Source organism: Lissotriton vulgaris, unplaced genomic scaffold (assembly GCF_964263255.1).
Source record: "Lissotriton vulgaris unplaced genomic scaffold, aLisVul1.2 SCAFFOLD_372, whole genome shotgun sequence".
Lineage (NCBI taxonomy): Eukaryota > Metazoa > Chordata > Amphibia > Caudata > Salamandridae > Lissotriton > Lissotriton vulgaris.
The window spans coordinates 1103081-1389788 of NW_028252847.1; the positions used below are offsets into that span (position 1 = coordinate 1103081).

The 286708-nt window shown below is 47.1% G+C and overlaps 2 protein-coding genes across 4 annotated transcripts; both read left to right on the forward strand.

Moving 5' to 3' along the window:
* Positions 1–62680: 62680 nt before the first annotated feature.
* On the forward strand, positions 62681–143666 carry LOC147661247 (uncharacterized). Its single transcript, XM_086951209.1, has 3 exons — positions 62681–62810; positions 141969–142813; positions 142848–143666. Exons 2-3 carry the CDS (start codon positions 142734–142736, stop codon positions 143659–143661), a joined length of 894 nt encoding a protein of 297 aa, XP_086807335.1. The 5' UTR covers positions 62681–62810; positions 141969–142733; the 3' UTR covers positions 143662–143666.
* On the forward strand, positions 62681–200143 carry LOC147661246 (uncharacterized). Of its 3 annotated transcripts, none has more exons than XM_086951207.1 (2): positions 62681–62810; positions 196671–200143. In XM_086951207.1, the coding sequence occupies exon 2, from the start codon at positions 197519–197521 to the stop codon at positions 198482–198484; it is 966 nt and encodes a 321-aa protein (XP_086807333.1). In that variant the 5' UTR covers positions 62681–62810; positions 196671–197518; the 3' UTR covers positions 198485–200143. The 3 variants fall into 3 exon arrangements, with proteins under 3 accessions (XP_086807333.1, XP_086807334.1, XP_086807332.1); XM_086951208.1 differs by lacking the exon at positions 62681–62810 and adding an exon at positions 107888–108019; XM_086951206.1 differs by lacking the exon at positions 62681–62810 and adding an exon at positions 186544–186708.
* The last annotated feature ends 86565 nt before the right edge of the window (positions 200144–286708 follow it).

Genomic DNA, 286708 nt, shown 5'->3' on the forward strand with positions numbered 1-286708 from the left:
CAATTCGCTCAGCATTCGTCAGGACCTATATATAAAAAAAGATGTTCCTCCGGTGGTATGCACTCGCTAAGGTGCACCCTCCCATGAGGATCTTAATGTGAAAAAGAGTTTGTTCAATAGTGTTACTCACGGATATTACCCGTGGCGGCTCACTGAACTTGAAAAATAGGAGAGAAAGGGGACAAACATAATAACATATAGAGACATGAACTGACATATAATTAGATTGTTTTCTTTGCCAGGTAGTGAGAGTCAATGAGAGAGACCTGTGCATTTTTCAAATGAGTATGTTGCTGGAGATGTGGGCCGCTGAGCCACCAATGTACTTACCGGGGGAGGGTAACCACCCATTATTCCGCAACTTTCTTTCCGCATACCATCACTCCACATACTTTCATTACTAAAGTACCATGACTCTGCAATGCCATTATAACTCATGGCATTACATTTTATATGCTTTTACCACGCATACATTTTCAACGAAAATCGTTGTAAATGCATGAATGGTAAAAGCATGTTTTTTATAAGTTTTTATATGGTAAGTATGGGTATAGGGGTATATGTTTTGGGGTACTGAGGTATATGTTTTGGGGTGTTAGGGTATTTTAAGGGTTCAGATATAGTTTTGGGTTATGGGGTAAAGGGGTATTTTTAAGGTTCAGGCCTAGGTTTGGGTTTTGGGGTACAGGGGTATTTTAAGGGTTCAGGGCTAGGTTTGGGTTTTGGGGTACAGGGGTATTTTTAGGGTTCAGGGCCAGGTTTGGGTTTTGGGGTACAGGGGTATTTTAGGGTTCAGGTTTGGGTTTTGCGGTACAGGTTTTTTTTAGGGTTCAGGGCTAGGTTTGGGTTTTGGGGTACAGGGGTATTTTTAGGGTTCATGGATAGGTTTGGGTTTTGAGGTACAGGGGTATTTATAGGGTTCAGGGCTAGGTTTGGGTTTTGGGGTACAGGGGTATTTTTAGGGCTTAGGGATAATTTTGGGTTTTGGGGTACAGGGTATATTTATAGGGTTAAGATGGTTTAGTGTTCAAGGGTGTTGGGGTATTTTAGGGAGTAAGGGTGGGTTATGATTATGGGGTGCAGGGGTATTTAAAGGGAGCAGGGTGGGATTAGCACACAATATGAGACATGGCATGAAGGGCGGAATGTACCACAGGCCCCAGCGTTTGTCACACCCCCAGCACACGCCCACAGCACAACGCAGACATGCCCACAAGGGACTACTTTGCTGGCACGGTTCTTTTACCTTTTAAATGTATATGGTGGGCGTCTGCATAGCCTATGTCCTTCTGCTGCAACTGCCCTTTCCAACGCTGTATTGGGTGTTGTGATTGGTGCTGTGGTTCCTGAGAATACCCGCCTCAAAGGTTTGGGCTCTCTCTTTATTATATTAGTATAGATTCCTGGCAACTATTATCCTGGAATCAGGGAATATTGAGTAATGTTTGGCCAGCTACAACTCCATAGTAAAAACACTCAAAGACCAGCTGGCATCATTAAAACATTACCATAAATCAGCCAGATGCCAACATGCAGAATGGTTCTCTCTAGATTTACGGAAGGAAAAATGTCTTTGTAAGAACTTGGAAAGATGTTGGCGTCACATCCATGATGTAATTGATAAAGAAAGGTATAAGACCTCTCTGGCTCAATATAATAAGAACTTAAAGAACGCACACAGAGCCCACATTGCGTTGCACTTTAACCAGGCAGGGAACACCCCTAAAGAATTATACCAAATCCTTAAATACTTTACCAACCCGAAGGCCTGCAACAATGAACCTGGTCCATCTCAAGAACTCTGCGCTATAATAGCTAATCATTTCGTAGAGAAATTCGAGCTCATTTATGATGAAATCACTAAAGACAGGAACCCTCTGAATGACAATGCATTCCACCATCTTCCATCATTGACCAATGTGCCTTCACTGGAAAGCTTTCCCACTCTCACATTTAAATCAGGATCCCTTTGGATATTATTCCAGCCAACATTTCCTCGTTACTCTTTAAACCGTTGTCCCCATCTACCTGCTCAATCCTTAATCTTTCACTAAGAGAGGGCCAGTTACCACTTGAATGGAAGGCTGCACAAATATTTCCCATCCAAAAGAAAGCTAATGTCCCAATGGAGGATCCGTCCAACTATCGCCCGATTTCTCTTCTACCCCTTCTGAGTAAGTTATTGGAAAAGCATATTCATAAACATCTCTTTATATGTCGAATCTACTGGATGCCTTGACTCCTCCCAGTCTGGTTTAGGCCACTGCACAGTATTGAGTTAAAACTGATTGCCGTCACTGACAATATAAGCCACTCCCTTGACAATGAACAAGCAGTACTACTAGTGCTGCTGGATTTGCCAGCGGTCTTCGACACTGTTTCTCATCACATACGACTCCGACTTGGAGGATTTGGAATCCAAGGACAAGCCCTTGAGTGGAGTTTGTGCTTTCTCACTCATCAGAATCGGACCATCATTCTTGGCCATTTCCAATCACAGACCATGGAATCGACCAAAGGAGTTCCTGAGGGATCCTGCCATAGTCTCACTCTGGTCAACATTTATGTTGCTCCATTAGCTGGACTCCTTAGAAAGCTGGGCTTCACGCCAATCTTGTATGCTGATGACACCCAGCTTTTACTGTCATTTGACTAAAATTCCCATAATACTCAGACTGCTTTCTCAGAAGGCATGATTGCCATCTCTAATGGAGGAGAGTGGAGAGGTGCACCACTTAATTGTCTTTTCAAAAGATGTAAGTGTACAAAGTTCCTTAGTATTTGAATTCCTTTATTTCAACAATGTCATAACTTAGGGTCCAGCCAATGTGTTGCCTTCGCTACTTGGAGGAGGAATCATTTCCTACAGCTAAATGCTGGGAAAACTGAGATCAGGCTATTCGGAGAAGCGCCTCTGCTCTGGTATCCAGAATGGTGGCCTCCGGAATTCGGCGATACGCCGGTCCCTAAGACTGTGGTCGAAAACATAGGCATACGTCTGGACCAGAAACTCATAATGAAAGAGTAAGTTACAATTACCGTGGGCTCATGCTTTCATATATTAAGCCTCCTACACAGGGTATTGCCATTTCTCTCCCTTGCCAGAACAGCTTCTCTCTGTCTATTACAATGTTTGCACTTACTTCCAATACGCAAGCTGGTCAGATTTCTTACCCCCCAACAAATGACAGTTGAGCCGATTACAGCATCTTGAACATAGAGATATTCAGCCGAATGGGTATATTCACAATCAAATATAACAATTTGGGTAATATAGACATTTTCGTAACTGCAATACGATCAGCAAGCAACAGCAGCAGCTGAGCCCACCGCTCCGCCCTATCTGTGATCTGTGTTAGAACACCTCCATAGTTCATGGAGATTACCTGGTCAGGACCCCTATGCAGCCATATCCCCAAATATTTCACTGGGTCCAAGTCAGAGGTAAGTCCAGCTCAACCTCACGTTTGCCAGGTGTCAACTGGAACACCGTCGACTTAGCCCAGTTAATCCCTAACCCAGAGTAGCCCTCAAATGTAACATATTCGCAGAGTAATTCTGGCAGGTAAGTCGCTGGCTCGCGAACATAAAGTAGCATGTCATCAGCATATAACGAGACAACAAGGGGTCGCTGCCGGTAACGCAAAGCAGCGGACGCATGCAAATGCTTCTATTTGCTATCCAAGGGCTCCAATGCTAACGTGAAAAGAATTGGCGACAGCGGGCAACCCTGCTGCGTGCCTCTGCTGATCGGTCAGGCCGAAGACACCCAGACATTGACACACACTCTGACCATGGGCGTGCTATACAGTACCCTAATCCATTGAAGGAAGAATGGTGGAAGGCCCATCCTTGTTAAAACATTGAACATATAGTCCCACTGAAAGGAATCAAGGGCCAGATGTAGGTAAATAGTATTTACTGATTCTAAAATACAGAATTTTACTGATTCGGTATTTTAGAATCGGTAAATGCTATGTAGGTAAAAATTCGGTACTTTTTACCAATTCAGTAAAATTCAGAATCTGCCATTTGGAATTTACCGAAACGGCAATTACCAAATCGGTATTTAACGAATTGGTATTTCCCATTCATTCCTATGGGCTTTTTGAAACACTGTACTTGAAAATTGGCAGATATACATGACGTTTGGCTATAGTACAGAAAGTCCTCACGGTCCCCCTGCCCAGGCTGTACCTGTACTTGCCATTGTTCAAAATGTTTAGCTAAATCATCCCCCATTTTTTCCGTAATGACTTTATGAATAGCAGCTGTTTGTGGTATCATATTTCTAAACATTTCTAACAAGGGGATTTGTCCCCAGTTGTGACATTTCTTATCTAAAAAATCCCTAACTTGTAGAAATTTAAAGAAATCCATGTTCCCAATCCCAAACCATTCTTTAAGAGCATCAAAAGAAAGTATACAGTCCCCGGACAAAAGATCCCCAATACAATAAATCCATTTCTCCCTCCACCTACGAAAGTAGCCATCATTACAAATATCCGAGCAAAGAGTGGCATTGCTGCCAAAGGGGGGAATACCTATGCACCCGGGGGATTCCCATCTTTTTCCTGACTACAGTCCAGACTTTATATACGCTGACCAGCACCTTGAACGTAACCCTCTTAAAATACGCAAAATCAATCTGTCACAATAACAAACCCTACCCCACAAAGAAGTTGAAAAATCGAGCATCCAAAGTCATCTGAAGTAGCACCATTTATCAATTCAGCAGAGTACTTCAAAGTGGTGGCCCAATAATAGATCTGAAAATTAGGAACGGACCATCCCCCCCGATCTCTCGTCAAAGTCATATATCTTAAGGACCGTCTTGGGCGCTGCCCCGCCCATAAAAACCAAGAAATGACTTGATCAAATTTCCGGAACCAAACTTTACTAAATTCTAGAGGGATAGCCCTAAAATAATAAATCATTTTTGGCAAAAAATCTTTTTAATGACGTTACTTTGCCCCATAAGTGTCAAATGTAGATTACTCATTCTCTTAGTATCAGTTTTCATTTTTCCTAAGAGTGGCACGAGATTTAGATCCACAATTGTGGCTGGGCCGGAGCTAATCTCGACCCGAGATATGTTGCGCTAGGTACAATCTGTGGATCGGCCATATCTACCTTCTCATTAATCACTATTTGAGTTTTGCTTTCATACATATGGTAGCCAGAGATTTCCCCAAATCGAAATGTAATGGCCACTAGCGCAGCTAGAGTCTCCTGTGGAGCTGGAGTAACTATTGCTAGGTCATCAGCATATCCTAAAACTTTTACCTCCCCTCCTGGAGCACATACAGGTTGAATTACCTGGCTCTCTTGTATTCATCTGATCAGGGGGTCAATATAGATTGCAAATAGCAAAGGAGAGCAGGGGCAGCCTTGCCTGGTACCCCGCTCCATGCTAATCTCTCCAGAATAGACTCCCTTTAGTGCTATCTTGGCTACAGGATCTAAATACATGCCTTTTATGGCCCGAATATAACCTTCCCCAAATTCCATAGTGCTTCATAACAGCCCATAAGAAGGGCCAGGAGACCCTATCAAAAGCTTTTTCAGCGTCGAGTAGAATTAGCGCCGTAGGGTTTCCTGTCACCTTGGTGTAATCAAATAAAGTTATGACTCTACGGATATAGTATATAGTTTCTCGACCCGGAACAAAACCATGTTGATTATATGATACTACTTTTTTTATGACTGAGGCCAATCTATTCGCAAAAATCTTGGAATACATTTTAACTTCGTTGTTAATCAAAGTAATTGGCCAGAAAGCTTCTAAGTCAGTAGCTGGCTTGCCTCTCTTCAAAAAGACTTCAATTATGGCAAATCTCCATGAATCAGGTGGAGATTCCCCCACCTGAATCAAGCTAAAAAGTTCCAACAAGATTAGGGCGAGCTGCATAGCGAATTTTTAAAAAAATTCTCCTGGCAAAAAATCCGCCCAACGGCTTTACCAGATGGAATTGATTCTAGAGCCTTGCCAACCTCAGCGAAGGTGATTGGTGCTTCCAGCATACTCAGATCTATGGGGGACAAAGGTTCGATTGGAACTTGATCAAGAAATCCCACTATCGTATCCTGTAAAGTTAAAGTATGAATCCTTTCCTCTGAATATAATCTCTGGTAGAATTTTTCAAAAGCTAGAAGAATAGCATCAGAGTCTTTTACAAAACCAATATCTGGATCATTGATTCCCATGATTTGGGCTTGAGCATCCTTTTCCCTAATACGTAAAGCAAGGGTATGTCCTGTTCTCTCATTGCTTTCGTACATTTGCGTGCGCCAGGCAACATACCTGGCAGCTGCCTTACTAGCTGAGATCTCGGTTATTTATTTATTTATTTATTTATATTCTTATAGCGCGCCTGAATCAGCCCCGAAGGGGTATCTCCGCGCGTAGCTTCTGTATGGGTTGAGAAACATAATAGGGGATGACAGTGTAGGGAAGCAGAGGTAAATTAATCTAGGGTGAATAGGTGTGTTTTTAATTTTTTCCTAAAAGAGAGGAGATTAGGAATTTGTCTCAACTGTGGAGGCAGGGAGTTCCATAGCAAGGGGCCTTTGAGTGAGGGGGCCCGGCCTCCCTGTCTTGCTCTGGGCACTCTGGTCACTCTGGGCACCTGCATCAACATGGTGTTACTGGAGCGCAAAGCACGTCCAGGAGAGTAAGAGACAAAAATGTCTTAGGTATTTGGGACCGAACCCATAAATACACTTATGCATTATGCAACATAGTTTGAAGTTGACGCGTTGTCTCACCGGGAGCCAGTGAAGGTGAGAAAGGAGTGGGCGTGAAGGGGTTCGGGGGGGGCATTCAAGATGAGTCTTGCTGCAGTGTTCTGCACCACCTGCAATCTGCACAGTTGTTCTTGATTGGCAGAGATGAGTAGACCATTGCAATAGTCTACCCGTCCGATAACCAGTGCTTGTACCAGCGTTTTCCTGTGGATGTCCGGCAGGAAGGGGAAAATGGGTCGTAGGAGTCCAATTACTCGGAAACATGTTCTGGTAACTTGACTGACATGTTCTTTTAGTATCAGTGTTTGGTCTTGGCGCACTCCCAAATTTTTGATGGTCTGTTTTGGCACAGGGACAGGTCCTAGCTCAAGTGGCCACCAATCCGGGGACCAGAGCAGGGTGGCCCCTCCAAACAACATGACTTCGGTTTTAGTCACATTGCATTGGAGGAAGTTCTGGGCCATCCAACCTGCCACAGCTCTCATACCATTTTGAAAAGATTGCATGACTGCAGGTGTGATGGTTGGAAGAAAAACAACAGCTGGGTGTCATCAGCGTAGGAGATTGGGGAGAACCCGTAAGATCTTATGATGTCCGCCAAGGGGGCCACATATACGTTAAATAACGTGGGGCTCAGGCATGAGCCCTGTGGCACTCCCTTGGTGAGCTTCCTACAGATAGATTTGTGGGAGCCTAATTTGACACCTTGTTGCCTATCTGCAAGAAAGCTTTCAAGCCAAGCAAGGGCGGTCCCTTTTACTCCCACCTCCCTCAAGCGGCCGAGAAGGATTTTGTGCGACACCGTGTCGAAGGCAGCGGACAAATCCAATAGCACCAGAATCACTGAACTCCCCCTGTCAAGTGACATCCTGATGTTATCAGTTACTGACAGGAGGGCTGATTCGGTGCTATGGTTAGGCCTAAAACCAAATTGGGAGTGGTCTAGGCCGCCCGCTGCCTCGATGTAATTGGACAGGTGCGCGTTGACATGTTTCTCGGCCAGCTTGCTTAAATATGGTAGGAGGGAGATGGGCCGGAGGTTGGAGAGCTCCGTCCAGGGGAGAGCAGCATTCTTACGGATGGGGTTCACCACCGCTCTTTTCCATTCGGTTGGTACATAACCCTTCTTCAAAGACTGATTAATTACATCTTGAATGTGGGGGCCTAACAAAGTACTAAGGGAGGTTAAAGTTTTAGCAGGGATGAGGTCATCCGGGGACCCGGATTTTACATGGGTCATTAATGTAAGAAGCTCTCTATTATTGATAGGAGGGAAGGTAGTCAGCATGAAGTTAGTATTTTCAGTGGGGAGGGGGGCAATCAGAGTGCCATTATCTGTTTGAGATGCTAGGATTTTATCATAAATGGATTCTATTTTGTTTTCAAAATATAGGGAGACTTCCTCGCATAGATTTTGTGAGAAGTCATCTGGACTTACACATGCCATAGGCTTGACAAATGTCTCAAGAATCCTATAGAGTTCTTTCGGTGAATTGCCAGCTTCTATAAGTTGTTGGGCTATGTTGTTTTTACGGGCAGCTTTAACGTGTTTATAGTAGTTTGTTTGGGCTGCACGATGTGCCTTCTTGTTATCCTCTGAGTGAGATTTTCTCCACCTCTTCTCTATCCTCCTACATTCTTGCTTCTCCTTTCTGAGAGCCTCGGTGTACCATTTTTCCTGTTTGGCCACAGGAAATTGCCTAAATGCTTTCAGGGGGGCAATTTTGTCAATGGCCACAGTAAGTGATTCCTGAAATATAGTTAGGCTATGTTCCACTTCATCAGTATCCTTAATATCGGGTTTTTCCCATACCTTTTGTAGTGCCTCCAATGTGAGTTTGTGCCACTGTCTACGCATAGTAGGGGGTAGGGATTTTTTACAGGAGCCTTTGTTAATTTTAAAAATAGTAAACTCTAATAAAAAGTGATCAGACCAATCTAGTTGGGTCGGTTTATTGCAAGATATATTATCAAAGTTAGTATATATCAGATCGATGCAATGTCCGCCTTCATGTGTGGGACCCTGATTTTTTTGTGTGAGGCCAATGGTTGTCAAGTCAGCAGACAGGCTTTTGGTCTCCGTAGATTCAGGTTGGTCGGTATGTATATTAAAATCCCCAAGAAGAAGGAAATCCTCATTGGCCCGTATGTGTGGGCCTAGTATCTCTAAAAGAGATATAGAGAAACTAGGACATGTAATTGGTGGTCTATAGATAAGTGCTCCCTTGCTGGTCTTTCTATTAGGGAAAGTGATTCTATAAACCATTATTTCCATTTCTTTACAGCATTGTTTGTCTAGAATATCCAGTTTAAGGTACTCTTTGTAAATTATAGCAATGCCGCCACCTATTTTTTCAGGGCGGTCTGAATGGTGGAGTTTGTATCCCACTGGTACTCCCAGGGCAATAGCAGATGTCGTGTGAGGCTTTAACCAGGTTTCAGTAATGAAACAAATATCCGGAGTCAGGGAATGTACCAGGTCCCAGATCTCGATTTGGTGTTTGGGCATTGATCGGGCATTTATGAGAATACAGTGCAGGTCATCAGATGACGTACTTGGTTTGTGTGAATCAAAAGAATTAATGGTGGAATAATGGCATTTTAAGCATGAAAAGGGTCCTTCAGGACAAGGCCAATTATCACTCGTATAGCAAGGAGAGATGGGCTGCCTTAATTTTAGCAAAGATGATGCCTCATACCTGATGTGTTTGGCCACACAATTGGGCGGCATAGTGGGGACCCGTCGCCCCGTCAGCGCGTCCTGTCGCGGACGGGCGCAGATGGGCAGCTCTTTGGCTGGTCTTCGGCTGAAATGAGGCTGCACGCAATCGCTGCGCGCTTCCTGTGAGGTGAGGGCTAAATAGCCCCCTGGTAACAGCTAGAGCGCTGACCGCTCCCGGAAGTGCCTGGCCCTCACCTGTCCGCCCTCCGCACAACGGTAAAGAATTACCGAGTCGGACCGAGGCGGGCAGGAAATGGAATCGAGACCAGCACTCCGGTAGGTTACAGGAATTAAAAAAGTATTAAACAGTTAGTGATGCGCTGATCGCTAAAACGTGCACAAGTATTTTAAAGTCAAAGGGAGTCTTAAAAAGCGGCTATGTTAAAGAAGCTCTGCAATGTCACTCTAAAGATTGTCTTCCCGTTCAGCAAGCTAGCGTATGAAGACACTGCCACCGTCTTCCACCGCAGCTGCGCTGTGAGAGGCTCCGCCTAAATAGCCCCCTGGTAACAGGCAGAGCGCTGACCGCTCCCGGAAGTGCCTGGCCCTCACCTGTCCGCCCTCCGCACAACGGTAAAGAATTACCGAGTCGGACCGAGGCGGGCAGGAAATGGGATCGAGACCAGCACTCCGGTAGGTTACAGGAATTAAAAAAGTATTAAACAGTTAGTGATGCGCTGATCGCTAAAACGTGCACAAGTATTTTAAAATCAAAGGGAGTCTTAAAAAGCGGCTATGTTAAAGAAGCTCTGCAATGTCACTCTAAAGATTGTCTTCCCGTTCAGCAAGCTAGCGGTATGAAGACACTGCCACCGTCTTCCACCGCAGCTGCGCTGTGAGAGGCTCCGCCTAAATAGCCCCCTGGTAACAGCTGGAGCGCTGACCGCTCCCGGAAGTGCCTGGCCCTCACCTGTCTGCCCTCCGCACAACGGTAAAGAATTACCGAGTCGGACCGAGGCGGGCAGGAAATGGGATCGAGACCAGCACTCCGGCAGACCAGCACTCCGGTAGGTTACAGGAATTAAAAAAGTATTAAACAGTTAGTGATGCGCTGATCACTAAAACGTGCACAAGTATTTTAAAATCAAAGGGAGTCTTAAAAAGCGCCTATGTTAAAGAAGCTCTGCAATGTCACTCTCAAGATTGTCTTCCCGTTCAGCAAGCTAGCGGTATGAAGACACTGCCACCGTCTTCCACCGTTATAGCAGCTCTAGCAGTTGCAATCTGCATTTGTGCCGCCTCAATATTCCCTTTATCCAAAATCACCTAGCCCAGGTTTAATTCGGCTCTGCTCAATTCCGCATATAGATTCTTGATCTTATCCTTCTCTTGTTTTTGAACCTGCCATCCGAACTGTGTCGTCTCCCCTCTAACTACGGCTTTTAGCGCATCCCAAACAAATTGAGGACTAGTGCTCCCACGATTCTCGGCAAAAAACCTAGTAATCCAGATACCTATATGCTCCACATATTGGTTATCACTCAGTAGAGTCAGATTAAACCAGCTGGAGCTGTTCTTCAAACACTAACGTGAGAGTTCCAGAACCAACGGATTATGATTGGACATAACCTTGGAATATTACTGAATGTTGCAACCCGCCACCAAATTGTGAGAAAAGAAAAAATAGTCTAACCTGCATTGTGATTGATGCGGGCGGAGTAATATGTAAACCCATCTTCCCCGCTTCTTATTGCAACCCACAAATCTACTAGCCCATGGAGCTCTCTCATTTGACACAAAGACCTAAAAACCTTGGGTTTCCGCTCCTGGTAACCGGTCTCGGATAGATTCTGTACAGCCCAGCCCAGATTTATATTTAAATCGCCCCAAATAATCAGTGGGAGCAGCCAGCCCACCAATTCTGTGTTCAGCCAGTCATATACCTCAGTAGCATCCAATACCGGGCCATAAACGGAGCAAAGGGTGAAAACATTGTTATCTACAACACATTGAGTTATGGCCCATCTACCATATTTGTCTGAAGTTGAGCATGGAAAATTCGCCAAACCCCTGCGGGCAAATATAGCATCCCCCCTAGTCTTGGTCTCCTGTTTTGAACATATCACCAACTGAAACCCATCAAATTTCAAAATTTGGCTTTTACTAGCTTGTATATGAGTCTCCTGGAGACAGATAATATCTACCCTGAGAATTCGAATGTCCTCTTTAATCCTACCCCGCTTGACTGGGTCATTCAAACCACATTTATTAATCGTGACTATCCGGACACCCCCCATTGCTTATATATACTGTACCAGCCATAAACACAGCAAAGGCCTAAAAAAAACACATAAGTTCTGATAACTATTTTCCACATGCCCATTACCTCCCCCCCATTAATAAGGATCCGCCCACCCCCACCCCGGCCCCCATCACTTCGGCAAAAAAGGTCACCAGACCCTTGTGATACCTCCCACGTTGTGCGCCCCTGTTGCTCCGTGACCCCCCCAAAAAGAAAATAATTTACAAAAAAGTTACGACAAATGCCTTGGCTGGGCCTATATCAAGAAAAAATACAGCCCCCAGATCCCCACTCCATTAATACTTGAAGTCTCCATCCAAAAGAATACATCAAAAATACTGGTGGAGTGCAAAAGGTCCAAGTATAGAAGATGAATGGATGAGAAAAAAGTAGATAGCAATATCAAACAGAAATAAGAACACATAGCCATTCCTCAAACACCCAGTCTTATTCACCCGATAGCTCTTGCTCCCCTGCTTGGATCTCAGACGTAAACACCCTTGTCCGGCCCTGAAAGATCACTTTCAAGCGAGCAGGATTCATCAAATAAATTTCACAACCAAGTTTCTGGAATGATGGGATCGGTGGAGAGACGCCACCATCTCTCCACCGTGGTATGGCAGAAGTCCGGCCTCACAAAGAAAGTCTGCCCTTCAGCGGATTTCTTGGCGTCTGAGACTGCCTGTCGCAAAAGAAAATTCCCCCAAAAAATAAGAATGGCTCGTGGCCTCTGATCTTGCCCAGCATTTTTCTTGAGCATTAGGGGGAAGTGATGTACACGCTGGATCTCAAGTTCCCAGTTCCAGGATGATAACTCTGGAAAAGCAGACTTGAAAAGCTTGATTACAAAGCTGCGAATGTCCCCCCCCCCCCAGCATTCTCTTTAATACCTAACAGGCGCAGAATTTTTTGCCGCTGTCTATTCTCCGACTCCTCAAGTTTCCACAAAATGTCCAGCATTCTGGCATCGTTAGCAGAGGTCTTCTGCTCGAAGCTCTCAACACCAGCTTCAAGCTCACCACCCGTTTCTCCAGCGTCGTTGTACGAGCCATGACTTCAGTACAGGCTATTGTAGTCTTTCTGATTGCCCCCTGAATTTTTCTTTGTCGCCATTTGGGCCCTTTTATGTTCTTGACGGGCCTCCAGTTGCATTGCTTTAAGAGTTGCATATATAAGAGCCATTGAAAGTCCCTGCCCATCCTTAGACGATGCCTGGGGGTTCTCTTGAAACCCACGCCCTTCTTCTTCCTCTTCATGGCGGAGATTAATATTAGAATAGTCCCACTGTAGATCCTCATCCGAATCGGATTGGGCACAGGTGTTTTTTTGGCGCCCACGCCCACTCCCCCGCCTAGCATGGGTGCCAGCCGGTCTGAGTGTTTCTGCTGTGTTGGGTGCACTGTCCGTGTCACTGGCATCTGCTGACCCTCCCCCCTCAGATGACTCTATATCCAGATCACTTCCAATGGCAGAATCTGATTCCTCTGCCATGGAGAAAAAATTATCTCCATCCGGGGTACCTTGTATTGTGCCCCCTCCATCCTGCGCCTCTGAGAGAGAATTCAGCTCTGGTTCCAGGCATCTTGATTCAAGGCCAGCAATTTCCCCTGTCTGACTTAAGGCTTGGCTAGAGAGAATAGACAATGCAGGACTATTGTTCTTCAACCCTAGTATACCGGTTAACCCCACTGATGACGTGGCAGGGGGCCCTGGCAACATAGCTTGGGCACTTTCACATAAAGAGATAGTGCTGGCAGGGTTTAACGAAATGCTCGATGTTTGCATAGAGTCAGATCCAGAGCCAGGAGTCTCCGTCACACTTGTGGCTTCTGCACCCCCAGCCCCATTGGCATAGAGACAGACACATTTGTAGTTGTTTTCTTACTCCTCAATAGAATAATGGCCAATCACAACGCTCCAGTGGAGCGTTGTGATTGGCCGGGACGCCACCCAGCCAGGGGCTGTAGGGGATTGCATATTCTCCATGTAGGCTGCAACCTCAGAGGGCCGACCAAACCAGTCATGGGTACTCAGGAGTGGACAAACCACTCCTGCCCGGGCAGCTCTGCCCACCAGCTCACCCGCAGTGTGGAAAGAAACATAAAATGGTAATAACCAAAAGTTATTATTTTATGTTTTGGCTTTCTCACACTGTGAGAAAGCAGTGGGGCAACGCTCCTCTGTCCTAGTGAAGGAGCCGCCCCTGCAAAGGCATCATTCTAGATTCTGGCCTGATGGATCGACTCCAGCTCTTTATTGAAGATCGTACCCAAGAAGATGTGGAGAAAGGAGAGGTCTTATTGTCATATGGATACTTCATTACATATATTGCGTTAAGTTAGCATGAGTGTATTACATGTTTAAACAGCCGTTTTGCCTTCGGCTTCAGTTTTGCACACGACACATACTTGTTGTTGTCGCTTTCACCCTAGAAGCGGTGAGGTGGTTTATTTGAGAATAATATGTTATTTCTATGCTATCAGCTTTGCCTGGTACACTTGGTACAACTGTCTGCACACTGAGAGCTGCACACTCTAAGATTAACCTAACACAAGGTTGCTGGGAGGCCTGATCCTCGCACCACATTAGACATAACACAAATAATGTTGATGCCAACATTTTGGGCTCTACGCGGGTTTAAGATAGAGTTACAGGGAATGAACGCAGACACTTGGTGCTGCGCATGAAGAGAGCTGGTAGCTGTTGATGTGATCTACTCCTACTGACATTTAGAGGTATGGGGCCGCCCTGCTAAAGCCCGAATGAGACCTTCTTAGATATAAAATAATATGCTAGATAGGGTGCGCGAAATATAGGTGATATATATTTCTATAGATTTTGCATTGTAACATGCTATCACCTTTTGCTTACTATGGATTAGTGACTATGCTGCTGACTCTGATTTTTATAATCTGCATTTTGGTATTATACAAGATACTGCGTTTGAGAACTTTGCATTGAATAATAAATATTTCAAACTTGCACTTGTGTTCTTTGACTCTCAGTTTTGGTTTGAAATGATAATATAACGAAAGAGTGTTCATGTGTTCTACGATTCCTGAGGTATTCTAAAGTTCATGTTCTGGTTTGTCTAAGACATGGATCATTCCATAATGAGCCATGAGACACTGTAGCTAGCTAGGTAAGGGGATTTCTGACACTGAGATGAGTTTTGGATCATCCTAACTCACTGAGGTTCTAGATCTCTATGCACAGTTCTGTGGGAGAACGGAAACCCTGCTACATGGCGCCCAACGGTTTGGTTGGCCTTAAAACATGACACTCGAGTAGTATATCATTCAAACCTTGACACCTTCATTCCCGTTTCCGGTAAACGGTGGTGTCGGAAAAACCTACCTATTTTTAAAATAGGTCTTTTCAAGCTTGAATTCTTCTAAAAACGGTTTCTTTGAATTACTACCCAGTTGTGCTACAAAGTGTTCTTTGTCTTTTTTCTCTTCCTGTGCTAACATGGCCGTGGACATACCGCAGCATAGCCGCGTCGCGGTTCGCAACCACTTACGGGCATATAATGTCCCTGTGGAAGGCTTGGCTGTGGTTCTAGTGGTGAGTGCGGAACATGCGTACCCATACGAATTGTTTTATTCCTGGGTGACATTTCTGGAAGTGGACGCTAATTCTGGTGTCTTTCATTCATACACTGCCTCGGCTGTACCGGCGGCTTATGCTCCGTACAGGGCACTGGAAGTACCTATCGATGCTTGGCAGCACGGAGTTTGGTTTGGTGGCGTCCTACCCCATTCTTTAACGGCTCCGAGGTTGGGTCCTTTATCCATTCCGGGCACAAATTGGCCCGCTTTGGGTGGATTTACTCCTCATCCTAATCGCGCCACTTGTAATGTGGGTGACCTGCGGCGTCTTCATGATGTCGCGGTTGGAGTGATTAGAGCGCTTGTTCATTACATTGGTCGTAATATTCATGGCGCAGCCCCCGCAGGTGCGCAGCTTCGGGCAGAACAGGCTGGTTTGAAAATCAGTCCTGTCTTGGTGAATTCCGTTATGGGCAGAAAGCCAGAGAATAAGGATGATTTTCCTTACTGGCTTGCCGAGAAATTCGACCAGCTGGAAGCTGTGTTTCCTAATACGACTCCGGGTGAAAAACACCGGATTCTTACGCTTAGTTTACCGAAAGATTTGGCTCCGGAACTTGCTGACTGTGAAACATGGGGTAAGACTTTTGCAGCGGTTTACTCGAGGTGCTTTGGCACCCCGTCAGTGTCGAACCTTTCTGCGGTCCTAAAACGTGTTCAGGATGATCACGGACCGGAGTCGGCGGTTGAATTGGGTATGCGTCTGAGCGGTTCGTTTGAGACAGTTTGCGGTCTTATCCTTGCGAATGTCAAGGGGGATGCAGTGAACTTTCAGGTGGCCAATGCTCTGGCGTTAATTCCCGAGGCCGAAAAACCCCGTCAGCTGGCAAGAATTATTGTGGCGGCTTATAAAACGGTTGGCCGCAATTCAAAGGGTATAAAGGCTTTTTCTGAAAAAGAGAAGAAGCAGCCCCAGGGGCAGTCTTCGGAAACGGGTGGACAACCCAAGTCCAAAAAACAAAATTGGCCTAAAAAACAGAATCAGGGTAAGCAACAACAACAGCAGACACAGGTTTCTAGTCCTATGCCTTCGCAGCCTGCGCAGTCGGATCGAGTTTATGATTTGCGCGATCGCGCGACGATTAAATCGCCTGAGAGATTTCAGGCTTCTGACCAACGCTCTCCTCGTTCCTTTCAGGACTCATCGGCTCCGTCAACCGGTGGTGGAGGGGGCGGCAGGGGCAGGGGTGGCCAGCAAGGACGTGGCCAGCCCCGCACGCGAAGTGAAGGGGATCAGCGGGACGACTCTACGCCAAAGAGACCGCAGTTTGCCAAGAAGAAAGTTGCAGCCTTAACGGCGCCTCGATATGCCCCAGATAGTGAGAACGCGGCTTCGGAATCTGACGTGGGCTCTGACCTTGCTGGACAGCGCGGCGGAGATTACCATAGTGAGAGAGGCCCTCCGTCCACTGTTGAAGGTGACAGCGACTAAGACTTTTATTGTGATTGAAACAGCTGATACACATGTTGCTCCCCCTGAAAGACTTTTTGAAATTGTCCTGTTAATTGAAGGTGACATGCAGCGAACTGTAAAAGGGGTATTTTGGGAAAATCTTTCGGATACGTATGACATTTTGCTTTCGGAGGCTGACTGGCCCCCACCTTTTGTTCTCGCAGCTCCGCGAGGGGAGGAGGTGATCCTCCCCTGTTTCGCGCACACTGTATCGAGAGTGGAAGCGCTGCATTTTGCAGAAGAGTGGGCTCTGGCGCTTGCGCCGGCTGTGTACCGAAATCAGTGTGGCTGGGATAAATTGTCCCCTAGCCATGAGATTCCTTTACGGTCACAGCCGCAGCCACAACCCCAGTATCCCATACGGCGTGAAGCTAAAGCTTCGGTCGCGGCTATCCTTGAACAATTAGAATATCAAGGTGTAATTGAAACGTGTGTGTCACCAATGAATAATCCCCTTTTTACTGTTAACAATCTGGACGGCTCATATCGTCTGGTTTTTGATTACCGGCATTTGAACTCGCATTGCCGTAACTGTGCAGTACAGAATACTCACGGCTCTGCCCTAGTGAATAGTCTTGAGCGTAAACGGTTCAAAACCACGCTTGACATTTCCAATGGTTTTTATGCACATAGATTAGATGGTCTAAGTTCCCAATGGACCAGTTTTACGTGCGGCGGCGTACAAAAAATGTTTAAACGACTCCCAATGGGATATAAGAATAGTCCTGGAGTGTTTTCCGCCCGCATAGTCTCTCTTTTGGAGAGCTTCGATCCAGTTGCTTGTTCGTATGTGGATGAAATTTATCTCACAGACGACGAACTTTGGGTGCATCTGTGTCGAGTAAACAGCATCATTTGTAACTTTGCAGACATGGGTTACAAGTTTAACTTTGCAAAATCACACATTGCGGAGTACACAGTGTTGTTTCTGGGTTATGAACTTAACCACGAGGGAAAGGGGTTGGCTCCTCACTTCCTGGAGAAATGCGCGCAGTTGCGCTCTCCGACAGCGCTGAAAAAATTACAGTCTTTACTGGGTTTTTTACATTTCGGAAGGACATACATTCCGGAATATGCCCAGCGTATCAAGCCTTTATATGCCTTGGTACAACCATCTTTTTCCAAATCATGCTGGCTGCCTGAGCATTCAGCAATTCTGCAGTCTTTGCAGGCTGATTTGCTCGCTTCTGACTACTTACAGACTCGTGATAACCAGACCAACCTGGTGATAAGAATTATCCCTGGGACGGTGGGTTTCACGTACCTGACTTTTAATGAAGGGGATACTGTACCTATTGCTTACAAGTCACACTTGTACACTTCGGCTGAACTGCGTTTTTCCACTGTGGAGAAAGTTTTAACGGCTGTGCAGATAGCAATTCTTAAGGAACGTGCCCTGTCGCAGGGGAAGCGCATGTTGGTTGTTACCCCGTGTCCTGCCTTGGAGGCGGTCACAAAAGCCAGTGTACCGAATTCTAAAGCTTTGCACCCTCGGTGGATTCAGTGGGCTACATCCTTGACATCCCAGGATGTCACGTTTATTTTTGACGCCGCTTTACGGTCACAGGAGTATTTACAGTATGAATTTGTTCATCCTGCTCCTTTAGCAATGCGGCCGTTGGAGGATTTCCATTGTATCATTTACACTGATGATTCGGCGCAGGTTGCGCATGGCTCTAAACATGCCTACGTTTCCGCTTGCGCCATTGTGGTCGGTGCCATGGTGAACAATGAGTTCAAGTCCAGTGTCGTGCACACGCAAACACTAGGGGACTGCACCGCGCAATTGGCAGAGCTTCGTGCTCTTATGCTCGCATTGGAGTACGCTGATCCTTGTGTGACGACTTTAATAGTAAGTGATTCTTACTACTGTGTCCAGTCTTACAATGAGAACTTGTTCTTTTGGATTCAGAATGATTTTCGTGATTCCAAAGGTAGCACAATAAAACATAAAATGATCTGGGTCCGGGTGGCGGAACTTAAAGAGAAACTGCCGCTCGTGTTTGTGATTCATACTCTCGGCCACCAGCGCGTGGGGGTCCACGCTGTTGGCAACTCGCTTGCTGATGAGGCAGCGAAGTCAGCGGTATCAAAATACTTGGTCGCGGCAGTCACAAGGTCCAAAAGCAAAATAGATGATGACATCTTGGCGGCTGTTGCTGCCACAGAGAAGGGAGGTAAATATCCTGCGGGGTTCCCTTCGAAGTACACATACCACTTAAGTCCCGATAAGGTTCCTTATGTGAAAATTCCTGAAGTTGGAGAGCGTCTAGTTCCCAACTCGGATCGCAGAGCTTCTCTGATTACAGCGGCTCATGAAGGTGTGGCGTCTGCGCATGCGGGCGTCTCAGCCACTGTATCTCAGCTACAACAGAGGTTCTGGTGGCGGGGGCTGTACAAACAGACGCGCGATTATGTCCTTATGTGTGACATTTGTCAGCAGATCAAGCCTTCTACTGCTGCGCGTCCGCCTCAGACACAGTTGTACATCTCTAATAAACCACTTGGTTGTGTTTATTTAGATCACTGCGGTCCTTTTTCTTCTGATACTGCGTATAAATACATCTTAGTAGCAGTTGACTCATGCACACGCTTTGTGTGGGTATGGCCGCATCGAAGCGCTGATTCGCGAACTGTCATTAAGGATTTGCGTGTCTTTGTGGGAATCTTTGCTTGTGGTGCTTTCCATTCGGACCAGGGTCCGGCTTTCGCCTCTAAGGCGTATAAGGATGCTATGGTTTCATTGGGAGTACAGGTGAAGTTTTCAAGTCCCTACAGGCCTGAGGGCAATTCTGTAGTAGAAAGAATGAACCGCGACTTAAAGCAATCTTTGACAGCCCGTGTTATAGGCACTGGTAGAAACTGGCTGACCCACCTCTATGGCGTGCAGCGTGCGCTTAATAATCTCCCTAGAAGGTCTCTGGGTGGGCGGACCCCGTACGAAATGCTCTTTGGTATCAAGATGTACGTCCCTGACCTCGATGGTACAGACTGCCAGGCCCAGGCCGCGGCCTTTGACGTAGATGAACATTGCAATGTTTTACAGGATCTACAAAAGACCAGAGACAGTCTTGCAAAGGAACACTTGCCCTCCACGTCGGATGATGCGTTGCAGATCCCGGTAGTTGGCTGGCTACCCCAAGTTGGAGAACTGGTTCGAGAGAAGATCGATAACAAGAAGGAGCTTGGTCCCTCATATCGTGCACCAGTTCGGGTTCTTGGAGTGAAGGGCACAAGAACAGTCATTTTACCACCACTTCCAGGTCGTAAAGAAAACAGATTTATTTCTATTGACAATGTCAAGACACACAGGGTGGCCGATTCTTCATAGCATGACACCGGCTGTTTCCTGTCCTTCCATGGTGAGGCACTCTGTGCTGGCTATTACATCTGGTGCAGATCAGGAGGTGTCCCTCGAGATGCCTGCTATGTCCAGTCCTTTATTAAATACTATTCCTGTTACTAACATTGATGAGCTGACCTATGCAGATCCTGCTGATTTATCTATGTCCGATTTACAAGCTCGTTTGGCTAACCAGTCCAGATTCTCTTTTGACTCTGTTTCGGAACTTTCAAAGAAACCATCGACTATTGCAAAATATGCCATGTTGTTTAAAAAACATTTTCTGATTCCACCTTGGACATACATTTGGCTGATACTATTTTCATTTTATCTTTTTATGTCAATTGGTTTTGTGTTTTATTTTTTCCGCCTGATCGATGGCCATTATGTGAAAGAAAGAACAGGAATTCGGTACCTTAATGGAACATTGGCCCCTCTTTCCTCCTCACATTCAACACACAGACTAAAGAGAGAATTCCATTCAGTAGAGATTACTGCTTGGCCTGTCCTTGATGGGATTGTGTGGGATGCGGTTAGGTTTCAGATACATGGCCCCACAGAAGTTATTAATGTTCCTAATGTGCTTAGAGTAAACATGGGAGATGTGATTAAGCAAAATATTCGTTCTGATGATTGGGATATTCAGGCCGTAGAAGCATTGTTCTCTGATTTGAAATATTATGCGGCCTTTGATGCTGAGGATTTGTACTTGGATTCTGTTAATTATGGTGATTTTTTTGCTATCAACATTATGGTAATCATTTCTTACACAAAACGAGTTCCAGGAGGGTTCCGGTGAACTACACACAGTGGGAACATTGTCCTGCGCCTTTGCAAGGGAGCTCGAGTACATTTCTGAGAAAATACTTATATTTTACCGATTTTAATCAATCAAATCCTGAGTCGTTTTATTTTAAAGTGAAACAGAAATTCATGTCCAAAGTCAGACTTTCCGATACAAAATTACTGTATTCAAAGTCCTTTCTTGACTGGTTAGCTGTAGATGGCTATGAGTTATGGAAGGAAGCTATTGACCTTAAATCGGTTTGGGGTACCAAAGATTGGCAGGTACATGGCACTGAGGCTTTGCATCGTGCATGTCTCATCCCGAATCACATGTTGTTTTTAAATTCTACTATTTCCCAGACAACATGTTTTGGATTGGCTACATCTAAAAAATTAAATGCACCAACCATCCCTGATTTGGTAGAATATTCAGGTTGGAATAATTTCACTGCATTGTCCATAAGTGAGATACAAGCCCTCTTGCACAATTCCTCCTTTAATATTTCCAGTTTTGATCCAGAGGGGTGGCTTTTGTGGCAAAGAAGCTCTGATTCTTGCCAACGTCGTTTTTTGGGTTTGTCTGAAGGTTTTAAACACAGCAGGCCGGATCCCCGTTTTGAAACAGATCACACGGTTACTACTTATTCAGTAGGCAAATTGTGTCAGAACTGGTTACAACATTCCACTTTGGCTGCAGTAAAACTGCATCTGTCACGTTTGAATGAGAATATAGAACTGAATGATTTTATAAAAGGCCCGGCTAGGGGTAGATCTAAATGCTTTCTTTATGCTGTATACAATGAAATTTGGAAATTTTCACAAGTTGAGGCAGCTAAACGCCTGAGGGCTATTGATCAAGCAAATTTGGAAAAAGTGATTGCAGTGGTCGATAACAGTATTAACATGCTTTCTTCCAGGATTTACACATTGGATAATATTGTTTCTTCTGTTGTTGATATTGTACATGATGAAGTGTCCACGTTATACCATGGTCAGAATCAATTGCATTCTGTAATGCAGTTTGCCTGGACCCTACAGACACTTAAGGCTGGTCGAGTTCCATGGACCTCATTGAACGTTTCATCCCTTTTCGCCCCTTTTAATCTGACTGAAAAACAGCGCATGCTTTCAATGCGTGATGCTTCATTTTCTATGTTACACATTGAGAAGCTAGAATCCTTACCTTTCTCTGTTGCTGAAACCACTACTGCCACGTGGCTTATTCATGGATTAATTACATTACCATTTCCCTTATATAAATTTACTAACTGTATGCGGTATATTGCTATAGGACGATATGAACCACTTGGCAATGCATTCCTACATGAGGCATGGTCATTACCATACACGTACAGATGTCTGAAGGATGGAAAAGAAGTGAATCTTAATGGTGAGGAATGCACACAGTCACCTGACCATTCATTAATATGCAGACACATTCAGTTACACGGTTCTTGTAATCAGGACCGCCCAAATTTAGCATGTGTTTTAAAAGGCACGCCAGTTCCAGCAGTGGTTCCCACATTTACATTATTGGCTAATGGTAGTTATTTGCTTTTAAACAACGAGTTATGTTGTGGGTTATTAATTGGTGTGGCTTATGTGGTAACTGTATCAGAGCGTGTGGTGTGTTGCAAGAATGTTCTATACCCGCCCACGCATGGGTCTTCAGATGTCTCCATCTGGCCACGGATTCCAACCTTGGAAGCGAAGTTCAATGGTTTAAGCAGAATAAGGGCCCTTTTGTCTCAAAAACAAGTGACCCTGAGTTCGGCCCGGGAAACTTATGTCCTTCACATAGCTAACACCCGCACAGAGGTGCAGGCGCTTTTAAATACTGATTTGCCGTTTCATTTCTGTGAGCTGGTGCACCAGATTTTTAATGCTTCTTCCACGACTGGGCTTGCACATTTTTTTAAATTAGTAAGCAGTGGCCTCGTGACTACGTTTGAAAAAGTTTTTGGTATCATTCCCACGTTTTTCCACTCTATTTTTTCGAGTCTGTTTGGTGGACTACCTGTGTTGCTGGCTGTAGCGGCTGGCATTTTATTGGTGTTTTTCTTCATAAAACATGGATGCCCATCCTGCGCAAGAAGCCGTTCAACGCCTCCTGACACATCGGATACTCAATTACTATGGAACTTTGCCGCTTGCAGCATTAAGCACGGCCTATAGATTGTCATTTCGGTTCACCGACTTCACGTGTGTCCAACCTGTGTTTCACTGCCTGAGCTGCGAGTTCGATTGGGCCATTGATTTGTGCCTATGCTTGAGGACTGCTCCTGACGTCAATTTTGATCAGCTAATGCGTCCCGTGGTGGCTCACGAGCTGATCTGTTCTGGCGAAAGAGTTATGGCCTTGGCTGCGATAAATGGAGTTCTGGGCCAATGGGAGATCTCTGCAGCGGCGGATGCCTTTCTGACACACAGCGATCTGGTGAACCCACCGAGTTGTCCTCTGACGTTACAGGAGGATCCGATGCTGGAGGAGCACGTATGTTCTTTCCCATTGCTGAATTGGATTGCTGAACTATTTTCGGATGATGGCAGTGATTTCATTCTGGAGGCTGTTGCAACTTTCTTTGCATATACGGGCGGAGTAATATGTAAACCCATCTTCCCCGCTTCTTATTGCAACCCACAAATCTACTAGCCCATGGAGCTCTCTCATTTGACACAAAGACCTAAAAACCTTGGGTTTCCGCTCCTGGTAACCGGTCTCGGATAGATTCTGTACAGCCCAGCCCAGATTTATATTTAAATCGCCCCAAATAATCAGTGGGAGCAGCCAGCCCACCAATTCTGTGTTCAGCCAGTCATATACCTCAGTAGCATCCAATACCGGGCCATAAACGGAGCAAAGGGTGAAAACATTGTTATCTACAACACATTGAGTTATGGCCCATCTACCATATTTGTCTGAAGTTGAGCATGGAAAATTCGCCAAACCCCTGCGGGCAAATATAGCATCCCCCCTAGTCTTGGTCTCCTGTTTTGAACATATCACCAACTGAAACCCATCAAATTTCAAAATTTGGCTTTTACTAGCTTGTATATGAGTCTCCTGGAGACAGATAATATCTACCCTGAGAATTCGAATGTCCTCTTTAATCCTACCCCGCTTGACTGGGTCATTCAAACCACATTTATTAATCGTGACTATCCGGACACCCCCCATTGCTTATATATACTGTACCAGCCATAAACACAGCAAAGGCCTAAAAAAAACACATAAGTTCTGATAACTATTTTCCACATGCCCATTACCTCCCCCCCATTAATAAGGATCCGCCCACCCCCACCCCGGCCCCCATCACTTCGGCAAAAAAGGTCACCAGACCCTTGTGATACCTCCCACGTTGTGCGCCCCTGTTGCTCCGTGACCCCCCCAAAAAGAAAATAATTTTAAAAAAAGTTACGACAAATGCCTTGGCTGGGCCTATATCAAGAAAAAATACAGCCCCCAGATCCCCACTCCATTAATACTTGAAGTCTCCATCCAAAAGAATACATCAAAAATACTGGTGGAGTGCAAAAGGTCCAAGTATAGAAGATGAATGGATGAGAAAAAAGTAGATAGCAATATCAAACAGAAATAAGAACACATAGCCATTCCTCAAACACCCAGTCTTATTCACCCGATAGCTCTTGCTCCCCTGCTTGGATCTCAGACGTAAACACCCTTGTCCGGCCCTGAAAGATCACTTTCAAGCGAGCAGGATTCATCAAATAAATTTCACAACCAAGTTTCTGGAATGATGGGATCGGTGGAGAGACGCCACCATCTCTCCACCGTGGTATGGCAGAAGTCCGGCCTCACAAAGAAAGTCTGCCCTTCAGCGGATTTCTTGGCGTCTGGTCTAGCCTTTTCAAAGACTGCCTGTCGCAAAAGAAAATTCCCCCAAAAAATAAGAATGGCTCGTGGCCTCTGATCTTGCCCAGCATTTTTCTTGAGCATTAGGGGGAAGTGATGTACACGCTGGATCTCAAGTTCCCAGTTCCAGGATGATAACTCTGGAAAAGCAGACTTGAAAAGCTTGATTACAAAGCTGCGAATGTCCCCCTCCCCCAGCATTCTCTTTAATACCTAACAGGCGCAGAATTTTTTGCCGCTGTCTATTCTCCGACTCCTCAAGTTTCCACAAAATGTCCAGCATTCTGGCATCGTTAGCAGAGGTCTTCTGCTCGAAGCTCTCAACACCAGCTTCAAGCTCACCACCCGTTTCTCCAGCGTCGTTGTACGAGCCATGACTTCAGTACAGGCTATTGTAGTCTTTCTGATTGCCCCCTGAATTTTTTTTTGTCGCCATTTGGGCCCTTTTATGTTCTTGACGGGCCTCCAGTTGCATTGCTTTAAGAGTTGCATATATAAGAGCCATTGAAAGTCCCTGCCCATCCTTAGACCAAGATGCCTGGGGGTTCTCTTGAAACCCACGCCCTTCTTCTTCCTCTTCATGGCGGAGATTAATATTAGAATAGTCCCACTGTAGATCCTCATCCGAATCGGATTGGGCACAGGTGTTTTTTTGGCGCCCACTCCCCCGCCTAGCATGGGTGCCAGCCGGTCTGAGTGTTTCTGCTGTGTTGGGTGCACTGTCCGTGTCACTGGCATCTGCTGACCCTCCCCCCTCAGATGACTCTATATCCAGATCACTTCCAATGGCAGAATCTGATTCCTCTGCCATGGAGAAAAAATTATCTCCATCCGGGGTACCTTGTATTGTGCCCCCTCCATCCTGCGCCTCTGAGAGAGAATTCAGCTCTGGTTCCAGGCATCTTGATTCAAGGCCAGCAATTTCCCCTGTCTGACTTAAGGCTTGGCTAGAGAGAATAGACAATGCAGGACTATTGTTCTTCAACCCTAGTATACCGGTTACCCCCACTGATGACGTGGCAGGGGGCCCTGGCAACATAGCTTGGGCACTTTCACATAAAGAGATAGTGCTGGCAGGGTTTAACGAAATGCTCGATGTTTGCATAGAGTCAGATCCAGAGCCAGGAGTCTCCGTCACACTTGTGGCTTCTGCACCCCCAGCCCCATTGGCATAGAGACAGACACATTTGTAGTTGTTTTCTTACTCCTCAATAGAATAATGGCCAATCACAACGCTCCAGTGGAGCGTTGTGATTGGCCGGGACGCCACCCAGCCAGGGGCTGTAGGGGATTGCATATTCTCCATGTAGGCTGCAACCTCAGAGGGCCGACCAAACCAGTCATGGGTACTCAGGAGTGGACAAACCACTCCTGCCCGGGCAGCTCTGCCCACCAGCTCACCCGCAGTGTGGAAAGAAACATAAAATGGTAATAACCAAAAGTTATTATTTTATGTTTTGGCTTTCTCACACTGTGAGAAAGCAGTGGGGCAACGCTCCTCTGTCCTAGTGAAGGAGCCGCCCCTGCAAAGGCATCATTCTAGATTCTGGCCTGATGGATCGACTCCAGCTCTTTATTGAAGATCGTACCCAAGAAGATGTGGAGAAAGGAGAGGTCTTATTGTCATATGGATACTTCATTACATATATTGCGTTAAGTTAGCATGAGTGCATTACATGTTTAAACAGCCGTTTTGCCTTCGGCTTCAGTTTTGCACATGACACATACTTGTTGTTGTCGCTTTCACCCTAGAAGCGGTGAGGTGGTTTATTTGAGAATAATATGTTATTTCTATGCTATCAGCTTTGCCTGGTACACTTGGTACAACTGTCTGCACACTGAGAGCTGCACACTCTAAGATTAACCTAACACAAGGTTGCTGGGAGGCCTGATCCTCGCACCACATTAGACATAACACAAATAATGTTGATGCCAACATTTTGGGCTCTACGCGGGTTTAAGATAGAGTTACACGGAATGAACGCAGACACTTGGTGCTGCGCATGAAGAGAGCTGGTAGCTGTTGATGTGATCTACTCCTACTGACATTTAGAGGTATGGGGCCGCCCTGCTAAAGCCCGAATGAGACCTTCTTAGATATAAAATAATATGCTAGATAGGGTGTGCGAAATATAGGTGATATATATTTCTATAGATTTTGCATTGTAACATGCTATCATCTTTTGCTTACTATGGATTAGTGACTATGCTGCTGACTCTGATTTTTATAATCTGCATTTTGGTATTATACAAGATACTGCGTTTGAGAACTTTGCATTGAATAATAAATATTTCAAACTTGCACTTGTGTTCTTTGACTCTCAGTTTTGGTTTGAAATGATAATATAACGAAAGAGTGTTCATGTGTTCTACGATTCCTGAGGTATTCTAAAGTTCATGTTCTGGTTTGTCTAAGACATGGATCATTCCATAATGAGCCATGAGACACTGTAGCTAGCTAGGTAAGGGGATTTCTGACACTGAGATGAGTTTTGGATCATCCTAACTCACTGAGGTTCTAGATCTCTATGCACAGTTCTGTGGGAGAACGGAAACCCTGCTACATGGCGCCCAACGGTTTGGTTGGCCTTAAAACATGACACTCGAGTAGTATATCATTCAAACCTTGACACCTTCATTCCCGTTTCCGGTAAACGGTGGTGTCGGAAAAACCTACCTATTTTTAAAATAGGTCTTTTCAAGCTTGAATTCTTCTAAAAACGGTTTCTTTGAATTACTACCCAGTTGTGCTACAAAGTGTTCTTTGTCTTTTTTCTCTTCCTGTGCTAACATGGCCGTGGACATACCGCAGCATAGCCGCGTCGCGGTTCGCGACCACTTACGGGCATATAATGTCCCTGTGGAAGGCTTGGCTGTGGTTCTAGTGGTGAGTGCGGAACATACGTACCCATACGAATTGTTTTATTCCTGGGTGACATTTCCGGAAGTGGACGCTAATTCTGGTGTCTTTCATTCATACACTGCCTCGGCTGTACCAGCGGCTTATGCTCCGTACAGGGCACTGGAAGTACCTATCGATGCTTGGCAGCACGGAGTTTGGTTTGGTGGCGTCCTACCCCATTCTTTAACGGCTCCGAGGTTGGGTCCTTTATCCATTCCGGGCACAAATTGGCCCGCTTTGGGTGGATTTACTCCTCATCCTAATCGCGCCACTTGTAATGTGGGTGAGCTGCGGCGTCTTCATGATGTCGCGGTTGGAGTGATTAGAGCGCTTGTTCATTACATTGGTCGTAATATTCATGGCGCAGCCCCCGCAGGTGCGCAGCTTCGGGCAGAACAGGCTGGTTTGAAAATCAGTCCTGTCTTGGTGAATTCCATTATGGGCAGAAAGCCAGAGAATAAGGATGATTTTCCTTACTGGCTTGCCGAGAAATTCGACCAGCTGGAAGCTGTGTTTCCTAATACGACTCCGGGTGAAAAACACCGGATTCTTACGCTTAGTTTACCGAAAGATTTGGCTCCGGAACTTGCTGACTGTGAAACATGGGGTAAGACTTTTGCAGCGGTTTACTCGAGGTGCTTTGGCACCCCGTCAGTGTCGAACCTTTCTGCGGTCCTAAAACGTGTTCAGGATGATCACGGACCGGAGTCGGCGGTTGAATTGGGTATGCGTCTGAGCGGTTCGTTTGAGACAGTTTGCGGTCTTATCCTTGCGAATGTCAAGGGGGATGCAGTGAACTTTCAGGTGGCCAATGCTCTGGCGTTAATTCCCGAGGCCGAAAAACCCCGTCAGCTGGCAAGAATTATTGTGGCGGCTCATAAAACGGTTGGCCGCAATTCAAAGGGTATAAAGGCTTTTTCTGAAAAAGAGAAGAAGCAGCCCCAGGGGCAGTCTTCGGAAACGGGTGGACAACCCAAGTCCAAAAAACAAAATTGGCCTAAAAAACAGAATCAGGGTAAGCAACAACAACAGCAGACACAGGTTTCTAGTCCTATGCCTTCGCAGCCTGCGCAGTCGGATCGAGTTTATGATTTGCGCGATCGCGCGACGATTAAATCGCCTGAGAGATTTCAGGCTTCTGACCAACGCTCTCCTCGTTCCTTTCAGGACTCATCGGCTCCGTCAACCGGTGGTGGAGGGGGCGGCAGGGGCAGGGGTGGCCAGCAAGGACGTGGCCAGCCCCGCACGCGAAGTGAAGGGGATCAGCGGGACGACTCTACGCCAAAGAGACCGCAGTTTGCCAAGAAGAAAGTCGCAGCCTTAACGGCGCATCGATATGCCCCAGATAGTGAGAACGCGGCTTCGGAATCTGACGTGGGCTCTGACCTTGCTGGACAGCGCGGCGGAGATTACCATAGTGAGAGAGGCCCTCCGTCCACTGTTGAAGGTGACAGCGACTAAGACTTTTATTGTGATTGAAACAGCTGATACACATGTTGCTCCCCCTGAAAGACTTTTTGAAATTGTCCTGTTAATTGAAGGTGACATGCAGCGAACTGTAAAAGGGGTATTTTGGGAAAATCTTTCGGATACGTATGACATTTTGCTTTCGGAGGCTGACTGGCCCCCACCTTTTGTTCTCGCAGCTCCGCGAGGGGAGGAGGTGATCCTCCCCTGTTTCGCGCACACTGTATCGAGAGTGGAAGCGCTGCATTTTGCAGAAGAGTGGGCTCTGGCGCTTGCGCCGGCTGTGTACCGAAATCAGTGTGGCTGGGATAAATTGTCCCCTAGCCATGAGATTCCTTTACGGTCACAGCCGCAGCCACAACCCCAGTATCCCATACGGCGTGAAGCTAAAGCTTTGGTCGCGGCTATCCTTGAACAATTAGAATATCAAGGTGTAATTGAAACGTGTGTGTCACCAATGAATAATCCCCTTTTTACTGTTAACAAGCCGGACGGCTCATATCGTCTGGTTTTTGATTACCGGCATTTGAACTCGCATTGCCGTAACTGTGCAGTACAGAATACTCACGGCTCTGCCCTAGTGAATAGTCTTGAGCGTAAACGGTTCAAAACCACGCTTGACATTTCCAATGGTTTTTATGCACATAGATTAGATGGTCTAAGTTCCCAATGGACCAGTTTTACGTGCGGCGGCGTACAAAAAATGTTTAAACGACTCCCAATGGGATATAAGAATAGTCCTGGAGTGTTTTCCGCCCGCATAGTCTCTCTTTTGGAGAGCTTCGATCCAGTTGCTTGTTCGTATGTGGATGACATTTATCTCACAGACGACGAACTTTGGGTGCATCTGTGTCGAGTAAACAGCATCATTTGTAACTTTGCAGACATGGGTTACAAGTTTAACTTTGCAAAATCACACATTGCGGAGTACACAGTGTTGTTTCTGGGTTATGAACTTAACCACGAGGGAAAGGGGTTGGCTCCTCACTTCCTGGAGAAATGCGCGCAGTTGCGCTCTCCGACAACGCTGAAAAAATTACAGTCTTTACTGGGTTTTTTAAATTTCGGAAGGACATACATTCCGGAATATGCCCAGCGTATCAAGCCTTTATATGCCTTGGTACAACCATCTTTTTCCAAATCATGCTGGCTGCCTGAGCATTCAGCAATTCTGCAGTCTTTGCAGGCTGATTTGCTCGCTTCTGACTACTTACAGACTCGTGATAACCAGACCAACCTGGTGATAAGAATTATCCCTGGGACGGTGGGTTTCACGTACCTGACTTTTAATGAAGGGGATACTGTACCTATTGCTTACAAGTCACACTTGTACACTTCGGCTGAACTGCGTTTTTCCACTGTGGAGAAAGTTTTAACGGCTGTGCAGATGGCAATTCTTAAGGAACGTGCCCTGTCGCAGGGGAAGCGCATGTTGGTTGTTACCCCGTGTCCTGCCTTGGAGGCGGTCACAAAAGCCAGTGTACCGAATTCTAAAGCTTTGCACCCTCGGTGGATTCAGTGGGCTACATCCTTGACATCCCAGGATGTCACGTTTATTTTTGACGCCGCTTTACGGTCACAGGAGTATTTACAGTATGAATTTGTTCATCCTGCTCCTTTAGCAATGCGGCCGTTGGAGGATTTCCATTGTATCATTTACACTGATGGTTCGGCGCAGGTTGCGCATGGCTCTAAACATGCCTACGTTTCCGCTTGCGCCATTGTGGTCGGTGCCATGGTGAACAATGAGTTCAAGTCCAGTGTCGTGCACACGCAAACACTAGGGGACTGCACCGCGCAATTGGCAGAGCTTCGTGCTCTTATGCTCGCATTGGAGTACGCTGATCCTTGTGTGACGACTTTAATAGTAAGTGATTCTTACTACTGTGTCCAGTCTTACAATGAGAACTTGTTCTTTTGGATTCAGAATGATTTTCGTGATTCCAAAGGTAGCACAATAAAACATAAAATGATCTGGGTCCGGGTGGCGGAACTTAAAGAGAAACTGCCGCTCGTGTTTGTGATTCATACTCTCGGCCACCAGCGCGTGGGGGTCCACGCTGTTGGCAACTCGCTTGCTGATGAGGCAGCGAAGTCAGCGGTATCAAAATACTTGGTCGCGGCAGTCACAAGGTCCAAAAGCAAAATAGATGATGACATCTTGGCGGCTGTTGCTGCCACAGAGAAGGGAGGTAAATATCCTGCGGGGTTCCCTTCGAAGTACACATACCACTTAAGTCCCGATAAGGTTCCTTATGTGAAAATTCCTGAAGTTGGAGAGCGTCTAGTTCCCAACTCGGATCGCAGAGCTTCTCTGATTACAGCGGCTCATGAAGGTGTGGCGTCTGCGCATGCGGGCGTCTCAGCCACTGTATCTCAGCTACAACAGAAGTTCTGGTGGCGGGGGCTGTACAAACAGACGCGCGATTATGTCCTTATGTGTGACATTTGTCAGCAGATCAAGCCTTCTACTGCTGCGCGTCCGCCTCAGACACAGTTGTACATCTCTAATAAACCACTTGGTTGTGTTTATTTAGATCACTGCGGTCCTTTTTCTTCTGATACTGCGTATAAATACATCTTAGTAGCAGTTGACTCATGCACACGCTTTGTGTGGGTATGGCCGCATCGAAGCGCTGATTCGCGAACTGTCATTAAGGATTTGCGTGTCTTTGTGGGAATCTTTGCTTGTGGTGCTTTCCATTCGGACCAGGGTCCGGCTTTCGCCTCTAAGGCGTATAAGGATGCTATGGTTTCATTGGGAGTACAGGTGAAGTTTTCAAGTCCCTACAGGCCTGAGGGCAATTCTGTAGTAGAAAGAATGAACCGCGACTTAAAGCAATCTTTGACAGCCCGTGTTATAGGCACTGGTAGAAACTGGCTGACCCACCTCTATGGCGTGCAGCGTGCGCTTAATAATCTCCCTAGAAGGTCTCTGGGTGGGCGGAACCCGTACGAAATGCTCTTTGGTATCAAGATGTACGTCCCTGACCTCGATGGTACAGACTGCCAGGCCCAGGCCGCGGCCTTTGACGTAGATGAACATTGCAATGTTTTACAGGATCTACAAAAGACCAGAGACAGTCTTGCAAAGGAACACTTGCCCTCCACGTCGGATGATGCGTTGCAGATCCCGGTAGTTGGCTGGCTACCCCAAGTTGGAGAACTGGTTCGAGAGAAGATCGATAACAAGAAGGAGTTTGGTCCCTCATATCAAGCACCAGTTCGGGTTCTTGGAGTGAAGGGCACAAGAACAGTCATTTTACCACCACTTCCAGTTCGTAAAGAAAACAGATTTATTTCTATTGACAATGTCAAGACACACAGGGTGGCCGATTCTTCATAGCATGACACCGGCTGTTTCCTGTCCTTCCATGGTGAGGCACTCTGTGCTGGCTATTACATCTGGTGCAGATCAGGAGGTGTCCCTCGAGATGCCTGCTATGTCCAGTCCTTTATTAAATACTATTCCTGTTACTAACATTGATGAGCTGACCTATGCAGATCCTGCTGATTTATCTATGTCCGATTTACAAGCTCGTTTGGCTAACCAGTCCAGATTCTCTTTTGACTCTGTTTCGGAACTTTCAAAGAAACCATCGACTATTGCAAAATATGCCACGTTGTTTAAAAAACATTTTCTGATTCCACCTTGGACATACATTTGGCTGATACTATTTTCATTTTATCTTTTTATGTCAATTGGTTTTGTGTTTTATTTTTTCCGCCTGATCGATGGCCATTATGTGAAAGAAAGAACAGGAATTCGGTACCTTAATGGAACATTGGCCCCTCTTTCCTCCTCACATTCAACACACAGACTAAAGAGAGAATTCCATTCAGTAGAGATTACTGCTTGGCCTGTCCTTGATGGGATTGTGTGGGATGCGGTTAGGTTTCAGATACATGGCCCCACAGAAGTTATTAATGTTCCTAATGTGCTTAGAGTAAACATGGGAGATGTGATTAAGCAAAATATTCGTTCTGATGATTGGGATATTCAGGCCGTAGAAGCATTGTTCTCTGATTTGAAATATTATGCGGCCTTTGATGCTGAGGATTTGTACTTGGATTCTGTGAATTATGGTGATTTGTTTTGCTATCAACATTATGGTAATCATTTCTTACACAAAACGAGTTCCGGGAGGGTTCCGGTGAACTACACACAGTGGGAACATTGTCCTGCGCCTTTGCAAGGGAGCTCGAGTACATTTCTGGGAAAATACTTATATTTTACCGATTTTAATCAATCAAATCCTGAGTCGTTTTATTTTAAAGTGAAACAGAAATTCATGTCCAAAGTCAGACTTACCGATACAAAATTACTGTATTCAAAGTCCTTTCTTGACAGGTTAGCTGTAGATGGCTATGAGTTATGGAAGGAAGCTATTGACCTTAAATCGGTTTGGGGTACCAAAGATTGGCAGGTACATGGCACTGAGGCTTTGCATCGTGCATGTCTCATCCCGAATCACATGTTGTTTTTAAATTCTACTATTTCCCAGACAACATGTTTTGGATTGGCTACATCTAAAAAATAAATGCACCAACCATCCCTGATTTGGTAGAATATTCAGGTTGGAATAATTTCACTGCATTGTCCATAAGTGAGATACAAGCCCTCTTGCACAATTCCTCCTTTAATATTTCCAGTTTTGATCCAGAGGGGTGGCTTTTGTGGCAAAGAAGCTCTGATTCTTGCCAACGTCGTTTTTTGGGTTTGTCTGAAGGTTTTAAACACAGCAGGCCGGATCCCCGTTTTGAAACAGATCACACGGTTACTACTTATTCAGTAGGCAAATTGTGTCAGAACTGGTTACAACATTCCACTTTGGCTGCAGTAAAACTGCATCTGTCACGTTTGAATGAGAATATAGAACTGAATGATTTTATAAAAGGCCCGGCTAGGGGTAGATCTAAACGCTTTCTTTATGCTGTATACAATGAAATTTGGAAATTTTCACAAGTTGAGGCAGCTAAACGCCTGAGGGCTATTGATCAAGCAAATGTGGAAAAAGTGCTTGCAGTGGTCGATAACAGTATTAACATGCTTTCTTCCAGGATTTACACATTGGATAATATTGTTTCTTCTGTTGTTGATATTGTACATGATGAAGTGTCCACGTTATACCATGGTCAGAATCAATTGCGTTCTGTAATGCAGTTTGCCTGGACCCTACAGACACTTAAGGCTGGTCGAGTTCCATGGACCTCATTGAACGTTTCATCCCTTTTCGCCCCTTTTAATCTGACTGAAAAACAGCGCATGCTTTCAATGCGTGATGCTTCATTTTCTATGTTACACATTGAGAAGCTAGAATCCTTACCTTTCTCTGTTGCTGAAACCACTACTGCCACGTGGCTTATTCATGGATTAATTACATTACCATTTCCCTTATATAAATTTACTAACTGTATGCGGTATATTGCTATAGGACGATATGAACCACTTGGCAATGCATTCCTACATGTGGCATGGTCATTACCATACACGTACAGATGTCTGAAGGATGGAAAAGAAGTGAATCTTAATGGTGAGGAATGCACACAGTCACCTGACCATTCATTAATATGCAGACACATTCAGTTACACGGTTCTTGTAATCAGGACCGCCCAAATTTAGCATGTGTTTTAAAAGGCACGCCAGTTCCAGCAGTGGTTCCCACATTTACATTATTGGCTAATGGTAGTTATTTGCTTTTAAACAACGAGTTATGTTGTGGGTTATTAATTGGTGTGGCTTATGTGGTAACTGTATCAGAGCGTGTGGTGTGTTGCAAGAATGTTCTATACCCGCCCACGCATGGGTCTTCAGATGTCTCCATCTGGCCACGGATTCCAACCTTGGAAGTGAAGTTCAATGGTTTAAGCAGAATAAGGGCCCTTTTGTCTCAAAAACAAGTGACCCTGAGTTCGGCCCGGGAAACTTATGTCCTTCACATAGCTAACACCCGCTCAGAGGTGCAGGCGCTTTTAAATACTGATTTGCCGTTTCATTTCTGTGAGCTGGTGCACCAGATTTTTAATGCTTCTTCCACGACTGGGCTTGCACATTTTTTTAAATTAGTAAGCAGTGGCCTCGTGACTACGTTTGAAAAAGTTTTTGGTATCATTCCCACGTTTTTCCACTCTATTTTTTCGAGTCTGTTTGGTGGACTACCTGTGTTGCTGGCTGTAGCGGCTGGCATTTTATTGGTGTTTTTCTTCATAAAACATGGATGCCCATCCTGCGCAAGAAGCCGTTCAACGCCTCCTGACACTGTGCCGTAATCGGATGCTCAATTACTATGGAACTTTGCCGCTTGCAGCATTAAGCACGGCCTATAGATTGTCATTTCGGTTCACCGACTTCACGTGTGTCCAACCTGTGTTTCACTGCCTGAGCTGCGAGTTCGATTGGGCCATTGATTTGTGCCTATGCTTGAGGACTGCTCCTGACGTCAATTTTGATCAGCTAATGCGTCCCGTGGTGGCTCACGAGCTGATCTGTTCTGGCGAAAGAGTTATGGCCTTGGCAGCGATAAATGGAGTTCTGGGCCAATGGGAGATCTCTGCAGCGGCGGATGCCTTTCTGACACAGAGCGATCTGGTGAACCCACCGAGTTGTCCTCTGACGTTACAGGAGGATCCGATGCTGGAGGAGCACGTATGTTCTTTCCCATTGCTGAATTGGATTGCTGAACTATTTTCGGATGATGGCAGTGATTTCATTCTGGAGGCTGTTGCAACTTTCTTTGCATATACTTTCCAATCGTGAGATGCCTGGGAGGAATGCTTTGTTGTGAAATATGACTTTCCCCTCGCTGAATTGGAGGGATGGACTGTGTTCAGCTGATGGAGAGTTCAATCACGTGATGTCGCTGAGGATAACGTCAATGTGGCACATGACTTTGGATATCGGATAAGTGCCTTGTTTTTTCTCTTACAGACATTTGAATTGATGCGACCTGGTCCTACATTTCATATTTTTGAGACCTGGCGGATAACTTTTGGTTCGAAAGTTTTGTTTTTATTTTTTAGATTTGAGGCCACTGTAGGCATTCATACATATTCATTCATACATATTTTTAGCTTATTTTAGCTCAAGATTATTGAACTTTGCTTTCAATTTTTGTATCTGATTTAGTATTGCTTTTTCCCTTATGTTTGACGGTGCTCGGACCAATGGGGGGGTGTCATATGGATACTTCATTACATATATTGCGTTAAGTTAGCATGAGTGTATTACATGTTTAAACAGCCGTTTTGCCTTCGGCTTCAGTTTTGCACACGACACATACTTGTTGTTGTCGCTTTCACCCTAGAAGCGGTGAGGTGGTTTATTTGAGAATAATATGTTATTATTTTATGTTTTGGCTTTCTCACACTGTGAGAAAGCAGTGGAAAAAATTATCTCCATCCGGGGTACCTTGTATTGTGCCCCCTCCATCCTGCGCCTCTGAGAGAGAATTCAGCTCTGGTTCCAGGCATCTTGATTCAAGGCCAGCAATTTCCCCTGTCTGACTTAAGGCTTGGCTAGAGAGAATAGACAATGCAGGACTATTGTTCTTCAACCCTAGTATACCGGTTACCCCCACTGATGACGTGGCAGGGGGCCCTGGCAACATAGCTTGGGCACTTTCACATAAAGAGATAGTGCTGGCAGGGTTTAACGAAATGCTCGATGTTTGCATAGAGTCAGATCCAGAGCCAGGAGTCTCCGTCACACTTGTGGCTTCTGCACCCCCCTGAGAATTCGAATGTCCTCTTTAATCCTACCCCGCTTGACTGGGTCATTCAAACCACATTTATTAATCGTGACTATCCGGACACCCCCCATTGCTTATATATACTGTACCAGCCATAAACACAGCAAAGGCCTAAAAAAAACACATAAGTTCTGATAACTATTTTCCACATGCCCATTACCTCCCCCCCATTAATAAGGATCCGCCCACCCCCACCCCGGCCCCCATCACTTCGGCAAAAAAGGTCACCAGACCCTTGTGATACCTCCCACGTTGTGCGCCCCTGTTGCTCCGTGACCCCCCCAAAAAGAAAATAATTTAAAAAAAAGTTACGACAAATGCCTTGGCTGGGCCTATATCAAGAAAAAATACAGCCCCCAGATCCCCACTCCATTAATACTTGAAGTCTCCATCCAAAAGAATACATCAAAAATACTGGTGGAGTGCAAAAGGTCCAAGTATAGAAGATGAATGGATGAGAAAAAAGTAGATAGCAATATCAAACAGAAATAAGAACACATAGCCATTCCTCAAACACCCAGTCTTATTCACCCGATAGCTCTTGCTCCCCTGCTTGGATCTCAGACGTAAACACCCTTGTCCGGCCCTGAAAGATCACTTTCAAGCGAGCAGGATTCATCAAATAAATTTCACAACCAAGTTTCTGGAATGATGGGATCGGTGGAGAGACGCCACCATCTCTCCACCGTGGTATGGCAGAAGTCCGGCCTCACAAAGAAAGTCTGCCCTTCAGCGGATTTCTTGGCGTCTGGTCTAGCCTTTTCAAAGACTGCCTGTCGCAAAAGAAAATTCCCCCAAAAAATAAGAATGGCTCGTGGCCTCTGATCTTGCCCAGCATTTTTCTTGAGCATTAGGGGGAAGTGATGTACACGCTGGATCTCAAGTTCCCAGTTCCAGGATGATAACTCTGGAAAAGCAGACTTGAAAAGCTTGATTACAAAGCTGCGAATGTCCCCCCCCCCCAGCATTCTCTTTAATACCTAACAGGCGCAGAATTTTTTGCCGCTGTCTATTCTCCGACTCCTCAAGTTTCCACAAAATGTCCAGCATTCTGGCATCGTTAGCAGAGGTCTTCTGCTCGAAGCTCTCAACACCAGCTTCAAGCTCACCACCCGTTTCTCCAGCGTCGTTGTACGAGCCATGACTTCAGTACAGGCTATTATAGTCTTTCTGATTGCCCCCTGAAATTTTTTTTGTCGCCATTTGGGCCCTTTTATGTTCTTGACGGGCCTCCAGTTGCATTGCTTTAAGAGTTGCATATATAAGAGCCATTGAAAGTCCCTGCCCATCCTTAGACCAAGATGCCTGGGGGTTCTCTTGAAACCCACACCCTTCTTCTTCCTCTTCATGGCGGAGATTAATATTAGAATAGTCCCACTGTAGATCCTCATCCGAATCGGATTGGGCACAGGTGTTTTTTTGGCGCCCACTCCCCCGCCTAGCATGGGTGCCAGCCGGTCTGAGTGTTTCTGCTGTGTTGGGTGCACTGTCCGTGTCACTGGCATCTGCTGACCCTCCCCCCTCAGATGACTCTATATCCAGATCACTTCCAATGGCAGAATCTGATTCCTCTGCCATGGAGAAAAAATTATCTCCATCCGGGGTACCTTGTATTGTGCCCCCTCCATCCTGCGCCTCTGAGAGAGAATTCAGCTCTGGTTCCAGGCATCTTGATTCAAGGCCAGCAATTTCCCCTGTCTGACTTAAGGCTTGGCTAGAGAGAATAGACAATGCAGGACTATTGTTCTTCAACCCTAGTATACCGGTTACCCCCACTGATGACGTGGCAGGGGGCCCTGGCAACATAGCTTGGGCACTTTCACATAAAGAGATAGTGCTGGCAGGGTTTAACGAAATGCTCGATGTTTGCATAGAGTCAGATCCAGAGCCAGGAGTCTCCGTCACACTTGTGGCTTCTGCACCCCCAGCCCCATTGGCATAGAGACAGACACATTTGTAGTTGTTTTCTTACTCCTCAATAGAATAATGGCCAATCACAACGCTCCAGTGGAGCGTTGTGATTGGCCGGGACGCCACCCAGCCAGGGGCTGTAGGGGATTGCATATTCTCCATGTAGGCTGCAACCTCAGAGGGCCGACCAAACCAGTCATGGGTACTCAGGAGTGGACAAACCACTCCTGCCCGGGCAGCTCTGCCCACCAGCTCACCCGCAGTGTGGAAAGAAACATAAAATGGTAATAACCAAAAGTTATTATTTTATGTTTTGGCTTTCTCACACTGTGAGAAAGCAGTGGGGCAACGCTCCTCTGTCCTAGTGAAGGAGCCGCCCCTGCAAAGGCATCATTCTAGATTCTGGCCTGATGGATCGACTCCAGCTCTTTATTGAAGATCGTACCCAAGAAGATGTGGAGAAAGGAGAGGTCTTATGTTACGCTTCTGCCCAAAGATATTAATCCTAGAGGTTACAGGGAGAAAAGATAGAAGTGTTGGGATATTTTTCGTCTCCCATTGAGTTCAACTCACAACAGGTCGTAGGAAAAGCTTATGTGGCTGAAGACGGGCCAACGATTTTGGGGTTGGTCCATCAGTTTGACCTGCATATTGTTATTGATCGAAAAAGGTAAGAGAGGCTGGCTAAGTAGAAGGCGTCCCTTTAAAGGACTGTTTCCCTCACCCACCAGAGCTTCATCATTGTCATGATCGTGAGGTAATAGAAATTTTCAGGTAGCCAAAGTGTCCCCCAACTCGCACCCTATCCATGCACCCATGTTCCTTGTATGTCGTGTAACCTCCGTTCTGTTCCTGCTAGAGAGACGCAAATACATTTGCGTCCTTCCTTAACATGTTAGCTATCCAACCATACCAAGAAATCCCGTTAATTGTGTTCCTAAGCATACGATGCCACCGTCTTTATGTGATGCACTTCTGAAATTCGCACACGTTTTCTCCATGTTTCCTGGCCCAGTCGAGCTAGGCCCTAAACGAGGCCTCTCTGCCTCATCTCTCCTGTCTCCGAAGCTGTACGCATCCCTGACCCCTGCCTTACTTCCTGCCAGCGCAACGGTGCCCGGCTTGGCCTGGACTGCCTGCCAAATTCATGTTTTGCCTACAGGTATCTGCTCAGCCTCCTCGAAAACACATTCCAGTCTAGTGAAATGGGTAAACATACTCCCGGCTGCAGAGCAAGGGCCCGGCCTTCCTGTCCTCCTTGCAAGTGATTTACTGAACCCGTTACCATGGTAGGCCCATGGCTCCGCGCATTGCACCAAGACACGTATGCATGCACTAGCATTCGGTATTGCACGGCCCCTGCCCGAGAGACCTTTACTTCAGACATTACATCCTCCAAACAACAGATACCAGATATGCTATAGGTACAGGTTGCCCTGACACTCCAGACATCAGTCTCCTCCACTAGTGCTAAAGTTAAAGCCCCCAGTTTCACGTCATACTAGTTGCGCGCGCATATAGGCGAAGGGTTTCTGCTGATTCTGCAACTTCTCACTTTACATCCACCCACATGTGACGTATCTTGTGACGTTTCTCTGACATGTACAGTACACGCCCATGTGTACGCCTCTTTTCACGCCTCCTCTTACGCACATGTGTTCTTATCTCTCTCTTTTCACCTGTTACGCCTACTGTATTGGATTCAAGTGTAACGATTTACTATATATAATGTGTAATGTTAATAAAACATTGAATGTCCCTTCCTGAACCTGCGTGGTGATGGAACCCGATATCCTTTGCTTCGAAGCATAATATTAAAGCCCGTATGACTCAGATACCACGGACTCTTCCTCTCATTTTAATGAGCTGTCTTGTATTGATAATTATATGGAAAAATTGCATTGGTAAAAATTTTTTACCACATAATTTGGCGCCCGAATAGGGACCCCCCCCTTCCCCACTCGCCGGTGAAGTCACGCGGCCTTTGACCCCTTCTACAACCCCGACGGAAACCGTGCACGTTTGCGGGTTTTCCCGCTATCTTCCCTCGGGTCCACGAGGGAGACAGAGACTGCGGTCCGGCGTCCAGACGAGGCGGTGAGGAATGCGGAGGATCCCGACCAGAGCCCTAGTCGAGAGAGAGCAAGGTCCGAGGTGTCCAGAGGCCCACCTGTTCCGAAGCACATGCGTAGGAGAATCGTCGCCTGACGCAGTCCGGTCCAGTCCAGTTTCCGAGGCCTTCAGTTATCTTGCTTCCCGGTGAGTACCGTTGTTGGGAACGCATCTAGACGGGTTCATTAATTTGTGCTCGGTAAAGACAGATTTGGGTACGCAATCTGGTCCTGACGTGTTCACTTAGGTGGATGCGGTCCGACGAGTCTCCTTATGGGACCGGTCTGTACTGTTTTAGCAGTGCATCTAGTCTAGCAATTCAGTGATTCAGTATTCTAGTGTTGCAACTTGAGTTTTCAGTCTGGCTCTTATGTGTTTTTGTGTATCAGGTAACATGTTTTAATGTGTTTTAATGTTGTGGTATGAGTGACTGTTTTGCTATTCATTACTGTGTTTTACTGTGTCCACGTTTAAGGTAATTCGACCATGCCGCTGTTTTAAAAATTACGTCAGATAGGTACTAGGAAAGGGATACTCGAAGAAGCAGTTCCCGTCCTACCTCGGGACACTCCAGGCTATTTTATGTACCACAAACACGGCTTAGATGCTGTGCTGTATTTAGACTTATGGGTGGAGTACACCAAGAATCTGGAAGAGAAGTTTAGATGGCCTGTCTCAGGGACATGGGATGCAGATTGCATCATGAGAGTAGAAGAAGCATTATGGAAAAAGAAAGCCAGACAATCCCAGAAAGATGCCATAGAATTGTGGCGTAAAGAATCACACAGACGAACAGAAAAAGAAGTAGAGAAGAATCCGAAAAAGCCAGAGAAAAAGAGTTAATAGAGGAAGGAGAACAGGTCAGATCAGAACAATTAGACCGCCAAAGAAATGCACTCATTACAGGCATGTATCCAGTTCTGGCCGAGGGCCTGCCCAAAGCGACCCCGGAAGTACCCCGTAACTTGCCACCCCCAATGGTCCCGACTAAACTCCGTCACAAAAAGACCGCAGCAGACATTTTCCTTTCTTCCTATTTAGATGATGTAGCTCCAGCATATACCAATATACCCGCACAACCTGCTAATAATGTACCGCAGCATGTTCCGGCTGATCAAGCCACGACCCCTCCACGACGAGATTCACTTCCCGCACCTGCTGTCACTTCCCCTTCTACTGCTGGTGCCACTGGTCCCCCTACTATTGGTCCTCACAATCCTTTTGCTACAGATGCGATCCAGAGTCAGTCCCTGATACATGTGCCTTTCCCGCACCCCATGACGTCAAGTCATGCTCACAGTTCTGCTTCAGGAGGTGCCATAGGAGGCCAACTTCACACCCCACCACAATTACATCGAGTGACAATGAGAGAATTAGCAACACAGCGTACTCCGAAAGCAATGCCTCATGAAAAACTTAAACAGTATCTTACGGATTGTAGATATGATCCAGTACCTGGCAAGACAGGAGATATGATGTTAGCCTCGTTACGACTACGACGTGTTACAGATTATCTGATGTTATTACCAGAAATGCCAGAACATCTAGACAACATATATCATTTTGTTAGAACGGGGGAGAAGCCAGAATGTATTCGAGAAGCCATGGCATATCAGAAAGTTGAGACACAGGGTTTACTATTAAGATTCTTGATAAATTGTTTGATAAGGGAACAAGATCAGACAGGTGTTGTTCAGGAAGAGATGGATGTACTGACAACATGGAGTCAAAATATTGCAGACTGTAAACATGATAAACAAACCTGTATAGATGCCATGTCCAGAAAGATTCGTAAAGAAATAGTAGCAATACATACAAGACAGAAGGCTGAAGCCGAGTCAGACAAGAATGAATCCTCGGAGGAGGAGGAAGAAATAAATAATCCAAAAGAGAATCAGGGTACAATAGCGTACGTAGGTAGAGTGAAACTCCCTAAACAGTATTCTTCTGATAGAACTATTGACAGGTCCATTCGTTCAGAAAACAAAAAACGATTCCTTTCCCCGATACCAGAGCAATGTTCTCTTGAACATGTTTTTCAAGTTACTGATAAAATACTGAAAGAAAGGATAGGTTATAATGAACTCAATACCTTATGTGATCAGGAACTAGCCCGGTCAGCAGTCCAATGGGCCGGGGATGACAGTATATATCAAGATGATTTAGTAGTGCAAACATTTTTAAGCCTTACTCCAGAAGAACAGCGACTAGCTGGTATATACATGACCCAACATCTCATTACCTTATATGAAAATCAGCAATCCGATCCAGGTCCATTGTATAATTTATTGCAAGACTTACTCCTGAGAAGATGGAGAGGCCTAGGTACAGATTTAATTGATATTATTCTAGAACAACGTCATAAATACAGAACTTTCCTGACTCCACGTCATGTTTCCGTTCCACCCCCAGTTAGACAGCCATATCACCTAGATAGACAGAACCCCTTACGAGAAGTACATCCAATTCGGAAGCCAGATGATACACTTGAACGCGTATTCGTATACACTCCTTTGACTAAAATGGAATTATTGGAAATGAAGAAAATCGTACCTTGTCACGATAAAGATCCTGCAGGCTTCCACCGTGAATTAAAAGACATGTTACTTATGGGAGATTACACGTATCCCGACATTCTTAAAATGCTAAAAGTATTGTTGCCAGCAGGGATTTACGAAAAACTGAAAGAAAAAGAATGGGAGGTGGGTGATAAAAAGATTATTTGGACTGAATTAGAAGACGAGGAAAATGGACGAACCCCAGGTGTAGGTCTTGGGGAGAAAGCTAAAGCACTACCAGGATTATTAGTACAGGTTTTGCCTAGATTATTGACAGTTAAAAAGGAAGACTGGGATGCAATCTCAGCCTGCAAACAGAAACAAGACGAAGACACTAGTGATTTTTATTCGAGATTCGAGAAATGTTTCATTATCAATAGTGGCCTGAAAACAAGTAGCGAGTCATTCCCACATCTTTTTGTGACCAAACTAGTTGAAAATTCTTTACCCCAGGTTAAAAACAGAGTATTGAAAGTCGAAAGTACATGGCAAGCTAACACGCCTTCCCAAATGTTACAGATGTTACAATACCACCAGAACAGAATTAGAGAGGAACACGATCATGAACAGAGACGCATGAAAGACACGAAAATGAAAGTACTAGTTGCCCAGTCTGTTCCAGCAGATGGTCAGAAGAGGGGTAACACGCAGAACACACAGACTAATCATTCTACAGGTCCTGTTAAAGGAAATTGCAATTATTGCAAGCAGCCAGGTCACTTTATAAGTGATTGTGCCGTTCTCAGACACAATATTGCTACAGGCAAAACTAAAGAAAGACCACGTCCGCCTAGACCAGAACATGTTCAACAGAATATTCCACAGAATCCGCAACCTCCACAGCATGTACAGCAACAGACAGTAGCTGTACCCCAACCCCAGCCTATTGCTGCAACTCAACATGTCACGTCACAAATGTACCAGTATGCACAGTCAGATTACCCCGATTATCAGCAGTACACATGAAACAGCCTGGAGAGGGAGGTTGGCTTGCCCCTTATCGAGGTTCCTGTAGATCAAGATGGTCCCTATGTACATAGTCAGGTATTAAGGAAAGACAGAAAATGTTTGATTGATACGGGGGCGAGCAGAACTACCATTAGTCATGACGAGGTTCCAGGGGCACCCCTCTCAGGCTCACAGAATGTTTCCCTTGGATTTTCAGGAAAACCTATTGTTAATGAAGTATCACAGCCGGTTCCCCTTGCAGTTGGTCCGTTGTCCCGTACTACAGATTTGTTGCTTACAAAATCATGTCCTGAAAACCTGCTTGGTATTAAAACACTGAAAGCTCTAGGAGCTGTTATATGTTGTTCTCCTGAAGGAGTGAGACTGTTCCTTCGTGATTTCAAGGGCCATTATGTGTTGAGAGATTTTGATGCGCAAGGTCCAACTGATGTAGGTTGTATGCACATTACTCCCTATCTTGTCACACTCAAGCAAGGTGTTGTACTGCCCCATATCCGACAATACAAATTGCCCCCCGAGGCTGTAGTAGCCTTACTGAAAATTATTGACGAACTCATTGCCCAAGGAGTAGTCGTAGAAACTGACTCCAATATATGTAATTCTCCAATCATTCCGGTTCTTAAACGAACTGACCCAAATGCACCTCCAGTTTAGCGGCTGGTGATCGATCTCCGAGAACTCAACAAATGCATTGTACCACAGTACCCAGTGGTTCCAGATATTTCGTCACTACTGACTGCTATTGATTCCGAAGCTGCGTTCTTCACTGTAATTGATCTTAAGAACGCTTTCTTTAGTGTCCCAATCCATCCGGAAAGCCAATATTTATTCGGATTCTCATTAAATGGCCGAAGTTTTAAATTTGCACGTGCACCTCAAGGGTTCACGGAAAGTCCTAGTATCTACAGCCAAGCCCTGAAACGACAACTAGACAGTATTCACATGCCTACTGACACTGCTCTACTACAGTATGTTGATGATCTACTGATCACAGCACGGACCGAACGTGACTGCGAGAGCGCGTCACTGACAGTCTTGTTTTTTCTTGCCGAAAAGGGGCACAAGGTGTCCCCTTCGAAGCTCCAATTCTGTGCCCAGCAAGTGGTATACCTTGGGCACTTGCTGTCCAAGAGGGGTAGACAGTTGACACCAGATCGTATCCAGTTAATAGCACATCTGCCACAACCCAAGACTCAAAAGGAAGTACGGGCCTTTATTGGCCTCACTTCGTACTGCAGACAGTGGATTCCCCAGTATGCATTTCTAGCCAAACCACTTATACAGTTGACTACACAGGAGGCAGCGACTTCGACTGTCCTCCCTTGGACTCAGGAACATACACAAGCTTTTAATGACTTGAAGAAAGCTTTATGTCAAGCACCAGTTCTAGCGACACCATGTTACAGCAAACCTTTTACACTTTTTGTCACAGAACGCGATGGCACAGCGTTGTCCGCTCTCACACAAGATCAAGCAGGACACCATAAGCCTTGTGCTTATTTTTCCAGTACATTGGATCCAGTAGCCCAGGCTCTGCCTGCGTGCTTAAAATCAGTTGCAGCGACAGCTCTAGCTATCAGGCAAAGCGACTCAATAGTGTTAGGACATTCCTTGACAGTACAGGTTCCACATTCCGTGGAAGTACTTCTGAACCGAACCCAGACTCAACACTTGACCATAGCACGACTGACAGGTTATGAACTGACATTGTTCCAGCCACACATAGAAATCAGACGCTGCACCATACTTAATCCTGCCACATTGTTGCCCTCGAGTACAACAGATCCAGCACCACATGACTGTGTAGAAGTCATTAATACAGTAACAAAGCCCCGACAAGACTTGACAGACATTGCATTGCCCGATCCAGACCTGACACTTTACGTGGATGGTTCATGTATGAGAACAAACACAGGAGAGTTAGTGGCCGCCTACGCAGTGACCACTGAAACTGAAATTCTAGAAACACATCGCATTGACACACTGTCTGCTCAGGCAGCAGAGCTCATAGCTCTGACCCAAGCCTGTATATTAGCCAAGAATAAGAAAGTAAACATATACACTGATTCACAATATGCATTGGAGTCGTTCACGACTTCGGAGTCCTTTGGGAAGAGAGAGGTTTCTTAACTTCTCACGGTACCAAGATCCAGTATGGTCCCCTCATTCAAGCCCTGTTAGAAGCAATACACTTGCCTACAGCCATAGCTATTATGAAATGCAAAGTGTAGGAAGGTAGATACCTGACTATGGTTACCCCCGACTTTTTGCCTGGTGTTTTGCTGGTTTTCCGACTTAGTTGACCGGGGGCCCTGCCAATCAGGACCCCGGGCCTACTGCTCTCTCTCTAAAATGGATTCCATGTACCTTAGGTACATTTCCAATTGGAACTGGGCCACCTTGTCAGACCCTGTAACTCAGGGCATCGGTGTACCCAGGGCCTACCAGGGGCTGAAGCATGTATTATGCCACCCCTGGCTGGCCGTCTAAATCTGACACAACTGGCTGCACGACAGCTGGGGCAACGTAGCGTACACGCTCGTTGCTTTAGGTATAGTATCCCTATATCTAACCTCACAATGGACACCCGGGTTCCTATCAGTCACTCCTATGGCAGGCCTTGACAATCCTGAAGGCAGAGTGCATGTACCCGTGTGAATTGGGCTCTGGCACGAGCCGAGCCCGGTTGCAGCTTGCGGAACCAAGACCCAATGGATGTTCCATGATAACGCGTATCATATCGGTAACTTCGGTATAGCGTTATCAAGACATGTCGAGTAAGGTGTCATACGAATCGGGATGCTACCCCCTCACCAATTCTGGCGACGAGGTTAGCCTTCCGCCCTTCTAGAGGGACACGACATGTACGTAACTGTGAACCCCGGTTAAAGTTAACTAAAGCCTCAGCTCCACAAAATGGATGCTGCCACCACAGACACGAGTCTGACCTCCTGCTGCTGGGAGTCCTCCCAGCGAGGAGAGCTTGGACAAAGGGTTTCCTGTCAAGGGCGGTGTTCGCACCGTCCCAGACAGGGTTTGTGTATTCTGGGTAGGTAGGGCTTTGCGAGAAGGTGACTGCGGAGTGGCACCCCGGTGCTCACTACGCATCTGCCGGTCAGAACCAGTTCCGGGGGCGCCAGCCCCTGGCCTGGGGAAAGTCCGGCAGGGGAGAGGGGTGTAACTACCCCCCTTCCTGGTCCCACCCTTAGGGCAGGACCTAGTCATGTACCCACCCCTTTCTTTAGGATAAAGGCCGGAGCGGGGACCCTTCCAATTTAGATCATCTTTGAATCAAGAACTACTTTTTACGAAAGGACATTCGAGACTCTTCTCAAGATTTCTCCCTTGTGACTAAGGAGTAGTCACCCTGCATCCGCAGGCACCATCTAAGAACTCTGCGGTTTGCTGCAAGTCCTTCCTCAGGAATCCGACGGCCCAGCTCGACGAGAACCGGCTTCCCTGGCACCTCTGACCTCTACCCACGTCATCAGCTCAGCTGTGATCTGTGGGTGTGACGAGACCTCGAGGGACCGGCCATCATCAAAACCTGCACGCTTTCTTAATCAGCACGACCATCGAAGTAATTCTCTGGTGAGTGCTCTGGGGTCCGAGAAGCCCCGACCCTGAGCTGCTCCAGCACCGAAGTGCAGTCTCCCAGCATCTCCACGATCTGCGTGGGGCCCTTCTGCTCGCTGCTCAGCACGTTGTCTGGTCACTAGCCGCTGGCTTGTGCCCTTCTTTGACGACATCCGACAACCAACGCTGCTGGTCTGGTTGCTCCAGACTGGCCTTTGCTTCCATCTTTGAGAGAAGCACCCCGGACCCTCCTGGTCCACTCAAGACGCCATTTTAGGCCCACCACGTGGCCCTGAAATCTGCCAAGGCTTGTTGCCCCAATCCTGGGCCCAGCGACGCCGACAGCATCAACCTTCGTGGGACAGCTCGCACCTCCATTCTGGTCGCCGACAACGCCTCCTGGTCCGTGAGACTGCAGAGCCTAGCGTCGCCCACTCACCTAGTCGAGGTGACGGCCAACCGGTGCCTTCCTGGTACCCTCTGACTACTGGCTAGTAGTACGAACTTGGTCCCCTCTGCTTTCAGGTATCAACGATCTCTGATCCAGGCTTGGATCTCTACGAACTATTCATCACTGGTCGCCAGCCAGCAACTCCTTTTCTTCCGGCTCCTGGCTCGTCAGCGAAGACCCCGACGCCTGTAAGACTTGTGCAGCCGCAGCCCTCGTGGCTAGGTAACTTCGGCATTTCGGTGCCTGCATAGCCTCCTTACTCTAGGGTCCCGAGTCCCTCGCTTCCGACTTGCCTTATCGGGTCCGCCAGAGACCACAAAACTTTCCGTGTCCTCGGACACTTGTTTGAATTGTGCACTTGAAGTATTTTCCTAAGAGTTTTGGTTTGTGCTTAGTACCCTGTCCTCATAAAGAGTCCAGGGCTGTTGTGATTCTTAATAAATATTCTGTTTATTTTCATAACACTTGTGTGGTGTCCTTTCACTTGGGGTTCAAGGGGTATGTGATGGTATAACAGCTGGCTTAACACGCCCTCTAGAGTTTAGCCCGAAGACTGCTCGTATCCACGCTACTAGGATAGCTGGTCTAAGGTTGACTTACAACCAATCACCATAAGGGTCGTTTGGAACGATACATAGCGGTCGCTAGAATAGCGAACGCTGCATATCGGGCCAACTTCTCACACAAAGCACATACCAAAGTCACTGACAGAATTACCCAGGGCAACGACCTGGCAGATCGTACAGCCAAACTCACAGCTCAGACAGATATCCCGACTGACATGACAAAGACTGATCCGACTACACTGACACATTGCCTGACAGTTAAGGATCCCATTCTAGATGTACTCGACATACAGAGACATGCAACACCAGACGAAATCAAGAAATGGACTGAACAAGGAGGGATCCATACAGACCAGGGATGGATGACGAAGGGAAGAGCCACATGGTTCCTCCCCGACTCTATCTTTCAAATCATCATTAATACAGCACATAGTCCAGCACACTTAGGAGAGAAAGCCATGTTAGACAGTATACAAAATCTCTGGTACAACAAACATTTACGAGCAGCCGCAAAACAGAAAGTGCGTACTTGCATGATCTGTTGTCAGTTCAATCCCGGAAAAGGTGTCCCCGTGGAACAGGGTGGATTTCATCCTCCTGACCATCCTTTTGAAGTCCTCCAGATGGATTATATCCAGATGGACCGATGTCGAGGATTCAAGTATGTCCTCGTAGTCGTATGTGCTCTTTCCCGATGGACAGAAGCATATCCAGTCCCAGATTACACTGCCCCGACCACTGCTAAGCAGCTGGTTCATGAATTTTTCCCACGGTACGGCTTGCCCCGTGTCGTGTACTCTGATAATGGACAGCCATTCTCGTCCGAGCTCATAAAACAGGTTTCACTTCTATTAGGTTACCAATGGAAGTTCCACTGTGTCCGACATCCTGAAGCCGCAGGTCTCTTAGAGAGACATAATCAGACCCTGAAAACACGTCTAGCAAAAATCTGTGCCGAGAAAGGAGTAGATTGGATAGTTGCCTTGCCAGCTGCACTCTTTTACATGCGAATGGTAGCACATTCCAGGACAGGGCTATCCCCGTATGAGGTGGTCTTCGGTAGGCCTCCGAATATGTGGGGGACGCCTATGCCCCGTAGAATTACTGATGTTGACAGTTGTATGCTGACAGATTACCTAGCTTCCTTGATGTCTGCACTACAATCTTGTCGTTCACAGGTCGCGGCTGCCTTTCCGGACAACACCCAAGTAAAACCGCATGAAGTCCGCCCGGGAGATCTGGTGCTGATCAGGAACTTTGACCGGAAGAGTCCGCTGGAACCCAGATGGAAGCAGCCCAAATTGGTTTTATTATCTACAAGAACTGCAGTTAAAATTGAGGGGAGAAAGGGATGGCTCCATTCGAGCCATGTGAAAAAAGTTCACGGACTATGTCCAGACTTGCCAATTAAGGGCTGCCCCCTTTCAGAGACTGATACTAAACTCCCCCTGCTAGAGAAAACTCTCCAAGAGGAGTACCGTGCTAAGCTGAGGTCTAGTAAGTCAGACAGCGTTTAATTGTTTAAGTCCCCCTCGGGTGAAGCGGTTAGACAGGTTTCTGACATGTATAGAATAGACCCCAGTGGTCAGAGAGATAGGCGAAACGAGAAAAGGAAAAAGCATTGTAAAGTTTTGCACAGCGGATGCATAATTGCCTTGATCTCAATGTTTCTTCTGAGTCTTACGATAATCTGTATAAGTTTAATGTTACACGTTTTATTCCCTCTTGATTCACATGTACATGTTTCCTCTAATGACACTATGGAGCACACTTTCAGCGACCTGCCTCCCCACAAGCTATCCTATCGATTAGCAATGCGCAATAATACATTCATTCGTATGTTACATCACACTCACTAGACCAGCAATGCCACCAATTGCTGGGTATGTGGCCGACTCCCTCCCTATCAGAAGTACAAGGGAGCTCTGCCTCACTTTCCTTACCCGTTCACACATAATGGTTCGTGTGGTGCATGGTTTTCTTTAATGTCCTCCCTAGATAGTAAGTCCAAAGTTTCCCAAGGCAATTGTATATGGGGGAACCTGAATACAGTCATGAATAAAGCATGTTTCCCAGATGCAGACGGTCTCCCACAAAGGACTGGGACCGATCTAGAAAATGAAGTGTATGCATTAGGTAACTTCTCCCTCAACCTCATGATCCTGAACGTCCAGTCCGAGACTAATTCGAACTTGCCGTTCATTACAGTTTTGCTAGTAAGGGGTGAATTATGCGTCAGAAAGAATGGCTCAGTACCTTTAGGACACAGTGATTGTAATACTGTGGTCGAATTCAGTGACAAAGGAAAGTATACTTTCAAAGCCTCTCGCCATTCATATTTTATTTGTGGACATACAGCTTATGTTCATCTGCCCCCTGATTGGGATGGGACTTGCTATATTGCGTTCCTATTGCCACCTGTTTTCCTAGCCCCACCTGATTATCACAGAAATTCACATCTCGTTCATGTAAGACATAGAAGGGAGATCAAGATCCCAATTGTCGATCAGACTGAAACTACATTAGAACAATATATAGCTTTCAATAAGGGATTCTTTCCATTCATAGGCACTGTCTCAAATAGTAAACTAATTCGAAAATTGACCAGAACTTTAGAGGCAGTAGTGAATGAGACTGCTTCTGCTTTAGGTAACCTGACCGAGGAACAGTCTGCTATGAGACTTGTTGTTCTTCAAAATCGCCTTGTCCTTGACGTCATCTTGGCAGATAGGGGCGGAGCTTGTAGAGTCATCGGATCCAGTTGTTGCGTGTTTATTCCAAATAACGCACCATCCGTGTATAAGGCCATAACTCGGCTTCATGAAATAGCCCATCAGATGCATCAGAATCCAGGCTCCTGGTCTTGGTCCGGTTGGTTCTGGAGTGTGATATCCGCCTGGGGATGGAAATTGTTGTCGTTCCTAGGAATAATATTGGCCATAGTATTCAGTTGTTGTCTCTGTCTGCAATGTGGGCCAGCGATTTGCGGCTTGTGCGCCACAGTCTGTATTCCCCGTCCAAGTACACGTTCCCGTTCCCGAATAAAGAAAGATGAACAAATGATGCTCTATGAACAGATAGATGGTCTCATGAATATAGATATATCCTGAAGGGTGTAGTAGGGTCCAAGGAGGGAATGAGGTAATAGAAATTTTCAGGTAGCCAAAGTGTCCCCCAACTCGCACCCTATCCATGCACCCATGTTCCTTGTATGTCGTGTAACCTCCGTTCTGTTCCTGCTAGAGAGACGCAAATACATTTGCGTCCATCCTTAACATGTTAGCTATCCAACCATACCAAGAAATCCCGTTAATTGTGTTCCTAAGCATACGATGCCACCGTCTTTATGTGATGCACTTCTGAAATTCGCACACGTTTTCTCCATGTTTCCTGGCCCAGTCGAGCTAGGCCCTAAACGAGGCCTCTCTGCCTCATCTCTCCTGTCTCCGAAGCTGTACGCATCCCTGACCCCTGCCTTACTTCCTGCCAGCGTAACGGTGCCCGGCTTGGCCTGGACTGCCTGCCAAATTCATGTTTTGCCTACAGGTATCTGCTCAGCCTCCTCGAAAACACATTCCAGTCTAGTGAAATGGGTAAACATACTCCCGGCTGCAGAGCAAGGGCCCGGCCTTCCTGTCCTCCTTGCAAGTGATTTACTGAACCCGTTACCATGGTAGGCCCATGGCTCCGCGCATTGCACCAAGACACGTATGCATGCACTAGCATTCGGTATTGAACGGCCCCTGCCCGAGAGACCTTTACTTCAGACATTACATCCTCCAAACAACAGATACCAGATATGCTATAGGTACAGGTTGCCCTGACACTCCAGACATCAGTCTCCTCCACTAGTGCTAAAGTTAAAGCCCCCAGTTTCACGTCATACTAGTTGCGCACGCATATAGGCGAAGGGTTTCTGCTGATTCTGCAACTTCTCACTTTACATCCACCCACATGTGACGTATCTTGTGTCGTTTCTCTGACATGTACAGTACACGCCCATGTGTACGCCTCTTTTCACGCCTCCTCTTACGCACATGTGTTCTTATCTCTCTCTTTTCACCTGTTACGCCTACTGTATTGGATTCAAGTGTAACGATTTACTATATATAATGTGTAATGTTAATAAAACGTTGAATGTCCCTTCCTGAACCTGCGTGGTGATGGAACCCGATATCCTTTGCTTCGAAGCATAATATTAAAGCCCGTATGACTCAGATACCACGGACTCTGCCTCTCATTTTAATGAGCTGGCTTGTATTGATAATTATATGGAAAAATTGCATTGGTAAAATTTATTTACCACAATCGCGCTGTGTACAGAACTGTGGTTCCCGGCATGAAGCGGTGGGGAACTACCACTCCCATGCTCCTTTGCGGGTCTCGCGAGACTTGATCGCGGAAGTATAAGGAGGAAGACTTACAGCGCTCAGTGTTGGGAATTCCTCCGATCCGAGCTGTCGTTGAAGAAGCGGTTCGTTGTTGGGTGCGGTAAGGGTGCTTGCACCTGGATAAAGTTACCGTCATAGGGGATCATAGAGCTCTTGGCTCCCTTACTGGATTACTGCTCAATGAGCTTCACAGTAATGGAGAACGTCCTTGTGTGATGGTAACACCGGGACAACGTCATTTGTTTATTTCCACTGTAGATGGATGGGGTATGATATGCATGGTGTTTAATCCAACTGTCTTTGACTCATTTATTAACAAGGATTGATCTGGAGTGGTATTCTTTTACTCTCGATCCTTGTGAAGCATGAAGCATGCAAGGAGTGAGCTAGGGGTATGTGATCACTTCCTTAGACAAACGTTACTATACTGTGGGGTATGCATGCATATCAGCAGGTTACATGTCATTGTTGATTTTGTATTATTGCAGCAACACCTCTATCCCATCATCTACCATCACCTACCTCTCCCCTGAAGGATTATTTTTCTTTACAGGTATTTAGAAGAGGTTAAGGTAGCACTTGGAATTACTGTATGTATAATGCCAGGAAAGGAACGATATTCATGAGTTTTGTTCTCTTTTGTCTTTTCCAGATCTCCCTCCCTGCTGTCCCCTTCCTTTCCTTCCTGATTCCAAAACCCCCCACAATATCCCTCACTTAATCCGTTCAATGTGCTGTGCAATTACGGTATTCCAGACATTGGATAGATTGAGAGGTGGAACATAATCTTCAAACCGATCCCGAGGACGTCCAGCATAAGGATATATGATGTTAGCACGCATACTTTTAGCACGCATACCATTACCACGCATTTTTTACAACGCAGGACCCATTACCACGAATACCTTTACAACGCATTACACTACAACACAGGTACTATTACAACGCATACCATTACAACGTAAGTATAGGTAAGTATATATTATTGTAAAATAATGTAATTAGTAATAATTTAATTATTTTAATTAATTAATAATTATTTTATTATTAAATATTTTAATTAATTATATTAATTTTTATTTATTAATTTGTAAATATATATGTTAGAAATACCCCTGTACCCCAAAACCCAAACCCAACCCTGAACCCTAAAAATACCCCTGTACCCAAAAACCCAAACCCAACCCTGAACCCTAAAAATACCCCTGTACCCAAAAACCCAAACCCAGCCCAGAACCCTAAAAATACCCCTGTACCCCAAAACCCAAACCGAACCCTGAAACCTAAAAATACCCCTGTACCCCAAAACTCAAACCCAGCCCTAAAACCTAAAAATACCCCTGTACCCCAAAACCCAAACCCAGCCCTGAAACCTAAAAATACCCCTGTACCCCAAAACCCAAACCCAGCCCTGAAACCTAAAAATACCCCTGTGCCCCAAAACCCAAACCCAGCCCTGAAACCTAAAAATACCCCTGTACCCCAAAACCCAAACCCAACCCCGAAACCTAAAAATACCCCTGTACTCCAAAACCCAAACCCAGCCCTGAAACCTAAAAATACCCCTGTACCCCAAAACCAGCCCTGAAACCTAAAAATACCCCTGTACCCCAAAACCCAAATCCAACCCTGAACCCTAAAAATACCCCTGTACCCAAAAACCCAAACCCAACCCTGAACCCTAAAAATACCCCTGTACCCAAAAACCCAAACCCTGCCCAGAACCCTAAAAATACCCCTGCACCCCAAAACCCAAACCCAACCCTGAAACCTAAAAATACCCCTGTACCCCAAAACCCAAACCCAGCTGTGAAACCTAAAAATACCCCTGTACCCCAAAACCCAAACCCAGCCCTGAAACCTAAAAATACCCCTGTACCCCAAAACCCAAACCCAGCCCTGAAACCTAAAAATACCCCTGTACCCCAAAACCCAAATGCAGCCCTGAAACCTAAAAATACCCCTGTACCCCAAAACCCAAACCCAGCCCTGAAACCTAAAAATACGCCTGTACCCCAAAACCCAAACCCAGCCCGGAAACCTAAAAATACCCCTGTACCCCAAAACCCAAACCCAGCCCTGAAACCTAAAAATACCCCTGTACCCCAAAACCCAAACCCAGCCCTGAAACCTAAAAATACCCCTGTACCCCAAAACCCAAACCCAGCCCTGAAACCTAAAAATACCCCTGTACCCCAAAACCCAAACCCAGCCCTGAAACCTAAAAATACCCCTGTACCCAAAAACCCAAACCCAACCCTGAAAACTAAAAATACCCCTGTGCCCCAAAACCCAAACCCAATACCCCTAATAAATGTTTTAAAAAAAAATATAAACTTACCTATACTTACGTTGTAATGGTCTGCGTTGTAATAGTATCAGCGTTGTAGTGTAATGCGTTGTAAAGGTATTCGTGGTAAAGGGTCCTGCGTGGTAATAGATTTGTGGTAACAGTATTTTGTGCTAAAAGTTGCGTGGTAACAGTTACTTACCCCAGCATAACAATCATAGGGAATCCTCCTCGCACAATGAAGCCTAGTCATCGTGCGGGCTACAACCCTCTCGCTGCGAGGGAGGAGCTCAGGGATGTTTTTTTTTCAGAGGGGTTCTCATTAAGACTTGATGTGAGCTGGCAGAGTGTTGTGAGTGGTACAGTCCTAATGAGGGTGAATTAAAGATAGCTGCAAGATTTACTGCATACCTTTATTCTGGCTGCCTTAAACTAGGGTTAAAAACAGCAAGGAGAACATACCAGGCAGTGTATGAGTAAGTATACAGCTCATGGTGGCTGGCTCACTATGAGTTGTACTTACTCATACATTGCTCAGTATGTTTTTCTTGTTCCCCTACAGGTACCACCAGTGAATCCACCATCTTGCTACCCCTGGATCACTGGTCTTGTATCAAATACAGTTTACCGAAACACTTACCATTGTTGCTATTCCTTTTCACTATTACAGTAGTAGCTCATTCACTATCCTGAAGAAAGCCATGACACTTTCAAGGTCATAGGCTAAAACATGTCGATCTAAGATGAGGACGATTTGATCTAATAGTTCTTGTTATACATCTTTTTCTCCTTGCTGTTTTAACCCTAGCACAAGGGGTTTTACTTGGTCTTTTGCTTTCTTGCCCTAAGTGTGCCGGGTATGCCACCAGAAGTGGGTCCCGGGCTCACTGTACCAGTGGATCCTAGTTAGCCTGGTTGATGAGGGGGGAAACCCTGAAACTGGTGCTAGGATGCATGTTTCCAGTCCAGGGAGGACTTAACTTGGCAGTTCAGGCTGGACTGTTCCCATGAGGCACATGGTCAAGACTGATTTACAAATGGCCAGGTCTAAACTGGGGTGGCATGGTCAATCAATTAATCAATCAGAGTACTTGTAGAGTGCGCTACTTACCCGTGAGGGTCTCAAGGCGCTGAGGGGAGGGAGTGCTGTACTGCTCGAAGAGGCAGGTCTTGAGGAGTCTTCTGAAGGCGAGTAGGTCTTGGGTCTGCCGTATGTGGGTAGGGAGTGTGTTCCAGGTCTTGGCGGCGAGGTAGGAGAAAGATCTGCCGCCGGAGGTTGTTTGTTGGATGCGAGGGACAGCAGCGAGGGTGAGGCTAGCGGAGCGGAGCTGGCAGGTGGGGGTGTGGAAGCAGAGTCTGCTGTTAAGGTAAGCTGGTCCAGGGTTGTGGAGTGCTTTGTGTGCGTGGGTGAGGAGCTTGAAGGTGATCCTTTTGTCGACAGGGAGCCAGTGCAGGTCTCTCTGGTGGGGGGTGATGTGGCTGCGGCGGGGGACATTGACGATCAGTCGTGCGGAGGTGTTTTGGATGGGTTGTAGTCGTTGTAGTTGTTTGACTGGGATTCCTTCGTAGATTGCATTGCCGTAGTCCAGTCTGCTGCTGACGAGGGCCTGTGTCACCGTTCTTCTTGTTTTGGTCAGGATCCACTTGTAGATCCTGCAAAGCATGCAGAGGGTGTTGTAGCAGGAGGAGGAGATGGTGCTTACCTGCTTAGCCATGGAGAGGGAGGAGTCGAGGATGAATCCTGAATCCTAGGTTACGTGCATGGTCGGTGGGTGTTGGTGCTGTTCTCAGTGTGGTCGGCCACCAGGAGTCGTCCCAGGCTGAGGGGGTGGGTCCGAGGATGAGTACCTCCGTCTTGTCCGAGTACAGCTTCAGATGGTTGGTCCTCATCCAGTCGGCAACGGCCTTCATTCCCTCGTGGAGGTTGTTTTTAGCGGTGTTTGGGTCCTTGGTGAGGGAGAGGATGAGCTGGGTGTCGTCCACGAAGGAGATAATGTTGAGGTCGTGCTGGCGGGCCACTTTTGCAAGGGGGGCTATGTAGATGTTGAACAGCGTCGGGCTGAGGGATGGGCCCTGGGGGACACCGCAGATGATGTCGGTGGCTTCGGATCGGAAGGCTGGGAGGTGGATTCTCTGGGTTCTGCTGTAGAGGAAGGACGTGGTCCAGTCAAGGACCTTCTCTTGGATTCCGGCTTCTAGGAGGCGTGTCTTTAGAGTGCGATGGCAGACCGTGTCGAAGGTGGCTGACAGGTCCTGGAGGATAAGGGCTGGTGTTTTGCCGTTGTCTAGTTGACGCCTGATGTCGTCTGTGGCGGCGATGAGGGCTGTCTCGGTGCTGTGGTTTCGTCTGAATCCAGACTGGGATGGGTCCAGGATGTTGTTGTCTTCCAGGTGGTGGGTCAAGTGCCTGTTGATGATTTTCTCAGTGACCTTTGCCGGGAACGGGAGCAGGGAGATGGGCCTGAAGTTCGTGAGGTCCTTGGAGTCCACCTTGGGCTTCTTGAGGAGGGCGTTGATTTCGGCGTGCTTCCAGCTTTCCGGGAATGTCGCTGTTTCAAAGGAGATGTTGATGACCTACCGTAGTTGGGGTGCGATGGCTGTGTCTCCTTTGTTGAATACGTGGTGTGGGCATGGGTCTGATGGAGATCCTAAGTGGATGGAGTTCATGACCTTGCGTGTCTCGTCGTCATTGACGTTGGACCAGGAGGTCAGGCGGATGGCGCTGGTGGTGTTCGCAGAGGAGATGGAGTCTGGCGTAGTCGGGGCGGTTGTGGTGCTGAGGCTGTCGTGGAAGTCAGCGATCTTGCGGTGGAAGAAGATGGCTAGTGAGTCGCACAGTTCTTGTGAGGGAGGGATGTCGTTGGCTTTGGCGCTGGGGTTGGAGAGTTCCTTTACGATGCAGAAGAGCTCTTTGCTGTTGTGTGCGTTGTTGTTCAAGCGGTCTTTGAAGGAGGATCTCTTGGCTAATCTGTTGAGGTGGTGATGTCTGCGGGTGGCGTCCTTGTGAGCTGTGTGGTTGTCCGGTGTGCGTTTGTGGAGCCATATTTTCTCCAGTTTCAGGCATGTGCGTTTGGAGGTCTGGAGCTCGTCGGTGAACCAGGTGGCTCTCCTGTTGGCATGGTTGTTGGAGGGTTTCTTGAGTGGGGCGAGGGTGTTGGCGCAGTCGTCGATCTACTGTCTGAGGTTGCGGGCTGCGGGATCTGTGTTGGTGGGGTCAGTGGGTGGGTTCTGGGCAAGGATGGTGATCAGCCGGTCTTCGATGACTTTGCTCCAGCAGCGGCGAGGCAGCTTTTGGGTGCGGTGGTGCGTGGTTGGTTTCTTGAAGGTGAAATGAATGCAGCGGTGGTCGGCCCAGTGGAGTTTGGTGGTGTGGTTGAAGGTGATGTGGGTGCCTGTAGAGAAGACGGGGTCCAGCGTGTGGCCAACGGACTGGGTGGGTACGGTGACGAGTTGTTTGAGGCTGAGGTTGGCGAGGTTGTCGATAAGGGTGGCGGAGTTGGCGTCGTTGTTGTTCTCGAGGTGGAAGTTCAGGTTCCGAAGAAGGATGTAGTCCGTGGAAGCGAGTGCGTGGGTTCTGACGAGGTCGGCGATGGAGTCGCTGAACTGAACCCAGGGTCCGGGGGGGTCTGTAGATGAATAAGCAAAGGAATGATGAATTTAACCCAGATCTCTTGACTGGGGGTGAATGTTCTGATTTGTTCGCCATTCCTTCGATCAATTATATCACTCGCGGCCGCTGCAGGTAGGAGCGGTGTGGCAGTTGGGCTGGCTGGGGGGAATTTTGAGAGACAACCACGTGGGAAAATTAATTATTCATTTCATTTTCCCTGGTGGTCGTCTCTCGAAATCCTCCCAGCCGGCACCACCGCTCCTACCTGCAGCAACTGAATTGTGTGTCTTTTGCTGTCTCGCCCTAAGTGTTCAGGGTATGACCAGACATGGGTCCTGGGCTCACTGTGCCACTGGATTCAAGCTAGCCTAGCTGATGAAGGGTGAAACCCCGAAACCGGTCCCAGGATGCTTGTTTTCGGTTCAGGGAGGACCTGGCTTGGCAGTTTGGGCTGGACTGTTACCATCAGGCACAGGGTCAAGACTGATTTGAATATGGCCATTCCTTAACTGGGGTGGCATGGTGAGCAAAGGAATAATGGATTTAACTCAGATCTCTTGACTGGCGGTGAATGTTCTGATTTGTCCTGCATTCCATCCATCAATTGTGTGTCTTTTGCTTCAAAGGATTATGGTCGAGGTTTTCAGGGGTCTGGAAAACCTAAAGTTTTTCCAAGATAATATTTTGGTTTTTGGAGCGTCCCTCAGGAACACAACAACATCTTAAGGTCTATGTTAGATAGGCTCATGGGACTGGTCTTACCGTAAGGAAGGAGAAATGCAAGTTCCTTGTAGAGGAAATTAAAAACCTTGGCCGTACGATTTCGGCTCAGGGCATCCAACCTCAAATGTACTTGTTGAAAGCTTTCAAGTCTGCACCCATTCGACATGATAAAGACCAGTTACGTTCATTTATGGGCTTGATCGAATACTATACAATTTATTTTCCTAATTCCGCAAACAAGACTGAAGAATCTAGAATGTTATTGTGGAAGGGGTGTTCATTGGTTTAGGGCAATGCTCAGCAAAGGGCTTTTGATCGTGTAAGGAGACCTGGGAATTCTTGCACCATTTGACACTAATCTTAAAAGATTCCTAATGGTGGATGACAGTGCGCATGGTTTGGGGCAGTATTATGCCAGGTACGGATGGGTACGCAAAAAAACTGTGGCTTCTGCCTCATTGAGGTAACGTGAAAGCAACTATTCAGTTATAGAGTTTGAGGCCCTAGCAGCTGCCTGGTCTGTCGAGCATTTTAGGACCTATTTATGAGGTTTACTTTTTTTCATACGCATTGATCACAAACCCTTGGTGAAAGTTTTGAGTCCTGGTGGTACTGGTAATGGCTCAGTTAGGCTAGCTAGACTGGCTTCCAGACTTCAGGAGTATTTTTACAAGATTGCCCATATATCAATAGGGAAGAACGCGCAAGTTGACTGCCTTCTTGTATGTCTTTAGGGTGTCCTGGGGAAAATGGTCACAGTGGGTCTGCTTGGGATCAGGAGCGGACCTTGGTTTCATTGTGCAATGTGGAAGAATGTAGCAGTGGCTGGGTCTGTGCTGATGAATTGGGTTTGCAGGGAGTTAAGTGGGATGAAAACTGGGGGGTCTCTAAAAGGGGTGTGGTCGATGTAATTTAGGGCATGGCTTAAAAACATCTAAGCTAATAACCGATGCTAAGCATAAACTAGGGCTATTGGCTTTGTCATCGGTGTGTTATTTGTATTAGATAAATAAGCAACAACTATGGCTTTGTTGTATATAATATTGAAAATGCTTCCGTTCTGAAATGAGACTGTGAAAGAACTAAAACGAGGCTCTTAGAAGTTACATGAATGGCAGTGAAGGGTGGCACTGCTGCCGAGTTAAGATATTGTTTTCACCCTGGGGGTAAGTTTAAAAATGGAGATCCCGATAGGGAACCATCTCGGTACCTGCTTTTTAGAACTGCCGGTGAGCACCGACAGGACCTGGCCCGCTTAACGCCTTGGGCATTTGTGCATGGATCGGGACGTAGTCTTGAAGAGTGTTGAACAAATAGTAGTGCATGGCGAGCTTAGGTAGTGCATGGTTGGTCCTTCTGTGAGACCATTTGTTAAGATTCTGGATTAACTAACTCTGAGAGACACAAACGTTCTCATGAGAAATGACAAGTTTGTACCACCTGAGGGTTTGAGGTGCAAAAACATTATCATGAGAGGCAGTTAGGGAAAACTCTGACAAAAAAACGGGTCAAGGAGAATATTTGGTGACCCTGTATGGATGATCAGATCATGGTGAGTGTTGTGGATTGTGAAGTGTGTAAGGAGAGCGAAAATGGCTTAAGACCGGTGTCCTTACAGCACAAGGACATATTGAGTGCCCTGATGCACCTAGGAGTACGGAGTACGATACCCTGAATAATAATTAAGAGAAAACTAAGGCAGAAAAGTGATGTTACAAATGTATATATTTGATTTTGTTTAAAGTCCTATTTAGTATCATACCCGGGCCTTTCAGACTCTTACAACAACAACAACGGGTCGGTATTTATCTTGTGGAAAGGGGTCAACCCTACCTGAGGTTACAGCATAAAAAGCACAGCAGAGTCATAGTGGGCTCTGCTCAAGCCTGCAGGATGGGGGTGGAGAGACAGAGGCTAGCGCTGAGCTGTCTCCTGCTGCCTTAGGTCCTGAAAGTTAGATAAGGAGGCAAAGTGGTGAAATGAAAGAAGAGTGACTTGAGCGGGCTTTAAATACCCTGGCCCAACGTCTACCACATTTCTAGTCATCAATTAAGCCAAACTGAATTTGATCTGGTGACTAAAACGTCATGGTATTTTTTCTCTATTTACATTGCTGTATACCCTGCTGTGCATTTGAAAAACCCGATAATGTGTTTCAAAAAAATAAATGAAAAAAGAAATAAGCTGCCCAGTTTAAATCCACAACTAACACATATTCTCATATATTTAATGAAATACATTAATGTCCTCTGCATCAGTGTTTTGAAGATGCTCATGTGAAGTGAAGCTGTAAATACTTTTTTTTGCAGCAACCGAGAGTGAGACCCTGTAACTTGGACTGTGTGTCTTAAAGACATCCATATCTCTGGCATCTAAAAACCCAGGTCTTTCCTGCCACAAAACGTTTGTTCCTGTGAAATGTATTCAGTCTTGGAGACTAGAAATGGAGATTCCGTTAATGGCCAGCAGAGAGCGCTCCTCGCCTACTGATGAAACCACTGAGCACATTGTATGAAAGGGGATGAGTTTGCTTTTCAAGGGCAGCGGTGGCAGAGACAGCACCAGCACCTGATGGTGACATCACTTCCGGCCTCTCCCTCTGTGCCCAGCCTGCTGCAGAGGGCAAAGGACGCTCTGGCTCTCCGTGCAGTTATCTTCATCTTTAGACCCTCACAGAACCCCCAGATGGGCACCTACCCCACCCCCGCCCTATGAGAAGGAGAGAGTCTGGAAATCTCTGCACAGGTTTCCACTAAGGTAGGAAATTGTCAGCAACATGTGCTCTGTTTCTAGGCTTAGACTGAGCAATCCTGGAGGAGGAGGAAATCTCTGTCAGGAGCCAGGCTCTTCTGTCGGGGATGAAGGGTGCGGAGGGAGATGGAGGGGGGCTTTCTTTCTGGCCCTGTGGGTGTTTGTGGTCATCGTTTGTGCACAGTGCTTTGCATCTTACTGCACTATAAGAAATCTGTGCATTCTGCACTGCATCTTACTGCACTCTGAGGAATCTGTGCACGCTGCACTGCACTTTACTGCACTATGAGGAATCTGTGCATGCTACACTGCATCCTAATGCACTGTGATAGATCTGTGCACACTACACTTTAATGCACTATGAGGAATCAGTGTCACCACGGTGCATCTTACTGTACAGAGCAATTTGTGCCACTGCACTGCATTTTACTGCACTGTGAAAAATCTGTTCACATTGCACTGCATATTAGCGCTCTATGAGAAATCTGTGTACACTCTTTCCTCGGCTCTCACTGTTAGTTGTTGACTTGCCCACCTGTACCCCTGTGCCAGAAGCTTGTCCCCCAGCCAGCTAAACGTCAAGGCTCCCCTGCAGCCCCTTTGCCCCTGTTTTCATATCTCAGTCTAGGTAAAACCTCAGTCATTGCAATAGTTTCCAGCGGCATAGGTTGGCTTATAGCATTATCTGCTGCAGAGGTTGTGTGTCTGCTGCAGGGATTGTGTGTGTGCGCACTGACCTTGGGTCTGCCAGGTAGAAGGCCTTCCGAGCAGTTGAATGTACATGTCTGTTTTTGATTTATCTCTGCAGGTTAGATGTGTGTTCATGTGAACAGGGTAGCATTGTATCTGCAGGCTGTGTGTGTTTGTGTGTGTGAATGAGACACGTCTACAGTGTGTCTTTTTAAAGGGTGTCTGTCTTAGCAGATGTTGGCAGGACTGTCAGTCACTCTTATTGGCCTCTCCTCTCTGTACAGAAATCTTTAGGATCACTGGATGTAAGAGGGTCTGCTCTGTGTAGAATTGTCCGGTACTACTCGGCACACAGCAGACGTCTCATCAAAGTCACATGTGAAGTTCTAGTTCTTCTCCATAGTTTGGTAGAATTAGGCAGGTTTGAGTGAGACTTCAGCACAACCTCAAAATGTATGAGTGACCCAAGCACCCAAGGCTACTTGTATAATAATGCTGCAAAGAGTTACTGTACTCTCATCAACGGTGAGTTGATGAGGATTGTCCTATGAAATGGGAGTCTTTGTGAAGGATTCCATTCTGCTCTGCTTGTCACTTCAGCAGGAAGGGGAGAACAAGATGAGCGAGCAGAAAATGCTAGAAGAGGCCAGAGAAGAGAAATAAGAGTGACACAGAGAGAAAAACATGAAGGGTGGAGTAAAGTAATTATTAGATATTGATCAAAATATGAAAGAAATACGTTTGTACCGGAAGGAACAAGAGTTCTTACAGAAGAGCAGAAAAAGAAATGTAATGAACATTGTGTAGAAATTGCCAAAAGTTAAATTATATGTTGTGAGCTAAAAATGTGATTTAAGTGCGGCGTGAATGTGAGTGTTCAAGAGTTATAGGTGTAATGTGCTGTTTAGAGCTATAGGTGGTCCCATCAATTTAATCAAAGTGTCGCCAGCAGGGGCAACGTGTATCGTTGGCTGGGGTAGTTTGAGTGGCTGGGTCACGAGTCATAGTCAGAACCCTTGATTTCAACTGTACGGGGTATGGGAAATTGGTAATATTGTGGTTTATACCAATATGTTAGTGGGAAGATGAAATAGCTCCGAACAGCCTTCCTATATGGTTCTGTTGCTTTTGATGTGGGAGAAATTGCTTGGATTTTTAACACGTGGGGGATGTACGCACTTGTGTGTATGTTGCTTACAAGGCTGAGGGGATAACTGTGCAAGCGAACACCTAAGACAAGTACATATTTGTTAATGCTGTTCTTCTGCTAATGGAAGAGTTTGACAATTGCATATAAATGTAAAGTATATATCCATATGCATAGTTCCACGAGTGAACCCATCCAGATATTCAGTATCTGTATAGTAATACAAGCATTTCCATTTCTTAGACGTACAACAACAAACATAACATTTCAGTACATATTGGTGATCACATAGCAGCTTACACATCATGAATATGGCACCATACTCAAGTAATGACAGACCTATACAGCAACATTCGCAGTTATGCATTATACCTGCTACAAGTGTGGGTTTCCAAGTCTGTACATAGTCAATGAAGCCCAGAAGTCTGCCGGCCTAGAAATCTCAGGCAGTTCTTCTGCATATACTCCCAGCTGCTCACTACAGTAAATTAAATCTTGAACCCACTTTTTAACAGTTGGGGTAGCTCTGGCACCCCAGCATTGAGCCACTGTCTGCTTTGCGAACAGGGTCGAGACAGTAACAATTCGCCTGTTGCACGGCTTAAGCTTCTTAACCTTCCCCAGCAGACACAATTCAGGAATACATGCCACATTTTCTAACACAACCTCAGTTATACATTTTGGAATCAAGTTACAAGATTACTATGTTTTAGTTTAGCTCCATGCATGATGCATAAAGCCCACATCATCCTGCCCACATCTCATGCATCTCGCCGTAACCCCGCAAGCCAAACTTCCGTAATTGGCATGGTGTATAATACAGCTGATGCAGGTATTTGAAATTAATAATACACATTTATTTTTGAAAACAAAAAGTATTAGGGTATTGTGGCACTCCTCTTCCATATCCATAAAAATGCAACAGAATGCTGAGTACTTGAAAGCATTCTGCCATACGAGGGATTTAAATATGCATTTGTCAAATTCAAAATTGACTTCCATTTTTATTTTAAGGATCTTATACAGTGATTCTTTATCTAATAATGCGTGATGGGTTTTCTCCGAGAGCTCCGAGAGAAGTTTTTCATTAACAGACCCAATGTGATCTCCAATGGAAAGATGACAGTCTCTCCAACTCTAAACAGGGCCAGTGGGTGGACCGTTAGTTTGGCTGGTATAATGCAGTGTTGCATTGTTGATAGAGTGCTCTGTCTGCCACACCCTGAATCCCGCCTGTCTTTCTTTAGTGATTTTTCTATTTTGAATTAAGTTTGAAGACTGTCCCTTACCTTTATAGTTTCACAGGTGGTCCACGGTCTGCCAGAGGAGCAGGCGTAACAACTTCCACTACCCTGTTGGACCTCCGTCCACCGTATTTAGCGACCTCCACCAACCTGGCTATCCCTATGACTTCAGAGGAGCGACAGGAGCTCCTCTAAAAGCACCTAGAGTTTGCTGAGTGGCTGCCATGTTTCACACGGGTACCCAGAATACTTTTTTGTTTTACTCCTAAAGTGAGAGTTTGCTTTTTGTAAAATCAATAAATAATGTACTTGATACACCGAGAGCTTTCTACAAGGGAGTCTGGGTCATTTTTTCCTAGTTTCTTTCAGTTTGAGATAGCCAGTTTTTTCATCGTGTTCCTGAAGAGAAACAAGTAGGTCAGAATGCCTACCATAAGTAGGGCAGAGGGTCTGATGTACGTACACCAACGGCCCCAGGTATGTCGGTCTTTGTTGGGAGGGTTCTTGAGGTTCTGACCTCAGTTCAAACAGAGGGGAACTGTGATAGATTCTTCTTAACAACCTCAAACATTCTCCAATTTATTTGTATAATCCTTTTAATACAATTTGCTAAGCGATTACACATGAGAACCACAGCCATGCGTTCTTCTCTTACTCATGCATTAGGGATCAGGAGGTTGTCTATGATTCTTGGCCTCTTCTTCGCCTGCTTTAGTCCTTCCGGGATAACCTCTTCCACCAATTTATCCTTCAAAGATTCCAGTTGTTTTTTAAAGAGTCGTATTCGAACAGTTTCTCCTAATTTGTAAAACTGTTGAAAGTGGAAATTCTTCCTTTGAGACCTTACAATTGTAAATAAGAATGACATCTCACATATATAGTATAAAATTACAATAAATTTCCACAAAATTATTTTGATCACTTATGTGATATTCTTTTACGCCTGTCCACATTTAATTTAATAATTTTCATAGTAAAATATGACACTAAAAGTTATTTCACAGTATTTGTCTCTGCTAAATATATAGCCTTTTGCACCATAAAGCAGTTGACTTAAACACTAATGTTCGAGGCATGTGTGCTGTAGATAAGTCCGATATCTAGTGTTGGGCTCAGATGATTATTAGTTGTTTTTGTTCCAAGAAGTTTTCTTCGAGTTACATGGCTTTGTGACTCCTCCTCTTAGTAATACTGCGCATGGTCATCGACGCCATCTTCAGATTGTTTTTTCCCGCTGGCGGGTTCAGATGTAAAATCTCGCAATCCATTTTGAGTCTCCTTCTGGCTCCCTTCGGTCCGTTATATCTATGGACGGTATTGTCTTGATCTGTATCTTATTACCTTCCATACTTAGACTCTAAATAGCTGGTTTGGGCTCAGGCAAAAACGTCTCAATTTCCAATGTTCTCGAAGAATGACCTGCCCATGCAACGCTCTTTGTTCCATTTCTGTCCGATGTGCCACTCCAAATGCCGTCACACAGACCAACATCCCATTTGTAACTTATGCCTCTCGCCCGAACTTTGAGAAGATCGCTCTGAGGCCTGCAAGTCTTTCCAGTCCAAAAAGACTCTTAGGGACTGACATGTTAGAAGACAAGGAATGCAGCAAAAACAAACGGACAATGTCTCCGAAGTCTTGGATTCGGCAAGGAGAGGACAAAGAAGCTTCAGCAGCACAGGCGGAATCACTTTCCACCCATGATTCCAAATCAGAGCTCAATTAGAAGAGGTTTCTGACTCGCTTCAGCTGGCAAAGAAATAAAGTACTGTGAACACTTCTATTTATTTATTATTATTTTTTTTGCATTTGTATGGCGCGCAGCTACCCAAGAAGGGTTTCCCGGCGCCTTTGGCATATGGAAGAACAAAGGTATATGCTGAGCATGGTTTTAGCACAGTTGTTTCTGGAAAAGCCAAGTTTTTATATTTTTCCGGAAGCTGGCGTAGTTTTCCTCTTTCCGGATATGTAAGGGAAGTGTGTTCCACAGGATAGGCCCTCTGACAGAAAACGATCTTCCACCAATTCTTTGCAGTCTAAACAGCGAAATTTGCTGCAGTTTGGGAGTGCAGGTTTCTTGCTGGTAGGTAGGGAGTGGCTAATGCTTGCAGATAGGTTGGTGCCGTTTTGGATTTCATCTTAAACATATAGCTCAGGGTTTTGAAGCTGATACGATGTTCTACCCTGAGCCAATGTAGATCATTCAGATATTTTGACACTCTTACGGTTTTTGGTATTCTACACAGGAGTCTTGCGGCTGAATTTTGGATCAGTTGAAGTCGCTTGATGACTGCTTGGTTTGAGCTCAGGTAGAGGATGTTGCCGTAGTCAATACGCGATGTAATTAATGCGTTGACTACGGTCTTTTGTGTGGCGGGGGACAGCATCCATATAATTTTATCACCGTTTAATTTCAACTGGTTGGTGGTCATCCAGTTGAAAATTTTCTGGAGCCCAATTTTGAGGAGAGAAGGAACTGAGGGATTTGACTCTGATAATGAGAAAATGATTTGGGAGTCATCTGCGTAGGTCATTAGGGTTAGTCCTACGCAGTCCGCTAGGTCAGCCAGTGGTCTGAGATACAGATTAAAAAACAGCGGGCTCAGAATGGAGCCCTGTGGTACTCCATGTGGGGCGTGAAAAGTGTCTGAGCAGGCAAGGCTAGATTTGATCTGGAAGGTCCTCTCAGTTAGGAAGGACTTAATCCACTTCAGAGCATCACTGCGGATACCGTTTCTCTCTAGTGTGGCCAGGAGAATGTTGTGAAAGATGGTATCAAACACCGCACTCAAATCTAATAGAATGAGTGCGACCGTTTGTCCCTCATCCAGGAGTTTTCTAATGTTTTCCGTGACACCCAGCAGAGCGGTCTCCGTAGAGTATCCTGCTCTGAAACCCGATTGTGAGGGATGGAGGAGGCATCCAGTCAATATTACCGACTGTGAAGCCGCTTCTTTTAGAATCACTCTTAACCCCAACTTCACTTTCTCTGGCCTCCTAATATACAGACCTTCTGGAAATGCCAACACATGGACAGCGAACCTAGCAAACTATATTACCCCTTTTCTCTTAGACTACAAGAACTTCACACTCCTCGGGGACTTAAATTTGCATCTTGAGGACTCAACAAATGTGGCGTGCTGTAACCTAATTGACGACCTAGCTGCTCTCAACCTGACACTACTCAACTCAGGACCTACGCATAAGGCAGGACACTTATTAGACCCCATCTTCACCAATATCCTAGAATTAAAATGGATTCAAACCAGCCCCATATGTTGGTCAGACCATCATCTCCTTAGCTTCTGCCTCAATCGAACAAACTCCCCCCAAAAAAATATAGCATGGCCAGCAAACTCCATAAGAAATTGGAAACTCCTTGACATAGAAAAATTGAATCAAACCTTAACAAATAGCACACCTACTCATGGCCAGAATATGGAAAGTCTAGCCGAAGCCACAAACCTATGGCTAGAAAATGCAGCCAATAAATGCCTTCCTCAAACTCAGGCAAAAAGAAACATCCATCGCCCCCCAGCCCCCTGGTTCAATGAACTCCTTAAAACCGAAAAATCAAAATGTAAAGCCCTAGAAAGGCAATGGCGCAAAGAATACAATCAAGAAAAAAAGATAATATACAACAAGGCCAGAAATGCGTACCACTGTTCCTGCATTAAGGCCCGGGCCCTATAAGGTTTAAAAATCTTACCAAGGCCTATCACAAAGAAATCACACTAGCCAAAAAGGCTTTCTTTGCTAAAAGAATTGACTCAGCGTGTAACATCAGTAAGGAAATATTTAATATTGTGAGGGAATTCACCTTGCTTCAAACCCCAAATTCTCTCCATCTGAACTCTGGGTCAATCAGCTGGCTAGTTTCTTCTACAATAAAATTCTCGACATTCAGGCATCTTTTACGCCTACTGCTCCTGCCATTGTTCCTGACCCCCTTTCATTTATTACGAACATTTCACTGGACACCCACATTCTGTCAGATTTTCCTCCTATGACGCTGGAGGCCTCGCTTGATCTGTTGCAAAAACTGAAATCTGGCTCCCCCTCTGACCCTTGCCCCGCCAAAATCCTTTCAAAAATGGCCCCCGTTCTCAACCCTCTGATTAATCCTCTCCTCAATGCCTCCTTTACCTTGGGCGAGGTTCCAAAGGCCTGGAAAAAGGCTGATGTCATCCCGCTTATAAAAAAATCTAATTTGAACCCTTTAGAACACTCTAACTATAGGCCAATATCTTTGCTTCCTGCCCTTGCCAAACTCGCCGAAAAGCATGTACATTCCATCTTGTCAAAATTCTTAGAAGCCCATGACATTCTACATCAGACGCAGTCAGGTTTCCGCTCCAACCTCAGTACAGAAACAGCACTACTGGAGGTAACTGAGACCATAAAGGAAGTGACTGATCGCGGAGGGAAGGCAATGCTGGTATTACTAGATCTCTCAGCGGCCTTTGACACCGTCCCTCACAACCGGCTCCTTCTTAGACTTCAGGAGATCGGAATTAGGGGGACGGTGTTCAATTGGCTCAAGTCCTTTCTCTCTGAACGCCAACAAATGATCTGGTCACCACCTTTTTCAGCAACAGTTCCATCTCTTGATGTGGGAGTGCCACAGGGATCAGTTCTTAGTCCCACTTTATTTAACGTCTATCTCTCCCCCTTGGCTGAACTAGTGGAGACCTTTGGCGCGCGTATCGTCTCCTATGCGGACGATACGCAGCTGCTTTTTACCTGCGATAAGAACTCTGATTTCGCGGGTGACTCTATTAAAAGCTGCTTAGAGGCGGTATTCTCCTGGTTTCAGCTGAATCAGCTTAAATGTAATTCAGATAAGTCTGAAATTATATTTTTTGGCTGCTCTCCTGACATTCAATGGAAATCCTGGTGGCCGGCAGATATGCATCCTCCTTCCTCCCCCACTGCGATCGCTAAGAATCTGGGTGTCAAATTCGACAATGGTCTTACCTTTAAACCCCAGATCCTTGCCCTAGTCGGCCAATGTTTTGGCTTGCTACGTACACTCAGGAAATTCCTACCTCTATTGTCTCGGGCTCACAGGAGAATCACTGTACAAGCAATGATTGGCTCCAGGCTTGACTACCCCAATGTGCTCTATTTAGGTCTCCCAGAATACCTCCTATCTCGTCTGCAGACTGTCCAAAACTCCACGGCAAGGGCCATTTTCGGCTTAAGCCGCAGATCTCACACCTCGTCTCTCCTAGAGGCACTTCACTGGCTCCCGTTAAGGAAACGTATCATCTTCAAGACTTTGACCTTGACCTTCAAGTCCTTACACGGCACCGGTGCTGTCTACCTCAGGAAACACGTTCAGTTGTACCATCCTACCAGATCGTTACGTTCAGCCACACAAGCTCTTGCTGTCGTTCCATCTGTAAAGCACTCACGCATCGGAGGTCGCTCCTACAGAGCCTGTGCACCGCAGCTCTGGAATAAGCTCCCCCTTTCCCTGAGAAAAGCTGATAATCTCCTGTCTTTCAGGAAAGACCTTAAGACCTGGCTTTTCAGCCTCTAGTGCGCTTGTTCTCTGCTCTGCTTCTCCTTACAGATCTGTACAGCGCCGGGACACTCTGCCCGAGTAGCCGCGCGCTATATAAATCTCTGTCTAACATAACATAACATAACATATGTGGCCAACACCATAAACAATGCTGCAAATAAAGCTAAAATCCTATTCAATACAGTATTGGACCTAGCAGGTGCTCAAACAATTGCTACGACTCGTCCTTTAAATAAAAAACAATGTCAAGACCTTGCCTCCTTTTTTAATGAAAAAATAGAAAAAATCATCCTTAACATCAGCTCCATCCCCAATGGTAAATGCCCACAGGATGATGTCTGCGTGTTACCGGACAAATTGAACACCCTCGAGAAATGGCCCCCTATAACCGTGGACTCCCTAAAATCCTCCTTGAAATCCATTTCATCAGGTTCCCCTCGTGATCCACTACCCGTTAGTATCCTAAAACAGCTTGACACCACCTCCCTGACTATTATAGCAGACACGCTAAATTCATCTCTCAAACTCTCCACAGTCCCGTCATGTTGGAAACACGCAATGGTAAACCCACTCTTGAAACCCACTTCTACACCTGCTCCAAAGCCCAAATCATCAGTTCCCAAAATAACAAAAATGCTCACTGGCCACCACTGGACACAAGCCATGGTGCGCACTGAAAACCTGACTCTGAAGCCTCGCCGTACGTCTTGGCTCCGAAAGTCCAGCCTAAAGCATGGGCTTCTACATCCACTCATCCAAGAGTATAACACCTCGGTTCTCAGTCTCAGCACAAAAAAGAAATACTTATTTCGGAACCGTTATCATTTCTCACCAATTTTCTTAGCATGCCTTATCATTTCTCACCAATCTTTTTAGCATGCCTTGTTATTTGCACAAATTATTTCTTTCTGCATTTGTGCATAGCAATAATTTAATGGTGAGCAGTGCAATATTTACTTTTTCCTATTTTGCCAATACAAATTGTGAACGTGCATTTAAGTATGGGGTGTGCTAGTTTTGCTGCTTGCTTGTAACAGTTTTTTCCATTTTTTTAAACATTTTTATTTGCATTTTATTATAACTCAACAGTACAATCATGTCATCATCTGCTCACACTACCCTGTCTCCCACCCTCCCCACCGTACATCTCTGAAAAGTTCCATGTTGGTCCGACCCAGAGTCCAAAGTGCTGTGGTGCGGTAGTCTCTTACTTCCGGGCCCTGAAGCCTCCGGAGTGAACGGATACACACTCTTATCATTCTACTTCTCATGCATCCCTCATAGTCCCCCATCCAGCCCGTGGTATTTTCTCCATTTGCCCCAGACCTTATGGAACTTCTTCGGGCATCCCCTCGCTTTGTAATTGACCCTTTCAGCGGCCATGTAAAGGTCCAGGCCTCTCCTCTATTCTTCCAACCCTGGCGGTTCTGGTGCACCCCAATACTTAGCTATGTCCCTTTTTGCCATCACCAGTGCCAAAACCAGAAAGATCAGTAGGGGACATGACAGGACAACGTCATTCATCATGCCCAGTAGGGCCAGCCTGGGCTCAGGTCCGAGAGAGGTCTCCAGCACCTCGCTCATTTCTTCAAAAACTTTACTCCAATAGTCTTGTATCGTACGGCATGTCCATATGATGTGATAGAAGTCCCCTCCCATTTCCCTGCATCTAAGGCACCTTGTGTCATCCGTCCTACCCATTTTATGTAGCCTCACTCTGCCATAGTACGTTCTATGGAGGACGTTGAATTGGATGAGTCGCAGCCGGGACTTAATGGCCACCTCCCTGGGATGCATTTACACCATGTCCCAGTCAATATCCTCCATGTCTCCCACCTCATTCTCCCATGTCCGCCTAAGTTTGCCCAAGTCACCTAGCATGTTATTTGTTAAAATTTTATATGTAAGTGATACCGCTTTTCCCTGTATCTGTTCCTGTAGCAGCCTTCCATCCAGATGTGCGTAGTCTAAGAGCTCATCTACCTGAATCTTCTCCGCTCACCAAGCATGTCTCAGTTGCGAGTATTTGTAAAACTGCGTACGATGCAGTCCGAAATCCGACCTCAGGTCCGTGAATGTTTTCAGTTCTCCCTTGGCCACTATGTCTCCCAAAGTGGAGATACCTATCATCCCACCTCTGTAAGCCTTTTAATTTGTTCGGTTCAGTCAGCCACATACAGTGTCAGATCGGTGTCTGTCGAGTGGGTTTCTTCTCCAATCCTGTGCGGTTCATCGCCTTGTTCCACAGCTGTAGAGTAATTCTCGTAGCAGGGAGAAGGTTCCCCCGTCTAGCACCCCATATAGGTAGTACATCAACGACCTAGATGACATCCCATGTCTCTCAAGGGCATAAGTGGGGTGATCTGCCTGCGCATGTAGCCAATCGTTGATTGGGGCTTTATGTTACACCCAATAGTATGCCTCCAGAATCGGGAGTGAGATCCCTCCGCTATATTGATGTCGCTGAAGGGTGTTCAGTGCTACTCTGGATTGTTTACCCAGCCAGAGGAAGGATCTGAGTTCCACATGTATTCTCACAAACACTTTTTGTGGGAGTGGATAATATTCATTCTGTAGGGCGTATAAGAATTTGGGTAGTGTGATCATCTTGAATATAGCCGCCCGACCCAATATAGTGAGTGGGAGCTGCCTCCGGCGAGTTGCGTCCTCTATAAAGTTCAATAATATTTGTTCTAGATTCCGTTAGTAGGACTGTTTTCGATCCAGGGTACATACACCCCGAGGTACCTAAACCCTTCTACTGTCGTCAACAACCTTCCTGGGAGGTCCGGCCATCGTTCCCATCCCTTAGGGTCGTAGAGGATCGACTTGTGCCAGTTTATCTAGTAACCCACGTACCTGCCATACCGTTCCAGTTCCAAGAATACTTCCGGTAACGTTTTCTCTGGCTGTGTGATGTATAGTAGGATGTCATCCGCGTAGAGTGATATTTTCTCCTCTGCGGCATCCATCTCCCCTTTCTGAATCCCCTAATGGCTACATTCTGACGCACCCTGGCTGCCAGCACCTCTATCGTGATCGCAAAAAGGAGGGGGGACAATGGGCAACCCTGTCGGGTCCCCCTCCGGACTGGGAACTCCCGTGACAGAGCCCCGTTCACTCTCACCTTGGCTCTAGGTTCTGTGTATAACAGCTGGACCCACTTCCGAAATTTGGGGCCAAAACCGAATTTCTGCAGGACACCCTCAAGAAATGGCCAATGGACAGCGTCGAAGGCTTTCTCTGCATCAAGGGAGAGAAACCAGTGGGGATCCTCTTTCCCTTGTACCTCTTGCAACCAATTGTGGGTGTGCCGGAGATTTAACCTGGTGGCTCGATCCGGGAGGAACCCTGCTTGGTCTAAATGTACTAGATCCGATATCACCGACCGAAGTCGTAAGGCTAGGATTGTTGCCAGTAGTTTTGCCTCTATATTCAAGAGGGAGATATGGCGGTATGACGCACAGTCATCTTACGGTGTTTCCCTCCTTATGTATTGGGATTATTATCGCCATACTCAGGTCTGGGGAGAGTCTCCCTTCTTGTAATGCCTCCTCGAATAGTCCCTTCAGATGGCGTGTCAGGAGGTCCACAGTGGGCTTAAAAAACTCCGCCGGAAACCCGTTTGGGCCCGGGGTTTTACCCATTCTCAGCCTGGACAGGGCCCCAGAGATCTCGTCTAAGGTGATGTCAGCCTCTAGGCCTTGATGGGTCTCAGGGGTCCGGGACGGAAGTTCAATTGTTTCCATATACTGTAACGCCTCCTCACATGTCCCTAAATCTCTAGCCCAGCAGAAGAGTTCATAATGGTCATCAAATGCCTCTGCAATTTGGGCATCAGATCTAATCGGCCGCCCCGTAGGGTCTCTGAGTTGCTCCATCCATCTGGCTGCGCACTCCTTTTTACTAAGCCATGCCATTAATTTGGCCGACTTATCCCCCACATCATATAGGCGGTGCAATGTAGCTAATCCCTGAGTTTTGGCCTCTCCCGTGACCAGATCTCCTCGATATTGTTTCTGCATGTCTGTCAGTCTCCTGAGTGCTCCTTCAAAGTCTGGTATTCCCTCTCTAGGTCTAGAATGTTGGCCTCCAATGCCATTGTTTCAGCATGTAGCTTTCTCGTCTCATTCGCTAATCTGTTTTGTGCTCTGTCTCGTATTACTGTTTTTAGTGCCTCCCAGAATAACAACCTTCATTTTCAGCTACATAAACCTTCACTTCTGCTCTTAGACCCTTCAACACACTCACATTTTGTAAGTCCCATGCCGTCAGCCTCCAGGATCCTCTGCTCCTAACTCTTCCCATTCCACACTTGCTAGTAGTGGGGAGTGATCGGAGATCCCTCTTGCTTTATAATCAAGGGGGTCGTCTACTGCCAGGGTTTGCCTGGACATGAAAATGTAATCTAGCCTCGAGTATACTTTATGTGAGCCCAAGAAGAAAGAGTAGGTATTCTGATCGGGGTGTAGCCTCCTCCACACGTCTGTAAGTCCCATGTTTGTAATTATTTGGAATAGGGGGGTCTGGGTCCGATCTGTTGACGCCGCTCCAGTCCGGTCCAGCCCTGGGTCCATCACATCATTGAAATCTCCCCCAAGGATCTGTATAGTGTCAGCTGTGTCTAGGAGTATATCCACCACTCTCTTGAGCGTGTTGGCCTGCAGTTTTGGGGGGTATACACTGAGAGAATCGTGCATTCTCATCTATCCCACGTCCCCTTTACCTCCGCATAAGTCCCCTGTGGATCCGTCCATGTTTGAGCCATACAGAACGGTGTGTTTTTTTTCACAAATATGGCCACCCCTCTCGAGCCCGTAGTGTACCCTTCATGTGCCAATACCTTGTCCTGACCCCTGGCTAGGAAGGCACAGTTTGTCCCCTTGAGATGGGTTTCCAGTAGCAGTGTTATGTCAGGGTTTAGCCTTTTAATATAGGAATTCACCAGCCCTCTCTTAATCTTACTGCCAAGCCCGTTGACATTCCATGTCAGGACACTGAATCCCCCTTGGTCTCTGTAGCTTCTCACGTGATCACCCGACAGTCGATTGTGTGTTCTGCATAATATAGTCGGTCTCCTGTATGGAGGTGTCTTTCGGAGTACTTGAGTGTGTGGCGACCATGACATGATTTACCCCTCCCTCCCCTCCCCAACGCCACCTCTCCCCCCACCCGACCCATCCCCAACTGAACAGCCCAGGAGCCCTTACCCCTTACCCCAACTCCCCCCACCCCACCTTTCCCCCCTAGCCATCCCATCTGTGCAACAGGCTACTTGCAGGACTTCTAGACAGGAAAGGTCTGTCGCCCTCCCTAGAAAAACCCAACTAGCTTATCCCTATACCCCTATCTGTACTGCATGCAGTGCTCCCCTCAGAGTGAAAGGCACTGTGGTGATGAAACAATACCCTTAAACAGTAACCCAAGGAGAAAAAAAGGGGGTGGCGTGATAACTTGCGTGTCTCTCAGCCCTGTGCCGCATCTCGATCGTCCATGACTTTGTTCGTTCAAGGGTGTGAGTCCTGTAGATCTCCTGGCGAGGCCCCCACCTCAGGAGCCGGCTCCTGCTCCATCTTATTTATTTATTTATTTAGTGTTTTCTATAGCGCGAACAAGACCCAGCGTAGGGTGTCAGAGCGCTTTACAGTAGAGTTTCATCCTTTATTAATGTTTCATAATTCAGTTTAGCATATAGAAATCTATACATTCAATAATACAGTTGTCAGGCACAGTAGAAATACATGATCATCTTTGTTCATGATCCAGTGTGGAGTGACATAGCTTATCAAAATTGTTTCATCCGTCATAAAGAAAAGCAATTCGGTAGAGTATATAGATCAATATACATTCAGTGATAACTTTGGAAGTTTAAGGATAGCAAGCCTCCCCTAAGGTCTTTCTGGAAGAAATCTGCTCATATAGTACGATTTTGCTTCCTTTTTAGGTCTCGCTATTCGATGCGCATGCGCATCGAGCTTGCGTGGATATAGGGCTTTAACCAGAGTTAAACTAACTGGGCGATTTGGTGCTGTGCCCGTGGCTTTTAGGTCAATGCGCAAGCGCATTGACCTAAAATGCGCGTGCACAGCACCAAATCGCCAGCCATCTGTTCCCCAGCTTGGATCTCCTGGCTGCTCCTCCCCTAATTATCCGCACATCAAAGGCTGCTCCCGCCCCCTGCTTCACACTTCAAACGAATGCTACCGAGAGCATTTCCCGCCCGGCCGCTTTTAATTTCATTTCGCAAGCAGTTGCCCCTCCTCCCTCTCCTCCCTCTCCTGACTTTCTCCTGCCTGCCACACCAATCCAAACTGAGGCGCTGCTGCTCCAGTCCCTGTATTACTCCCACTCATCTATGATTAGGAATAAAAGACTGTAGGTTAAAAACAGTTTCAAGATAAAAATGGTTTCCCATTACTTTTGCAGAATGTTCTGCATTTCCTTAACCGCCTCCAACTCTCCGACTTTCACATGCACATACCACTTTGCTGATACTGACCGAGACATGCGCTTTATAAGCAGGAAATAGAATTCTACAGGAAACAATACTACCGAAGACCATTCGAAGGTGTGAGCTCAATGCCACCGAAGAGTACGCACAATTATTATACTTAAAGTTCAGTCAACTACCCTTGATGCACGGACAACCTTTGAAGAAAGTGAAAAGCATGTACCCTCACCCTCACCCTCACTCACCCTCAACCCCTCACCCTCACTCACCCTCAACCCCTCACCCTCACCCTCACTCACCCTCACCCTCACTCACCCTCAACCCCTCACCCTCAACCTCAACCCCTCACCCTCACTCACCCTCACCCTCACTCACCCTCACTCACCCTCACTCACCCTCACCCTCACTCACCCTCAACCCCTCACCCTCACTCACCCTCAACCCCTCACTCACCCTCACCCACCCTCACCCTCACCCTCACTCACCCTCAACCCCTCACCCTCACTCACCCTCAAGCCCTCACCCTCACCCTCACTCACCCTCAACCCCTCACCCTCAACCCCTCACTCACCCTCACTCTCACTCACCCTCAACCCCTCACCCTCACCCTCACTCACCCTCACTCACCCTCACCCTCACTCACCCTCAACCCCTCACCCTCACTCACCCTCAACCCCTCACCCTCACTCACTCTCACCCTCACCCTCACTCACCCTCACTCACCCTCAACCCCTCACATTCAACCCCTCACCCTCACTCACCCTCAACCCCTCACCCTCACCCACCCTCAACCCCTCACTCACCCTCACCCTCACTCACCCTCACTCACCCTCACCCTCACTCACCCTCACTCACCCTCAACCCCTCACCCTCACTCACCCTCACCCTCACTCACCCTCAACCCCTCACCCTCACCCTCACTCACCTTCAACCCCTCACCCTCAACTCCTCACTCACCCTCACTCTCACTCATCCTCACTCACCCTCAACCCCTCACCCTCACTCACCCTCAACCCCTCACCCTCACTCACCCTCAACCCCTCACCCTCACTCACCCTCACTCACCCTCACTCATCCTCAACCCCTCACCCTCAACCCCTCACCCTCACTCAACCTCACCCTCTCACCCTCACTCACCCTCAACCCCTCACCCTCACTCACCCTCACTCACCCTCACTCACCCTCACCCTCACTCACCCTCACTCACCCTCAACCCCTCACCCTCACCCTCACTCACCCTCACTCACCCTCAACCCCTCACCCTCACTCACCCTCTCCCTCACTCACCCTCACTCACCCTCAACCCCCTCACCCTCACTCACCCTCACTCACCCTCACCCTCACTCACCCTCACTCACCCTCAACCCCTCACCCTCACTCACCCTCACCATCACTCACCCTCAACCCCTCACCCTCACTCACCCTCAACCCCTCACCCTCACTCTCCCTCAACCCCTCACCCTCAACCCCTCACTCACCCTCACTCTCACTCATCCTCACTCACCCTCAACCCCTCACCCTCACTCACCCTCAACCCCTCACCCTCACTCACTCACCCTCAACCCCTCACCCTCACTCACCCCCAACCCCTCACCCTCACTCACTCACCCTCAACCCCTCACCCTCACTCACCCTCACCCTCACTCACCCTCAACCCCTCACCCTCACCCTCAACCCCTCACCCTCACTCACCCTCACTCACCCTCACCCTCACCACCCTCAACCCCTCACCCTCACCCTCACTCACCCTCACCCTCACTCACCCTCACCCTCACTCACCCTCACTCACCCTCACCCTCACTCACCCTCACCCTCACTCACCCTCACTCACCCTCAACCCCTCACCCTCACTCACCCTCACCCTCACTCACCCTCACCCTCACTCACCCTCAACCTCTCACCCTCACCCTCACTCACCCTCAACCCCTCACTCACCCTCACTCTCACTCATCCTCACTCTCACTCATCCTCACTCACCCTCAACCCCTCACCCTCACTCACCCTCAACCCCTCACCCTAACTCACCCTCACTCACCCTCAACCCCTCACTCACCCTCACCCTCACCCACCCTCAACCCCTCACCCTCAACCCCTCACCCTCACTCACCCTCACCCTCACTCACCCTCACTCACCCTCAACCCCTCACCCTCACTCACCCTCACTCACCCTCAACCCCTCACCCTCACTCACCCTCACCCTCACCCTCACTCACCCTCAACCCCTCACCCTCACTCACCCTCAACCCCTCATCCTCACCCTCACTCACCCTCAACCCCTCACCCTCAACCCCTCACTCACCCTCACTCTCACTCACCCTCAACCCCTCACCCTCACCCTCACTCACCCTCACTCACCCTCACCCTCACTCACCCTCAACCCCTCACCCTCACTCACCCTCACCCTCACCCTCAACCCCTCACCCTCACTCACCCTCACCCACCCTCACCCTCACTCTCAACCCCTCACCCTCACTCACCCTCACCCACCCTCACTCACCCTCACTCACCCTCACTCGCCCTCACTCGCCCTCACTCGCCCTCACTCGCCCTCACTCACCCTCACTCACCCTCACTCACCCTCACTCACCCTCACTCACCCTCACCCTCAACCCCTCACCCTCACCCCCTTTCTCACCCTCACCCTCACTCACCCTCAACCCCTCACCCTCACTCACCCTCAACCCCTCACCCTCACCCTCAACCCCTCACCCTCACCCTCACTCCCCCTCAACCCCTCACTCACCCTCACTCTCACTCACTCTCACTCACCCTCACTCACCCTCACTCTCACTCACCCTCACTCACCCTCACCCTCACTCACCCTCACCCTCACTCACCCTCACCCACCCTCAACCCCTCACCCTCACTCACCCTCAACCCCTCACTCACCCTCTCCCTCACTCACCCACCCTCAACCCCCTCACCCTCACTCACCCTCACTCACCCTCACCCTCACTCACCCTCACTCACCCTCACTCACCCTCAACCCCTCACCCTCACTCACCCTCACTCACCCTCACCCTCACTCACCCTCAACCCCTCACCCTCACTCACCCTCAACCCCTCACCCTCACTCTCCCTCAACCCCTCACCCTCACTCGCACTCATCCTCACTCACCCTCAACCCCTCACCCTCACTCACCCTCAACCCCTCACCCTCACTCACCCTCAACCCCTCACCCTCACTCACTCACCCTCAACCCCTCACCCTCACTCACCCTCAACCCCTCACCCTCACTCACTCACCCTCAACCCCTCAACCCCTCACCCTCACCCTCACCCTCACTCACCCTCAACCCTCACCCTCACTCACCCTCAACCCCTCACCCTCACTCACCCTCACTCACCCTCACCCTCACCACCCTCAACCCCTCACCCTCACCCTCACTCACCCTCACCCTCACTCACCCTCACCCTCACTCACCCTCACTCACCCTCACCCTCACTCACCCTCACTCACCCTCACTCACCCTCAACCCCTCACCCTCACCCTCACTCACCCTCACCCACCCTCACCCTCACTCACCCTCAACCTCTCACGCTCACCCTCACTCACCCTCAACCCCTCACTCACCCTCACTCTCACTCATCCTCACTCTCACTCATCCTCACTCACCCTCAACCCCTCACCCTCACTCACCCTCAACCCCTCACCCTAACTCACCCTCACTCACCCTCAACCCCTCACTCACCCTCACCCTCACCCACCCTCAACCCCTCACCCTCAACCTCAACCCCTCACCCTCACTCACCCTCACCCTCGCTCACCCTTACTCACCCTCAACCCCTCACCCTCACTCACCCTCACTCACCCTCACTCACCCTCACTCACCCTCAACCCCTCACCCTCACTCACCCTCACCCTCACTCACCCTCAACCCCTCACCCTCACTCACCCTCAACCCCTCATCCTCACCCTCACTCACCCTCAACCCCTCACCCTCAACCCCTCACTCACCCTCACTCTCACTCACCCTCAACCCCTCACCCTCACTCACCCTCACTCACCCTCACCCTCACTCACCCTCAACCCCTCACCCTCACTCACCCTCACTCTCACTCACCCTCAACCCCTCACCCTCACTCACCCTCACCCACCTTCACCCTCACTCTCAACCCCTCACCCTCACTCACCCTAACCCACCCTCACTCACCCTCACTCACCCTCACTCACCCTCACTCGCCCTCACTCGCCCTCACTCACCCTCCTTCACTCACCCTCACCCTCACTCACCCTCACTCACCCTCAACCCCTCACCCTCACCCCCTTTCTCACCCTCACTCACCCTCAACCCCTCACCCTCACTCACCCTCAACCCCTCACCCTCACCCTCAACCCCTCACCCTCACCCTCACTCCCCCTCAACCCCTCCCCCTCAACCCCTCACTCACCCTCACTCTCACTCACCCTCACTCACCCTCACTCTCACTCACCCTCACTCACCCTCAACCCCTCAGCCTCACCCTCACTCACCCTCACCCTCACTCACCCTCACTCACCCTCAACCCCTCACCCTCCCTCACCCTCAACCCCTCACCCACCCTCACCCTCACTCACCCTCAACCCCTCACCCTCACTCACCCTCAACCCCTCACCCTCACTCACCCTCAACCCCTCCCCCTCGACCCCTCCCCCTCAACCCCTCACCCTCACTCACCCTCACTCACCCTCACTCACCCTCACTCACCCTCACTCACCCTCAACCCCTCACCCTCACTCACCCTCAACCCCTCACCCTCACTCACCCTCAACCCCTCACCCTCAACCCCTCACCCTCACCCTCACTCACCCTCACAACACATATTGTGTTACAATAGGTGTCACATTTGCGAAAGATAAAACTATTGGCATTGTAAATAACAAAGCTATTAATTCGCTATTTTCAAAACAAGCACATAAATAAAAAATGTGTCCTTTACAATACCAATAGCTCAAACTTTCCTAATGCGAGACCTATTGCATTGCTGTGCTTCTCTCCCCTGCTGCACTCTCCTGCTCTCTAGAGATGTGGCCTAACGACCAGAGCTGCCATCTAAGTCACGTAAATACAAAACATGTTGCATTCCAAATGCTATAGGTGTCACATTCGCGAAAGTTATAACTATTGGCATTGTAAATGACAAAGCCATCAATTTAGCAATTTTAAAAACCAACAAATAAATAAAATATGTCATTTACAAGACCAATAACTCCAACTTTTCTAATGCGAGACCTATTGCATTTCCAATGCTTGTTGAAGGTTGCAATGGATGTAATTCTTCTAATGTTTGGTGGGAGTACAATCCAGATTCTTGGTGCTGCTCCTGAGAATGCTCGGTCATAAGTCTTTTTCTTGCAGAAGCGAGCCGGTTTCAAAAGAAAGTCTGATTTGCTCCTGGAAGGTCTGTTACCTCCTGATGGCGTAAGTTTCTGGGCCAAGTAACCTGGAGTTTTGTGGTGAATAGCATTGTGATTGATACATGCCAATTTGAATTAAATTCTTGCTTCTAGTGGCAACCAGTTTAGCATTTTCAGGTGAGGTGAGATGTGGTCGAATTTTTTTGAACCTGCTATCAGTCTTGTCGCTGCATTAAGACAAGCTTTTAATGGAGCAGTTGCGATCTTAGGGAGACCAGCCAGGGTCGTTCACCCATATTCGATCCTTGAAATGACCAGTGCTTGTACTACAGTTTTAAGATCTGCTTTGCTCAGGAAGGGTTTAAGTTTTCGCAAGTAGCTCAGGTGGAACCTGGCTTTTTTTGCCATTGCATTAATATGTGCTAACATATTCAGGTTTTTATCTAGGGTCATTCCCAGTGACTTGGTGGAATCTACAATCTTTGGGGTACAGTTTAGAGCAATGATAAGTTTTGACCATTCTGTTAAGTTTTGATTACTTGTATGTGGTGTGATTAGTAAGAATTCGGTTTTCTGTGGGTTTAGTTTCAGATGATTCTTGGTTAGACATTGGAGGGTTCTTGATAGTGCATGGTTCATGGTCTTAATTTCTTCTGTTGATGCTACCGTGATGTACAGCTGGGTGTCATCTGCATACATTTGGAAAGCTATGTTTGCTTTTTGTAGTATTTCTGTTAGTGGTTCCATGTAAAGATTAAATATCGCCGGTGAGAGCGTTGATCCCTGTGGAACTCCTATTGTATTATTTGTTGGGCCAGAAAGGGTTTGGTTGACCATGAATTTTTGTGATCTGTTCTTAAGAAAGGAGCTGAACCAGTTAAGGACTGTACTATCTAGGCCCATTCTGTTCTTCATCCGGTCTATATTTTTTGGCACAGAGGGGTTCTCTGTGGGTTTTTTCAGTGCCGGGATGATTTGTCTGGTTATAAGGCAAGTTGGAATTAGACCTTGCGACAGTGAGGCATTTATGATCTTAGTCCACAATGGGATTAGGAGATGGTTTAAGGAGGGCCAGCATTTTGCAGGTAATGGATCATTATAGTGGTTGTTGGGTTTAGTGGACGACATGATCTTTGATATGTCTGGTTCGTTGACTACTTTAAAATCTGACCATCTGGCATTGTTTTTTGGTTTTCTTATTTCTTGTTGAGTCAGTTCTTCGTCCTTCGAATCCGCCGTATTTTCAGTGTCTTCGGCTGCTTTTTTTGATTCCTTTTCCAACGAGTCAGCTTTATCTGTAAAGAAGGTCGAGAAATCCTCAATATTTAGGCTGTTACTGTTGATGGCTGGTGCTGCTTTAGCAGATTTATTGGATTGTTCTTTAAGGAGATCAAAGAGTTTCTTGGGTCTATTAACTGCACTGTCTAATTCTTTCTTGAAAAAGTCTTTTTTAGATTTAATGATGCTTTTATTGTAAGCCTTCCTCGATTGTCTTAGTATGGTTAAGTGGGGTGAGGAAGGATGTTGTCGCCATTTGCGTTCTTTTAGTCTCATTGATCTTCTTTCTTCATTAAGGGCATCGTTGAACCATGGGTTTTTGGTTTTGTCGGTGAACCTTTTCAGTTTTAGAGGTGATATGTCCTCGATGATATTTGACATTGTCTTGTTATAGTGCAGGGTGAGGTCATTGACGTCAACCATGTTTTGGGGTATTTGTAAATCTAATGAACAGCGTGCGGTTATCATTTCCATATTTGATCCTCGTGTGTCCCTCATCCATATTTTTGTTTTGGTAGCTTGCGAGGACGCTTTGGTTTTCTTGAAGGGAATTTCGAATGTGATTACATGGTGGTCAGACAAGTCACATGGTGTGATTACAATGTTCTCTATCCCTTTCTCTTTAGCTAGGATCCAATCTAAGCTGGATCCTTTAGAGTGGGTAGGGAGATTACATTCTTGGACTAGCGATTGTTCTACCAAGAATGTTTTAAGGATGTTAGTTTGACTATCTGCCTGATCTTTCCAATGGATATTAAAGTCTCCTAAGAAGATATCGTTCGATTGTAGGTTGGAGTTGGTGGTAATGATGTCTATTAGTTCTTCTGTGAATTTGGACTTTGTACCTGGGGTGTGGAAAAGAGTGTGAAATTTATAATTTTGGTGGTCAACTGATTTAAGTGACATGCCCATGTATTCACAGGATTCTAACGGTACAGCATGCATTTTTGTGATGGAGATGTTCGATCTGTGAATGAAGGCAATACCCCAACCCCTTCATCCAATTCTGTCCTGTCTCATAATCTGATAGTTCGGTGGGACTAACAAGTCTAGGCTTGGCGGGGATGAGTCCGATAGCCATGTTTCAGTTAATATGATAACGTCTGTTTCCTGGTTTAGGATGATGTCTGCTATGTCAGCTGTGTGTTTATTTGCTGAACGACAGTTGAGTAGTATACACCTAAGTGTTCACGCTCCTTTATCCTAGCCAAGACTGCTTTTTCAGGCATTAATGTCACATTCTTAAGGTTGTTGGTGTTGGGCCCTCTGTCTTTGGAGTGGGAAGTTCATTCTCCACCAAGGGGTGCATGGTTTGTTCCTCGGGGTCTTCTCTGTCAATCGTCTCTCTGCCGGGTGCTTCCTCTCCCTCCAATTTGTCTTTCCCAGCTAGGCAGCGGAATCAGGATCCCGTCAGATTTTCTATGCCCGAGGATGCTGAATTGCTTTTCTGTCTCGTGGTCGTACTTTTCGCCGGATGTGGTGTTGTGTTCACCCTCTTAATGCCTCTCAAGTTTCTCGTCCGTTGCGACTTCGGTTGTTCCCACCGCGTGTCATTGGTGGACAGCTGCCTCCCAATCCCGCTTCTATTTTCTTCGGGCCTCCGAGGGGGAGGGCGTTCCTCCAGCCATTGCCAAGCCTCTTCAGGGTACATAAAGAAATAGGTCTTTCCTTTATACAGGACTTTCAACTTCGCCCGGAACAGCAGCATATATTGAATTTGTAAGTCTCTTAATTTTGCTTTCACCGCGACGAAGGGCGCCTCATTTTCTGTACCTCCTGGCTGTAGTCTGGGAAGATTATTATGTGGGCATTTTCCAGATGTGTCTCCCTGAGTTTCCTAGCTTCTCTCAAGTTCAGGTCCTGATCTGCAAAGTTCAGAAAGCGGGCTATGACCGGCCGCGGTCTCGCACCCAACGGAGGTCTCGCTAACAACGCCCTGTGTGCCCTCTCTATCACAAAGCACGTCGAGAATTTCGCCGTAGGGAAAGTCTCCTGTAGCCAGGTACGCAGGAATTCCTCCATGTTGGTCCCTTCAATTCCTTCCCTAAAACCTACAAAACAGAGGTTGTTGTGGTGTGCCCTATTTTCCGCGTCGTCCACCTTCCACTGTAGTTGCTTGTGTGCCTCCTGGAGCTCCGCTACGTCTTTCGTCAGTGTGAATATCGTGTATTCGGCCTCCCCCAATCTGTTCTCCGCCGTGGTGACCCTCTCCGTCAAATTGCAGAAATCCTGGCGCAATAGGGTAACCTCCGATCCCACCTCTCCTATCTTGACTTCCAGGGCACTCCGGGACGCTTGTATGTCATCCCTGGATGCCTGTATGGCTCCCATCAGTAACTCTGTGTCGGTGCGGGCACCCGGTGTTTCCGTTGTACTAGACGGAGGAGCCACTGCGAACCTTTCCATGGTGCCCGTCTTGGGGATCAGGTCTTTCTTGCCCATTTTGATCTCCTCCGTGAGCCAGGTACCTCCCCAGTAACGTTTGTCAAACCAACCCTGTGGTCCAGGCATCGCTAGAGCTGTTCTAAGCGCCTCGCCAATTGTCTTTGCAAGGGTCACTGGCGAAACTCTTGTGAGTCGTCTTGTCAAGTGCCACTGAGCCGGATCTAGTGCGTCGCCAGGGCTTCCGCTTGGTGGCTCTCGCAGTCGCTCAGGCAGCAATGTGTGTTGCTGATGACTCAGTGCTCCATTCGAGGTCTGGCCCAATATGCAGTTCCCAGTCCTCCCAAGGCGTTAAGGCGGTGGCAGGTGTTAATGTCTACCTCAGGGGGAGTGGTGGAAATCGCCGGTGCCCCTGGGCCTAAGGTCTCATTCACTTTGAGGGGCACTCAGCCCGGCCGGTAGGCCCAGAGTCCAGTGAAGCTGCCGGGGTATGGATCCGCTCCCTCCGCCTCCAAACCTCGGAGATCAGGCCGTTTCACCCCCGCTGGCGGGCCGATGGCTCCGATCCTCCTAACCTCTCCCAAGCCACCGAAAGAACACTTCCTCCGGCCGTGATGGGGCCTCTCCCAGCTGGCTGCCTGGGGGAGGCGTCTTCGGCGTGGTCCACGGTCTGTCAGCGCCCGGTCTCCTAGTCCAGGATCGAGTCACCGGGATCGTCTGCCCGCCACTCTGTGTCCCCCACCGTCACCTCAGTCTCGTTGGGGACTGCTGCTCTCTCGCGCTTTCCTCATCGGAGTCTCCCCGTGTCTCCTTCGGTGCCTCCCGATTTATGCATCAGGGCGCGGCCATCTTGGATTTTGCTCCGGAGCCAGCTGCAACGGGGGAATGAACCACCTAAAAGCTCGTTTTCTTACTTCCAGTTGCAGTTATTCTGTGACCCGGTGTGCTACGGGACATTCATGTGTCCGTGTAGGCCTAATTCCGAGCCATTGGACGTCGTATTTGCAGCGGATTTTTATCGGCTATGCAGAGCTGGTGAGAGTTCCGACTCACTCGGCCATGCTGTTTTTTCCATTCTTGATCTGTTCCTACATATAAACATTCTCGTAATGGTGATAGTCTGCATGTGTTGCCTTGGCTGTGATTTCACCTATGTACATGATTGCTTATTCTGGCCATATTTTTTATAGGTTCTGACTTTGTGTTGTTGTTTAACCTGAGGTGTGAATTGAAGGGTTGTGTTCCCTGTGCTGTTGTTTATCCTGAGGTGTGCATTAAAGGGTTGTGTGTCCTGTGCTGTTGTTTAACCTGAGGTGTCCATTGAAGGGTCGTGAACTCTGTAATGTTGTTTAACCTTAGGTGTGCGTTTAAGGGTCGTGTTCCCTTTGCTGTTGTTCATCCTGAGGTGTGTGTTAAAGGGTTGTGTACCCGAACTCCCGCCACCAGTTGCGCCGCCGCCTCGGGACTGCAAATCCCGTCAGGCACTGCGGCGGCAAGTTCCCCGACGCGCCAGAAGCGCCGGGAGGGGCTCAATAAAAGCGAAAGCCCTCGGTGGAGCGGGGGGAGGAAATCACTAAACCGAGAGAGAGTGCAGCGTCCTACCTGACAGCGCGTGGAAAGACACAGCGCACGGAGACCAGCAAAACAGCGGACCAGTCGATCTAGGATACCGAACTCCCGCCACCAGTCGCGCCGCCGCCTCGGGACTGCAAATCCCGTCAGGCACTGCGGCGGCGCGTTCCCCGACGCGCCAGAAGCGCCGGGAGGGGCTTAATAAAAGCGAAAGCCCTCGGTGGAGCGGGGGGAGGAAATCACTAAACCGAGAGAGAGTGCAGCGTCCTACCTGACAGCGCGTGGAAAGACACAGCGCACGGAGACCAGCAAAACAGCGGACCAGTCGATCTAGGATACCGAACTCCCGCCACCAGTCGCGCCGCCGCCTCGGGACTGCAAATCCCGTCAGGCACTGCGGCGGCGCGTTCCCCGACGCGCCAGAAGCGCCGGGTGGGGCTCAATAAAAGCGAAAGCCCTCGGTGGAGCGGGGGGAGGAAATCACTAAACCGAGAGAGAGTGCAGCGTCCTACCTGACAGCGCGTGGAAAGACACAGCGCACGGAGACCAGCAAAACAGCGGACCAGTCGATCTAGGATACCGAACTCCCGCCACCAGTCGCGCCGCCGCCTCGGGACTGCAAATCCCGTCAGGCACTGCGGCGGCGCGTTCCCCGACGCGCCAGAAGCGCCGGGAGGGGCTCAATAAAAGCGAAAGCCCTCGGTGGAGCGGGGGGAGGAAATCACTAAACCGAGAGAGAGTGCAGCGTCCTACCTGACAGCGCGTGGAAAGACACAGCGCACGGAGACCAGCAAAACAGCGGACCAGTCGATCTAGGATACCGAACTCCCGCCACCAGTCGCGCCGCCGCCTCGGGACTGCAAATCCCGTCAGGCACTGCGGCGGCGCGTTCCCCGACGCGCCAGAAGCGCCGGGAGGGGCTCAATAAAAGCGAAAGCCCTCGGTGGAGCGGGGGGAGGAAATCACTAAACCGAGAGAGAGTGCAGCGTCCTACCTGACAGCGCGTGGAAAGACACAGCGCACGGAGACCAGCAAAACAGCGGACCAGTCGATCTAGGATACCGAACTCCCGCCACCAGTCGCGCCGCCGCCTCGGGACTGCAAATCCCATCAGGCACTGCGGCGGCGCGTTCCCCGACGCGCCAGAAGCGCCGGGAGGGGCTCAATAAAAGCGAAAGCCCTCAGCGTCGCGGGACGCGAGCGGGACGCCCGGGGCTAAGCCCGGGCAAAGGGCGGGCCCTCTGTGGCCCTCAGGGGCCTGAGGCGGCCGGGACGGGCTACCACCCTAAGTATTTTCCCACTCCAGTACCCTTGAAGAGCAAAGGGGCTGAAACCACTGTTCAAAGATGACCAAAACAACTAAAACACCGATGGCGACAAGATCTACCAGTAGACTAAAAACAGTGAGTACACCTTTGCCCACTATAACCGCCATAGATAAAATGCTGCAAAAAACCATCAATGTTGTGGTGGATGCTATTCAGGACACCGAGAGGAGACTCTCCTTGACACCTAATTTATGCTTCCCTGACCTGTCCTCTCATACTACCTATGACGATCAAAATATGGATGACACTATCTCATCCCAGGAGTCTCTACTCACACAATCGTTCTCGGAATTACCTGGATCACACATTAAGGAAAAACCCTCTAACTCTGTTTCCTTGGAGTCATTAGCTAATAATCAGGATAACAGTATCATGGTCATATCTAACATCGCAAAAAATGACCAGCAGACAACGGATATCCCCTTCTCATCGGAAGTTGGGACCGAGGAAAATGCCCTACCTGCCATTGTCTTAACAGAATCACAACCACCAACACTACATAAATCTTCAAAGATTAAACGGAAGAAGCCTAGAACCAAACTCCCTACGAGGAAAATCCACCTACCTTCTGGTAAACCCAAACGATCACTTAAAGACATGTGGCAGAAGAAAAGCTTAGTGGAACCCACCGGACCAAAACGCGGGGGACCCCTCCCAACCTCCCCAGATCTATACGACTCAGATGGAAAAGCTAAGTCCAATTCGGGAACTTCTGTAGTTAATGAGGAAACAGGTCATATTGATAAGAAGAGTACCTTGAGTTTCCCCTTCATGAGAGAGATTGAAACTCTAATTAAAACACTTCTTCAACCTATTAGTCATCAGATAGATACCATAGAAAAGGCTTTGAGTAAATTTGAGAGGACCCAAAATGATATATCTTCCAGTATTCTTAGATTGCTCAACACAACTAACACGCCCTCTCTTTTTGTTCCTTCATCAACTACACTTAATGTAAAAAATTCCAAAAAAACTGGCAACTCAGTAAAGAACACAGAAAAACAAAATAAACCACAATCAAAGGGCCTACCCACAACAGACCAAACAATAAAGTCTCAAACAGTCCCCAACCTCACTGTGAACACAACGACTCCTACAACCAATAAACCAAATAATCAAATAGATGAGGATGACGAGGCCAGTGAGTGGGCTACAGAGGGACATCCACCTAATACTAACATAGGTGCACCAAAGAACAAGAATTGCACGGCCTCTCCTAAAATTAATACTCAATCGAAAGAAATAGGAGCTCATCCTACCAAACCTACCACCACAAGTTCACTATTACATATCAACCTTCCTCCACAGGCCAACCCCTACACGATAGTCATGATTGGGGTGCCCAAAGTCGACGATAACAGGGAGGAAACGCGGGAGGAATTGAGGAACAAAGTCATGCAATGGCTTTCTACACATAGGCCCCTCCCTCAAAATATAATAGGTACTATACACCAAGTCAAAAGAGTAGAGTGGGTGGGCACTCGCTTCAAATCCACAGATGGTGACTGTATCGTGGTCACCTTTAAACATCTAGGACCGGCAAAATTCATCGCAGATTGGAGGAGCCCGGGGACAAACAGCCTGATTAGGACTATGGGATTAAGCTATTTCTATCCAGCCCGCTCAGACTCACGTAGGAACAAAACCAAATATAACTACATTCAAGAAGGACGGCATATGACACAGCCTAATTCCCAACCCTGGCTGGCCCCTGTCCTACCCCGATTTGATAGTCCAATGGGTTTAGATCTCCACCCATACACTCACCCATGGGGAATCAAAGTATACAACCAGCAACCAATTGAAACAGCTGTACGGCAAAGGCACGGTTTTTACCGCGCCTATAACCCTGCTACTGTACAATTTGATGAATACGGGTTTCCTACTGCCAACAGATACGATGTTCTTTACAACTACGACCATTTGGACGAGGTTGACTGACTGTCATCTGACCCATTCCTTGAAACTCTTTCTGTTAAAGCAAGGAATCCCTCAGAAAACGATACTAACGCAGTAAAAACATCCACCTCCCATGTAGTCTGCTTAGTAAATTCCACCCCCACAACGACATCGAGCTACACAGTCAGCCCCCGAGCACTCCAAGCTCATGCTCCGTCAGTGAACGAAGTAGGTAGTCCATCTAAGACCATAGCTTTACAACCTTACTCATTACCTGAGAACCCAAGGTCTAAGTATGTGACAGGGACCATCCCAGAACCGCGTTCCCTCCCCAACATAAATCCAGAACTCAAATCAGAGCAGATTATTTCTAACCCTATCAAAATACTGTCTTGGAACATTGCTGGACTGGCCTCTAAAATCGATGACCCATCATGGGTGGCCTTTGTTAAGAAGTACACCATCTTGTGTTTTCAAGAAACCTCGTTGATAAATGGCAACACCTTCATCGAGGGATTCCAAAGTTTCTTTGTACACGCATCCCCTTCACTTAGTGGCAGGGCAAAGGGGGGCCTGGCAATATTTATCAGTCTGTCCCTTAAAATGCTGATTAATCACGTGCAGTTGGATAGCAGGAGTATCCAGATCGTTACACTCAGAAGGGGGAAAAAAGTCATAACGCTGATTAATTTCTATAACTCTGTTGCAAACCAAAGTGACTGTAACATCGACAACCTTGTAAATTGTCTAGCTGAAAATTGGACAAAATTACCACAGGACAAAATACTCCTCGGCGACTTCAATACGCATATTTGCGGTAACCCTCTCCTGACAACCTTGGGATCGTTGGGCTGTGATCTTAAAACAGGTCCCCATTTCACACACTGCCACCGTGGATCAAAATTGAACACTTTAATGGATTCCACGAATATGACCTTGGCACTATCTCTGAAAGAGGACTCCTTCACCTATGAAAATCCCTCCTATAAAGGATCTGAGTCAGGGTCCATCATAGACCATATCCTTCTTTCTGCTGGTGTGGCCCAACAGGTTCTTAAGTTCGATATCCTTATGAGCACTTATAGTGATCACAACCCCTTACATCTCGAGCTACAATGCGACTCTTCCGTACTCCAAAATAATATCAAGGATCCAGGGGTACTTAAGCCGGTTAATAACAACCGCCGCTAGAAATGGAACCTGGTAAATAGTGACAAACTGTATGAGATTGTCGCCAAAGACTGTGAACCTGAACTTAAGCTTTGTGCCACAGACTCTGCTTCACCCGAATGCGTTCTATCCGCCTTTGCAGTGGTGTCCAGAAGGATAGAAAAATTTCTGACTGTAACTGCCAAGGGATCAACTGCTCAACACCCACGATGGTTTGATCATGCCTGTTCTTCTGCCAACCGCAAATTAAAGGCTGCTCTTAAAAGTAAACCAAGAGATTTAGCACTGGTAAAGGCCCTTCGAGCAGACTACAAAAATGCAATTGCCTCATGCAAAAAATCTATAAAAACTAAAACATGGGAATCTTTGCTCGACCCCTCTATTTTGGGCAATAGCTCAAAGTTCTGGAAAATAATTAATAAACCTCTTTTTGACGACCCGACCGCTGAGAGTCTTGGCACAGTCATACCAGAGAATGACTGGATCACCCATTTTGGATCTATCTTTAAGAGCGAAGCTCCACAGTCAACAAAATTACCTCATCTCCCCGAAAGCAGCCCTCTACATTTCTCTACTAAAGAAATTGAACTAGGGATTCTTGGTCTCTCTAGCAACAAAGCACCGGGCCCTGATGGTCTTCCACCAGACCTATTTAAATCCAACATCACCTTATGGGCTCCAATTCTTACATCTGTCATTAACGCCGGGGTTGAAGTGGGAGCCCCTAAATCCTGGGGAGCATCCACTATTGTCCCGGTTTACAAAAAGGGCGACAGAACAAAAGCAGTTTGCTATAGACCAATCTCCCTGATAAACTCTGTTGCGAAGGTAGTGGGAGGGGTTCTTTTAAATCGGCTGAATGCTTGGGCCAAACAAAATAACATAATGACCCCAGCACAATATGGATTCAGACTGGGACATGCAACAACTACACAGTGTCTGAATCTATACCTAATAAGTGGTAAATACACCCAGGCAAGAGATGGAACACTGTATATGGCCTTTATGGACCTTTCTTCGGCCTTCGACTGTGTTGAGAGGAGCAAACTATGGGAAATCTTGCAAAACATGGGTGTGGAAAATAACCTAATCAATTTCCTGGCCGACCTACATAACGACACACGTGCCAATGTACGGTACACAAAAGACCTGAAAGTTACGAGAGAGTTTAATATTAACCGGGGCGTCAGACAGGGCTGTATTCTAGCACCTTTTCTTTTTAATTTGTACATCAATGGACTCGAGGATCATTTGGTAAAAACTGACACAGATTACCCTCGTATTGGGAAAACAGGGGTGCCGGTCCTACTATATGCGGACGACGCCGTTTTGATATCCAGAACCGCATTAGGACTTCAAAAGTTGTTGGATTCTTTCTTCCAATTCATTACCTCACGCGATCTGAATATTAATAACTCCAAATCTTTTATTATGACGGTTGGAAAAACCCCCAAAAAACGATACCCCTTTTCAGTCAACGGAGAAAGCATACCGTTAACAAAAACATTTTCATATTTAGGAGTACTATTCGATCACAAACTTTCTTGGGGCCCTGCTATAAACAAAAAGAAAGGCGAGTTATTAAGAACCAACTTCGGAATATTGGACTTTGCACGCAAATTAGGTAACACCCCAGTGTCCGCTATAATGAAACTATATCAGGCAAAAAGCGTAGCGGTGGCATGTTATGGGAGCGAGCTGTGGGGTTTCTCATCAGTAGAAGCTCTGGTAACACTAGAAAATAATTTTTTAAAACAGGTTCTGAGCTTACCCAAAAGCACCGCTAATTTCTCTGTACATGAGGAACTGGGCACACCGTACCTAGGAGACAGAATTGCTGCAAACCCCTTACTCTGTTGGTTAAACTGTTGGCGCAATGCACTTATACCACTGACGCATAGCATCCTCGCTGAAGCCCTCACCTGGGAAGGACATCTTAAAATACCCTGGATGAACTATATTAGAAACTGTTGCAAAGACCTGGGTAGATTGGATTTATATCTAACACCACAGCATGCTACAAAGAATGATGTTGATTTTGTAAAAAACACTTTCATGTTAAAGCGACAACTTGTCAGGGAAGACACCGAGATGAAGAAGTCCAGTGTTAGGAATCATACACTAACAAAGACATGTGTGTTCTGTGAACCATACTTATCATGGAACATTTCTAGATACGACCGCTTTCTGTTGAGCAGATTCCGATTTGGTCTCTACCACTTGATTTTAGCTGTGCCGAGTGGAGCACATAGAGGTCAAGTGTTGCCAGCTTGCGGCTGCGACAACATGTCTCCGCAAGACCTGGCTCACTTTTTATTTCTATGTCCTTATTATTCAAGTCCAAGACAAATATTTTTAAAACCCTTGCTTAAAAAGTTGAATTTTGTACAGATTAAGCCTGCACTTTTATATCTTCAGATGCTGCATGATGACAGTACTTTTTTTATCTGTAAGTTTTTAAAAACAGCCCGGAAGTTCAGATTAAGCATGGAAGGATGATCCCAAGATGACTTGCACTAAACATGAAATTATGTCTTGAACAGGCATTTTTATTTACATTGGCCTACTGCATTTTTAACTCACTGCATTTTTAACTCTCTCGTGAACTGCCTACTTTTAAAAAATGTTTATAAAAATCTTGAATGAATTGTATAACAATGTATCTTTGTGCTTTTATGACTGCTTCTCTGACAGTCGAATAAAGGATTTTTGAATTTGAATTTTTGGGTTGTGTACCCAGTGTTGGTCTCCCTTTTATTCTGAAAACCCAATAACATCGAGATGGAGCTTTCAAGTACAAACATTATCACAATACGTATCTTCTTCCTCTGCACTGTGTCCTCTTTAACAGGATCCCATCCTCGTTGCCAGTTTTGTAAGAAAGGACTCAGAGGATTACATGAATTAGAGCTTTATTCTGCAGGTTACAATGACCCGGGCACCTCCCTGATCTCTGGCAACTCTCTGCTTCAGAGATTCTCAGAATCCACACACACCAGATTCCAGAAGTGGAATCATCCATGTTGCGGGGAAACAGCTTCACAGTACCAGGGTGGAAATATACAATACAGAACATAACACTCTGGGGGTAGAGGCTCGACAAATCAGCGCAGCACCCTCAAGATGCAGGTGTCTGTTTACAGTGCATGGAGCTATCGTAAAGAAGCTAAAAGGAAATACGCTTATTTATTGTTACCAGTGATATTGCATAACAGCATAGACAGTGACAGCTACACCTATGTAAAATGCTTGTATAGTGCTGAGACATGACTTCAAACTTGTGACCGGCACAACTTTATTTTACATTGTAGCCTGAGGCAGCTGGTCTCATGGTGAAAGGCGCAGCTTTTATTTGGAATTCTAGTTTTCCACACTGTACTGTTTGGACACTCGGCGATAGGCCCACTATCAGGCTGTGCCGCATGCATTGTGTAGTACTCGAGGTTCATGGTCTTGATAATGTCATGATGCAATGTCATGTCGGAATGTTGTGTGTGTGTGATTTGCACCCGAGTCAGTGACTCTGTAGCTGGGGAGGGGAAAATCACCCTACAATATTGGTGTCTGATACTAAAGGTGTTCTACCTTTACAACTAGTGTGGTGCCGTCACTTCAGCATTTTGGCAGCAATCGCCAGCCACGTGTTGTGAATGACACCAGACTGTGGTGTGAGTGGAGTCGGTGCTGGGGCCAGCAGCAGCCGCTGGGTGTGTGTCGCATCTAAAGGAATTTTTAGGCATGGGTAGCACTAGAAAAGGAGTTTCAGTGCTTCCAGTCAAGATTTATGTCAGGTGGCTGAAATGAGCAATGGGCCCGTTTACTTTTCGCATGCTGTATCTGCCTGCTGTATCTGCGCACCGAGGCCTGAACTGCCGTGTCAGGAGGGCTTCACTACTGGCCTTATACTGTGTGAAAACTGCATCTGAGAGGATGTGCGTTTGGGGGGTGAAGTGTGACCAGGAATCACTGTGAGTAACGGGTGCATCAGAGTGTCTCGCTTGTGGTGTTTGCCCGTCGTAGCTGCTGAGATATGTTTCTTCACAAGGCCTTTGCTAAGGAAGGGGCACAACAAACACCCCGCATCCCCAGTGGTGCGAGGGGCCCTCTCAGCTCATCTCTAGAGAGCTTTGCGAGGTTTGCTCTAAAGCAGCTGCAGTGTGCAGCCTGCTCTGAGCTCCTCGTGCTGACCCAGGACTGAAGAGAAACAAAGTTACAAGTTACATTGTTTCTCTTCAGTTACAGCTGGGCCCTGAAAAAGGATGGGCTGGGGCCCTCAGAGAGATCTCTCTCCACAGGGCACTGCTCCTCTGAGAAGGGACGAGGCAGCTCAGAGCTGTCAGTCTGAAATGCTTGTGCTGAATTAACATGTGTTGTTGCAGTGTAGAGAAAACTCCTCATTAGCTTTGAAGATGAAATAGAATGTGTGTTCTCTCCTCCCAGCTCCTATCGCTTGTAAATTACACTCCTTGTTTCCATCACAAGAGACTTTGGCTTTGTTGCATATTTAGACAAAAACATATTCAGTTCATAACACATCTTTTTAGGTCTCGGCCTAATCCAGCGTATGAGCTGGTCTGGCCGAGAATTTCGTAGGTGCTCGGAGAAACGCTTCTTTTGTGGTGATCGGCTCACTATCACGCGCACAAGCGCGCGCTGTTGCTGACCCCTTGATTGCGATCACTTTCACTTTCGCTGCCGCGCAGCCGTGTGCCTTTCATGGCCACGCGGCAAATGCTTGGTTTACTTGCCAGCATTGTGCACAAAAAAACACACTTTGCTCAAAGACGGAGATTGTATCCCAAGACTTAATGAGGCATGCCTCGGTCTCCTCTCAGGTACAAAAAAACCAAAATCCACAATATTTACATTTTTGCTCTTTCTTTGCTGCTGCTATTACTTGTTTTAAATGGTATCCTAAAAGCTGCCACTGAATATTGTTGGGTGGCGGCTCTACAGTCACCGAGGGAAGTAAGTACAGACACGACCGCAGATAGGCGCCTTGCAACATCTAGGTACTTGAAGTAAGAACTAGAGGTAGGCGATAAATGAAGAAGTATATTGGTCCTAATACATTGTGTTTTGTGGACTCTCTTTGCGAAATGTTGGCCGTTCCTTAGTAATGCTTGCACAATTTCACTTGCATACTGATGGCAATTCTTGACATATTGTATTCAGTGTTAGCATACCTGGGCGTTGTTTTCACTGGTCCAATAGTGGTCATTTTCACTGTGAGAATTCATGTCAAAATGGTGCCCAGCACTTGGATAAAGCTTCAAATGGATAATTATGGGTATTCTGGGCATTTTTACAGTCATCGCTATTGCTCCCAGAGGCTATTTGAAGTCTGAGACTGCTGCTATAACCTTTCTCCGTCCATCCATGCAGACCCTTGCCTATTCCATGTACGCGTTCATTTATTCTCCCCTTCATCCACGCATGTACTCAGTCTTTCGTTCATTAACCAATACATTCAATCATCCATTGAGTGGTTTCCACATTCACCTACCGAACCACGGAGGCAAACTTAACAATCAACAAATAAACACTTTTATTCCTAAAGTAGCCAAATCTAGCTCTCTCACCGCTTTTCTTAATTGTTACAGATTGAAAAGTAACAGGAAAAATAACTTCTTAAAATACGTATACAGTCACCACATAGGTCTATTGGAATGATTTGAACGCACACCTGTTTCAATAAGATGATTTGCATGTGCTTTTGTGAAAAGGTTAAGTTGACCTTTTCTGCTTTTAACAATATGTAGAAGAGTTTCAATATTATCTTGACGGAATTCAGGCCCATAACTGGGCGTCACCCGTGTAATATGCAGATTAATTATTTGAGGGCATTTCATTGACTTGCTAAAATTAGTCGTACATAATTATGAAAGCAGTGTACTTCAGTACTGTCTGATGATTTAGTGAAATTCTGTTTCTGTTATCCTGTATATTTAAAAATGCTATTAATATCTGTACTAATGATACTCGGTCTTCATGAAACTAGAATATAGAATGCACTCTATACGTCATACTCCCGTTACTGGTGGCTTCAAAAGAAATCTATTGGTCCATATGAGAAGCCTGAGAAAAGCTCCACAAGGCCACAATGGCACACACCTCGTTAGTGTATGACAAGCCGAAGAGAACACAGCTAACCTATAGGAGCAGAGCATCAGGCATCCTTACCGTAGTCATGGTTTCTTGCCCTGTAGCACCTGTGGTTGCCTAGTGGCTCCGCTGTAACACGTGTGGTTGCCTTGTGGCTCCGCTGTAACACATGTGGTTGCCTAGTGGCTCCACTGTAACACGCGTGGTTGCCTTGAGGCTCCGCTATAACATGTGTGGTTGCCTAGCGGCTCCACTGTAACACGCGTGGTTGCCTTGTTATTATTCTGTATCCTCGGTTCAATTCTGGGGTGCTTTTTCAACTTGTTGCTAGTTCATTGCGAATCTTACCGTTACTAATTCAAATTGTGTTACCTTTGGCTTATTTGCAATGCAAACTTTATCTCAATAAGTTGCTGTAACAAGCTGCAAGTCCGCTATGTAAGCCCATTCATTTGCTGTTTATTGTCCACATAAGGTTGCAAGATCATAAAGTGGAGTTTTCAGGATTTTGAATAGTTTCTTGTTTGAAGATACTCTCTCCTGTGCACCCCACTCCTGTACTAAGGTTACGAGTGACTAAGCGCCCGTCTTTCAGAGGTTCTTGCACCCACCTAAGTCTGACCTGGCACTGGTGCGTCCCAGCCTGGCATACAACGGGTGATCTCCGCACCTCCTTCTAGACCCCAGCTCACTACTTTTTGCAGTCTGTCACTCACCCCTCACCTCCCTGGCACTCACCCTTCACCTCTCAGGCCTGGCAGTCCCTCCTCACACCTGGCACTCACCCTTCTCCCTCTCTGGCACTGAGCATTGACTCTCCGTCACACTCAACTGTCACCTCCCTGACGCTCACCCTCGACCTTCATGGTACTCATACTTCCCCTCCCTGGCACATATCCTTTGCCTCCCTGACGCTCACCCATGTCCCTCCTGGCATTCTCTACTCGCCCCCTGGGCACTCACTCTTCACCTCCATGTTGGGGGAGCTACGGGACCCCCTACCAATGAGAAAAAGGATTGGATAAAACCAAAAGTATGTTATTGGCACAGTAGCTCCTGGTTCTGAAGGGAACTTCTTTGTGGACGGATATGTACTTTATGAAAGAGCAGGATGCCCTCACTCAGGGAAGTTAGCCAATGGCTGAAGCGGGCTGACCCACTGCCCTGTTCTGTGCTAGGAGGAAGTAATATGTGAATGGCCAGCGAACTTGTGGATGAAGGGGACTGGCTATATCCTTTAGCCATTCCTCTTCATCCGCAGGTCTGCTGCCATGCCATTCACAAATTAATTCCACCCAGCACAGCATACAGATATGTAGTGGTTTTTATCCCGTCTTCTATAATTTTAGTAAATTCAAAAGGTGCTAACGGCAGACCTATGAAGTCATCCATTAAGGTTGTTTAGCTTATTGGAATTTCATGGGCATAATCTTCAACATTTTATGAGATGTGTTTTAGTGTATGAATGTGTTGACCTCGCGCTCACTTTTCATACTTTCGACCCTTCATTGGTTACCTCTACATAAAAGGATTCTGTTTAAGATACTATTAACCGCCTTCAGGTCTCTCAATAAGACAGGCCTGAGATATCTCATGAGACGTTTAACTCGCTATGACCCCCCAAGATGCTTAAGGTCATCCGGAGGTAATCTAATTAGCATCCCAAGGTTTAAGCTTAAAACTAAAGGAGGTAAGTCTCTTACAATATTGGCTTCTAAAGCCTGGAATACCATGCCCTTTGCCCTCAGATCCCTTGTACAGGAAAATGCCTTTAGGAAGCATTTAAAAACGTGGATTTTTGGTTTGAAAGACAATTTTGTAATGGCTGCTATTTAGACCCTAATATTTGGTTTGTGCACATGTTCAGCACCAGGATGCCCCTTTCGGAGCGATAGTTAGCGCTCTATAAATAATCTATAGAAATACAAATACAAATACCGTGGACCATAGTACCATAATTTCAGTACTCAATACTGTAGTCAACTCTCTAAGCACCAAGTTGATTTTTCTGTTATCGCTCTGATTAATGTATCTCAGACTCAAGGTTTCCTACCTGTCAGTTAGGAATCCCCTGGGCTTGGTTCTAGGCCCCTGTTTTCTGTTGTTACATTGCATGTCTTGGAGACATAATTTCAAACTTTGGTTTTGTCTGGCACCTTTTTGCCAGTGATGCTCAAATATTTGACTCCTTCTCAACTTTTACCATGATCTGCAATCTAAAGCTTCTGACTGTCTCATAGCTATTCGACACAGAATGTAAATCCATTCTGTTATGCTGTAATCCAAGACCAAATATATTTCTTACCGTACAAGGTCGGAATACAAGCATTTCCCATTTCCTATGCTGTTTCACAGGAATACTCTTGCCCTGGAAATTCAGGCAGAATCTTTGCTGAACTGCTCGACCCAATAAGAGAAACCATGTACTCCGTATTTGCAAAGTCTGCCCCGATTCCCTTTCACATGGCAAAAGCATTGCTTTCCTTGCCTGACTTGGGCATTTCCATTTTCATAGCTTTATTCGGATAAAAACATCCATAAAAGAAAAAATAGTATACATCAAAACATACCAAATAATGGTAATTTAAAAAAGAAAGTACACTAAAATACACAGTACTTTACAGGACTATTCAAATACAATCATACAGTATTCAACGAGTTACGAGCTCGGGCAGTAGTCTTCAAAAAAGCCCCCATACAGATAATTAACTCATCATCACCCAGTTCAAGAAGAGACCGATATGCTTTTTAATCTACATGAAACCACCTCTTAAACAAGCATTAAAAATGCAATAGGTCTCGCCTTTTAATAAGTTAAAGCCATTTGCTTTGCTATACAATACCATTAGCAAAGCAAATAGCTTTAACTTAATCAAAGGCAAGGCCTATTGCGTTTTTAATGCTTGTGCTAAATGGTGACCTGCCATTCGAAATTCATTTTTTTTATTGACTCCCTTTCGCCTTTCGTCCGGCAAATCCGGACAGGGTCGGCTGCTTTGCTGCTGTCGCATGGCAATTTCTTATCTTTATGGGGGGCATCTGTTTTCACTCAGCCCCGTGTTTATTTTTGCATGGCACTTTCACTTATTGTGTTTCATGTGTTGTGAATGACACCAGACTGTGATGTGAGTGGAGTCGGTGCTGGGGCCAGCAGCAGCCGATGGGTGTGTGTCCCATCTAAAGGAATTTTGAGGCATGGGTAGCATTGGAAAAGGAGTTTCAAGTCAGTGCTTCCAGTCAAGATTTATGTCAGGTGGCCGAAGTGAGTAATGGGCACGTTTACTTTTTGCATGCTGTGTCTGCCTGCTGTATCTGTAGTGTAACTTTGCCTCAAGCACCGAGGCCTCTGCTGAACTGCCATGCTGTGTCTGCCTGCTGTATCTGTAGTGTAACATTGTCTCATGCACCGAGGCCTCTGCTGTACTGCCATGTCAAGCGCTCTACACTGCTGGCCTTATAAGGTGTGAAGACTGCGTCTCTCAAGATGTGCGGTTGGGGGCCGATGTGTGACCGGGGATCGCTGTGAGTAATGGGCGCATCAGACTGTCTCGCCTGTGGTGTCCGCCCGCTGTAGCTGCTGAGTAACGTTGCCTCACAAGGACTTTAAGGACTGGATGAGTACCAACAAACTCCAATTGAATTACAGCAAGACTGAAATAATGCTGTTTGGTAAGGCCAATCAGATATGGTCACAAGACTGGTGGCCGCAAGAAATGGGGCTTTGCCCTGAACCAAAAGAAGTGGTTCGTGACCTAGGAATCATGATTGAACCTACTCTTTCCATGAAGTCCCATGTTAATCTAGTATCGCGCACCTGCTATGGCATCCTGCGCAGGCTGCGTTAAATATTTAAATGGCTTCCCCTTGAATCTAGGAAACCCTTGATTCAGGGGCTCATTATTAGTCATTTAGACTACGGCAATGCCCTGTTTGCCTCCATAAATGAGTGTCTCTTGACAAAGCTACAAACAGTCCAGAACACCGCAGCGCGCCTGGTGCTTGTCTTGCCCCCCAGATCATCAGCTCTACCTAGCCTCAGGGAATTGCACTGGCTCCTTGTGCGCCAAAGAAGCCATTTCAAGATACTTAGCATTGTCCACAAGCTTCTAACAGGAACTGGTCCTTCTTATCTAGCTAAGAAGCTGGTCCTATATAATCCTTCCAGAGTTTTAAGATCCAGTTCCAAGTGTCTCCTGGTTCAACCAAAGGCCAGAACCACGAGAAATGGCTGTCGGGCCTTCTTTTATATAGCCCCGCTTCTCTGGAATAAACTGCCCCTTCACCTGTCATCCATCTCTAACCATCAGGCCTTTCGTAAGGGTCTGAACACTTGGCTCTTCCCTCATTAACCAGTGCCACTTTCCTCTCAGGGTCGTTGTCTTTCTCTGCCAAGCGCCTCAAGACCTTTTTGGTGATTTGCGCGCTATATAAGAATCTATGACTATGACTATGACCAGGCCTCTGCTAAGCTGCCTGGCTGGGCACACACACTACACAGCTGGTCTTGTGTTGGTAAAGACTGCCCGCTCTCTACACAACGCGCCTGTTGGAACCAGTCCCCACCGTTTGGGTCAGTGTAACTATGGAGGAGGAGTCATCAGTTCTAATCTGTGGCTGGGGCGTTTCTGAATACAGAGTCATGGCTCAGGTGACACATTAGAGGAAAGGCTGTATCCTCTTTCTGAGTAGACTGTGTGGTTTCCAGTAGAAGAAAGTATCTCGGCAAGCAAGACCCAGCAAGACATTAACCCTTTGAGAGCTCCCATGGCATTTAATTATGGCACGTTCCTCAATTGTGATTCCACCCCCATTTCTGGCACAACAGGGTCAACCTTCCATTCAAGCGGAGGAGTGGATAGACCCGTTTGATAATTAGATTAATTACAATAATCAAGCACAGAGAGAGGCAAAAGCGAAGGGTTGCTCCAGGTGCGGCAGTGCGTATCATACCAGTGACTCAAAGTGGTGTTTCGCTGCAAACAAGGAGCGCAGAAGATGTGGGCAAAGAGGTCAATATGCCCGGGTTTGTAAAGAGTCTGACAAATCCCGGGCTGCAGTTACCGATGACTTCAATTGGGAAGACGAGAATGAGGATTGTGTGTTGATGGTTCTCCCTGGCTTGGGAGAATATGTCAGAAGGATTCAACCAAAGGCACAGTCGCGGCCGGCATGGCTCACGGGCGGGGGCAAAGCGCGGTGTCGCACAGGCTTGGAGGGATGGGCGAGGGGTCACGACAGAAGTGGGGGGTTCAATAATTAAAAAAAAAAGTAAAACCTATCTTTCTGACGGCTCGGGTCTTGCGTCTTCACTGCTCGGTCTTCTCCAGCTTTCATTCCTCCGGCCGGAACAGGAAGCAGGCAGCCTCCCTCCCCTCCCCTATGCCAATAACAACGCTCCAGTGGAACGTTGTGATTGGCCGGGAAGCCGCCTAGCCAGGTGCTGTAGGGTATTGCACATTCTCCATGTAGGCTGCAACCCAGAGTATGTATGACTGGTTTGGGCGGCCCGAGAGGGCTGACCAAACCAGTCATGCTTTCTCAGGAGTGGACAAACCACTCCTGCCCTGCCTGGACCCTGCCTGCATTGGTGTGAAATCCTCCCAGCCGGCACCACTTTCCCACCACTCCTACCTGCAGCAGCTGAATTGTGTGTCTTTTGCTGTCTAAGTACACAGGGTATACACAGGGTATGCCCAGGTGTGGGTCCCAGGCTCACTGTGCCACTGGATTCAAGCTAACCTGGCTGATGAGGGGTGAAACCCCGAAACTGGTCCCAGAATGCTTGTTTCCGGTCCAGGAAGGACCTGGCTTGGCAGGTCAGGATAGACTCTTACCATGAGGCACAGGGTCAAGACTGATTTGCATAAGGCCATTTCTAAACTGGGGTGGCATGGTGAGCAAAAGAATGATCAATTTAACCCAGATCTCTAGATTGGGGGGTGAATGTTCTGATTTGTTCTGCATTCCAGCCATCAATTGTGTGTCTTTTGCTTCAAAGGATTATGGTGGAGGTTTTCAGGGATCTGGAAAACCTAAAGTTTTTCCAAGATAATAATTTGGTTTTTGGAGTGTCCATTCAGGAACACAACAACATCTTAAGGTCTATGTTAGGTAGGCTAAGGGGGCGGGTCTTACCCTAAGGAAGGAGAAATGCAAGTTCCTTGTTGAGGAAATTGAAAACCTTGGCTGTACGATTCCGGGGCAGGGCATCCAACCTTAATTTTACTTTTTGAAAGCTATCAAGTCTGCACTCATTTGACATGATAACAACCAGTTATGTTAATTTACGGGCTTGGTCGAATACTATACAATTTCTTTTCCTAATTCTGCAAACAAGACTGAATAATCTAGAATGTTATTGCGGAAGGGGTGTTCATTGGTTTAGGGCAATGCTCAGCAAAGTGCTTTTGATTGTGTAAGGAGAGACATTTGTGAGGCGGGATGTCATGCACCTTTTGACACTCATCTTAATACATTTCTAATGGTGGATGCCAGTGCGCATGGTTTGGGGGCAGTATTACCCTAGGTGCGGACGGGTACGCAAAAAAACTGTGGCTTCTACCTCATGCTCATTGAGGGAACGTGAAAGCAAATATTCCGTTATAGAGTTCGAGGCCCTAGCAGCTGCCTGCTCTGTCGAGAATTTTAGGACTTATTTATGGGGTTTACATTTTTGCATACGCACTGATCACAAACCCTTGGTGAAAGTTTTGAGTCCTGGTGGTACTGGTAAGGGCTCAGTTAGGCTAGCTAGACTGGCTTCCAGACTTCAGGAGTATTGTTGCAAGCTGACTGCCTTCTTGTATTTCTTTGGAGTCTCCTGGGGAAAACGGTCACAGTGGGTCTGCCTGGGATGAGGAAGGGGGCTTTGGTTTCATTGTGCGATGTGGAAGAATGTAGCAATGGCTGGATCTGTGCTGATGAATTAGGTTCGCAGGGACTTAAGTGGGATGAAAACTGGGGGGGTCTCTCAAAGGGGTGGCTTAAAAACATCTGAGCTAAAAACCTATGCTAAGCAGAGTGTGCCACCAGACAAAGATTTTGCTGATTCTGTCATTGCATTCACATATACAATACACCACGTAAGGTTGCACCGACTGCAAACTAGGACTATTGGCTTTGCATTGGTTGTTATATGCATAAGATGAATAAGCAACAACTATGGCGTTGCTGTATATAATATTGAAAATACTTCAGTTCTGAAATGAGACTGTGAAATAACTAAAATGAGGATCTTTGAAGTTACATTAAAGGCAGTGAAGGGTGGCACTGCTGCAGAGTCAAGATTTTTTTTTTCCCCCTTAGGGTAAGGTCAAAAATGGAGAGCCCGAGAGGGAACCATCTCAGTACTTGATTTTTAGAACTGCTGATGTGCACCGGCAGGACCTGACCCGCTTAACGCCTTGGGCATTTGTGCATGGATCGGGCATGTAGTCTTGAAGAATGTTAATCAAATGGTAGTGCATGGCGAGCTTAGGGGGAGCCTGGTTGGTCCTTCTGTGAGACCATTTGTTAAGATTCTGGATGAACTAACTCTGAGTGACACAAAAGTTCAATTGAGAAACAACAAGTTTGTACCACCTGAGGGTTTGAGGTGCAAAAACATTATCATGAGGGGCACTTTGGGAAAACTCTGACAAAAAACGGGTGAGGGAGAATTTTTGGTGCTCCTGTATGGATGATCAGAACATGGTGAGTGTTGTGGATTGTGAAGTGTGTAAGGAGAACGAAAATGGCTTAAGACCGGTGTCCTTACAGCACAAGGACATATTGAGTACCCTGATGCACCTCAGAGTACGGAGTACGATACCCTGATTAAGAGTTAAGAGAAAACTAAGGTAGAAAAGTGATGTTACAAATTTATATATTTGATTTTGTTTAAAGTTCTATTTGGTGTTCTACCCAAGCCTTTCAGACTCTTAAAACAACAACTACTGGTCGGTATTTATCTTGTGGAAAGGGATCAACCCTACCTGAGGTGACAGCATGAAAAGCACAGTAGTCATAGTGGGCTCTGCTCAAGCCCGCAGGATGAGGGTGGAGAGGTACCGGAGGCTAGCGCTGAGCTGTCTCCTGCTGCCATAGGTCCTGAAAGTTATATAAGGAGGCGCAGTGTGAAATGAAAGAAGAGTGACTTGAGCTGGCCTGAAATACCCTGGCCTTGTGCACCTGCAGAGCCCAGCGTCTGCCACATGTGTAGTCATCAATGACAAGTGTGTCAGGAGCTGTAGGCAGAGCCAGCAAACACAACCAAAACAATACACTTATGTGTTGGCACTGCCATAATTAATCCTCCAGGCTGTTCTTTTAATTTCCGCATTAAAGCATGCCTAATGCCAAACTGAATTTGATCTGGTGAATAAAACTATTTATTTTTCTCTATTGACGTTGCTGTATACCCTGCTGTGCATTTGAAAAACCTGATAAAGTGTTTAAAAAAAATTGAAAAAAGAAATAAGTTGTCAAGTTTAATTGCATCTCTAACACATATTCTCATATATTTAATGAAATAAAAAGTCTCGCTTCCAGTTGACAGCTTCCTGTAAATACTCTTTAGTCCTCTGCATCAGTGGTTTGAAGATGCTCATATACAGTGAAGCTGTAAATATTTTTCTACAGCAGCAACCGAGAGTGAGACCCTGTATGTGGACTGTGTGTGTCTTAAAACATCCATATCTGTGAGATCTAAAAACCCAGGTCTTTCATGCCACAAAATGTTTGTTCCTGTAAAATGTATTCACTCCTGAAGACTGGAAATGGAGGTTCTGTTAGTGGCCAGCAGAGGGCGCTCCTCGCCTGCTGATGAAATCCACTGAGCACATTATATGAAAGAGAGAAGGGTTTCCTCTTCCGGGTCAGCCATGGCAGAGACAGTACAAGCAGCGGACGTTAACATCATTTCCTGCCTCTCCCTCTGTGTCCAGCCTGCTGCAGAGGAGGAAGGACGCCCTGTCTGTATGTGCAGTTATATTCATCTTCAGACCCCCCATCACCTCTCCCAGACCCCAAATCTGCACCTGCCCCACACCAGCCATAGGAGGAGGAGAGAGCCTGGAAATGTCTGCACCGGTTTCTACTCTGGTAGGAGATTGTCAGCACCTTGTGCTGTGTTTGTAGAAATAGACGGTATAATCCTGGGGAAATCTCTGTCAGGAGCCGGGCTCTTCTATTTGGAGGGGGGGGGGCTTTCCTTCTGGCCCTGTGGGTGTTTGTGGTCATCATTTGTTTTAAGATCTGTGCACGGTGCTTTGCATCTTACTGAGAAATCTGTGTTTGCTGCACTGTATTTTACTGCACTATAAGAAATCTACACACTATGCTCTACATCGTACTTGACTATGAAGAATCTGTACCACTGCACTGCATCTTATTGCACTATGACGATTCTGTGTCACTGCACTTCGTCTTAGTATGTTGTGAGGAATCTGTACAAGCTGCAGAGTACCTTACTGCACTATGATGAATCTATGCACTGCACTGCCATACACTGCACTGTGAAAAATCTGTGCACACTGCACTGCATCTTACTGCACTCTGAGGAAACTGTGCACTGTATCTTACTGCACTATGAGGAATCTGTGCACGCTGCACTGCATCCTAATGCACTGTGACAGATCTGTGCACACTGCACTTTACTGCACTATGAGGAATCTGTGTCACCACAGTGCATCTTACTGTACTGAGGAATTTGTGCCACTGCACTGCATCTTACTGTACTGTGAAAAATCTGTTCACATTGCACTGCATCTTAGCGCTCTATGAGAAATCTGTCCACACTCTTTGCTCGGCTCTCGCTGTTAGTTTGTTGACTTGCCCAACTGTACCCCTGTGCCAGAAGCTTGTCCCCAGGCAGTTGAACATCAAGCCTTCCCTGCTGCCCCTTTGCTCCTGTTTTCATATCTCACTCTAGGTAAAACCTCAGTCATTGCAATAGTTTCCAGCGGCATAGGTTGGCTTATAGCATTATCTGCTGCAGAGGTTGTGTGTCTGCTGCAGGGATTGTGTGGTTGTGTATTGACCTTGGGTCTCCCAGGTAGGAGTCCTTTCATTGCAGTAGAATGTACGTGTCTGTGTTTTTGATTTATCTCTGCAGGTTGGATGTGTGTTCAAGTGAACAGGGTAGCGTTGTCTTTGCATGCTGTGTGTGTGTGTGTGTGTGTGAGAAACGTCTAAAGTGTCTTTTTGTAAAGGGTGTCTGTCTTAGCGGATGTTGGCGGGACTGTCAGTCACTCTTATCGGCCTCTCCTCTCTGTACAGAAATCTTTAGGATCACTGGATGTAAGAGGGTCTGTTCTGTGCAGAATAGTCCGGTACTACTCCGCACACTGCAGACGTCTCAGCAAAGTCACATGTGAAGTTCTAGTTCTTCCCTATAGAATTAGGCAGGTTTGAGTGAGACTTCAGCACAACCTCCAAATGTGTGAGTGACCCAAGCACCCAAGGCTACTTGTATGATAATGCTGCAAAGGGTTACTGTACTCTCATCAACGGTGTGTTGATGAGGATTGTAATATGATTTAGGAGTCTATGTCAAGCATTCCATTCTGCTCTGCTTGTCACTTCAGCAGGAAGGGGAGAACAAAATGAACAAAAAGAGGCCAGAAAAGAGAAATAAGAGTGACACAGAGAGCAACATGAAGTGTGGAGTCAAGTCATTAATAGATATTGATCAAAATATGAAAGAAATACGTTTGTAGGGGAGGGAATGAGAGTTCTTAAAGAAGGGCAGGACAAGAAATGTAACGAACATTATGTGGAAATTGGCAAAAGTTGAATTGTATGTTGTGAGCTAAAAATGAGAGTTAAATATGACTTGAATGTGAGTCTTCAAGAGTTATAGGTGTAACGTGCTGTTTAGTGGTACTAATACTTGAACCAACTTTAGAGCTATGGGTCTGGGATTTAATCCCAATCAGCAAACGGTGTAAAGGAGCCAAATGGAGGAATCAATGTATTTTCGTGCATGTTACCAATTTTAACTCTAGTGAGATAGCTAGGAGGGTCTAGGTTTCAACCGTCCTCCTGTATAAATAGGTTCATGTCAAATCACAAAGGGGAAGAGTAGAGGTAGGAGAGATAGGGAGGAGAGTCCCTTGTATTGCAGAAGGAAAGCGCACCTCTTGCTACGACTGTAAAGAAAGAAAAAACCTTTTCTTTCAAATGGTAACTAGTCACAATATCGAGTTTTTAATTTCGACTAGATATAATATCGAGTCAAAAATATAGAATAGACATAATATCTACTAGACATAATATAGACTATAAAAATATCGACTAGAAAAAATGAATATCGACTAGAATAGCAAAAATATCGAATCAAAAATATAGAATGGACATAATATCGACTAGACAGAATATAGACAACAAAAATATCGAATTTAAGGTAAGTTGATATTAATGTTTAATTTTTGTGTAATATATTTCTGTAGCGGGCTGTGGAATTAATTGTTAAATTATTATTTGGTAATTAATTAAAATATAATTGCTAATTAATTTTAATTAATTAATTGATTAATATTTTATTTTTTGTTATTTATTTTCCATAGCTGGTTGTGGGTTTTTAGGGGAATAGGTGGGAAGTAATTTAATTATAATATATTAAATATGTTATTTTAGTTATTGGTATTTATTTAGAATTATTTGTTAATTGAAAATTGGCAATTAATTAAAACATAATTGGTAATTAATTTTAAGTGATTAATTGATAAATATGTTAATGTTATTAATTTTTTTTATGTAGCGGGTTATAGGGGAATAGGGTGTGAAGTAATTTTATTATAATTAATTACAAATGTAATTTAATTTTTGGGTATTTAATTAGAATGAATTGGTAATTAATTCATAATTGGCAATTAATTAAAATAAAATTGGTAATTAATTTTAATTGATTAATTGATAAATATTTTAATGTTATTAATGTTTTTTATGTAGTGGGTTGTGGGTTTATAGGGGAATAGGGTGGGAATTAATTTTATTATAATTAATTAAATATGGAATTTAATTTGTAGGTATTTATTTAGAATTAATTGATAATTAATTATTAATTGGCAATTAATTAAAATATAATTGGTAAAATGTTTTTGATTAATTGATAAATATGTTAATTAGAGTAATTTGTTTTCTGTAGCAGGTTGTGGGTTTATAGGGGAATAGGGTGGGAAGTAATTTAATTATAATTATTTCAATATGTTATTTTACTTATTGGTATTTATTTAGAATTAATCGTAAATTAATTATTAATTTGTAATTAATTATAATATATTTTGTAATGTATTGTAATTGATTAATTGATAATTATGTTACTTTTATTAAATTAATTTCTGTAGTGGGTTGTGTGTTTTTAGGCGAATAGCTTGTGAAGTAATTTAATTGTAAGTAATTACATTTTTGAATAAAAAATATATTGAGTTAATTTTTAAAAATACTTTAACATTTTTAATTTATTTTTAATCTGTAAACAATTATTATTAGTAGGTAATTTTTATTATTAAATAATGTTTATTTGTATTTAAAATTGATTATTTAATATGTTTTACACAATTGTAAAATATTTTAATTAATTTGTAATTGGTGTTACTATTATTTATATTTAAATAAGAAGTATTTACTTGCCCTACTATTGCACTCACTGTAGTTGGAATAGTAATTTTACCCCTACGCTATCCAACGCCTTCCCTACTGTTGCACTCACTGGAGTTGGAATAGTAATTTTTACCCCTACGCTATCCAACGCTTTCCCTACTGTTGCACTCACTGGAGTGGGAATTGTAATTTTTCCCCCTTATGCTATCCAACGCTTTCCCTACTGTTGCACTCTCTGGAGTTGGAATAGTATTTTTACTCCTACGCTATCCAACGCGTACCCTAATTTTACACTCACTGGAGTTGGAATAGTTATTTAAACCCCTACGCTATCCAACGCTTTCCCTACTGTTGCACTCACTGGAGTGGGAATAGTAATTTTTACCTCTACGCTATCCAACGCTTTCCCTACTGTTGTACTTTCTGGAGTGGTAATAGTAATTTTTACCCCTACACTATCCAATGTTTTTCCTACTGTTGCACTCGCTGGAGTGGGAATAGCAATTTTTACCCCTACGCTATCCAACGCTTTCCCTACTTTTGCACTCTCTGGAGTGGGAATAGTAATTTTTACCTCTACGCTATCCAACGCTTTCCCTACTGTTGCACTCTCTGGAGTGAGAATAGTAATTTTACCCCTACGCTATCCAACGCTTTCCCTACTGTTGCACTCTCTGGAGTTGGAATAGTAATTTTTACCCCTACGCTATCCACGTTTTCCCTACTGTTGCACTCACTGGAGTTGGAATAGTAATTTTAACCCCTACGCTATCCAACGCTTTCCCCACTGTTGCACTCTCTGGAGTGGGGATAGTAATTTTTACACCTACGCTATCCAACGCTTTCCTACTGTTGCACTCACTGGAGTCGTTACAGTAAAGTATCCTACGGTAAAAATATTGTATATGTTTTGTAAATAATATGTATATATATATATATTCACTGAAAAAACCAAAGGTTTTACAGACGTTATAGTTAGGAAGTAGCATTTACAAAACCTATGAAATTCACTGAAAAAACCATAGGTTTGACACATGTTATAGTTAACTGGACATTTTACTCATATAAAACCAATGAAATTTCCCCGTTATAGTTACTTCAGCTTACTATAACTCGCGCGCTCGCAATGCACTGCTGATGACGTCACATATTACATCACTCATGCTTTGAACATTTTAGCTTCTATTTTTAAATGTGTGTATCAAAGGTTATATTACGCTGAGAGGAGGTCTACCACTCTTTTACAAGGATGATGTCATCAGTGATTTCATCAGTGATATTATTTCAGATATCATCAGTGATGTCATGAGTGATGTCACTGACCATGTCATGAGTGATATAATATGTGACGTCATCAGCAGTGCATTGCGGGCGCGCGAGCTATACCTACATGGTCTTGTTATGAAGATGGAGTGGGTTTTGGAAGTGAATGTTAAAAATATCAAAATAGTGGGACAAAAACAACTTTATTTTCTACCCCTAATTGATACACTAAAATCTGGGGACAAGCGGGAAATGTTAGAGGCGTAACTACCTACTGTTTCCCTGGTTGGTCGACTAGTTTCAGCCCTTACCCCAAGGCTTTTCGTTTAGACCTTAAAGGAGAAATGATGCTCCCCCTCCTGATGTTGCTATTAGCACAGCTAAAGTTGGAAATAAAAATAAGAAAAAATATATATACAGCACTTAATAGGTCTGCTTTAAATCTCAAAAGTCCTGCTGAGGTATGAAGAGAAAGAAAAAGGTTAAAAAACGCACGACCTTCTGGGTAACAAGGGGTTAAAAATCATTGGTGGTTCATAGGTTATAGTGGTGAAAATATACCAAACCAGTGTGTATAAAGTGAGAAAATGCTGTGATAATTGGACTAACAAGACATTACAAATATATGAACATTTAAAAAGCATAAATTGCTGGCACATAGTCATAATACTGTGGTGATGGAGGTTAAGTACATACATAAGAGACCTTCACTGGGTCTCATGAGTCCTTCGAGGAGTTGATGGGATGCCGGTAGACAAACCCTGAAGGTACGTTAATAAATGAGAAATTCTCTGAAGTTAGAATACTGTCTAAAACAACGTAACAAATCGCTTACGGGATGTTGGGCAGAGCGCGTCTACTTACTTCGTCAAGGCTACTCCCTTTCGGGACATCTGATTTGCTCACTTGAGGCTCCAATGTTACTGGAGCAGCGTGTGAGTTCAGCATGTTATGTTGGGTCATTGCCAAATGCAAGCATCCACTTGGGTTAATACACATGCTGCACAGATCTGTAATTTGTATCCTACATACCAGTCATAATAAGTTCTGTTGAAAATGGCTCTTTCTATGGTGCTTTACCTGGACTTTTTTTTTGCTTTTCTCCCTTCCGGTTTTCCGTTGATCTATGTGGTAGACTTAGGATTTTGAGCACTTTTGACACTGCTATTTAGTGCCAAAACTCTGTGTTCGTCATATACATACTGGTGATTAGTGTAGACCTGATTGGCTGAATTGAGTTAGCTGTAAATCCTTTGTCTATAGGTGAGATATATATCTAGAGCATGTAACTCAAAGGCTCCTCCATGGGCCTGCAGCACTGGTTGTGCCATCCACGGAGGTTGCTCTTTAAACGTGCCACAGGTTTGCTATGACGGGGTCTCTGTTTGCAGATTACTGTTACTTGGCTTGTGATTTAAAAGGCTACTTGCAAAGGTTCTACAATTCTCTTGCTATACCGGAGTACTTCCTAGTGACAGGGTGCGGTGTCGGGAAGAGGTAGGGCATGTGTGCGTTTGTGCTACATGCACTGGTAATGAATAGCACCAGGTGGTGTGTTCGGTACCGTAGGGCATGTTTCCCGAATTGGATTGATGTGAGGGATCCGTGGAAAGCCGCAGAAGCTGGATTTCTTGCATGCAGAAGTGTGGCAGTATAGTGTTTGATATTGATGAGTTCAAAATTGCAAACCCTCTCCGGTGCAGCGAGTAGATCCGACATTACGATGTTGGAAATACCACTTTCAGAAAGTGGCATTTCTGTGTTTGCGGCTCTGTGTGCCTAGCGGACTGTCTCCAATTCACAGCTGGGTTCTGGGGGGACATTAACATTTGTGCATTCCAAATAATACAGCCATAATCTAGGGGCTCAAAAGAAATTTCTGACCTCTGACTAAGAAGGGGTAGAATTGGCACCTGCATTCCAAGGGGCAGGGTTGTGACCCAACTATAGATACTGATCAAGCCTCCCAGGGTAGGATGTCAGACAGGACACAATTTAGAGAGTGCTCTGTTGCAGGGATTCTGCCCAAGAACAGAGCTATGCGTAGGATTATGGGTTCTTAGGGAGTAGGGACTGAGTCATCCTACCACCTGAGTACCCATAAACCCAGGATAGACTAGCTATGGTGTCTCACTTGCTCTCCTACTCACTCACAGAGAAACAAGTGATTATACACCCCAGAATACATCATTCCCATATCTCCTCTTCAGCTCATCTCTTTTCCTGTAAAGCCATGGCTTAAGGTGGGGATTGATTTTGTGGGTCCATTCAATTTTCTTCCCTACAACTTACGCTTTGCATTTGTGTTAATGGATTTTCACAGCAAGTAGCCTGAAGTCAAGTTTTGTGCTTCTCCCACAGCAAGCAATGCTATTCTTTTCCTTAACCCCTTGCATGCGGGGCTCATTCTCCCGCTGTGCTGCGGGGAGGCAGGGTGCGCACAGTGCCCCAGTGTTCATGATGAGCTCAGCTCGTCATGAGCCATGGTGGTCGTGTGCTCATGACGAGCTGAGCTCATCATGACCACACCCGTTTCTTTAGAACGCTCGCACAGCAGGGGAATTAGCCCCGCGTGTGAGCGTTTTAACGGTCATGATGAACTCAGCTCGTCATGAGCGCACGGGAACCCTGGCGTGGTTAATGACGAGCTAAGCTCGTCATGAGCGTCCAAGGGGTTAAATAGATTTTTATAAGAGAAGGGTTTCCAGAGGCTCTAGTTTCTGATAATGTTGTGCAGTATGTCAATCGGGAAATGAGCGTGTTTTTGAATGAATCTAGCGTGAAACATCTAAGAAGTTTGGTTGGACATTCTTAAACCAACGGTCTGGTTGAGAGGATGAACAGGGTTGTGGTGGGCTAAACATCATTTTTTTGATATGGCGGGTGCTGTCAGATCCATGTTGTGGTGTTACCTCACAACACCACATTCTCTCACAAAAGTTGCACCCTTTGTTTCACTCAAAGGTAGAGTACCCACTTCTGCTCTTTATCTAGCTTGGCTTTTAAGAACTGTTTGTAACAAAGTTTAATGTTGGGTGGATCATGTTGCTTTAGAATCTTGAGTCAAAGTTGCGCAGAAAATGTCCGACAGGTATAATCAAAAGAAGTCGGCCAAGACAGTCAATTTGTGTTCTGGGGACAAGGTTCGGGTTAGAAACACTCATTTTGTCAAAAAAGGTGGTATGTCCTTTGGTGAACCTGTCTGTGTCTAAAAAAATTGTGGTGGTGCCATTATGGTACGTGGTGGGCATTGGTGGAATGCAGGAAAAGTTGTGAAAGTTCAGTCTGCTGCACATAATTGTAATGGCACCAGGGAAAATGTTGTTTTGCCTTCTGGACTAACTAATGTTTCTGCAGGCAATTCTCCTTCTGGAACAACTAATATATCTTCAGGTAATGCTTCTGAAACCATTGTGACAAGTCATGTGCCAAGGAGGTCTATACGTGTTAGATGTGTTCCTTGGAGTTTACAATGAACTTTTCAAAATTTCTCATCTGCATTAATTGTTCTATACTAGATATTTTTCTTGTATTTCCATGTTCAGGATTTCTGACTTTTGTTAATTATTGTGTCTTTGTTTATTTTTATTGTATGACTTTATTTGTTTTTTTGTTTAAACAAAAGGAGTTAATATGTTGTACCTAGATATGTTTATTTAAGGTTCTATACAGAACACCATGTGTTGTTATGGTGTGGGGATGTGGGGAGTTCTAAGAAAGACAGTTGGTACCTCTCTTCTGTCGTGAGAGTAGTGGTGGCTTGTTGTTCCCACGAATAAATACTCAAGACTAAGCTACTGTGCCCTGTGGTGTTAAATTGTGTTTGGGGACACAACAGTACTTAACCAGGGTCAATCACATCATTACACCTTGCTTCTCGCTCAACCCTTCATTGGCCATGGTAGACGTGACATTAATTTCAACCTCCTCTCGGGCAATGGGCACTCCAGGTCATCCGCACTGGATAGCCAGTCTGTGCAAATTGGCACTAGAGAGAAACTCCCCATGCTCGGGATACTTCCTCTCAACAATAGTCCTGTCAGCACCTGCATCCTTCAGGGTAATGAGCTTCCTCTCTTGGAGGCTAACTAACAGCACAGACCCCATGATATTTGAATGGATGCACCTAGGGACATCTGTGTCCCCTTCCAAAATGGTGATTGCTTCTAGATTGTGTCCAACAGGGGTCCATTACCCAAGTTAACAACTCACAATAATGGGTGCTGCTGAGACACGTCTGTCACATGACAGTTCTTTACTGAATGCCCCTTCAGTGTGACCCCTGTAGCAAGTTATCCCTTGGAGTTTTCGAAGAATGTTCTTTTCCTTTTGTACTGACTTGAAACCCAATTAATTTTTGCCTGCGTCCTATCCATGGGAATGTTATACGGTTCCTACAAATTAAGTAGAACTGTGTATTCTGGACAACATAAACTTCAAAATATGGGAACTTGGTTCACAAGTATCATCAAGAATTGTTGGCCTGGTTCCTAACTAGCTCACAGTGCCCCATCTGAATCCCCGAAACTCACTAGGATACCAGATGGTATCAGCAACCACAAACATGACCCCTTTTGTACTCCCCAAGGGAAACGTGGAAACAACCCTACCCTTTTGTTGTTTACTTTTGCATGCCCAAAGTAAACACAAGAAAGATACGAATTGGCTTTTCAAACATTTATTGAAACAATCGTATTCTTGTGTAAAAAGAGTGTGCTGCGATTGTCAGGCAACACAAGCAAAGCAGTGTAACCAGCATTAAAAGAATTGTTAAAAGACAAAGATGTAATGCTTTCCCTTTTGGGTCTCCCTTAGTTTTGCATGTTAGGGTGTCTCGGCTCGCTCTGCGTAGCCACATATAACACATTTATGTTATTATTTTGAGAAAAGGCATTGTCCCTGATGTTTTCAAACTTGCTAAAGTTGTTCCCATACTAAAGAAACCCAAAGCCGACCCCTCGATATTGAGCAACTTCCGCCCTATCTCATTACTTCCCTACCTTAGTAAGATCTTAAAAGCTCATGTAGCTAACTGCCTCAGCTCTTTTATCGAACATGCACAATTTCTTGACTCCCAGCAAGCAGGATTTAGACCAGCTGTTAGAAGGTGGTTCTGACACTAGGGGACGCCCAGATTTTTCACTTTTTGAGCACCTAATTGTTGAGCTTTTACTGTGGGGAGCCTCATAATCTGGGGCTCACCCACAGTGAACTCATAATGAAGGAGATTTTACTGGTGTACCCCTGACTTGACTAGGCCACTGCGCAGCAGCCGGAGTATGGGACACCGTGCTGGGTACATGTAGACACAGGTCTACATGCGTGTGCACACAGGTAGGGGCTGCGCAGGGGAGATTCCTAGCGTGCCCAGTCCAGGAGCAGCAACAGGGTGAATTGTGTGGCAGGACATATGTAGAATTGGGTGGTGCCCCGGAATAGGCTTTATACCCTGGGAAGGAACATGCCAGGGAAAGTCAGTGTGTTTTACTGTGTTTTCACTTCATTATTCCCCTATGGGGATGTGGGGCCCATGGCTAAAATGACTTCCACAAGGCCTACAGATTCCAGACGTGCACTAAAGTCTAGTGTAGTGGATGTGAAAATGAGTATTCTGCAGAGTCCAAAGTCATATTTGTACTGCTTTTGGGTCGTCCAGAAATGTCATATTTCTCTGAGTCCCTGGCTGGGGTCTTGCTCTGGCAGGTTAGATTAATAACCTTTCTTCCCAGAGCGAAGATCTTCCCTCTGAGGAGAAATAACAGGTGGAGCCACAAGCCAATCCATCAACTGCTGTCGCTGGGTGCCAGGCACCAAGCTGAACCACGGGAAGGCAGTGAGGGGGGATGAAGTTGGGTTTCAGAGGCCATGTGGCCAGAGACACTGGACAACACCATTTTGACCAAACCCAGAGGCTGGACAAGAAGGAGGGAGCAGGGGCAGGGAAGTGATGTGTTGCTGTTTGATAGGACACAGAGAGACTTCCTGCCAGCCTGCTCAACTTTTAAAAAGTACTTGCACAGGAAGAGAAGCTCTCTCTGGGGTGTGGTCTGCGGGGCGAAAGGAGCTAGAGCCTGGTGTAATGGGCAGTTGGAAGGAGGAAACCCCTGACTGCCTCCCAAGCTCCTAACAGCTCCAGAAGGAGAGCCCAGGTCCGGTGCGCCGAAGGAGAGGCTTCTGCTCAGGGAGAAGAGAGGCGCATGAACCTTTGACCCCTAAGCAGACCAACGACGAAGCGCTTGGGGCTCCGCCGCCGGTCTTAGAGATGCCTCCAGGGTGGGTCAAGTCCTGGGGGCTGCCCCAGGAGGAAGCAAAGCCAGGGAGTGCTGTGGCGCTCCCTATGAGGATGCCAGCAGGGGGCCAGGAGCCCACCCTGGCCCCCAGTGATGTGAAGTAGGGGGGCGGGAGAGCGCAGTCACGCCCCCGTGAAAATTGCCACCAGGGGGCGCCAGGTGCCCACCCTGGCCCCCTGCTGATACGGGATGCGTAGGAGCGCCGTCGCGCCCACCCCCCGAAGATATCCAGGGGCTTGGGACCCCATCCCCGGGTCCCAAAGTCATGGAGGGAGCCCGGAACCCCATCCCCGGGCCCAGACGATAAGGGGAAGGCCGGGGAGTGCAGCCACACTCCCCCGAGGTCCCGATGGGACCGCTGAGTCTGTGTCTGCCCGCCGGAGCGGGCAGACCAGAAGTGCTCGGCCGACTCCCGCGGCAGGACAGAAGAGAGCTAGCCACGCGGGAAGCCTTCAGGGGCAGGCAGGGGTGGGCTCCCTGGGCTGGCCTCCAACCCAGGTGTAGCGCAAGGGTCCCTGGTGGGACCAGGCCCCTCAGAACAATGATGTCGGCGTTGAGGGCCCTGGTGGGACCGGGCCCCCCAACAACTGGCAGAGCAGCTGGGTGGGCTCCCCGAGCCACCTCCTCTCACCTGGGGGTCCGGGTGGGACCGGGCCCCCCACCAAGGCCCAAGACGCAGCCGGAAGCAGCGGGAGAGCCGCACATCATTTATGCAGCCAGGCCCATAATGCCTTGTAGGCCAGGACCGGCCTGCAAGGGCAATCCAGCATGTTCAAGGCTTGTGGTGGCCCCAGGAGAACGGGGTCACCACCCTGCATGTTCAAAGGTGCTGAGGAGCTGCTGGAGCAGCACAGTCTCCACAAAGCACAAAGAGCAAAGTCCTGCTCCAAGTGTCTTGGGAATTCAAAGGAGTCAACCACTCTGGGGCTTAACTTGCAGTTAACACCTTCTGGGCTGAAACTGCTGTTCTTCAGCGGAGGGTGTTTCGATAATTGCCTCAAGGAGTGAAGAGCTGAGTTGGAGATGTCTGCGGAAGGGCATCCCCTGCAGGTGAAGAGGTGTAATTGCACTGAAATGCATTTATTAATGTTTTTTTCTTTTAGAGGGACTGATGTTCAATGTGAAGTATTGGTGTAAGGTAATGTCCAAAGCCAAGTGGTTTTAAGTGGCTCGGGTGTCTGACAGTATTTACAACTTAATCCTGTGATCATCTGTGATGCCTTTAGGGGCTGTATTTGCAATGCATTTTGAATGATATCCAAATGTGCTGAGTACTGTCATTCTAAAGTGTGCGTAAACATGTATTCTTGCTACTGCGCTTAGGTGAAGACCCCTGACTGTTAGCCCTTAAGACATGGCCATATGCAAATCGGTCTTGACCCTGTGCCTCATGGGAACAGTCCAGCCCGAACTGCCAAGCCATGTCTTCCCTGGACCGGAGTCAAGCTATCCTGGCTGATGACAGCAGATAGCCAGGAAAACGGTCCTAGAATGCTTGATTCCGGTCCAGGGAAGACATGGCTTGGCAGTTCGAGCACAGGGTCAAGTTCCCATGAGGCACAGGGTCAAGACTGATTTGCTTTCTCGAGTTCACAAGAAGGGATTTAGTTTCTGACAACTGCATAAGCATGACAATTTTGTTTCCCCCAGATAAAACTGATCTTCAGAGTCGTGGAAACAATAGATAGATATTTTACCTAGTCATTCGTGCATGCTTCATTTCACCAGAGGTGCAGAGAAATAGAGAGACGGGCGTTTTCAATAAAAGTATTTATTGAACAGTCTTCTTTCTCAAGCAGAAGAAATGAACTACTACAATCGTGATACTGGTTGCAAAGTATAATGCGTACAGTAAGGAGGGTATTATAAAATAATACTGTAAAAGCATTGTATGGTTCCTAGACCATAGATAAATACATACATAAATAACAAAGGCTAAAAAGTACTCAACTGGTGCTTCTAAAATACGCCTACCCCAATGTACCTAACCTAAGTCTAGTACGAGGGAAGAAGTAAGTGAGGTGGAGCATAAATTTAGTATTCTTTGCCAAGAATCTATCCAAGCTATACAACAGTTTTTCCTATACAATCAATTAGTAATTCTAATAACTTTTACTTGCATCGTTGTCTCTTTCTTGTGTTTAGAAAGGGCATGCATGTGTGAGTAAGTGAGTAACAAAAGGGGAGGATCGGTTGCCACAGGGTCCTTGGGGATAGAGGGTCGCGTTTGAGCTTGCTGAAATCACCTGTTACTCTGGAAAGATTAGGCCTTCAGGTGAGGCACTGTGTGCTGCCAGGATTGGGCCGACAAGTACTGACGTTGTAGAGAGACTCAGTCCCTAAACTTTGATGTCCTGTTGTCCTAACAAACAGTTCTGCTTTACCAACAGAATCAGTGCAACAAGTTCACCGTTATAACATTACTGTGTGGCTATATGATTATATTATTCTACTCCTACCTAACACTATCTATACAATTGCTAGCATAGTGGGAGTACCCTTTGCCAGATACCTTGGGTTAGCCTAAACTGCCATACCTGACTAAGATGGATCACAAAGCCAGCCTGTGTAGAATGGTTAGCCTCCTTTTTTTTTGCATCAGTCTTTGTGTGTGTGTTAAATTTTAAGGCAAATACAATTCTGTTGTGTTTAGACATTTCTAAGGCACACGGTTTGATTTTAAAACCTGCAATTTTCACTCAATTCCATAATCGTTATCAGTGTAATTTGTCCATGCTGTAAGAGAGAAGTGCCATTAAGTGTAACACAGAATGCATAAGATACAATATTATTTAAAGATTATATGTGATTTGGCCACGCTGTCATGCCATTGTCCACCACAGCCAATGCATTTTCCAAAATATTCCTCTCAATTTATCTTAATCTTTCAGCGGCGTCCACGGTTCATTGTAAGTGTTGTAGATGAATCTTTTAGCATGTGGTGGCCTAGGACCCAACAAGAAATCTTGTAAATCCATGTCATCAGAGAGTAAATATAGATGTTCCTTAACTGCAGATAATGTGGAAGATTGTGACCATTGCTGTGTTGAAGCAGGTTCTGATTATGAAAAAGGGGAACAGTAAGGCTTGGCATCAGTAACAGTCTAAATGTAATTAAACAATAATGATCAGGAACAGCAGCCACATCTCCTACAGCTGCTTGCTGAAATTCCCTTTGCATTAGATACATGGCATGCTTTATACTGTACACCCGGTGCGATAAAGCGAAGCTTGTCCCACTTTGGGCAGGAAATACTGGTACAGTGGGTCATTATTTGTGTGCTTACATGCTTGATCCCACTCTGATAGAAGGGACCATAAATACTGTGGTTCAGGTGGCTGGGTGTTAACCGATTCACAAACGGGAATTGGTCCCCTTTGCAAATGCAGGGGAAACTATTTTTTAAGGGTCCCAGGGGCCACTCACTCCCTTTAAAAAATGAAGGGAAGGGGTCCCGTTTGCAAATCAAGGGGTAAATATTTTTTGGGGTCCCAGGGACCACCTCCTGCCCTTAAAAAAAAGAAACAAAAACGTTTCATTTTTTTTTCCTGAAATGCATCCCTTTTCCTTTAAGAAAAACGGGTTGCTTTAAAAAAAAAATTGCTTCATTTAAAAGCAGTCCCAAACATGGAGGTCTGCTGAACCCAGCAGGCCACCATCCCTGGGAGGGCCAGCCATTCCCAATGGGGTTGCAAATTGCGAGTGATCCTCATGAATATTTACGAGGCATGCAATTTGCGACCCCATTGGAAATCGCTAACAGTGTCTCAGACACTGTTTTACATGGCATTTTCCGACTCTCAAATTGCAACTCGCAATCAAGCGCAATTCGCGAGTCACAAATTGTCAGGGTCGTACATCTGGCCCCTGGTGTCTCCATCACATGAAGTGCTAGGGGTGACCAGAGGGCGGCTGTGTTATGTTAATCAGATAAAGTGTCACTCTGAAACCGTAACAAGTTTTTTATGGTGAATTTAGGTAGCGTAGGCAACAGTTGTTCTGTGGTGTGCTGGACTCCCTAAGAGTGGGATCTCTCAATAAATTAACCCGAAGCAAACATTCCCCCATCTAATTCAGTGTCTTGAGCATGGACGGTTCCTCTTTCTGGCTTGTGGTACGAGCGTTTCCCCTGGCATTGGCTGTCCTAAAAGGGTGTATTCCCCCTGTTTTCTGGGTAGCCTTCTTCAAACAGGCACATATTAGTTGAAGGTTGCATCACAGCAAGAGCAAGATTACAACCACTGGTAACAAGGCTTTGCATAAGTCTGTGATCCACCTTGGTACCCAGGTAAACAAAGCTGTGAAGAATTCTATGTTTGGGGCACCTCCTTCTTTAATCATGACCTGCTGTAGGGTGTGCAGTGTTTGGATGGCAATTGACAGTGTGTCATGGTATAGGTCTTTCATGGGGATGAAGGTACAGCATGCTGTACCTATCTTGGCGCATACTCACCCTACCATTGTGGACATTAAGTCCAACACATACCGGTGCTGCATCACCAAGAGGCAAATGGTGTGCATTTTTTCTTTCCGTTGAGGCCATCTTCGGTGGTGTTCTGCAGGCCCAGATCTCTGTACTGGGTTTAATGTATCATGTAAGGACAATTTAAGTAATGTATGCAGTCTGCATTACAAAAATAATGAACAAGGAGTCACTGAAGTTTTTAGAACAAAGGCAGTATTATTCACCAAATAGGCACAGGGAGAGGTCTTTCACATGGTAATACAGTTTAAACAGCACTGTACAGAACAGATCATGTGACAACCCTAGTGGCACTTGGTGCTTGGTGCTATATACAGTAGTGATTGTGAAGGTGCAAGTGCTAAGGTGAACAGCGTGATCGGCGCATAAGACCAAGTTTGTACATCAATAATGGCCCCGTGAACAACAAGTAGTAATCACTTAAAACATGTTTGCATAAATTTGAACAGGAGCACAAAGAGTGATATGCGTCGTATTGTTTATGCTGTAGAGTCGACGGCGTTTCGATCCCCGTTAGTCGGGATCGTCATCAGGACAGGGTTGTCGATGGATTCAGTGCTGTGGGGGAAAGGAGGGCAATTAAGAAGAGGACCAGGGACTGGTGGGAGGGCGGGGGTTTTTTAAGAGGGGAGGGGGTAGTTATTCGACGGGTGAAGGGTGATAATAGTGGGTGAGGTGTTCCAAGTTAATGACTGAGTGTGGGTGTGGTGTGATGGGTAATAGGGAGTGACTCAGTGTGTACCAATGTCAAGGGTTACTGTAAGAAACCTTGTGTTAGGCTCGGCCGTGGGTGGCTGTGTGGAGCAATTCAAGCGATTGGCCATGGGTGGCTGTGTGGAGCAAATCAAGTGATTAGGAGTGACTGAGGGAGTGTCAATATCCGGAGCTACTATTAGTCAATTGGAAACAGAGTGATAGAATGGATCATGAGTGACTATGTGAAGCAAGACAAGTTATACGTCATAAGGAGGTGAAGGCGAATCAAGTGATTAGAAGTGACTGAGAGTGTGTCAATATCCGGAGTTACTATTAGTCAGGTGGGAGTCAAGGTGATAGAAAAGATCGTGAGTGACTGTGTAAAGCAAGACAAGTTATGCGTCATAAGGAGGTGAGGGCGAACAGCAGTTGTGGGATGCAGGATAGTATGGAAACTTACCGTGGCACCCAGGTGGGGAGGCGTGGGTGGCTGGGGTCCAAGCGGTCACTAAAGACTCGCGGGCTGTAGGGAAGCAAGGGAAAGAGAAAGGCGCGGTTTAGTTAAGTGTCTCGAGTGGCAAAAGAGACGCCTCTTAAGTTCAATGGTATTACCTGATCGTGGGATGAATCCGATCAGTGGGCAAGACGTGCGGCGCCTATGGGAAAAAATAATAACGGGGTAAGCGAGAGCCGGTGGCGTGGAAGATCATGGAGTAGCATCGTAAGGGGACCGCACAAGATGTGCGAGATCCCGACGTACCTGTGTCAATCAGGGCGGCGGGAGGCAATTGGGCTCTACAGGATGCGGGCTGCTAGCAATGAATGCAGGAGCTTACTGAGCCGGTACGACGCCTCTATCTAAATCAGGAAGTCGAGGGCCGGGGGCGGGGTCGAATCGGCAGGGGAGGCGGGGTAAGGGGCGTGTCAGGGTGTTACCGAGGTAAGAATGGGCAAACAGGAAGTGACATAGTGAAGGAGGAGGGTGTGTCAAGTGGTTGTCAGAGCAACAATGACAAGCAGAAGGCAACGGAGTCTCCGTGGAGACGGGCTTAACAAAGTCAAGTAGGCTGAAACTACGGGAAAGAGTTAACGCTTGGAGGGAAATCCAAATTACGCCAATGCAAGATGTAATTTTGCAAAACGAGGAAAAATAATGATAGGTGCCATAAACACATTATTTGCATTGCTGCAGTGGTGTCCGATTATTGTCAGGGCAGCCATGACGAGCAGAAAAACACTGGGGTCTGTATAAGGGAAAACTAGCCAGCAGGATAGAGTCTGGTTGGCTGGAACTTTGGGAAGGGGTTAACGCTTGGATGGAAATCCAAAATACTCTGATACAGGATGTAATGTGAGACAAATAATAAGGACAATAAACATTTCAAATGTTCACATTATTTACATTGTCGGGGTCAGTCAAATATGAACATAGGATCGGGTGTATTTACAGGGGATTGATGCCCAGATGGGTGTTGGGTCTGAAACCAGTAGGTTATTTAACATCATAGTATACTTAAATGGGGTTGTTATGTGTACACAACAATGGCAGTTAAATATAATTGAGGTCCAGCTGGGCATATGGTCTGAAACCGGAGGGTTATGTACATAAGAATTTATGTAGGTGGGCGGTCAAAAAGCAGTAACCTTTACACAGTAATGGTGTTTGTCCATTCATCCAGAGTGTTTAACCCATGGTTGACCGAGTCAACCCGTGAGATCCATTTACATTCAGCTCTATTAAGAAGAGTGGCCAGATTACCCCCTCTGATGGGTAGTATGGGTTTTTCAATGACCATCCATCTCAGATCTGTGTCTGCATGTGATTTTTCCAGGAAATGTGTGACCAAAGCAGCAGTAAGAATTTTACAGTTAATTCTGCTCTTGTGTTGAATTATCCGTTGTTTGACCATTTGGGTGGTCTGCCCAATATAGATTAGGTCACACGGGCAATGTATGGCATAGATGACATTTTGCGTTTTACAGTTCGAGTGGTGGGAAAGTTGATGGATGTGTCCATTGTAGATGAATTCTTTGGTATTGGTTGTCAGCTCACAGACACTAAAGGATTGGCATTTAAAATGTCTGATCACTGGGTTCAAGCCCCAAGCGGCTGTGATAGTGTGTTTGTCAGCTGTGGGGATTGGCCAGGTAATTGCATGAACTAAATGGTTGGCGATGTTGTTTCCTCTCTGGTATGAAAATAGAGGTGGTGCATGGAATTGTTCATCAAAGCGTAGTACTGGCCAATTTTTCTTGATTATTTTAGCAACCTTGTTGCTGTCAGGGCTGAAGACGGAGACAAAGGGGATTCTGGTCATTTGTTTTTTGTTGTTATTGGGCACCAGTAAGTCCTCGCGGTGATTGTACCATGCCCGTTTCTTTGCTCTTGTAACCAAGCGTTGTGGGTAGCCTCTATTGATAAGTTTAGTAACCAAAATATCTGCCTCTCTGAAATAGTCTTTTCGCCATTTGCAATTGCGACGGATTCGCAAAAACTGGCCGAAGGGAAGTCCATCGCGCAGGCCTCTTGGGTGATTACTTGAGTAGTGTAGCAGGGTGTTCCGTTCCGTTGGTTTGCGGAAGAGGGATGTTCCAAGGGCACCCTCTTCTGCATGGATAGTGATATCAAGGAATGGTAGGTCATTGGATTTGGACTCACTAGTGAATTTAAGGTGTTCTTGTGACGTATTGAGCCAATCAATAAAGGGTTGGAGGGTGTCAGCTGTTCCGTTCCAGATCAATAGAATGTCATCTATGTATCGGCGCCACAGATGGATGTGGGGCCGATGTGGGTTGATGGGGTTTAGGATCAGCGATTTCTCCATATCGTGTACAAAAAGGATCGCGAAATTCGGGGCGAAACAAGCGCCCATGGAGACTCCCTTGATTTGCAAATAGTACATATTTTTGTACATGAAATAGTTGTTTTGCAGGGCCACACGTAGAAGGTCCATGATAAAACCAGTAGGGATCTTGGTGGGTTGAGGTCTGGAAAGTAAGAGATTTTTAATTACTTTGAGACCTTCGCGATGAGGGATATTGGTGTAAAGGGACTCGATGTCCAAGCTTACCATCAGTTGGGTGTCCGGGTCAAAGGACTGGTCTTCTATGGTATTAATCAGGTCCATAGTATTGCGTATGTAGGTATCGGTTGCAGGTACAAATTCTTTGATGATAGAGTCCAGATATTTTCCCAGAGGTTCCAGTATGGATCCACAACCTGACACAATGGGGCGTCCAGGTGGGTTCCTTGTGTCCTTATGTATTTTGGGAAGGACGTATAGGACGGGTGTTCTGGGATGCGGGTTGTTTCAGTACTCAAATTCCTTCTTGGTTATAATGTTGTTCTCTCTTGCTGCTGTTGTGATTGAAAGAATCTTTTGTCTGATGTCCGTCAAGGGGTCTTTCGAGAGAGTACGATAATGTTCTGTATTGGTGAGTTGACGTTCAACCTCTTTGTCGTATTGTGTGTTGTTTAAAACGACAATTCCTCCACCCTTGTCAGCGGGTTTTATGACAATTTCAGAGTTATTTCGAAGGGAGTTGAGAGCTTCCTTTTCAATCAAGGGAAGGTTGTAAGGGATGAAGCGTGGTATGGTTTTAAGATCCATTATTTCCTTCATGACTAGTCGTTCGAACGCCAGTATTTCAGGTGTCATTTGATTTGAGGGGGGATTAAAAGTAGAGGGCAACCGGAATGGAGAGATTTGATCCATTCTGGAATCTGGTTTATCAGCAAAAAAGTATTTTAACCGAATTCTTCTAAAGAATTTAAGAAGATTAGCTTGTAGCTCCAAGAAGTTAGTTCTAACCGTTGGTACGAATGAGAGACCTCGCGATAGAAGACTGGTTTCCTCTGGAGTAAGGATGTGGTCAGACAAATTGAAAATGGGGATAGTCATACCCTTGGAGATTATATCCTGGGCGTTAATTATTGTGGTGGGCCCCACAGGTAGTAACGGTTGCGGGTTTGACGGTAGCCTGGGTCCTGAGGTTGGTACTGTTTGGCCCTGGTCTGGCGGGTCTGTGGCGGTGGTTGTTGGCCGCGTCCTCGGCCTCGTCCTAAAAAAGCGGGTGGTAGAAGTGGCTGAGGTCCAGAAGATGGAGCGTCTGTGTCGTCCGCAGAGCTGTTGGAGGAGACGGAGAAAGTGACGCGTTGATTGTTTCTGAATCGTCCACAATTCTGTGTTCTCGGAGGGTTCTGTTGGGTGTTATAGAATTCCTCGTTCAGATAGGGGTATGTATTCTCCACTTTATAGTTTTTGATGTCTTTTTCTATTTTGTTGACCTTTTTATTGACTTCAAAGGAATTAAAGGTGGCGATGGTACTGTTGATTTTATCTAAGAGGCTTTTGGCATCAGTGAGGGTAGTATCTGCCTGGATGAGTTTTTCTAGTTCATCAATTTCTTGTAGTTCCAACCGGCTATGTTCTATCGCTGTATCTATCCCCAGGACCATCCAATGGCGAGAGCAGGTGGTCGCTAGATGGCTGAAGCTGGTTCTGAATTTGGGGTCCTGTGTAAAGATAGCCGGGGTGTTACGGATTTGAATCCCTAGGGGGATGACGCCTGAGCGTAGATAGTCCGTTAACATTCGAACATGCAGATCAGTCCTGATCTGTTTCTTCTTCAACTTTTCGATTTTGTCCAAGAGGACACGAGAGGTGTTAGGGGCAGTGGACGTGGTCGCAGACTGAGGCATTCCCGACAATAATCAGGGACCGGTCAGTCGTGACTGGATATATTCTTCCGAGTATGTAAGGGACTCCTTGGACATCGTGTTTAGGCCGAAGGGTAGTACACAAATTAATACCTTTTTGGCTGAGGTATATTAAGTGAAGTACACTGCGGTACAACTCTCGCAGCTAAGCAGCTGCTCATAATAAGTATAAGAACAACAGGAGAAAACCCATAGACCACGTTGGGATGGGTGTGTCGTGTAAATAGAAACAATTCCCAACAGGTATCATGTAAGGACAATTTAAGTAATGTATGCAGTCTGCATTACAAAAATAATGAACAAGGAGTCACTGAAGTTTTTAGAACAAAGGCAGTATTATTCACCAAATAGGCACAGGGAGAGGTCTTTCACATGGTAATACATTTTAAACAGCACTGTACAGAACAGATCATGTGACAACCCTAGTGGCACTTGGTGCGTGGTGACATTCCCCCACAGCACTGAATCCATCGACAACCCTGTCCTGATGACGATCCCGACTAACGGGGATCGAAACGCCGTCGACTCTACAGCATAAACAATACGACGCATATCACTCTTTGTGCTCCTTTTCAAATTTATGCAAACATGTTTTAAGTGATTACTACTTGTTGTTCACGGGGCCATTATTGATGTACAAACTTGGTCTTATGCGCCGATCACGCTGTTCACCTTAGCACTTGCACCTTCACAATCACTACTGTATATAGCACCACGCACCAAGTGCCACTAGGGTTGTCACATGATCTGTTCTGTACAGTGCTGTTTAAACTGTATTACCATGTGAAAGACCTCTCCCTGTGCCTATTTGGTGAATAATACTGCCTTTGTTCTAAAAACTTCAGTGACTGCTTGTTCATTATTTTTGTAATGCAGACTGCATACATTACTTAAATTGTCCTTACATGATACCTGTTGGGAATTGTTTCTATTTACACGACACACCCATCCCAACGTGGTCTATGGGTTTTCTCCTGTTGTTCTTATACTTACGGGTTTAATGTATGACATTCTTCTGCATTCTGGCCATTAACTGTTGTTTTTGCATTTATCACCCCGAGTGGTACGGGTATGCCCAGACGTGGGTCCCGTGCTCTCCATACCACTGGAATCAAGCTATCCTGCCTGAAGAGGGGTGAATCCCCGACCGGTCCTAGGATGCTTGTTTCCAGTCCAGGGAGGACCTGGCTTGGCAGTTTGGGCTGGACTGTTAACATGAGGCACAGCGTCAAGACTGATTTGCATATGGCTGGGTTCAAACTGGAATGGCATGGTGAGCAAAAAAACGATGGATATAGGCCCAGATCTCTGTACTGGGGTGAATGTATGACATTGTTCTGCATTTTGTCCATCAACTGTTGTTTTTGCATTTGTTACACCGAGTGGTACGGATATGTCCAGATGTGGGTCCCGTGCTCTCTATGCCACTGGAATCAAGCTATCCTGGCTGAAGAGGGGTGAAACCAAGAAACCGGTCCTAGGATGCTTGTTTCCAGTCCAGGGAGGACCTGGTTTGGCAGTTCGGGATGGACTGTTCCCAAGAGGCACAGGGTCAAGACTGATTTGCATATGGCTGGGTTCAAACTGGAATGGCATGGTGAGCAAAAAAAGATGGATTTAGGCCCAGATCTCTGTACGGGGGTGAATTTATGACATTCTGTCTATCAACTGTTGTTTTTGCACAAGGCAGCTTTAAGCGCCATGACATCCGCTCTACTCTAAGGAGTATAAACCCAATTATAAACAAAATATCCATTCGCATCTGCTGAATATTTATTATCACTTTTACCTGCACCCCTAGGAGGGGCATATAAAAGCGCAGCATCAAACATTGGTTTCCCATGAAATACAGTATCCTTATCTGTCCCTGGAACTTCCTCCTGCGGCATGGGGGTCTGAGCTGTTTGTTCAGCTGCAGCAGCTGCCTGTGGAGAAGTGTGGCTCACTGGTTAGAGCGGCAGACTCTGAAGCAGAGATCTGGCCCAGACCAGGGTTCAAGTCCTGACGCGGCAGGGTCTTGGGCTCAATGTCCGCGGACTCGATAATTCCCGCCTCAGCACCTACACTACTCATGGGTCCCATGCTGCAACTCTTGGCAATAGCTTGCTTAATCTCCACAATGGACCCAACAATACTGGGATGCCTGGCTTCACCTTGTGGGTGCCCAGGAGGGGCATCTCGCAGGGAGAGCCTGGGGCAGCTGTGCGCTTTACAAGTATACTACATTTACATTTTTCTCCTCTCACAAACTGAACGCATCAGTTCATAGTTTACCCACACGTATAATTAAATCGGTCACCTGGGAAGGGAGAAAAAGACAGTCACTCAATTGTTTATGATCACGCTTTATATGAAAAGGCTCTAAGTCTGTGGAATGTTTCCTAAAATGTGCAATTACTTCTCCGGTAAACGACTCTGTAAAATATAACTACTCTGAGTGTGGCATTGCTGAACATCTACTAAAATGCCCGGAGCAGAGGCATCACCACGACCTGCCTTACGAGCAGCAGATCTGAGAGTGGCTGCACGGTCAGCGGTCAAAAAAGAGCGAGTCAGTCATTTAGGGTCTAAATCCGTCTCTGTGTGATCTGGGGAAGATTTATCATCATCAGAATCATCTTTGGGGCAGAGCGAAAAGTATATAGTGGCGGAGATTCATCTAACACAATTGAATCATCCTGTGGTTTATTAAGTAGAGGATAGAGAGGACACCCGACAGGGTATTGGCCTTTACCTGTAAACTGCGCTCCCTATCCTCTTTTTCTTTTATTTCCCTCATTTCTCTATCTTTCATTTCCTGCGCTTTCAGATGGATGTTTTTGCGTTGTTATTTGTGTGCTAAAACTTGCTCATTCCTCACTCTCTCACGAGCTTCTTTCATCCACATTCGCACATAATGTCAAACATATCTGGTCTACATTTGCGCTTAAACACACACTGTTCCACAAACTGAATTTTTCTAATATCGAATGACCCACGTATTGGCCATCATAAATCAGGATTCTTCTTACTATATTTATTCCATAGTGAACTATACATTGTGGAAGAAATACCATTTTTAATGTACATATCCCTATTTGGTGTCCCCTCGGGGGGAGCCGGCTGATTTTGTTCAAAATCCACATTGGTACTTCCAAGAAAGCAACATATCCTTCGAAGCGTGCTTGAAACTGGCATGACAATAATATTACAGTATATATAATATTATAACAAAGTGGTACTTAACACGAATATTGTACCGTTCAAGAATTCAAAAAATTAGAGAAAAATCGCAACATTACTTTCCTATATCAATTGCAATTTATATATAACCAAACCAGAATCTTGGCCAAGCAAATCCAAAAAGAAAGCGTCACATTTAGCGATCTTACCAAGCAAAGGTCTCCAGCCTCCAATTGCCAAGCTCTGAATCATCCAAATGGTCACTGTAAGACGAACGCCAAAAGAGATCTCAGTCGAAAACCGGCACCATCAGGAAAATCGTAAAAGCACTTCGGCCTGCAAAGACAAGGGCATCCTCATGCAGTGTACATCCTTAGTGAGATTCTAAACCTCTATCAAGACCACTCCGTCGGGCATCCGAGTCGCCGATGAGCCCCACGTAACGGGCGTCAATTTGTGGGGGTGAACCTTTTCAGGAGCCCACATGGTGCAGGGTTTCGCCCTTTTGCCTGACAAAGACTGACAAAGTAGAGATTGGCATGGAAGCTGAAATATCAAGAAAATATTTTATTAAGACTCATGAGTAGAACTACGTCGATACAGAACCCTCAGGCAATGTATGAGGTAGCACATGGAGTACAGAAACCATGGGCCTTATATACACCTTTTACTGCAGAGGTGGTACAAGTGTACACACAAATAGTCAGTTACATACAAAGATACATCACAATTGCTTAGTCAACAGAATGGGAGCAGCTACAATGCTGCTGACATCAGTTAAAATAGCCTGACAGTTAAGTACATGACAGCTAAGGCCTCTCTGAGCATGTGCAGTACTCAGGCTCATTGCTGCAGGAGCTAATTATAGATGGCGAACTAGAGAAGCAGGCAACAGCAAAGATGGGATAGCACATGGCAAACACATGGCTTAACTAAAACGGATGCTAAAAACAAAATTGCTTCAGCTCATGCTAACTGTAGTCTCTGCCAAGTTTCCACAGCAGGAAGTCCCATTCCTAGTTCTCAGCGTATGGTACCTCACTCTCGGTTAAGAGGGGGACAGGTTGAGATTCAGGGGCAGTAAGATGCAGTCTCACCAGTCTTGGGAGGGGAGTGTGGATGAATGTTGTGATGCACTGGACATTTGAGTGATTGGTTAGCACGGTAAATGGTGTTAAAGGGCTGTTCAAAATGTTTTCTCAGACCGAACAGGCCCCGTAATTGTTTTCCGGAGTCGCGCCAACACCTGTTAGAGTGTGTAAGTTCTGTGGTTGTAGGGAGCTTACATTGGGGAGGGGTACTAGAAGAATGGTGCAAGTGTCTTCAAACCCAGAGTGGTGGAAGGGGTTCAGAGTAGCCCAGCTAGGTGACCTTGAAAGTAAGGAGGTTGCAAGGCCTCACATCCTGTCCCACAGGGGAAGGTGTGAGACTGGGCCGTTTTCCGAGCCTCAACCTCAGTCTCCTGTGCAGGATGGTTCTTAGAGGGAACACCAGGTAGGGAGCCTAGTCTGTCCTGTCTGACCGTTCTTCGAGGGGGATCTCCCCATTTTAGGTAAGCTGGTAGTGTCTGTAATCAGACCTCCATCAGTTCTGGTGTCTGGCAGTACCCCTCCTAAGTGGAATGCGCGGAAGTCCAGATTGAGGGGTGACAGGGGGAAAGAGTCCTCAGTGGAAGAACCATTGGGTCAGGGGCCAGCCAGAAGAGCTGAGTCACCAAGGATTGGCCATGGTGACGCCACCTCTGTCCAGGGTCATCTTCATGCACTGTCGGAGGGACAGGAGGTCACAAGCTCTGCACCAGGCAGACTGTCACACGACACATTAGGAGGTGTCACCCTTGGGGAGAGGGGTAAGCGTGCTCCCCGCGAAGTCCTGGTTCGCCGGGCATCTGACCAAAGGGTACCGTCCCTGGGTTGGGGAGCCAGGAGCAGGTGTTTTCCGACCTAGACGGCAGGGCAACTGTAATCACTGTCCTGACCGGTTTGCCTTCTAGGGGTACCACTCCAGATGGGTGGTGCAGGCCTAGCCGGGATCTTTAGGGTTCCTGACACTGTGTGGTAGTACTACCTTAGAACAGGTGGGGCCCATCTTAAGTGAAGGGGCCTTGATCTTCAGAAGGGAGGGTATAGGGCTCTGGAAGGGGGTGCAGAGGGATGGAGTTCTCGCCTCTGACCCCGGTGCAGCTGGTAAATGAGGATCCCAGGTGGTAGACTAGTTGATGGAGAGAGGTCCTAAACTGGTGGGAGAGCTGTGATCTGGTGGGTACTTCTCCTGGGAGAGTGCAGAACCCCAGAAGTAGAGGTAGGGTGAATAGATGCTTCGCCCGTGACCTCTGGTCAGCCTGAGGGTGCGGACCCTAGGTTAAAGGATCGGTGGTAGTTTGGAACTACAGTGAGAGGGAGAGAGGAGAATGGCTATTATTTGCCAGGGGTAACAACCTCCAACTCTGTGATTTGGCAAGGACCAATGACATCTGGATAGCCTAGGGCCTGGGCCTGGTCCTGGTCGTGGAAAACTAGGAAGTACCAGTGGAGTACCCTAGTTGGGCCTGAGAGTTTTTTTCAGAGGGAACCACGTGGGTTCAGAGTGGCGTAGAACCGGAGGGTGTCCCTGCAGTGTGGGCCAGAGTCTGTGTTCTATCGCCCGAAGCAGGGAAGCCCATCAAGGTAGTGATTGGTCTACCCTGCGTTTTGGCTGGAAGGGTGTTGTGTTGGACTTGGCCCTTTTTGCAGGTTCACCCCTAAACTTTTAGCATTTCTCCAAGCCCTGTTTTCTGTGTAGTGTTAGTGGTTTTAGGCCGCTGGGCACTTTAGCCCTGTGGTCCAGTGTAAAGTGTGTGCTCTCTCTGTTACATTTAGTGGGAGTGAGAGTGGCCTGCCCTCCCATAGGAATGCATGGGGGATTCCCTGCGCATTGTGTGTCAGTGGTAAATCCTGTTATGAGAGGAGCAGTATGGTCAAGTCTGGTATGTATGAAATTGTGAGAATAAATGCTGTGCAATGGTGTGCGCAGATTTATTATACGTGCGCTATATCAAAACCCCTAAACATCAAACATCAAACATTATGACTATGTGAGAAATGCCACTTTTAGAAGTTGGCATTTCTGTGTGCTATGTGTCCTCCTGCCTGATGTGAATTGCATGTCTGGTTTTGGAGGGACAGGGCAGGCTGAGCCAGACGTAGGTTGAATAGAGAGATCTGCAGTTGGAGTATGGGCAAGGGTGACCCTTTGATCTGAGCAGGGCTGTGCCTGGCAAGGTGAATGATGGCTCCAACTCACACTGTGCGGCTGATGGCAGACCCTCTCTTCCTCAAAGGCAGGATGCAGCCTTGTAAACAAAGTGCTCCAGGACCACACCGAACTGGTTCCGGCTGGGTTCAGTGACTTTTGTGAACAAAGTCTTTTGGTGGTATAAGTAAAGGGGCTGTGACCCCATGAAATTGTTCAGTTCTATGGTGCTCTTCTAGGATGATATGCTGTTCCTGATCCTGCTGGGGCATGCTGCTGCTGGGGCCTAGGAGAAACTGCCATGAGGACTTGCCTCTTTGGCCCCTGCATTGCTGAGGACGTTTGCTTTTGGAGCTTTGGCTCCCTGCGCCCTGGGAGTGCTATATTTTAATTCTTTCCTGGAGGAAGAACGTGTTACTTCTGGATGCCAAGACGTACCTCAGTCGGTGTAACTAGAAGGAAAGGACTTTGAAACTTTCATCCATCTTGCTGTAGAAACTACCCAAGGGCCTGATTTGAGCTTGCCTCCTGCTGAAGTCTCAGGGATATTAGACTTAACCCATCAGCCGTCCGGATTCCTATTTGAGGGGAATTCTCCTCGCAGGTGAGGCCTCTGTTGAGAATTCTAGAGCCTCTGGTTCTACTGCGGGGAACGCGGGCTGAAAGTCATCATTCTCGCTATTGTGGGCCGCTGCAGCTGAGGAGCTGTTGCCGCTGAGTGCCCGCATTTGCATGTGTAACCAAAATCATCGTTATCGGTATTGTGGGCCGCTGCAGCTGGGGAGCTGTTGCTGCTGAGAGCCCGCATTTGCCTGTGTTACCAAAGTCATCGTTATCGCTATTGTGGGCCGCTGCAGCTGGGGAGCTGTGGCGGCTGAGTGCACGCATTTGCCGTCCTACGAGAATCATTGCTATTGCTATTGTGGGCCACTGCAGCTGAGGAGCTGTGGCCACTAAGTGCCCGCATTTGCCGTCCTATGAGAATCATCTATATCGCTGTTGTGGACCGTTGCAGCTGAGGAGCTGTGCCGCTGAGTGCCCGCATTTGCTGTCTTATGAGAATCATCACTACAGCTATTGTGGAGCGCCGCTGAGTGCCTGCATTTTCCGTACTACAAAAATCATTGATATCACTGTTGTGGGCCGCTGCAGCTGAGGAGCTGTGCCGCTGAGTGCCCGCCTTTAAGCCCTATACTTTCAAAGCTGTGCAGCACTTAGTGCCAGCTGCAACGTTTAGGCCTGCGCAATTGCGAATATGGATTCTGCTGTATTGGCAGCCGCCCTGACACTTTGGACATAGGTTTATCAAAAGGTGAGCAACCCAATATACCCTTGCGGGCTTGGGCAGAGAAATAAATAGTAAATTGGGCCAGCAAGGGATTTTGTTTCGGTTATGAGAAGTCGGCTGGTGCGGGATTTAACTTAATTATAAACTTGCACTACTAGCGAATGATGGTTGAGAAAATGAATTAGTGCTGTGAGCAAATAATGTTACCACACTAACATTATAAGAGATAAAACATTGGTATTATATGTAATAATGCAACAACCAGGTGTATTAGAGTCAAAAAAAGTTTGTTGTTTTATTTAAAGGCAAAGAGTTGATCATTTGATCAAATAGGATACAGGGAATGCAAATTAAGATATACTGGGAGTATATTACATGTTCCACTGGTATATCAAAAAAAGGTCTAAACTGCTAGCAAGTAACAACATTGACGTCAACTTAACAATTAGAAGAAAATCAATCATGATGAACAAATCAAATGCAGAATTAGACACTGTTGCATTATTACATTTAATACCAATGCTTTATCTCTTATAATGTTAGTGTGGTAACATTATTTTCTCACAGCACTAATTCATTTTCTCAACCATCATTCGCTAGTAGTGCAAGTTTATAATTAAGTTAAATCCCGCACCAGCTGACTTCTCATAACCGAAACAAAATCCCTTGCTGGCTCAATTTACTTTGGACATAGGGCATTTTGAGCCCCTTTGAGAAGGCTGGTTGGCCAGGGGGACTGTCAGGTTTGTAGGGCGCCTGGCCCTAATGTGATGGATGTGGTGCTAGGAAATGTGATTTATGTAGTATGATTTTTGCACCCTGTTTTATGCCTCTAAATGTAGTTTATGATTATGAGGTTTTGCAGACTGCATTTATGTTTGCGTTATCCTCTACTGTGGTTTATGCTAGTGAGAATATTTCCTAATGTGAGTTATGCTTAGGAGGTTAAGGTCTAATATGTTTAGGCTTATGAGGTTGGCGCAGGATATATTTCACGCCTAATGTGATACTTTGGATAATATGATTTATGTTGCAGGATGATGCTGAGTCCAGTGTTTGCCAGTAATTGCTGGTTGTGTTCTATGCTTATTATGTGTTCTCCATTTACTATCTATACTAAGTGATGGTTCTGACAGTGGTCCAAGAGGCTTTGTCATGTGTATATAATCCCCTGTAAATATTGCCCAGTGCCAGTTGGCACAGTGTATATTGTGTGATTACTATTCTAATGTGTTTTATGATAATACAAAGGCTATTTTTGATATCACCTTGCGTGGAGTTCCTTTTGTGGTGTGCCTAGTATGTTGTTGCTGTGTGGGTTGCGCAAATGCTTTACACATGACCTCCGAGATAAGCCTGCTTGTTCGTGCCAAGCTAGCAAGGGGGTGAGCTGGGGTTATCTTTGGCGACTAACTCCCTTTCCCTGACTAGTGTGGTGGTTTCTGCCTGGATAAGGCTCAAGCCCTAGCGAGCCAGAAATCCCATTTCTAACAAGTCTCATCTATCGACTCGATGGACATCCACCAGCCGGTTGGAGTCACGTGTTGGGATTATCAAGAAGAGAGAGTACCCCACTATCACCAGGGATCAGGGTACTAAGACAACCAGTCTGTAGGGAATCCCTGGGTATAACTTTCACACAGAGGAATTATTCCTCTACTACACCTAACGCCACATGACCCACCCCATATTGCTCAATAATAATATGGGGAAAGAGGGAAAAGGAGCAAATTCCACACTAAAATAGAACGTTCACAATCTTTTTAATCAACGAAAAAAGTTTTTGTACAAGAAATTAATACATACATAAATTGGTTAAAATATCAAAGCAAGAAAAAGTTACAATTCATATACTTAAAATCAACAGTTTAGAAACAATTTAATATAAACAGTATACAAGCACAGATTCGTTTATCACAATTCATATATTACAATAAACAATTAAAAAAACATATTAAAAACAGATATATCGAACAACAGTACCAGAAAATAATGCAAGAAAAACCCCCTACACTGTGGCCTCCGGATTTCTGTGCCACTCCAATGTCTAGATCCAATGGTCTTTTGTATATTAGTACATAGTATAGTCAGTAGTACTCTTAATGAATCAGTATCTACCGCTACCTAGACCCTACTTGGATTCTGCATAACAAAAGAACAAAGTGCGTCGACGCGTTTCGGTGCTGTAGACACTTGATGTAGTAGCACCTTCCTCAGGACATGACGTTTCTTTGGGGTCACCGGCTTCAGGGATTGTTATTAACCACCCTCCCTGCATGTGCATATAAAGAGAAGCAAAATATCACTAGTCTGATTTTTGACATAGTTCTAGATCTTACATTGTACATTCAAGCTTGTTTTCACCAAAGAGCTCATTATCTAGTTACTCGTGATATTACACTATGGTACTATGTAGTTGTTCTGGGATCAGCTATTTCATTATACATTCGGCTTATTAATGTCATCATTCTCTTGATATAGTTTCTATGGGTCATTCCCATTCCCGTAACCTAGCATATATTACAGTTCATGCAATTTCTATGGGATCCCTCCGTGTCTCTCTTAGTGTGGAACTACATTGGATATGGAAGGCTTTCAACATGGGACAGTTAATACTATTCCCCTTAAAACCCAGACGGGTCCCCATTAGTGGTTGCTTACCCCGTGGTACTTGATTAAACCTCTGGGGAGTTCTCTTCAGAAGTACAATAATTCGTGCCTTCTGTAGTTAAACTGGATCTGTTTCCTCCTAATTATGAAATACACAAAGCTGTCATAGATCTCATCACCCATGGTGAGATGAACCTATGGGGATAAAAAAGTAGCCGGTTAGTATTACAAAATATTCTCCGTTAAGAATAATTCTGTTAAGATTAAAACTATAAGCACCAAAAGGATCTATGAGATATATGATCAAAAAACCTTTAGAAAAACCGGGGCAGACAAAGAAGATAATAAGGATTTAGAAAGTCATAATGAATTACCCTTTGAATGAAAGTAGAGTAAATCCCGCATCATGTCTATCCCAACAGAATAAATCAAGCTGCCCAAAGAAACAGCGTGGATAGATGCCCGTCTATGAATAATTTTTAACAAGTTTTAAGGTAAGACAACTTGCATGTCAAGACTAGATAAACCAGAATAGACCCAGAAGTGAGTACAATAAAATAGCTAAACATCCTTCATTTCCCAACAGTGACATATACGGTCAGAACGGAATATCGAAATAGTGTAAACAAGGGAGAGCTCCTCACAGCAATAAGAAGGTAACATAGACCCCTTTTTTTCCAGCAACATCCAGTTCTCACCATGGGTGATGAGATCTATGACAGCTTTGTGTATTTCATAATTAGGAGGAAACAGATCCGGTTTAACTACAGAAGGCACGAATTATTGTACTTCTGAAGAGAACTCCCCAGAGGTTTAATCAAGTACCACGGGGTAAGCAACCACTAATGGGGACCCATCTGGGTTTTAAGGGGAATAGTATTAACTGTCCCATGTTGAAAGCCATCCATATCCAATGTAGTTCCACACTAAGAGAGACACGGAGGGATCCCATAGAAATTGCATGAACTGTAATATATGCTAGGTTACGGGAATGGGAATGAACCATAGAAACTATATCAAGAGAATGATGACATGAATAAGCCGAATGTATAATGAAATAGCTGATCCCAGAACAACTACATAGTACCATAGTGTAATATCACGAGTAACTAGATAATGAGCTCTTTGGTGAAAACAAGCTTGAATGTACAATGTAAGATCTAGAACTATGTCAAAAATCAGACTAGTGATATTTTGCTTCTCTTTATATGCACATGCAGGGAGGGTGGTTAATAACAATCCCTGAAGCCGGTGACCCCAAAGAAACGGCATGTCCTGAGGAAGGTGCTACTACATCAAGTGTCTACAGCACCGAAACGCGTCGACGCACTTTGTTCTTTTGTTATGCAGAATCCAAGTAGGGTCTAGGTAGCGGTAGATACTGATTCATTAAGAGTACTACTGACTATACTATGTACTAATATACAAAAGACCATTGGATCTAGACATTGGAGTGGCACAGAAATCCGGAGGCCACAGTGTAGGGGGTTTTTCTTGCATTATTTTCTGGTACTGTTGTTCGATATATCTGTTTTTAATATGTTTTTTTAATTGTTTATTGTAATATATGAATTGTGATAAACGAATCTGTGCTTGTATACTGTTTATATTAAATTGTTTCTAAACTGTTGATTTTAAGTATATGAATTGAAACTTTTTCTTGCTTTGATATTTTAACCAATTTATGTATGTATTAATTTCTTGTACAAAAACTTTTTTCGTTGATTAAAAAGATTGTGAACGTTCTATTTTAGTGTGGAATTTGCTCCTTTTCCCTCTTTCCCCATATTATTATTGAGCAATATGGGGTGGGTAATGTGGCGTTAGGTGTAGTAGAGGAATAATTCCTCTGTGTGAAAGTTATGCCCAGGGATTCCCTACAGACTGGTTGTCACGTGTTGGGAGCCTTCACGAAATATTCAGTGATGACAAAATAGTCGTATTTCTTCCTGGAGCAGTGCACTTCCGTCTGACAGCTTCTTAGACGAGTTAAAGCAAACGTAAGACATTAAGTCCGATACCATGGTAAGGTAGAAAAAGACAAAAAGCACACACTTCTTGGCAGCAGGGATGTCAAAGGTATATCACTGGCTGTGATAAAATCTCTATTATAAAAGCTGCAATGTTCCAACAAATTCTTGAACCATCCCTAGGAATGTGGCAAAGATAACTTAGCAAACAGAAAAGTAAAGATGGGAGTTGGAATGACTGCTGATCCAGTGTGAACAGGAAAGTATTGTCAAGAAGAGTGTGAATGGAGCTGCATTTGTTATATCCTTCCTGAAGTGTTACCTTTATTACATACATCTTGAAGAGTTTCCTTTGTCATATACTGCCTGAAGAGTTACAGTTTTTATACACTTTGTAAAACCCAAGTGACAGCAGCATATCCTGATCATCTCTTTTTCCACAATGTCTTCTTTTTTAAATGAAATCTTGACTGTGCGTCTTCCTAAAGATATACCTCTAGCGAATGTGTGTTCCTTGAATGCCCTTTCTTTACTAAGTTGTCACCTCCTTTTCTGAAGTAAGATGTGGCATGTTCAATAGAACATTCAGTTAAATATATGTGTATGGTGAAATATCTCTTGGGTACTTTAAAACATGGTAAAGAAGTGATGGCTTTTACAAATAGTTAAATATTGTGTATTTACATTCTCTTACATTTCCATGTAGTGATTTTAAATCTCTTTACATCCAACAGGAAATCAGCCTTGAATGCACAAATGATTGTGAATAATGACTTTAATATCGTAAATGTGCAAAAAGTCATCAGAAAAAATTAGCTCCAATATGCAGATAAAGAGCTGCACTGTCAGAGACTGAGGAACCTGAACATAAACTGATAGATCCTGGAAGAAGCAGTCCAGAGCAATTCAGTGGATGTAAGAGTCTGAGCTGTGCACCTCAATCAATCAATCAATCATAGACATTTATAGAGCGCTCTACTTACCCGGAGGGTCTCAAGGCCACAAGACGAAGAAATTACCTCTAGAAAATTAACGCAACAACAATAACTAACCACTGCCTGTATAAACAAGTCTCCAAGCTTTGATCATTCAATCGGTGTGAGGTGGATACAGCATTGCTCTGTTTCCTGTAATGATGGCAGACCACCATTCAGTGTGCTAGGTATATTGTAAACTATTTCTGGCTAAACCACAGGAGCAATAGAAAGGACACAATGGAGTGGAGCCAGACAACTGAAGGGTAAAGGAAAAAGAGGGTCTCTAATGTACAAGACTGTCACAATTTGCATCGACCTGAAGGAAGACGAATATTCACTTGTAAATATGCAAAACCATTCCACAATCTAAAGACATAACCACATACAAAGAAGCTTTACTTGCCACAAGTATAATATGTGTAGTTGGTGAGTCTTGTATTTCATTGTAAAATCTGAAATCAAGCATCCAAACTACCACACACATACAGGGAATGTGAGAATAACACAAGTGATTTATCAACCATGTTAGCTCTTCAGGAAGCAAAGTCATGGAATGCAGACAAATATAAACCCGACCCAGAGACACTAACCAAGAAAGAAAAAATCATACACAAGCAGCAAGAGCTTTAGTTTGTGATCACTACTAAAGAGCCATCAACAAACACACACAGGAGAAGCAACATGCAATTGCAATGAATGTGTGAAGAACTTTAGTCAATTAGCACTCCTAAAAGATCATCAGCGGGCACACATGGGGAAAAAACCATACCATTGCACTGAATGTGTAAAGAGCTTCAGTCATTTATCACAACTCCAAGTTCATCAGCGAACACACACAGGGGAAAAACCATACCAGTGCAATGAATGTGGGAAGTCATTCAGTCAGTTATCAAATCTACAAACACATTTGCGAACACACACTGGGGAAAAACCATACAATTGCAGTGAATGTTTGAAGAAATTCAGTCTCTTATCAAATCTACAAAAACATGTGCGAACACACACTGGGGAAAAACCATACCATTGCAATGAATGTGGAAGTAGTTTTAGTGATTCCTCATCTCTCCGGGCTCATCACCGAACACACACAGGAGTAAAGCCATTCCAATGCAGTGAATGTGTAATGAGATTCAGTCAGTTATCGTGTCTCCAAAAACATCAGCGTACACACACAGGGGAAAAACCATACCATTGCACTGAATGTGTGAAGAGCTTCTGTCGGTTATCATACCTCCAACTACATCAGCGAACACATACTGGGGAAAAACCATACCATTGCAATGAATGTGTCAAGAGCTTCAGTGATTTATCACACCTACAAAGACATCAGCGAACACATACTGGGGAAAAACCTTACCATTGCACTGAATGTGTGAAGAGCTTCAGTCAGTTATCACATCTACGAAGACATCAGCGAACACACACAGTGGAGAAACCAGTGAATGTGTGAAGAACTTCAGTCTTTTATCACATCCAAAAATACACCAGTGATCGCACACAGGGGAGAAACCATTCCATTGCAGCGAATGTGGAAGTAGTTTTAAAGAATCTTCAAAATTAAGGAATCATCAGCGAATACACACTGGAGAAAAGCCATTCAAGTGCAGTTAATTTTTTGAAGTGCTTTAGTCAATTATCAGACCTACAAAGCCATCAACTAACACACACAGGTGAAAAACCCTACCACTGCAGAAAATGTGGAAGTAGTTTTAGTGACCCCTCAACATTAAGAAATCATCAGCAAACACATTTAAGGGAAAAGCCATTCTGGTGCACTGAATGTGCAAAGAACTTTAGTCGATTATCAATTCTACGAAGACATCAGCAAAAACATACAGGGGAGAAACCATAGCATTGCAGTGGATTTGGAAGTAGTTGTGGAAAGGATTTTCAGCTAACTACAGGGATTAGTGATTAAACCTATAAACACAACACACTTGAATAAGTTTAACAAGCACAGACTGGAGAATATTTTTAGCTGGTTTTGGTGTCCAGCCATTTTGTACAACTGGTTCAATGACAGCAGCTAGAGAACAACGTCCAAAGGCACAAGAAGTCAAAGTAGGAAAATGTGACCTGTAACTCTGAGAGTTAATGCTTGCAGTGCACAACGTTTACCTCCGAAGCCCTGACATGGGAAAAATTATGCTCATTTCGATCATCACATGCATATGTAAAAGCACCCACCATAGTGGCACATCCCCAGAGGTGTCCAATATCAAGCTGGACCCTTGGGAAATTTGCTGGCTCACCACTGACTATGTAAATGATTCACAGTGAGATTAATTGTATATGAATATATTTTAGATGTTTCTTATTTACAGAGAATCACCCAACCAACTCCTAATTGGTGAAAGGACAGAATCCGTGGCTGATGGCAAAATTATTGATCAGAGAGAGCTGTTAAAAAGTTTAGTTCTGATTAGGTTTCTGAAAGGTTGAGGGCTAGGTAAAGATTGAATCTTGAGCAGTAAAAAATTCCAGCTCTTAGAGTCCAGAACTATCGACTCTCTGCTTTACATTTCTTGTACCATGGCACTGGAAAATAAATCTGGATTCAGAAGTAAAGGAACACAAAAGATAATACTGCCTTCCACCGAGGTCATTTTAACAAAGTGCTGAGTCCGGGAAGTTCTTCCTGCTGCCGACCATCATCACCACCACCACACAGCCAGTGAGGAACAGCAACGAGACTGCTCTTCAGCACACCCATCCTTATACATAACACACTACAGGGATTTGCTGCAGGGTAAAACTCACTTTACTTTCACGTTAACAGCAACAAGTTCTAACCTGAAAAAATTATATTTAGGAAGAAGTGGTTTGTATGGCCATTAGTGGCATAATCCATTTGAAACCCAATACTTTATAAATCTGTATTAATGATACATAACCAAACATCCAAACACCACCCTTGTATGGACACCCAAGAGCCTTTAAAAACCACACTACAGAGGCGTGTACCAGGATCAAATTCAATTTACTTTAACGTTAACATGAACTAAATTATGATACAGCAAGAACAGTCATGATGCTATGAATTGTGGGGGCGTGGCTTGGACGCCGATCGGGATGGCGGCGTGAGCTCGCAGCTCCGCGCGGAATCCCGCTAATTCTCCTGTTTTCTGCACCCTGGGCGACCCGAGGTCGACGCTCCTGCCCTCTGAAGTGAGAGGGGACAGCTGGGCACAGACGGAGACTCGCTGGGGGATTGCTGGCCCCGAGGAGATTGAGCTGGGTGACGGCCGAGGTGTTGCCGAGAGTGAGAAGAAAATGGCGGCGAGGAGGTCGGGAGGCCCCGGACTTCAGCTTTGGGCCGAGTTGTCGCCGGCTGGCAGGAGGTCCTGCACCCGATAGATCGAGACACTAGGGCCAGCGGTGTCGGATCTGGCGATCGGGGGACAGTGATTCACCCCGCTCAGGCCTTGGGGACTCTCGCTGGCCGCCATCTCTACATCCTTCCTTCCCCCCTCGGGCTTCCGAGGGGGTCGGCTGAACAGTGCTCGCCAAGCTGGTCATTGATCCTGAGGGCATCGGAGGCGGCATTCGACCCTGCTCGGTGCCGGGGAGTTGGCACTGAACTTCGAGTGCAGAAGCTAGACGGGCTCTTGGGCCTGTGGCGCAGTACCCTGAAATGGCGGCGGCGGGAGGGCTGGTGGCCGAGGAGCGCCCTGAGGGGGACCCAGCGACATCGATTCGAATGGGCGAGATTCCCTCGCCGGAGTTGGACCAGGAGCAGCGGCTGAACCGACGTCTGGACGCCATACTCGATGCGATCACCTCGACCAAGGAGGCGCTGCACCAAGACATTGCCCAAGTGGCCACGGGACTGGGGCTATTGCGAGCGGACCACGCGAAGCTGGCGGATAGGGTCAAGGAACATGATCAGCTGTTACTGGACCTGAAGCCATCGGTGGTGACCGCGGAACACAAGATCACGGACATATTGGCCCGCAATAGACGGAACAACGTGCGGGTCGTAGGCCTGCCGGAACGAATTGAGGGGGAGGATGCGGTGGCCTACATGGAGACCTGGTTCCGCACAGTGGTGGCGCCGGAGGGGCTTACTCCTTTCTTCACTCTGGAGCGAGCCCACCGGGTGCCTGCTCGCCCTCCAGGGCTTGGCCGCCCCCCCCGACCGATGGTGGTGCGGCTCCTCCACTATAAGGACCGGGACCTCCTCATCCAGAGGGCTAGAATGGCAGGCCCGTTTGAGGTGGAAAACTGTAAGGTCACGATTTTCCCGGACTACACACAGGCGGTCCAGAAGAACAGGGCATCGTTCCTAGCAGTGAAGAAAGAGCTCCGGGAGGAAGGCATCCAATATTCCTTGCTCTACCCGGCCAAGCTGCGGATCATACTGGATGGAACTACGCACTTTTTCCAGACTCCGGACGAAGTTTGGCAGTGGCTGGAGTCGTATAGAGCGGGGACGGACAGATCACATAAAAGCAGGCGAGATCAGCCTAAGCCACCCCGGATCAGACAATCGCAGCGCATCCGGTCCCGCAACAGGCGCCAGCGGGAGAAACGGGAGGCTCAAATGGCGGGGGAGAAGAGGGATGCGCTCGCAGCGACGTCGGCCATCACGGGGTCGCAACAGAACAGCGAACTAGCAGAAACGGACTCGGGCGGGGAAGGCAGCAGAACGGGAGAAGACCTCTCAGAAGCGGAAAGCTCGAAGGGGCCGGTGGTGACCCCCCAGACGTCTGATGGAATATTTTGCGGCTGAGACTGTATTGGGACTTGATCGAGACTTAATGGTAGGGTGGTATCCTGTTGGTGATGAGTGGGTAGCCGGGAAGGGGGGCTGAGCGCATAGTAAGGGATGAAGGCGCGGGGCGCGGGCTCCGCTAGCTAGGGTCGGCGGTAAATCACCCCTCTTGGGCCCTTAAGGCCTGCTGTGGTGGAGACCACAGGGTAGGAGAGTGGGAAGTTGGTTCAAGGTTTGGATGGGGGCTGCCTTTGGGTTCGTGGGCTCTGTCCTGGGGAGTGGGGTCTGGGGTGTTTTTCAGTTCAGGGTGTGTTCGGGGGGGGGGCAACTGCTTTGGGGGGATTATGAACCTTTGTTATCTGGATCGGACTGTTCGATGTTGGTATGGGGACATTACCTAACTTGAAATGCCTGACGTGGAATGTCCGGGGGCTGCGAACTATGGTTAAACGCCACAAAGTACACGCATACCTGGTGCGCAGGGGGGTTCAGATTGCTATGCTGCAGGAAACTCATCTGACCAAAAAAGAGTGCGATGCATTGCAAAAAAGATGGCGGGGCCAGGTGTTCGGCACCACTTACTCAGCGTATGCCAGGGGGGTGTTGATCTGGGTGAGGGCGGGGATACCATTTCAAGTTCTGAATCAAGTGGTGGACCCTGATGGTCGGTTCGTGGCGGTGGAGGGGAGGTTGTATGGAAGGGACGTGGTTCTCTGCTGTGTGTATGCGCCGAACACTGATCAGGCTCGGTACTTTGATGGCCTCTCTGGGTCCTTGGCTTCTTTCCTAGCGGGCCCGATAGTGTTAGGGGGGGACTTCAATTCGATCACGGATGTGGCCCTGGATAGGTCCCATCCCCCCCTGGTAGACTCCCCGGTGCGCAGGTTGGCCATGCACAGGAAGGATTGGCAGGACAGATGGGGGTTGCAGGATGTTTGGCGGGAGCAGCACAGGGACACCAGGGATTATTCCTTTTACTCTGCTCTTCACGATCTGCATGTCAGGAAAGATTCGGTGCTTTGCGGTGGGTCCCTAGCCCCATTGATTTCCCATACGGAGTACCTGGCTAGGACCATCTCGGATCATAACCCCCTATTGGTACACATTCAGTGGCAGAGGGAGCGCTCAGCGATACCAACATGGCGGCTCCGGCCGGAGACGCTGGAGGACTCAGTATTCAGCGACGCGGTCCAGCAAGGCATTGACCGCTATTTTGGCGAGAATGAGGGCACGGCTACGAGTAGGTCCACTGAATGGGATGCAATGAAAGTGGTGGTGAGAGGGGTGTGTCTGGGTAGGTTTTCGAATGCGCGTACGACTGTGTTGAATGCACTCATGAAAGCGGAAGAGACTTTGAGGGGTTTGGAGCGCCGCAGGCCGGCCAGGCCGGACTTACAGACCCAGTTATTGGAGGCGAAGGAAGCGGTCGCCACCGAGACAGAACGGTTGAGGTGTTACGACTACAGGCAGTATGTCATCAGAGCGCATGCAGAACGCGACAAGGTGGGCACCCTCTTGGCCAGACTTGCTAACCCGGAGCTTAGGGGCTGCCCGATCCTTAGCATTAGCAATGCACGGGGGGAGATGGTGTACTCCCAGGCAGCGGTGTTGGAGTGTTTTCGGGTGTACTATCAGGACTTATATCAGAGTCAGTTGGGAGTGGAGGTCCAGGACATAGCAGAGTATCTAGGGGAGAGGCAGCTTCCGGTCCTAGACGAAGAGGACGCGAAGGAGCTGGGCGGCCCGATCACGCTCACTGAAATACGGGTGGCCATTAAACACATGGCTCGTAATAAAACGCCCGGGGTGGACGGGTTGCCAATTGAATTTTATCAACAGTATGTCGACAGCCTGGCCCCCAGGCTTCTGGTGGTGTACGCGGAAGCTTATGAGGCAGGGGGACTGCCTGGGTCCATGCGTGAGGCCTTGATTGTACCGCTCCTAAAGCCTGGCAGGGACGCGACGGATGTGAGGTCCTATCGCCCGCTATCCATGCTGACGGTAGACTACAAGATCCTGAGCCGAATCCTGGCCACCAGACTGGCCCCACACATGACGGGCCTGGTGCACAGGGATCAGGCTGGTTTTATACCCACGAGGAGCACGGCGCTGAATATTCGCCGCCTGGTGGGAATAATGGACGCCATCTTGGGTGGAGACGGGGCTCCAGCGGTCCTGTCCGTGGACATCGAGAAGGCATTCGATAGCTTAGAATGGACTTTCCTGGATGGAGTGATAGAGAGGTTTGGCATGGGAGAGGGGTTCCGCCGGTGGACGAGGGTTTTATATGCCTCGGCGACGGCGAGGGTGCGCTTGGGCGGTCTGGTGTCTGCGGCATACCCGGTGGGTAGGGGCACGCGACAGGGGTGCTCCCTATCCCCCCTATTGTTTGCTCTGGCGAGGGAGCCTTTGGCGGTCCATGCGAGGTAGGGTGACAGGTACGCGGGGATAGCCAGCGGCGGGCAGCAGCATTATATATCATTGTATGCGGATGACCTGCTCCTGTACCTCGACGACACGGCGCGGGCCCTGGAAGGAGCGATGGACCTACTATCGGAGTTTGGCCGGCTATCGGGCCTTAAGGTCAACTGGGCGAAGACCTGTGTGCTTCCGCTGAGAGCGGGGTCGCCCAACCCTGGTCACGATCTGGGGGTGGTCTGGGAGCCGTCCTGCTTCACCTATCTGGGAGTCCGCATCTATCATGCGACTGCGGATCTATTGGAGGGCAACATTGGTCGGTGCGTCCGGGCACTGAGGGGCAGCATGTCCTTCTGGTCGACCCTCCCGCTGACGGTTCTGGGTAGGATCGCTCTCTTGAAAATGGTGGCGCTCCCCCGCTTCCTGTACTACTTCCGGACGTTGCCTATCTGGATTCCTCAAGGGATCTTTAGAGACCTGAGGACAATGATTATTGGTTTCCTATGGGGGCATGGCCGCCGTAGAGTGGCGCTGAGTACGTTGCTTCGCCCCAAGATTGAAGGTGGTATGGCTGTGCCCGACTTTGAGCTATATTATTTGGCGGCGCAGTTGCAGGTCCTCACGCAGAACGTGGCCAGGGTGTTTAGGGGCCCGGAGGAGGACCGAGACCGGGGGATACAACGCCATGTGCTGTCCTATATTATCATGCAGCAGAGACTTGAGTTACGAGGCCTCACTATGGAGGAACGAACACTCCGGCTGTGCTGGCAGAGGAGCCTTAGGAGAGCGAAGGCGACGCGACCTTATGCACCGGAGGTCCCGATCGGTATGCTGACGGCACTGCCACACGGGGGAGATTGGTCACCATTGCTAGATTGGGAGGAGGCGGGCCTACAGGTAGTGGGTGACCTGTACATCGATGGGGCTCTGGTACCGTTCGAAGTGCTTCGGGAACAGTTCGGGCTGCCTGACGGGGGGTTCCTCCTGCACGCGGCGGTGGTGGCGGCTATCCAGAAGCACTGGAAAGGGGGGCTCATGGAACCGACCACGACCATGGCGTGCCAGTATGTGGTAATGGCGGCGGGCACGTTCAAGGCTGTAACATGCCTCCATAACAGGATGCTGAACGAGGAACTGGAACCGCTCCGGGGGCTCAAGGCTAAATGGGAAGAGAGTGTGGGCCGGCCCATCCCAGACACGGTGTGGGGCCACATCTTGCGGCCCACGTGGAAAGGCACGAGAAATGCGCGCTTCCAGCAAGTGCATTTCTATGTGCTCCATAGGGCCTACTTAACCCCCGAAAAAATACAGCGGTACTTCCAGGTGCCGGACGCCCGGTGCCCGCGGTGTTCGTCTCCAGGAGCGGACATGGATCATTTGTTCTGGAGGTGCTCGCACTTGGAGGCCTACTGGGCGGAGGTGGGGGACCTCCTAAACGATGTAACTGACAGGGAGGTAGATTTCGACATGGCGGCATGCTTGTTGCTCTGGTTCCCGCATACCAAACACACCAAGGTGACGAGCAAATTTATTGATCTGGGTCTGATACTGGCGCAAAGAGAAATATCGTGGCATTGGAAGTCCAGGGGTGGGCCGTCACTGCGTAGATGGAAGAATGAATTGCTGCGGTGGTCTGAATGCGATAGTGTGCTCCGGATGAAGCAGGCTGTTAAGATTGGAAATGAGAAGGCTTTGGATGCAGCGCGTGCGTGGGAGTTGGTGGTGCAGGCTTTGCGTGATTCTTTGGTGGAGGATGAGGACTGAGGGACTTAGGCCAGCGGACACTGCGGGGCAAACACAAACAGAATGGTAACTTACACTGTGGTGGACCCAACCAACGCGTCGGGACGAGGCATACACCTTTAGCAGTTGCCAGGGGGGGGGATATAGAGGGGGCAGTTTAGTGGGAGTTTGGGGTGGGTCGGATGCCAAGTAGCTGGTCGTCTGCTAGGGCGCCTTGAGATCGGTAGGACGGTGGGGTACTATGCGGATCGAGAGATGGCTGGGGGGAGCGGCCAGGCAGGATAGGCCCTACAGTGCTCGGGGCAGGTCCCGACATGGACAGTACCACTGATTACACAACTGGAATGGCTGGCGGAAGCAATGTTGAGGGTGGGGGGGTAAAAGCAGATACGTAAAACGACATGTCAACCATGGTCCCTATGGGACGAGCACCGTGAGGTTCTCCTACTAAGTGGAGTATTATGCCGCCTGGCCTCCGGGATGCGGGCTGAATGGCTGTGTACGATATCTGTTTTACTATTGACCGGGGGGGATGTCGCGAGTGGACTGGTTGACTATTTGTATCCTGTGGTTTCTAATTCTGCAATAAAAAAAAATAAAAAATAAAATGATGCTATGAATTGTACACAATGATGACTAGATTTTACATATTACTAACAAATGTATGTTTTTTGATATGTCATAAAAAAATGTATGTGAATTCATGGTATTTGACTGCTGATTGTATGGAAGGAGATGTTAAATGTGATTTCTTCCCTAAACTATAAAGATAATTTGTGATGTCAGATGTCAGCAAGGAGCCTAGTACATTTGGCAATAGAGGGGTCAAATCTCGATAACATGACTGCTTTCAGCAGGGAGTCTGTCGCAGTTGGTATCAGAGGGGACTATTCTCCCCAGTGTGCCTTCTCTCAGAGTGGGAGGCGGTTCTTTGCTTGAGACGGTACCACCTCTGCATCTGTGTTAATGAAGAGAGAAGTGCTACCTGTAATACTGAGATCTGGGCTTTACTCCTGTGTTGGGAATTTAAGTCAGTGGTTTTTACCCAATAAATACCGGATTTATTTTGGAAAACGAAAAATATGCGTGTATTGTGGCTCTCCTCTTGTTAATAATCCATAAAAATGCTACAGAATGCTGAGTACTTTAAAAAAAATAATTTTTTATTGCCATTATAGTTTACAATGACAAATAGCGAAAGGATACATTCAGTTGGACTGCATATTTCGTCTCTTATATCATAGATAGCTCTATCTATAAATGAGTTTTGTCGATAGACATTTTGTGAACATTGGTATCTGGGCTAAGTGGTTGCCATGTAAAAAACGGATATAGAAACAGGTGTGGTGTCAGGGCGTTATGTGTCTCACTAATCGATACATCTGTGTTCTGTTGGAGATGTGGGGGAGATTGAAGTTGGTCTGGTTCCAACATCTGGCCGTCCAGTGTGACGTGGTGTGTAGTGCTATTGACAGTCAGCATTATGATTGTGCTACCAGGGGAGATCCGGTGGGTGCATTTGTGGTCTGAACTTGTGATTGTGGGTCCGTCTGTGTGTGCCGCCACCCGGATCCTCACCGGGTGATGATTGCTTGAAGGGGTATAGTAATAGGGCCCACTGCAGCCCATTTCTGTATTGCTCCCACTCATGCCGAGAGCGGGGGACCTGTGGGGGATCGCCAATGCATGGCTACACTCTGCTTAGCTAGTAAAACGGCTAGTGAAATAAATCGAAGATACACTTTGTATTGTTTCAGGTTCCGGAAAATACCTAGCGCGCTGCTTCCCTGGTGTTCAAGTATGTAAGCCCTGTGAGGTCTCTAAGGGAGTCATGAATGTTTTGCCAATAGGATCGAATTGTGGGGCAACTCCAGAACATATGAGGAAAATCTGCTTCCTGTGATTGCCATCTAGGGCAAAGGAACTGTGTGTCTGGATAATATTTTTGAAAGCATGCCGGCGTCAGATACCCTCTATAGAGGATGTAGAATTGTATATTTTTAAAGCGTGCATTTCTAGACACCTTCTTGGGGTATTCCAGAGCCCTCTCCCATTCTTTCTCATGTAGTGGACGTCCACTTTCTTACTCCCAAGTGGTTCGCAAGGTCACTAAGGGTTTGTTTGTGAGTTCTCGTATGGCTTTATAGAGCCATGTGGTTAAGTGTCGGCCCACTCCCATATGTAAGACTGTGTGGATGACCGGGTGTGTGTTTGGTTCTCCTGTCGCGAGGTCATGCTACGGTCGGTAACTCTCGAGGAGTTGGCGGTGAAGTAGGAACTGGCCAGGGGTAGGCCGTAGTCGTCCATAAGGCGTTGGAACGGTCTGAACTAGGCCTGGACGGTAAATTCCGTTCCGTTCGCGGAATTTGGTTAATTTTGCATTTCGCGGAGAATGCGAAATTGCCAGAAAATTGTGCGTTCCGTGACTTCGCAAAATTTTTTGCTTGTTGGCGTTCTCAAATGTGTGGTCGTGAGATATTTCTCCCCGAGCACGCAAACAGAGATTGCGAACAGTAAAAAAGCATCGCGAACAAGCAATTCTGCATGTTCGCGGAGATTTTTTACCGTTTTGCGGAGATTTGCGTAACGCGATTACACAAATTCCGCCCACCCCTAGTCTGAACTGTACGTCCTCGAATAGGGACTGCATCTCAGTAATGCCACAGTCCGTCCATGTGGTAAGCATGGTAGTTGTGTAATAGCTTTCGTGTTTGGACCACCCGACCAACGGGAACAAAGTGGCGTATGGGGGTGTCCCCGGTGACATGCTGTGTACTCTTTGCATACATTTGCGTGCCACTGCTACTTGTAAGGGGTACGTACGTCTTGGTTTAGTGCCAGGTGGTAATAGGGGGTGGTGTTCCGGAATGAGCACCCGATCAGTCATGGTGTGCATCTCGTCTGTGTGCCTGCCTGCCGTCCAGTAGGATAACCACTGTAGTTGTGCCGCTAGGAAGTAGGATTCAAAGGATGGAGCACCCAGTCCTCCCCGTGTGATGGGAAATTGTAGTTTCTTCAGTGCTATTCTATGTCTGTTAGATCTCCAGATTAGCGCACTGAGAAGCTAGTCTAAGTCACGAAAGGAGATTCTGGGTGGGATTACTGGTAAGTTCGTGAAGTGGTATAGCAACCGCAGATCCATTATTTTAGCTAAAGCCACCCGGCCGATCAGGGCTAATGGGAGGCTCCTCCAGAATCAGAGTGACGATCTGATGCTGGCTAGTGCCTACTGTGATTACCCTCAAATATGTCGGTCAGGGAATGGTAGACACGGTTCCCGCGGTAGCGGGGGGCTTCTGCTCTCCAGGCGACCTTCTCGTTGCCTAACCATCTTCTGCAAATTCTGTTAGTGTTACACAAATGGGTGTTAGATCTTCGGTGATGTCTTGTATGAATAGTAAAAGTTCATCGGCATACATGGAGACGCTATGTATGGTGTCTTCTATGAGAATGCCCCAGTGTTTTCCTTCTTGTCGCAACCGTATAGCTAGGGGTTCGACTGCGAGGGCAATGGGTAGAGGCAATAGTGAGCAGCCTTGCCTCGTGCCTCTCTGTACTGCAAACTCCAGCGAGATGTACCACCCTATTCGGACACGCGAGGTGAGTTTGGTGTATAAGAGTTGTGTGAACGCTAAGAGGATGGGACCGAGTCCTGCTCGTTGCAGGACTGAGAAGAAGTACTGCCAAGTGAGGGTATCAAAGGCCTTCTTGAGGTCTAGGATAAGACAGGCTGACCAGGGATGTGTGTCTCTCACCTGGTCTTGGACATGGAATATTTGGCATATATTCTGGGACGTGTTTCTACCAGGGACGAAACCACATTGATCTGATTGGACCAGGGGTCGTATAATTGGTGTGTATCTGTCAGCTAATATCTTCCCAAGGAGTTTACAGTCGGTGGAGAGTAGTGTGATGGGGCGATAGGAGACCATCTGTTTCGGGTCGCAATTTGGCTTTAGGAAGGTCATGATTATAGATTCCCGGTGGGATCTCGGCAACTCTCCCTGTTCTAGTGCGGTCACAAACATTGCTACTAGTCGAGGGACCCTTAGGGGGGGATTGCTTGCGTAATACTCCAGGGGGAGCCCGTCTAACCCTGGTGCCTTGTTGCGAGCTAGGGCATGCAGGGCTTTTTGTGTTGTTGGTGGATTATATCTCAGTATCTAGTGCCTTCCTATCTGCCTTCGGGGATCGTCAAGGAAACAATCTAGTTTGGCCTGTTTGGTTGAAGGAGCTGTGCTACTGAAACCTCTGCATTGTAGCGGTGAAACGCTAGGAGGATCTCGTCCTGGGATTGTACTAGATTACTGTGGGGGGTCAATTACTTCCGTTATGGGTTTCACGTCTGTGTCCTGTTTGGCTAACCATGCCAGTAGTGTGCTTGTTTTATCCCTTTCTTTATGCATCTGGGTTGCATACGACCTAAAATTGTACTGGCGGAGATCAGCACAGGCAGCTTGGTATTCTGTTTTGGCTTTGGCCACTAGTGTCACCAACAGAATGCTGAGTATTTGAAAGCATTCTGCCATACGACGGATTTAAATATGCATTTGTCAAGTATAAAATTGACTTACATTTTTATTTTAAGGTTCTTATACAGTGCTTCTTTATCTAATAATGCCTGATGGGTTTTCTCCGAGAGCCATTTCTCCTTCGGAAGAAGTTTTTCATTGACAAACCCAATGTAATCTCCAATGGAAATATGACAGTCTCTCCAACTCTAAACAGGGCTGGTGGGTAGACCGTTGGTTTGGCTGGTATAACACAGTGTTGCATTTTTGATAGAGTGCTCTTTCTGCCACACCCTGAATCCCGCTCGTTTTTCTTTAGTGATTTTTCAATTTTGAGTTACATTTGAAGACTGTCCTTTACGTTTATAAATTGGCAGGTGGTCCACGATCTGCCGGAGTAACAACTTCCACTACCCTGTTGGACTACTGTCCACCGTATTTAGCGACCTCCACCAACCTGGCTATCCCTGTGACTTCTGACAAACAACAGGAGCTCCTCTAAAAGCACCTAAAGTTTGCTGAGTGGCTGCCATGTTTCACATGGGTGCCCAGAAGACTTTTTTGTTTTACTCCTAAAGTGAGAGTTTGCTTTTAGTAAAACCAATAAATAATGTACTTGATACACTGAGAGCTTTCTACAAAGGAGTCTGGGTCATTTGTTCCTAGTATTTTTCTGTTTGAGACAGCCAGTCTTTTCATAGTGTTCCTGAAGAGAAACAAGTAGGTCAGAATGCCTACCATAAGTAGGGCAGACGGTCTGATGTACGTACACCAACGGCCCCAGGTATGTCGGTCTTTGTTGTGAAGTTTCCTGAGGTTCTGACCTCAGTTCAAACAGAGGGGAACTATGATAGATTCTTCTTAACAACCTCAAACACTCTCCAATTTATTTTTATAATCGGTTTAATACTATTTGCTAAGGGATTACACATGAGAACCACGGCCATGCGTTCTTCTCTTACTCATGCATTGGCGATCAGGAGGCTGTCTGTATGATTCTTGGCCTCTTCTTCGTCTGCTTCAGTCCTTCTGTGATAACCTCTTTCACCAATTTATCCTTCAAGGATTCCAGTTGTTTTTTAAAGAGCCTTATTCGAACAGTTTCTCCTAATTTGTAAAACTGTTGAAAGTGGAGATTCTTCCTTAGAGACCTTGTTTGGAGGTTTGCAACATTGTGTCAGGTGTTGTGTGAACACGCAATCACACAAAGGGGCTAGAGGAGATTTCAGGACCCGCGTGGGCCAACTCCCTACTAATTATTCATATTACAAAAAAGGCCACGGGTCCGAAATCAACAGGAGGTCATACAAATTACTGGGTGTACTATGCCACTAAGAGGTGGATTTCCCTTTTAAGGACGTGTTAGATTTGGGGGTATCTAGTTGGCACAGGTAGGTACTTGTGACACATAGGGACCCTCTCCTCTAGTCAGGGTAAGGGGAATACACTCCTAAAATAACACCTGCTCTCCCACTAGGTAACGTGGTGCGAGAGGTCAAGGCTTATTTCAGAGGCGTTGTAAGTTAAGCAGTTGTGACCACATACAGTAACCCAGTGACAACACTACAAATGGACACCATACAGGTTTTATATTAAAAATAAGTAGACTTTATATAGAGTTACCACAAGACCATAAATGACAAAAATACACACTATGATTACTTTAAGGGAGATTTAAGCTTAGTTCAGTTCAGTTCTTAGATGCAACAATTTGCGTCAATGTATCTTAGGTTGCATTGCGCTTCCACACAAAGCAATGTCGCAGCTATGGGAAATGCGCCAAAGTTCAGATACAAAGAAATAAAGACGTGAAGATCTTCCACGCTTCTCTGGGATGCAAGAAGTTCTCGGTTCGATGCGTGGACTGCAGCGGCGACATCCTTGTTCCGCGATGCGATGGCAGCAGCTCCAGCGGCGACACTCTTCTCCCACGATGCGTGAAGATTCCGCACGATGCGACAACTACAGCGGCGACATCCAAGATGCGACGGCAGCAGCTCCGACGGCGGCGCGCTTCTCGGGGATGCGAGGTGCTCTTGATCGGTGCATTGTGACAGTTCCAGCAGCGATACCCTCCTTCGGAGTTCTGACGGCAGGCACTGTGATGGCAGGCACAGTGCTGGCGACACGCTCCAACCTTGTTGCGAGATTCTTCTCCTGATGCGGTGCAGTGGGACAACTACAGCGGCGACACACTCCTTCGGAGTTGCGATGGCAGCAGCAGCGACGACGACACGCTTCCTCTTCGTTGCGGCACGCTTCTCTTCGATGTGGTGCAGTGCAACAGTTCCAGCGGCGACACCCTCCTTCGGAGTTGCAACGGCAGGCACAGTGACGGCGACACCCTTCTTCTCGTTGAGTCGCGCTTCCCAGTCCTTCCACACGCAGTTCCTCAGTAGACCCAAAACAGCAGCAGGCACTTCCCAAAGAACTCTGGGGAGATGGGGTTTGAAGTCTGTTGTCCCTGAGACTTCAGCAGGAGGCAAGCTCTTTTCCAAGCGCTAGGAGATCCTTCACAAGTTGAAAGCAAAGTACACAAAGTTCATTTCTCCTTCCTTTGGCAGTAAGGCAACCACTGCACATCAATCCCCCAATGAGCACTTCAGCTTGGGAATAGTCTCTCTTCAGTTTCCTCAGGTTCCTCTCCTCAGTAAAAGTTTCTTCTTGTAGTCCAAAGTGATCTCATTTCATGGGATCAGGGTCCCAATATTTATACCCTAGAATCCTTTGTTCTCTGAGGGGAGAGGGGCCTTTGCCCAGTCGAAACCAGTTCTGAAGCACTCTGTTTACAAGACTTCTCCTTTCCTTTCACAGTGCAGGGCAGGCACATCAGACCCCCCACAGGAGGTGGAGCCAGCATTGTGGAAGGCAAGTACAGCCCTATTCAAGGTTCAGGTGCAACTCCTCCCTCCCATCTAGATGCAGATCTCTCTATTCACCACTGGGTGACTCAGCCAGTCTCTTGGAGTCCCCCAGCCTTGTCACTCACAAAACCAGACAAAGGAACACACAACCTAGCAGAGGCAGGTTTGAATGGTTAGACTGGATTGCAGTAATGAATCAGTGGAGGGCTTCAGAATTGAAAAGCTGAACAACCGCTGCTCTAATGTATTGTGTCTTTCAATCAATCAATCAATCAACAGAATTTGTATAGCGCGTTACTCACCCGTTAGGGTCTCGAGGGGCTGAGGGGGAGGGGGGGGGGTCGCTACTGCTCGAACAGCCAGGTCTTGAGTTGTTTCCTGACGGAGAGATGGTCCAGGGTCAGCTGCAGGTGGGTGGGGAGGGAGTTCCATGTCTTGGCTGCCAGGTAGGAGAAGGATCGTCCTCCGACGGTGGATTTGCGGATTCTTGGGATGGAAGCGAGGGCGAGGCTGGCGGAACGGAGCTGGCGGGTGGGTGTGTTGAATGTGAGTCGGCTGTTGAGGTACTTTGGGCCCGTTTCATGGAGAGCCTTGTGTGCGTGGGTGAGGAGTCTGAACGTGATCCTCTTGTTGACGGGGAGCCAGTGCAGGTCTTTCAGGTGGGCAGAGATGTGGTTGTGACGGGGATGTCCAGGATGAGTCGCGCTGAGGCGTTCTGAATGCGCTGGAATCTTTTCTGGAGTTTGGCTGTGGTTCCAGCATAGAGGGTGTTCCCGTAGTCCAGACGGCTGGTGACAAAGGCCTGGGTGACCGTCTTCCTGGTTTCGGTGGGGATGCATCGGAAGATCTTTCGGAGCATGCGCAGGGTGTTGAAGCAGGATGACGAGACGGCATTGACTTGCTTGGTCATCGTGAAGGAGGAGTCCAGGATGAAGCCCAGGTTCCGTGCGTGGTTCGTTGGCTTGGGTGCGGTGCCCAGGGCAGGGGGCCTCCAGGAGTCGTCCGAGGCTGAGGGAGATAGTCCGAGGATGAGGACTTCCGTCTTGTCTGAGTTCAGTTTCAGACGGCTGATCTTCATCCATTCCGTGACGTCTTTCATTCCTTCCTGGAGGTTGGCTTTGGCGGAGGCGGGGTCGTTGGTGAGGGAGAGGATCTGCTGGGTGTCATCGGCGTAGGAGATGATGTTGAGGTTGTTTTGGCGTGCGATGGCTGCGAGAGGGCTCATGTAGACGTTGAAGAGGGTGGGGCTGAGTGAGGATCCTTGCGGAACGCCGCAGAAAATATGTTGAAATTAATCAGGAAGCATTTGTAGAAAATGTGTAGGTTTAATGTCCAGCACAGCATCAGCAAGTACACAGATCAAAATCCAAAGTACAACTGACTCATAACACTAAACCTTCTAGAATACAGGTGAGGTTGGAATCAAAACATAACATGCAGGGAAAACATCAGAAGAACAGGGTGATGTCATACAAGCATAATAAATAATTAATAGGAAGAGGAAAGATAGGATGTAACACATCCCCCTTTTCCATAACAAAGATACACTAAACATAGTCTCTATATTTCAAAGGCCTATTTGTGACCCGCACATCACGTTTGATCCTTGAGGCGATGGTGTCTTGATTACTCTGCCCTGAAATATCAGAACACGGTAAATTCTTAGCACAGGCACCATGAGCAGCACGGTTACATTTTGCAATTCTTTTAGTGTTCCATAACTTACCATCCTGAGTAATAACAGAATTAGAGAACACTTTTTTAACTTGTATAGGTCTACCAAACTTAGAGGAACCTTTAGTCATTAAACCAGGTTTTTTAATTCGCACCCAATCCCCTACAACAAAATCATGCATTTTGACATTCCATTTTTTGTTGTACCAACACATGGTCTTGTTCTGTTTCTCTTCAACTCTTTTAGCCGTATCATGTACACATTCCCTAGTTGATAATTTATCTTGACATTTATCCATAAGCCACCATGGACAAATTTTTGAAGCTGGATCTCTACCCTTCAATAATTTGAAAGGACTAATTCCAGTCGTGGAATGAGGCGTAATTCGATAAACCCACAACCTCTCTCTCAACTCACTCAACCATTCTTCCCGTGTATTAATGACCTCAGCAATGTAAGATTTCAACACCCTATTGAACCTTTCTACTTGACCGTTTTCATGCGGTTCATACAAAGATGTACATTTGTGCACTATACCATGTCCTTTCAAAAAGTTTTCCATCTCTAATGATTTCAACTGGACACCATTGTCCGTTACAAGAATAGAAGGGCAGCCCTCTCGAGCAAAAATCTCCTTGAAAAACAAAATAACAGCATTAGTGGTGGCAGAGGGAACAAACTTCACCTCTGGCCACTTTGAATGGAAATCAATTAACACCAATGCAAAACGTGAATTCTCTGGTAAGTTCTTGAAAGGTCCCGCAATGTCGAAAGCTAATTTTTTCCAAGGCACCTCTGGCCATTTTGTCACCTTTAAAGGTGGAACATTAGTTCTGAGCATCTTTTCACTTGATATACACTCGGTACATTCCCTTACTGTTCTGTCAATGTACGCATCCATTCCTGGCCACCAAAAAAAGGTCCTAATCAATCTCTTCATGGACGATATACCTGGGTGTGTCTTGTGAGCCAATTTGAGAATCATGTCATGTATACCCTGCGGTGGAACACATTTTCCAGATTTAAACAAAAAATCATTCTCCATTTCTAACTCATCTGCAACCTTAGCAAAAGGCAATAACTCCTCCATAATCACATTTTTCTTGGGCCAACCCTCCATCACAAATTTTTTGAGGGTGCTCCACTTATCATCTTCACTAATGCAATTATTCCACTTCTCCTCAGTAATCTCTTGAAACTGATCACCCAATACATCAGTAATAGATACAGAAAAATCAACCTCTCTAATGACATCAACGTCATCTTGTTTACATGGAAGTCGAGAAAGAAAATCCGCTGTAACATTTTTTTTACCTGGGACATATTCCGTACTGAAATTATACTCCTGTAACTTGGATGACAATCTTGCAATTCTGGCAGTCGAATTCCATCCACCGCCAGTAGATAGGATATTAACTAACGGCTTATGATCCGTTCGCAGAACAAATCTACAGCCCCAGACATACAAACGAAAATGTTCGACAGCCCACACACATGCAAGAAGCTCCCTCTCGATCACTGCATACCTCCTTTCACAGTCATTGAGTGTGCGAGAAGCAAAAGCTACGTTCCACTCCTCTTTTCCTTCTCTCTGTGACAGAACACCCCCTAGGCCATATAGACTCGCATCTACAGTTATAACACATTCTTTCTTCATCCTGAAAGGTTTCAACGTGGGGGCATTGACAATATCCTTTTTTATTAACTCAAAAGCCTCCTGTTGTTCCTTAGACCAGACATACGTCACATTCTGTCTCAACAAACTTCGCAGAGGTTCCATTTTGGTAGCAAAACCTTGCACAAATTTGCTATAGTATTCACACATTCCTGTGAAAGACAGTAATTGATCTCTATTAACAGGTGATGGTGCTTTGAGTATCGCATCAACATTATTTTTCTTGGGAATAATACCATCTCCAGATAAGGTATGTCCTAGATATTCAACTGAACGTTGGAACAGTTTACATTTGTGGGCTTTTAAGGTAAGACCATGCTCTTCTAACCTTTTGCAAACTTCATAGAGATGTCCTACATGGTCATTTTCATTCCTTGAAAAAATCAGAATATCGTCCTGAAAGCATTTAACATACTCATCTAAATCTCTGAAAATCAAAAACATGACTCTTTGAAAAACTGACGCGGCTGACGCCAGGCCAAAAGGCATTCTAGTGTATTGATATAAACCAAACGGTGTAATAAATGCTGTCAGTTTCTTAGATTCCTCTTAAGTTCAATCTGATGGTACGCTGAACGCAAATCTAACGTTGAGAATATTTTTGCACCTTCAAACATTGATACTACTTCGTTGATATTGGGTAAAGGGTGACAGTCTATGACAATATTAGCATTTAGCGCCCTAAGGTCTACACACACTCTTAATTTTTGATCAGACTTGCGGACTAAAACTATGGGGGAAACCCACTCCGCTGACTCAATAGTTTCAATTATTCCCTCATCTGACAATTCTTTTAACAGGTCTTTAAGTTCTTGTCTCACACTAATAGGTACACCCCTTATTTTTTGTTTCACTGGTATGGCATTGTCTTTCAAAACAATCTTGTGTGAGAAACTCTTTAACTTCCCCAATTTGTCACAAAAAACATTTTTAAAAGAGTTGACAAGTTTTTGTTCTTCACCATCAATCTTAAAATTATCTTCTACTGTGGCTACTTGGTTATAAAGTGCATCATCACATAACATAACTGGTTCCTTAGCTCTGGGATTTAGTATAATACCTAGCTTATATTGGTCACGCCAACCCAGGACATTAACACCTTTTTTTGCAATGTAAAGCTTTATGTCAGCAGATCTGTGTTTAAAGTGTATGGACACCTCAAAATAACCTTCAACTTCAATATGATGTCCTTCAAAACTAACGGCCATAATGTCTGGTTGTTCCAACTTACTAATACAAAGATGATCACTTAACTTTTCAAACAAATACTGTTCTGTCATAATTGTCCATGGCGATCCTGAGTCTACCATTAAGGATAACTTAACTTGACATATGATAAAATCAGCATTAGGTGATTTTTTAATGTGTGCCGGAACAATATCGATTATAGAGACAACAAAACCCTTGTCTATCATGTCTGTTCCCTGTAATGAATCTTGTGAATTGCTATTGTGAGTGGTTTCATTACAAGTGAGAAAAGAAACTGCTCCCTTAGAGGGTGTGGTATTCCGTTTGACATCTTTACAAACACTGGTGAAGTGTCCCATTCTACCACAATTCCTACATTCCTTATTGAGAGCAGGACATCCAGGGAACGAAGCTAAATGTGATCTATTTCCACATCTATAACACACAGACGTACTACCAAACATTCCCTGAAAATTTCTATTGAAACCTCCTCTGTAATTTTGTTGAAAACGTGAAGATTGAGGACGTTGATAGGTTTGTTGCATATGACTATCGTTCTTGAGTTTAACATTACATATTTCCTCTTCTGTGGCTTTCTTATTAGCATTATCTTTAACAACCTCCATCCATTTTTCAGATTGCTCTAAAGCTTTAGCTTCTGAAATGGCCTCAGTTAACGTGGGATTACCCAACACCCACAATCTCTCCTGTATTTTTTTATTCTTAACATGCACTATGATTTGATCTCTGATCATTTCATCTGTTAACATCCCAAAATTGCAATGTATAGATAATGATCTCAAACCTGTGAGGAAATCATCAAAGTTTTCATCAGACTTTTGTTCTCTTGTATAAAACTTAAAACGATTAAGTGCAATACTGGTGACAGGTTTAAATCTTTTCTCTATACGTAATAAGGCTTCGTTATACACATTTAGATTGTCACCACTACCATCGTTCTGTACTGTAACTTGAGGTAAGGACCTAAAGATAACCTGACCTTCTGATCCTGAACAATGAAGGAAAATACTTTTCTTCCTTTCTGCTCCCATGCGTTCCCCATCAATTGCCTTCATATATGTAATGAACTCCTCCTTCCATCTTACCCATGGCATAGGAGGGTCACCCTTAGTTTGAAGAAATTTCGCTGGGGGGTCGAACTGCATACTTAATTGTAATAATAGGCAATAAAACAATATATAAGAGCCAATCTAAAGTACCTCAATTAATAATATCAGATAAAATGAACAATTAGAAATAGACTGTAAGAAAACGAAATATGAAAAATCCTGTTCCTATATAATAAACTAAAATAAGTTAAATGTGAATGAAATTGCAGTTAGTAATCTTGCCGTGTGAAAATTTGTTTCCAAAATAGTCGAAATGGCAGTAAATTGTGCCTCGTTGTCGGAGCTCCGTGTATTGTTGGTTTCCGTAGCCTTGGCAACCCAAAATGGCCGCCGACGTTATGACGCGCTGTGCAAATGCGTGATGACGCGCTGTTGTGAAGACGCCAGAAGATGAGACAACTCGCGTAGGCAGGCGTGCGAGGTAATGTCTTGGTAACGACGTGCCGTATCCTTGGCAACTGATCACAGCAATGACGTGCCGTATCCTTGGCAATCGATCATAACAAAGCTCGAGGAGAGCAGCTGCTTGCGAGCGATGGCAGCGGCTGCTCGTGTACCGATTGAATAATGCAGATGGCAGAGTCCGTTTGAAAATAGACGAAAGGTACAAAATTAAGTATTTCGAAGTGGGAAAGTCACAGGAAAACAAGGTTTGAAGGAGTGCGAGGAGTATAGTTTAAAACAAACACGATGTGGTAAAGATGTTGTTTTTTTTCTCATGAAAGAAAGATGAACACAGGAACAGTAGAAAAAGGGTAATCCAGGGTAATCCAAACTTATAATAAAATAATACAGCCGCAGGTGCTGTTAAAGCACATATAATCAATTTTGTAAATTAGAAACTGCCGCTGGTGCAATCAGAGCACATTTAGAAGAAAGTTTTTTTTTTAAAATAGACACTCCGTACCTGTGCTGGTGAGATGACAGGAGTGTAGAATGGTTTTTTCCCTCGTCGCCAAAATATGTTGAAATTAATCAGGAAGCATTTGTAGAAAATGTGTAGGTTTAATGTCCAGCACAGCATCAGCAAGTACACAGATCAAAATCCAAAGTACAACTGACTCATAACACTAAACCTTCTAGAATACAGATGAGGTTGGAATCAAAACATAACATGCAGGGAAAACATCAGAAGAACAGGGTGATGTCATACAAGCATAATAAATAATTAATAGGAAGAGGAAAGATAGGATGTAACAATGACTTCGGTGGCCGAGGAGCGGAACGGGGGGAGGCGGACTCTCTGGGTTCTTCCATCGAGGAACGAGATGATCCACTCCAGGGCCGCTCCTTGGATTCTGGTGTTGCTGAGGCGCTGTATCAGGGTGCGGTGGCATACTGTGTCGAAGGCTGCTGAGAGGTCCAGGAGGATAAGGGCAGCAGTTTCTTCGTTGTTGAGCAGGGACCTGATGTCGTCGGTGGCTGCGATGAGGGCGGTCTCGGTGCTGTGGTTTGCTCGGAACCCGTCTTTATCATGTCAAACTTAAAACAGGCTATTTAGGGAAATGAAAGAAACAGACTGCGAGAGCCAGTGACCCTGCATGTGCTTCAACCACCCCAGCCAGTATAACCGTACCGTCTTGTTTCAAACAGTATTACATCTACTGTTAGAGCCTTAAATAGGTTCTAAAGTATTTTGGGGGATTACATTTTGTTTTATTTACATGCTTCACAATGTAAGGTCCAATTTTCAGAGAACATTCAATAGATAGCATTCTGAAAGCACATATATTTCATTTGAACAATCTTCAATCACAAAAATACAAATACATATATTACCTAAACATTGTTTACATGATTATATGGTTATCACAGACAATATTATTTTGCCAAAAGAATAACTATACGCTCAACTCGTTATCCTGTCTGTGTGTGTGTGGTCGATGTGCAGCATGTCATTATCTTTCCGAGAACTCATGTATGTTTCAATTTATCCAAACAATAACTTTGCTACCACACAAGGCGACACAAGTCTGCTACCAGCTCCATGATATCTGCCTTCAAGGTCTGACAGTGAATGTGAAAAATATATATGTCGTCTTGTTTTACATATTTTCATCATGCTGGTTCATAGCAGTTATGTCTCGGATTAATAGGAAATCCCCCCAATGTTGAGTAAAAGTCAGTGGTTAACACTAAATGTACCTCATGAATTGACCACTGAAATAGGCAGGTCTTCACCCCAGTTTATGGCAAGAGCTCCTGCCAGACGGCTGCATCATCCGTTCCTATGCTGAGAGCCAATCAGAGAGGAGCAGATCTAAGCCCACCTGATGTATGATTTTCTTCCAAGGAAACACTTTTTCTCAACTTAAGTCTGATAGTCACAACTTCTCCAGTGTGAACAGGTATGCAGTGTGCCGAGTCCCAAGAAGCTCTAGAGGCAAGTTAGCTTCTCCAAACTCTCGTAGTGTAGCACATAGAAGTATTCCAGTTGCTAGGCTCCTAGGAACATTCCACTCTTGTTACAAATGTTCATGTTATTCTTGCTGCTAGTAACATACATGAGCGCTGTTCTAATTATATTCTGTGTGGTTATTAACCAAGTACTAAGCAACAGGATTAGACGGTTGAAATAAACCCTTTTAAACATATATGGTGTCTTTTCTTAGTACAGTTCTTGTGAGTGCTATGCTAAAGAACAAAATTGGGTTTGAATTACCACTGCCTCCCTGACCCCTTCACAGTACTGAATGAATGAATGAATGAAAAATGTATTGTTCAGTTACTAAAAACTTACAATTAAAACAACATTATACAATTCTTCTTACATATCATCCATTATTAAGACCACATAATTAAAATAAACTTTTCACAGTACTGTTAGTAACCCAGAAAGCACGGACACCACACCGGCACGTATGCCCAATGGGGTTGTATGGGGGTACTATTACTTGGAATTCTGTTTAAGTTTAAGCGATGGAGCACTGAACCTCATCCAGGCACCCATGGGTGGGAAAGCCAAAGCCTATTGAGCTTGGCCAGCGCCCTAGTTTATGCAACACAACAATATTATTTACATGATTATTGGGTTATCATAAACAATATTTTCTATCCAAAAAAAGACAGATAGACAAACAGTTATCATATGTTTCGCCTTGCTTCACATAAGAACGTATCTGCAAGTGCATAATACATACACAAACAAAACATTTTATAATTAAAACGTCAATTATCACTCAAAAAACAATTGTAAATTAGAATGACATTGCAAATATATAGTATAAATTCACAATAAATTTCCACGCGATTATATTGATCACTTAAATTATATTCTTTTAAACCTGTGCACATTTATTTTCTTAGCACAATATGACACTAAAGGTTATGTCGCAGGATGTGTCTCTGTTAAATATATAGCCATTGATATTTAATATTTCTCCATAAAACAATTGACTTAAACAACAATATATTTTGCTCGATCCCTACACATCCACTAACTCCTTAGAGTAGCCATAGAAGTTCTATTAAATGGAACAGTTTCATTTTGTTAATTTATCTCATTAAAAGAAGAGGTCTTTGAATCTTAAAAATGAATTCCTATTCCTAACTTCTAGAGAAAAAAAATTCACTCTGCTAAAAGAGAAATCCTATACCTCTTTCTTAAAGGTTAATTTAATTGACAATAATTGTGTTGAATCAATGTAAGAGTCTCAAACTTATATTGTGTATCATTAATCATTGAATTATGTCCCAGCCTACGATTAGTGTAGATAAGTATACCTTTATTTAATGTACGCATATATTGTCAGGATAACATCACAAAATTATTATCAAGTCTTTATTTCTGAACAACAAGGACAGCATTATGACTATAAGCCACAGTAGTGGAGGAGTAATGCTGTCTTTAATAACATTGAGACTTTCAGTGTCTGATAAGACACTTGGTAGGGTATTATGTATACCAACTCTGTATCCTACATTGTAGGAAGAGAGAGAACCAGCATGACAGGAGGGAGACCTGGAGGCAGCTGTAGTACTAAAGGTGCTGAAAAAGAGAGAGTGGACTGATAGCAAAGGAACCCTCGGACCAGTTGTGGGAACGCCCCCGAAACCAAGTGTTTCTTAGTAGGCATGTATTTCCTGTGCTTGACACCTTAGCCTGGCTTTCGCCCCTAGGGTAGGGCAGTCTCTAGGGACTGTGCTTTCTGTGGCTCTGCTCTCCAATGGTAAAAGGCTAAAGTAGTAACAACCCAGTCAGTACGTGTCCATGCAAGAGTATGGAATCAGAGGAGACAGGAAAGCACAGGGTCGGAGCTATGACTGACCACCCGAAAAGCCCCATTCGGCTGGTCTGAAGAGCACCCATTGTGGCAACCATTAATTATTAACAAAGAGCCATGTGCACTGTCAACATATTGACTGCTAAAGGGACTAATAGTCTCAGGAGAACTGTTTGTCTGCTGATGGAGGAGAATGGGCCACATCTTCCACACGCTACATAGTGTCGGACTCTCAAATGCAGCGCTGGACGCCACACCACTGCAGCTGCTTGGTAAAGGGACTACAAATCCCAGGAGACCTGTTGTTTTCAGGGGCAGAGGAGGGACTGCATCTTCAACCTGCTTTCTAGCCCGTACTGTCTCCTGCAGCACAGGATGCCAAGCACACGTCTTCATTCAGCCTGAAACTGTTAGTTTAGTTGAGAGGCTGCTCTGCATTTCCCTGTATGCAGGCAGCTGCACAAAGTAACTTCACAGCCGGGAGCTCCTAAAGCAATTGTGAAAGTGACACAGATCAGAGCTCTGCAGTCATGGACTGTCTGCACAACAAGTTGAGTTCTGTTCAGTTTCATAAAGCTAGCTCAGGCTCGCTCACCGCAGGGGCCTGTCACGAGTGCCCTTACTTATATTTCAGGTTCTTTGATGCAGTAAGGTCAGTTAAAATAATGAGAGGAAAAGATTGTGAAAGAGCAGATTGCAATACTTTGTGAGCTTTTGGAAATATATTGGGTCCGTCAAATAAACGTACGTTATCGTATAGCAGCCAAAGAAACCATATATCAGTTTATGAAAAACACTTTTAATACGCAACACTGTTTTCTCGAAAGTGTGCAAACATCAACCGATTTCACGTTTTCACGAAAAGCGAAACCAAATAGTACAGTTAGGAAAAAAGTTCTCTGACGTGGCAAGCACGGATCACTGACAGAATATCGACAGTCAAAATATCGACTTGCCAAAATATCGAGGTAAAAATATAGAATGCCAGAATATCGGCTTGCTATCTACAAACAGGTAAGTACAAAAATATCGACTACAAAGTATCGATAGGAAAAAATATAGACAGTCAAAATATAGAATTTTTTAAATATCTTAAAAGTAATTTAAAACTAATATAATAATTAATATAATTAATTTAAACATACTTAAAATACTAAAATAAACCTAAAATTAATAAATAATAAAATTCAACTTTTTTAAAATGTAAAACATATATATATATATATATATATATATATATATATATATATATATATATATATATATATATATATATATATATATATATACACACACATACATATTACTAACAAAACATATACAATATTTTTTCCATAGCGAGAGGGTTAAATTTACTATTCCCACTCCAGAGAGTGCAACAGTAGGGAAAGCGTTGGATAGCGTAGGGGTAAAAATTACTATTCCCACTCCAGTGAGCACAACAGTAGGGAAAGCGTTGGATAGCGTAGGGATAAAAATTACGATTCCCACTCCAGTGAGTGCAACAGTAGGGAAAGCGTTGGATAGCGTAGGGGTAAAATTTACTATTCCAACTCCAGGGAGTGCTACAGTAGGGAAAGCGTTGGATAGTGGGAGGGTAAAAATTACTATTCCAACTCCAGAAATCTCAACAGTAGGGAAAGCGTTGGATAGCTTAGGGATAAAAATCACTATTCCAACTCCAGAGAGTGCAACAGTAGGGAAAGCGTTGGATAGCGAGAGAGTGCAACAGTAGGGAAAGCGTTGGATAGCGTAGGGTTAAAAATTACTATTCCCACTCCAGTGAGTGCAATAGTAGGGAAAGTAAATACTTCATCCAGTTAGGTCTTTCACATCTAAATGGTAAAATCCTAACAATGAAGTTTGCCCAGCATGTAGCTACAAAACTGAGAACGTAACCCATGTACTGTTTTTCTGCCCTGCCTATTCTGCAATTAGAAAACACTGGCTAACACCCATCTGTAAGAATCTGGGACTTTTGCACTTTACACAGGCTTGTAGGATACTGACATATGATACACACCCTCCCATTGTGTTTGCGGTCCCTCGTTATTTATTTAATATGTGGCGCAGGAGATATACCTTTTTAACTTGATTGTTGTATATACAGTTTTTAACGTCTTGTATAGTGATAACTCTTAGTTTAATTCTCTTTTTAACATTTCTTGACTATTTATTGTTTTATTGTTTGTGCTGATGTATTTATATGCACTTTTTATGGTTGTTCGACCGAAATAAAAGTTATCAACTGCAACAAAATATTTCCACTCCAGTGAGTGCAACAGTAGGGAAAGCGTTGGATAGCGTAGGGGTAAAAATTACTATTCCTACTCCAGAGAGTGCAACAGTAGGGAAAGCGTTGGATAGCGAGAGAGTGCAACAGTAGGGAAAGCGTTGGATAGCGTAGGGTTAAAAATTACTATTCCCACTCCAGTGAGTGCAATAGTAGGGAAAGTAAATACTTCATCCAGTTAGGTCTTTCACATCTAAATGGTAAAATCCTAACAATGAAGTTTGCCCAGCATGTAGCTACAAAACTGAGAACGTAACCCATGTACTGTTTTTCTGCCCTGCCTATTCTGCAATTAGAAAACACTGGCTAACACCCATCTGTAAGAATCTGGGACTTTTGCACTTTACACAGGCTTGTAGGATACTGACATATGATACACACCCTCCCATTGTGTTTGCGGTCCCTCGTTATTTATTTAATATGTGGCGCAGGAGATATACCTTTTTAACTTGATTGTTGTATATACAGTTTTTAACGTCTTGTATAGTGATAACTCTTAGTTTAATTCTCTTTTTAACATTTCTTGACTATTTATTGTTTTATTGTTTGTGCTGATGTATTTATATGCACTTTTTATGGTTGTTCGACCGAAATAAAAGTTATCAACTGCAACAAAATATTCCCACTCCAGTGGGTGCAACAGTAGGGAAAGCGTTGGATAGCGTAGGGTTAAAAATTACTATTCCCACTCCAGTGAGTGCAATAGTAGGGAAAGTAAATACTTCATATATAAATATAAATAACATAAATATTAATACCAATTACAAATTAATTAAAATATTTTACAATTTTATAAAATATATTAATAAATCAACATTACAAATAAAAATTAACTAATAATAGAAATTACCTACTAATACTAATTATTGACCAATTACCAATACATTGATTTACAACATAAAAATATTTAAATATTAGACACAAAAGAAAATATTTAACAAATGTAATTACTTGCAATTAAATTACTTCCCAAGCTATTCCCCTATAAACACACAACCCACTACAGAAAATAATGTAATAAAAGTAACTTATTTATCAATTAATCAATTGCAATAAATTACAAATTATATATTACCAATTAATAATTAATTACCAATGAATTCTTAATAAATGCCAAAAAATAAAATAACATTTAATTAATTATAATTAAATTACTTTCCACCCTATTCCCCTATAAACCCACAACCCGCTAGAGAAAACAAATTACTAAAATAAACATATTTATCAATTAATCAATTAAAATTAATCACCAATTATATTTTAATTATTTACAAAGTAATAATTACTTCACAATTATTTCCCAAAAAATATCAAGAAATAAAATAACATATTTAATTAATTATAATTAAATTACTTCCCACCCTATTCCCCTATAAACCCACAACCCGCTACAGAAAATAAATTACTAAAATTAACATATTCATCAATTAATCATCTAAAATTAATTACCGATTATATTTGAATGAATTACCAATTAAGAATTAATTAAAAATTAATTCTAAATAAATACCAATAAATAAAATAACATTTAATTAATTATAATTAAATTACTTCCCATCCTATTCCCCTATAAACCCACAACCCCCTACAGAATTATATTACACAAAAATTTAAAATTAATATTAACTTACCTTAAATTCGATATTTTTGTTGTCTATATTCTGTCTAGTCGATAATATGTCCATTCTATATTTTGATTCGATATTATGTCCATTCTATTCGATATTAAAATGTTCTAGTCGATATATTGGTAGTCTATATTCTGTCTAATCGATATTATGTCTATTCTATATTTTTTACTCGATATTATGTCTAGTCGATAATAAAAACTCGATATTTTGACTCTATACCGGCAAGCACTGGGTGCATCTTAGCTGTTTATTTTCTTACGGCAGGTTGGTAGTACGGGTGTTGGGGTAAGACGTAGCATTATAAGTCTAGTTAGGTAAGTAAGTATATATATTTAAAAGTAAAAATCTGTTGCAATTCATGTCTATAAAAATATATAATATGGAAATTGGTTTTAAATGGTTGAAATAAATGTATGCATCTAGGATGTGCATCTTTCAGTGACATACAGTCACAGGGAGAGTTTAAAGTGTACATGCAATTGAAATTAAGAAATAAACAAAGCATGTTGAGAAAAGTATGCAGTCTGGATGTGCATCTGCTAAGGGCATAGTTACAAGGCAAGTTTAAAATATATAAGTGAATATCATTAAAAGAAAACTATTAAATGAAGTATTAAAAAGAGATAAAAAGCATCTGGTACCGAAATACATTCACACAGAGTATCCCTGTGAGGCTAAAAATGTTTGTAAGTAGACATCAAGTAAGCAGGGCAAACTAGATCCTACAACCCAAACAAAAGTTCAAGTTTAACATTTGTATAGAGCCCAGAGGGCCCAGAGGGTCTCAAGGCGCTTGAGGGAGGGGGGTACTTTACTTATCGAATATCCAAGTTTTTAGTTGTTTTCTGAAGGAGAGGTGGTTCTGTGTGAGGCGGAGGTGGGTGGGGAGAGAATTCCAGGTCTTGGCCTCTAAGTAGGAGAAGGATATTCCCCCCATAGTGGATCTTTGGATGCGTGGAAAGTGCGGCGAGGGCTTGATTGGACGATCGTAGTTGGCGGGTGGGGGTGTAAAAGGACAGGCGCGTGTTGAGGTATTCGGGTCCTAGGTCGTAGAGGGCTTTGTGTGCGTGGGTGAGGAGACGGAACGTTATTCTCTTGTTGACGGGGAGCCAGTGGAGATCTTTCAGGTGACCGGAAATGTGAGCTTGGCAGGGGATGCCAAGTATGAGTCTGGCTGAGGCGTTTTGGATGCGTTGGAGTTTTTTCTGTAGTTTGGCTGTGGTTCCGGCGTAAAGGGTGTTTCCGTAGTCCAGTCGGCTTGTGACCAGTGCGTGTGTGACCGTCTTTCTTGTTTCGGTGGAGATCTAACGGAAGATTTTTTTGAGCATACGTAGGATGTTGAAGCATGATGATGAGATGGCTTTGACTTGTCTTGTCATTGAGAGGGAGGAGTCCAGGATGAATCCCAGGTTACGTGTGTGGTCCGTTGGTATGGGTGCGTTTCCCAGGGCCGGTGGCCACCATGAGTCGTCCCAGGCGAAGCGGGATGATCCTAAGATGAGGACTTCCGTTTTGTCCGAGTTCAGTTTTAAACAGCTGTTCTTCATCCACTCGGCTACGTCTTTCATCCCTTCGTGTAGGTTGGTTTTGGCGGTGTTTGGGTCTTTGGTGAGGGAGAGGATCAGCTGGGTGTCGTCTGCGTAGGCGATGATGTTGAGGTTGTGTTGGCGCGCGATGGATGTGAGGGGACTCATGTATATGTTGAAGAGGGTGGGACTGAGTGATGATCCTTGTGGTACGCCGCAGATGACTTCAGTGGCCTCTGATCTAAAAGGGGGGAGGCGGACTCTCTGGGTTCTTCCGGCGAGGAACGAGATGATCCAGTCCAATGATTTTCCTTGTATTCCGACGTTGCTGAGGCGTTGTATAAGGGTGCTATGACTGACTGTGTCGTAGCACCCTTATACAACGCCTCAGCGACTGTGTCGAAGGCTGCAGAGAGGTCAAGTAGGATGAGGGCAGCTGTTTCTCCGTTGTCCAGTAGAGTTCGGATGTCGTCTGTTGCTGCGATGAGGGCGGTCTCGTTGCTGTGTTTGGCTCGGAAGCCGGACTGTGAAGGGTCGAGGGATTTGTTGGATTCGAGGAAGGCGGCGAGCTGACTGTTGACAGCTTTCTCAATGACTTTGGCAGGGAATGGGAGGAGCGAAATGGGGCGGTAGTTCTTAAGTTCAGTAGGGTCTGCTGTGGTCTTCTTTAGGAGGGCGCTGAGTTCGGCATGTTTCCAGCTTTCCGGGAAGGTAGCGGAGTTGAGGGAGCAGTTGATGATGGGGTGCGATAATGGAGTCAGCTTTGTTGAAAATGTGGTGGGGACATGGGACTGAGTAGATGGAGTTCATCAGGCGGATGTTGTCTTCAGTGGTGATTGGGTTCCAGGCACTTAGGTAGTTGGAGGGGGGTTTTAGTTCGGAGGTGGGTGGGGTGGACTGGTCTCCGGATTGGTTTCAAAAGCTGTTATGTATGTCAGCGATTTTGTTGTGGAAGAATGAGGCTAGGGAGTCACAGAGGTCTTGGGAGGGAGTGATATCGTTGGTGCCTGCGGTGGGGTTGGTAAATTCTTTGACGATGTTGAATAGTTCCTTGCTGTTGTGGGCGTTGTTGTCGAGTCGATCCTTGAATGCTGATTTCTTGGTGGATCGGATCAGCTGGTGGTGTTTGCGGGTGGCGTTCTTGAAGGTGGTCAGGTTGTCAGTGGTTGGGTTTTTTCGCCAGGCTTTCTCGAGGGTGCGACAGATCTTCTTGGATTTCTTAAGGTCATCGCTGAACCAGGGGGCTTTTTTGCTACCTTGCTTGATTTGATGGTTTTTCAGGGGTGCTAATACGTCAGCGCTGTGGGTGATCCATTGTGTGAGGTTGGTGGCTGCTTGGTTTGGGTCCAATGATTTGGCAGGAGGGTTTTGGTGAAGCGATGTGAAGAGCTGGTCGGTGGTAATTTTGTTCCAGTTTCTGCGGGGAATTGGTTGTGGGTGGTTGAGGGTCGTAGTCTTTTTGTAGTTGAAGTGAACGCAGCTGTGGTCCGTCCAATGGAGAGCTGTGGAGTGATTGAAGGAGATGTGCTTGCTGTAGGTGAAGATTGCGTCGAGCGTGTGCCCGGCATAGTGGGTGGGGGTGTCGACAAGTTGTTTGAGTCCGAGATTGGCGAGGTTGTCCAGAAGGGTGGTGGTGTTGTTGTCGTTGTTCTTTTCCAGGTGGAAGTTGAGGTCTCCCAGTAGAATGTAGTCCTCGGAGGGGAGGGCGTGTGGGCTGATGAAGTCAGAGATGTCTTCGCTGAATTGTGTGCGGGATCCTGGTGGCCTGTAGATGAGGGTGCCTCTGAGTATGGTCTTGGGGTCGGTGTGGATCTGGAAGTGAAGGTGTTCGGCGGCTACAAGGTTATCGTCGGAACTGGTCGTGATGCAGATGGTGTTTTTATGAACAATGGCGATGCCTCCTCCTGTTTGGTTGATGCGATCCTTTCGGATGATCTTGTAGCCGTCAGGGATGGCTATGGCGATGTCGGGAGTTGATGAGGCGTTCATCCAGGTTTCTGTAAGAAAGGCGACGTCCGGCGATGTGCTGTCGAGTAGGTTCCAGAGTTCAATGGCGTGTCTGTGGACCGAGCGGGTGTTGAGCAGGATGCACTTCAGGTGGTTAGTGTCGGAGCTCTGTTTGAAGTTTGTGGATTTGGTGTGGGTCCTGATGCAGTCGAACTTGCAGGAGTGGCAGGTGAAGGGACCATGGGTGTGTCCTGGGACGGCTTGGTAGCAGTTTGGTGGTCGGCCGCGGTTAAGTGCTGAGAGGCTTGCTGCGTCGTACGTTATGCGGGTGGGGTGGATTTTGTGGGGACCAGGGGGTCTGGCGCTGGGTGCTGTCCAGGCGTGGACGGGCGTAGACGGGCTTACCTTTGGCTTACCTTCGGCGAGCATGGGGCGCGCCCGCTGCGCGTGAACGCTGCGCGTGAATGTCTCTGTCATAAGTGGAGAGTGGAGGGGGGGCCGAGCGAGGGAGGGTCAGCTGAGATGCGGGAGCGGGGTGGAGAGCCGGGCTGGGAGGCACAACAACAATCAACAAAATGGCAGCAAGCCAAAAGCGAACCAGGACGAGATTGGGGCACAACCTTGTAAAACGCTATGAACTGGGCAGCACAATCAGGAAACAATTATCTGAGCAGGCAAGATGAGCAATACACAGTGGAGCAATAGATATTAAAGAACGGTCAAGCAGTATAGCGCTACGATTACTGAAAAATCGGCGCTAAGCAGTATAATTAAGCAATGCGAGCAATAGAGTAGAAAACAGTATAATTAAGCAGTGCGAGCAATATCAATCGATGGCAATGAGCAGTCTGGCAGTAAGCGCTACAATACCAAAGCAGGGAGTAGCGTGGAAGGTCGAAATTAACGGAAGACGACATGGGAGAATGCGCTGACCATTGAACAGAAACATACATATCGACGGACCTGATTCTGGTGGGAAACACATGATTTCTTTAAGCAAAAAATGTCTTTATTTTATGTGTCACAAATACCCTACTAAAATCCCCCCAGTAAGCCCACCTGTAGGATGGTCATTGGATGTAAGGCTGTGACTGAATTATACCAGGTGATTCAAATGCAGAACACAGAAGGAGACATAGAGCAAACAATTCACTGAGGAGAAATGGGACAAGCTACAGGGCTACTCACAACTGGTCTCAGGAAATGCCACGTCCAAATGCTAATTTTTTATCTATCTGCATCAGAAGTGTCTTTGGCCATGCCTGTGATGTCGGGTGACTCTGGTCAGTGGTGACGGAGATAGTGTCACTCATAGTTGTTGAAATGTCACTCATAATTACACTGAAAATGTGAAAATGTCACACATAGCAATCTGAAACTTGGTAGCTATGTATGGATAGTGTTTTAAAAGCAAATAACAGATTTGGAACAAGTTTACATGAATGCAATGAATGCCAGGTCGCTCTCAGGTACTTACTTGTACAATGAAACACTGGTGCTGCTGCACCAGACGGACCCCATGCATGGCCAGCCTGCAACAACTCCTCGTGGACTCCCGGGCCAGTGGTGCAACCAACACCACCCCTGCATAATTCATGGTCATATGCCACTGTACACACACTGATGGTGACATTACTCACTTTAACACAACCTGAAGTGGGGAGAGGTGACATCCTGGGTCATCTGGCTAGTTTTTAAAACGTGAAGGATGGTGGTGACAGGAGAAGATTAAGATCCCTTCACCCCTCCTTACTCCCAAGGTATCGACATGTTTCTGTGGAGAAGTGTGGCTCACTGGTTAGAGCAGGCAGACCCTGAAGCAGAGGTCAGACCCGGGACCAGGGTTCAATTCCCGACGCGGCAGGGTCTTGAGCTCAAATGTCCATGGACTCGATAATTCTCGCTTCGGTGCCTGACCTAATCTTGGGTTCACACTCTGCAACTCTGGGCATTAAGCTTGCTTAATCTCCACAACGGCCCCCCCGCGGCGGGATGCCTGGCTCTCACCTTGGGGATGCCCTGTAGGGGCTATCTCACAGGGAAAAGCCAGGACGGGTTCCCAAGGCAAGCGCGGAGATACCCCTTCGGGGGTCGATTCTGGCGCTATATAAGAAACATAATAATAATAATAATAATAATAATTTAAATCGTGCCCACAGTGTCTGGTCAATCCAGCATTCATCAGGACTCTCCGGAGCCCAAAATGTAGTACCCTCTGATACTGGGTGAGGTATCTATGGAATGTATTCCTTCTAACTTGGGGTTCCCTATTTCACGTACACTTCATAATCTGTGGGAAAAGCACATGGAGGGGAGAAAATAATTAGTAGATTGCCATTTGATCCTTCACAAAGTATCAGGGAGTGAAAAATCTAAACCCCTGGCTGCTTATTCCCTCTTTTCACCACATCCACGCACCACCTCAAAGCTCACAGTACCCTACTGGAATAATATTTCAAGCATTGCGTCCAAATTGGACTAAACATTTATCGTGGAACAGTGTCCACGCCACATTACACTCAGGAAAACGCTTTTACCATCACCGAAATTAGTTTCAATCAAATGGGCCCACTAATGCTGTGCAAGAAAATCTCACTCACCGAGTTTCACAAACCGAATCGCTAGAATTAGAGAGGGGTTGGGAGAGACCCTCTGTAGTCAATTTCTATAAGGAGATAAAACATATACATAAAGGTGTTATAAACAGGCATGATTATTTGATATGTATAAAAGAGGAAAATCAATAAATCTGAAAGCAACTCAATGTGCCACTTCACACAGTCGTAAAGGTCATGAACGCTGAAAGAATGCCTGGATTACAGTGGAAATGCTCTAGTTCATGATATACTTGCGTATACCACCACACATGGTCATAATGAAAGTAAGCGATCATGTATTTACTTTGTCGGTGTAACTACACACCCAGTACTGTAATCTATGTCCACATCTTTTAGATTTTCTGTCCCAGACCCCACCCCTAGTGCCTTACTTCTTCAAGGTGGGTACACTACCTGGACCTTCCCCAACTCTCACCATGTAGGTGGCGAGTTGCTGTCCTCTTCCTAACCTAAGCCGGAAGAAGCTCAGGTCACGCGGGGGAAGTAGGAGTCACATGATCTCGACGTCTACAGCGTCATGTGTCCGATCTTCCGATCTATACTGTGATTTCTTTTTACAGTTTATTGGAAAGATAACTTCATTGAATGCTTGTCTATTCCTCAAGTTACGAAGGGACCCACTAATCAAAACTGGAGTCTATATAGTGGTCAACTTTATATATTCAGGGTGTTCCAAGTAATATCATCAGTCAATCCCAATGCGTGGCTTTTTATTCTGTTCACCCACTTCTGTTCCCTCATTAGGAGTAATCTCTTTTTATCTCCTGTAGATGGTCTGATTCTGGGTTAGTCCAGCCCCATCCAGGATAAGTCATTTACTGTGTGGTGTTCCTCTAGGTAGTGTGTAGTAAACTTTGTATTGGATTTCTGGCATCTAATGGTACTTCTGTGTTCTTACTCCTAAGGTTCGCATTAACTTGTGTCTCTCCTATGTTTTCCTTCATCAAGTTTTTTCTAGAGCCACACAGCATGTTCAGTTGTTTGTATTTCTCATATATTATTTAGTTTTATTCACAGATCGATGCTCATGGGGCAAGGGGGCATCATGGAACACAAGGTTTTTAGTAAGCAAGCCCAGTGATGAAGCATGTCACAATTTTGTGAGTGAGGGCAGTTTTTTCTCACTGAGCACGTGCCAAATGTTATTATCTAGTTTCCTACTCCTTTGTGTTTGTTGCGGTGACAGTATTCACTCTGGCAGGGGGGCAGGCTTGTGACTCGGACTGGCATCAGCTCTATTGCCAGCGCTGGTGGGCTCAGCCTGTGTGTGACATAGTAACTTACGGATTCCATACCGCTGGGCTGGGGAGCATATTGCAATTCTGGATAGTCATTGGGTAGTGACTCCTCAGTGATGCCGCGTTGTATCGGCCCAGAGTGTGTCCAGTCCCAATACATTGTAACAAAGAAGAGAGCTGCGAGGAGCAGATCATAAGCACGCCCCTGATACCTAACGAGAAGAGCGCGCAATATGCATTGCCTCTCAGTCATGGTGCATTATAGCAGCTGAGGAGGCGCTAGAATGTGTGACTTCGGATTTCAGTGCGGTGATGCGGACCACCACACTAAAGTGCGTTAGTCTAACGCCTGAAGCATGGTATGTGGCAGGGCTGGCCATAACGATGCAACTAAACTGAGGTCGTAGGCACGTGGCGCGCCAGCTCACGTGGCAGTCAGAATCTCAGCTATAATGAGTGATTTTTATTTCGCTACTGTGATTTGTCAGTGAGTGTGTTTTTAAAATACAGCAGCCTACCAGGCTGTGACCTAGACTCTGTTAGCAGACTATAATTATGATGGGTGAGGCAGCAGGAATCTGTGTCGGGGCCTCTCACATCCTACAAGACAGGACCTGGGAGAGAGCCGCCTGGCCAGTGATGTTCCTCCTTTGCCTTAATTGATTGTCAGCAAAAAGCCTAGGGCCCAGTGGGTGTACTAGGGCTGGTGAAAGCTGGAATGACTAATTGCTTTTCTGCGGGTATAACGTTGTTTTGAGCTCCCTGTCTTTTTTGTGCCCGTGGAACTCCAGCCCGTCCTCCAACAGATATCTGAGGCTGTGGCAACATGCCCCTAGTTCAATTTCCTACCTGCCCTGGCTCTTTGGAATTGTTGCTGTTGCCTGGCAATACTAGTACTTTGAAGCTGGTGACATCCACCAGTTCAGAGAGCTCCTCTCACGTCCAGCGTGCCTCCTGATTCGAGACAGAAATCACAGCAGTCAGCATGAATCCTTATGAATGACACCATTTGTGCTGCATATGTAATACAGAAATAGACAAACAGATTTAGCTCCATCAGTCGATATCACACAAACAGCTTTACATCATGGCACGCATGGCGAAAATTAATGGTGAAACCATAAGTCAGTATTTCCCAAACTGTGGTCCGCGGACCCCAGGGGTCCGTGGCACATTCCCAGGGGTTCCCCAGGCAGCAGTTTGAAAAGCACCGTAAAGTTCCCGGTAAAATTAGCAGTTTGAGCAACAATAAAAGTGTCATGAAAATGCCAGTGATTAATGTATCTGCTGGAGAGAGTTGAGAGTTTTGTCCAGTGGCAGCTTTGACTTATCTTATCTTATCTTATCTATTTGTCACAGAAATTCTTTTGTTACTGTGCAATTCATAAGGGGCAATCGTAATTTAGCACAGTGACCTATAAACTGTCATCAAAGGCCTGCTTGCAAATTGCATGGTACAATTTAGTAACTTATGTTTTTTCCCCAGTCTATAATTATCTGGATGCTGTTAAAAAGATTTATTTGGGTGGAAATCATTTTTAATGTTAAAGTCAATGCTAACTTCTGTGTTATGTTCCGAATCCTTAGTTTGTGCTTTACCAGACCAAACACTCTTTAACCCCTTCGACTCTCATGACGGAACGGTTCCCTCAGCAGCGTTGGTTGGGCTGTGCTGATGACGGAACCGTTCCGTCACGACCACGCCTGTTTTCTGATCTTCAGCACAGCGCGAAAATTCACGCCACGCTGAAGCAGTTTAAAATGCCTAGCAGTATGAATGATATGTGAATCCTACACCTTGTAGTCCCCTTTGCCTTATGTAACATTTTCTATACACTGATTTTCACGTATAATTCATTGTCTATAAGTGTGTGATGTAAAGTGCTTAAACATCCTACAATGGTGTGAGAGATGCCATAAAAAAAATGAAATATATATGTGACAGAGGGGCTATGGAGAGATGAGAGGCCCTGTTCGAGGGTGATAATAAGGGAATCATTGAAGAACCCCAAAAAAGATTGTCGTATCCTGATGCACAGTTAGGTCTTCATTTACTATTCTTTAAAAGCTAATACAATTCATTATATAATTATAAATGTTGTTTAGACTGCACCATTGTTTCCTACATTTTTTGGGGGAGCGAGTCTCCCAAAGCTCCCTTTGTAGTGGTCGGGCTCAGTCACTGCACTTGGTGTGCACCACATAGGGACTGGTATGAGAACATTTGCCAGGGCTGCTGCGGGTTTCCAGTCTGGCCCTGGCGGAAGCCTCGTACTGCGAAATAAAATCAACCATTCAAAAGTTAGTCTTGGAGATGCGGCACCAACCTCCCCATTAAAATGTTTTATTTTTTTGCAATTTCTTTCAATATAAAATACTAAGGGGATATTTACAATAGAATTGGCAGTTAACCTCCTTGGCTTAGCGACATGCTTCGCCACTTCAGAAACGCAGGGTTACACCATCTTTACAAGAATATGGTGCAGCCTTGTGTTTCCCCCTTCACTGGTGCTACACTTAGCAGTGTAGTGTCAATGCAGGCACCCTTGCACCATAGTGCAAGGGTGTCTGCGTGCAGGGGAAGATTGTTTATGTGTAGGAAGTTCCCACTTCCTGCACATGAACAATTTTGAAATGCCGTTTTGTCACTTCTATGTGTGCTGCCTAAAAAAAATTCTGACATGCAGACTGAAACATGCACTTTGAACACCAGCAGCAGACTTCCCTGGTGAGCAGTAGCTTTACTACAGTGATCTAATGAGCAACTAGAGTGCTAACATTCAGAATTTATGGCAAATGTGTGACACATCTGAATGCCTTCTTGATGGAACCAAAGTAAACAAGCATTGAAAATGCAATAGATCTCGCCCTCGTTTAAGTTAAAGCCATTCTGTTTGTAATGAGGTGGCTTTTTAGCTTTGCTTTTATTAGTGTTTTTAAAACTTTCATGTAAATAACATGCATATGTATGCATATATGTATATGTATGCATGCATTTATATTTGTATTTATATAGATATGCAGATTATATATGTTTATATATGTATGTATATATATATATATACACATACATATAAATAAATGCATATGCATATATATGCATATATATATGTGTATATGTGTGTGTGTAGAGAGAGGTGTAGAGGTAGAGAGTTAGAGGTAGAGGTAGAGAGGTAGAGACTAGTTGGCGAGGGGTTCCAAGGAGAGGGCCACTTCAATACATATGCAAACCCCGAACTTTGTCGCAATTTTGCGAGTAGGCATCACGGCAGGACTTCAAACACCACAAGGCACTGCGGTCATCCAGGGGCGTGCCTCGAACTATAAGAAGGGTGTTCCCTGCCACTACCCTGCATACCATTCGTCATCCTCTGAAGAAGAAGGCTCCGCCTTCGAAACGCGTCAGGAAACTACACGAAGCAGGAATCAATTTGAACTCTGTTCCGGTTTACAGCCACTGAGCAACTTGTGCTGAATAAAGCCTTACCTTAAACCCCGCGAGTGTGGCTGGTGTCTTTTCACCGGAGCGAACATGTATGCATATATGTATATGTATGCATGCATTTATATTTGTATTTATATAGATATGCAGATTATATATGTTTATATATGTATGTATATATATATATACACATACATATAAATAAATGCATATGCATATATATGCATATATATATGTGTATATGTGTGCGTGTAGAGAGAGGTGTAGAGGTAGAGAGTTAGAGGTAGAGAGGTAGAGGTAGAGAGGTAGAGACTAGTAGAGAGAGAATTAGAGAGAGGTAGAGAGGTAGAGAGTAGAGAGTGAGTAATAGAGAGTAGAGAGTGAGTAGTAGAGAGTAGTAGCGAGCAGTCGATAGAGTAGCATAGAGTGAGTAGTAGAGAGTGAGTAGTAGAGAGTAGTAGAGAATAAGTAGTAGAGTGAATAGTAGAGAGTAGTAAAGAGTGAGTAGTAGAGAGTGAGTAGTAGAGAGTAGTAGAGAGTGAGTAGCAGAGAGAGAGAATAGTAGTGAGTAATAGAGAGTAGTAGAGAGTGAGTAGTAGAGAGTAGTAGAGAGTGAGTAGTAGAGTGAGTAGTAGAGAGTAGTAGAGAGAGAGTAGTAGAGAGTGAGTAGTAGAGTGTAGTAGAGAGTGAGAAGTAAAGAGTGAGTAGTAGAGAGTAGTAGAGAGTGAGTAGTAAAGAGTGAGTAGTAGATAGAGAGTAGTAGAGAATGAGTAGTAGAGAGTAGCAGAGAGTGAGTAGTAGAGAGTAGTAGGGAGTGAGTAGTAGAGAGCGAGTAGTAGAGAGTAGTAGAATAGTAGAGAATGAGTAGTAGAGAGTGAGTATTAGAGAGTAATGGAGTAGTAGAGAGTAAGTAGTAGAGAGTAGTGGAGAATATTCCAAAGTTTGGCACAGCACCACTTGCACAATAAGTCCAATCAAATCATATCACTTAGAGTCCTTATTGAAGCGCTGATCTTGGTGTATATTCAAATGCTTTTATTTTCCTTAAGTTTATGTACCACAGCCAGCCAATGCGTTTCATTCTGTACAACAGAACTTCTTCAGGGCGTTATTTCCTTCAAGTTATGTTGATATCCTGTTGTCATATAACTAGATATTTCTTCCAAATGCTAGACGAGACGTAAGTACATTCTTATTCAAAGTGACTAGGTATCAATTTTACCCACACAATTCGGGCATACTTGAGTAATTTATAGCATCCTCAAAGTCAGTCTTTCAAAAATTCCAAAGTATAGGACATGATAATCCAAATCCAAATGTTTCTCAAGAAAAGTCATTTTCAATCGTTCGGAATATCGGCGTTTGGGCAGATATGACCCAGGGACCTCCAGTATGCAAGGGGAATTAGTCCCCCCTCTGCAAACGCGCCAGTGGCCTGCGTTGCAGAGAGGTGTAAAAAGGGGCATAGCCTCATTACACCTCTGTGCAATGCAGCCCCCTGTCGCATACTGAGGGTTCCAGGTGGGCTAGTTGGCCCCCAGGGACCCCCAGTATGCAGTGGGAATTAGTTCCCCCTCTTCAAACATGCACGGGGGCTGCGTTGCAGAGAGGTTTAAAAAAGGGTGTGGACTCATTACACCTCTCTGCAATGCAGCCCCTGGCCCATACTGGAGGTTCCAGGTGGGCTAGTTGGCCCCCAAGGGCCCCCAGTATGCAAGGGGAATTAGTTCCCCCTCTTCAAACATGCACGGGGGCTGCGTTGTAGAGAGGTGTAAAAAGGGGCGTGGCTTCATTACACCTCTCTGCAATGCAGTCCCCTGGCGCATACTGGAGATTCCTGGTGGGCTTTCAGGTCTTATATAGTTAGGAATTAACATTAAAAAAACCTTTGAAATTCACTGAAAAAAACATAGGTTTCAGGCCTTATATAGTTAGGAATTAGCATTTAAAAACCTTGCAAAATCACTGAAAAAAACATAGGTTTCAGGCCTTATATAGTTAGGAATTAGCATTTAAAAAACCTTTGAAATTCACTGAAAAAACCATAGGTTTCAGGCCCTATATAGTTAGGAATTAGCATTTAAAAAACCTTTAAAATTCACTCAAAAAACTATAAGTTTTAGGGGTGTTATAGTTAGCTGGACATTTCACTCATACAAAACCATTGCAATTGCTCCTATACAGTTAGTTGTACTAACTATATTTCGCGCATCCGCAATCCACTGCTGATGATGTCACATATTACATCATTCATGACATGGTCAGTGACATCACTGATGACATCTCAAATGACATCACTGATGCAATTATGTACTGGGTCTCAAACTTTCTTAGCAGTTTGTCCCTGTCACCACCCCGTCTCAAAGGGGGCACTGCATCAATGACATAATTACTCAAACACGCCAGGTCCCTGGGGTGTTTTGAATCAAAATGCCGTGCCACGGGGTAGGCTGAGTCATGGTTTACAATAGCCCGGAGATACTGCAATATCCTGACGTGCACCTTTGACCTCGTGCTGCCCACATAGCACAAACCGTAGGTGCACGTCAGGACATATACAGCAAACTCCGTGCGGCAGTTGAAGTTGCCCTTAATTGCAATTTTTGTACTAGAAAAGGGATGTCATAATGGGTGGTGTTTTGCCCAAATTTGCATGCACGGCACGAACTACATTTATAAAAGCCCTTCCTAGTGAGCCAGTCACTGCCACTGACCAGCTCTGGATTTGGCTTGACTAGTTTGCTGTACATGCTGTAGGCTTTTTTGAAGGTGACAATAGGTCTGTCTCGAACATATATATATGCTTTCCTCTTCTTTTTCACCTAATTATGCTGGCCAGAAAGTGTCACTCATAGTCATTGAAATGTCACTCATAGCAATCTGAAACCTTGGCAGCTATGATAAGGAATAACCCAAAAACACAAGAAGATTAGAAAAATCTGTTCATTTAATTTTCGCTTTGACATATGACTTATGCCGAAATTGTATTTGGTCTGGGGCATGAAATTGCATGGTATTTTTCTCTACTTACTTTGCTCTGTACCATGATGTGCATCTTAAAAACCCGATACATAAAGCGTTAAAAAAATTACATGAAAAATTAATAATCTGTCCAGGTTAATTGCACCACTAACACATTAATTAAATATAAACTGTCACTTCCAGTTAACAACTTTCTGTAAATACTCTTTAGTCCTCTGCATCAGTGTTTTGAAGATGTTCATGTGAAGTGAAGCTGTAAATACTGAGACATCTAAAAACCCAGGCATTTCCGGCCACCAAATGCTTGTTTGTGTATATTCACTCGGCTGGATAAGATGGTTCTTTAAGTGGCCAGCAGAGGGCGTGCCTCACCTGCTGAGATTAATCCACTGAGCACATTGTATGAGCACATTGTATGAAAGGGAGAAGGGTTTCCTGTTCCAGGTCAGCGGTGGCAGAGACAGTACAAGCAGCAGGTGTTGACATCATTTCCTGCTTCTCCTTCTGTATCCAGCCTGCGGCAGAGGAGGAGGGACGCCCTGTCTGTCGTGCAGTTATCTTCATCCCCAGACCCTCGCAGCCCCCCACCACCTCTCCCAGACCCCAAATCTGCACCTGCCCCACCCCAGCCATAGGAGGAGGAGAGAGCCTGGAAATGTCTGCAAAGGTTTCTGCTCAGGTAGGAGATTGTCAGCACCGTGTGCTGTGTTTGTAGAAATGGACTGAATAATCCTGGGGGAAATCTCCTTCAGGAGCCATGCTCTTCCATCCAGGGACCTCTGGGGGCCTTTCCGTCCGGCCCTGGGGGTGTTTGTGGTCATCATTTGTTTTAATGGAGAGGATCTGTGCCCTGCATCTTAATGCACTGTGAAAAATATGTGCACACTGCACTGCGTTTTACTGAAATCTGTGCACGCTGCACTGCATCTTAATGAACTGTGACAGATCTGTGCACACTGCACTTTGCAGCACTATAAGGTTTCTGTGTCACTACAACGCATCTTACTTTACTGAGGAATTTGTGCCACTGCACTGCATCTTACTGCAATGTTAAAAATGTGTTCACATTGCACTTCATCTCAGCGCTCTGTGAGAAATCTGTGCACACTCTTTGCTCGGCTCTCGCTGTCAGTTTGTTGACTTGCCCACCTCTACCCCTGTGTCAAAAGCATGTCCACCAAACAGCTGAACGTCAAGGCTCCCCTGCTGCCCCTTTGCCCCTGTTTTCATATCTCAGTCTAGGTAAAACCTCAGTCATTGCAATAGTTTCCTGCGGCATAGGTTGGCGTATAGCATTATCTGCTGCAAGCCTTTGTGTTGAGTATAAAAGGGGCAGCTCATCTATACTACCTGACCAGGGTCAACATATACAGTACAAAACATGCATTGGCATAGCCACTAGGTCTCGCCTTTGGGACCTTATGTGTTTAGCCATGCAGTACATTATCCTAGATGCTGTGCCACCAGTGATTGAAGAGCTATACAATTACTACACACTGGGCCAAGCAGTCTGAATTAGGAATACATGCTTGCATCAGAAAAAATTTAGACACATTCCGAGGCTTTCTAACGCAAAGACAGAAAGGCAAGAGCCTTGATTCAAGTCAACAGCACTATAGCATTCTGTGTGCCCCCATTTTGAAGCTGTTTCCTTGACAAATGTTCCGAAAAACAAAGCATGTACTAATACCACGTAGTAAAAGGTAACAAAAGGGACCAGATGCTAAGAGTCCTTTAAACTGGAAGAATGCGTGAATGAGGAGTGAAGAAGTTAGAACAATGTCCTAATTAACAAGGTGGCAGTTTGTCCTTCTAAAGATTCCCGAAGTAGTCTGCATGTACGGTATGTACCTTTTCAATGACCACATACATTTATCATGTCTAAGATATGTGTTTCATGTGAGTGACTGACAACAGAGTGCACATCGATTAAAGAAAACACCCTGGTTAACAAACCACTTCATTTTGCCAGTGGATTTCTAATGGCGGCAAGTGCCCAGTCTCCAAATATGTACCCATTACCGTCACATCCAAGTTCAACTATTCTACAAATGTCCCCCAAAGGCTCTCTCCTGAGGCTCTGCGGCCTTGGCGCGAGAATGTTACGGGTGGCAGGTGCTTTTGTAAATATATCACACAAAAAATCCGCTCTCTCCATCACTGGAGGAAGCTTTCTTTTGTGTTTGTTTGATGTCCAGTTCTGAACGAACCTTGTCGAGGCAGCCAGGACCCTGTAACTGTTTCAGTGCCAATGTCAGGGACCACACATGGCGTGTTTATTAAAAAAACAAGACGACACGTTCCCTTGTATTTAAAGTATGTGTATGTGGGATAGGTAGCCATGAGTGCTGATATTAGTGATGTTGTCTGGCAAACAGAGCAACGTGGTTCACAGATGGGCCAGTTCTGGTGCACAGTGGCCCAACACTAGCCGTCGTACCCCGCCTTTCTGTGAATGTTTCGCAGTTTCTTTGTAAAGTACGTCCTGTTTTTGGCAGAGGAAAGGTGCCTTATTTAGGACCACGGTGTGGACTAGTGGGTCAACCTAGAATAAATACAGGCGGCTCCTCTGCAAGAAGTCTGAGGTTTGTTTAGTGGCGCGCCCTCCTGTCAGCCACTGTGACGTAGCATGGCAGCCTGTCTTTGCTCTGATGCTGCGCCACATCCATAGAAGCATCTCCAGCTCTGTTCCCGGTCCAATGTGAGGGGAGGGGGGGCAAAGGGGGTGGGAGCGTTGCGAGCTGCAGGCCTCAGAACAGCCCGGGTGGCGAGGCTGCTCAGCGGGTTATGTGCCTGCTACGGAGATCTGCCAAATACCCAAACTCCATCCTTGTAAAAAAAAAAAAATATATGATCTCCATTATTGAAGCGCCTGTTCTTTTAAATGAGTGTGCCTCTTTTCTCAAACCACCAGACAAAGTGGTTTAGATGAATTTGGAGGAAACCAGCTAAATGAATCACTCAAGCACTTTTTCCAAATTGCTCTCTTATTGTTTCCTGTTTGATTCCCTATTTATAAAACATTGATATTGATTGCACCTTTTGGTTAACTGCAAATCTCACTGATCGACTGTTTCTATGAGATAGGGCACATACATGCAAGCCTAGGCTGGTGGAGGCGCGAGACACAACAGGCAGGGCGCACATGGCGCGAGCAGATGTGTGAGCACTACAGCGGAAACCAGGCTTGGAGTAAACAGATGTTGACATGAAAGCATATAAGAATCTCCAGCTGTGTTCTCGGTCCAACGTGAAGGGGGCGGGGGCGTTGCGAGCTGCAGGCCTCAGAACAGCCCAGGTGGCGAGGCTGCTCAGCGGGTTATGTGCCTGCTACAGAGTTCTGCCAAATGCACAGCCTTCCATCCTTCTAAAAAAATGTTATAATTATGATCTCCCTTATTGAAGCACCTGTTCTTTGAATGAGTGTGCCTCTTTTCTCAAACCACCAGACAAAGTGGTTTAGATGAATTTGGAGGAAACCAGCTAAATGAATCCCTCAAGCACGTTTTCCAAATCTACACTTTAAGATATATATGTGTGCAAACACACAACATTGCACATACATACATACTACGTGTGTATATATGCACATTCTTAACTCTATGTATACATCCACACACATTTACATATGATATATCTACATAAACACACTTTTATTCATATGTGTGCGTAAATGCCCGTGACCTAAGCATTTTCGACTGTCTATCTCAGTAACTGTTGAAATATTTTTATTTTATAAAAGCACGCTGTCACACAACACGTTTCCCTTCATTGTTGGAGCCAGGTAATATTTTTGGTAAGAAATATACTTTTTGTGAGTCTTTGCGGCAGCCTGCACAGACAAGTGTAGGCAGCACCTGAAACCGAGTGGCGCAATGTCTCGGAAAACCGCAAACTCCAGAGCAGCCCTCTGCTGAAGGTGTAACAGCGGGCAAGAGCGGGGTTGACAAGAAAACCCAGTTTGTTAATGGCCTCAAGATACCTCTCTTTCCAAGCCCATGAACACAAATTGAGACAGGAGATTCGCGAGACTGAAGACGACACCTCTGGCCTCTCAAAGCCTGATTCCAGCCACGACCATTTGTCAATAGCATGAATTATTTATTGACAGCATTTATTTTCGCGCATATCTGCCTTACTGTGAAAGGTTACGGCTGTGCGCCAGGTTGGAACTTCCCAGGGTCACCAGCAGCAACTTCTGAAATGAATTACAGATGAGGGGGTAGGGTCAGGAAGCCAGTGACTTTGTGGCACAGCCCATCAGATTCCTATAGACAAGTGTCTGTCTGTGCGCACACTGGGCTTTGATCACAGAAGATCAAAGTGCTGGTGTGCAAGACACAAAGAAATGGCTACTGGACGAAGTGATGCAAAGTACAATTTATTTATTTTATATACTGAGGTAAAATGTGTTTTGCAAAGAAAACCGAAGGAAGAAATGGTACATTGAAGCTGTCGCGGAGAAGTTAGCTTTGATGGGAGCAGAGCATAAAATTGGAGGGAATGGAAGCCGAGATTTCTGTTTTACCTCTTGGCTATGACGACAGATAACAAGCGAGGCCCGGCAATTTAAAGAGACGCGTGCACGAAAGTTCAATAAAGAGACACGTGAGCGAAAGTTAAAGAGACGCATGTGCGAAAGTTAAAGAGACGCGTGCATGTGCGGTGTTTACTTCACAGGAGCGAGCAGCTGCTCGCTCCCACAAGGCAAACGCTGCACATGCACGAGGGTCCATTGGAAACCGTGCAGAACATGCACAAGTTTTACAAAAGCCCGGAGCGATTGCAAGAGGTCATCTCCTATGCAGCGCATGCTCGCTGCGTAGGACGAGACCAGCAGCTGCTCGCTCCTGCAAGGCAAACACTGCACATGCATGAGGGCCAATTCAAACCGTGCAGAACATGCACGAGTTTCCACAAAAGCCCGGAGCGATTGCAAGAGGTCATCTCCTATGCAGCGCATGGGCGCTGCGTACGACGAGACCAGGTGCTGCTCGCTCCCGCAAGGCAAACGCTGCACATGCATGAGCATGGCACCAGGAATCAGATGGTGTAGCAATGCACTAGCATGAGTCGGCTTAGTTAGTCTCCGGCCTTGTTTTATCGATGGTACATCCACGGTACGCTGCCTTGTTTCAGCCACATATCGGGCATCACATGAAGTACCGTGTCACCGGCCCTCCACATGCCACTTTGTGAATTCGACGGCACATTTGCCTAGTTACACTCGTCTTTTCAAGTCACCGGCCTCCTTTAATTCCTGAAACCAATACACCTTCCATTTTAAATGCTGCTAGTTACACCTCATTCCACCACAATTGATGTTTTTTCCCTCAGGAATTCACGGGCAACAATATCTAAGACCCCCACATCTCAGCTTTCTCCATGACGAGCTGGATGCTTTTTGAGCTGGAAAAATCAGTAATATCGACTTGACACAATCGGTTTCCTTGGGTTCCAGTCCTAGTTCCAACTACTGCCTCATTGACATATACCTCCTTCTTCCTTTTCAGAATCATTGGATGTATTCCCTGTTATTTGCAAGCACACTGCGCTGCAATCTCTACTCCCGTGAGTAAGTACACTTGGGCCTTTAGTATACACAGCCCGATCAGCCGAGGCCACTACAGCAGATATGTGACCTTTTCCTTGTTTCCCACAGGAGCCCGCATGGTCCCTTCTTCTAATTGACTGACGGAGGATACTCGTCGATCTTTAACACAGTAGGTAGAGAACACTTTTCTCCATTAGTAACACATACAACCACATTTCCTTCCTTTGATACCCATTTCTTATCAATTCCTAGGTACTCTTTTCAGTCCTAAAGAAGATCCCGCCGCAAGGGCCACACTCAGTCCTGCCCTATAGGGGTCGAAACGTCGACGATACCCACACAACACAGACTCCAGTGACATTGCCTGAAATATTACTTGTCCATCTGAGTTATGTGTTCAGTTGGGAACTCTTCACCTATCAAAGGGGGAAAAGTCTATCTAATGAAATATTGATGTACATATGTCACGACTACCTTTTCCCTGTCCCTGTTCCTACACGTTATCACTCAGCACCTACCTCGATCCTACCTTTCCCTTTTGCACCCAGAGTACTGTAATATATTGCGCTGAGAATCATATTGAGCAACAGTATTGCCTTTACTGTCATTAATGCTTTGAATTAAATCGCATTGGTGATATATATATATATATTTTTTATCTTTCTGTTCAACTTGAATACATTTCATTTATGCTCAGATGTATTAGATGTATGTCGTGCTACTACTATTCATTCTTTTCTCTTAATTAAATTCGCTACAAAGACCACCCCCCTTTTTTATATACTGCAAAGGTTTTGTGCCTGCTGCAGGGATTGTCGGTGTGTGTACCTTGGGTCTGCCAGGTAGGAGGCCTTTCAAGCAGTGGAACGTACATGTCTGTATTTTTGATGTTCCTCCGCAAGTTGTATGTTTGTGCATCTGAACAGGGTAGAGTTGTATTTGCAAGCTGTTTGTGTGGTTGTGTGTATGTATGAGGCTCGTCTACAGTCAATCAATCAATCAATCAATCAAATAATTTGTAAAGTGCACTACATACCCGTGAGGGTTTCAAGGCGCTGAAGGGAGGGGAGGAAGGGGTGCTGTTGCTACTGGTCAAACAGCCAGGTCTTGAGTTGTCTCCTGAAGGATAGAAGGTCTTCGGTTTGTCGTAGTATGAGGGGGAGGGTGTTCCAGGTCTTGGCGGCGTGGTGGGAGAAGGAATTGCATCCGCTGTGGTTTTACGGATGCGTGGGACGGTAGCCAGGGAGAGGTCTGCGGAGCGGAGTTTCCTGTTGGGTATGTAGAAGGAGGGTCGGCTGTTGAGATAGGCTGGTCCGGTCTTGTGGAGTGCCTTGTGTGCGCGGATCAGAGGCTTAAAGGAGATTCTTTTGTCGACAGGGAGCCAGTGCAGGTTCCTCAGGTGGGGGGTGATGTGGTTGTGGCGCGGGACGTCGAGGATCAGGCGTGCAGAGGCATTCTGGATTCTTTGCAGCCTGTTGATGAGCTTGGTTGGGCACCTGGACCCACACCTTCCCCTCAGGGCAGGCAGCCTTCAGGAGTTCAATCAATCAATCAATCAATTGGCGTATTTGTGAAGCACGCTACTTACCCGTAAGGGTCCCAAGGCGCTGAGGGGAGGAGAGGATGCTGCTACTGCTCGAAAAGCCAGGTCTTGAGGAGTCTTCTGAAGGCGAGAAGGTCTTGGATCTGCCTATGTGGGAAGGAACAGTGTTCCAGGTCTTGGCGGTGAGGTAGGAGAAGGATCTGCTGCCGGAGGTCGTTTGTTCGATGTGGGGGACAGCTGCGAGGGCAAGGCTGGCGTAGCAGAGCTGGCGGGTGGGGGTGTGGAAGCTGAGTCTGCTGGTCCGGCGTTGTGGAGTGCTTTGTGTGCGTGGGTGAGGAGCTTGAAGGTGATCCTCTTGTCGACATTGAGCCATTATAGATCTCTCAGGTGGGAGTGATGTGGCTGAGGAGGGGGGCGTTGACGGTCAGTCGGGCGGAAGCGTTTTGGATGCGTTGTAGTTGTTGTAGGTGTTTGGCTGGGATTCCTGCATGGAGTGCGTTGCTGTAGTCCAGTCTGCTGCTGACAAGGGCCTGTGTCACCGTTCTTCTTGTATCGGTGAGGATCCACTTATAGATCCTGCGGAGCATGCGGAAGGTGTTGCAGCAGGAGGAGGAGACGGCGTTTGACATGGAGAGGGAGGAGTTGAGGATGAATCCTAGGTTGCGTGCATGGTCGGTGGGTGTTGATGCTGTTCCCAGTGTAGTCGGCCACCAGGAGTTGTCCCAGGCTTAGGGGTGGGTCCGAGGATAAGACATCGGTTTTGTCCGAGTTCAGCTTCAGACGGCTGCTCCTCATCCAGTTGGCGACGGCCTTCATTCCCTCGTGGGGGTTGGTGTTGGCGGTGCGTGGGTCCTTGGTGAGGGATAGAATGAGCTGGGTTTTGTCGGCGTAGGAGATGATGTTGAGGTTGTGATGGCGGGCCACTTGTGCAAGGGGGGCGATGTAGATGTTAAACAGTGTCGGGCTGAGCCCTGGGGGATGCCGCAGATGATGTCGGTGGCTTCGGATCGGAAGGCTGGGAGGCGGACGCTCTGGGTTATTCCGGAGAGGGACGTGGTCCAGTCAGGAGCCTTCTCTTGGATTCCTGCTTCTAGGAGGCGTGTCTTTACAGTGCAATGGCAGACCGTGTCGAAGGCGGCTGACAGGTCCAGGAGGATGAGGGCTGATGTTTCGCCTTTGTCTAGTTGGCGCCTGATGTCGTCTGTGGCGGCGATGAGGGCTGTCTCGGTGCTGTGGTTTTGTTTGAATCTGGACTGGGATGGGTCCAAGATGTTGTTGTCTTCCAGGTGGTGGGCCAGTTGCATGTTGACGATTTTTTCGATGAGTTGTGCTTTCTAAGGCTTTTCTACACTCTTGTAAAGGGTCAAAGTGGTAACACTCTTGCAGCAAGTGCCTTTATCAGCCGCAGGATTAAGTTACAGTGCATACCAATTCCCAGCCCAGTAAAAGCCTAAAACAGATCCAAAATGGGTTTGTCTCCTCTATTTGTACCTGATAAGTACCTACCTGTTCACTTCCTCCGTTTTTATGGACTGGGCAAGCTGCTCTAAAGATGGTTTAGATCCTTCTACTGCCAGCCATGGCGTTTTTCTTTCAGATCATTACCTGTTTTCAGCTGTGTTCATCGAGTCACTCCTCTGCGTTAGCTGTCAGTGAACCCTGCTGAGCGAGTACGCAGACATAAGGGAGTATGGAAGGTGACGGACAGGGGGTAAGATAAAGCTGATTTTAAGAAATTGCCAATGGTGTAAATGCTGCACTCACCCTCAAGCAATGGACATCATGTCCCACTCTGCCAATGCTCCATCCACCTACCGAGAAGAATCCTGGCACCAAACGGAAGACATTAAGTCAGATACCCTGGTAAGGTAGAAAAAGACAAAAAGCAGACACGTATTGGCAGCAGAGATATCACAGGTATATTACTGCCTGTGATGGAATCTCTATAATAAATGCTGCAATCTTTTAACAGATGCTTGAACCATCCCTAGGAATGTGGCAAAGATAACTTAACAAACAGAAAAATAAAGACAGGCGTTGGAACTTCAGATGCTCCAGTGTAAACTGGAAAGTACTGTCAAGAAGAGTGTGAATGGAGCTACATTTGTTATATACTTCCTGAAGCGTTACCTTTATTATATACTTCCTGAAGCGTTACCTTTCTTATATACTTCCTGAAACATTACCTTTTTTATATACTTCCTGGAGCGTTACCAATATTATATACTTCCTGGAGCGTTACCTTTATTATATACTTCCTGGAGCGTTACCTTTATTATATACGTCCTAGAACGTTACCTTTATTATATACGTCCTAAACAGACCCCCGAGGATATAGCTGCATGGATTAGCAAATTTAGCGGCTGAAATATGGAAATTTAACAGCAATTATGCGGCATTTTATTTGGCAGTTTTTCCTACAACAAACACAGATATCTTGGTGTGCGGCGGGCCCCAAAAGCAAAGCCCCCCAGGGCCCGTGGCACACAGGGGACGCGGCGGGCCCACCAAAATATGACAGTGGGGCTCACCGCGTGACTCATGTGTGGCAGGCCCCAAAAGCAATGGCCCCAGGGCCCACGGCACACTGGGCACGCAGCGGGCCTACCAAGAAACAACATATTTTTTAAATAAATATGCCAACCGGGGGCCGCCTCAGACCCCGTATGCAGCAGGCCACAAAAGTAATGCCCCCCAGGGCCCGCCGCTCACTGGGAATGCGGCGGGCACCAAACACAGCAAGCAGCAGCTTACTTGGGCCGCCGACTAGATACGCAATCTGTCGATGCTCCACAGCAGCCAGGTGAGTCCCCTGAGCCTCAGAATGTAATAAAGAACAGCACAGCAGGGCAGGTGTGGAGTGTAAATAAACACCACCTCGCCTGCCTGCTGTTAGGACCCCCTTCTATTGGCCCTGTAGCAAGAGCCACTGGGCCAATAGAAGGGGTAGGTCTGGATGTCTGGATTTCACAGGCACTTTTGTAAAAATCACAGCATTTTTACAAAAGTGACGATTTTGCGGGCACCTTTGTAAAAATCGTGGCATTTTTACAAAAGTGCCGATTTCGCAGCAAACCGCAAAATTGCAAAATCCTGGGGGGGTCTGCCTAGAGCGTCACCTTCATAATATACTTCTTGGAGCGTTACCTTTATTATCTACTTCTTGAAGAGTTTTCTTTGTCATGTAGTCTTGAAAGGGTTACTGCTGTTATACAATTCCTGGAACTGAAGTGACAGCAGCACATCCTCACCCATCTCTTTTTACACAATACCTTCTTGTTTAAATGAAATTTTAGCCATGTACGTCTTTGTAAAGCTGTACCTCTAGCAAGTGGGCACTCCATGTGTGCTCTTTCTGTACTAAGTTACTGTGTGAGCACTGGAAAATCACCTCCTTTTCTGAATTAAGTAAAATGTTACATGTTCTCTTGGTAACTTTCATAAATGGTCATGACCAGATGTTTTTTACAACTAGTTAAATATTATGTATTCACATTCTCTTACATTTCCATTTAGTGATTTTAAATCTCTTTACATCCAATAGGAAACCAACCTTGAATGCACAAATGATCGAGAATAATGACAGTAATCGTGCAAATCATATTTAGGAAAAGATCTGCATAGAGACTGAGGAACCTGAACATAAACTGAAAGATCCTGGAAGAGTCAGTCCAGAGCAATTCAGTGGATGCAAGAGTCTGAGCTGTGCACCTCCACGCAAAAGGACTAAGAAACGACCTCTAGAAAATTAGGCAACAACACTGATAAACCACTTCCTGTATAAAAAGACATCAAACACCATCTCTGATCATGTGTTTGGTATGAAGTGGATACAGCATTGCTCTGCTTCCTGTAATGATGGCAGACCACCACTTAGCACGCTAGGTGTATTGTAAACTCTTTCTGGCCAAACCACAGGAGCAAGAGAACAGCACAAGGGAGTGGAGCCAGACAAGTGAAGAGTGAAGGAAAAAGAGGGTGTCTAATCTACAACAGACTTTCCCAATTTGCTTCGACCAGAAGGAAGACCAATCTTCACTCATAAACATGCAAAACCATTCCACAATCTAAAGACATAACCACCTACAAAGAAGCTTTACTTGCCACAATTATAATATATGTAGTTGGTGAGTCTTGTATTTCATTGTGAAATCTAAAATCAACCATCCAAAATACCACACACATACAGGGAATGTGAAAATAACACAAGTGCTTTATTAACCATGTTAGCTCCTCAGGAAACGCAGTCACGAAATACAGACAACTATAAACCTGACCCAGAGACACTAACCAAGAAAGAAGAATAAAACACAAGCAACAAGAGCTTTAGTTTGTCATCACTACTAATGAGCCATCAGCAAACACACACAGGAGAAGCAACGTGCAATTGCAATGAATGATCATCACCGAACACCAATGGGGGGAAAACCATACCAATGCACTGAATGTGTGAAGGCATTCAGTCAGTTATCAAATCTTAAAAGCCATCAGCGAACACACACAGGAGAAAAACCATACCATTGCAGTGAATGTGTGAAGAGCTTCAGTCAGTTATCAAATCTACAAACACATCAACGAACACACACTGGGGAAAAACCATACCATTGCAATGAATGTGTGAAGAGCTTTAGTCTGTTATCACAACTCCAAACACATCAGCGAACACATACTGGGGAAAGACCATACCATTGCAATGAATGTGCAAAGAGCTTTAGTCTGTTATCACAACTCCAAACACATCAGCGAACACATACTGGGGAAAAACCTTACCATTGCACTGAATGCGTGAAGAGCTTTAGTGTGTTATCACAACTCCAAACACATCAGCGAACACATACTGGGGAAAAACCATACCATTGTACTGAATGTGTGAAGAGCTTCAGTCGGTTATCACACCTACAAGGACATCAGCGAACACATTCTGGGGAAAAACCATACTATTGCAATGATTGTGGAAGTAGTTTTAGTGATTCCTCAAAACTCAGGATTCATCAGCGAACACACACAGGGGTAAAACCATACAATTGCACTGAATGTGTGAAGAGCTTCAGTCAGTTATCACACCTACAAGGACATCAACGAACACATACTGGGGAAAAACCATACTATTGCAATGATTGTGGAAGAAGTTTTAGTGATTCCTCAAATCTCAGGAGTCATCAGCGAACACACAAGGGGGAAAAGCCATTACAGTGCGGTGAATGTGTGAAGAGCTTCAGTCGGTTATCACAACTCCAAACACATCAGCGAACACATACTGGGGAAAAACCATACTTTTGCAATAAATGTGTGAAGAGATTCAGTGTGTTATCAAATCTTCGAAGACATCAGCGAACACACACAGGAGAAAAACCATAGCATTTCCTTAAATCGTGAAGAGCTTCAGTCGGTTATTGGACCTACAAATGCATAAACAAACACACTCTGGGGAAAATCCATACAATTGCAATGAATGTGAAAGTAGTTTTAGCGATTCCTCAAATCTCAGAAATCATCAGCGAGCACACACAGGGGAAAAGTCATTCCAGTGCATTGAATGAATCAAGAGCTTTAGTCTGTTATCAATTCTGCAGACACATCGGCGAACACATGCAGGGGAAAAAAATCTGATGCAAAGAATGTGGAAATAGGTTTAGTCGTTCCTCAAAATTAAGGAATCATCAACGAACACACACAGGGGAAAACATTTTTAAGTGCAGTGAGTGTGTTAAGTGCTTTAGTCAATTATCAGCAATACAAAGACATCAGCATACACACACAGTTGAAAACCCTACCATTGCCGTGAATGTGAAAGTAGTTTTAGTGCCCCTTCAACATTAAGAAATCATCAGCGCAGCCCACTTAGGGGAAAAGCCATTCAAGTGCACTACACAAACACAAACAGGGGAGAAACCATACTTTTGTAGTGGATATGGAAGTGTTGTGGAAAGTATTTTCAGCTAACTACAGGGATTAGTGATGAAACCTATAAACACAACACACTTGAATAAGTTTAACAAGCACAGACTGGAGAATATTTCTAGCTGATTTTGGTGTTTGGTCATTTGGTGCAATAACTGGTTCAATGTCAGCTGCTAGGGAACAAGAACAACGTCCAAAGGCACAATAAGTCGTAGGAAATTCTGACCTGTAACTCGGAGAATTAATGCTTGCAGTGCACAACATTTACCTCTGAAGCCCAGACGCAGGAGAAATTATGTCCTCAAGATAGTCACCACCCTTGTGTTTTAACCTTAACACAAAGTCCTCTATGTGATCTGGTGTTGGAGGCGGAATCAACTTAGAGCACAAAATCAAATAACTTTCCCCCATGAGAATGGAATCTTCTGATTGACCTCTGACTATGCCTCATGGGCGGATTCTAAAACTGTTTTACCAAGCAATATACCATTATCCTTAAAGTTCCCACCATGGTGTATGCCCTTCACCAAAGCACTCTTTTTTCCCTTGTTGGTAAGGGATCCAACATTTATACCCTGGAGTCTCAGAGACCCCCCTGAGAGAGTCCACAGCATCAAGGGAGCCACGACAGCAGAGGTGTGGAAATGGCACCCCTTGCCAAAGCACTCCCTCTCCCCTTGTTGGGGAGTAGTACAGTATTTATGTCCTGGAGTCTCAGAGACCCCTCTGAGAGAATCCACAGCGTAAAGGGAGCCACACACAGCAGAGGTGTGGGAAATACACCATTTCCACGTTTTTTCCTCTCCTGGTTATGTTTCCTTCACCCTTCCCCACCTCTTTCCCTCTTTCATTCTTTGTCTACCTCCCCTGCTCCTATCCTGTCCCCTGAATCTCTACCCTTGCCTGCTTTTTCCATTACATTTTTGTTTTTAACGCATGTAACTACACTCCAGCAATTTGTAACTATGCTCTGAAACTGTGTAACTTGTAACTATGTAACTGGTAATTATGCTCTGAAACAATGCTCTTCCTCATGTAAAGCGCTCTGATACCTCTGGGTCTAGCCAGCGCTATATAAAACTTTTCAAATAAATAAAATATGCTTATTTCACTCTTCATATGCATCTGTTAATGCACCCACCATAGTAGCACTTCCCCAGAGGTGTCCAATATCAAGCTAGATCCTTGGGAAATTTTCTGGCTCACCACTGACTGTAAATGATTCACAGTTATATTAATTGTATACAAATATATTGTAGACCTTTCTTATTTGCAGAAAATTAACCAACCAACTCCTAACTGATAAAAGGACAAAATCCGTGCATGATGGCGAAAGTATTGATTGAAGAGAGAGCTGATGAAAAGTTTAGTTCTTAATACGTTTCTGAAAGCTTGACAGTTAAGTAAAGAATCTTGAGCAGTAAAGATTTCTAGCTCTTAGAGTCCAGAACTATCGCTCCCTGCTTTACATTTTCTTTAACCTTGGCACTGGAAAAAAAATCTAGATTCAGAAGTAAAGGAACACAAAAGATACAGATTTTTGACACAAATAAAATTCAGGTTTGTTTTTACAAGTAAAAAGAAACTCTTGTTTCATAAACTGCCAGGGAATTAATGGACATAAAATGTATGTGCTGCCGCGTGAGCAAGCAGTGAAATTTTGTGATGCCGTTGGGACGTCCTCCGACCACAAATAAGATAGATCGTAGCATTCTGAATCATCTGTAAGGAAGGTGCTTTTGTGTTGCTGGAGCTGCCAAATAATGTGTTCTGAAGTAAAGGGAGAGGCCCAACTATCCAAGGTACAGGGTGCCAAACTTTTGTAACAAATAAAAAACTATATTCTCTTGGATCCATCTCTCGATCAATACAATACAATCTACCACACACTATGTAAAAATAAATACCCAAACTGCAATTATAAACCACACCATAAGTTAAAATAGCACATCGATTTTTTCCATATATATCATGAACAATTATCAATACACTTGTTTAAAAAGTCAGTAAGAGCTGTCCCTAATTCATAAAATGCCAATGTCATCAGGGCTTATGGGATGAGCCTAACATCGTACGCGGATGACACGCAGTTGGTGTTGGCTATCAAGGGTGATGGAGGAGAAGTAGCGCAAAACTTTAAAAACGGTCTGCTCGCAATCGGAGAATGGATGGCAATTAACTGCCTCAAACTTAATTCGGAGAAGACCGAGGTAGTGATTTTTGGTCCACTTCTTCCAGCATGGTCCTCCCACTGGTGGCCAGCTGCCTTTGGTTCCCCTCCCACCCCCACATCAAAAGTCAGGAACTTAGGCGTCATTTTCGATGATGGACTCAGTTTCATGGACCACGCAAACAAAGTGGCTTCAACGGCACACTTTAGATTGAAAATGATCAGAAAGATTCGACCCTTTCTTCCGGAGACCTTAATCAAAACCTTGGTGAGTTCCTTAGTTCTAACAGCGTTGAATTATTGTAACGGTCTTTTCCTCAACGCTCAGGTTAGGGTCAAAAACAAATTACAATCAATTCAAAATGCGGCGGCACGTCTGCTCTCAGGAACTTCAAAGTTTGAATCCATATCAGCAATAATCAGGCAGTATCATTGGCTTACAATCGAAAATAGAATTAAGTTCAAGTCTTTGTGTATAGTTTACAAGGCTTTAAACAATCAAGGACCACATTCGCTTAAAAACCAACTGAAACTTTATGTACCTTCAAGGCAGCTCCGCTCTTCCTCTTTGCACCACCTAGTTATCCCACGATCAAAGAAAGTTTCCTGGGGTGACCGTCGCTTCACAGTGGCTGCCCCCAAACTTTGGAACACCCTCCCGCACAACATCAGGACGAGCTCGTCCCTTTATCAATTCCGGAAACTCTTAAAAACATGGTTATTCAACCAATGAGCCTCATGCAACGAGTGTGGACTGGTGGAATTTACTAGCGCCAAGACGCCCAAGGGTATTCGCTGCGCTCTATAAATCTCAACAAATAAATAAATAAATAAATAAATAAAAACAATGTTAATAAAAAATCTAAATAAACAGAGACAAAAAACAAGTGACAAATATAAAATCATCAGTAAAGCATTAATTGGACTGAAACTATATCGCAGTCATAGCATGTTAATTTTTTGTTCACGCAATAGTTTCTCGAATTTAATATCACATATTGTTTTTATGAATTAGGACAGTTCTTGCTGTCTTTTTAAACAAGATACTAAACTTTCCTTCAAGAACCACACCAGGCGGGTGGCAGGGAAATGTTTCAGGGTCATGTGAGGTCTTCGGAAGACCCTTGATGTACTACCTGTAACAGCTAGGAAAACCATGGTCCACGCTTTGGTAACCTCACACTTGGACTATGGGACAACCCTCTACCTGGGGGCTAGCAGCAAATGTGTGCAAAGAGATATATATTCAGAACGCAGCGGCTCATCTTGTTCTAATTTTACCTAGGAGAGCTCCTTCTAACCTGGCCCTAGCATCCCTTCACTGGCTTCCAGTGAGGGAAACAATTCTCTTTAAAGCCCTTTGTGTCAGTCACCGCATTCTACAGAGGAAAGAGCCTACCTATCTTCCTGATTTACTCACTCCCTATTTTCCGATCCCGCTGGTTGAGATCAAGCGGGACGGGACAGGTTAGTATCCCGGCCATCAGAAGAGAAAGAATGGGTGGACGATCCTTTCGTTTCCTGGCAGCTAAACACTGGAACAAACTTCCCACGGGTCTCCGGATGGAGTCATTGGAGACACTCTTCCGTAAAAAAACTCAAGACCTGGCTCTTTCCATCCTTAGGCCTTCCCTTCTTATACTTACCACTGTTCTGCTCCCAAAATGGTCTTTTTGCCGCAGCACTGGAACACATTAGTTAGTGTAGCCATGCGCTTTATAAATCTGGGTATTTTTGTTATTAGGAAAAGGATCTGTTTTATTTCCAGCCGCCCCCCAGCGTATTTGTGCATAATTATCCTCGTGGAGATGGGCAATCAGAGAGAGTAGATCAAGAGGCATTCCCATTTCCTTCAAGACCACCCACAGTTTATTTCTTGAGATCAAGTCGAAGGCGGATTGGGGGTCGACAAATGCAGCATACCTGCTGCCTTTGCTGAGAATGATTGTCCGCCAATATAGAAAAACAAAATGAAAGACCTGATCGATAGTGCTAATATAAACCCTGAAGCCTGCCTGGAGAGGAGTAAGGATGGAATTTAGCTCGATCTAGGCCTGGACCTTGACCAGAACAAGTCTGGCCATCACTTTCTGTATGGAGTCTACACAGCTTATAGACCTATATTTGCGGGGAATAGATTTATCCACTTTTTTATATATGGGGATTATCACCGCCCCTGCCCTGTAGCAGGAATAGGTGCACCTTGGGCTATGGCATTAGCAAGTAATAGTATGTAATGATACCATTTTTGTCTATCGCGTGAGAAAATGTCAGCAAGAATACAATCTACCTCCTGTGCTGACTGCAGCACTGACATCTGCCTCATTAAATGTCCCACCATTAGAGAAAGGGTGAGTCGGGAAGGGTAATTTCCCATCTGCTTTGTCATCATCATATTGAGTGGAAAGTGACCAACACATGCTTCAGGGTCAACGTGATTTTCTGGTGGCTGCTGTTCCACCCCTGCCCCATTTGGCCACATTCCAAAACCACTTAGAGTTTTTGCTATCGCAGGCACATTTTAATTCCTGCCATCTGCTCTCATCCCAAGATTTTTTGGCACAATGAATAACACTCTTATAGGTAGCCCTTGCCGTACGCACTCTGGCCACAATGCCCACCTTAATTGCTTTCCCAAGAGCTTTAAGGGCACACCTGCTTTTGTGGTTATACCAATGGCGGTTGGGCGTGATAGCTTTTGCGTTGGGCTTGTTTTGTTTTAAGAAATGCCCTTGGATTTTTAGGAACATAGAGTTATGGAGGTGTGTAAGATCTGTAGCTGATTCATGGGCGGTAAGAGATGCCTCCATCAGACTTACTGTACACTCATGCTCACTACTTATTATGGCTAATGTTTCTGGACTAGCTAAAATCCTGGACCATTTCACTCGACGCATGTTATTTAAGACTAGAAGATCACTAGTGAGGGGTAAGCTAGCTGGTTGTACTGGTTCGGTAAAGTCCTTAAATATGAACCGTGAGCAGAGTGGATCATGATCACTCTCTAAGCGTGCCTGAACAACCATAAATGCAGGCTGACCAATAAATAGTCAATGTGGCTAGAATGGTAGCTATTATTGAATGTAGTTTGGCCTAGTCTGTCACAGAGGGAGCCACCGTTGGAAACTCTTAAACCATGTTAAAAATAGAGAGCTTTTAATTTGATAGCGGCCTCAGTCCACCATTTTATCTGGTGCAATTCTAATGGGACACCCCCAATGTTTAACCTCCTCTCTCGCTAGGTCATTATCCTCACTGTCGAGCGGCTCAAATGTGGTATTTAGATCTCCAGCAACTATAAATCCAGCTTCCCCCGTGTCGCAGCGCACCACTGAGGTCAGCATAGAACACTGACGCTGCGAGCCTCTCCTCAGGTCTGACGTAGTCCGTGAACTACAATTCCTGTGACGCACTACATGCGTGACGCCTGTGACGTCACAACGTTCTGAGAAGCCGATTGGAGAGGCTTCCAGTGCACCAGTCGGGTGCCAATGATTTTGTACACAGCCCCTGAGATGACGGACAGGAGCAGTATCTGGTATGGGTGCCTCCTGCACCTAAACCTCTTTGTTTTGTGTTTATTCCTTGAACTTGTTCCACGGTGTCCCAGATGCTCGGAAGCAAGTTACATTCACGTTAGCCCCGTTGGACGAGCCAGTTGTTCGGCTCTTGCCAGTGGCGGTTCTTATATATGGGCGGAGGGGCAACACCCTCGTCCTTTTTCTGCCCCCTAGTTGTGCTTTTTTATTCATCAACTGAAAGAAAGTAAAGCAATCATTTTTTCGAGTAAACTGCCTCAGGCTGTTTGCTACATGGATATTTACTTCAGGCATGATGATGAGGCAGAGTTCGCAAGTAATGTTTACGGGTGCCATAAATCATGCACTCTGAGCATGCGCCAGCAGCCGGGCTGATGAGCTCAAAGCCCTGAGGCTTGTGACGTCACCAGCTCGGCAAGCCCATTGTATGCCCTGCTGAAGGACCTCCCCCGCCAATAGCTTTAGCCCTGGGCGCTGTCTGCTTCAGCTCTGCAGAGGCCAGGGCTACACGTCAATCATACTTCACCAAGCCTCGCTGTCACCCCCACCCTACCCTGCCCTGTGACCAATCAGACAAGGGCCCTGTGACCAATCAGACAAGGGCGGGCTAAAGTGAACAGAAAGAAGCTGCGCCATGAATCCTTGGTTGAACCTCCGGTAAGTCAAAATTAATGTTACATATTTCCAGAATAAAGTCAAGTGTGTAAAATTCGTGCGCCTGTTTTATTTCTCAGCAAGCTATACGTGATTAGCAGTTTTTAACTGTGTTCGTTCTTGCCCTCCTGTCAGGCATTAGCATAGCTGCCAAGGTTTCAGCTTGCTATGTGTGACATTTTCATAATTTCATTGTATTTATGAGTGATATTTCAACAACTATGAGTGACACCTTCTCACGAGCAAAATCAAGCAAAGAAGGATGAGGGGAACATAAATATCAGAAATTGGAGTTCATGAGGGACTATGTTTAACAAGCATTTACAATGCAATGGTTTCGCCTTTGGAAAAGTTTGAGCTATTGGCATTGTAAATGACAAAATGTGTATTTATGTGTTGGTTTTGAAAACAGATAAATAAATGCCATTGTCAATTACATTACCATAAGCTTAATCTCTCGCAAATGTGAGACCTATTGCATTTCATTTCGCTGCCTGTGCAAGAAAAGTGTGGGGTGCAGGATGAGATACAACAGGATGCATAAATCCGGTGGGGTGGTGAGCACTGGTCAGGGCTGAGGTGCATTGACGGAGCTGTGTGCACCGAGAGCGGTGGGGAGGGGGAAAGGCAGACTTCCATGTTAGACGAGGCCTCCTGGACTGCGGCGGCGGTGGTGGTCTGGAGCAGCAGGAGCCTCGCACAGCAAACGGCGAGAGTCCACATGGCAGCGTTTAGACACCCGCACTCCTCCCCTCCGGAGCCCCTCCTAAACTTGTTACCTGATGAATCTCTCAATACTATTTACAACAAGGGGTGGTGAGGGACAGAGTCTCTGAATTAAGCAGAAAGCTCTCACCCAGTCAAGAGATCAGGGCTAGATCCAACACCGTTTTTTAGCTCACTGCACCATCCCAGTTTCAGAACCTGGCTGTATGCAAATTAGTCTGTTCCTGTCCCAGTGCATGATGGGAACAGGGCAAACCAAACTACAAAAGCCAATTCTTACACTGGGAAGGAAACAAGCTCCAGGGGACCGGTTTCTGGCATTACAGCCGTCTTCGGCCCGGTTTGCTTGAATCCTGATGGTGCAATGAGCAAGGGTCTCACATCTGAGAATACCCTTCCACGCTTAGGGTGGACAAAAATATTTACAACAAGGGGTGGTGAGGGACAGAGTCTCTGAATTAAGCAGAAAGCTCTCACCCAGTCAAGAGATCAGGGCTAGATCCAACACCGTTTTTTAGCTCACTGCACCATCCCAGTTTCAGAACCTGGCTGTATGCAAATTAGTCTGTTCCTGTCCCAGTGCATGATGGGAACAGGGCAAACCAAACTACAAAAGCCAATTCTTACACTGGGAAGGAAACAAGCTCCCGGGGACCGGTTTCTGGCATTACAGCTTTCTTCGGCCCGGTTTGCTTGAATCCTGATGGTGCAATGAGCAAGGGTCTCACATCTGAGAATACCCTTCCACGCTTAGGGTGGACAAAAATATTTACAACAAGGGGTGGTGAGGGACAGAGTCTCTGAATTAAGCAGAAAGCTCTCACCCAGTCAAGAGATCAGGGCTAGATCCAACACCGTTTTTTAGCTCACTGCACCATCCCAGTTTCAGAACCTGGCTGTATGCAAATTAGTCTGTTCCTGTCCCAGTGCATGATGGGAACAGGGCAAACCAAACTGCAAAAGCCAATTCTTACACTGGGAAGGAAACAAGCTCCCGAGGACCGGTTTCTGGCATTACAGCCGTCTTCGGCCCGGTTTGCTTGAATCCTGATGGTGCAATGAGCAAGGGTCTCACATCTGAGAATACCCTTCCACGCTTAGGGTGGACAAAAATATTTACAACAAGGGGTGGTGAGGGACAGAGTCTCTGAATTAAGCAGAAAGCTCTCACCCAGTCCAGAGATCAGGGCTAGATCCAACACCGTTTTTTAGCTCACTGCACCATCCCAGTTTCAGAACCTGGCTGTATGCAAATTAGTCTGTTCCTGTCCCAGTGCATGATGGGAACAGGGCAAACCAAACTACAAAAGCCAATTCTTACACTGGGAAGGAAACAAGCTCCCGGGGACCGGTTTCTGGCATTACAGCCGTCTTCGGCCCGGTTTGCTTGAATCCTGATGGTGCAATGAGCAAGGGTCTCACATCTGAGAATACCCTTCCACGCTTAGGGTGGACAAAAATATTTACAACAAGGGGTGGTGAGGGACAGAGTCTCTGAATTAAGCAGAAAGCTCTCACCCAGTCAAGAGATCAGGGCTAGATCCAACACCGTTTTTTAGCTCACTGCACCATCCCAGTTGCAGAACCTGGCTGTATGCAAATTAGTCTGTTCCTGTCCCAGTGCATGATGGGAACAGGGCAAACCAAACTACAAAAGCCAATTCTTACACTGGGAAGGAAACAAGCTCCCGGGGACCGGTTTCTGGCATTACAGCCGTCTTCGGCCCGGTTTGCTTGAATCCTGATGGTGCAATGAGCAAGGGTCTCACATCTGAGAATACCCTTCCACGCTTAGGGTGGACAAAAATATTTACAACAAGGGGTGGTGAGGGACAGAGTCTCTGAATTAAGCAGAAAGCTCTCACCCAGTCAAGAGATCAGGGCTAGATCCAACACCGTTTTTTAGCTCACTGCCCCATCCCAGTTTCAGAACCTGGCTGTATGCAAATTAGTCTGTTCCTGTCCCAGTGCATGATGGGAACAGGGCAAACCAAACTACAAAAGCCAATTCTTACACTGGGAAGGAAACAAGCTCCCGGGGACCGGTTTCTGGCATTACAGCCGTCTTCGGCCCGGTTTGCTTGAATCCTGATGGTGCAATGAGCAAGGGTCTCACATCTGAGAATAGGTGTGGCAGGGTATACTCAGACATGAGTCCCTTTCTCACTGCTCCATCAGGATTCAAGCAAGCCGGGCCGAAGAAGGCTGAAATGCCAGAAACCGGTCCCCGGTAGCTTGTCTCCTTTCTGGTGAAGAATTGGCTTGGTAGTTTAGTCTGCCCTGTTCCCATGATGCACTGGGCCAGGGACAGACTGATTTGCATATAGCCAGGTTCTGAGCTGGGATGGGGCAGTGAGATAAATAACGGTGATGGATCAAGCCCTGATCTTTGGACTGGGTAAGAGTGGTCTGTTTAACTCAGACACTCTGTTCATCACCACCCCCTTTTCTAAATCGTTTTTGGCCACTATAGGTGTGGCAGGGTATACTCAGACATGAGTCCCTTTCTCACTGCTCCATCAGGATTCAAGCAAGCCGGGCCGATGAAGGCTGAAATGCCATAAACCGGTCCCCGGTAGCTTGTCTCCTTTCTGGTGAAGAATTGGCTTGGTAGTTTAGTCTGCCCTGTTCCCATGATGCACTGGGCCAGGGACAGACTGATTTGCATATAGCCAGGTTCTGAGCTGGGATGGGGCAGTGAGATAAATAACGGTGATGGATCAAGCCCTGATCTTTGGACTGGGTAAGAGTGGTCTGTTTAACTCAGACACTCTGTTCATCACCACCCCCTTTTCTGAATCTCTCAATACAGCATCACAGAGCTATGCTTCAGAGGTCGATAAGCTAGGGCTCTGGTGTTCTACTTGCTATCAAAGGCCCTGGTAAACTAACTTCCAACACCCCAAACATGTATCATAAGCATCTCTGGTGCTGCTGTCCCACTTGTCCTCAAAGGCTTTGGCTAAAATATGGATTGATTATGCAGAGGGAACAGTAGGTAATGGTATGCAGGGAGGGAGCGAGGAAATGTTGGGGAGCAGCCTGTTGAAAAACGTATGAGTAACATTTTAAAAGGCTACGTAGAGTGTACAGTGTGTGAAGACTAAGGTGGAGCACTGTAAAAGGAGCACACACAGTGTGCAGCGGAAGAGTGGGTGGAGTGTGTATGGAAAACAGATGCCTGGGTCAGGGGGCAGGGTGTGGTGCCAAGGGAGAGTCCACTCATTGTGCAGCTGGGACTATGTGAGAGTTGTGCTGCGCAGGGAGTGAAGAGGGGTGTGGTGTGTAGAGCGCACGATGGGGCGCAGTGCACATGGAGTGGGTGGTGTTTTGGGGAGGTAGGGGCATAATAGGCCAGTTTGTTCAGGGAAGAGAGAGGGTTAACGGCTGGTTGACATCTGTATGGAAAAGGAGGGGGCGACCTCGGGTGCTACAGCGTGGACGCGCACCCGGGCCGTGCACAGGGACGGACAGAGGGGATGGGGGACAGCTCTCAAAGCTCCAGGCCCAGCAACGCCACAATAAACAGAAGGAAAGGGAGTGCTGTCACAAGGAGCCCTTCACTTCCGGTCTTGGTGCGTCTCTCCGCAGCCCGGATGGAATGCCAGGAATCTATGTCCCGGGACAATGGAGGACCCAAGCGGGGAGGGAACTGCTATCCTCATTATACAATCTCATGCTTTACTCTTCGGCTTCTCCCTCTAAAAAATTGAACATAAACAACGAGCTGTACACCACAATGGAACCGCCTCCCCTCCCCAAGCAAAAGTTTAAACAACAGATAATATCGCGGTGACGTAACACAGACTCCCCCACCTACCTTTTGACTTGGATCAGTCCTTTACAAGTGGGCGGGATACTCCGGAGCCCGAAGGGAGCCTGTAGCCAGTCACAGGTGGAGGTGTTGGGGATCCGAGGTTCATCAGCATTCAACTTTAAGGACTCCCGGGGAACGGTTCACGCATTAAAAATACAGCAACAGAACATAACTTAACTAGGAAAGCAAGAGCAGACTACCGGAGAGCTGCGGAGGGAGGGGGGGAGCGGGACTAAGGAGAGCTGCGGGCGGAGGGAGGGGGGGAACGGGACTAAGGAGAGCTGCGGGCGGGGGGGGAGCGAAACTAAGGAGAGCTGCGGAGGGAGGGGGGGGCGGGACTAAGGAGGGCTGCGGGCGGAGGGAGGGGGGGAGCGGAACTGGAACAGCAACAGGTCGTTTCGCGATTCGGGGGCGTGTTTGCGTGCTCTCCCCTTCCCATTGGCTGGAAGGTAAAATTCCAGCCAATGGGAAGAGGAGAGGGCGTGACTTAAATAAATTCATGGAAACGCCCCCGAATCGCGTTCCGAGGGGAAAGAATGATTGACAGCCAATGTCTTCCAATGGCTAGCCTCCATTTATGGAGCTAGCCAATGGAAGAAGGGGCGGATTCAAGTCCCCCATATAGTAAACAATAGCTTTCGACTGGGAGGGGCACTGCTTCGCAGTGCCCCCGCCAAGGTCGAAACCTAAAAAATAGGAAAGCGTATTTTTATTAGCAGAAAGGAAGCACAGGTGTGGCACATTATTTTGCTGGCTCTGAAAATCTTTGTGCCTTGGCTGAATCTTTTTCCAAATGTTTAAGACCTATTGAAATGTTTCTGCCATAATCAGAGAACAATTGCAGCCCAGACAGCGAGTTAAACTGCAAGGTGGCTCAGCGAGTTAAGAAGCAAGATGGCTTAGCAAATTAAAAGCTTACCCTTCACATTTGGGGGACTCTGCATAATGCCCTACATCAGCACAGCCATAACCTAGTGTGTACCAATTGTATACCTCATCAATCCCTTGTTACATTTCCCAACGGAGAAATACATAGTGGAAATTAAATCCTTTGTTATTGACACTTTTTCGTTAAGCTTGTGCGGGTTTTTTTTTCTCACTATAATTTGGTATAGCGTGCACATTTTCTACATGATCACTCCACTGCAAGCAAAACAAATAAGTAAAAAAAAAAAAAAGATTGTCAGTTACAACGCCAATAGCTCTAACTTTAACAAATGCGAGATCGAATGCATCGCAAATGCTTGTTCTTTTCAGAAGTGTATACATGCCAATACCTTTTTTTGCCGGACCGAAGAATATTTTGACTAACAATACATGTACACCTGCACACACGCACTCTCACCGAGACCACTTACTTGACATGGCTGCAGTAACATTCATGCTGAGTGAGACGTGTGCACCGCTGGTAGTGCTGGAGTTGAGAAACTAGTGAATAAGTGCCCACTGCCCACCCCGCCTGCAACGGCCGCCGGGAATTGAAGTTCTGCAAAGATGTTGGTTAGTAATTGACATCGGAGGAATATGCTGTTGCAGTTACCAGCGTGGTCCGTATAGGAGCGCGTGCGCGGTGAGCTGAATTTGACCCCCTTTAATGAACCCCAGGCTAAAAGCATAAGACGACTGATGTTTTCTCCTATCCCCCGCCCGGCTTGAATGAGTAGAGGTGGATGTGCAGGAGTAGGTAGAGCCTGCCCTCACTCTGTATTCTAGAGCACGCTTCTCGGCACTGGGATGCTTGGCTAGATCTAAGCAGGAGGTTAAACTATATTGTACACCGGTCTGTCGCTGCTTGTGACCTCCCCCCTCTTCGAGTCGTGGGGCAGCCCCAAAGGAGCCTCGCTGTCCGTCGTCCTCGCATGAGCACGTTCTCTTTGCATGACGCTGCATGTTTATTCAAAGCTTTGTCAGGCAGGTGGCCGTGCACTTCCATTCTGTGCATTGTTCTCTGCAGGGGATGATGCTCGCCGTTTATGCTGAGTTTTTAAGAGCGCGAGCAGCGGGCTCTCCGGTGAATCGGTGGCTGCCGCTGCCAGTGTGACCTGGATACCTCAATGGTTTTCCCGCTCTCGCCCACCCTCCTTGGCTGCTGTCTCTCGCGCGCGCATAGACCTACCGCGCTGGGACTTTGACAGGCATGGAGATAGTGTGACCCGCGGGACAGGACGATGCAGGAGCCCCCCGGATCCCTGGCGATGGACGGGTATTCCAGCAATGTGCCCGCCTTCCTCACCAAACTCTGGACCTGCAAGAGCAGACTACCGGAGAGCTGCGGGCAGAGGGAGGGGGGGAGTGGGACTAAGGAGAGCTGCGGGCGGGGGGAGGGGGGGAACGGGACTAAGGCGAGCTGCGGGCAGGGGGGAGCGAAACTAAGGAGAGCTGCGGAGGGAGGGGGGGGAGCGGGACTAAGGAGAGCTGCGGGCGGAGGGAGGGGGGGCGGGACTGGAACAGCAACAGGTCGTTTCGCGATTCGGGGGCGTGTTTGCGTGCTCTCCCCTTCCCATTGGCTGGAAGGTAAAATTCCAGCCAATGGGAAGAGGAGAGGGCGTGACTTAAAAAAAGTCACGGAAACGCCCCCGATTCGCGTTCCGAGGGGAAAGAATGATTGACAGCCAATGTCTTCCAATGGCTAGCCTCCATTTATGGAGCTAGCCAATGGAAGAAGGGGCGGATTCAAGTCCCCCATATAGTAAACAATAGCTTTCGACTGGGAGGGGCACTGCTTTGCAGTGCCCCCGCCAAGGTCGAAACTTAACAAGACTCATATCAGTTATATTTCCTTCAGCGATAAAGCAATTATCCGTCTGAACTCAGGGGTGGTTCATGAGATTTCAGGCCAAGTCTGAGTGTCTGAGCATCTCTTAAATAGCCAGGAAAGTTTCTCAGCAAGCAGACAATTCACACTGTCTGGCTTTCACAAGGGCACACGGAACACAAGAACTTTTGCAACAAGTTTTGGAACAAGCATTTACAATGCAATAGGTCTCGCATTTGCGAGAGTTTCAGCTATTGGCATTGTAAATGACTATGCGTTTTTATTTAAATGTTTGTTTTAAAGCATAAATAAAAGGCAGTGTAATTTACAATGCCAATAGCTTAAACTCTAGCAAATTATTGCATTTTTTTTACCATGCAAGTTTGACCTATTGGCATTGTAAATGAAAGCCTGTTTATATGTTTTAAAAACCAAAACATAAATAAAAGGCATTGTTATTTTCAATGCCAATAGGTCAAATTTGGGCACATGCTAGGCCTATTGCATTGCAACTGCTAGTTTCATGTGTCATGAAGAGAAACGGAGGGTGTGAATATGTATTTACTTAAGAGAGCATGTGGGCGCTGAGAATTGTGTTCTTTACATGGTAAGAGTAACAGTGACAAAACTCTACAATAAAGTGGAAGAAGCACGAAAGAGATGAGAAGCTTGCAGGGGAATGCAGCTAGCGCCTGGCGAGTGAGAGTGCTGGAGCGAGACAGGGCCGGAGCCACCCAGACAGGGCCGGAGGAAATAGGAGAGGAATAGGAGAATAGGGGAGGAATAGGACAAACTGAGAGGGTGAAGGAGGAGGGAGGTAGAGGTAAAACGTGGAGTGAGAATGGGGAGACGAGGAGGAGGGCAGAGGTAAAACATGGAGTGAGAATGGGGAGACGAGGAGGGGGAGGGGGAGTGATTGAATGGAGAGGAGCCTACATTAGGAAGGTGCAATTAGGAATTAGGGGGAGAGGCAATGTAAGTACACAGGAACAAGAATAGGGTAGAAAGAGAACAGGGGGGGTATTGAGACATAGGAGTTACTTTAGATCAGACCAGTAGAGTTACTCGTCCAGCCAAAACAATTTTTCAGGTGGCATAAAGAGAAACAGAGGGTCTAAATATGTATTTATTTGGAGAGCACATGGGCGCTGAGAGTTATAGAGGTGCTTTAGGTGGTAAGAGTAACTAGTGACAAAACTCCTACAATAAACTGGAAGAAGCACGCAAGAGATGAGAAGCTTGTAGGGGAGTGCAGCTAGTTTACGGCAAGTGAGAGCATTGGAGCAAGAAAGAGCAAGCGATAGAGGGTCGGAGTGAGCGAGAGAGGACCGGAGCAAGAGAGGGCTGGAGTAAGCGAGAGAGAGGTTTGGAGAAATCGAGGGAGAGTCAGAGAAACCGAGAGAGGTGCGGAGCAAGCGAGAAAGGCCCAGAGCAAGCGAGAGAGGGTTGGAGAAACCGAGAGACAGGGCGGGAGACAGCGAGAGAGGCCCAGAGGAAATGAAGGCCGGAGCAAGAGTGATCAGGGCATAGAGGCCGGTGGAGCAAGAGTGTGGGGAGCAGGAGAGAAGGTGGATGGTAGGAAGCACGGAGCAAGGGTGGGTAGGGCATAGGTAATTAGGGGCAGAATAGGACGAACTTAGATTTGACTGGAAGAAGAAGAGATGAAGGCAGTGGAAGTGTGGAACTAGGATAGGAAAAACAGTGGGAAAAAAGAGTTAAGGCATATAAGTAGAATGTGGTGGGATGGGTGCAGAGGTAAAATGTGGACAGAGACGGGAGGCCAAGGTAAAACGTGGAGTGAGACAAGAGGCGAGGAGTCGAGACCGGTCCGGTCCTTGGATGCTTGATTCCGTTCTGGGAAGGACATGGCTTTTGTAGTTCGGACTGGACTGTTCCCATGGGGCACAGGGTCAGAGCTGATTTGCATATCGCCATTGTCTAACCCGGGGTGGTGTGGAGTGCAAAAAAACGATAGATTTGGGCCCAGATCTTTGGACTGGGTTGAGTGTGTGACATTGATCCACATTCGGTCCATCACCTGTTGTTTTTGCAAATTCCGCCCTAAGTGCGCTGGGGATGCCCAGACGTGGGTCCCAGGCACTCCACACCACTGGAGTCAAGCTAGCCGGGCTGATGAGAGGTGTTACCTCAAAACCGGTCCGGTCCTCGGATGCTTGATTCCGTTCTGGGAAGGACATGGCTTTTGTAGTTCGGACTGGACTGTTCCCATGGGGCACAGGGTCAGAGCTGATTTGCATATCGCCATTGTCTAACCTGGGGTGGTGTGGAGTGCAAAAAAACGATGGATTTGGGCCCAGATCTTTGGACTGGGTTGAGTGTGTGACATTGATCCACATTCGGTCCATCACCTGTTGTTTTTGCAAATTCCGCCCTAAGTGCGCTGGGGATGCCCAGACGTGGGTCCCAGGCACTCCACACCACTGGAGTCAAGCTAGCCGGGCTGATGAGAGGTGTTACCTCGAAACCGGTCCGGTCCTCGGATGCTTGATTCCGTTCTGGGAAGGACATGGCTTTTGTAGTTCGGACTGGACTGTTCCCATGGGGCACAGGGTCAGAGCTGATTTGCATATTGCCATTGTCTAACCCGGGGTGGTGTGGAGTGCAAAAAAACGATGGATTTGGGCCCAGATCTTTGGACTGGGTTGAGTGTGTGACATTGATCCACATTCGGTCCATCACCTGTTGTTTTTGCAAATTCCGCCCTAAGTGCGCTGGGGATGCCCAGACGTGGGTCCCAGGCACTCCACACCACTGGAGTCAAGCTAGCCGGGCTGATGAGAGGTGTTACCTCGAAACCGGTCCGGTCCTCGGATGCTTGATTCCGTTCTGGGAAGGACATGGCTTTTGTAGTTCGGACTGGACTGTTCCCATGGGGCACAGGGTCAGAGCTGATTTGCATATCGCCATTGTCTAACCCGGGGTGGTGTGGAGTGCAAAAAAACGATGGATTTGGGCCCAAATCTTCGGACTGGGTTGAGTGTGTGACATTGATCCACATTCGGTCCATCACCTGTTGTTTTTGCAAATTCCGCCCTAAGTGCGCTGGGGATGCCCAGACGTGGGTCCCAGGCACTCCACACCACTGGAGTCAAGCTAGCCGGGCTGATGAGAGGTGTTACCTCGAAACCGGTCCGGTCCTCGGATGCTTGATTCCGTTCTGGGAAGGACATGGCTTTTGTAGTTCGGACTGGACTGTTCCCATGGGGCACAGGGTCAGAGCTGATTTGCATATCGCCATTGTCTAACCCGGGGTGGTGTGGAGTGCAAAAAAACGATGGATTTGGGCCCAGATCTTTGGACTGGGTTGAGTGTGTGACATTGATCCACATTCGGTCCATCACCTGTTGTTTTTGCAAATTCCGCCCTAAGTGCGCTGGGGATGCCCAGACGTGGGTCCCAGGCACTCCACACCACTGGAGTCAAGCTAGCCGGGCTGATGAGAGGTGTTACCTCGAAACCGGTCCGGTCCTCGGATGCTTGATTCCGTTCTGGGAAGGACATGGCTATTGTAGTTCGGACTGGACTGTTCCCATGGGGCACAGGGTCAGAGCTGATTTGCATATCGCCATTGTCTAACCCGGGGTGGTGTGGAGTGCAAAAAAACGATGGATTTGGGCCCAGATCTTTGGACTGGGTTGAGTGTGTGACATTGATCCACATTCGGTCCATCACCTGTTGTTTTTGCAAATTCCGCCCTAAGTGCGCTGGGGATGCCCAGACGTGGGTCCCAGGCACTCCACACCACTGGAGTCAAGCTAGCCGGGCTGATGAGAGGTGTTACCTCGAAACCGGTCCGGTCCTCGGATGCTTGATTCCGTTCTGGGAAGGACATGGCTTTTGTAGTTCGGACTGGACTGTTCCCATGGGGCACAGGGTCAGAGCTGATTTGCATATCGCCATTGTCTAACCCGGGGTTGTGTGGAGTGCAAAAAAACGATGGATTTGGGCCCAGATCTTCGGACTGGGTTGAGTGTGTGACATTGATCCACATTCGGTCCATCACCTGTTGTTTTTGCAAATTCCGCCCTAAGTGCGCTGGGGATGCCCAGACGTGGGTCCCAGGCACTCCACACCACTGGAGTCAAGCTAGCCGGGCTGATGAGAGGTGTTACCTCGAAACCGGTCCGGTCCTCGGATGCTTGATTCCGTTCTGGGAAGGACATGGCTTTTGTAGTTCGGACTGGACTGTTCCCATGGGGCACAGGGTCAGAGCTGATTTGCATATCGCCATTGTCTAACCCGGGGTGGTGTGGAGTGCAAAAAAACGATGGATTTGGGCCCAGATCCTTGGACTGGGTTGAGTGTGTGACATTGATCCACATTCGGTCCATCACCTGTTGTTTTTGCAAATTCCGCCCTAAGTGCGCTGGGGATGCCCAGACGTGGGTCCCAGGCACTCCACACCACTGGAGTCAAGCTAGCCGGGCTGATGAGAGGTGTTACCTCGAAACCGGTCCGGTCCTCGGATGCTTGATTCCGTTCTGGGAAGGACATGGCTTTTGTAGTTCGGACTGGACTGTTCCCATGGGGCACAGGGTCAGAGCTGATTTGCATATCGCCATTGTCTAACCCGGGGTGGTGTGGAGTGCAAAAAAACGATGGATTTGGGCCCAGATCTTTGGACTGGGTTGAGTGTGTGACATTGATCCACATTCGGTCCATCACCTGTTGTTTTTGCAAATTCCGCCCTAAGTGCGCTGGGGATGCCCAGACGTGGGTCCCAGGCACTCCACACCACTGGAGTCAAGCTAGCCGGGCTGATGAGAGGTGTTACCTCGAAACCGGTCCGGTCCTCGGATGCTTGATTCCGTTCTGGGAAGGACATGGCTATTGTAGTTCGGACTGGACTGTTCCCATGGGGCACAGGGTCAGAGCTGATTTGCATATCGCCATTGTCTAACCCGGGGTGGTGTGGAGTGCAAAAAAACGATGGATTTGGGCCCAGATCTTTGGACTGGGTTGAGTGTGTGACATTGATCCACATTCCGTCCATCACCTGTTGTTTTTGCAAATTCCGCCCTAAGTGCGCTGGGGATGCCCAGACGTGGGTCCCAGGCACTCCACACCACTGGAGTCAAGCTAGCCGGGCTGATGAGAGGTGTTACCTCGAAACCGGTCCGGTCCTCGGATGCTTGATTCCGTTCTGGGAAGGACATGGCTTTTGTAGTTCGGACTGGACTGTTCCCATGGGGCACAGGGTCAGAGCTGATTTGCATATCGCCATTGTCTAACCCGGGGTGGTGTGGAGTGCAAAAAAACGATGGATTTGGGCCCAGATCTTTGGACTGGGTTGAGTGTGTGACATTGATCCACATTCGGTCCATCACCTGTTGTTTTTGCAAATTCCGCCCTAAGTGCGCTGGGGATGCCCAGACGTGGGTCCCAGGCACTCCACACCACTGGAGTCAAGCTAGCCGGGCTCATGAGAGGTGTTACCTCGAAACCGGTCCGGTCCTCGGATGCTTGATTCCGTTCTGGGAAGGACATGGCTTTTGTAGTTCGGACTGGACTGTTCCCATGGGGCACAGGGTCAGAGCTGATTTGCATATCGCCATTGTCTAACCCGGGGTGGTGTGGAGTGCAAAAAAACGATGGATTTGGGCCCAGATCTTTGGACTGGGTTGAGTGTGTGACATTGATCCACATTCGGTCCATCACCTGTTGTTTTTGCAAATTCCGCCCTAAGTGCGCTGGGGATGCCCAGACGTGGGTCCCAGGCACTCCACACCACTGGAGTCAAGCTAGCCGGGCTGATGAGAGGTGTTACCTCGAAACCGGTCCGGTCCTCGGATGCTTGATTCCGTTCTGGGAAGGACATGGCTTTTGTAGTTCGGACTGGACTGTTCCCATGGGGCACAGGGTCAGAGCTGATTTGCATATCGCCATTGTCTAACCCGGGGTGGTGTGGAGTGCAAAAAAACGATGGATTTGGGCCCAGATCTTTGGACTGGGTTGAGTGTGTGACATTGATCCACATTCGGTCCATCACCTGTTGTTTTTGCAAATTCCGCCCTAAGTGCGCTGGGGATGCCCAGACGTGGGTCCCAGGCACTCCACACCACTGGAGTCAAGCTAGCCGGGCTGATGAGAGGTGTTACCTCGAAACCGGTCCGGTCCTCGGATGCTTGATTCCGTTCTGGGAAGGACATGGCTTTTGTAGTTCGGACTGGACTGTTCCCATGGGGCACAGGGTCAGAGCTGATTTGCATATCGCCATTGTCTAACCCGGGGTGGTGTGGAGTGCAAAAAAACGATGGATTTGGGCCCGGATCTTTGGACTGGGTTGAGTGTGTGACATTGATCCACATTCGGTCCATCACCTGTTGTTTTTGCAAATTCCGCCCTAAGTGCGCTGGGGATGCCCAGACGTGGGTCCCAGGCACTCCACACCACTGGAGTCAAGCTAGCCGGGCTGATGAGAGGTGTTACCTCGAAACCGGTCCGGTCCTCGGATGCTTGATTCCGTTCTGGGAAGGACATGGCTTTTGTAGTTCGGACTGGACTGTTCCCATGGGGCACAGGGTCAGAGCTGATTTGCATATTGCCATTGTCTAACCCGGGGTGGTGTGGAGTGCAAAAAAACGATGGATTTGGGCCCAGATCTTTGGACTGGGTTGAGTGTGTGACATTGATCCACATTCGGTCCATCACCTGTTGTTTTTGCAAATTCCGCCCTAAGTGCGCTGGGGATGCCCAGACGTGGGTCCCAGGCACTCCACACCACTGGAGTCAAGCTAGCCGGGCTGATGAGAGGTGTTACCTCGAAACCGGTCCGGTCCTCGGATGCTTGATTCCGTTCTGGGAAGGACATGGCTTTTGTAGTTCGGACTGGACTGTTCCCATGGGGCACAGGGTCAGAGCTGATTTGCATATCGCCATTGTCTAACCCGGGGTGGTGTGGAGTGCAAAAAAACGATGGATTTGGGCCCAAATCTTTGGACTGGGTTGAGTGTGTGACATTGATCCACATTCGGTCCATCACCTGTTGTTTTTGCAAATTCCGCCCTAAGTGCGCTGGGGATGCCCAGACGTGGGTCCCAGGCACTCCACACCACTGGAGTCAAGCTAGCCGGGCTGATGAGAGGTGTTACCTCGAAACCGGTCCGGTCCTCGGATGCTTGATTCCGTTCTGGGAAGGACATGGCTTTTGTAGTTCGGACTGGACTGTTCCCATGGGGCACAGGGTCAGAGCTGATTTGCATATCGCCATTGTCTAACCCGGGGTGGTGTGGAGTGCAAAAAAACGATGGATTTGGGCCCAGATCTTTGGACTGGGTTGAGTGTGTGACATTGATCCACATTCGGTCCATCACCTGTTGTTTTTGCAAATTCCGCCCTAAGTGCGCTGGGGATGCCCAGACGTGGGTCCCAGGCACTCCACACCACTGGAGTCAAGCTAGCCGGGCTGATGAGAGGTGTTACCTCGAAACCGGTCCGGTCCTCGGATGCTTGATTCCGTTCTGGGAAGGACATGGCTATTGTAGTTCGGACTGGACTGTTCCCATGGGGCACAGGGTCAGAGCTGATTTGCATATCGCCATTGTCTAACCCGGGGTGGTGTGGAGTGCAAAAAAACGATGGATTTGGGCCCAGATCTTTGGACTGGGTTGAGTGTGTGACATTGATCCACATTCGGTCCATCACCTGTTGTTTTTGCAAATTCCGCCCTAAGTGCGCTGGGGATGCCCAGACGTGGGTCCCAGGCACTCCACACCACTGGAGTCAAGCTAGCCGGGCTGATGAGAGGTGTTACCTCGAAACCGGCCCGGTCCTCGGATGCTTGATTCCGTTCTGGGAAGGACATGGCTTTTGTAGTTCGGACTGGACTGTTCCCATGGGGCACAGGGTCAGAGCTGATTTGCATATCGCCATTGTTTAACCCGGGGTGGTGTGGAGTGCAAAAAAACGATGGATTTGGGCCCAGATCTTTGGACTGGGTTGAGTGTGTGACATTGATCCACATTCGGTCCATCACCTGTTGTTTTTGCAAATTCCGCCCTAAGTGAGCTGGGGATGCCCAGACGTGGGTCCCAGGCACTCCACACCACTGGAGTCAAGCTAGCCGGGCTCATGAGAGGTGTTACCTCGAAACCGGTCCGGTCCTCGGATGCTTGATTCCGTTCTGGGAAGGACATGGCTTTTGTAGTTCGGACTGGACTGTTCCCATGGGGCACAGGGTCAGAGCTGATTTGCATATCGCCATTGTCTAACCCGGGGTGGTGTGGAGTGCAAAAAAACGATGGATTTGGGCCCAGATCTTTGGACTGGGTTGAGTGTGTGACATTGATCCACATTCGGTCCATCACCTGTTGTTTTTGCAAATTCCGCCCTAAGTGCGCTGGGGATGCCCAGACGTGGGTCCCAGGCACTCCACACCACTGGAGTCAAGCTAGCCGGGCTGATGAGAGGTGTTACCTCGAAACCGGTCCGGTCCTCGGATGCTTGATTCCGTTCTGGGAAGGACATGGCTTTTGTAGTTCGGACTGGACTGTTCCCATGGGGCACAGGGTCAGAGCTGATTTGCATATCGCCATTGTCTAACCCGGGGTGGTGTGGAGTGCAAAAAAACGATGGATTTGGGCCCAGATCTTTGGACTGGGTTGAGTGTGTGACATTGATCCACATTCGGTCCATCACCTGTTGTTTTTGCAAATTCCGCCCTAAGTGCGCTGGGGATGCCCAGACGTGGGTCCCAGGCACTCCACACCACTGGAGTCAAGCTAGCCGGGCTGATGAGAGGTGTTACCTCGAAACCGGTCCGGTCCTCGGATGCTTGATTCCGTTCTGGGAAGGACATGGCTTTTGTAGTTCGGACTGGACTGTTCCCATGGGGCACAGGGTCAGAGCTGATTTGCATATCGCCATTGTCTAACCCGGGGTGGTGTGGAGTGCAAAAAAACGATGGATTTGGGCCCAGATCTTTGGACTGGGTTGAGTGTGTGACATTGATCCACATTCGGTCCATCACCTGTTGTTTTTGCAAATTCCGCCCTAAGTGCGCTGGGGATGCCCAGACGTGGGTCCCAGGCACTCCACACCACTGGAGTCAAGCTAGCCGGGCTGATGAGAGGTGTTACCTCGAAACCGGTCCGGTCCTCGGATGCTTGATTCCGTTCTGGGAAGGACATGGCTTTTGTAGTTCGGACAGGCTGTTCCCATGGGGCACAGGGTCAGAGCTGATTTGCATATCGCCATTGTCTAACACGGGGTGGTGTGGAGTGCAAAAAAACGATGGATTTGGGCCCAGATCTTTGGACTGGGTTGAGTGTGTGACATTGATCCACATTCGGTCCATCACCTGTTGTTTTTGCAAATTCCGCCCTAAGTGCGCTGGGGATGCCCAGACGTGGGTCCCAGGCACTCCACACCACTGGAGTCAAGCTAGCCGGGCTGATGAGAGGTGTTACCTCGAAACCGGTCCGATCCTCGGATGCTTGATTCCGTTCTGGGAAGGACATGGCTTTTGTAGTTCGGACTGGACTGTTCCCATGGGGCACAGGGTCAGAGCTGATTTGCATATCGCCATTGTCTAACCCGGGGTGGTGTGGAGTGCAAAAAAACGATGGATTTGGGCCCAGATCTTTGGACTGGGTTGAGTGTGTGACATTGATCCACATTCGGTCCATCACCTGTTGTTTTTGCAAATTCCGCCCTAAGTGCGCTGGGGATGCCCAGACGTGGGTCCCAGGCACTCCACACCACTGGAGTCAAGCTAGCCGGGCTGATGAGAGGTGTTACCTCGAAACCGGTCCGGTCCTCGGATGCTTGATTCCGTTCTGGGAAGGACATGGCTTTTGTAGTTCGGACTGGACTGTTCCCATGGGGCACAGGGTCAGAGCTGATTTGCATATCGCCATTGTCTAACCAGGGGTGGTGTGGAGTGCAAAAAAACGATGGATTTGGGCCCAGATCTTTGGACTGGGTTGAGTGTGTGACATTGATCCACATTCGGTCCATCACCTGTTGTTTTTGCAAATTCCGCCCTAAGTGCGCTGGGGATGCCCAGACGTGGGTCCCAGGCACTCCACACCACTGGAGTCAAGCTAGCCGGGCTGATGAGAGGTGTTACCTCGAAACCGGTCCGGTCCTCGGATGCTTGATTCCGTTCTGGGAAGGACATGGCTATTGTAGTTCGGACTGGACTGTTCCCATGGGGCACAGGGTCAGAGCTGATTTGCATATCGCCATTGTCTAACCCGGGGTGGTGTGGAGTGCAAAAAAACGATGGATTTGGGCCCAGATCTTTGGACTGGGTTGAGTGTGTGACATTGATCCACATTCGGTCCATCACCTGTTGTTTTTGCAAATTCCGCCCTAAGTGCGCTGGGGATGCCCAGACGTGGGTCCCAGGCACTCCACACCACTGGAGTCAAGCCAGCCGGGCTGATGAGAGGTGTTACCTCGAAACCGGTCCGGTCCTCGGATGCTTGATTCCGTTCTGGGAAGGACATGGCTTTTGTAGTTCGGACTGGACTGTTCCCATGGGGCACAGGGTCAGAGCTGATTTGCATATCGCCATTGTCTAACCCGGGGTGGTGTGGAGTGCAAAAAAACGATGGATTTGGGCCCAGATCTTTGGACTGGGTTGAGTGTGTGACATTGATCCACATTCGGTCCATCACCTGTTGTTTTTGCAAATTCCGCCCTAAGTGCGCTGGGGATGCCCAGACGTGGGTCCCAGGCACTCCACACCACTGGAGTCAAGCTAGCCGGGCTGATGAGAGGTGTTACCTCGAAACCGGTCCGGTCCTCGGATGCTTGATTCCGTTCTGGGAAGGACATGGCTTTTGTAGTTCGGACTGGACTGTTCCCATGGGGCACAGGGTCAGAGCTGATTTGCATATCGCCATTGTCTAACCCGGGGTGGTGTGGAGTGCAAAAAAACGATGGATTTGGGCCCAAATCTTCGACTGGGTTGAGTGTGTGACATTGATCCACATTCGGTCCATCACCTGTTTTTTTTGCAAATTCCGCCCTAAGTGCGCTGGGGATGCCCAGACGTGGGTCCCAGGCACTCCACACCACTGGAGTCAAGCTAGCCGGGCTGATGAGAGGTGTTACCTCGAAACCGGTCCGGTCCTCGGATGCTTGATTCCGTTCTGGGAAGGACATGGCTTTTGTAGTTCGGACTGGACTGTTCCCATGGGGCACAGGGTCAGAGCTGATTTGCATATCGCCATTGTCTAACCCGGGGTGGTGTGGAGTGCAAAAAAACGATGGATTTGGGCCCAGATCTTTGGACTGGGTTGAGTGTGTGACATTGATCCACATTCGGTCCATCACCTGTTGTTTTTGCAAATTCCGCCCTAAGTGCGCTGGGGATGCCCAGACGTGGGTCCCAGGCACTCCACACCACTGGAGTCAAGCTAGCCGGGCTGATGAGAGGTGTTACCTCGAAACCGGTCCGGTCCTCGGATGCTTGATTCCGTTCTGGGAAGGACATGGCTATTGTAGTTCGGACTGGACTGTTCCCATGGGGCACAGGGTCAGAGCTGATTTGCATATCGCCATTGTCTAACCCGGGGTGGTGTGGAGTGCAAAAAAACGATGGATTTGGGCCCAGATCTTTGGACTGGGTTGAGTGTGTGACATTGATCCACATTCGGTCCATCACCTGTTGTTTTTGCAAATTCCGCCCTAAGTGCGCTGGGGATGCCCAGACGTGGGTCCCAGGCACTCCACACCACTGGAGTCAAGCTAGCCGGGCTGATGAGAGGTGTTACCTCGAAACCGGTCCGGTCCTCGGATGCTTGATTCCGTTCTGGGAAGGACATTGCTTTTGTAGTTCGGACTGGACTGTTCCCATGGGGCACAGGGTCAGAGCTGATTTGCATATCGCCATTGTCTAACCCGGGGTGGTGTGGAGTGCAAAAAAACAATGGATTTGGGCCCAGATCTTTGGACTGGGTTGAGTGTGTGACATTGATCCACATTCGGTCCATCACCTGTTGTTTTTGCAAATTCCGCCCTAAGTGCGCTGGGGATGCCCAGACGTGGGTCCCAGGCACTCCACACCACTGGAGTCAAGCTAGCAGGGCTGATGAGAGGTGTTACCTCGAAACCGGTCCGGTCCTTGGATGCTTGATTCCGTTCTGGGAAGGACATGGCTTTTGTAGTTCGGACTGGACTGTTCCCATGGGGCACAGGGTCAGAGCTGATTTGCATATCGCCATTGTCTAACCCGGGGTGGTGTGGAGTGCAAAAAAACTATGGATTTGGGCCCAGATCTTTGGACTGGGTTGAGTGTGTGACATTGATCCACATTCGGTCCATCACCTGTTGTTTTTGCAAATTCCGCCCTAAGTGCGCTGGGGATGCCCAGACGTGGGTCCCAGGCACTCCACACCACTGGAGTCAAGCTAGCCAGGCTGATGAGAGGTGTTACCTCGAAACCGGTCCGGTCCTCGGATGCTTGATTCCGTTCTGGGAAGGACATGGCTTTTGTAGTTCGGACGGGACTGTTCCCATGGGGCACAGGGTCAGAGCTGATTTGCATATCGCCATTGTCTAACCCGGGGTGGTGTGGAGTGCAAAAAAACGATGGATTTGGGCCCAGATCTTTGGACTGGGTTGAGTGTGTGACATTGATCCACATTCGGTCCATCACCTGTTGTTTTTGCAAATTCCGCCCTAAGTGCGCTGGGGATGCCCAGACGTGGGTCCCAGGCACTCCACACCACTGGAGTCAAGCTAGCCGGGCTGATGAGAGGTGTTACCTCGAAACCGGTCCGGTCCTCGGATGCTTGATTCCGTTCTGGGAAGGACATGGCTTTTGTAGTTCGGACTGGACTGTTCCCATGGGGCACAGGGTCAGAGCTGATTTGCATATCGCCATTGTCTAACCCGGGGTGGTGTGGAGTGCAAAAAAACGATGGATTTGGGCCCAGATCTTTGGACTGGGTTGAGTGTGTGACATTGATCCACATTCGGTCCATCACCTGTTGTTTTTGCAAATTCCGCCCTAAGTGCGCTGGGGATGCCCAGACGTGGGTCCCAGGTACTCCACACCACTGGAGTCAAGCTAGCCGGGCTGATGAGAGGTGTTACCTCGAAACCGGTCCGGTCCTCGGATGCTTGATTCCGTTCTGGGAAGGACATGGCTTTTGTAGTTCGGACTGGACTGTTCCCATGGGGCACAGGGTCAGAGCTGATTTGCATATCGCCATTGTCTAACCCGGGGTGGTGTGGAGTGCAAAAAAACGATGGATTTGGGCCCAGATCTTTGGACTGGGTTGAGTGTGTGACATTGATCCACATTCGGTCCATCACCTGTTGTTTTTGCAAATTCCGCCCTAAGTGCGCTGGGGATGCCCAGACGTGGGTCCCAGGCACTCCACACCACTGGAGTCAAGCTAGCCGGGCTGATGAGAGGTGTTACCACGAAACCGGTCCGGTCCTCGGATGCTTGATTCCGTTCTGGGAAGGACATGGCTTTTGTAGTTCGGACTGGACTGTTCCCATGGGGCACAGGGTCAGAGCTGATTTGCATATCGCCATTGTCTAACCCGGGGTGGTGTGGAGTGCAAAAAAACGATGGATTTGGGCCCAGATCTTCGGACTGGGTTGAGTGTGTGACATTGATCCACATTCGGTCCATCACCTGTTGTTTTTGAAAATTCCGCCCTAAGTGCGCTGGGGATGCCCAGACGTGGGTCCCAGGCACTCCACACCACTGGAGTCAAGCTAGCCGGGCTGATGAGAGGTGTTACCTCGAAACCGGTCCGGTCCTCGGATGCTTGATTCCGTTCTGGGAAGGACATGGCTTTTGTAGTTCGGACTGGACTGTTCCCATGGGGCACAGGGTCAGAGCTGATTTGCATATCGCCATTGTCTAACCCGGGGTGGTGTGGAGTGCAAAAAAACGATGGATTTGGGCCCAGATCTTTGGACTGGGTTGAGTGTGTGACATTGATCCACATTCGGTCCATCACCTGTTGTTTTTGCAAATTCCGCCCTAAGTGCGCTGGGGATGCCCAGACGTAGGTCCCAGGCACTCCACACCACTGGAGTCAAGCTAGCCGGGCTGATGAGAGGTGTTACCTCGAAACCGGTCCGGTCCTCGGATGCTTGATTCCGTTCTGGGAAGGACATGGCTTTTGTAGTTCGGACTGGACTGTTCCCATGGGGCACAGGGTCAGAGCTGATTTGCATATCGCCATTGTCTAACCCGGGGTGGTGTGGAGTGCAAAAAAACGATGGATTTGGGCCCAGATCTTCGGACTGGGTTGAGTGTGTGACATTGATCCACATTCGGTCCATCACCTGTTGTTTTTGCAAATTCCGCCCTAAGTGCGCTGGGGATGCCCAGACGTGGGTCCCAGGCACTCCACACCACTGGAGTCAAGCTAGCCGGGCTGATGAGAGGTGTTACCTCGAAACCGGTCCGGTCCTCGGATGCTTGATTCCGTTCTGGGAAGGACATGGCTTTTGTAGTTCGGACTGGACTGTTCCCATGGGGCACAGGGTCAGAGCTGATTTGCATATCGCCATTGTCTAACACGGGGTGGTGTGGAGTGCAAAAAAACGATGGATTTGGGCCCAGATCTTTGGACTGGGTTGAGTGTGTGACATTGATCCACATTCGGTCCATCACCTGTTGTTTTTGCAAATTCCGCCCTAAGTGCGCTGGGGATGCCCAGACGTGGGTCCCAGGCACTCCACACCACTGGAGTCAAGCTAGCCGGGCTGATGAGAGGTGTTACCTCGAAACCGGTCCGGTCCTCGGATGCTTGATTCCGTTCTGGGAAGGACATGGCTTTTGTAGTTCGGACTGGACTGTTCCCATGGGGCACAGGGTCAGAGCTGATTTGCATATCGCCATTGTCTAACCCGGGGTGGTGTGGAGTGCAAAAAAACGATGGATTTGGGCCCAGATCTTTGGACTGGGTTGAGTGTGTGACATTGATCCACATTCGGTCCATCACCTGTTGTTTTTGCAAATTCCGCCCTAAGTGCGCTGGGGATGCCCAGACGTGGGTCCCAGGCACTCCACACCACTGGAGTCAAGCTAGCCGGGCTGATGAGAGGTGTTACCTCGAAACCGGTCCGGTCCTCGGATGCTTGATTCCGTTCTGGGAAGGACATGGCTTTTGTAGTTCGGACTGGACTGTTCCCATGGGGCACAGGGTCAGAGCTGATTTGCATATCGCCATTGTCTAACCCGGGGTGGTGTGGAGTGCAAAAAAACGATGGATTTGGGCCCAGATCTTTGGACTGGGTTGAGTGTGTGACATTGATCCACATTCGGTCCATCACCTGTTGTTTTTGCAAATTCCGCCCTAAGTGCGCTGGGGATGCCCAGACGTGGGTCCCAGGCACTCCACACCACTGGAGTCAAGCTAGCCGGGCTGATGAGAGGTGTTACCTCGAAACCGGTCCGGTCCTCGGATGCTTGATTCCGTTCTGGGAAGGACATGGCTTTTGTAGTTCGGACTGGACTGTTCCCATGGGGCACAAGGTCAGAGCTGATTTGCATATCGCCATTGTCTAACCCGGGGTGGTGTGGAGTGCAAAAAAACGATGGATTTGGGCCCAGATCTTCGGACTGGGTTGAGTGTGTGACATTGATCCACATTCGGTCCATCACCTGTTGTTTTTGCAAATTCCGCCCTAAGTGCGCTGGGGATGCCCAGACGTGGGTCCCAGGCACTCCACACCACTGGAGTCAAGCTAGCCGGGCTGATGAGAGGTGTTACCTCGAAACCGGTCCGGTCCTCGGATGCTTGATTCCGTTCTGGGAAGGACATGGCTTTTGTAGTTCGGACTGGACTGTTCCCATGGGGCACAGGGTCAGAGCTGATTTGCATATCGCCATTGTCTAACCCGGGGTGGTGTGGAGTGCAAAAAAACGATGGATTTGGGCCCAGATCTTCGGACTGGGTTGAGTGTGTGACATTGATCCACATTCGGTCCAACACCTGTTGTTTTTGCAAATTCCGCCCTAAGTGCGCTGGGGATGCCCAGACGTGGGTCCCAGGCACTCCACACCACTGGAGTCAAGCTAGCCGGGCTGATGAGAGGTGTTACCTCGAAACCGGTCCGGTCCTCGGATGCTTGATTCCGTTCTGGGAAGGACATGGCTTTTGTAGTTCGGACTGGACTGTTCCCATGGGGCACAGGGTCAGAGCTGATTTGCATATCGCCATTGTCTAACCCGGGGTGGTGTGGAGTGCAAAAAAACGATGGATTTGGGCCCAGATCTTTGGACTGGGTTGAGTGTGTGACATTGATCCACATTCGGTCCATCACCTGTTGTTTTTGCAAATTCCGCCCTAAGTGCGCTGGGGATGCCCAGACGTGGGTCCCAGGCACTCCACACCACTGGAGTCAAGCTAGCCGGGCTGATGAGAGGTGTTACCTCGAAACCGGTCCGGTCCTCGGATGCTTGATTCCGTTCTGGGAAGGACATGGCTTTTGTAGTTCGGACTGGACTGTTCCCATGGGGCACAGGGTCAGAGCTGATTTGCATATCGCCATTGTCTAACACGGGGTGGTGTGGAGTGCAAAAAAACGATGGATTTGGGCCCAGATCTTTGGACTGGGTTGAGTGTGTGACATTGATCCACATTCGGTCCATCACCTGTTGTTTTTGCAAATTCCGCCCTAAGTGCGCTGGGGATGCCCAGACGTGGGTCCCAGGCACTCCACACCACTGGAGTCAAGCTAGCCGGGCTGATGAGAGGTGTTACCTCGAAACCGGTCCGGTCCTCGGATGCTTGATTCCGTTCTGGGAAGGACATGGCTTTTGTAGTTCGGACTGGACTGTTCCCATGGGGCACAGGGTCAGAGCTAATTTGCATATCGCCATTGTCTAACCCGGGGTGGTGTGGAGTGCAAAAAAACGATGGATTTGGGCCCAGATCTTCGGACTGGGTTGAGTGTGTGACATTGATCCACATTCGGTCCATCACCTGTTGTTTTTGCAAATTCCGCCCTAGGTGCGCTGGGGATGCCCAGACGTGGGTCCCAGGCACTCCACACCACTGGAGTCAAGCTAGCCGGGCTGATGAGAGGTGTTACCTCGAAACCGGTCCGGTCCTCGGATGCTTGATTCCGTTCTGGGAAGGACATGGCTTTTGTAGTTCGGACTGGACTGTTCCCATGGGGCACAGGGTCAGAGCTGATTTGCATATCGCCATTGTCTAACCCGGGGTGGTGTGGAGTGCAAAAAAACGATGGATTTGGGCCCAGATCTTTGGACTGGGTTGAGTGTGTGACATTGATCCACATTCGGTCCATCACCTGTTGTTTTTGCAAATTCCGCCCTAAGTGCGCTGGGGATGCCCAGACGTAGGTCCCAGGCACTCCACACCACTGGAGTCAAGCTAGCCGGGCTGATGAGAGGTGTTACCTCGAAACCGGTCCGGTCCTCGGATGCTTGATTCCGTTCTGGGAAGGACATGGCTTTTGTAGTTCGGACTGGACTGTTCCCATGGGGCACAGGGTCAGAGCTGATTTGCATATCGCCATTGTCTAACCCGGGGTGGTGTGGAGTGCAAAAAAACGATGGATTTGGGCCCAGATCTTCGGACTGGGTTGAGTGTGTGACATTGATCCACATTCGGTCCATCACCTGTTGTTTTTGCAAATTCCGCCCTAAGTGCGCTGGGGATGCCCAGACGTGGGTCCCAGGCACTCCACACCACTGGAGTCAAGCTAGCCGGGCTGATGAGAGGTGTTACCTCGAAACCGGTCCGGTCCTCGGTTGCTTGATTCCGTTCTGGGAAGGACATGGCTTTTGTAGTTCGGACTGGACTGTTCCCATGGGGCACAGGGTCAGAGCTGATTTGCATATCGCCATTGTCTAACACGGGGTGGTGTGGAGTGCAAAAAAACGATGGATTTGGGCCCAGATCTTTGGACTGGGTTGAGTGTGTGACATTGATCCACATTCGGTCCATCACCTGTTGTTTTTGCAAATTCCGCCCTAAGTGCGCTGGGGATGCCCAGACGTGGGTCCCAGGCACTCCACACCACTGGAGTCAAGCTAGCCGGGCTGATGAGAGGTGTTACCTCGAAACCGGTCCGGTCCTCGGATGCTTGATTCCGTTCTGGGAAGGACATGGCTTTTGTAGTTCGGACTGGACTGTTCCCATGGGGCACAGGGTCAGAGCTGATTTGCATATCGCCATTGTCTAACACGGGGTGGTGTGGAGTGCAAAAAAACGATGGATTTGGGCCCAGATCTTCGGACTGGGTTGAGTGTGTGACATTGATCCACATTCGGTCCATCACCTGTTGTTTTTGCAAATTCCGCCCTAAGTGCGCTGGGGATGCCCAGACGTGGGTCCCAGGCACTCCACACCACTGGAGTCAAGCTAGCCGGGCTGATGAGAGGTGTTACCTCGAAACCGGTCCGGTCCTCGGATGCTTGATTCCGTTCTGGGAAGGACATGGCTTTTTTAGTTCGGACTGGACTGTTCCCATGGGGCACAGGGTCAGAGCTGATTTGCATATCGCCATTGTCTAACCCGGGGTGGTGTGGAGTGCAAAAAAACGATGGATTTGGGCCCAGATCTTTGGACTGGGTTGAGTGTGTGACATTGATCCACATTCGGTCCATCACCTGTTGTTTTTGCAAATTCTGCCCTAAGTGCGCTGGGGATGCCCAGACGTGGGTCCCAGGCACTCCACACCACTGGAGTCAAGCTAGCCGGGCTGATGACAGGTGTTACCTCGAAACCGGTCCGGTCCTCGGATGCTTGATTCCGTTCTGGGAAGGACATGGCTTTTGTAGTTCGGACTGGACTGTTCCCATGGGGCACAGGGTCATGGCTGATTTGCATATCGCCATTGTCTAACCCGGGGTGGTGTGGAGTGCAAAAAAACGATGGATTTGGGCCCAGATCTTTGGACTGGGTTGAGTGTGTGACATTGATCCACATTCGGTCCATCACCTGTTGTTTTTGCAAATTCCGCCCTAAGTGCGCTGGAGATGCCCAGACGTGGGTCCCAGGCACTCCACACCACTGGAGTCAAGCTAGCCGGGCTGATGAGAGGTGTTACCTCGAAACCGGTCCGGTCCTCGGATGCTTGATTCCGTTCTGGGAAGGACATGGCTTTTGTAGTTCGGACTGGACTGTTCCCATGGGGCACAGGGTCAGAGCTGATTTGCATATCGCCCTTGTCTAACCCGGGGTGGTGTGGAGTGCAAAAAAACGATGGATTTGGGCCCAGATCTTTGGACTGGGTTGAGTGTGTGACATTGATCCACATTCGGTCCATCACCTGTTGTTTTTGCAAATTCCGCCCTAAGTGCGCTGGGGATGCCCAGACGTGGGTCCCAGGCACTCCACACCACTGGAGTCAAGCTAACCGGGCTGATGAGAGGTGTTACCTCGAAACCGGTCCGGTCCTCGGATGCTTGATTCCGTTCTGGGAAGGACATGGCTTTTGTAGTTCGGACTGGACTGTTCCCATGGGGCACAGGGTCAGAGCTGATTTGCATATCGCCATTGTCTAACCCGGGGTGGTGTGGAGTGCAAAAAAACGATGGATTTGGGCCCAGATCTTTGGACTGGGTTGAGTGTGTGACATTGATCCACATTCGGTCCATCACCTGTTGTTTTTGCAAATTCCGCCCTAAGTGCGCTGGGGATGCCCAGACGTGGGTCCCAGGCACTCCACACCACTGGAGTCAAGCTAGCCGGGCTGATGAGAGGTGTTACCTCGAAACCGGTCCGGTCCTCGGATGCTTGATTCCGTTCTGGGAAGGACATGGCTTTTGTAGTTCGGACTGGACTGTTCCCATGGGGCACAGGGTCAGAGCTGATTTGCATATCGCCATTGTCTAACCCGGGGTTGTGTGGAGTGCAAAAAAACGATGGATTTGGGCCCAGATCTTCGGACTGGGTTGAGTGTGTGACATTGATCCACATTCGGTCCATCACCTGTTGTTTTTGCAAATTCCGCCCTAAGTGCGCTGGGGATGCCCAGACGTGGGTCCCAGGCACTCCACACCACTGGAGTCAAGCTAGCCGGGCTGATGAGAGGTGTTACCTCGAAACCGGTCCGGTCCTCGGATGCTTGATTCCGTTCTGGGAAGGACATGGCTTTTGTAGTTCGGACTGGACTGTTCCCATGGGGCACAGGGTCAGAGCTGATTTGCATATCGCCATTGTCTAACCCGGGGTGGTGTGGAGTGCAAAAAAACGATGGATTTGGGCCCAGATCCTTGGACTGGGTTGAGTGTGTGACATTGATCCACATTCGGTCCATCACCTGTTGTTTTTGCAAATTCCGCCCTAAGTGCGCTGGGGATGCCCAGACGTGGGTCCCAGGCACTCCACACCACTGGAGTCAAGCTAGCCGGGCTGATGAGAGGTGTTACCTCGAAACCGGTCCGGTCCTCGGATGCTTGATTCCGTTCTGGGAAGGACATGGCTTTTGTAGTTCGGACTGGACTGTTCCCATGGGGCACAGGGTCAGAGCTGATTTGCATATCGCCATTGTCTAACCCGGGGTGGTGTGGAGTGCAAAAAAACGATGGATTTGGGCCCAGATCTTTGGACTGGGTTGAGTGTGTGACATTGATCCACATTCGGTCCATCACCTGTTGTTTTTGCAAATTCCGCCCTAAGTGCGCTGGGGATGCCCAGACGTGGGTCCCAGGCACTCCACACCACTGGAGTCAAGCTAGCCGGGCTGATGAGAGGTGTTACCTCGAAACCGGTCCGGTCCTCGGATGCTTGATTCCGTTCTGGGAAGGACATGGCTTTTGTAGTTCGGACTGGACTGTTCCCATGGGGCACAGGGTCAGAGCTGATTTGCATATCGCCATTGTCTAACCCGGGGTGGTGTGGAGTGCAAAAAAACGATGGATTTGGGCCCAGATCTTTGGACTGGGTTGAGTGTGTGACATTGATCCACATTCGGTCCATCACCTGTTGTTTTTGCAAATTCCGCCCTAAGTGCGCTGGGGATGCCCAGACGTGGGTCCCAGGCACTCCACACCACTGGAGTCAAGCTAGCCGGGCTGATGAGAGGTGTTACCTCGAAACCGGTCCGGTCCTCGGATGCTTGATTCCGTTCTGGGAAGGACATGGCTTTTGTAGTTCGGACTGGACTGTTCCCATGGGGCACAGGGTCAGAGCTGATTTGCATATCGCCATTGTCTAACCCGGGGTGGTGTGGAGTGCAAAAAAACGATGGATTTGGGCCCAGATCTTTGGACTGGGTTGAGTGTGTGACATTGATCCACATTCGGTCCATCACCTGTTGTTTTTGCAAATTCCGCCCTAAGTGCGCTGGGGATGCCCAGACGTGGGTCCCAGGCACTCCACACCACTGGAGTCAAGCTAGCCGGGCTGATGAGAGGTGTTACCTCGAAACCGGTCCGGTCCTCGGATGCTTGATTCCGTTTTGGGAAGAACATGGCTTTTGTAGTTCGGACTGGACTGTTCCCATGGGGCACAGGGTCAGAGCTGATTTGCATATCGCCATTGTCTAACCCGGGGTGGTGTGGAGTGCAAAAAAACGATGGATTTGGGCCCAGATCTTTGGACTGGGTTGAGTGTGTGACATTGATCCACATTCGGTCCATCACCTGTTGTTTTTGCAAATTCCGCCCTAAGTGCGCTGGGGATGCCCAGACGTGGGTCCCAGGCACTCCACACCACTGGAGTCAAGCTAGCCGGGCTGATGAGAGGTGTTACCTCGAAACCGGTCCGGTCCTCGGATGCTTGATTCCGTTCTGGGAAGGACATGGCTTTTGTAGTTCGGACTGGACTGTTCCCATGGGGCACAGGGTCAGAGCTGATTTGCATATCGCCATTGTCTAACCCGGGGTGGTGTGGAGTGCAAAAAAACGATGGATTTGGGCCCAGATCTTTGGACTGGGTTGAGTGTGTGACATTGATCCACATTCGGTCCATCACCTGTTGTTTTTGCAAATTCCGCCCTAAATGCGCTGGGGATGCCCAGACGTGGGTCCCAGGCACTCCACACCACTGGAGTCAAGCTAGCCGGGCTGATGAGAGGTGTTACCTCGAAACCGGTCCGGTCCTCGGATGCTTGATTCCGTTCTGGGAAGGACATGGCTTTTGTAGTTCGGACTGGACTGTTCCCATGGGGCACAGGGTCAGAGCTGATTTGCATATCGCCATTGTCTAACCCGGGGTGGTGTGGAGTGCAAAAAAACGATGGATTTGGGCCCAGATCTTTGGACTGGGTTGAGTGTGTGACATTGATTCACATTTGGTCCATCACCTGTTGTTTTTGCAAATTCCGCCCTAGGTGCGCTGGGGATGCCCAGACGTGGGTCCCAGGCACTCCACACCACTGGAGTCAAGCTAGCCGGGCTGATGAGAGGTGTTACCTCGAAACCGGTCCGGTCCTCGGATGCTTGATTCCGTTCTGGGAAGGACATGGCTTTTGTAGTTCGGACTGGACTGTTCCCATGGGGCACTGGGTCAGAGCTGATTTGCATATCGCCATTGTCTAACCCGGGGTGGTGTGGAGTGCAAAAAAACGATGGATTTGGGCCCAGATCTTTGGACTGGGTTGAGTGTGTGACATTGATCCACATTCGGTCCATCACCTGTTGTTTTTGCAAATTCCGCCCTAAGTGCGCTGGGGATGCCCAGACGTGGGTCCCAGGCACTCCACACCACTGGAGTCAAGCTAGCCGGGCTGATGAGAGGTGTTACCTCGAAACCGGTCCGGTCCTCGGATGCTTGATTCCGTTCTGGGAAGGACATGGCTTTTGTAGTTCGGACTGGACTGTTCCCATGGGGCACAGGGTCAGAGCTGATTTGCATATCGCCATTGTCTAACCCGGGGTCGTGTGGAGTGCAAAAAAACGATGGATTTGGGCCCAGATCTTTGGACTGGGTTGAGTGTGTGACATTGATCCACATTCGGTCCATCACCTGTTGTTTTTGCAAATTCCGCCCTAAGTGCGCTGGGGATGCCCAGACGTGGGTCCCAGGCACTCCACACCACTGGAGTCAAGCTAGCCGGGCTGATGAGAGGTGTTACCTCGAAACCGGTCCGGTCCTCGGATGCTTGATTCCGTTCTGGGAAGGACATGGCTTTTGTAGTTCGGACTGGACTGTTCCCATGGGGCACAGGGTCAGAGCTGATTTGCATATCGCCATTGTCTAACCCGGGGTGGTGTGGAGTGCAAAAAAAAACGATGGATTTGGGCCCAGATCTTTGGACTGGGTTGAGTGTGTGACATTGATCCACATTCGGTCCATCACCTGTTGTTTTTGCAAATTCCGCCCTAAGTGCGCTGGGGATGCCCAGACGTGGGTCCCAGGCACTCCACACCACTGGAGTCAAGCTAGCCGGGCTGATGAGAGGTGTTACCTCGAAACCGGTCCGGTCCTCGGATGCTTGATTCCGTTCTGGGAAGGACATGGCTTTTGTAGTTCGGACTGGACTGTTCCCATGGGGCACAGGGTCAGAGCTGATTTGCATATCGCCATTGTCTAACCCGGGGTGGTGTGGAGTGCAAAAAAACAATGGATTTGGGCCCAGATCTTTGGACTGGGTTGAGTGTGTGACATTGATCCACATTCGGTCCATCACCTGTTGTTTTTGCAAATTCCGCCCTAAGTGCGCTGGGGATGCCCAGACGTGGGTCCCAGGCACTCCACACCACTGGAGTCAAGCTAGCCGGGCTGATGAGAGGTGTTACCTCAAAACCGGTCCGGTCCTCGGATGCTTGATTCCGTTCTGGGAAGGACATGGCTTTTATAGCTCGGACTGGACTGTTCCCATGGGGCACAGGGTCAGAGCTGATTTGCATATCGCCATTGTCTAACCCGGGGTGGTGTGGAGTGCAAAAAAACGATGGATTTGGGCCCAGATCTTTGGACTGGGGTGAGTGTGTGACATTGATCCACATTCGGTCCATCACCTGTTGTTTTTGCTTCATGCAGCACAGGTGTTTGCAGACGCTGCGTTGCACTTTCAGGAGCAGCCAATAGCGAACACACAGAAGGAGGGTTACCGGCTACAAGAAACAGGACGGTGGTAGGAAGTGTCGGAGACAGCCCCATTTGGAGAGGGGGCTATACAACAGTGACGTGTGAATCTGTTTTTTTTAATTGCCACGGCCGCTTCAAATCGCTGATGGAAAGGGGAAGGCGACCTGGGCGCTGCGGCGCAGTGCTGATTTACGCATATATTAGCTGTTGAGGTCTAAAGTTCACATACCTGTGAGCCATCAAAGCATAACCATCTCAGGCAGCAGGCCAATGGAGGCAACCTTGCAAGAGATTCCTGAGTGGAGGTTTAACTCTTTAGATGAAGTGATTTACCACACACGAGCATTCAGCGGCTGGGATATTTTTGGCGCATGCGTATAATGTAAGGTTGCGCCCGCATCTTAATGCGCACTATTTTTATAAAAAATAATTACACTTTGTAAGTGTAACGAGACTGAAGTTAGGCGGTGCTGGTCAGCCTCTCAAGTGTAGCATTCGATTACAGGACCTGACTTCTGATGTGTTATTTTCTCTACCGGAGAGTACAATTCTTAATAATGTAGTGGAATTGAAAGTGATGCGGTTGGACCTTAAGGTTTTCCTTCTGTAGCTGCATGGCAGATAGGTGTGAGTACTGGCGAACAACAACATGGTAACGGTAGTTATAAAAAAACAGCAGAACAGAAACATTCTGTGCATTGTTCTCTGCAGGGGATGATGCTCGCCGTTTATGCTGAGTTTTTAAGAGCGCGAGCAGCGGGCTCTCCGGTGAATCGGTGGCTGCCGCTGCCAGTGTGACCTGGATACCTCAATGGTTTTCCCGCTCTCGCCCACCCTCCTTGGCTGCTGTCTCTCGCGCGCGCATAGACCTACCGCACTCGGGCTGGGACTTTGACAGGCATGGAGATAGTGTGACCCGCGGGACAGGACGATGCAGGAGCCCCCCGGATCCCTGGCGATGGACGGGTATTCCAGCAATGTGCCCGCCTTCCTCACCAAACTCTGGACCTGCAAGAGCAGACTACCGGAGAGCTGCGGGGCGGAGGGAGGGGGGGAGTGGGACTAAGGAGAGCTGCGGGCGGGGGGAGGGAGGGAACGGGACTAAGGCGAGCTGCGGGCAGGGGGGGAGCGAAACTAAGGAGAGCTGCGGGCAGAGGGAGGGGGGAGCGGGACTAAGGAGAGCTGCAGGCGGGGGGAGGGGGGGAACGGGACTAAGGAGAGCTGCGGGGGGCGGGGGGGAACGGGACTAAGGCGAGCTGGGGAGGGGGGGAACGGGACTAAGGAGAGCTGCGGGGGGAGGGGGGGAACAGGACTAAGGCGAGCTGCGGGCAGGGGGGGAGCGAAACTAAGGAGAGCTGCGGAGGGGTGGGGGAGCGGGACTAAGGAGAGCTGCGGGCGGAGGGAGGGGGGGAGCGGGACTGGAACAGCAACAGGTCATTTCGCGATTCGGGGGCGTGTTTGCGTGCTCTCCCCTTCCCATTGGATGGAAGGTAAAATTCCAGCCAATGGGAAGAGGAGAGGGCGTGACTTAAAAAAAGTCACGGAAACGCCCCCGATTCGCGTTCCGAGGGGAAAGAATGATTGACAGCCAATGTCTTCCAATGGCTAGCCTCCATTTATGGAGCTAGCCAATGGAAGAAGGGGCGGATTCAAGTCCCCCATATAGTAAACAATAGCTTTCGACTGGGAGTGCCCCCGCCAAGGTCGAAACCTAAAAACTGAAATGTTTGCGGTCTTTCAGCAGGGCATCGGAAGCAGTCAGATCTTTTGAGATCCAGCCTCAGCAGATATGACTGTAAAACAGTTAATCAATGGTCGCCATGAGGACAGGCAGCAAACTGGCGTCACTCAGGGAGCAGCATTTTACTGTTAGCTAGCCGAGGGGGCGAAGTACGATATGGTGAAAACTAAAGTGAACTCGCAGAGGAGTCACTTTCAGTCAACTCTACTGACATGGTACCTGCAGCAGCGGACTCACTGCCAGCACTCATTATCTGCACTCATTCACCTGCAACGCAATGAATATACATCTGTGAATTTATGTGCACTCACAGACAAAAATCTGTTCATTGACCTCTACGCAGGTGAGATTATCGAGGAATGTGCACTTACTCCTGCCATTGCCGCACATGTGAGATTACCACTAAACCTGCCTCTGAATGTGCACATGCACACTTGACATCCTGTGTACCACAATACACACACAGGATTATCTCTAACTGTGTACACATACCTGTGAGCCAGCTCTCCCATATTGAAGCAGAGGAATTTTAGTCGGGAGACAACTAGTTCAATGAAGCCATTTTGGGCTTCAAAAATCGGGAGTCTCTGGCCTGAGGAGGGTCTTATCTATGTAAATTTTACTCACCTCAAATGCTTAGCAAGTTAAGTGCAACAGAAACTCAGGCTGATGGAAGCCTTATAAACCATGCAAAATACCGACTTTAAACGTTATGTGTAACACGATAACAAGCACATTGGTAAAAAAACTTCAGTACTGCTCCTCCAAAATCGTCTTATTGACATATTTCATCTTTTTGTTTACCTGTAGCTGCGCAGCTTCGCAACTCTAATAATCAGCCCAGAGCAAGCTCCCTAACTTTTCCGAATCTTCAAGCCTTGGCATGACCCAGTCTGTGGTAGAATGTGCGCTCAGCCATGAAGGTGAACCTGCACACCATTCAGTTATTCTGGCCAAATCACCCAACGTGCCCAGGCCTAAAAACTGAGCCTCGTGACTGGTGCTACTTTAAAGCTCTTCGTTCAGGTTCGCACTGTATAATAGCAAAGAATATCAGAGGTATGTGTTGTCAAAACACAGAAACTATGGGGCATATTACCAACAACTAGCGATAATTATCGCTATGTTGGTTTAGCAGCGATATTTTTATCGCCGAGCTGCGGCGATTTTTATCGCTTAGGAACCTTGCTATTATCAAGGTTTATCTCCTAAGCGATAAAAATCGGCTGAAATGCATGAATATCGCTGAAAGGTCCGCGATATTCATGCATTACCGAGCTAATGCTCTTAGCCATGTTATCCACCTACCATTGGATAACATGGCTAAGAACTGCTCTGGGGCAGGTGTTAGCTTTTGGAGATATTCGTGCGTAGCACGAATATCTCCAAAAGTTGGTAATAGAAGCTAGCGATGTTAGCGACTGTTTCCAGTCGCTAACATCTTGGAACGCCCACTTTGCATGTCATTAGTGATAAATATCACTGACATGCAAAGCGGGGCCCAAGATGGTCGCTATCTCCTACTAGCTGTCGCTAACTGGTGTTAGCGACAGCTAGGTAATAGGGAGATAATTTTATCTCCGCTTTCTTTGCTTTTAAAGCCAAAAAAGCGGAGATAAACCCCCTTGATAATATGGCCCTATATTTCCTATACCGGATTGGGGAACAACTGTAACTGAAACTTTTAAAGTTTTCTCGGCACTGCAGCCGCATGGTGTTAATCAAAACTCGGGTGGGCTGGTACTTACGAATCATTTGCCTCCCGTCTCCTTAGTCCAGTGTTCTCAGAGTCTAGCCGGCTGTTCTAAGAGTCTGCTGCTGTCCGGTGACATTGTCCTCGGGCGGCCGCTGCAACTGCCGGTTACCGACTCCATAACGTGAGTTTGGTAATGAATTTTAGAATTTAATGCGGGCTCACAAGATTTTAGACGCTACGACGGCCCGCAATGTGCAGGTGCGAGGAGCAGGCAGTGCTGCGAGGGACATGATTGCAATGGTGCCCACAAACCAGTAGCCTCCCGAACCATTCTTCCCAAAACAAACTCCCCGCCTTCCTTAGCAGGACGTGACGTCCCCCAGGGCGCCAGATTGATATAATCACTGGGCACTACCGTGACGTCAGGCTGTGAGCCGCGCAACGGAAAATATTCACAATTTAAACATTGTTGGACAGTGCAGTGAGCCTGCCAACAGTCATAACTCAGCTGCAAGAACTAAACCTGCACCAGAAACAGCACGTGCAGTCTCGGGTGGTGCACTGGCAGCTGCCACGCTCTCGATGATATCGTTTAGGCAGTGCTTCGGTGAGGCGGCTGAGGCACTACACATATGCGTGACAATGCATTTCAGAGCGGTGTTGCGGAGCACCACACTGAAATGTGTTAGTCTAACGCCCGATGCATGATGCTTGGCAGGACTGCATTTGTTTGTGGCTGGAATCCCGAAGTTTATGATAGATCCCTTCAACCATAAGGGGTTGTAAACTGTAGCTAGCATTTAGTTGCAGGCAAGCCTTGATCACAATATTTGGTGTGTAAATACGGTTGCACACCAGCACACAACATCAGCTGGCTGCTTCTGAGGGCTGGGTTGAGCAGCAGAGTATACGTGGGACTGACAGAGAGCGGAATTCTAGGGCTTGGATTCCAGCTGATAGGAATAGTCCTCTCCATGACATTTTAATGGTCTACTTTCTGAATTACACTCTTAATAATATACGCAGTGTAAAATTACCCTGTCCTATTGTAAACACCTCTCAACACAGAGCACACGGCAGCTTTACATTGGTAATGTAGATAGAGCTGTCCTGTATCAGACTACTCCCTGTTATGCTCTTTGGGGGATTTTATGAAGCACAATTTACTCCCCCCTGAAAAGGTTTCTTGCAGCTGTAAAGGGAAAAAGCACAGCTACTAAAAAGGTGATGGAAAAGGCTTATGATGTAAAATGCAATGTGTTTGGTAGTTTACAAAATTTCAGAAGGGATGAATCATTGCTGTTATCCCTATCTGTTGTTGTGTTCTCCCGTCTGTTGGCATGCCCTGCCCGTGGTTGTGCTGCCGTGTCTGTTGCACTAGCCTGCATTTTGTTGTAATGATCTGGTTGTTGCAGTGTGCTGTCTTTGTTTAGACAGCCCTGACTCTGTTTGCACTCCCCTTTCTCTTGCGCTGACCTATTTCTTGTGTTTCTGTGGCATTGACCTCTCGTTTATTTTGCCACACTGTATGTTGCACTGCCCTATATATTGTTGCGCCCCCTGGTTGTTGCCCTGAACTGTCAGTTGCTGCGCTGCACGTGCGTTGTTGTGGTGTCATGTCTGCTGCAATATCTAGTCTGCTGCGCTGGCCTCTGTGTTTCTGCTGCACTGTGTTATTGCGCACAGCCCTTCATGTTAATCTGCCTTTGCATTACCCTTCCCTGTGAGGTCTTGCGTTGCACTGGCTATTGCACTGCCTGCTCTCCGTTTCTGCTCATCTGTCTCCTCATGTGCCCTGCATTACCCTGTTTGTTGCACTGCCCTGCCTGCTGCACTTCCCTGTCTGTTGTTGTGCTACTCTGTCTGCTGTACTGCCATGTCTGTTGTTACGCTGTCCTGCCTCTTACACTGCTCTGCATCTTGCATCTCTGCACTGGTTGTTAGACTGTCACCCATCTTGTTAGTCTGCCCTGTTTTTGCACTTCCCTGTCTCTTACTAATGTGTCCTGCCTGTTGGACTGCCCTTCCCCTATTGCACTTCCCTGGCTCTTGTAGTGCTGCACTTTCTCATGTTGTGCTGCCCAGTTTTGTTGTGCTGCATTGCTTCATGTTGTGCAATTGCATTGTAGGTGGGCAGGGTGGCTGTACTGCACTGCAGCAGTGTATGGTGCGGGGCAAATACACTGTAGTTCTCTATGGGCATGGTGCCTGCACTGTGTAGATGTATAATGTGTACAATGCAGATTGACTGCCTTTAGCTGTGAGTATGTGGGGCCACTTGGACCGGAGATGTATGCAAAGAAAAGGTGCAGTGTTATGCACCCGCAGAATGTTGAACGTAGTTTACTGTGCGCACTGTGGCATTGTGCATATACACGGTTATTGCAGTGCAGCACAGCGGTTGATACTCTTGACTGCAGCGGTCACTGGCTGCTACGGCCGGGATTGAAGTGCACTTGAAGTGTGCTTGCGGGTACATGCTGTCTGATGTTTCCTTTATCTGTGATTTGCTGTAACAATCTCTTAGACTGCAAGAAATAATCATGCACAGCCAGTGCAGTAATTCATCAGCGCTGACATAGGGTCAGGAGCTGGTCTGACCATACCTCAGCCCGGGCCATCCCTCTCCAGAGCCTGCTTTTGAGGTAGAGGATCTGCGCCGATGAGCGAGGAGAGGCCGTCAGAGAGCAGCGAGGAGAGGCCAGTGAAAGGTGACAATCAGAGAGATGGGAAGAGCAGGAGGGAAGAGCAGAGGAGAGAGAATGGAGAAACTAACAAGAACACAGACAGCAGGAAACAATACAAATGTATTGCTGGCAGCCACTGCAAAGTAAGTGCGTGGAGTGAGGGTTAAGTGCCCGGTGCTGTTGTCTGCGGTGTCTTGAGTCCGCGAGTCATTCAGTGTTGAATTTATGATATAGGCAGCTGAGAATCCGTATTTGGGGCCTCTTACATCCTCTTTGGGAGAATCGAGTCGGCTGGGCCTGGTCAGATCCCAAGTGGGACAACGACCTGGAGTCCAAACTGTTGATGCTCTGCTACAGACCTAGTCAGCCCTTGCAGCCGTTACCCAGCGGGACAAGCAGACACATGCGCTGCATTTTGATAACAGAAATGGGTGACAGTGACGTTTATTGATGTCTGCATTGGGCTGCGCTCTTCATAATTCATCCCAAACATGCAACCCACACAGAACAGAAGGATTTATGAGCAGGCACAGAAAGATGTGGTGTCGTGAGGAAACCTGCCTCCTTGCTACACACCCTTTGAGTAAAACTGTTCATGCAGATAGGGGCACACCGGGCTAGAAGCCTTGAAAGCAGATTTGCAAATAAAGCACCAGAAAAGGGAGGCAGCGGTTGTGACTGGAGGGGGATGGGAGAGATGGGTAGATTTACAGAGAGATGACGAAGAGGGGGGTGTCTTCTATAGTTAGATAAAAAACTAGCTAGTTAATGCAGATAGACGAACGGACGGATAGCCTCAAGGAGGGAGGACCAACTGAAGGACGGAATAAAGGATATGAAGCGAGTGACAAAAGAGAGAGTGTGACTACGGAGGACTGAGAACAAATAGATTGCTAGAGACAGTAGAGAGAAATCAAGAGACAGACACAGAGTGAAAGAGGGTGCAAAGAAGAGAAAGACAGACCTAAGTATGGATGTAGATAGAGATAAAACGACAGGCCTAAAAAGAGAGAAAACAGATACTTGGAGATAAAGTCAATGGAAAGCAAAGAGAGAAGGGACACAGAACGCACCTGTAAGCAAAATGGCATGCCTGGTGTGTAATGGAACTAACCTGGATGTAATTGATAACATAAGAGAGAGTGAATAGATTGATAAATAAAGCAAGAGAGATGAAGCGAAATTGAAAGAAAGATGAAGAGCCAGAATGAGAGGAGAGATTGAGAGTGTGTGTGTGTGTGTGGGAGAGAGAAGCGATGGATTGTTAGAGAGAATGAGGGAGAGGGGGTGAACCAGAGATAGATGGAGTTAAGCAGAGCCAGAATGAGAGAGTGTGGCAGAAAGAGAGAGGGGTATAACGAGTATGTTGAGCTTGAGAGAGAAAAAGAGGGACATAGGAAGTAAGACAGATATGGGTATGAACATATGTATACAGTTATCTCTACTATAATCAGACACTGGAACCTACCGTTGAATGTTGGAATGTAAAGTCTTTTTTTTTTTAAACAATTTTTATTGCAGATACACAGACACAAGAAGGACCACATTAGCAATGTTATGCGTGCAAGAAATAGTTACATAAGAAATAGAGATCATGAAACCCCCTAGTTCGCATCAGTGCACAAGGCAAAAGTCAGTTTATCAGCATCATCAAGTCCGTCTCGGCGGAGCCCCGCCTCAACATAGTAGTCATCTGGGCATCTGCTTTTGTTTTTTCTGAACCCCCCCTCCCCCCCTCACCCCCACAACAAAACAGAACAGTGCGAGGGAAATCGAAAAAACATCTTCGCATGCAACATTTATCAGTACAGTCATGATAGTAGTATACTCAGTTCCCGTCAGCCCCAGCCCTCCCTCCCGTGCCCGGTATTCAATTGGCCCAAAGACATTCAAACAGGTAGTGCATGACTGGTACATTAAGGCCCACTCCTGGCGTGTCCTGTTGTTCCACCCCGGTCTTCCTCCGAGCCCTGGGCCCGCTCACAGTTTTCCCTACCCCGACCCACTCTCCAGCCCATGATACTGTCTCCACTTTGACCAGACCCTTTTAAACCCTTTTTTGGGCAACCCCTCGATTTATAGGTCACTCGCTCCGCCGCCATGTAGAGGTCTAAACCTCTTCTCCATTCCTCCATAGTGGGGACGGACGCAACCCCCCAGCATTTTGCAATGTCTCGTTTCGCTACCACTAAGGCCAGCGTCAGGAACATCAGTAGGGGGCGGGGGAGGTCAACATCGTTAGTCATTCCCAGGATGGCCAGTTTGGGCTCCTGGTCAAGCGGCACCGCCAGGACCTCCCTCAGTTCGGCAAATACGAGCGTCCAGTAGGATGTAAGCATCGCAGGCATCTATCATCTGGTGTTTTTCCCATCCTGAACAATCTGACCCTATCAAAGTATGTCCTGTGGAGCACATTATATTGGATCAGGCGGAGTCGGGACTTAATAGCCACTTCCCTTGGGTGCATAAGGATTAGGTCCCAGTCAATCTCCGCCAATGTACCCAAGTCATGTTCCCAGGTGGCCCTGAGCTTCGCCAGATCCCCTAGCATGTTGTTTGTGAGTGTCTTGTATGTAAGTGATACAGCCTTGTTGGGTATCTGCTCCTGCAGTAGTCTGCCTTCCAGTGGTGCATATTCCGGGAGACCCTCTAAGGTTATGGCCTGTGCCCTCCACGCATGCAGCAGTTGAATGTATTTAAAAAACTGCGAGCGATGGAGCCCATACTCTGCTCTCAAGGTAGCGAATGATTTTAGTTCCCCCCTGGCGATTACATCTCCCACCGTGGAGATCCCAATGTCGTCCCATTGCTTGAAGCCAGTAAGTTTACTTAATTCATGGATCCACGCGCAGTGCCAAAGTGGGGTTTGTCGGGTGGGCTTCCGTTACCAGCCCATGCGTCTCGTGGCCATTCTCCAAGCCCGGAGCGTGATATTCGTGGCCGGAAGTAGGGGTTTCCTCGTCAGGCCACTGTATAGGTACGTGAGCAGATTATGTGGGGACAATTTGGCGTGTTCCAGCACATACGTGGGGTGGCCCGCCGGGGCATGGAGCCAGTCATTAATGGGGGACAGGTGCTCCGCCCAATAATAGGCCGCAAGGTTCGGCAGGGAAATGCCACCGCTGTATTGGTGACGTTGGAGGGTAGTTAGCGCCACTCGTGGCTGCTTGCCCAGCCAAATGAAAGATCTAAGGTCGGCATGTATTCTGCGCAAGAGGTCGCCCGGGATCGGGTAATATTCGTTTTGCAGGGCATACAAGTATTTGGGCAGTATCACCATTTTGTACATCGCCGCCCTGCCCAGGAGGGTCAAAGGAAGCTGGCGCCATCGGGACATATCACCCGCGGAGTTCAAGAGTATTCTTTCCACATTTTTGGAGTGTGACAATTGCTTGTCCAGTGTGATGAATACCCCCAGATATTGGAAGCCCTCCGTAGACACCACCAGCCTATCCGGAAGGGCGCCCTCACCCGTGGCCCCTTTGGGGTCGAAAAGGATGGACTTGTGCCAATTTATTGCATATCCGGAATAGCCGCCGTAGCCGTCTATCTCCCGGAACAGTTCGGGCACAGTGGTCTGCGGGTCAGTAATATAGAGGAGGACATCATCGGCATAGAGGGACAGCTTTTCTTGTGTGTCGTCTGCGGGTGTAACCCGGAAACCGGAGATCCTCTGATTCTGCAGTATCCTGGCCGCCAGTATCTCGATTGTCAGGGTGAAGAGAAGTGGCGACAGGGGACATCCTTGTCTGGTGCCTCTTTGGATCAAGATTTCGCGGGAGAGTTTCCCGTTCACCCGTACCTTGGCCCTCGGGTTAGTGTAGAGCAGCTGCACCCAGGAGCGAAATTTGGGCACGAAACCGAATTTTTGTAGGGTGGCCTCAAGGAATGGCCAGTGCACGGAGTCAAAGGCCTTTTCAGCATCTAAGGAAAGGAACCAGTGTGGCGGGTCCCTATCCTTTACCTCCTGTAGCCAGTTGTGCGTGCGACGGAGGTTGAATTTCGTGGCCCTGTCTGGCAAGAAGCCTGTTTGGTCCAGGTGTATCAGGTCAGGTAGAACTGCCCTAAGGCGGCGCGCCAGTACCGTGGCAAGGAGCTTTACCTCCGTGTTCAGTAGGGAGATGGGACGGTAGGAGGCACAATCCCCCCGTGGCTTACCCTCTTTGTGGATAGGGATTATGGTTGCCAAGGTGAGGTCGGGAGGCAAACCACCCTCTTTATAGGCCTCAAGGAAGAGATTCCTCAGGTGTGGGGCCACAATGTCAGCCGTGCATTTAAAGAATTCCGGGGGAAAGCCGTTCGGCCCCGGGACCTTGCCCGGCTTTAGTCCGGTAATGGCATTTTTAACTTCATCTAAGGAGATATCGGCTTCTAACTCAGGTAGGGCCTCATCGTCCACTCTGGGGAGGTCCACCTGTGACATATAGAGGAGTGAGTCCTCACACGAGCCTAATTGTCTGGCCCTGTAGAAGCGCTCATAGTATGCTGCGAATGTGTCTGCAATTTGTGGGTCTGAGCGCACAATCCTCCCCTGTTCATCAGTGACTTCATCCACCCACCTCGCCAACCGCTCTCTTCGACTAAGCCAGGCTAAGAGTTTACCGGATTTATCCCCCACGTCGTAAAGACGGTGCAGGGTAGCCAGGTTTTGTGTTCTCGCTGTAGGAAGGTACCTCCTGACTATGGTTGCCCCCAACTTTTTGCCCTGTGTTTTAGCTGGTTTTGGACATAGTCGACCTGGGACCCTGCCAATCAGGACCCCAGGCCTACTGCTCTCTCTTTAAAATGGATTCCATGTACCCTAGGTACATTTCCAATTGGTACTGGGCCACCCTATCAGACCCTGTAACTCAGGGCTTGGGTGTACCCAGGGCTGCCAGGGGCTGCAGCATGTATTATGCCACCCCTGGCTGGCCTCCTAAATTTGACACAACTGGCTGCATGACAGCTGGGGCAAAGTTGTGTAATCACCCTTTGCTTTAGGTATAGTAGCCCTATATCTAACCGTACCATGGACACCCGAGTTCCTATCAGTCACTCCTTTGGCAGGCCTTGACAATCCTGAAAGCAGAGTGCGTGGGATCGTGTGAATTGGGTTCTGGCCCGAGCCGAGCCCGGTTGCAGCTTGCGGAACCAAGACCCAATGGCTGTTCCATGATAACGCGTACCATATCAGTAACTTCGGTACCGCGTTATCCAGACATGTCGAGTAAGGTGTCATACGAATCGGGATGCTGCCCCCCCACCAATCCTGGCGACGAGGTTGGCATTCCGCCCTTCTAGAGGGACGTGACATGTACGTAACTGTAAACCCCGGTTAAAGTTAACTAAAGCCTCAGCTCCACAAAATGGATGCTGCCACCACAGACACGAGTCTGACCTCCTGCTGCTGGGAGTCCTTCCAGCGAGGAGCGCTTGGACAAAGGGTTTCCTGCCGAGGGCGGTGTTCGCACCGTCCCAGACAGGGTTTGTGTATTCTGGGTAGGTAGGGCTTTTGCGAGAAGGTGACTGCGGAGTGGCACCCCGGTGCTCACTACGCATCTGCCGGTCAGAACCAGTTCCAGGGGCGCCAGCCCTGGCCTGGGGAAAGTCCGGCAGGGGAGAGGGGTGTAACTACCCCCCTTCCTGGTCCCACCCTTAGGGCAGGACCTAGTCATGTACCCACCCCTTTCTTTAGAATAAAGACCGGAGCGGGGACCCTTCCAAATTAGATCATCTTTGAATCAAGAACTACTTTCTACGAAAGGACATTCGAGACTCTTCTCAAGATTTCTCCCTTGTGACTAAGGAGTAGTCACCCTGCATCAGCGGGCACCAACTAAGAACTCTGCGGGTTGCTGCAAGTCCTTCCTCAGGAATCCGACGGCCCAGCTCGACGAGAATCGGCTTCCCTGGCACCTCCGACCTCTACCCACGTCATCAGCTCAGCTGTGATCTGTGGGTGCGACGAGACCTCGAGGGACCGGCCATCATCAAAACCTGCACGCTTTCTTAAACCAGCACGACCATCGAAGCAATTCTCTGGTGAGTGCTCTGGGGTCCGAGAAGCCCCGACCCTGAGCCGCTCCAGCACCGAAGTGCAGTCTCCCAGCATCTCCACGATCTGCGTGGGGCCCTTCTGCTCGCTGCTCAGCACGTTGTCTGGTCACTAGCCGCTGGCTTGTGCCCTTCCTTGACGACGACCGACAATCAACACTGCTGGCCTGGTTGCTCCAGACTGGCTCTTGCTTCCACCTTTGCGAGAAGCACCCCGGACCCTCCTGGTCCACTCAAGACGCCATCCTAGGCCCACCACGTGGCCCTGAGATCTGCCAAGGCTTGTTGCCCCATCCTGGGCCCAGCGACGCCGACAGCATCATCCTTCGTGGGACAGCTCGCACCTCCACCGTGGTCGCCGACAACGCCTCCTGGTCCGTGAGACTGCAGAGCCTAGCGTCGCCCACTTACCTGGTCGAGGTGACGGCCAACCGGTGCCTTCCTGGTACCCTCTTACTACTGGCTAGTAGTACGAACTTGGTCCCCTCTGCTTTCAGGTATCATCAATCTCTGATCCAGGCTTGGATCTCTACGAACTATTCAATACTGGTCGCCGGCCAGCAACTCCTTTTCTTCCGGCTCCTGGCTCGTCAGCGAAGACCCCGACGCCTGTAAGACTTGTGCAGCCGCAGCCCTCGTGGCTAGGTAACTCGGCATTTCGGTGCCTGCATAGCCTCTTTACTCTAGGGTCCCGAGTCCCTCGCTTCCGACTTGCCTCATCGGGTCCGCCCGAGACCTTAAACTTTCCGTGTCCTCGGACACTTGTTTTAATTGTGCACTTGAAGTATTTTCCTAAGAGATTTGGTTTGTGCTTAGTACCCTGTCCTCATAAAGAGTCCAGGGCTGTTGTGAATCTTAATAAATATCCTGTTTATTTTCATAACACTTGTGTGGTGTCCTTTCACTTGGTGTTCAAGGGGTACATGTGTGGTAAACAGCTGGCTTAACGCGCCCTCTCGAGTCTTTAGCCTTAGACTGCTCGTATCCACGCTACTAGGATAGCTGGTCTATAGGTTGACTTACAACCAATCACCATAAGGGTCGTTTGGAACGATACATAGCGGTCGCTAGAATAGCGAACGCTGCATATCGGGCCAACTTCTCACACTCGCCTCATCCGACACCAATTCCCGATAACGCCTCTGATTATCCAACAGCTTACGCAAGGTCGTTGTGCATTTAGTACGCAGGTGTTCCCTCTCCAACTCTACTATAGTGCGCTCTACAGTCCCCACATCTTCCACTAGTCTCTTCCGCTCCTCCCCCAATCTGCCACTTTTCCTGTCCCTCAGCACCGGCTTCATCGCTTCCCACAGGGTCACCGCCGAGTCCACCGACCCCTCGTTTTCTGCCAGGTAGACCTGTGTATCCGCCCTAACACCTTTAAGTATTGTCTTGTTCGCCAAGTCCCAAGTGGCGAGTCGCGACGTGGCCTCTCTCCTGCACCCAGGCCGGCCCATTGATATTAATAAGGGCGAGTGGTCTGACAGTCCCCTTGCCAGATATTCCGTCGTGTCCTCCACAGCGAGTGCCTGTTGAGGCATAAAGACATAATCCAGTCTGGAGAACACTTTGTGCGCTGCCGAGTAGAAGGAGTAGGCCATAGTTTGCGGGTGTAGCAACCTCCAGATATCGGTCAGGCCCGTCTCAGACATCGTTTGAGCCAGGGGAGTCTGGGTACCCCGATGCTGGCCACTCCGAATCTATCCATATTCCTATCCATCACGTCGTTGAAATCACCCCCCACTATCTGTATTGTATCTGAGGTGTCTAAAAGTATGGACGCAAGCAGCTTTAGCGCAGTTGCCTGAAGTTTGGGTGGAGCATATATTGATACCAGAGTGTAGGTGCGCCTGCGCTATGTCCCCTGTACCCCCACACATGTTCCCATCGGGTCCCCCCACGTGCGCGTGATATGGAATGGGAAGGTATTCTTGGCAACAATCGCTACACCCCTGGAGTCAGTAGTGTAACCCGCATGTCCCAGTACCTTATATCTACCTCTCGCTATGAATGCGCAGGCCGTGCCTCTCAAATGTGTCTCTTGTAGGAAGATGATGTCTGGGCCTACTCTCTTTAAAAAATTATTTACCAAGCCACGCCTAATCTTATTCCCCAGACCGTTCACATTCCACATCAGGACCTTCAGTGTTTCAGCGTTCATGAGTACAACATTAATATATGTGCACACCAAGACGTGAGGTTAGGCTGGCGGGCAAGCACTCGCAACAGTAGAACCACAAAATACTCCAAACCTCATGACTGTAATCCCCCCGCATTTCCCCTTTCCCCCCTCCCCCTCCAGAAACAACCAAACAGCACAAACAACACCTGCTCCCCCCACCCCCACCCCACCTGCACCACCCGGCCATCCTGCCCGTGCAACCATCGACGGTTCAGAATACCAGGGAGCAAGGTCTGTCGCCCACCCCTCAAACAACCCCACCTAGGAAATACCTAGCTGTCCAGAGTCATGTTCTGAAGTGGTGTGTTCCCACCCCACAAAACAAAAAAAAACTTTACTTGCGTGTCCCAAGCAAAGAACTGCTAAATTGGATCTCAGTTCCGTAGCCCCTCAGGAGTGAGAGTCTTGCGTTTCAGGTTCAGTGCCCTCCGTGGTGCTCGGCTCGCCCTGTTCCAGATCTCGGATGGCCACAGCCAGTGGGTGAAGGGATGGCTCCGTGCGTTCTTCCATATTCGAGGCGGTTGTGTCCTCTTCCTGATCCGTCACATTACCTGATTACCTGATCCAGGGAGCAGGCACCGGAATCTCGACCCCCGATCGGGGTCTCCGGACGCAGCGGCTGCGCCACCGCCCCGGCCCTCTCCAGCTGCGCTCTGGTGTGACGGGTATGGAGTCCGTTGTGATTGTCTGCCCGCTTGATGATGTCGTGATCGCTGTGACCTGTTCGGGCTTCTCCTGAAGTTGGCCGCCGCCAGCTCATCCCGGATCCTACGACCCTCCTCCTCCGCCTCTCTCAACAGGGGTCGCTCCTCCAGCCAGTGCCAAGCCTCCTCCGGGCGAGTAAAGAAGTGCGATTTGCCCTTGATCAGGACCTTTAGTTTTGCAGGGAAGAGTAACATATATGATATATTCAGAGCTCATAGCTTAGCCTTCACAGTGTCGTAGGAGCGCCTTTGCTTTTGCACATCCTGGCTATAGTCAGGGAAAATCATGACAACAGTGTTCTCAAACTTAATTCCTCCCATTTTCCAGGCCTCTCTCAGGATGAGGTCCCTGTCTGCGTAATTCAGAAACCTCGCTATGATCGGGCGAGGTCTCGCTCCTTCTGGTGGCCTGGCCAGGAGTGCCCTATGCGCTCTCTCAACCACGAAGCAATTAGAGAAGTGAGCCTGTGGGAACATAGTCCTGAGCCAAGAGTGAAGGAAGGCCGCAGTGTCGTTCTTCTCAATCCCTTCCCTCAGGCCAACGAAGCGCAGATTCTTTCAGCGAGCCCTGTTCTCCGCAGCTGCCTATGCGAGGCCTGTAGTTCCGTCATATCTTTCTTGAGGGAGGTAACGGATTCCTCCGTTTCTGAGATCCTGGTCTCCGCTGTGCCCACTCTGTCCGACAAATTCCTAAAATCTTGTCGGAGCAGGAGAACTTCAGAGCCCACCTCTCCGATCTTGGTTTCAAGGGCTGCTCTAGAGTCCTGGATGTCAGTTCTTGAGGCCTGGATCGCATCCAGGAGCATAGCGGTATCCGCGTGTGGTTCCCGGGCCCCCACAGTCACATCTCTGTGCGTGCGTGTGGTGGTGAAGTTCTCAATTGACTCCTGCCTGGTGGATCGCGGCACCGGATCTCTCTTGCCCATATTGTCCACTCAGGGGTCTCCAATTCCGGCAGTCGGGGTGCAGGAGCGAGAGGGCGGCAATAATTTCAGCCTCGCAAAGCGGTGGCTGCACAGGGCCTGGGGCCGGCCACACGTCCTGTTCGCTCCGCTCTGACGCCTCGGCACAGCGCCCCGCCTCGCGAGCCCTCCACAGGGTGAGCACCGCTAGCCCGGATCCCCCTCCGAAGCAAGGCCTCCGACGGTTCCCCGAGCACACCAGGGGGAGGAGGGGGAGCAGCGGGCGATGGACCGCAAGCCACCAATGCAGGGCCGCTATCCAACTGGCACCCCCAGATCTTGTTCGGAGTCCCATGTGTCCTTGTCGTCGTTTCCGTTAGCGAGGGAGGGGCGGGCCAGGTCATCCACTACGCCCATGCCTCTCCGCGAGCCCCGTGGATCAATGTCGGGCCCAGGGTGCGAACGCCTCGCACTGGTGTCACAGGCCGGGACCAACACCCGGCAGCAGGCAGCCGCAAATCCAGCCCCCGGCTTCACAGGCCTCGGTCCGTTTCTGCCTCCAAGGGCCGTCAGGGCAGCGGGGGGCCCCCCAGCAAGAAGGCAAGGCTCAGGATCGTCCGCTCCCGCGCGGGTGGGGGAACACGCCACCCGCCGCTCCAGTTGCCTCACCCCCGCTTCACTCGAGGATCCCGATGTTATCGGGCGCCGCCATCTTAGGTGCCTCGGGTCTCAGGGGAGAATCCGTCGAGTATTCCACCTCCGCAGCAATGTAGGGCGAGCTGAAGGTCCGTTTAGGTGCCTCACGCCTTCCTCCACCTTCCTAGCCGAGTTTCGTGAAGTTTTGCAGGCTGTTAGGTAGATAGATCACCAGATGACATGTGGGAGGCCTGCTTTGGCAGTGATTTGGAACTGGAATTTCTGAGTTTGAGTTGCATGGTCAATATTTATGTGTCACTTTTATAGTTATCTAGACTGTGTTTCTGTTTTATACTGTTTCTGCCAATATGTAACCTTGAGCCACAGATTTAGTTGAATTTGATTGCAGTGGCTCAGTTTATTTGGTGATTCACAATTCCAATGATGGGTAACATATGGCTTGTTGAACATAAATGAGATGTACTTGCAAATTGTTGGATTGCGTATTGCATTTCAGGTTTTCAATTTGACCAAACTTTTGACTTCTTACCAACGAAATACGAGGGTCTTCCTGGTCGAGGATCACACTGCTTTTTCTCTTATCTGTCTTGTATCAAAACCCTGCTGGACAATGGGTTGAAAGAAAGCTTGAATAAGCAGCTACCTATGTCATCGGATAATTCTTTATAAATGTAATAACTGCACTTTCACAATTGCTTTATTAACCTTCCTGCTTTCTCAAATTTGCTTGAAAATGCACAATTTGTCCACTGTTTTTTCAAAAATTTGTCGGGGGGAAACACCCCCGAACCCTCCTTAGGTTGATCGGGCTCGCTCGCTACGCTCGGCCGTTAGGGTGCAGTATGGCAATCATTTTACGCCTCACCACTTTCAAATGTCACCAGCCGCCACTGGCTCTTGCGGGGCTAAATTGTGGTGATTCCGCTTGTGTTCCTTTCCCCCAAGAAGGATTTACTTTGTTTATCAGACAGAGCGTGCTGCGCTTCTGTCAGAATGTTATGCATACTAAACTTGTGGCTTCATCCTGTGCCTCTTCACGAGTGGTGACAATACCCAGCAGGATTGAAGGCTTTACACACAAAATACTTTTGACTCCGTTTTGGTTACAAACTTGTGTATTCCTGTCGATGGGAAAAAACTATGTGCAATCACTGAACTTGATGGATGTACGATAGGTCCAAGAATTATTGGAGCCTATTCCACTATTTATGTAAAGAGTTCCTTTTTTTTTTTAATTATTTTTATTGAGACCAGACATTAAACAATTCAGATTAGCGATTTAAACACCAGATTTGGTTGTACAGAATTCATACAAAATAAAACAATAGATTGTCAAATTAGTCAAATGATAACACAAATACATACGGATCCGTTAAGACTGAGGAAAACACATCCGAAGCAAATGAAGTAAATATAAGTTCAGAAACACAGTTCAAACAACACATTTCTCTTATCCAATCCATTCGGCCACAGGCGCCCAGAGTCGGGTCGCAAGTTGCCGTCGTCTTCCCCCTTTACAAGAGAATGCAGAGAATTCTAGACGATGTATAGCTAGCAATCTTGCCCGCCACTGTCCAAATGTGGGGGCTTCCGGCGAGAGCCAGTGAGATGTAATACATAGGCGAACCTGTGACATAGCAATAAATATAAGAGCTGATTCATTAAAGGTGTTGCCACCAGCCAATATATTACATGCATCTACCCCAAATATCACAAGCGCCGGTGTTATTGTACATCGAATCTTAAGTGTGGCATTAATAAAGTACTGAACATCATCTAGAAAGGCACGGAGCGATAAGCAGGAATAAAACATATGTGTTGCATCGGCTGCCAACAGCCCGCATCTTGGACATGTATTTCCTTTTGTGGCCCCACCATTTTGCAATCTTAGCAGGCGTATAGTATAGGTCCAGCATAGACATGTAACTTTGGGTTTTAAGCGAACCAGATACTATAACCTGACTAGCAAGTTCTATCACCGAAGATAAATCAATACCGGCTACACCCAATTTGACTTCCCATTTAGCGTTTTGAACTATCAAGTCATCTGGAAATGTTGATAAAATGTAATGATACAGAATGCCAATTTTACTTCATTTGTTTATCAAATCGATGACAGGCACCTTCTCCAAAATACAAGAATTTGTCTTCGAGTATTTTTGTATGGGTGGGCGATAGGTCCAAGAAGTATTGGAACCTATTCCACTATTTATGTAAAGAGTTCCTGTGTATTAAATGAAACCCTCCTCCCGAGCATTGTCATTAATTAAGCCTTGAGTATGACTTGTCTCTTTCTATCTTCCACAACAGGGGCATGTCGAGCATAAATGACAGTAGCTCTGCACCCCCTGTTTTACGCCATTATTGGCCAGATTGGGTAAGTAGGTTGGGGAGTAACTCTTAATTACAAGAATATGAAGTTCTTAGGATTCCTGTATTTATACTGTTATTCTCTCCATAGATTCAATAGTGGTCTGGTTTCGTAGGGAATTATGTTATTTTCCTTTACAGGTATTGATGCCAAGATATAGATATAGCAAAAGGCATTGTGTTGTTTAGCATTCAGTCAATCAGCCATTTGTAGAGCGTGCTACATACCCGTGAGGGTCTCAAGGCGCTGGGGAGGGGAGGGGGGCCTTTACTGATCGAACAGCCAGGTCTTGAGAAGTCTCCTGAATGTCAGCAGGTCTTGTGTCTGTTGTAGGCTCAGTGGGAGGGTATCCCAGGTCTTGGTGGCGAGGTGGGAGAAGGATCTCCCACCAGGGGTTGTTCTTCAGATGCGCTGGACGGTGGCGAGTGTGAGGTCTGCGGCGGGGAGCTGGCGGTTAAGGATGTAGAAGGAAAGTCGTCTGTTGAGGTAGGCTGGGCCGGTCTCGTGGAGTGCCTTGTGTGCGTGAATGAGGAGCTTGAAGGATATCCTCTTGTTGACAGGCAGCCAGTGCAGGTTTCTCAGGTGGGGGGTGATGTGGCTGTGGAGTGGGACATCGAGCATCAGTCGTGCTGAGGTGTTTTGGATGCGTTGCAGTCGTTTGAGGAGCTTGGTCGGGGCTCCTGCATAGAGGGCGTTTCCGTAGGCGAGTCTGCTGCTGACAAGGGCCTGGGTGACTGTTCTTCTTGTATCTGTCGGGATCCACCTGTAGATCTTGCGGAGCATGCGGAGGGTGTGGAAGCAGGAGGAGGAGATGGTGTTGACATGCTTGGTCATGGAGACCGTTGAGTGGAGGATGATTCCCAGGTTGCGTGCGTGGTTGGTGGATGCCGGGGCTGCCCTCAGTGCCGTCGGCCACCAGGAGTCGTCCCAGGCTGATGGGTTGGAGCCGAGAATGAAGACTTCCATTTTGTCCAAGTTCAGCTTCAGTCAGCTGATCTTCATCCAGTGGGCGACGGCCTTCATTCTTTTGTGGAGGTTGGCTTTGGCGGTAATGGGGTCCTTGGTGAGGGAGAGGATCAGTTGAGTGTCGTCGGCATAGGAGATTATGTTGAGGTCGTGCTGTCAGGCGACGTGTGCGAGCGGGCCATGTAAATTTTGAACAGTGTTGGGCTGAGGGAGGATCCCTGGGGTGCGCCACAGATGATCTCGGAGGCTTTGGATCGGAAAGGGGGGAGGCGGATGCTCTGGGTTCTGCCGTAGAGGAAGGAGGTGGTCAATTCCTGGGCTTTGTCTTGGATCCCTACGGCGTGGAGGCGTGTGCATAATGTGCAGTGGCAGGCAGTGTTGAAGGCGGCAGAGAGGTCCAGGAGGATGAGGGCTGCGGTCTCACCATTGTCCAGCATTGTCCTGATGTCGTCAGTGGCGGCAATGAGGGCGGTTTCGGTGCTGTGGTTGCAGCGGAACTTGACTGGGAAGGGTCCAGGATTCTGTTTTCTTCGAAGTATCCGGTTCACTGTCTGTTGACGATCTTCTCGATGACCTTGGCCGGGAATTGTAGGCATTGTATTCTTATTTTGTTTATTCTCATTCCAGATCTCCCTCCCTGCTGACCCTATCCTTTCCTTCCCTAACATGATCACTCTATAGAGTCTGTTGTATGACTCAGACCTTGAGGCTATTAGGAGGTGGACCCCATTGAGCATCGTAAGTTTCTGAGGATTCAAGGCCTTGACACCCCGGTAAGGTATCTAAGAGCCCGCCTAAGTCATTAATGGTTTTGGATCACCGCCCCCCACACATTTAGTGGAGAAGTGTGGCTCAATGCTTAGAGCGGCAGACCTTGATGCAGAACGCTGGCCAGGGACCAGGGTTCGATTCCGCCTCGGTGGGTTTCGGGCTTAAATTCCTCTGACCGGATATTTTCGCCTCAGTGCCGATTCTAAGCATGGGTCCCACGCTGCAACTCTGGGCAATAGCTTGCTTAGTCTCCACAAAGGCCCCCTGATACACAAGGGATGCCTGGTTTCACCATGGGATGCCCAGGAGTGGACACCCCACAAGGAAAAGCCAGGAGGGGTTCCCTTGTGGTAGGAGTACAAGCGCCGGGATGCCTCCGGGTCACTGTTCGCGCTATACAAATACGCCACATTTACATTTACATTTATTTATAAAGTTTTATATAGCGCAAACTTGACCCAAGAGGGGATCAGAGCGCTTTACATTTAGGATCGTTGCGTTAAAAGTTACATCGGATACAAGAGCATAGTAAGGTACAGTACACATAAACAATATTTCAAGAATTCGTAGGAGGGAAGGGAGGAAGGAGTAATAGCTGGGAGACGAGGAGGAACTGTGCCCAATGTCCTGCTTTGTAGGTGACGGTCAAGGGGAAAACCAGTGCCAATCTCCTCATTAGCTGTCTAGCAGCTCCATCGGGCATCAGCCATATTGCTCAGGTCTCAGCGTTCAGGAAAACCAGTTTTTAGTTTATTTGATTTGAGAAAGTTATATAGTGCTGGCTATAACCGGAGGTATCAGAGCACTTAACCAGTGGACCGTTGCATTACAAGGTACACCTAAAAAGCATTTATATGGCGCTAGCTAGACCTGGAGGTATCAGAGCGCTATACCAGAGGAACATTGAGTTACAAATTACATCATTTACAATGGCGTAGTAGGGTACAGTAAACAAACAACGAGGATTGAGATAATTTGTAGGAAATGAGGGGAGGAAGGAGCCATAGCAGAGAGACGAGGAAGAACTGTGTCCAATGTCTGGCTGGGTAGGTGACGGTCGAGGGGGAAACCAGTGCCAATCTCCTCATTAGCTGTTGAGCAACTCCAATGGGCATCAGCCATCTTGCTCAGGTCTCAATGTTCGGAAAGAACAGTTTTGAATAGATTCATAGGGTACGAGGATAGAGGTAAAAGAAGGAGAAGGGGAGGGAATAAAAACAAATCAGAGAATGAGCTGGGGCTACCATATAGGCCGATGGGGGATGTGATCAAGGTATGGTCGGAGTCCGGTGGTAGGGAAAACTGTGGCAGCCATCTTGGGGTCAGGCAAGGGATTCTGACCTTGGAGTTAGAAACAGCCAATACCCATTTTAGGCTTTCGCTCGAGGGGGGCCTCGAGCAAGAACACCCCTGCATCTGGATGAGTAGCGCCGGGATTAGGGTTGTGAAAGAGCTTCTGGCTGCCATGTTAGGCAGCCACGACAAGCAAGTCCCTGGAATGCCACCGATACATAGGAGCAATCCGATCTCTCAAAGTGCAGGGGCGCCTCCACCACTATTTGAATCACCGTGCACCGATTTAAACCCCCCCACTCACCGGTCATTAAGAAGGTGACGTCCCTTATGGTGAGCCGCTGCCGTAGTGCTCTACAGACCAGTCACAGTACACTCAGACCGACTTGCCACTGTTTATACACATATTACACCATACCCAATCTCATCAGGAAAATAAAGCGATCCACTTCGTCTTACACAGCTGCCATTTTAGAGTCAGGCACCGTACAGCTGCAGGACATCAGAAATCTGCGGCTGGCCCTGTTATCAATTGTTCCTCAAAACCTAGCTCTGGCATCTCCGCAGTGCTCGTGGAGCTGCTATTTTAGGTACAGGCATCATACAGTAAACGATCACTGCAAAGCATCGAATACTAGCTGTAACAGTGCATATAACACATCAAGGGTGAGTCCGGTCGATATCTCGCAGATCGGCTGATTGATGAAGCAATCATAGCCATTAATGGGTCATTAATAAGCTCTGTAGACAAATCGGCAAAAATCTGCCATTTTGATTGATCAGATCACGAAAGCAGCAAAATTACCGACGTTAAAGCTACTTAATTCCTCACATATTAGTTACTGATGCAGACACCACTGGGAGCAGTGCACCCTCCGGAACCGAAGTCTGGTGTTCTGGTGTGCGGTTGATCTCATAAACTCCGGAAATCGTGGATTGCCTCTCCGTACATGGCAGTGAGACGAGATCAAGCAGCCAGCGGCTCTTAGACTCCTCCCACTTCCTTGATGCCACTAGCATATATATTTATGGTGATGGAAGATCCGTATGGTCCAAAAGACACCCTTTATGCAAGGATGTCACTGCATTTCGGGGGTAGGACCCAGATCTTGATACCAATATCTTGTTCAAACCAGATTGTAGCGCCCCCAAGCGGCCGTCGCCTAACTCCCTGAGTGGCTGGGATATAATAATTTAAGTAACCCAGATGGTAAAGTATCTCAATTGACCAGGTTTCTTGAAAAACACATGTATCAAATTTTACTATGAAATTATTCCAGTCAGGATCATAACCCCTATTCTTCAACCCTGTGATATTCCAAGAAAATAATGAAGTAGTGCACAATGTTTGGTGTTTGTTGATATTCATAGTGGCGATTGGGGCTGACGGGTCAGGTTCTTGGTTTGATTGGGCTTGGGCGCTGTCAAGGGATCCTAACTCATGAAAAGGGTTTGCTCTGCTCAGTTGGGGAGGCGGGCAGTTGAAGGTCCGTTAAGCAGGGATGGAGGGAGGGGGAGGGAGAGGGGGGGTTGTTGGTTGTTTGTTAGAAATTCACAAAGACGGTCGAGAAATGGACTTTTCCGGATGAATACACTAGCTGATAAGGTGAAGCCAAGGGCCCAGCTCCAACACCTGGATACACTTATACACGTCTACATGATTAGAAATGGCTTATGGTCTGTTACGTAGTGCAGAAGAGGTCGAGTCACGTTCACGTGGCTCCCCCCTACGAATACTGACATGGAATGTAAGAGGTCTGGGGGACAAGGTGAAACGTGGCCTGGTATTAACCGCATTGAAGAGGCAAAAGCCTAGCCTAGCTCTTTTGCAAGAGACACATTTAACAGGGGGGGGGCCTCCAAGGCCTTGGATAGGAGAGGATATAAGATGATAGTTCACTCTGAGTTTTCTTCGGGCTCCAGGGGTACTGGCATTTTGATTAAGAAATCTTCACAATTCATCCCCCTGGGCACAAAGCCTGACGGGCAGGGTTGCTTTGCAGCCGTACAGGGACAATGGGAGGGACGACTCCTTAATGTGGTATCGGTGTATGTCCCGCTGTCACTTCACTGGTTTGATTGGGCTTGGGCGCTGTCAAGGGATCCTAACTCATGCAAAGGGTTTGTTGTTAAGGATGAGGTAAGGTAAGTTTTTGTGCGATCTGTTCGGGCAGCTAACATGCTGTGCAAGAGGGGCGGGGAAAACAGTCAATCAATCTCACTTAGCGGGGGCACAGTTTGTTGGGAAGCAGCAGCGGTTGTATTTGAGACGGATAGTTGTTTTAAAAAGATGTTGTGACCATAAATCATAGGCTACCAAGCTCTCAACCAGGTTGTGGTGTATTAGGGTGAGAGCTATGGCATCCGTGTCTCTCCCCAGGATGGAGTGCCTTCTAGCCTCAACAATATCCTCCCTGATGATAGATCGGCAACCCCGCCCTGGCCTGATTCAATGAATAGATGTGTCAATATATAAAGTATGGAAACAAATAAGAACTAATACCTTCAATCAAATGTGTTGCTTACTTTGGCAGGAAATACAGCAGAATCAAAAGTCACAATTTTGGAAGTACTTACAAATTGGACTGAAGGAGTTATCGGCACATGAAGTTTGGGAACTGGCTAGAACACCAGCATCCTTCAAAAACACAACTAATGGAATAACAAAACGATTGTCGCTCTTGAAAGATAAAGAACTGCTTACTAAAGCACATGCATGGATGGGCATTAATGAGAACAAGATGCGCAAATCGCGGCCTTATTTATTGGAGAAGTGTGGCTCAATGGTTAGAGCGGCAGACCCTGATAGAGAAGTCTGGCCCGGGACCAGGGTTCAATTCCTGCCTTGGCGGCACTTGGGCTCAATTTCCCCGGACCTGATAATTCTCGCCTCGATGCCTTTTCTAATCATGGGTCCCACTCTGCAACTCTGGGCAATAGCTTGCTTAATCTCCACAACGGCCCCAGCAACGCTAGGATGCCTGGCTTCACCTTGGGGGTGCCCAGGAGTGGGTCACTTCACAGGGAAAGGCCAAGAAGGGTTCCTCAGCGGTATTCATACAAGCGCCAAGATGCCTCATGGTGATTCGTACCACTACATTACATTACATTACATTTAGAGAAACCTTGGTCAGCAAAATTGAAAAATGTATTTATTAAAGCAAGATTTGGCTATCACCCAGGATCAACGCATGCAATGCCATGGCTGTGACCATCTAAGCCAAATCCTTGCAGACTTTGCAATCAATGGGAAGAAAATAGGATTCACTTAGTTTGTATATGCACTGAAATGAAGGAGGAAAGAAGGAGATATTTAAAATACTATTTTGATATACGAGGAGTACAAACCTGTAGACAAGCTCTGGTAATTTGTTTTAAGCCAACTGATATAATCATGAATGCAAAAGAGAAACTAGAAGCTTGTGATTTGAGTATAGAAAGTTTGGTAGTTTAAATCAGTTACTATAGAAATCTAATTTGCACAGGATCATTTGCACATAATTTATGGGTTTTTGGGTGTAACTTGATTTTTTATAAAAATGCAAAGAATTGTAGATTTGCAATATAGAGGCATTAAATTTGTCCACGTTATCCTCTCTTGGTTCTCGGAATAGAGACACTGCTTCTATTATAGCTATGTAATTGATGTTTTTATATTGTATGATTTAATTAATCAAGCAATACAGATTTGAATTCATTTAAAAAATGACTAAAAATGTGATTTCAAATTAAACAAAAGATTTCAATATTTGAGAATTTGTTTCATGTATTCTTGTGTCTATATTTTTGAGTATTGTTTTAGGGTCCAAGTAAAAAAAATAGCTTAGGCCGGGGTCCCTGGTTTCCAATTATACCTGGATTGCAGTATTGATTAAGTAGGGGGCCTCAGAATTTAAAAGTAAAGAACTGCTGCTCTAATGTATTGTGTCTTTAACATTTAACCCATAAAACAGTATATTTAGGGATATGAAAGAAACAGACTAGGAGAGCCAGTGACCCTGCATGTACTTCAACCAACCCAGCCATAATAACCCTACCATCTTGTTTCAAACAGAATTACATCTACTGTTAGAGCCTTAAAAAAGAAAATTCAATATATAGCATTCTGGAAGCACATATATTTCATTAGAACAATCTTCAATCACAAAAATACAAATACATATACTAGCTAAACATTGTTCACATGATTATATGGTAATCAAAAACAATATTATTTCCCCAAATAGATAACTAGATGCACAACTGCTGTAAATTCGAAACATGCCATCCTGTCTATGTTTGGCCGATATGCAGCATGTCAAAATCTTTCGGAGAACTCGTGAATGTGTCAATTCATCCAAACAATAACTTCGCTACCACACAATGTGACACACGTCTGCTACCAGCTGCGTGATGTCTGCCTTTCAAGGTCTGACAGTGAATAAGAAATATATGCATCAATCAATAAATCAATCAGGGATGTATAAGCGCACTACTCACCAGTGAGGGTCTCAAGGAACTGGGGGGTCAGCAGCTCCATTCAGTCTAAGAGCCATGTATTGAGGGTCTTCCTGAAGGCGTTCAGGGAGGGGGCCAGTCTGATGTCGATCAGGAGCTCATGCCAGGTCTTGGCCATGATGTAGGAGAAGGCTCTTCCTCCTGTTCTGGCTTTTGCGGATGCACTGGGTTTCGGTGAGGGCAAAGTTGGTGGATCGGAGATTTCTTTTGGGTATGTGGAAGGTGATTCTCTCGTTGAGGTATTGGGGTCCTGTGTTGTGGAGGCATTTGTAGGCATGGGTGAGTATCTTGAAAGTGACTGTCTTCTGGACTGGGAGCCAGTAGATGTTCCATAGGTGTTGGCTGATGTGCTCATGTCGAGGGATGCCGAGGACAAGTCTGGCTGTGGGGTTCTGTAATGTCTGGAGCTTGCAGAGTAGAGATTTGTTGGTACCAACGTAGAGGGCATTTCCGTAGTCCAATCTGCTGGTTATGAGTGCATGGGTGACTGTCTTCCTGGACTCAGGGTAATCCATTTGAAGGTTTTGCGGAGGATGTTGGAGCATGGTCAATGGGGGTTAGAGGGGTGCCGAGGGCAGGGAAACCTTTGGATAAAGAATACTAAATGCTTGAACTTGAGAACGCTAGGCTTAGGCTCAGGCAAGAGCAGCTGACCCTTGACAAAGAGTCCCTAGCAGTCCAGTGGGCTAGAAAGAAGTTGGGACTAGAGTACCATGTTGGCAGCAACAGTGTCCCTAGAGTTAGAAAAATTTCTCATGACCATAGAAACCGGAGCAAGATAATCCCTCCCTAACATGTTGGGGATGACGTCCACAAATGGATAACTGCTTTAGAAAGGGCCTGTAAAGTTCAGAACGTCCCCCAAGATCAGCGGGCAGCTATCTTTTGGCTCTCCTTTGCAGACAAAGGTAGAGATAAGCTCCTCGCTGTTAGAGAAGGAGATGCTGATAATTAATCAGTTTTGAAGAGTGCTCTCATTGATGGGTTTGGCTTAACCAACTGAGCAATACAAGATTATGTTCAGAGACACCCAGAAAGCACAGACCCCGGTCTGGGTAGATTTTGTGGATTGTGCCATTAAGGCTCTGGAAAGTTGCTTACATGGCAACAAAGTGCATGACTACTTAGGATTGTCCAATATGATTATGAGAGAGCAGATACTTAATAATCGTCAGAACCAGCTTTTTCATCAGTAGTTGGTGGACTCAGATCTGACTTCTCCCCAAGAATTAGGAAAGAAGGCAGATACATGGGTCAGAACCAGGGTTAAGAAGAAAAATCAGGGCAGTGGTGGTGGCCAGAGGAAACAGGATTCTTCAAAACCCCAGGATAAGAGTGAAGACAGGGGCCAAGATAAGAAAGAGTCTTCACAAGGGCCCCAAAAACCTGCATCTGGGAGGAGTCACAATCATACAAGAAAGGCAAATGGAAACCTTGGTGCTATATCAGTAAGGTAAAGACCCATTGGACACAGGATGCTGATTGTCCAAAGGCCAAGGAGACTTCTACTAATACTGCCCCTAAGGCAACTGCAGCCCAAGCTCCAGTGCAAGCGTTAGTACAACAACCAAGGGATTAGTAGGGTTAACCTTGGGTTCTGAGGTGGGTTCTGACTTAGTCAGAACTCCAACTCAGGCTGTAATAGTCTGTGATGGTGGCATAGCTCTTGCCACGTTATTGGTGGGCCCCACTAACTTGGACAAGTACAGGCAACACCCTTTGATAAATGGAAAAGAGGCAAAGGCCTACAGGGACACAGGGGCCAGTGTCACAATGGTGACAGAGAGAAACGTGTGTCTCCTGACCAAATCATACTTGGACAAGTGTACCAAGTGACCAATGCGAGCAATGTCAAGACTGACCATTCCTTGCCAGTTGTGAATCCCAGCTGGGGGGAGGTAACTGGACCTAAAAGGGTTGTAGTATCTTCAGACCTACCTTTAGATTGTTTGTTGGGCAATGATTTGGAAACTTCAGCCTGGGCTGAAATAGAGTTCAGGACGCATGCAGAAATGTTGGGCATCTCTGCACGTGTGTTTGCTGTGACCAGGTCACAAGCCAAACAGCTTTCCACTGAACCGGCCCTGGATACTGGGGCAATGGACCAGATGCCTTCCAAGAGAAGGAGCAGGAAGGGTATGGCTGTGCCTTCCCTCCAGACTCAGAGTAAGGATCAATCTCTGGAGGGAGATGATCTTAGCCTCTGTGAAGGTACTGCCCCACATGAACCTGAGCCTGATCAGGTTGAGTTCTTGGAGGCAGAGGGCCCTTCCAGAGCAGATTTGTGTTTGGAGCAGCAAACCTGCCCCTCTCTTGAACCCCTCAGGCAGCAAGCTGCAGCTTACGTTGCTGGGAATATCAGTGGGTTCCATAGGATCTACTGGGATGAAGGGCTTCTTTATTCAGAGGATAGAGACCCCAAGCCTGGTGCTACCAGGAGGTTGGGTTATACCACAATGTTTAGAGGGTTCCTACTCACCTTTGCACATGATATTCCCCTGGCAGGGCACTTAGGGCAAAACAAAACTTGGGACAGGCTTGTCCCTCCTTTCACTGGCCCCATATGTCGGAGGACACTAAGGAGTTTTGTCGCTCCTGTGCCACTTGCCAAGCCAATGGTAAGTCAGGTGGCATCACAAAGGCGGCCTTAATTCTTTTTTTTAAATATCTTTATTTTATCGAATGTTCACATAACTGAGCACAGCAGACATAGTGGACAATCAGCAATGCAGTGACAATTTGTGGAGAGAGACATGCAGCATAGCGACAAATAATCCATGAATGCACATGAGACCAATAGCAGGAGTAGCATGATAATACAATTGCAGGGGCGTCTTACATAGGTCTTGCGTGAGTGAAACAGCACATCACAATGCATGATTAAAAAGGAAGCAATATACACAGGTGCATAGACATCATACAATAGCAGGCAGTACTCAGGCTGTAAGATATAATAATTAGGATGGGTATAATGAATCGTGTCCAATGTCTGCAGGATGCTCCAGTAGATACGATTGGAGCGGGCCCCAAATATCCCAGGGACGTGATGAGGCTGGAAGAAGGTCAGCATATGTGCATGTTTGATCCTGCCAAAGTGTCATGTCCCCAATCCATTCCTTGAATTTGGGTGATCTTCCCCGACCAAACCTGTAGACTACCCGCCGTCTAGCCAGTAGTAAGTAGTAAACAAAATGAGACAAATTTACGGTGTGCTACTGGTATCTGCTCTGTGTATTCGAGTAAAGCCAGGAAGGAGACCTCGGGAGGGACAAGGAAGTCATGAGATCCAATGCTGTGAACACTTGTTGCCAATATGTGTGGACCGAGTAACAGCACCAGGCAAGGTGGAGGGAATCAGCAGCTTCCTCCCTACATCTGTTACACCGATTTGTGTCTCCCAACCCAAATTTGTGTAATTTAACATGGGTGTAATAGCTGCGATGTAAGAATTTGTAGTGGGTGATGTGCAGCCGACTACTGGAGGAGACCTGTTCAGTCTGCTTACAGCAGAACACCCATTGTTGATCTGTGATATCTTGCTCGAGTCAGCTGACCATTTACCCCGAGCTGCACATGGAGGAGACTCAGTGTCAGTATATAGGCTATGATATAGTGTAGATACAAGGTGAGAAGCGGTGCCTGCACGCAGTTTCTGGTGCAAGGGTGCAACCATTGGGGGTTCCAGAGGGTGTGCGGGGGTACAAGCTTTAAGTCCTTAGCGTAGTCGGACATAAAAGAAAGCCTCCATGGCGTAGGGTGGGGGGGTCTGAATGCAACAGCTGGAGAGTACGAAATTTACCATTTAAGTATAGACTGCCCCAACATTGGAGATGGCGTGCAATGTTAACTTTTTTAAGGGCGTTTTCTTGCAGTAGTGTCATCTTCAGATGATATGTAAGCGGGAGTAATGGGGAATAGAGTAGGGGAGCATGCAAGCGGCGCGCAATACTGTTCCATGCTTTAACTGTGCAATCTACGGAGGATGGGCAGGGTGCACGAGCGGTGACTGTTGCCAATATAACCCCATTAGTGGGATTGGGTCTGCAAGCCAGTGCTCAGTCACAACATGAGGTGTGTATCTGGGAGAGTGGAACCAGAATTGGGCATAATGTGCTTGGGCACAAAGGTAATATAATTCAAAGTTGGGAACATCAAAGCCTCCCTGGGAGTATTGTCCTGCGAGTATGTCCCACTGCATGCACGGTTGCTTGCCCCCCCCCCCCCCCCCCCACAACAGCCGAATCAGCTCTCCTCATAGAGAGGAGAACATTTTTAGTCCCAGATCATACGGAATGTTTAAAAACGGATATGTGTGAGGGGGAGTGCGTTCTACCTAGTTATGCGGCCAGTAACATGGTCTAATGTTCGCCCGTAGTTATGCATCATCAACTCCTCGCGGTCTGCAGTGATGTGAATACCTAGATTCTTTACTTCAGTAGAGCACCATTCAATGGGGAAGTCTGTGTGAAATGGTGTAACAGAATTAGTAAGTGGAAAGATTTGAGATTTGGTCCAATTTATGTGGATACCGGAAAGACCACCAAACCGAACTAACTCACGAAGGAGCGGGTTAAGGTTCTGCTGCAGCTCTTTGACCATACAGAGAAATGAGAATAGGGCGAAGAAAGCAACAAAGGGCCTTTTCCTGATGAGGTTGCCTCAGCTTGGCCGCCAGGGGTTCTATGGCACTGGCGAACAGGAGAGGAGACAATAGGTATCTCTGCCGGGTTCCCTAGGAGAGGGGGATTGAAGGGGAGACATGACTGTTGATCGAAACTTTCATCTTCGGGGAAGTATAGAGGAGGCGAATCCAAGCAAAGGAGCCGATGGAAAGCCCCATGCATTGAAGAATAGTAAATATGTAGTCCCATTCAACCAAGTCAAAGGCCTTTGTGGCATCTAGAAAGAAGGCCCCCTTAATTCTACTTCCAGTGGTTGGGGTTCCATTTGAGAGAGTTGGAATTGATATTATTGGTCCCATAAACCCTCCAAAAGCATCTGGGCACAGTTATATTCTAGTGGTGGTGGACCATGCCACTAGATACCCAGAAGCTACCCCTTAGGACCACTACAGCTCCAGTGGTGGCAAGGGCCCTCTTAGGAATTTTTACAGAGTGTTGCTTCCCTAAAGAGATCTTAACTGACAGAGGTACAAACTTCATGTCAAGTTATATAACTGCAATGTTGAAAGAGTGTTGTGTGAATTACAAATTCACCACACCCTACCAACCTCAATGCAATGGGCTAGTTGAAAGCTTCAACATGACCCTAAAGGGTGTGATCATGGGCCTCCCAGAAAAGCTTGGGTGAAAATGGGATGTCCTACTACCCTACCTTCTCTTTTCATACAGAGAGGCCCCTCAGAAGAGGGTTGGCTACAGCCCTTTTAAACTTCTGTTTGGGTATCCAGTTAGGGGTCCCTTATATCTGATGAAGGAGATATGGGATGTACCTCTCAAACCTCTCAAGCAGGACATAGTGGTCTATGTACTTTGTCTGTGCTCACGCATTGCTGAGTACATGAAGAAGGAAAGCAAAATCTTGGAGGCCAGCCAAGAACTTCAAAAAGCTTGGCATGATTAAAAGGCTATCCAGCCAGGTCAGAAGGTGTGGGTGTTGGAGCCTGTGGCCCCAGCAGCTCACCAGGACAAATGGAGTACACCCCACAACATACTTGAACAAAAGGGTGAGGTCATCAATTTGGTAGACCTTGGCACTCCTAGAATATATTGATTGATAAATGCTTTGATTGATTGAGAAGTCACCATAGGGTACTTCATGTGAACAGGCTAAAACCTTTTGTTGACAGGTCTGACATGGGCTTGCTCATGGCAACTGATGAGTGACAGGGGGAAGAGGCTGACCCTCTTCCTGATCTCCTCTCTCAGAACCCATAATGATGGATCAGTTGATGATGTAGCTTTGGCAGGCAGCCTCACTGATCAGCAGCAGATTTATTGCAGGAAGATCCTCAATCAATTCCGGCATATGTTTTCTCTGGCTCCCAGTCAAACAACCTGGTTTACCCGTGAAGTGGACACAGGTGAGAGTCTACATGTTAAGAATAAAATCTACTGGCAACCTGACAATGTCAGAGATTGCATCAGAACAAAGGTCCAAAAAATGTTGTAGTTGGGAGCAATTGAGCCCTCAGATAGCCCTTGGGCTAGCCCAGTAGTCCTAGTACCTAAACCTCACACCCAGGGTGGAAAAAGAGAGATGAGGTTTTGTGTAGACTCAATGCAGTCACTAGGGCTGATGCTCATCCAATTCCTAGGGCAGATAAACGTATAGATACTTTGGCCTCAGCCAAGTTTCTAAGTACATTGTACCAAACTGGTGGCTATTGGCAAATCAGACTAGCTGAGGATGCCAAACCAAAAACTGAATTTTCAACCCCTAATGGGCATTATCAATTTATTGCAATGCCCTTTGGCTTGAAGAGTGCACCTGCCACATTCCAAAGGTTAGTGAACACATTTCTCACAGGTCTATAAGCCTATAATGCAGTATATCTAGATGATATTCAACCTGGGAGGATCACCTGGTCTACCTGAAGAATGTTTTGGATGCTCTGCAGAAATAAGGTCTCACTATCAAGGGTGCTAAGTTCCAGATAGGGCAGAGTACAGTTGTGTACTTGGGCCACCTTGTAGGTGGAGGACAGGTTCAACCACTACAGAGCAAAATCTGGACCATAATGGAATGGGTTGCCCCAACTACCCTGTGGTCACAAAATCAGATAGGAGGCTCAAGCGGTAGTTAGATTATTCTTTGGCTTAATATTTTAACAAAACAATGCGGAAACTCAATTCTGGGAGGGGTGTCTTTTGGCCAAAAACCAAAGAGTTATCTAGTCTTTAGCAGTGTCAGTTCCGTCACTGTACACCGGAGTGTCTTTTTCTCCCTAAGGTCCTAGTTAGCTGTTTCCTGTGTCTTCACGTCCCATCATAGGAAAGGGTTGATACATATATCCCTTGGAACCAGCAAATGGGAGATACTGTAAGGTGGCTGTCACTTTAACTATACTCTGTACTCTAACCCTTCACCTTCACCCAAGGTGGAACCATGCTTTACTCCGTGCTACATGCGTAAAACATTCGTGAGTGACAAACAAAAATCCTATTGGTGACCCTTCCTCTACCTGCCCCTAGTAAAGAAGTTGAGGAAAGGTACTTGCCTGAAGCCATGTTCCTCCTGGGTCATGGCCGAAGGAGTCACACCGTCCATTTCTCCTCCGGGATGGCTTGAATGGTTGGCAGTATCTTTCAACGTTGGTTCTTGTGGCTCCACAGTTACCTCTTCCTCCCCGCTCCTTGGTTGTTCGCTGGGGACTCTGGGTGTTAGCGTCTCCCTTCTGGTCGCCACTGGTGGTTCTTTGCGTCTTCCTCCTTGCATCTGCACTTCCCTGCTCCTGCGTGCAGCCTCTCTTTTTTCCCATCGGTCCTCCGCGTCACTTCCCCTGATACAGCTAGAGCGCTGGGCTCACTCTTGCCCTTCGCAACTCCACCACCATCTTGGAAATCCCGCCCAGGCACTGTGCAGGATTACATACACAGACTCAGGTCAGAGCTTTCTTGGGCCTGACTGGGTACTGCAGATGATTTGCGAAAGGATATGAGTCTACAGTGACTCCCCTGAATGATCTTACATCAAAGTAAATGCCCAAGAATGTTCAGTGGACAGTAAGCTGTCAAAAAGCATTTGATGACCTTAAGCAGGCCATTCTGCATAGTCCTGACTACTCTAAAGCATTCATTGTCCAAACAGATGCATCTGAGTTGGGAGTAGGGGCTGTGTTGTCACAGCTTAATGCAGAGGGCCAGGATAAACCAGTAGCTTTTATCAGCAGAAGGTTGACCCCCAGAGAGAAAAGTTGGTCAGCAATTAAGAGGGAGGCCTTTGCTGTGGTCTGGGCCCTGATAAAGTTGTGGCATACTTGTTTGGCACTCACCTCATTGTTTAGACAGACCATAAGCCCCACTTATGGCTTAAACAGATGAAGGGTGAAAACCCCAAACATTTGAGGTGTCCTTTTCCCTACAGGGGATGGACTATACAGCGGAACATAGACCTGGGAGTCACCATGCCAATACAGATGGACTCTCCAGATATTTCCACTTAGAAAATGAAGACTCAACTGCGCAAGGGTAGGCTCATCTCCTTACGGTTGGGGGGGGGGGGGGGGTTGTGTAGCAAAGTAGGATCTGGCTCTATGGTTAGCCCCACTTATTGCCTGGTGCTAAGCTGCATTTGACTAGTCTGACTTGGATCCTGCTAATCATGACCACAGTCTATCTGCTTTCTCCCAAAAATGTTGTGTTCAGTACTTAGGTACATCCCAGATTGGATACTGCGGTACCCTTATAAGTCACTAGTATATGGTACTAAGGTGCCCATGGACTGAAGCATGTATTATGCCACCCACGAGAGACAATTCAAAATTGAACTACAGGCCTGCCATTGTAGCCTGTGTAAGTTGGTGCTTGCACCAATTACTAAAAATATATATATCTAGGATCACCGCAGTTAAAACCTATAAGTAAACGGTGGGGGAGGTATGATTCCAAGCCCTGGAAGAGCGCTCCGTTAGGCTCTCAGTGTTCCCGGTGCCAACCTTCTAGACCCGGACAGCACAATATGGTTGCTACCGACCAGAGACACATTTCTGCCCTCCTGCTGCTGAGCAAAGCTCAAGCAGGGGAAGGCAGAACCATAGGCATCCTATCACATGGATGTGTGACCACCTTCCAGACAGAATTTAGTGTATTTTGACTGGGTGGGTGTGCTTTCCATCACCACAAAGTCTGCATGATGGGCACATTTGGTGTATCCGTGCATAGTCCAGTTTAAACCAGTCCTTGGAGCCTTTGGCTCCTGATCTGGTGTGACCTAGTCAGAGGACATGGGAGTAACCTCCCCCCTGTCATGACACTCCCCTGGGAGGGTCCCCTGAATCATCTTAACCCTTTCTTTAGGGTACTGAATGGCTTACCTTGGTGTAGATCCCTAGATTCATCGTGGGACAAAATTCAGATCAGACACCACTTCTTCTACCATCTGAGCACTCTGGATTTTGTGGAATTCAGTTGGGACCGACTTTGTCTACCTTATAGTCTGCTGCATCATCTGTGAATGTGCACCATACAGGAACCTTTCACGGCCTGTGGGCATCAAAAACACCTGAAGAACTCTCCCTTGAAGTGAAGGAGTCACTCCCCTGCAATTACAGGCACCACAACTAAGTTGACTGGTCTGCTGATCCTGAGCTCCTCCCGACTCCGTAAGGTTTTACAACACAAGTGGTATTGTTCCACAGCTTCTGAGGCCTACCCTGCCCTCTCACCAAGTTTCCGCCAAGTATCCCTTGTGGGGGTTGCAATAACAGGACCCTTGTGCACCACATCAACTTGTAGTTGCAAAGGCTTGTTGGCTACCTTCCAAGAAGATCTTTGGGCTCCCAGTAGCCCCAACGACCAGATTCTTCAGCCATACCACATAGTGTGAACTGTGGCCTGCAACTTTTGGTGTGCTGCTCAAAGTCCTCACGCGACTCCAGTGCCTCTGGCCTGTGGGTCCATTTGAGGCTCTCCTTTGTTTCTTTTGGGCTCCCCTGATTGCTCGGGCCTGCCCTGACTCCCCTGCTTGTGATGAATCCCTTGGTCCTGACGTTTCTCATTCTTTAATTCCTGCGTTGGTTACTTTTGCCAAGGCTTGTTGGTGCTCCTGCCGTACACCGACCCCTCAGAACTCAAAATCCTTTGTGGCACAGCTTGCACATGGGTCCTGGTTTGCTTCAGCTTCGCCTGGTCTTCACAGATGCAGAGTCAGGGTGATCGTCAACTATCCTACAACACCTGACATCAGAGGGCATCCGTCTACCAAGTCTCCTGGTCACTCCTGAGTGACATAGACTCTGTCCCCTATTTTTATCTGTTCTACTCGGAATTAACCTACCCAAATAGGCAGTCGTTCCATCCTGCTCCCGTATCATTGCCTTTACCAAGCCATCTCCCAATTTTTCCATACTGCCAACATGTCGGATGTTAATTATAGGAGTCCCAAGCGAGTTCTTCTCACCGTGTAATTACTCTGGCCTCCACCGAGCCACCCCCATCTTTTTTGACATTGATAGTAATAATAAGCACCTCGGGCCGATTTTTACTATGTCTACACGGCCGTTAGCGTGCTAGTCTTTTCCAAGCCGTGCAGTCTCACTTCCAGATCACGTGACTCTAGTTGCTATGAGACCGCACGCAAGCACAGTGCCGGCTACCATCGTGGACTGCACTTCTACGGAGATGTCTTCCTGTTAAACCGGTATGTCCTGCCACACGCTTATCCCCTTGTTTTCAGACCCAGCAAACTCCTGTGTCACCAATAGCTAATGCTGTGTTGACTCATTTATGTTTTCATAGTTTCCCGATCGACTCGACGGGACCAATCGACCACGCCCGACCACAATGATAAGCAGGTATTGAATGCGCTACCAATACGCGCAACATGCGCTGTTACTATTTCTTTATAAACTCCCCCTGATGTTTCGCGGGCCTTGAGCCCCACCTTTGTGTAATTTCAGTTTCCTGATTCTATGACATGACCAAGTCCTTTCAGCGCACATCCTTCGTGGGCAAAAAGATATACCGAGGCAACCCCTCGAGTATACTTATGTAAGTCCAAATCCACCATTTTTGCCATGGTTCCACTGTATGAATCACATGTCTTATCACAATGCGTTTTTCACTGAATATTGGTTTTACCCTCCTGTAGACAACACGCAATGATGTTCCTCGCACCTTTATGAGATACCTACCATGATCCAAGCAACCCTTATCTCATGATAATTATAACACCACCTTTTCAACCATACTTTACGGACTCCATGATTAGATCATCCATGACCCAAGTCTTTTTAATCCCTCCTTTAAGTAATGCGCCCCCAGCCCCGTCCTGATGAAGACCCCTAGCAAGACAGTACCAATTGCCTGCACTAACTCGTGGGTCGAAACGTCGACAGCCTTTCTTATTTCAGCTTCCGTCCGTCCATATATGCCATTAACTGCATTTTCTTTGTTAAAAGCATGATGTTCATATAATACTTTCGAACCGTTGGTCCATGTTTTGCGAATTTAATTAGTGTATTGTATAATAAGGTTGATTGACCGTTGTTTATGTCACTTTTCCAAACCACCCTAAACTCTCTCCTACACCTTTACTCCCCCCTTCCTCTCTGGGGCAAGTGATGCGTTGTAAGTTTACTTACCAAATGGTTGTGTGACGCAACGTACTTACACATTGAGATTAAATAACAATGTTGTCATCAGTCTAAGACTTATGCTCATAATTATTATATGTATATATCCTTTCATATTTTGTGTTCTGGGACCCCCCTTCTCAGTACTACGTTCACCCAGCTCCCAGTGACTTTAGTCGGGTACAACCCTTTTTTTGTAACACATCTAGGAAGCTGAAGGCAGGGAAAAGTGCCAACACTCAAAGCCTCCTAGAGGTGTTACTGTTAGATGACCCAACGAAAACCAGTGGGTCAGATGAACAGGAAAGAGTGGGTGGGCAAGGGTCTAAAGATAGGCCAGGAGGGAGACCCCTCTTTGCCCTAGAATCTAACCCTGACCAGGCGGAGCCTGATGACTCCCACATGGATAACTCAGATCTCCCAGAGGATACTGCCGGTGGCCAAGAGGATTCCCCCTTTGTTCCTCCTGGGAAAGTGCAGAGTCGACCAAGGAGGTCTAGATCCTCCTCTGCAGAATCCAATGCGTCAGGACAGTCAGTAGGGACCTCCATTTCTAATAAGAGGGAGAACGCTCTGGATAGGGAATACTAAATGCTTGAACTTGAGAAAGCTAGGCTTAGGCTCATGCAAGAGCAGCTGACCCTTGACAAAGAGTCCCTAGAAGTCCAGAGGGATAGGAAGAAATTGGGACTAGAATAACCATGGTGGCAGCAACAGTGTCCGTAGAGGTAGAGAAAGTTCACATGATCCTAGGAAGCTGAGCAAGATAGTCCCTTCCTACCATGTTGGGGATGACATCCACAAATGGATAATTGCTTTAGAAAGGGCCTATAAAGTTCAGAACGTCCCCCAAGAGCAGCGGGCAGCTATGTTTTGGCTCTCCTTTGCTGACAATAGTAGAGATAAGCTCCTCACTGTTAGAGAAGGAGATGCTGATAATTACTCAGTTTTGATGTTAAATATATAGAAATTCATATTTAATATTTTTTCATAAAGCAGTTAACTTAAACAATAATATATTTTGCGTGTTTCCTAAATATCTGCTTACTCTTCAGAGTAGATATACAAGTTCTACTAAACAGAGCAGTTTCGTTTTGTTAATTTATCTCAGAAAAAAAGAGATCTTTGAGTCTTAAAAATGAATTCCTACTCCTAACTTCTCTAGCAAAAATGTAAACTCTGCTAAAAGAGAAATCCTATACCTGTTTCTTATAGATTAATTTAATTGTCAATACTTGTGCTGAATCAATGAATGAGTCTGAAACTTATATTGTGTAGGATTATTTTATTGCATTAAGTTCTCAACCTACCATTAGTGTAGATAAGTATACCATTATTTAATGTATGCATTTCTTGTCAGGATAACGTCCCCAGTCTTCTGACGAACACAGAATTATTATCAAGTCTTTATTTCTGAATAAGGACAGCATTATGAATATAAGTCACAGCAGTGGAGGAGTAATTCTGTCTTTAGTAAAATTGAGGCTTTCAGTGTCTGAAAAGACACTTGGTACGGTATTATGTATACCAAGTCTGTATCCTACATTGTAGAAAGAGAGAGAACCAGCATGACAGGAAGGAGGCCTTGAGGCAGCTGTAGTACAAAAGGTCCTGTAAAAAGCATCCGAGTTTGAGAGAGTGGACTGATAGCAAAGGAACCCTTGGACCAGTGGTGGGAACGTCCCCCGAAGCAAAGTGTTTCTTAGTAGGCATGTATTTCCTGTGCTTGAAACCTTAGCCCGGCTATCGCCCCTAGGGACAGGCAGTCTCAAGGGACTGTGATTTCTGTGTCTCTGCTCTCCTATGGTAAAAGGCCAAAGCAGTAACAACACAGTCAGTACGTGTCCATGCAAGAGTACGGAATAAATGGAGACAGGAAAGCACAGGATAGGAGCTATGACTGACCACCCGAATAGCCCCGTTTTGCCTGGTCTGCAGAGCACCCATTTGTGCCAAGCATTAATTATCAAAAAAGAACCATACCCACTATCAACAGACTGCCTGATAAAGAGACTATAACTCCAAAATGCAGCACTGGATGCCACACCATTGCATCTGCCTGTTAACTGGACCACAAATCCCAGGAGACTTGTTGTCTGCTGGGGGAGGAGGAGGGACCGCATCTTCTACACAATATATTGACCTGGACTATGTCCTACAGCGCTGGATGTCAAACCCCTGTAGCTGCATGGTAAAGGGACTAGAAATCCCATGGGACCTGTTGTCGGCTGGGGCAGAAGGAGAGACCACATCTTCAACGTGCTATGTAACTGGCTCCTGCAGCACGGGACACCAAACACACGTCTTCAATCAGCCCGTAACTGTTAGTTTAGCTTAGAGGCTGCTCTGCATTTCCCTGTATACAGCCAGCTGCACAAAGTAACTTCACAGCTGGGAACTCCCTAAAGTAATTGTGAAAGTGACACAGCTCAGAGCTCTGCAGTCACGAACTGTCTTCACAACAATTTGAGTTCTGTTCAGTTTCGTAAAGCTGGCTCCGGCCCGCTCACCGCAGGGGCCTCTCACGAGTGCCTTTACTTATATTTCAGGTTCTTTGCAGCAGTAAGGTCAGTTAAAATAATGAAATGAAAAGAACAGATTGCAATACATTGTGAGCTTTTGAAAATATATTGAGTCCGTCAAATAAACGTATGTTATCTTATGGCAGCCAAAGAAACCATATATCATTTTATGAAAACCACTTTTATTACACAACACTGTTGTCTCGAAAGTGTGCAAACATCAACCAATTTCAAGAAAAACAAAACCAATTAGTACAGTTAAGATAAAGCGCTCTGACCTGGCCAGCGCTGGCTGCGTCATAGCTCTTTATTTTCTTACAGCAGGTTGGTAGTATGGGTGTTGGGGTAAGATGTAGCATCATAAGTCTGGTTAGCTGTGTAAGTAAAAGTAAAGTAAAGTAAAGTAAAGTAAAAATCTGTCCCAATTCAAGTCCGTAAAAATATTTAATATGGAATTTTGTTTTAAAAGGTTGAAAGAAATGTATGCATCCGGGCTGTGTATCTGTCAATGACATACAGTCACAGGGAGAGTTTAAAGTGTACGTACCATTGAATTTAGGAAATAAACAAAGAATGTTGAGCAAAGTATTTAAAGTATGCGGTCTGGATGTGCATCTGCTAAGAGCATAGTTACAAGGCAAGATTAAAATATATACGTGAATATCATTAAAACAAAACTATTGAATGAAGTATTAAAAAGAGAAATAAAAGCCTCTGTTAACGTCCCAATCCGTATTCCACAGCAACCACAGCACAGAGACCGCCCAATTCTATGTCAGGACCGGAGGCTTCGGATTATGCTTTTCTCTCTTCGCTGTTTATTCACATAACACCACACAGCAGCCAGAAAAGCATCAAAACTTGAAAAAATCTTAGTATTCCAAATACAGGAATATCAGAACACATCATAATAACATTTTTAATAACTACAAGTCCCATGAGATCAACATTAGGCAGTCCTTTCTTAGTGTCCATAAATCCCAATATAAGGCGTCCATCCTGTGAACTCCTCCTCTTTCTTCGCTGCTTCACAGCCAGTTAAGTACTATTCTCCCTCTCTTTCACAATTTTGTGTCTGCTGAGGTCTTGTGTTTTTTCTTGCCTATTGGTATTCTATTTGCATAGACTATTGCTTTGGGGGGTCTGTGGGGTTTTTTCCCTTCCAGAGCCCCTTCCATCGCGGGGATGCCTTCGCCCCTTACGCGATGTCCCCGTGTGTTCCGCGGTGTTGATTTCGCCGCTAGAGGGCGCCGTAGCGTCTCGCCTGCCCGCGCGCGGCTTCCGTCTCGCTGATTGGAGCCGCACTGGGGAGTCGACGTCGCAGGAGCCCTGCTGCCGCCTAACCCTGACGCCCTCTTGGGTTGTACTGTCCTGTGCTTGAACGCTCCGGTGGGGTCTGTACTGGTGGTTGTGACCACGTTGACGCCTGCGGGTGATTTTCAGCACTTTTCCTGCATCAGCTTCCGCTGGGGTGTTACCCGCTCAAGCGCACTGGGAGGCGGTGCGACCCGGTCTCTGGAGAGAGGGTCGGCGCGCTGTGAAGGCTGGTGCTGCCTTCTTGATTGCCTGGTTCCGCCGGCCTACAAACCTTGCTAACCTCCGGTTGGCCCACACGTGGCTGTTTGTCTACGCCATTGGAACCCTCAGATACCTGATTCTTCTTTACTGCGTGGTGGACGCGCTGGCTGAGGGGTACTACGTCGAGGAGGAGGAGTCACACCAATACCTCCAAGACGACGAATTCTATGCGGCTGTGGATCAGTCGATTTACCGTTGCGTGCAGGAAATCGTTGGGCCTATGGAGGACAGGCTATCAGCCCGCATTGTTGAGGAGTGTGTCAAGTTGGCGCCGGCCCTCGCGGGGATGCCCGCCAACGATCCTAGCCGACCACCGGCGGCCAAGAAGCCACGTGGGGACGCGGGTCCCAGTGGTGCACAAGGCGTGGACAAGGACGCCTTCGAGCGCCTACGAGACGCTTTCTTGGCTAAGGCGTCTGGGTCGGCCTCCGAGGCGCCCCCGCCTCAGACCCGTTCGGCGCCGGTGGATGCCGTCCCGGCCTCCCCGGGGGGTTTTTCCCCCGCTGATACTGACGACGACGACGACGAAGACTCCGTGCGGTCATGGCGACCGGCATCTAATTCGACGGAGTTGCCCAAGGACACTTCGGGCATGCTCGACCCGGATGAAATCATGCACCAACGGTCGGCTGCTTGGGCGCCTGGAGACAAGGTGGCGCAATTTGTGGCGGGCCGCCTCCGCAAGCCCTTGGAGAAGGAGGCGCGCAGTTGTTTGAGGGGCGAATGCCCCCGCCCGACTTTGGATGGAAAGGTGGCCATGACGCCGGAACTTGATGGGAAGATGGCCACCTTCATGGCGAAGTTCGTGAAGGACCCCCGTAAGGGGATCGACCGTTCTTGGCGCTCCTGTCAGGACAAGCTATTGGACACCATTGGCCCCCTCACCAAGATCCTAGATATGGCCGAGGAAGCCAAGGTGTCGGGCAGCGCCATATGCCCGGAGGTGTTGTCCAACTGGGTGCAGCGGGCAGTTATTTTCCTGGGGAATGCTAACTGTGCCCTTTCGACCGAACGGCGTCGGTCGCTGCTGATTAAACTGGACCCCAAGTTGGGTGATTTGGCTTCATCGGAAGCTGGCGCTGTTGCCCAAGGAGGTCTCTTTGGGGAGCCGTTCATAAAGGAGCTGGGAAAGTTTGTTTCCACCTTCACTTCCCTGGACAAGGCCCAGTCAACCATCAAGCGGGTCTTCCACCAGCGTTTTTCCCGAGGGGCTGGTCGTGGTAGGGGCCTCACGACCGGCCGTGGTGGTCAGCAACAACCCGGAAAAGGGCATGGCTCCGGCAGCGGAGGCTACAACTCCTCTGCGGACTACAACAACTTTTACCCCACCAGAGGTCAGCGTTTCCGAGGACGCGGAAACTTCCGGAACGACTCCGGCGGTAACAATTCACACGGTGAGTGTAATCCCTGCGGATCAAGTTGTTATTGGGGGGAGGTTGGCATGTTTCCCCCAGGCATGGGCGGCTATTACGACCGACGCATGGGTCCTTCAGACCGTGCGGGGGTTCCGCATAGAGTTTTACGACCAACCGTGCCAGTTACAGCCTCCTCGGCCCATAACTTTTTCTCAGCCAGACGTGCTGTTGATCGACGAAGAAGTCTCGGCGCTGCTGTGCAAAGGGGATATTTGTTGAACAACGCGCCACCCCGGGGGTTTCCTGAGCAATATTTTTCTTGTGGAAAAGGTGGACGGGGGCAGACGGCCAGTCATCAACCTCAGGGAGTTCAATGGCTGGGTAGTGTACAACCACTTCAAGATGGAGGGCATCCATCTGTTGAGAGACGCTTTGCTCCCGAACGATTGAATGGTCCGTCTGGACCTCAAAGATGCGTATTTGGTGGTTCCTATTTACCCCCCGCATCGCCGTTTCCTCCAATTTTGCTGGAAAGGCATGGTGTTCGAGTTCAAGGCCCTTCCGTTCGGTCTTTCCTCAGCCCCTTGGTGCTTTACAAAAATTCTGCACCTGGCCATCGAAACCCTGCGGAGTCAGGGGATTCGGCTGATCGTCTATCTTGACGACATCTTGCTGCTGGGCCAGGACCCGAGCAAGTTGGCCGGTCATCTGTCCCAGACAATCTCCCTGTTGCAAGGTCTGGGTTTTATTGTCAACAGGGAGAAGTCGGTTTTCACGCCCGCCCAGCAAATGGTGTTCCTGGGCTTTGTGGTGGATTCGGTGAAATCGACTCTCAGTTTGCCGTCCAGGAAGATGGCCAAAATCAAACATGTGCTACGCCAAACTATTTCCAAATCGCACACCTCCCTCCGGAAGGTGGCCAGAGTAGTGGGCCTTCTCTCGTCGTCAATTCAGGCGATATTTCCGGGCCCTCTTCACTATCGGGCCCTTCAGCGACTGAAAGCGCACCATTTGCGCAGAGGGCTCTCTTACGACCGCTTGATTCCCCTGTCGGTGGAGGTCAAGGAAGAAATGTCCTGGTGGCTCGCCCACATGGAGGCGTGGAACGGCCGAGCGATTTTCGGGTCCGTTGTAAATGTAAATGTATGTAAATGTATTGGCATTTATATAACGCACTACTTACCCGTAGGGTCCCAAGGCGCTCCGACCGCTGCGAAACCCTTCCTGGCGTCCCTGAGAGATGGTCCCTTAATGGGTATCTCCAGGGTGAGACCAGGCATCCCCGGCGGTCTGGTGGGGCCGTTAGTGAAGATGAGGCAAGCTAATGCCCAGAGTTGCCGAGTGTGATCGCTGATCAGAGTGGGCACCAAGGCGAGAGAATTATCGAGTCCGCTGACCCTGGTCCAGAAACCTGCCGCGCCGGGAATCGAACCCTGGTCCCGGGCCGTCCTCTGCTCTCGGGTCTGCCGCCTCTAACCAGTGAGCCACACTACTTCACTCCGGGACTTGGTCATCGAGTCCGACGCCAGCAGGTCCGGCTGGGGCGCCCGCTGCGGGGATTTCTCCACAGGCAGCGCTTGGTCGTCCGTCGAACAGCGACTTCACATCAACTGCTTGGAGCTTCTAGCAGGTTTGTTCGCCGTCCGTTGCTGGACGAGGGACTCGGTGAAGTCATGTGTCCTTCTGCGGATGGACAATGTCTCGGCGGTTCGGTATGTGAACCATTTAGGGGGTCCGCGATCACGAGCCCTAGCGGATCTGGCGAAAGACTTTTGGGATTATTGTCTTGCCCATCAGGTCTCAGTAACGGCGGAATACCTGCCAGGCCGGGCCAATCAAGTGGCAGATTGGCACTCGAGATACCTTCGAGACTCCAGCCTGTGGAAGCTGGATGTTCAAGTGTTCCGCTGGCTGGCGGCATGCTGGGGTCCTTTTTCCATAGACCTGTTTGCATCCCGTCTGGACTTCCAGCTGCCGAGGTTCTTCAGCTGGAGACCGGATCCCTTGGCGGAGGCGACGGATGCGTTACTCCAAGACTGGAGCCAGGAACGGCCGTATGCCTTCCCGCCTTTCTTCATGATAGTGCGGGCCGCGGCCCAGATTCGCCGTCAAACGGCGGACTTGGTGATGGTGACGCCCGTGTGGAGGTCGCAAGTGTGGTTTCCAGTTCTTCTGGAACTTTCCTGGGATTCTCCAATCCTACTCCCCCGGCTTCCTCGTCTTCTCCTCAATCCAGACGGGGTCCCTCACCATCTCCTCCAGGGTTCTCTCCGCCTCATGGCATGGAGGCTTTCAGGCGACGCTGGTCGCTGCCTGGCCTTTCGAACTCGGCTCAGCACTTTTTGTCCAAGGCCTGGGCAGGCAGCACTGCCAAGAGGTATATATCGGCTTGGACCAGGTGGGTTCGTTGGTGTCTTCAACGGGATTTGGATCCCATGGTCGCAGGCCTCGTTCCCATCCTGAATTTTCTAGCAGAACTCTCTACTGCCGGCTTAGCATACCGGACTATTAACACGATACGTTCTGCCATATCGGCAGCTCATGTGCAGTTGGATGGAGTGGCGGTCGGGGAACATCCCCTGGTGTGTCGGCTCCTCAGAGGACTGCGTCTGGCTTTACCGCCGGAGCCACGATATTCCATCCTGTGGGATGTTAACGTGGTGTTGAACCTTTTTCTTTCCTGGCAGCCTAACAAGTATCTCTCCTTAAAGGAACTATCGGCTAAACTGGCGATGCTCCTCTGTTGAGTGTCTGATGTGCGTGCCCTAGATGTCACGGCGAGAGCGTTCTCCCCGGATGGGGTGACCTTTACCGTGGGCCGCCGCACGAAATCGGCTACGAGGTCTATTTCTTATCCGGCATTTGCAGATGCCCCTAAGTTGTGTGTGGTACAGTGTTTGAAAACCTATGAGGAGGTCACGACGGAACTTCGCCCCCCGGGCGAACGGCAGTTACTCATTGCGCTGCACAAACCTCACAAGGCTGTCTCTTCCCCCACTATAGCCCGGTGGGTGCGTTGGGTAATGCAGGAAGCTGGTATTGATACGAGGCAGTTCGGAGCTCACTCAGCAAGAGGGGCCATGGCCTCGAAAGCGTTTGCCCTTGGGGCACGTTTAGAAGACCTCATGCGCGTGCGGACTGGTCTTCGGATTCCACCTTCAAAAGGTTCTATTTTAAGCCGGTGGTGGATATTGCTAGTTTGGTGGTGGACAAGCTTTAAACAAGCATAATCCGAAGCCTCCGGTCCTGACATAGAATCGAAATTTGCCTAGCGTAGTAACGGTAAGTTTCAATTCTATTAAGGACACGGAGGCGAGGATTATCCCACCCATACCTCCTGCGGAGATCCCGCCCGTACTGGTGTAAGTAATCTCTTTCCGAATTTCAATGTGGATTATTGTTCTGGATTGCGTGTCATTGACTTGTGGCATTGTCTTGTTCTCTTGCCTTCGAACCCAGCGGGTATGGCTTAGCTCACGCTGTTCTTTTTTCCGCCAGGAAATGATGGTGCGAAACGAGATGCTTGAGACTTTGGCCTGACTCGCGACGAAGAAAGAGGAGAAGTTCACAGGATGGACGCCTTATATTGGGATTTATGGACACTAAGAAAGGACTGCCTAATGTTGATCTCATGGGACTTGTAGTTATTAAAAATGTTATTACGATGTGTTCTGATATTCCTGTGTTTGGAATACTAAGATTTTTTCAAGTTTTGATGCTTTTCTGGCTGCTGTGTGGTGTTATGTGAATAAACAGCGAAGAGAGAAAAGCATAATCCTCGCCTCCGTGTCCTTAATAGAATTGAAACTTACCGTTACTACGCTAGGCAAATTTCGACTCCCCACCACAGATGACATCCGTACCCTCCTGGAACAAGGCTACTTAGCAGCCCTCATCCTACTCGACCTATCAGTGGCCTTCGACACCGTCTCCCAAGGCAGGCTAGTCGCCAGACTACATGACCCCGGCATACAAGGAAAAGTCCTGGACTGGATCCGATCATTCCTCATTAGAAGAAGCCAAAGGATCCGACTTCCACCCTGCCTCTCCGACCCCACGAAAATCCCTTACGGAGTCCCACAGGGTTCATCACTGATCCCCACCGTCTACAACATCTACATGGCTGCCCCTTGCAGCCATCGTCTAACAACACGGCCTCAACCTCGTATCCTATGCCGACGACACGCAGCTCATACTCTCTCGCACCAAAGACGCCACCACTGCCAAAATCAACTTCCAGAAAGTAATGCAAGACGTTGCAGTCTGGATGACCAACAGCTCGTCTTCTGTACCACCCCTTCTGCATGGGAGAGCACCTGGTGGCGACTGCCCTCGGAAGACCACCTACCCCCTCAGACCATGCCAAGAACCTCAGCATCGTACTCGACTCATCACTCACCATGAACCGACAGGTCAACGCCGTCACGTCCCTTGCTTCAACACCCTCTGCATCCTCCGCAAGACCTTCAAGTGGATCCCCCCTGAGTCAAGGAAGACAGTCACTCACGCACTCATCAGCAGCAGACTGGACTATGGTAACGCACTCTATGCCGGCATCAAGAAGTCCCTACTCCACAAACTACAGACAATACAGAACACTGCCGCCAGACTCATCCTCGGCATCCGCCAACACGAACACATCAGCTAACACCTACGAAGTCTCCACTGACTCCCCCTGGATAAAAGAGTTACTATCAAAGTCCTCACTCACGCCTACAAATGCCTATACAACAACGGACCCAAATACCTCAACAACAGAATCAACAGTACCTTAAAGAAACCTCCGATCTTCCACCTTGCACTGGCCGAAACCTCCCACATCCACAGAGCCAGAGCAGGTGGAAGATCCTTCTCTCACATTGCAGCCAAGACCTGGAACGAACTACCGGCAGACATCACACATGCCCCCTCCCTGAACACCTTGAGGGAGACCCTCAAGACCTGGCTCTTTGGCTAAACAGATCTGCAGACCCCCACCCCCTTCAGCGCCTTGAGACCCTCACGGGTGAGTAGCGCACTTACAATTCCCTGATTGATTGATTGATTGATTTGTAAGCAGACGTCAAGAGAGCAGGGGAAAATAGATCCCACAACCATAACAGTGGAAGGACACTCAAGTACCATGGCATGCTTCAGAGAAGGTCGAAATTAACGGAAGACGACATGGCAGAAAGCGCTGATCAATGAACAGAAGCACAAATATCGACAGACCTGATTCTGCTGGGATACTCATGATTTTTGAAGCAAAACATGCCTTTATTTTATGTGTCACAAATACCCTACTAAAAGCCCACCAGTAAGCCTACCTGTAGCGGTTGGTCACTGGATGTAAGGCTGTGACAGAATTATACCAGGTGATACAAATGTAGAACATAGGAGGAAACATAGAGCAAACAATTCACTGAGGAGAGATGGGACAAGCTACGGGGCTACTCACAACTGGCCTCAAGAAAGGCCACGTCCAAATGCTTGTTTTTATCTATCTGCATCAGAAGTGTCTTTGGCCGTGATGTCGGGTGACTCTGGTCAGTGGTGACAGAGATAGTGTCACTCATAGTCATTAAAATGTCAATCATAATTACACTGAAAATATGAAAATGTCACACATACCAATCTGAAACCTTGGCAGCTATGTATGGATAGTCTTTTAAAAGCAAATAACAGATATGGCACAGGTTTAATGAAGACGGCTGAATGCTGGCTCGCTCTTAGGTACTTACTTCTACAACGGAACACTGGTGCTGCTGCAACAGGAGGACCCCCTGCATGGCCAGCCTGCAACAACTCATTGTGGAGTCCCGGGCCTGTGGTGCAACCAACGCCACCCCTGCATGATTCATGTTCATGTGCCATTGTACACACACCGATGGTGACAGTACTCACTTTAACACAACCTGAAGGGGGGAGAGGTGAAATCCCTACTCCGACCTCCCCAATTTATGCAACACACACAAAGGAGTAGGAAAGTGGATAATAAAAGGTGGCGCGTGCTCCGTGAGAATATATGGCCCTCACTCACAAAATTGTGACATGGTTCATCATTGGGCTTGCTTACTAACACCCCTGCGCACACCAACACCTGGGGTAGAGCAAAGGGGAGGGGAAAACAATACAAACAATGAAAATTTGGGATCACTGAAGAAAAGTGCAGCTAGTGAAAGTTAAAACTAGCTCGGATGTGTACCCTCTCAAAACTTTATTCCTGGGTCATCTGGCTAGTTTTTAAAATGTGAAGGATGGCGGTGATAGAAGAAGATTAAGATTCCTTTACCCCTCCTTACTCCCAAGGTGTCAACAGGTTTCTTTCATTTAAATTGTGCCCACAGTGTTGGGTCACCCCGGCATTCATCAGGACCCTCCAGATCCCAAAACGTAGTACCCTCTGATCCTGGCTTAGGTATCTATGGAATGCATTCCTTCCAACATGGGGGTTCCCTATTTCACGCACACTTCATAATCTGTGGGAAAAGCAGACGGAGGGGAGAGAATTATTGCTAAATTGCCATTTGATCCTCCACAAAGTATCAGGGGGTAGAAAATCAAAACCCCTGGGTGCTTCTTCCCTCTTTGCACCACATTTACGGACCACCACAAAGCTCACAGTACACTGTAGGTATAATATTTCGAGCATTGCGTCCAAATCGGACTAAACATTCAACGTGGAACACTGTCCGCACCCCATAACACTCAGGAAAATGCTTTTGCCCTCACTGAAATCCATTTCAATCAAATGCACCCACTAATGCTGAGCAAGAAAATTTCACTCAGCGAGTTTCACCAAGTGAATCAATAGAATTACCGAGGTGTTGGGAGGGACCCTCTGTAGTCAAACTCTATAAGGAGATAAAGCA

Excerpts from the sequence above, each read along its gene's own strand:
- LOC147661247 (XM_086951209.1), top strand. The coding sequence starts at position 142,734 with ATGTTAGCTCTTCAGGAAGCAAAGTCATGGAATGCAGACAAATATAAA. Across the intron at positions 142,814-142,847 it reads ACACTAACCAAGAAAGAAAA|ATCACTACTAAAGAGCCATC; the intron begins AATCATACACAA and ends CTTTAGTTTGTG.
- LOC147661246 (XM_086951207.1), top strand. The coding sequence starts at position 197,519 with ATGAATGATCATCACCGAACACCAATGGGGGGAAAACCATACCAATGC.